This window comes from Podarcis filfolensis (genome assembly GCF_964270895.1).
Source record: "Podarcis filfolensis genome assembly, chromosome: 9".
NCBI classification, from domain to species: domain Eukaryota; kingdom Metazoa; phylum Chordata; class Lepidosauria; order Squamata; family Lacertidae; genus Podarcis; species Podarcis filfolensis.
This window is the reverse complement of record NC_139610.1, coordinates 33,341,512-33,583,233: the sequence shown is the minus strand read 5'-3', so window position 1 is coordinate 33,583,233 and position 241,722 is coordinate 33,341,512. Positions and strand designations below refer to the sequence as shown.

The 241,722-nt window shown below is 41.5% G+C and overlaps 2 protein-coding genes and 2 long non-coding RNA genes across 32 annotated transcripts; 1 reads left to right on the top strand and 3 right to left on the bottom strand.

The window, feature by feature from the left end:
• The first annotated feature begins 561 nt into the window (after nt 1-561).
• Nucleotides 562-216,669, top strand: PALLD (palladin, cytoskeletal associated protein). 14 transcript variants are annotated; one of them, XM_083631002.1, is made up of 22 exons: nt 562-689; nt 18,000-19,037; nt 90,308-90,486; nt 90,863-90,923; nt 91,748-91,853; nt 92,304-92,378; nt 93,187-93,328; nt 94,022-94,045; nt 104,188-104,307; nt 105,936-106,269; nt 178,306-178,992; nt 185,831-185,966; nt 186,800-186,901; nt 188,620-188,670; nt 189,564-189,785; nt 194,621-194,770; nt 204,673-204,767; nt 206,908-207,040; nt 209,262-209,469; nt 211,236-211,401; nt 213,042-213,175; nt 214,712-216,669. In XM_083631002.1, the coding sequence occupies exons 1-22, from the start codon at nt 577-579 to the stop codon at nt 214,882-214,884; spliced, it is 4,449 nt and encodes a 1,482-aa protein (XP_083487128.1). In that variant the 5' UTR covers nt 562-576; the 3' UTR covers nt 214,885-216,669. The 14 variants fall into 14 exon arrangements, with proteins under 14 accessions (XP_083487128.1, XP_083487134.1, XP_083487135.1 ...); XM_083631009.1 differs by lacking the exon at nt 562-689 and adding an exon at nt 11,538-11,704; XM_083631008.1 differs by lacking the exon at nt 188,620-188,670.
• Nucleotides 117,406-126,570, bottom strand: LOC310770557. The gene is made up of 3 exons (XR_014552270.1): nt 126,404-126,570; nt 118,196-118,353; nt 117,406-117,545 (listed from the first exon to the last, which is right to left on the bottom strand). It is a non-coding gene; the product is annotated as an uncharacterized lncRNA (long non-coding RNA).
• LOC310770562 lies at nt 190,020-196,670 on the bottom strand. Its single transcript, XR_014552273.1, has 2 exons — nt 195,942-196,670; nt 190,020-190,377 (listed from the first exon to the last, which is right to left on the bottom strand). It is a non-coding gene; the product is annotated as an uncharacterized lncRNA (long non-coding RNA).
• CBR4 (carbonyl reductase 4) lies at nt 211,173-240,504 on the bottom strand. Of its 16 annotated transcripts, none has more exons than XM_083631366.1 (11): nt 231,163-231,649; nt 230,767-230,908; nt 230,030-230,150; nt 229,213-229,349; nt 227,490-227,624; nt 224,057-224,215; nt 223,618-223,688; nt 217,912-220,674; nt 216,931-217,007; nt 213,720-213,823; nt 211,173-211,353 (listed from the first exon to the last, which is right to left on the bottom strand). In XM_083631366.1, the coding sequence occupies exons 1-8, from the start codon at nt 231,181-231,183 to the stop codon at nt 220,627-220,629; spliced, it is 834 nt and encodes a 277-aa protein (XP_083487492.1). In that variant the 5' UTR covers nt 231,184-231,649; the 3' UTR covers nt 211,173-211,353; nt 213,720-213,823; nt 216,931-217,007; nt 217,912-220,626. The 16 variants fall into 16 exon arrangements, with proteins under 16 accessions (XP_083487492.1, XP_083487494.1, XP_083487488.1 ...); XM_083631368.1 differs by having other exon boundaries at nt 211,173-211,350; XM_083631362.1 differs by lacking the exon at nt 223,618-223,688.
• Nucleotides 240,505-241,722: the final 1,218 nt, after the last annotated feature.

Here is a 241,722-nt window from a genome sequence, read left to right as displayed (position 1 = left end):
TTGCTATATAAGAGGCGGGAAAAAGGGAAGTCACAGCGAGGCATCCCTCACAGAAAGCGCATGAGGAAGAAAGAGGTTTCCATGGAGCACCAGCGGTTTCCGCAGCAAGCTGTCAGAAAAGGGGAATTGCGAGGTGTTGCAGGGACTCCAGGGAAAGTGAAGGGGGTCCCGTAGTTCAACCCCTTCCGAGAGACGGGAGGACTCTCTTTCCACACGTTCACCTGCATTCACACCACACGTAGACCGCAAAGCACACACGTCGGAATTCACGTTATCCAGAAATATTTCGGAAGAAAATGGTGTCAAGCAAAAAAAAAAAAAGTGAAGGGAAAAGGAACAGCTTAGTGAAATTCACCGTTAGGCAGGGGGACAGAGCTGAGGAGCTCTTGCAGACAGTAAACACCTGCTGCTGCTGCACTTGAGCTTTTCTTGCAAATACATCGTTAACCCAAGTCTCAATTCAAAGGAAACAGTTGTCTTAATTAAGCACACAAGTAATAATATGGGCTTGCTCACCTTACTCTGTACAATTTTAAAAGATGGGCCGTTTCAAGACTTCTGGGCATTAGCAAAGGAATGCATATAAGCATCACTGGGAATCTAATGCATGAAGGGCTCTGGTTCAGTGGTGGAGAGGAGACCATATTTTGCAGACAGAAGGTCCCAGGTTCAGTCCCTGGCATCTCCAGGTAGGGTATGTTTGTTTATAAATATATAGAGAGGGACCACTATTTATATAAAAAACAATTATATGTAAAACAATATGAAAATGTGAGCATATAAAACTGTTGTGGCAATGTGTGTTCTTTATTGCTTGCATCAGTGTGATAGAAACGTTTTCAGCAAGCATTTAAAAGTTAGAACAGAAAGCACCTGCTGAATGTCTATTGGCAGCGGATTCCACAAGGCATCTTCCGGTGTTCCTCTGACTGCACAAAAGTTAGTCCCATTGAGCTGCAATCCTTATACTCACCTGGGAATAAATCCAATTGAATTCAGATGGGTTTGCTTCTGAGCAGACATGTATAGGGTTGCACTGTTATATTTTCAGCTTGTAAAAAGTTCATATGTACTGCCGTTACAAACACTCTTTCTGCTGCAGTGAGGTTTTCTGCCCATTTTCATGATCATCGCCACCTCAGGGAAAGAGAAGTACCGTAATTTGCCTTTGACCTGACACCATAAGGGATCCTCCACAACCGCTTTATTCAGCATTCATCCTGATTTGATTACACAAACCTTAACTTACTTCGTGGTTAGACTATACAACTTTTAGAATACATCTGAAGGCAGCCCTGTATAGGGAAGTTTTTAATATTTTATGTTTTATTACGATATTATATCTGTTGAAAGCTGCCCAGAGTGACTGGAGCAACCCAATTCGCTGGGTGAGGTACAAATAAAACAACAACAATGTCCTGCCATTACTGAGCATTAATTTTGATTTGTTTATGGGGCATCCATCCTTCATTCATATTTATTTCCTTGCTGGAAACATCTTCCTGTTGTCTTGTTCACCTCACAACTTTTCAATGCTTTTACTGGCACTTGCCAAACCACCAAAAAAATGTTGGTTTGTAGCAGTAGGGCAGGAGAATGCTTTAAATCCACTTTAACTGTGCGAACTCAAAGTTCCAGTATGCATTTGGAATCCTTCCCGCAAAATACTGACGGTCTGGAGGCACTCTCAGTCATTATCATCATAACTGAAATGACATATAAGGAGGCCTGGAAGCCTTCTGCCATCACCTTCTGGAGCACCTGTCTATTAGCCAATCAAATAAGAAGGGGGGGAGCCCGAGGACTCTCCAACTCTGTGGAAATTCTTTCCAAAAATAGTCCTGAGTCGCCAAGTGCCTTCCAGACATTTCCCTCAGCGTTTGCACACTCTCTTGCTCCCATCCTCGCCTTGCGCCAGAGTTCCCTTTATCTGTTTGTTTTTGTGGCATTTTATCAGTCAGACGCTATGCGGGTTAAAGGCTGGTTAAATATTGAGTACTTTGGCACATTCCAACAGCAGAAATTGCTCCCTTGTTTCCCCACAGAGCGCAGCCCACATCCGTTTACACTGTCTTCTTTGTTTAGCGTGCACACACACACAGCTTCTGTCATCGGTACGCAGCTGTCCGCATTTGTCTAATGCCAACAGCCTTTCATACTTGCAAGGTAGAAATCCTGATAGGCAGGCTCACTGGCACACACAAGCGGTTGGTAGGAAGAAAATGAAATCGCTTATCATCTTCCTTCTTCATAATAGGGAAATTTGAGGAAGTGTCTTTTCATTTTTTTTTATAATAAATTTTTATTGGTTTTACAACATATATTAACACACAAAAACTAACAAATCACAACATAACACATTAACAAACAAACATATAAACACGTATAATTTCTTAACCTTTTTTTCTTAAACCTTATTTCAACGACTTCCCCATACCTCCCTTTTCTGCATCCCTGTTTTAAACTTTTTCAGCAACCCCTAATTTCAATTACTTATAATTCAATTTCTTTAGTCCTTTTTCTCTTACCCAATCATTTGTCGCTGCAATCCTGTTTTACATTACCCATGACATTTTAGCACTCATTAATTTTACAGCAGTTCTTAAGATAAACTTTAAATTTCTTCCAATCTTCTTCCACCGTCTCTTTCCCTTGGTCGCGGATTCTGCCGGTCATCTCAGCCAGTCCCATATAGTCAATCACCTTCGTCTGCCACTCTTCCAGCGTGGGTAGTTCTTGTGTCTTCCAATACTTTGCTAAAAGAACTCTTGCTGCTGTTGTAGCATACATAAAGAACGTCCTATCTTTCCTTGACACCAATTGGCCTACCATGCCCAGGAGGAAGGCCTCTGGTTTCTTATGAAAAGTACACTTAAGTACCTTCTTAATTTCATTATAGATCATTTCCCAGAAGGCCTTGATCCTTGGGCACGTCCACCAAAGGTGGTAGAAAGTACCTTCAGTTTCCTTACATTTCCAGCATTTATTATTGGGCATGTGATAGATTTTTGCAAGCTTGACTGGGGTCATGTACCACCTATAAATCATTTTCATAATGTTCTCTCTTAAGGCATTACATGCCGTAAATTTCATACCGGTGGTGAGGAAGTGTCTTTTCAAGTAGTCACCCCGTTCCGTAATAAACTCCCTTTCAGATTTAATCATATAGTAAACAACATTGGGAACAAATGTTAGGGCTTGCACCCTGCCTTCGTTATTCCCACCTCACAACTGACTGTTGCTATAAAGAGATATAGGTAATTAGGATGATCCTATTAGACAAAATGAGGTGCTTCCTGCCATTCCTTCTGAGCCTGTCATCTGTTGTGTGTGGCACATGGCCTGGTGTCCTGGGGCAGGGGCAGGAGGTTAAAAATGCTGTCCTGTCCCCAAGGCTGAAGTGAGAGTCAACTGCCAGCCAATCGGTTTCCGTACATAGAAGTGGGGTACCGCCTTGTTCTTCCTCTCTGTGAGCAAAATGTTTGGGGCAGGTCCTGTTTCAAATCAAGGGAATTCATTTCCAACACCTCATATATTTAAAGCAACCCCTGCCCCTCAAAGAATCCTGGGACTTGTAGTTTATACCCTTAATACAGCTATAGTTCCCAGCACCCTGCAAAAAACTACAGTTCCCAGGATTGTGGGTGAGGTGTGTGCTTTAAATATGCTTAAAATGTACAGTACACGAGCAAAGTGGAACTTAGGAAACTTCCATATACCGAGTCAGTCCATTGGTCCATCTAGCACAGTCTACACACAGACTGAGAATAGTTTTCTAGGATTTCAGACAGAGGCCTTTCCAGCTCTACGTGGAGATGTGTTCAGTCTGAGATCCCTTGCATACAAAGCATAGTAATGCTGTACAGACATCAACATTTCCAAGAAAGTTGAAGCTATGACTTCCAGACGTATTTAATGCTTCCAGTAGAAAATGGGCAAATCCTAGATCCATGCAGGAAGGAATATGAGACCCCTGGGTGTAGGGCGGGATATAAATTCAATAAATAAATAAATAATATATATATATGCAAACACAATGCAGCAGCCTCTTTTGCAGGCACAGGCACATAATGGCCGTGGTAGGTGAAGGGAGGGCCTCAAGAATGACACAGGAGATTCCTGTTGGGTTGAATTAGGCCACTACATTTTTGATTACAGGAAATAGTAGGTTTGGCTAAGGCATTGGGCTTGCCTGCTACCTCAGTGCTTTTTCTGGGGGCGGGGGATGCAGGGGTACACATACCCCTAAACATTTTGTGAATCTAAGTATGGCCTCATTGAGGGAGCAGTATTTCAATATGAGTAGGAAAATGAGAGTGCCCCTAAACATTTATTTTGTTTTAGAAAAACAAAATACTGTACCTAATAGAAACCTGGTGGGGTCAAACCTGTGCTGGGGAGTCATCCCCAACATAGATTGGATGCCGTGACCCCACACAGGCCACCATTGGGAGAGGTGTGTTGGCTCATTGGTCCACCAGTGGACTCCCGGACAGAACCACCTTTCCTGGACCCCTTAACAGGGTACCCCAGTGACTAAGGATGCAGCCCCATTCCTAATCTGCCATAGTTGTGACAAGGTAGGGGAAAACCTACAAGCTGGCCAATTTGCTTGCAGGAGAAAATTCCTCCCTCGCCCCCAAAATATGTCAACTGAATTAACCATAGCAAGGTCCATAAGCAATGTGCCCACTTCTCCACTCTGAACAGGCCCCTGAAGACTGGGGGGGGGTGGAAAATCCCATGATGATCATCCAAGAGGGCAGCCGACACCTGACCGCCCCCTTAAATTGGCTAGGGATGGACTGCTTGCAGCCCCAAGACCCAGCCTCTGGTTGGCTGAGCGGGCACTGCCCACCCTTACCTGAGGGTCCGACATGGCCTGAGGTGGGCAGTGCCAGCCACCCCTCCCCCGGCCTCACCTGGAAAGATGGCAGCCTCCCTGAACCTGCCACGCCATGCAGCAATGGCCGCCCACCCGGAGTTCCAGGTGAGCAGATATTACCCTAAGCAGTGCACACATTATAATTTCCCAAAACATATATTGCCCTTCCTGAATCAGGCAGACTACTTATTTTCACCAGCATGTTAGCACTTTGTACACGTGGTCTTTAGTGAACTATGGCACACACCAGCAATTTTTTTTCACAAAACCAGAGTTGAAGCAAGCAATGAAGGAATTCTGTCATGTGCTGGTTTCTCTTTGATGCATATGCATTAAATCATGCCATCCTAGATTGTTGTGTTTTCTCCAAAGACATAATGTGTCTTTCCTCCATGCATAGAGCATGAAACTATTGATCTCAAGGTCATAGATTCAAGCCCTACATTAGGCAAAAGATTCCTGCATTGCAGAGGGTTGGACTAGATGACCCTCATGGTCCCTTCCAACTCTATGGTTCTATTATTCTCTCCACTCCAAAGTCAAACCATTGAAAAAGATTGATTATGAAATATTTTATTTTAGAAGGATGAATAAAATGTTGAAGAGGTGGTGCTCATTAAACACTTATTCTCTTAAAATGCTTCATGAAGAGTGTAATAGGAAGAGGGTTTTTTTAATGCAAGATTGCGTACAGTATCAAATCATTACAATTCCTGTATACTTGAGGGCAAGCAGTACTGTACAGCTCTCAAACGCAAGAGCAACATGCTTGTCTGCTTCCAAAAGATGCTGCCATTTTCATAAGGAAGAAGGATTCCGTGTCTTCTTTGCTTTTGGGTTTCCTCTTTTAATGTACAGTGGTACCTCTGATTACGTACTTAATTTGTTCTGGAGGTCCATTCTTAACCTGAAACTGTTCTTAACCTGAAGCACCACTTTAGCTAATGGGGCCTCCTGCTGCTGCCGCGCCACCGGAGCATGATTTCTGTTCTCATCCTGAAGCAAAGTTCTTAACCCAAGGTACTATTTCTGGGTTAGCAGAGTCTGTAACCTGAAGCATATGTAACCTGAAGCGTATGTAACCCGAGGTACCACTGTACAGTAGATGTTTTAATTTACTACATTTGTAATTGTTGCATGAACAAACCATATTTTAAAACTTAATATATCAGATATTATAATTGTATGGACAAACCAAGTTATACGTAATATATTTGATGTTCCTGGAGTAACAATGTCCTGTTTTCCAAGTTCCCCCCAAAATTAACACCCTCCACTGGCAAAAAAGAGCAGGTTTTTCCCATGGCTTCAAGATTTCCATCTCTAATTACACTACAAATCCCTATGCAGCAGCCTGGCCTTGGCAACTGTGAGCTTGCTCACCATCTTTTCCTCTGTTCCAGGGATTGGAGAAAGTTTTCCCCACAGTGATGATGAGGACTGGCAGCTTACTCTGTTTTTAAAATGAAATCTAATCTCTGTGGAATGTTCTCAGTGTGCTGAGTATGAACACATGTGGGATTCGCTTGTGGTTTATAGTCTTTTAGAGTCTATCAGAAAATAAACCCTAAATTGAATCTCACAGAGCCAGAAAATTTTGACTTGAAAAATTAGGACTGTCATCTTTTCTATCTCTGATATGAAATGTTTTTGGTTGGGGTTTTTTTTAGGGGGACAGTATCTCCCCACAGCTCTGGAATTTAGTGCATATACTTACACAAAGCTTTGACTGATGGAGAATCCAAAAGAGTCACCCTCTGCTCTTAACACTATTTTGCTATGAGGGACTTTTGCATAGCCTTCCATGGTATCACTTTCGCCTCCCTGTCCAGGAAGTTCCTTGGATTTCATTGGCAAAGGAACTTTATAGCTCAGCTGTAGTTCGTGCTTCTTCACCTTATATCTAAATCCTGCAAGCTCCACTTTGCTTTTTAACTGTCAAGGGATATTAAATCATTAGAAGAATAAATCCTAATTCCATACATGAGCCATCTGGGCTCTCATGGAAACCCACCAATGGTAAAGCCATTTTCCAGCACCACAGCCACGTGCCCATAAATTTTATTTTGCCTTTGTGCCCCCCATCCCCAGTGTAGCCTTAGATTAAGCATATTCAAATTGAAGGTGCTGCAATATTTACACCAACTTGACAGAAATAAGTGCAAATTTGGCAGAGCTATACGATGTAACAGATTTATTCAGTCCCTGTGTTATATATGTACAGTAGTTTAAAAATGTCATTGATATTTTTTCCACCCCCTTTTTTTGGAAAGAAACTTCTTTGACCAAGCTGCTTAGGAAAGAGATAGAGCAATCTGCTGTATCAGCTATATGTAGGCTATATGCTTGCACTGTGTTGACCAGTCTCTGTTTCGAATGTAAAATCTTCATCTTTCTTGCTGTAATTGCGTTAAGTTACAAATTTATGGATTTCAGACTTGGGTATGTATCTAAACCACTGAGCTTATTTGATCACCCAAGTGTGCCTTCCTCCAGTACTGACTCACTGTTAAAATTCTGAAGTGTCCTAAGCTACGTTGAACAAGTGACAACGGGGGGGGGGGGGGAGAGAGAGAGAGAGAGAGAGAGAGAGAGAGAGAGAGAGATAGGAAGATCACAGGGAAAATGAGAAAGAATGACAGCAAGGGTATGTCTAACTACATGGTAACTGTACACTGATTCTGTACTAGTTTAAGCCTCATGGCTTCTACTACAAAAAATCCAGGAATGGTAGCTTGATGTGGCTCCTTAGAATTTGGTGTTGGAGATCTGCAAGCCACACTCACAGAACGGCAATTCCCAGGGTTATATAGGAAGCAGTGCTGTATCAAAACTGTCCTCCAAGTTCTTAGAAGTTCTCTTCCTCTGCGGAAAAGTCCATTTTCTGCCTCATTCTCAGGGGACTTTAGAATCAGCTCTGGAGACACTGTGTTAGATGACTGCCTAAACACATGGTTTCTGCATTTCTTTCCTTTTGATATTTACATTGTGGTTTGGAACTTCATTGTACAACATGGAATATTGTGCTTTTCTTTCGTATGTTCTGTTTGCATATTTGTTTATGTTCCTGGTTGTTGCCTGCTAAATAAATATAAAAAGTAATAAAAATAGTTAAAAATAATTACTTTTGAATTTCTTTAGAATTTTTGAGGTGGCCTTATGTTTGTGGATTTTCTTTCCAATAAACAAATCTCTACCGCCTCTCTACTTTCTGTACTGAAAAGGCCCCATGGGAAGTGTCTTTCCCTTGGCTTTAAGTGAAGCATGAGCATCTGGGAAGGCTACATACATACCCCTGAGGAGATGATTTGTAGAATGAAAGAAGCCATATTCACAAACACAACTTGGCAACTTCAAAAGTAAGAATGACCACCAAAAAGAAACCCTGCAGCCCTCCCATGAGAAGTTTCCCCCTTTCTTTCCTCCCTTTTCTTTCCTCCCCTTTGATGATTTACTGATGCAATTTCCTTTCTCATTAATTGATGGAGAATAGTTAGAAGAAAGATGATATTTTTGGCACAGCACTGAGAGGAAGTTGCCTTCTAGCAGGTCCAGTTATTTGTCCATCTGTCTTCTGCTCAGACTGGCACTGGCTTTCCAGGGTTCGAGGCAGGGGTCTTTCACATCATCTGCTACCTGATCTTAGAGGCTGGAGGCTAAAAATGTCAGGGATTTAATTATGTGAAGCATGTAGTCTACCACTGAGCTATGGTGATTTCCTCAGGTTTCCTGGGGGGAAGGAATGATGCTTAAAAAACTATGTGTCTAGTACTGAAAGATAAATTTAGAGAAAGACAGAGGTAAGGACAAAAAAGAGCCAAGGATGCTCTATTCATTAGGATAGTGCTCGAAAGTTTTAAACTTCAAGCGTTTTCTGTTGAAAGTCGCTTTGGGGCACTTCTTTTTGATCAAAAGTTAACTCATCAATAATTTTGTAAATAAAGTAACAGTGCAATCCTATACAAGTAGTTTAATGGGACTTACTCTCTCTGTTCTAGCCATCATTGCCAAACAAAGAACTCAAAAGCCCACTCAGGTTTCTGCCAAAGGCTTTAATGTGTAAATTAGATTGTTACTTAGGCAAGGGACAGGTTACATTTTTAAAATTTATTTTTCAGATTGAAGCTATTTTAACCAGGGCTGTATTTATAAAGTTGGAACTGGATATGGAACAACTGATTCAAAATTGGGAAAGGAGTACGACAAGGCTGTATATTGTTTCTCTGCTTATTTAATTTATATGCAGAATACATGATGTGAAAATGAATCCCAAATCGGAATTAAGATTGCCAGAAGAAATATCAACAACCTCAGATATGCAAATGACACAACTTTGATGGCAGAAAGTGAGGAGGAATTAAAGAACCTCTTAATGAGGGTGGAAGAGGAGAGTGCAAAATATGGTCTGAAGCTCAACATCAAAAAAGCTAAGATCATGGCCACTGGGCCCATCACCTCCTGGCAAATAGAAGGGGAAGAAATGGAGACAGTGAGAGATTTTACTTTCTTGGGCTCCATGAACACTGCAGATGGTGAAAGCAGTCACAAAATTAAAAGACGCCTGCTTCTTGGGAGAAAAGTGATGACAAACCTAGACAGCATCTTAAAAAGCAGAGACACCACCTTACCGAAAAAGGTCCATATGGTTAAAGGTATAGTTTTCCCAGTAGTGATGTATGGAAGTGAGAGCTGGACCATAAAGAAGGCTGATCGCCAAAGAATTGATGCTTTTGAATTATGGTGCTGGAGGAGACTCTTGAGAGTCCCATGGACTGCAAGAAGATCAAACCTATCCATTCTGAAGGAAATCAGCCCTGAGTGCTCACTGGAAGGACAGATCGTGAAGCTGAGGCTCCAATACTTTGGCCACCTCATGAGAAGAGAAGACTCCCTGGAAAAGACCCTGATGGTGGGAAAGATTGAGGGCACAAGGAGAAGGGGAAGACAGAGGACGAGATGGTTGCACAGTGTTCTCAAAGCTACTAACATGAGTTTGACCAAACTGCGGGAAGCAGTCGATGACAGGAGTGCCTGGCGTGCTCTGGTCCATGAGGTCACAAAGAGTCAGACATGACTAAACAACTAAACAAAACAAAGCATTTATAAAACGGGGAGTACAAGACCTTGGCTTAGAGTCTGTTCATATATATATACAGCACTGGTGTCATCTATTAATCCCCACCTCACAATTTTACCAGTTAAATGAACCTTTCTCAGATGCATGGGCTAGGGGGCATGTTTTTGGTAATATACAGGCAGCGGCTATTTTACACATGATCCGGAAGTGGCCCAGAAATGTGGCAGGGCAGAACAGGGTGGATTATGCACGCTGCACAGATGCACACGAGAATCAGAAACAAAACCCCCATGCAAAATGGTCTCCGCCTGTACATACATACGTAATTTTCTTTGTATTCTAGCTTTTCATAGTTAAAACTATGCTCAATGCAGCTGACATAAAAAAATACATAATTACAAACATAACAAAAGTGGTCATAAACAATACATAAAACATTAAAAAATACACAAGCAAATTAAACAATTTCAACATAAATCTTAATAAGATCTAAAATGTAGATGCAAAAAATAATAATATCAAAAGCAGCAACAACGTCCCCCAGCAAAAGTACCTAAATAATACCCCAGCTCAAGAGTCTGTTTAACTGCAGCTATAAAAGCTGAGACTGCTAGTCAGGGCCCCAGCTTCCCAGGCCAGGTGCAAGGCAGGGAGCAGGTCTTCCAGGTCTCTGGCGCTTCAGCAGCCTCAGTTTTCGTAGGCATTGGTTTTGACAACGATGCTTGCACTAAGTGGCATAAATTAATATTCATTTCCACTTCCCCTACCCCCAAGAAAAGTTTGAGAACTGCTGCTAGAATGCAAAATGCAAATGTGGTAGCATATGCAGCACACATTGCATCATTCCCCCCCCCCAAAAAAAGGTTAAAAATCATGTTGCTGACGAACTAAGAAAAATAAGCATCATTCATTCCTAAGCACCTATCTCAGGGGTCAGCAAACTTTTTCAGCAAGGGGCCGGTCCACTGTCCCTCAGACCTTGTGGGGGGCTGGACTATATTTTGAAGAAAAAAAAATGAATGAATTCCTATGCCCCACAAATAACCCAGAGATGCATTTTAAATAAAAGGACGCATTCTACTCATGTAAAAACACGCTGATTCCTCGACTGTCCGTGGGCTGGATTTAGAAGGTGATTGAGCCAGATCTGGCCCCCGGGCCTTAGTTTGCCTACCCATGACCTATCTGAATACTGTGTGTGTAAGCATTGCAACAGGACAATCTGATAGCAAAAAAGTATTGGACTAATTTACACCTAGTTACCAAAAGCATGCTTCAAAGTAAAGCGGAAAACTTTTCAATGGAAATTTATTTTGTATCCGTCAACCCCTACAGAATTCTTCAGGCTAGCTGTTACAAAGTTATGGGGAGAAACTTCGAGCATTGGTATAAAGAACAATACTAGACTGCTTTTTGTAATCTCCAACAACTCCTTGGATATATAAGTACGAAGCACACACAGACGTTGCTCGTTCATCTTGGCCCAATGTTCGTTCTGCTGGAATTCCAGATAGTGGCAGTCCTGCTGAAACATGAGTTCAGTTACCAAATATAGATGAGTGGGTAGGAATTACATAGTCAAAGAAGACAGATGTAACTCAGAGGCCACAGTCACCTCGATACTGTGGACCAAGCAATCCTGAATGAATAGCTAAAGCAACTTCCAGCTTTCTTAAACAAAAGGAGGAAGAGTTTCCATGCTTGAAATTTATTCTATATGAAATTCTTCACACTGACTTAAGGTTTGTAAGATCCTTTTGTATTCTTTATTAAATTCTGCTTAATTTTGTCCATGTATGAATGTCATATTTCATTCACTACATATAAAGAGATTTCATTGACTATTGCCATGCTTTCTGGTTGCATAATGTTTTTGAAAGCATTCGATTTTAATTTTTAAAGAAACTAATTATAGACATAATTAATTGCTTGTGTTTTTGTCCTGTGCATTTCCTTTTCCTGATTGCACTAGAAAATCAGATCGTGAACATTATTTTTAACAGGGCTAAACATATTCTAATTTATATTCATTATATGAATTATCAGTGCCTTTCAAACAATAACTTATAATGTTCAAGTAAGCATATTTATAACTGATGGTCTAAAGTTTCTGTGATTTTTTCTATTGCTGTTTGTAGAATATCACATTTAGGCCTGAGAATATTGTTTTAAAAAATCAAGAAATGCATGAAATAACAGGCTAGCTACATGTACTTTTCATCTTTTTTTCCAAACTGTACAGTACATTGTTTTACCATCACCAATAAGCTCATTAGAGAGATGAGGAAAGCATTTATAAATATGCTGCTGTCTAATCAGAAGAGTCTAGAAATAGCTCATAGCCTAGTTCTAATTATGATCATGTATGCTATTTGATAGGGTTCAAGTGTTATTTTAACTAGAATAGATATGACTTAAAGACGCAGAGTCCTGGCAAAGGAAAAGTGGATTTCCTGGATAACATTGCAGAGCTATACATTCTGGCCATGATGCAGCATTGAATAAAGCGCTTAATCCCACCGAAATAAATTGGGTAGGTTGGCAAACCTTAATTCAAAGCACGCAGTCTTGAAGGCTTACTGTTAGAGATGTGAAGCCTTTTTACAGGCAATCAAAATAAATGGACGAAAGTTCAGAAGAGCCAAATAATTGTGGTGCCCTGTAGAGAACTTGGCATTTTGTTCACAAACGAAGAAATGTTGCACCTTCTAGTAATCTAGTTACATTGCCAGGTGCCAACATATTTGCTTAGGTATCTATTTTAGGCACTTGCGATCAGATTAGCTGGCTGTTCTGGATGTGATTTTTTGTCCTTTCTTTGTGTATGGACTATCTGAGAATGAATGGGTAAGACACATTTTTGCCAGGTTTGCTTTATTGTGTAGTGGATTGCAAAAGGACGTAAACCAATTTCAGTGGGTCTGGAGCACCCCTAACTTCCCCATTGTTGGATGCACTGTCCCACAAGGAATAATTTGCCTCATTGCGTTCACTTTTCTGTGCCCACAAAGAACATTCTTCACTGTTGAATGGAATGAGAGCTGTCACTGCTTGCATGCACTGGAACCTTGCAAAGACCTTGCTCACTTACCACTATGATGGGAAAACTAATGCCAACAGGATGCCAAGCATCATATTTAATAAAAATTTGAAAAATAATACACATTTATTAAGAAATATATACCATGTATAACTATTATTTAAAAATGGGGGTGTTTCTTTTTTAAAAAAATAAAGGAGAATTAAAAACATTTAAAATAAAAACTTTGGGCATGATCCAGCCAACATTAACTGCTCATGTATCCCACTGATTTTAATTACAGAGTTACAGGTGAGCTGGGCTCTGTACAGTTAAGTTAAACTTACTCCTACAATGCCAACGCATTGAGTATGGACATCTGAACAGAGGAAGCCTCACTATCAGATATGTGCACGGAGATCTATGTAAGCAGGTTTCCCTCTCCAGAGTCCAGACATGAGTGTTTAATGCATGGATGTTGGAAGGCAGGGCTATTCACAATATCAGGGCTGGGGCCAGTGGTCTGGGGCAACTTTCCTTTAATTGCATGGCAGCCTCATCACGCATATACCACATGACAAGGGCTAAAATATATTCCACTGAAATCTATGGGACTTCAAAGGACTTGCCTTTGGCTGGATCATTTCCTTAATAAGCATATGAAACATACAATTTCCAAGTTTAGCTCTGATTTTCTGGCACTTATCCAGAAGCCTTGACAGCTGATCCCCTGGACCAATGGTTCCCAACCTTTTTGGTACAGTGACACATTATTTTATTGGGCCTTAGGTCTTTGGCAGCCATTTTAACTACAAGATTGCCTATTATATAACAATTGTTTGAGGCATCCAATAAAAAAATGAACAAACACGCATATTAATGTGGAATTTGTTGAAATGCTTTTAGTATTTACCAAGTTATTTACTGTTTTGTGTGCAGATTGGTGTGCATCTGCCTGCAGGATATTGCTTCCTAAATTAACAAAATTATTCTAAAGACATGGTTGCACAAGCCATATTAATGAACTATGAATATTTTAAATAGTTTTATTCATAATACAGTTTATTTTGTCAAGTGTCAGTAGATACCTCAGCTTACATTTTGTCAACAAGTAGATCAAAGCAGGGATTGATATTTCTCAGATATAGTCTGAAATAATTACTGATACAGAAGGTAAATATATTATTTCTTATTTTAACTAAGCATATCACCCTGGCTTAACTATTAACTTATCCTGGCAGGAGATCCATCGACAGTATGACACAAGGTGCTCATCTAGTAAGCTGTTTTGAGTGGCTATTACAGCTCACCTCTGTTGTACAGGCTCTGTTGTATGACAAGATGTCACCAGATTTGCTTCCAGCTGTCAGAAAGCCTTTCCAAGTGTTAAAAGTCTCGAGCCTTTCTGTTGTTCAGTTACAAGCATTATAATATACCACAAGCTGTAAGAGGTATTCATCATACCAGTTAAGGATTAAAAGCAAAAATATTTTTTTTGGTTTAGTTATAAAACCTGCAACCCATTTGCTTAAGGTCTGTGACCCACTTGCAGATCAGAAAATATAGAATTAAAGAGTTGGAAGGGTTGTCTAGTCCAACCCTGCAATGCAGGAATCACAGCTTAAGAATCCCTGACAGATGGCCATCCAACCTCTGCTTAAAAACCTCCAATTAAGGAGCAGCCACCACCTTCTAAAGTAGTCTATTCCACTGTCGAATAGCTCATGAGCAACAGGTTAGGATAGGTTCAACCCAAAGTTCTAGTCCAGGCTTCCTCAAACTCGGCTGTCTAGATGTTTTTGGCCTACAACTCCCACGATCCCTAGCTAGCAGGACCAGTGGTCAGGGATGATGGGAATTGTAGTCTCAAAACATCTGGAGCGCCGAGTTTGAGGAAGCCTGTTCTAGTCAGACATCAGTGCGCACACTGATGAGTTAGCTCCCATCCATGCAGGCTTCCACATTCACTTCAGTATCAGGGGCAGGTGAGTGTCTGCAAAGCGATACATAATTCTCATATCCATTCAAAATAAATGGGGAAGCCCTTGCGTATGTTGAAACTTTGTCAGTATTCAACCTCCCTCATGGACTCTGTATTAAACTGGAAATGTGTGTTTAATCTCTCACATTCTTTTCTAAAGTTCTTAAACTGTGACTCGGACAACTGTGTTCAGATTTAAAGCTTTTTAAGGTTACCAGACATCCCCATTTCCCAGGGACAGTCCCCGGATTTACAAATCAGTCCCCATACAAAATCAACTGAAGTTGAAAAGTCTCCCCGGATTCATTGGAAAAAATCTGGTAACCTTATTTTTGGGTAACTCATTGTTACAGAAATTGGATTAAAAGGGAAGCAGAGAGCCCAGAATAAACAAAATACAGATTCGTTGCCTGAGAGATTCAGGTGCTAAAATCTCATAGCAAAGAGCTCAGCTTCCTAATAGTTTTCTTTTCTGCTCGGTTACACAGTGATATGGCACTGAGAAAGAGAAGAGATATTAAGAGATGCCCAGGCTAGTCCAAGGATTCAAGCACTCTGCCAATCAGTTAACAGTTTCATGCAAGATAAGCCCCAGAGGAGCTGCTAAATGTAACAGGAGCTTACACAAGTCAATGTAAAATACATCCGATTGCATCTCATGACTGTCAGACAGGTCATACATCTCTTACGGAAGAAAAGTCGTATGGCATATGGTGATATGCAGCTTTGAAAAACAAAGTGGAAGAATCAGTGCTGTCTTGCTAAACCAGCTTGGTTCTTCACTAGTCTGGCTGTTATTTTAGATCTAAACCCACCTGCCTTCAAACAGAAATGCTGTTATGCATTCATTTAGCTTTTGGTCTACCCACATTTCCAAATGAAATTCTTCCATTTCCTTTGAAAAGCCCTGAATGCTTTTAATATACTTCTAAAATATATAACAATGTGTGTCGAACATAGCTTTTCTCTCTTTTTCTAGTCCTTGAGAAGTGGAAAAAAATGTATTATTGGTGTATTTTATGTGTTTATAGATAGAAACAGAGAATTGTAGAGTTGGACGGGACCCTAAGGGTCATCTAATCCAACTCCCTGCAAATACAGAAATCTCAAGTAAATCATACATGACAGATGGTCATCCAATCTCTCCTTAAAATATATGTTAGAATTGATTTAATACTTGTCAACAGCTTTGAAGCCACTTTGGTAATGAAACAGTATATACCGGTACATTAATTGATAATAACAACAATAATAATTAATTTCTGATCTTTCCTCATACCATTCAAAATTCTACAAACTGCTATTATGCCCCCCTGAGCTGTTTCTTCTAAACTAAAATGACCAAGAATTATAAGTGCAACCTGCTAATTGGTTTAACCACTAGATTAATCTGTTGAAAGGTTACAGTGCATGAGGGCCGACTCTACAATTAGGCATATTGAGGCAGCTGCCTCATGTGACAAATGGTAGGATGTGTGGCAACAGCAGGCCCACTACTGTTCCTCCTGAGTGCCTTGAGACCTTGAGAGCCAGTGTGGTGTAGTGGTTAAGAGCGGTAGTCTCGTAATCTGGGGAATCGGGTTCGCATCTCCGCTCCTCCACATGCAGCTGCTTGGGCTAGTCCTTGGGCTAGTCACACTTGTTTGAAGTCTCTCAGCCCCACTCACCCCACAGAGTGTTTGTTGTGGGGAAGGAAGGGAAAGGAGAATGTTAGCCGCTTTGAGACTTCTTGGGGTAGTGATAAAGCGGGATATCAAATCCAAACTCCTCCTCTAAACTCCTCCTTAGCCATTCCCTTCCGTTTGACGACAGAGATTTGTGTACCATGCAGGCTGCTCTGAGCTGCCTAAATTAACCTACTGCTCCTAGTGGAAAGATGTTGTTCTGTCACCAGTGCTAAACTAGGAATCAACTTCCTAGTTTGCATGTTCACCTCAGGCATGTTCACTTCAGGCATGTTCACCTCAGGCAGCAAAATGCCCCGGGATTCCCCTTCTATGAATGTTTACTCTAAGACCCACTACAGGGAATAATGCCTTGTATGTGTCTTTAGGATTGCAGCCTTTGGGTATGAATATCAATAGGGCCAATTTTAATAAGTGAGGAAGATTTTAAATGAATGGCTGTACAAGTCAAGAGCAAATACATTTAAGTTGTTGTGATGTAATGTGATAGGGAATTTAAAAGAAAAGATTAAAGATGGCCCATATTTGTTGCTGGTAGATTGTTGTTTAATTGTAAATTATCTCATACTTTCCTTAGTACCTGAAAAGATACTTTTATTGAGGTTTTTGTGACACGTAAATTTATTTAAATTTGCTTAACTCAGGAATGGGCAACCTATGGCTCTCCAGCTGTTGTTGGACTCTAGCTCCCATCAGTCCCAGCCAACATAGCCAAGGTTCATGAATTTTTGTTGAACAGTGTATGGAGAGCCCCAAGTTCCCTTTCCCTACTTTAAAGGATTTAATGTTCTAAAAGAGAAATTGGTGGACAGCCTTCTGGAGGCTTTGTGCAGTTGCTGTTATGATTCACAATAGCCTCCTTCTAGAGAAGATTTTGAACATTGTTCACAAAATACTTGATTTCTTGGAATTTTATTTTATTTTTTTTTATTTTTTTTGCTGCGTTTAAATTTCCAAGCTTTGGGCAAAACATTCAGGACCCATAGTTACAATTGCATAGAACAGGCATAGGCAAACTCAGCCCTCCAGATGTTTTGGGACTACAATTCCCATCATCCCTGACCACTGGTCCTGTTAGCTAGGGATTATGGGAGTTGTAGTCCCAAAACATCTGGAGGGCCAAGATTGCCTATGCCTGGCACAGAACAACTACAGGGACCCTGGCATTGTAGTAGTCAAATACATTGTACCTTTAAATTATAATTTCACCTAGGTCCATATGAGCCATAAGGGTTTTAGCGATTTTCCAGTTTTCTGTCTGGTTTTGGAGCTAATAATATGTGAATGAAAAAGAGTAGTTAAGTGACAAAAAGTGTGTGGTCCTTACCAAAACAGAATTTATTCTCTTCCAGCATGCAGGACAGAAGCTGTGAGCAAGCTGTTCCAATGCCTTTAATGATGGAGACATATTCTGCAGAGAAGAGCACACATGTGGGAAACCATGAAAACACATCTGAGGATTCCTCATCTTATGAACTCTTCTATGATTCCCTCTCAGACATACCAGATGGGGAACTTTCAAATGAGCTATCTGCCTTTCTTAGTGACGAAGAGATAAGCAAAAGCCTGGAACTTGCTCACACATCTATTGTGAATTCTGTAAAGGAGGATGGGAACGCAAACCAGGAGTTCACATATTACTTCAACACTTCTCCAAACTCACTAGATAATGCCTCTTCCATTGAGACCAATGGGGATAGTCAAAACACTTCCAATAGGACTCAGGTGACCAGCCCAAACTCACTACTGATTTCAGCTCAAACTCTCCCAGACCAGAACATGTATTCTCAGGAAGCAAACAACATTCACAATGTTACTGGGAAACCATCCAGCATATCTTCCCTGCTGCCTGCAAGACCCAGCTTCATTCGGAGCCTTAAAAATGCTGAAAGGTGTGGTCCAAGCATGCAAAAGCTGAGCCCCAAATCCAAACCAACTTCTGCAGGTGATGTTCCCTTCAAGAATAAGATGTGTGACAAAGCGGCTACTTTAATTGAAGAACTCTCTTCCATCTTTCGTGAAGCAGCCAAGACAAGAGTCAGGAGCCCTGACGGAAACTCCTCTTCACCAGATAGTGGGTATCTTTCTCCTAAAAACAAGCAACCAACCATGCCTAATTCCATAAGGAATCCAACCCCTGACAAAACATGCCCAGAGATCACACCTGCGAATGAGGTGCCTGAAGACACTCATACTGGAGAGTCTGTGCTCCAAAGGAAAGAAGACTGCAAGGCCAGTGAGAATGCTTCCCTGTACCAGGTCACAAAAGAGATACACAGTCAACCTTCACCCCCTCGATTTACCCAGAAACTCAGGAGTCAAGAAGTTGCGGAAGGAAGGAAGGTCCTGCTTGAGTGCAGAGTCGCTGGAAACCCAACACCTCATGTCAGGTAAGACTGGTATTTCAATCCCAACATCTCCTGGGATGGCCATTCTGTTCCTCATATATGACTAACAACTGCTGTATCTCCACACGATAATCTTTATTTAAAAAGGAAGGGTTTGGGGAAAAAAATCTTCAGATTTTGATCTTAATGGGAATGTATTGCTATGGACCAGCAAAATAATCTCATAATCTGTTCCTATATATTTGAATCACATATATACTAGGAGTGTTTAGCAACCACAAGATCTGCATTCTATCTGTCTCAATAGTGTTTGGAAGCACTTAGACCCTGCTTCCACAGCCAACTCAGAGGAAAACGATGACCCACGTGAATAACATCTCTGTTTGTTTATTTCAACACCCCTCCCCACAAATCACTGTGATTGGAATGGCCTCGGAAAATAATTCATTCTGAGCAAGGCTTGTTATTCTTAATAATTCTGTCTTTAGTAGTGCTTTCCACCAAATTAGCTGATACAGACATCAAAAGGTTTGTAGTTTCCTGGATCCTCCATATCCTCCTTTTTTTAAATGCAGCATGGATTACAGGAAGCAGTAATTTAGATTATCATCCATACAATATATTAATTACACAACATCTGGTAGTTGCATCTTATCCCCTTCCTGCAAACAGCCAAAGACTTAAGGGTGCATACTATCAGGCACAGATTTCCAACTTTTCCATAGAGATGCAAAGAATACGGGCTCTCCTCCAAGGTGCATGACATCTGAAATTAAAAACAATAGGAATGGGGTACCTAATCATGCATTAGTATTTGAATTCACATAACCTGAAGTCAGTGCAATACTGCCATGCAGGAAGTAGGTTTTTTTTGGGGGGGGGGTTAAAGGATTTAAGTGTATTGTAAAAGTGCCTCCTAAACTCAGTAAAATGATTTTGATTTGCTGATTTCCAGTGCATAAACACAAGTAAAATGTGTGACCTAACAGCTATGTAGGGAATGCCTTCTTAACCTTAACATATCAGTTTCCTTTGCATATCAAATGTGTTCCTTAAAAGAGTGTGAGGTCAATAGAGTTGTCATTCATTCACATTTTGGCAAGCTTATGTTCTTACAGTTATGGTAATTACTTTCAGATGCAGCCAGTGCTTTTCCATTCTCCCTCTCCTCCATGTCCCTTAATTCCATGTGAACCTTACAGTGGTTGGGTTCAGATAAACTGTGGTACGTAGTGATGGGAATGGAGGGCTCCTATGTGCGACACATACCACACTAGGTATCCATGTCAAGTGGAAGGGGGCAGGCCACCTTCAAAGAAAGAGATCCTTATGAGCTCCTTTCTTCCCTTGGCTGCTTCCGAATCTGACAATAAACTATTGTTTATCATGACAGGGTTGAATCCAGCTTCCCTTATGGCTTATGCACTGCTCCTCATCCCTCTTCTCCAAAACTGATTAATCTTAACTAAAGCGTTTAAAAAAGAAAGGGGGGGGGACCAATTTTAGGCCAAGCCTGTCTCAAGCTAGTTTTTTCTCAACAAGCCATGATTAAGATCAACCTTAGTTTAAAGTTAGGGTGCCATGCTAAACTGTGGTTAATGAAATTGGAAGTGAAAGCTTCCATTCCAGACTTACAGCTGCGCTGGAGAAAGAGATGGCAAAAGGAGCGTATAAGCCTGGACAGAGGCTTGGTTAGGAACAAAGGAAGCTGCCTTAGACTGAGTCAGACCACTGGATCCATCTAGCTCGGTACTGACTGGCAGCAGCTCTTCAGTGTTTCAGGCAGGAGTCTCTCCCAGCCCTACCTGGAGATACCTGGGGATCACACCTGGGACCTTCTGCATGCAAAGCAGATGCTCTGACCACTGAGCTACAGCCCTTCCTCATCTCATTGGCTCATTCCTCTCATGATAATGTCTGACTGTAGCCAATCTGTAGATGCAAATTTCAGTTCTCAACTTGTGTCAAACACCCCCCCCCCACAACCACCAAACATTCCAATATTAAAATCTAGCAACCCCATTCCTATGATTAAGTATTATTTCATACACTCCTCAGGTTCACATATTTATTGGAATAGCACGAGCTTTTGTATGGTGAATGGATAAGGGCACCCTATCCTGTTATTTGGAGACAGAAGAATATGCTGCTGTTGCTGGACTAAAGATTGTAAGAGTATAAAAGCGTATTGGAACACACTTTGTCCAATTTGAGAAATGCTATTATTCTCTCCATCTTCATAAGCATATCAAATCTCATTTAGATATCCGTTTGTTTGTTTGTTTGTTTGTTTGCTTGCTTGCTTGCTTGCTTGCTTGCTTGCTTGCGAGACTTTAGCTCAGGTGGAGCTGGTAGAGAATGATGTCTGAAATCTTGGAGAGATGCTGCCAGTCAGTGTAGACAATATTAAGTTAGAAAGACCAATGGTGTGACTCAGTACAGGGCACCTTCCTATGTTCTTATGTTAATGTCCACTATAGCCCCAAATGCTGTTATATCCTCAGCTTATCAAGCCAATTTCTAAATATATAGTTTTCCCAGTTTTAGCCTGGTGTCTTTCCCCTGTGGTCTGTCCTCTCAGAACCCCATCATGTGCTTCAGAAAGCCAAAATCTATTTATATTTCCATCCTAACCATCCTTCTGGAATATATCTGGGCAGATTTTTTCCTTTCACTGGGCAGATAGATGGGAAAACCATCTGCGTCCCCATATCTTCTGGCCTTGCTCTGAAGTGCCCAGTTGGTGGTGCCCATGATGAATAAGCTTAATGAGCCTGTGCAACTTTTCCAGGTGGGCACCGGGCAAACATCAGAACCCCTTGGATGCCAGAGCAGGTCAGCAAATAGGCCTCTCATGTTGCGCACAATTATTTCTGTGGAACAGTGGGAGCATGTTCTCCCTCAGCGCTAAGCAACACTAGCTCCGATTCTGCTTCAGTAACCTGAGAACTGGCCAGCAGGAATAAAGGAGAGAGGAAGCTGTGCTTCCAGCTTTGCTAGAAAGAGGAAAATCACCTCTGATCCTTCAAATACCCAGGTATATGTTTAGGGCTAAGGAAGGGGCACATATTGCCAAAGGAAAAAATGTTTTTGAAAAAGATCTTATATACAAATATTGAGCTCCTTTTCATAGTGTGGATCCCTATGCAGCCAAATGGCACCATCCACGCAGAAAGGCCAGAGTTTTGTTATGTGAGCTAGAAGCTGGAAGCAAAGCAGCAAGCTGGGAATCCAGAGAATCAGAGCCATGCCTGATTTCTGCTTGAATCCAAGGCTGCGGCTATGGGTAAACCCTTCCATCATAGGCTCAGGTTGTATATATGTGTAAATAAACCATATATCATAAAGACACCACAGTCTCTGCTGCTCCTCATTCTAAAGGAAACCCAACCCTGGGTAAGCGCCTGAACTCTGTGGATAAGTTACACCTCTCAGAGATTGGGGTGGTGTGCAACAGTATTCAAGGTGCATTTGTGAGACAACTGTCAAATGTGAACTCGCCCTAAGGCAGAACATGCAAAAAATGAAAGCCCATACTTCTGCACATTGATACTTTACAGTGGTACCTCAGGTTAAGTACTTAATTCATTCCGGAGGTCCGTTCTTAACCTGAAACTGTTCTTAACCTGAAGCACCACTTTAGGTAATGGGGCCTCCTACTGCTGCTGCACCGCCGGAGCACGATTTCTGTTCTCATCCTGAAGCAAAGTTCTTAACCTGAAGCACTATTTCTGGGTTAGCGAAGTCTGTAACCTGAAGCGTATGTAACCCGAGGTACCACTGTATTGTATTTCTTCCAAGACTTGCCCACATGACTGTACTTTTAATGCACATTCGAAACATATTTTCTCCCTTCAAAGAATTCTGGGCAATGTAGTTTACTCCTCAGAGTTACAATTCCGAGCAACCCTTATAACAAACTGCAGTGCCCAGAATTTGATTTGAATGTACTTTAAAGGTATAACGTGTATGCAGCCCAAGCATCAAGAAAAATGTTGTTTGTGTGCAGGCTGTGTTTCTTTCAGAGGGGCTGCTTACAGTGAATATGGTTAATTGCTATTTTTTGTTGGTGAGGCATCTGTCACTGAACCTAGGGACACTGAATTCTTTGATTTGTAAAGTATTCATACAAAGCCACTGCCTCTTGTTTTATCCCAAGAAGCCTCATTTTATCTTTTTTCAAATCAAATCAGCACAATTCTTACCTCCTTGTTTCACTAAAAACAGTTTACACTGTCAGTTTAAGGCTGCAGTTGTACACGTACATCCCTGAGAATTGTCCCTACTAAACACAGAGGGTTTACTAATTAGTAAAGTAGCATAGGACTGTGCTGTAAGTGTAATTGCTTCAGCTCTTCGTGTAACATTTTAAGGTACAGCACTATCCAGAATGGATGTTGGATAGTTGTTAAATTGCTGCACATTAATTTTACATATTCTTCCCCTGTCCATAACAAGGACTGTTTATTTTAACTATACAAAGTGATGGAAAGTGGGAAAACCTGGTAGGCTACTAGATAGATTTTGACAGCTGTGCAATTGTCTGTGTTTTGCACTGTTGTTACATTTCTTCAACTGAAGATGTCACTCTATCTCAAGTGAGGCAAAGGAAGGGGAGTACTTTAACTGTTCCTTTTTTAGTGAGCAACACCAGGGGGCAGAACATTGCATTTTTACATGTACAATCAGCTACTCACAGAGTTCATGTTGAACAGTAAACTTTGTGCTGTTATTCAGATCACTTTTTAGGAAATCCATGTTAGAGACCACCCTAGATTATTGATTTAAAGACTTAGCAGACTGTGGAGACATCTATATATAGAGAGAGAGAGTTGTTGTTTAGTCGTTTAGTCGTGTCCGACTCTTCGTGACCCCATGGACCAGAGCACGCCAGGCACTCCTGTCTTCCACTGCCTCCCGCAGTTTGGTCAGACTCATGTTTGTAGCTTCGAAGACACTATCCAACCATCTCGTCCTCTGTCGTCCCCTTCTCCTTGTGCCCTCCATCTTTCCCAACATCAGGGTCTTTTCCAGGGAGTCTTCTCTTCTCATGAGGTGGCCAAAGTATTGGAGCCTCAGCTTCACAATCTGTCCTTCCAGTGAGCACTCAGATATATATAGAGAGAGGTCTAATTCAGTTTTCATTTATATTTTTAAATAATATTATTTTAATGCATTTTATACAGCTTGGCAGTTTTGAAAGTTTTAAATATTCACTTGTTCAAGTGATATTGTACAGAAATGTAGTGGGAGGTTTTTTTAAACACCCTCCCTCCACAACTTCCAGTAAATTCTGCATTAAGTTTAAAAAATTTCCTTTCTCCACCCACCAGACTGAAGAAAGATCAGCTATAGTTGTTATAATTTATTCAATAGCAACAGATGGTGGTGCTGTAAGACAGGAACTAATTGGGTTGTATCCAGACTAAGTTAGGTGTAGTTATGTCCCACTGACAACCATTAAAAAAATTAGCCCTAACTTAACTTGGGCCTCATTGATTTAAATGGAGTGCAACCGAAATAGTTTGGATCCAGCCTACTGTTTCTTCAGATTTTAGAATTGAATTTGAGGATGGAGAATGTACAGTGATTGCAATCTACTGCCACACTCATAAGTCATAGCCTAAATGTCCACATCAATTGACCCATACCAAAGCCATGTTTCAAAATGTTTATTAAAAATCCTATACAGCTCCTTAAAAACTCTTCTGCCTGCTCTTGCACATAATAACTTTGGTCAGTTATGCTTGCAGAAGCCACATTCGTTCTGAAAGATGAAATATTCCTACTTTTTGTAGGATATAAGTCTACTTTTTCTAACCATCTGGTCTGGGACTAGTCACTGTCCAGATGGAAGATCATCTGGGAGTCCTAATACATCATCTTGAGTTTCATGAAAGAAAAGCAGGATATACATGAAATAAAATAAATGATAGATTTCTATTATTTAAAAAATTAGCTGAATTTGATTTTAAAGGAGATATTGTCAGAACCAAACTAGATGTGACACTGTTCATGCAGTTAGCAATTGCATGGATATTTTTTCAGAGTAAACAGCAGGCACAGAGGGACCCAATTCTGACTGGGACTGAAACCAGGAGGGATGCTTCCCATCTTTTGCTGCAGTCCCAATCCAGACTGGGGCCTCTGCTTGACATTTGCATTGGAGGAAAGATACCATGGGGCCAAAGGGAACTTTCCACCTCATGAAAATAGGTGGCATGAGGCCCTTGACCAAGACGGGGACCAAAGTGGCATCTGCACAGTGTCAACCACCTCACTGCCTTGCTCCTCCTACTCGCCCTCCTAATAAGCGGTACGGACCCCATAATGCATTATCTACAGGTCTACCTGTGCTCTAGAGAGAGAAAGGCCGCTTTCATACTAATATACTGAAATGCTGAGCCGCCTAATCCTTTAAGAGTGATAGTCAAATCTGCCCTTTGGTAAACTCAAGTGAGGAAGCAGTTTTATTGCCAATACATTTGTAATCGTTTTGGGAACTCGGCTCTTCTGACATCTAGCTGTGCTGTTTTGCAAAAACTACATTCTGTAACATGTGCTGATGTGCCCCACAGTCTTATGTGTGGGAGGGAAAATAATCACTCCTTGATCTTTCTCTCCCCTCCCCCTCCCCCCCACTTATGCATAGATTTGGAGCCCTGGGGCTGCTATAAATTTGGTAAAAACAAGCTTTGCAGCAAGTTCTCTATAAATCAAGACCTGTTGTTAAGAGGGAGTGTTTGGGGAGAAAGGTGGTGTCATGAGATTGGCAATGTCTTCTTCCAGAGACTTAATTGGCTATAATATCCCAGTTGCTCTTGTCAACAGAACTTGGAAAACATTGGGAATAATTCAGACATGCATGTACATTTCTTGATATATCTAGTCATTCAGTGACTCACAGCTGAATGCAGCAGCTCATCCAGGAGTTTATTGACAGCCTATCAGCTCCTGCATGGGGAAGAAGACCCAACATCCACACCATGAGACAATGACAGAAGCAGGGAGATTGCTACCTCACCACTGTACAGGGGTGCAGTTGCTAACTGGGTATCAGTGCCCAGTGATGCCTGGCAATGTCATTGCCCATACTGGGTGGTGCTGCCTATTCAGTAGCTATAGGCTGGCATGTTGCTCTGATAGCAACCTCCCATGCCTCTTCTACCACTTTGCTCAGCTCTCTTGGAAGAATGGCAGGCCTCTCTCCCCAGCTGCAGTGATTCTCAACTCTCCAGCCATTTGTGTGTATAGTAGAGCTCCAAAATCTGATCTTCCTAATACCTGCACATCTCATGGCAGCTAACATGCAGCCATTGAAATTTATAGCAGTTTCACAAACAACTCGAGATAAGGAGCTGCTGGTGATAGCATGAGTGACGTTGTCCTTTGCATACTGGCCAGTTAATTTTTGGTCAATTTTTGTAATCATATTGTCTCAGATTACATTAAGACAGAGGAAATAAACCTGTAGTCCCAAGACAGCATGGCCAATGATAGAAGCAGTCCTGCAAAACCTGGTGGTCCACAATTTCCCCACTCCTGCATTAATACATGGCATTCAAGCACTGACTCGTAGTCATTTGTTTGGGAAATAAGGGTCATTGTTTGATTCCTTGGCTATAGCTGGAAATTTCAGACATTAGAGAGCCTGTCTCTCAATTTGTGTATACAAATTAATGCATGGAATTACTCCATGCATAAATTTCTTGGGTGAGACTTGAGGACTAATATGCTTCCCAAACTTTGCACGAGAAAAAAACCACTATTGGCTGTATGGTTGTATATGTACATACAACCTTTCAAATAAAAAACGCAGCCATACTTTTTATGCATTTTGCTCACATTACATTTCTTTCACAATACACATTCTTGAAAATTGCATGTTAATAGCAATTCCTTAAAACTTTTTGATTGTTAGAAGTATATATTACAAAAGAGGCCAGATCCTCTAGGCAACACTTAGCAATTATCAGCACTTCCGTTAACTCAACACATTGCCTGGATTTCTCTCTCTCTCTCTCTCTCTCTCTCTCTCTCTCTCTCTCTCCCTCTCTCTGTCACACACACACACACACACACACACACACCCTCAGTTTCCTTGAAGTTTCACAAGTTCACCACTATCTTGTTGATTTGATAAAAAGGAAATAGATGGCTTATGTTCTAATCTGATGATTATATGCTTATTTAGCAACCTTCACAAATCATTGCTTTTCATTTTTGATAGTATGCTAAGTGGAAGAGCCTGCATGTAGAAGAGCTCCCAGCCAGCCTTGGGAATATGGGAGGAAAAAACCTCTCAGCAAAGAATTACAGTTGGAATAAATTGTAGTACTGGAACCACAGTCATTGTTTATCGGTGCTCATACATCTACAATGTAGTGCTTACAAACCAACCTAAATTGTTATGCTTAGTGGGTTTCTGACATCTATCCGTGTTTGCTTTCTGGCAAGATAACATCTTGGACGGTTTAAAATTCTTGGAGGCAAATATGACAATTGAATAACCAAATTTAGTTGACACATTTTTGTGGGATGCAGTCCACTGCTTCATAAATATTTATGTGGCAAATACAATTATCACTTTAAACCATTACATGGTAAGCAAAGAATGTTTCAAAATATCTGAACTGTGCAGTGTCTAAAATGCTTGTGTGTGTGCATGCACATATGTGCGTTTGAAAGGGTTAACAAAATGAAATAGCAGGCACTGAGTAAATATATTAGACTGGGATTTTTTGGATCTCATTTTGTGCTTGAGGTTTTTAGGGCAATTTTAAACTGGCAGCAATGTTGCACCCAAGAACTGATGTATGGTCTGGACCAAAATATATGTGATTTTGGAAGCTGCATTTGTTTATTCATGTGTCTTGCTCTGTTCACATATAAAGCAGGATGGGCTGTATTATTTTGACATTTAAAAAGGCACGTGGATCGGGAAGGCTGAACACTTACCCCTCCCTGCATGACCTATTGACGCTTCACACTCTTTTTCTCCTAACCCAGCACATTTCCACAACCATTAGGATGGAAGAAACAAAAAAGGCATGGGGTTGTATGTAACATTAATCAAACTTAAGAGTATACCCATTGGAATAAATGGACATGACTGTCTTTGATTTCAGTGGGTCTAGTCTGAGTTGGCTATAATCCCGTGATATCATCATAGCAGATACCGATCCACAAAAGGGGTCTGTAATTTATAACTATAAATGCAATGTCCAAAATTGATTTCCATCCTCGTTGACTGAATTTCATGGTTTCACGTGTAGGAGAGCCACCTTTAAAAAAAAAAGGCCAAGAAGCCTTGTACTATGGATACAGCCTTTATAGATGCAACATTCTGGTTCAGTTTTATATAATTGACTTTGGCATTACAAGTTTACTGGATGTTACAGTTTATCTTAGGAAAAGGTCCAAAAGGGGATGGGACCTATGTCATCTTAAAAGCTCTGAGGTTTCTCAATGAACTAGCAAATAGGATTCTCCATAAAAGTTTTTCTTAAGCAAACTACAAGTAAAAGCAAGCTTTCAAAATCTAGCACAGGCCACTTGTGCTGTGGAGGTATTTCCCCCTCAGCTCCTGTTTTGTCAGCTTCAAAGCAAATGTCAGCTGATGTTCCTTCATGTTTAGCATGCATGTAATAAAAATGATTATTACTTTGCCCTTGCACTGCCTTCATATCAAAGGACCTGCATGCTTACGTATCTCTGTCATATGCTGAAAGCCTTTCCTCATGTTCAGACATCTGAAATGGGAATCCTTGACCATGGGGAATGGAGAAGAAAGGGGATATTATAAAGTGCTGTGTGGAATTCTTAAACACACAAAACAGGCCTGAATGTCAAAAGGAGCCCACCAGCCATGTATGGCAGCTCATTGGGCGCTCACTAAACCTCCCCCACCTGCCCACCTGGATTTCAAAATGGCGGGAGGAGGCAATCAACCATTTGGTAGTCCACAACCATTTGGTAGCTGATAAACTTCATTTGGGGTGGTGGGTCACAAATGGTGAAAGCCAATGCACAGGCCGGATCACTTCACTATAAGTGACTATGTGTTTTATTATAGGCTACAATCCATTGCGGGAAAGACAGTAAGAGTCAAAGCATACTTCTCCCTTCAGAATAATAACCTAGAGTCTAACCAGCTTTCCACAGAAAACAGTGCACTACTGAGCATTCTTTGAAACAGATCCCTAAGGAGGGAAGTGTATTAAAGAAGAATTCGCTTCAACAAATACCTGCTAAAATAATTAGTTTAAAGTTCATGTAAGTTCCCTTTGCCCAAGCGTGCCCAATAATAAGGAAATGGGGCATATTATAACTGCAAAAAAACATTTCTTTAGTTATCCTAGACTACTTTACTGCACAGTGGCCATGTCTATAAAATATAGCTACTGATCTTGGTTATAAAGTTATAGTCGCATGTTGCTAAGTCTGATGTTTTCACAGGTGGACAGATAAGAATGATTTCATTGTCTGCAGTTGGCAGACAGAGTACTATGCAAGCAAGAGCAGAAAGAGATTGTGGTATTCATAGGGTATAGGGGGTTGGACCCGATGGCCCATGTGGTCTCTTCCAACTCTATGATTCTATGATTTTCATTTGTAATAGAAGGCTTCACAATGATTCCTCCACAGACAATATTACTTAACAATTCTAAATTTCCAGTTGTTCACTCCCACCCATCTGGAAAGAAGTGGTGCAGATCTCTAGTTTTTTCCTTGTGGTGTGAGAGGATGTAGGTGTTGGAGAAGGCCCATCCTACTGGAGCACCAGCAGAATGGCCACTCCCCCTTCTGCCTGCACCCACAGCAGAAGAAAGGTGCTGGATTGTGGAGGGAAGACCTGGGGTGTATTCAGACATGGGGAATATTGCATTGGTTTTCCTTATTATAATGCTATAATGCTGTCCCATTTTCTAGTGTTCCTTTCACATGCAGTACCTGTTGTCTTGTGGGACCCGGGTGGCGCTGTGGTCTAAACCACTGAGCCTCTTGGGCTGGCCAATCGTAAAGTCGGCAGTTTGAATCCGTGTGACGGGGTGACCACCCGTTGCTTTTTTCCCTGCAGCAAGGGAGAAGCAAATATAATTTATCAATGTTAATATAATGTGCAAACCAGGTCACTATGTCTGGGGCAGCAAGCCCCAGGGACTTTAGTGAATTTTTGTGTGGTACACACAGTGCCACAGTGGCAACTTAGCTTGGCAAATTAGCTAGAGATAATACAACTTTAAACGGACACTTTATTTATTTATTATGGGAATGGAGTCCCTAGACCATTGCAACATCAGGTACTGTTCTAGTGGTGGTGTTTTTTTTTTAAAAAAAAAAAATCTGCTCTTGTTATCTATTCCAGGACAGTTTACAATGCTGTTAAAATGAAACAATAAGCAATAAAATAGGCTCAACTAGACCAATGAAGAAATAGAACAATTCAATATCTATTAAAACACCAGAGTAAAAACTTTATACCCAGTGTTTAAACTAACCATCCTTCCAAGATTGAAAATGCAAACCATTAAAATTCCCAAGAGAACAAAAAAAAGTCTTAACCTCAAAAGAATGTTGACACCCAACCCTTTGTTTCTGTAAGATCTGAATCAGATGTGGCTGTGCATGTTCTGATCCAGTGCCTGGATGTGCTGATCAGCTGGGAAAGGGCCAAGAAACTGAAACTCAGTCCTGATATGTTGGAAATCCTATGGCTGGGTAGTTCCCAGGTCAGGGAATTGGGTAGTATTGCATGGGGTTGCAGCCCTTCTAAAGGAACAGGTATGCTGTCTCAAGGTACTATTGGATCCATCTTTGTCATTAGATGCCTAGGTGACAACAGTGGCTGAGGTGCCTTTTACCAGCTTGGAATTGTCTGCCAAATACGGTCATTCTTGGACAGGGATACGGTAATGACTGACTAATGCAATGGTAGCTATAAGGATGTGCTGTTGCCATGTGCTTTATGAGGAGCTGCAGTTAAGGCTGGGTCAGAAGCTGCAACTGGTTTAACTGGTAGCTAGGCTAGTCACATACCTTGCTGTATGCAAATGGCGCATAATTTATATATTATTGGCTGACACTCATATAATAGGCCCCAAGTGAGAGGCTGTTGGAAATGCTAAGTGGGGGCGGTGATTTTTTACAGAGACTGTAATGTCTGTTAGCCACTCACTCCCAGATTAAATAGAATTGCCATGACTGCAGATGCCAGGAATAAATAATGGTGATATAAGAATAGTCAGGGTGGCTTTGGAATTTTGGCATGGAGCAGTTATTGTGCAGAAGCATTTTCAGACGTCTTCCCTAATCAGAAGACCCTAACATATAAATTGGCCCCAAGACTCAATTGGCTGAAATTAGATCTTCACCCATCTGTCTCTGGAGGAAACTACAATACACTTCCTGTGTATATTGTTCTCCCTATGCTCATGGCAGTTGCTTGTACCCAGATACTATAAACGGAGGTGAGCAGTATCCTCTGATCCATGTTATTGTTGTTCTGTAGTTGGGTCTGCCCTTCATTCTGTGTGCAAAAGTTTTGAGGTGGATTGAAATATACTCGGAGTCGAATGTGAATTTCATGCTCTTTATTCAGCTCATAGTAGCAATGAATGAAACTTTCCCCAAAACGTCTAGCTATATATATACATTATTTACACAATGGTCCCCACGTGATTGGCTAATTCCAGGCTGCTCCTATAGGCCAATCAGGTGGCAGATTCACCTCCTCCAGAAGCCTGTTTGGCTGCTCCTGCAGGCCAATCAGGTCGCTGATTCACTACCACCTGGAGCTGGATTGGGTGGCTCCTGTGGACCAATCAGACTGCTGCATTCTGAATCCTATTGTTCTAGGATTCAGCTCAGCCCATAACATGGACACATTGCTTCATTTCCAGACAGCGTCTATCCCATAACCTCCTGCTCAAATCATGTAACTTCTTTATGCCACAAATGTTCTGGTTTATTTCTGTCCTGCTTTTCTTGTGCTGTAGCCCTTCCAGGTGGCAATAACATGATAGCATTGGGGAAGCATCTCAGAACAAACTAAAGTGGAATAAATCCACCACACATTCATTATTACTATGTTATGTGTCCTGCAACATGTTTGTCTGGATGGGCCCATAGACAGGATACCCTGCTTAGAATAGTTTTCATGAGTATGTAAGTTGCTCCAGCATTTGTGAAACCATTTCCTAAAAATCTCCTTAGCTTTCTCCAAAAATATTTGCTAAGATCAGTAGAATAGAACTCTGTACAATGGAGATCACACACTAACCTCTCGTTTTATTTATCTTTGGCTTTTAAAAGGTTTCATTGGAACATTTCCCTTAAGCTCAAAGGCTTACTGTGAGAATATAAACAGCCTTTTTAATTTCTGTGGATATATATTTTCATCCAAAAAAATGAAAAGGCAGCATAGTATTTGAATTACCAAATTGTTTAAACCTGACACAACATGGCTTGTTTTATTCTGTATAAGAAATATACTTTTTAATATGCCATTATTATAAGCTGCTGCATTCTTATGAAAGCTTAGTGAGCTATACTAGCTAAAGAAAGAGAACTACACTTGGCTCCACAAATGTCTTTTCTTTTGTTCTTGCATTTTCCTTCAAGGATAAAATCAGCACAGTTCAATCCATACAATAAGACACACCTTGCAACGTATTTAAAATTTAAGATGCGTTCTAATCCATAAATTATAGTGTTGTCTGTGCCTCTTCTTCAAACTTTATCTCATGCTTCCTTAGGCTGAGAGTAGGGAAGGTGGTAGAAGGGAGATACTAAAATGCCAAATGTATCCTTTGACACAGGATTCTAGATACTTTTTAAAAGGAAATGGTATTTTCTGCTGTGTATTATCAAGGGAGATTCTGAACACTTTGGAGAGATCACTTTGACAGCTGCATTGCAGGTCCTCCTGGTTCCCATGAACAACACTCATGGTAACTCAGCACAGGAATTCCAGTGTGTTACAATTCACCTACAAAAAGCAGGATTTGTGAATTCACAAGCTGAATTTGGTGTTCTGTATTGGTCTGGAAGCCTTTTCCATGCACAGACCATAATCCTGTTAACAGAAGCAGACAGTGTTGGTGGGGCACCACTGCACACCTGACCTCTGGTTGAATGCACTGCTGCTGCTTGCCGGGAGGTAGAGTGGGGAGTTGGAAAACAGAAGCGAGGCTGATGCTGTGCAAATGGTCCATATTTGCTATGTCAGTGCATTTGCGCTGCACTTATCTTAGTGCTACCTTGGGAAGCAGCAAGGAAACAACTGACCAGAAGTTATGTGAGTGGTGGGGCCTCAGTTTAGATTTTTGTGGCATGCAGCCTTTGTAGGGGTAGCTGATATGTTTGGGTAGCCCACCCCCAGATCTTTGAATCCTGTTGATTTCTAGAATGCTCAGGCAAAATTATTCCACAAATGGCAGTTGTTTCTGTGTTGGTTATTTGATCAGCTACCACAATGAGGAAGGAATGGGATGGTGGAATCTTGTCAGCTGCTTCAGTCTGGAGGTGAGGAAACATATTTTTGAATGCTTCCCAATGTTAAAATAAATTCACTGTGTATAGAAAGCTGCAGCATACCAGGAGATTTGAACTAAGAACTTAGGCAGCAGACCCCAGGCACTTTACTCCCTTAGCAGGACAGCTTTCAGATTCAGGAATTACTGGTACAATCTGCTGTGCTATGGTACGATTCATATGGCAGGCAGAGCTGGAGCTGAATTTCTCCATTCAGCCCGGGCCATGTAACTGGAGAAACCAATTGGTGGTTCCAAATAACTCTTGTTCTAATCTGTTCTTCCGTTAGAAGATGTCACAACATGGGCTATCCCACCTGGTCCATGATCTTTGGCTGGCCAGTCTTTTGACTGTGTTTCTGCCTCTGCCCCAATCCTGCCCTTGCCAGAAGTAGACCCCAGCTAGGTCCCAGGCCTGGAAAAAACTAGCACATCTTTCAGCTGCATTAGTTGTCAGCTGCAGAGTTTGAGATGGAAGAGCATTCACAAACAGCACCCACACCTGCAATCTGCAATAGTACCTTTCATTCTTACTGCCTTGGGAGTCTACAGCCTCATTCCACTGCATGGACCAGGCCCTATTTTGAATTTTGATTACAATGCAGCACTGTGTGACTATGAAATGTAGTCCAGATAATACAAATGAAGGATATGATCGCTTACTGCTTAATCTCCTTGGCTATCTTCCAGAGCAGGAACTTTTCTCTGGAAGAGCAACCATATAAAGTAACTCAAAAAGTAGTATATTTTTAGAGGCACACTCGCTTCACATGGTTAGGCTGTCATTGCAGAGACTGAAATCCTGGTGTTCAAACCACATTTTGCAAACTGGTTGAAGGGCAGTCTCCCTAAAAGGAAAATGTTGGCAAAATAATCTGAATACAAATAAGATTTACGTCAAATGATTGTATTGGCACAGATGAAAAAGATTTATTCCCAGAGATTAATTCCTGGTTGGGTTTACTAGGCTGATCCTACCTGCCTCTTTTTCAGAGAAAACCCATTCCTTTTGTTAAGTGCTTCCCCTTCCCAGTAGAAAATAAAAAGCTGTAACTTATCATCATAAGAAACCTCAATTTTTCTCCTTTTCTTCTTTTTGTGCTTTATAATTTTTTCTTCTGCTGTATTTTCTTTACTGCTTCAGGCAGTTTCAACCACTCGGCCACCCAGGTATAAGGCTTTCTGTAACCAGTTGTGTTTGGAGCAGATATTTAACATCAAGTTAGACCCTGTAGGTTTGACAGGTTCAGGTGCTTGGCTTTTGTTTGTGTGCAATGTTTATTACAGGTGGTTTTGAAGAAATTCAGAAATCACTCTTCTGTACACATGTGTCTTCTTTTCTGTTCATTTAAACACCATTTTAATTTTATTACAGTTCACTTTTTTAAAAAAAGGACTATGTAGCAGGAAGCCCCAACATGGCGAATGATATGGTGATTATTTCTTAAAGTAAGCATCTGGTAGGTACACCCCTGCCAACACATGTTTCTAATAAGAACAAAGAGAAATTTCTGTTTCATTTTGGAAACTGCCACTCTTCCTGTGCTGAGAGCTGCAAAATAGGATCCAGGTACAGTATGTTTCCTGCTGCCCAGAAACTGCCAGCCCCTAACTCCACCCCAGGAATCCTGCCATTGTTACGCAACAGCACCTGCTCACCAACCCACACATAATGGTAATAATCAATTTTCAATTACTCTTCGCTGCATAAATTAATCCACAAATCTAGGTATGTTTCTTTAAGGTAGGTATTTGCTGTAAGGAGGTATAAGCTTCTAAACTTAAAAATAATAGTTCTTAATTCATTTATCATACATTTCAGAAGCTGAACACTAAAATATGCATACATAAAATATGCAGGGAGGAGAAATTATGTTAGTCTGTTGCAGCAAAAACAACAGAAAGTTTTATTATACCTTCATGCCTAAGGGTGCTTCCAGATGAGTGTCTATTGTGTGATTGGTACCCCTATTACAATATAGTTTTTTGAAGCATTCACACGTTATTGGCATCAAACTGCCAGTCCTTATCTTCCCCCCACACGCATTCTAATCTTGATGCACCGTTTTGGATATAGAAAAAAACACCCTGGTTTCTAATGACTTATTTGTTATATCTCAGTGAACCATTTGCAAACCAAGCCCCCAGTGCTCTGGAAGCTCCCAATTTCTATCTACGTAGTTTTTAAGATCTTGAAGTTGGCAGTTCTAGAACTTTCTGGTTGCTAGGAAGAAATCACTGAAGGAACACTGGCCAAGGGCTAAGAAAGCATCCCTATGTGAAATCAGGTTTAATGGGACTTTCTCCCACATTAACGGATATAGGATTAGAATCTAAATCAAGTTCAAGGCTCAGAGTTTATTACTGACTTCAATCTCCCACCAAAAGCTGAAATAATACATATGTCTTCTTCAGCCTTTTTTTGTTCACTGATGAATAGAAACACATAGATATTATACATAGCAACGAGTTTAGTTGATATTTTAAAATATGATAGAATGGAAATCACATTGCACTGTATGCAGATTAAATTGCTGTTAATGCAGAATGGTTTAATGCACAGCGTGATACCCAGTCTTTCCAGAATATTCACAGTTAAATAAGAAGGGGGAATCTGTTTTACCTGCCCTAGAGAGAATCTTATCAGCTCATTTTAGTCAAACAATGACTTCTTATCAACATGAACCAGATTCAGTCTTATGAATGGGCTGGATTGGCAACCTTCTCCGTCCACATAGCAACTGGGCAAATATTATTCTACGCTTGTGAAAAGGCCAATGAGACTTCAGGTCGGGACATTTTCAATATGCACAATGTTAGTGTGAACAACCTCTCTCTCTCTCTGACTTTACTGTTCCTAGAGTATGATCTCATCTGCAGATTGTAAATACTTGGGGCTTTTAAAGAGGGAAAATATTACGACGAGTAGAATTCAATGAATAATTCAGATAGGAGCCACACAGTTCTAATTACTTTTGGAAATTTGCAGACATCTATAGGATGTTTATCAAAGAGCGCCCAAAAGGTATTCAATACACTTACAGCTGTGATATTTGGTGATAGAAGCCAATGCGATGTTGTGAATGGTAGATTCAAGCATGCATATAGCAGCTGTGGGGACAAATACCATCTGGTTGTGGGGGGGGGGTGGATTTCAGTGGGGAAATAGTGCTGGGGAAAAGCTTTAAAAACCCTCCCCTGCTCTACAGTTCCAGTTTACATTGCCATCCCCACCATGGTTGCTGTGAGCTTTGGAAACGAGACTTCAAATAATGGAATTCAAAGATGTGTTTAACATCCCATCTGGTTTGATGCTTAGACTGGGTTTAAATCACAGCTCAACTGTGAAGGTCTCTGGGTGTCAAGTCACCATTTTGTAGCCCAGTCTATCTCATAGGAATGTAGTGAAGATAAAATGGGTCGAAACCACAGTCTTCAGCATGAGCTTCTTAGGCAAGGTAGGATAAAGATATAAGTTTATAAGGTTGCTGAGCTAAATAAAATACACACATTGTATTTTTCTATTGATATTACTCTTACGGATATGTGTACTTAATTTTTTCATATCAGCAACAGTTTTTAAGAAATGTTGTCATATATTACTGCCCTTCCTTTGCCTTGCAAGCTGTGAAGGTACTGACTCTTGTTCATAAAAGAGCAAAATGGAGATTAATTCACCAAGCTTTCCCATAGCCACAATGTGGGCAGTGAAAACAGGGCTGTGATTTTACAATTCTCTAACCAATCCTTTAAATGTGAGCCATATTACTGTCTTGATTTCATTTATCTCAGTTACCCTTGACTGCAGCATCTCAAGCTATTAACTGGTTAGGTCTGGGTCAGCATAGCTGCTTTGTGTAACTTATCAGGCCCTCTGATTAACTTTCTCCTCTGTCACATTAGGTGTCACAACCTGTATAGATCCTTCAGTCTCTTGCCTGTATACGTGTAGAAACTGGTTATGCGTGTATAAACTGTCCTCCAACATCTTGCTGTTGCTCTTCTTCCCCTTCTCTAGCACCTACCTCCTGCTGTGGCCACCTGACTCTGCATAATGGTAGGGACAGCCCTGGCTCTTTCCCCTTCCATACATCCTTGACACCAGCCCCACCACAGTCTACACCAGTGGTTCTCAAACCTATTTCTGTGGACCACCCTTTCAGAATAAAAAATTATTCTTGCCACACCATTTTTTTTATTCTTTTATTGCTAAGACATACTTTAGAAAACAAACAACTCATAGCAGTGCTTGATTAAGAACACAACTACTTTATAATATGATCATGGGGCATCCAAAAAGCATAAAACAATGCAGCTACGTAAGAAATATAAATATAAATGAGCCTCTTACAACCTTAAGTATGTATATACAAACTCAATGAGTTGTGAGCTTGCAATATCACTTGATGCTCTTGCTGTCATTTTTGAAAAGATATCTTATCTATATTCTACAAATAATAAAAAATGGACACTATACTATACCAACACTGAAATGTTTACATGTTTCTTTTATTGCCCTTGAATCTTCCAGCCAAACTTTGCCATCCTCTGCTGCAACACCCTTTAAGAAGCACTGCACAATCAGATTTCTAAATAAGCAAAGAGCATGCACACTCCCAACCCACAGTATTTGCCTTTCAGCACCTGGTTGGCAGAAGAGCAAAGCATAGAGATTCAAAGGAAGAGACAGAGATAGCCAATAACACAGTTCTAATTACACGAGGGAACTGAATGAATTTTATTACAGTCACAGACCAGTTCCAGCCCACATACAATATTAAGGAAATCATAAAACACGATAGGGATACATTTGAATTTGCAATTAGGTATAACAGGGACAATACAGATATAGCAACAGTTAAAAAATATATAAATTAAAACTTAGTCACTAACATATAACCTAAAATTATCATTTAAGGCCTTAATCATTATGATAGCACAGCTTGTTCCCTAAGTTTTATGGCAATCACACAGAATTTGGCTACCCTTAACGTGATCTCAGGATCCTTCTCCTCTACCAGGGATTTTAGACATTGAAGTTCGGATTCATTTGGAGATAGCGGGGTAATAAATACCAAGAGTATATTCCCGTAGAAATGGCAGCGTAACAAGGCATGAGAGACAGTTTCCACCTCCATCAAGCCGCAGGGGCAGACTCGTTCCGCGTATGGTTTACCCTTGAATCTGCCCTGCAATAAGGCAGTTGGCAGCACGTTGAATCTAGTGAGGGTAAATGACCATCTGTATTTAGGTATTTGTAATTTTGACAAATAATTTGCTGGGGTAAATCTTCTCCCATTATCTTTTATTGCTGCATGAGGGAACTGAATGCCCCGACAGGATGACTAAACCTCTCTTCCTAAGAAAGCCATTTTTAAGTCACCTGATTTCTGTTTATTTCTTGAAATGCTATTATGCCATCTTTGAAATATAAGTAAGAACTGAGGCACTTCTTTTCGCTTTCCACTGATGGTCTTAGAGCACTTCTGCCAGAAGTGTTGTGTAATGATAATAAGGCAAATATGCATTTATTTAGCTTGCTAGGCCAAAAAATTGGCTACCAGACCACCCTAACAATTCTGCACCTGTCTGTCATGTTTGACATTTGATGTTTCACAAGTGACTGTGAGTACTGATTCAGTTGCATTTAAGATCTGTCTCAAGCACACTTACTTAGCAGGGCTTACTTCTGAGTAAACACACATGATTGTGTTGCTAGTGGCTCAGCTGCTCAGCTAAGAAGTTTACTTTGCGTCTTTCAGTAATTATTTTGCAGCATGACCTATTTTAAAGGATTATTGAGAGATCATAATATTAGGCCATTTGATAACCTCTGAGCCCTTCAGTTAAGGTGGGGAAAAACTTTAAATGCATATATACACATGCATTTTGGTAGCAAGGTCAACTAGCATATTAAAACATATATTATGAGTTTTCCAGAGGGATTGTTAAAATGTACCGTAATTTATTCAGGTTTTTCTAAATTTGGCAAGTGTCCAATAGTTGCAGGATGCAGGGGAGGAGGGCAGTTTAAAGTTTAGAATGCAAAATTCTCCTAGACTGAGACTAACAGATGCTAAACATTAGCCTAAAATTGATTTTTTTTCAATGGACTTCATATGAGATAGGCATAAAATGAGTATTTCAGCACAGTAGAGTCTGTAACATTTTAGCTTTTTATGAGACAAAGGGTTCCTTTTTTTCCACAGAAAGATCCAAGCCAGAAGCACTATCCATTAAGAAAGCAAATAAGACTTGTGGGACACATTTTTATAACCATATTGCGGAAATATTCTAAAAGATCCAAACTCCTGAGGTCAAATTGAGGAACAGCTGTTGCTTCTGCTTCTTAAAAGTTATTTTTTATTTTTTTATTTATCCCTTACCATAAATGATGGCACTTGAATTTCACTTAATTGGGTGAATATTTCATTTGTGCCTCTGGTGAGGTAGCAAAAAGTACAAAAATATGTCACTGATTTCAGACACAACTTGCTAGGTATTTCATCCTCTAGTCTATAAGGTATTTTGGACAGGATTAGTGACGGCAGCAGAAAAAAAGAAGAGGAGGAAGAGGAAGGGGACGCAGAAGAAACTTCCCAAGTGGGTAAGCTGTGTCCCACATGTTAAGATCTCTGAACAAAAAATAACTGTATATGTTGATGACCGGAGTCCAGCAATGGAGATATGAGCTCCTTGTTTGTGGGGGTGCTTACTGCTTCCCTCCCCCCAGCCCCCTCTGGTGCTACCCATAGCCAGGAAACTTGATTCTGTTGCATATTACTATGAATGCCGAAGTCACAGAAGTCTTAACATCTTTGTTACAGAGTGGCATTCTTCACAAAATAACTTTTTTTCCCCTCACAGAGTTGTGTTTCACTTGCATATATTTAACTGTGAATTAAAAGTTCAGTAAGTGCCTACCCTGTGAAATATACCTGCCTGGTAGCCTTGCTTGCTTGGGTAAGTGTGCAAACCTTTGCATCCTTAAGAGTACATCCCACTGAAAGCATTTGTGCTTTTCTTCTGAGTAGGATTGCATTGCAAAAGCTGCAATTCCAAGAAATGTTTATACTCCCCTGAAAAATGTATTAATTGCTTGCAGAATAAACTTTAAATATATAAGGCTAGCAATAACATGTGCGATAACATGCTAAATATTTATGGGTATAATTATTTTATTTATTTCTCTTTAAAGCTGGTGACTACCTTTAAAGGCCTAAAGCAGGAGTAGCCAACTTGTGTTGCCCTTCAGATTCCTCAGCCTATAACATGCATCATCATTGATCATGAGCTATGCTGTCTGAGGGTTATGGGAGTTGTAGTTCACAACATCAAGAGGGCATAATATCAGCTACTGCTTCCCTGAACTGTTTGGAAACAAGCTCTTTGAAGGACCACATGTCCCCATATGAGCCTGTCCAGGCCTTAAGATCAGCATCTGAGTCTCTGCTCATGGGCCTGGTCCCAACAAGTATTAGTTTAGTGACACAAGTGTCAGGACTTTCCCCTGTGCCCAGTGAGCCTGAGATCTATATATATGGCGCCTGCACTTAAGACTTTTAAACAGGACATAAAGATTTTGTTTTTATTCCCAGTTCTTGTGCTTTGGTGCTGCTGATCTTTTAATGTGCTATTTTTGCTGTCTGCTCTTACATTGGTAGTATTTTAGCCTGCTGTTTTTAGTAACTCTGAAAGAAGGCCTATAAATATAGAAGATAAGCCAATAAAGTATAAGAGTAGAATCAGCAGCAGTTTTCCCTCATAAAAGGGCATGCATGTTTTCTAATAGTTTCTCGCTACAGCGTAGGAGGGGAACTTTATTTGTGCACCATGACTGCATGTAAATGGGAGAAAGGAATCTTATTTTCTCCATGTTGCTATCCACAAAGTCATTTAAATAATGCTGCAGAGTCCACAGAGGAAAATTCTGATAACAATTTACTGAGCAAACTGAACAGGAAAATAAGAGAGTGCATCACCTGAGGAGTCTGCCTTGTACAGAGCAGGGAGACATTCAACTGAACATACAGAGGAAAACTTCTCCCAGAACTACACAGCCAACTGGAGTTTATGCTACCCCAATGAAGGTCATGCCACTCTGCTAAGGAACACCTTCACCCCTCTCCCTCTTGGCTAGTTGATAACACTAAAAGAATTAACACAGAATTATCTCTGCCACTGCATTTCCAACAAGAGTTGCCCACCAACAAATAGGGGTGATGCCCAGCTAAGGGGACGTCAGTAGTTCCTGATTCCCAGGCTAGCAAGACTGAAAGGCAGAGTCAAAGTCAGCACCTTGAAGGAAGAACAAGCTGTGGATTCAGAACCACAGATAGTTCTTCTGCTGAGTTATCTCAGCAAAGTTCTGGAAAAACTGAGTCTACTGAGTCTAGGGAGTCACTGACTGGAGGTTCATTCTGTGACTGCTGCCTCATAGCCAGTAAAAGGGTAATGAATTTTCCAGCTGTCAAAAACTTTCCTTAGAGCCCTCTTGATCCTCCAAAGAGTCTGTGGACCAAACAACAGAGCCTGGTGTCAGAGTCTGGTGTCCTCAGGACTTTGGGATGTAAGAGAAAGTCTACTCTGGTTCCTGTGGATTCACATGGGATGAACTGGAGCATGGATCCATCGCCTCAGTTACAAGAAAGCTCTGCTTCTGAGAAGACCTGGTCCATGACCATGACACACACACAAAGGGTAGAATCAAGATTACATTTATCTGTGCATGATGATTTAAATTTGCACATCCCAAATATTTGTACAATCTGTATAAACAATACAGCACATGTGAGCTATCTGAGCAAAACCACAAAGTGTTTTAAGCGACCATTTCCGTATATTGTTGTTCTCCAAATGTGCTGAGATAAACCAAACACATTTGACAAAGTATACCATATGTTCACTAATACCATCTGATGTTTGGAAGAACCCTGGCAGTATAATTGATACTATGCCATGGATGAGCTATCATATTGTACTCACTGAATGCAAGAGAGAAGTCAGACATTACACCTGTGATTAATTGTATGTGGAGATACATTAGCAGGTGATCCTAGATGAGTCCATACTTACTCATCATTCAGTTACTTTGCCCTCATCCAGTGATTTCTATTCCTTCTGTATTACGGCTCTTCCAGGCCCTCTTTTGTGCCATTTTTCTAGGCACAGGTCTGTGCTTCAAAGCATTATGTCTCAGCCACACACAAACACCCATGCTTTCCCTGCAAAAACCTGCTGCTTAACGGTGAATTGTAGCAAACGGCAACCCCCAGAAAACCCAAATTGCTGTTTGTTCCCATTCAACATTAAAGAGTGAGTTTTCGTAGGGAGATCTCTGGGGCAAACAAAAAGCACTTGGACACAGCTCTTTAAAGCACAGACTTGTACCTAGAAAACGTGAGGCAAAAGGTAAATGTGGGTGATCCCTTGGTTGGAAAAATGGCAGCCAGGATGCTAGTTTATGAATTGTATCCTGTAGACGATCTCTGCATTATCCTACTTTGGATTCATCAAATAAATAGTATGAATGCGGATCAGCTAAATGCTCCAGGTCAGCCCATGTAACCCCCACCCAATCACATGTTCCTTGAGGATGCAGGGGTGTTCATCTTAACCCCTGTATAGTAAGGACTCAATCTTAAGTATTTTAACCAGGAAGTAAGTCTCGTTGAACACTATGGATTAACCACTGAGCAAATATGTTTAAGATTTGGTATAAGAAGGTTAAAGAGGTGCACTGGCTATTTTCTGGGAATTTGATCCACCTGTTGCACATCTGCCCATGAACCCACAGTGCCAGGAGAAGCAATAATGGTGGAACCCATACAAGTGATGCACTTTTTTCACCCTATGGCCAGAGCAATACACCAGCATGGATTTAACCTGAGCCGCACTGTTTGGCACCAAAGAGCATATAATTTCTGAATAGGGAAAGCAATGGCAAATGTCAATAAGAACAGAAGCTACATTGGTTCATCATTCTTTCAGAAGGGATAGTTGTCAGGTTGTGGTAATGGGGAAAACTGTTGCATTGTCAGTTTCTGACAGCCGTAAAAACCCTTGGCACAGAAGTAGATAAAGTGATAAACTTCTTTCCCTGGAGGAAAGGAGTGAACAGTATCAGTCAGCGCTAATACCATGAGGTGATTTAGGATAATTAATGCAAAACTGGAGGCAGTATTTTCATTTTGTGGTTTACAGGTTGGTGTTTACAGTGAAGGTCCTGAAATCTAGAAAAAGCAATGGAAAAGTGTAGTAGTCATCGTTCATCATCAACATCATCATCTGCCCATCTGACTGGGTTGCCTCGGCCACTCTGGGTGGTTCCCAACAGAATATTAAACACACCATAAAACATCAAACATTAAAAACTTCCCTGAACAGGGCTGCCTTCAGATGTCTTCTAAAAGTCAGATAGCTGTTTCCTTGACAACTGATGGGAGGGCATTCCACAGGGCAGATACCACTACTGAGAAGGCTCTTTGCCTGGTTCCTTGTAACTTCACAAGTGTAGGATACCAGAGGGGGACAAAGAAATTAATAAAGTTACATTGGACAATTTTGTGTTCAATCATATTTATAATTTTTAAACTGCTACATATACTTACAAAAACAAACCAAGATGGCTAGTTTTAAATGTCATAGAAGAAGCTATGTAAGCAAAGTGTGAAGATATAATAGCAAGGAGGTAATTTTTGTAAAATAAATGACTAGTCAGAATATAAATACCAATGCTGGAATTTAGTTAGGATGTGATTAGGCCACACCTATGCTACAGGATTTCCTACACTGCTGGGCAAGTCCTGGTCCTTAGTTTTCCTTTATACTCCCATCCCTCAATAACTGGCTCAGCTTCAACATGCTTAATTAAAGAGATGTGAGGGAATAATAGGCTTATGATCTACTAATGGATATCATTCTGTCTAATCAGACCATAGGAAACTGATTTTTTTAAAGATGTAAATAGTTTTTATCTGGAAAACCAGCCCATATTATGTGAATTTGCTCCTATTTTACATAACATGTGAGCACGATATGAATTGCAATCCACTTATAATTTAAGGCACACATCACAAACAAATAACAACATAAACTAAAAAAAAATATCAAAATAAGTTTGACAAAACTTATTTTGACAAAAGCTTCAATCCTAAAATTGGACTTTGGTCCTGTTTAAATCAATAGGCCTTAAAAGAAAACATGCTTAAGACCAACATGGAAATTAAAGAATTAAATAGAAACTATTGGGGGAAATTGATAACCTGAAAGGCTGTTTTGCTCAGTGTTTGTAGCAGAACAAATGTGGGGTTTGCTGCTGCATTCATACAGATCTCATAGTAGCTTTGTTAAATTGCTTAAATTTGGCTTATGGTGTTGATCTCATTCCAGCTCCCCAGACTACCATTGTTAAGACATTGACTAATTTATTCAGCGACTGGTGTTTTCTTATTGTTGGCATGTGTTCACAGATCCTTGCCTCCTGTAGCCAACAGTAAGACCTAGCCGTGTTTATGTATTTGGTAGATTGGGATCATTGGCATAAAGCAAAGACCTCAAAGGTTTTGGAGATGCCAGCATCTACAATTATCTCCAGACAGTACTAAAGCCAAAGGCCAATTTTAATTAAGGTTCAAGAGATCAGGCACTCCTGTGTTTTACTCTGAGCATTCAGCATATTTGCAATGAATACCCCAGGGCAGAAATTAGAGGCACAGACCAAGGCTGCTTCAATGTCAACTTGTGATAATACTGTAATGAAACCTTGTTCCTTCCTGGAAACCATCAACACACAACCTCATATTATATGTAATTGTGACTTATTAATCATGCAAATATTTTTTCAGGCATGCCTTTTTCTATGAGTCTTTTTGCACCAGGATACAGTACTATGATGGCTGGGGCTCAATAGCATTCCTGCAGGAATGCCTATGCTCCTGTCCCAAGGTGCTGTTTTACTCAGTTGTACTCAGGGTAGACTATTGGAATTAATGACCTATGTTAGTCATGCTAATTAATTTCAGTAGGTCTACACTGAGTAAAACTTACTTGAATGCCATCCCCAGTTTCTCCCAACCCACCCCCCAAAAAACTTAAAAACCTGGCTATTTGCACCATCACAAGGGAAGTGGAACATATAGAGTCAAAATAACATCTTTTAAAATTAAAAGTAGAACAAAGCAGGAGAGCTACAAAATGGTGTGCTTTCTTCTCTTCACTACTTTCAGAGGAGGAAATTGCTGGGTGAGTGTTCCAGTGATGGAGATTGCAGATTGATGCAGAAGCCATGTATTCTTTTAAATCACTACAGATACGAGAGTTCAGAGAACTGGCTTTTATTTTATTTTATTTTTTTATTTTATTTATTGCAGTGGTTATCCAAAACCTTAGGCAGAGGTCTTTCATATCACCCGTTATCCGATCTTTTAAACTGGTTTTTCCAGGGATTGAACCTACCATCTTCTGCAGGCAGAGCATGACAACTACCAGAAGTTTCATCCCCACTGGGGAGTCAAAGCTAGATCTCCAACATGACAGCTAGGGATGATGCCCACTGTACAGTGGCACCTTGGTTTAAGAACAGCTTAGTTTATGAACAACTTGGATTAAGAACGGTGCACAAACCCAGAAGTAGGTGTTTTGGTTTGTGAACTTTGCCTTGGAAGTAGAACATGTTTCGCTTCCTGTTGAGTGTGTTCCATTTGTAAATTGAGTCCCCCGCTGCTATGGGATATGCCTTGGTTTAAGAACGCTTTGGTTTAAGAACGGACTTCCGGAACGGATTAAGTTCATAAACCAAGGTACCGCTGTACTAGAAAGTCGGCTTCCTTTCCCTTTTGTGAATCATGGCCTATACAGCAAACTTAATCTTTAAGTTCTCAAACTTGCAGTTTGTCGGAGCAGACCAACGAAGAGGAGCTTCCAAGAAAGCTTTATTACTGGTACAATGAATTGCAAATTGTAAAGAAAAGGAGTTATAATTCACTGTCTAGGCTAGAGTCTGATTTGCACCAATATCATGACTAAGAGAAGGACAAACATAGGGAACCCTTGGGTAGATCTGTCAATCCTGGAGGAGCACGTTATTAATAGGTAGTTCCTTATGCAATGTGCATGCCTTTCCCATTACACTAGCAATGTTTTGAATTGTGGATCAGGCTTCTATTGTATCCCTAAGGATTGCTGTGAAATGTCTGAAAGGATGATCTCTATGAAAATGAGCTGATTTGTATGGGAATAAACTGAGGGTTAGAACTGCAGCTGTTGATAAAAGCATAGATTCAGTGTGCCTCTGGTCATTTTCATTACAGCGGGTTAGCACCTGACTAGAAAGCTCACCAGTCAGACAGACATGTGAAACCATAGTGGAAACAGAACAAATTCTGTATGGGAAATTTGAAGGCCACAAAACTATCTTATGTGAAATTTCACACTGCTTTCTTACAAAAACCTAGTATGGCAAACTGTAATATTGAATCCAAATGGAGTCCCTGCTGGTGCCTTCATAATAAATCAAATGCTTCCATGACATCAATTTTGCAAGCAAACTTAAATTCCTTACCTACTACTGATTTGTCAATTGGTAAAAAAGAGTAATCTCCGTGTGTGTGTGTGTGTGTATGTGTGTGTACACACACACACACACACACATACACACACCATCCAAACTTGCTTCTCTCTATCATAGTTAGAAGGCAGAGATAAACAACCAAAAACTGCCTTTGAGGTATATTTATAGGAATGGCCTGTAAAATATAGTACACAGAAGGGATGATGCTTGCAAGCTGATCCAGGGGTTCCTGTTGCTTAAACAGGAGCGCATCGTTAACTATATATAAAGTTCAAGGACTTTGGGGCCTTTTCGCCTAGTACATTTCACTACACGTAATTACCCATAGGTAATTTGGAATATTTATCAGAGGGGAATTTATATGGCACATTTTTGTGTCCAAATGCTTTCTAAACAGTTGCTTAATAAAAATAACAAACGAACCCAAATCTTTTTGCCCTGGTTCCTTCCTTGTGCCTGTATCTTTGGTATGCAAAAGAACTTGATCTGATCCTATCATCCTCATTCCACTGTGAAATTGTAACAGGTTTGTCTTTAAATTGTCATACTATCAGAATTAAGAAAGTGAAACCAAACTGAAATGCTGGCAGCTACAATGTAATTTCCAGCAGTCCTTTACCAAGAGATACTGTAGCTAGAACTCTTTTGTAAAAGATACTGACACTAGCTACACTTTTGTATACAGTATGTGTCCAACCATATTTACTGTGCTTCCTTTTTGCGCTCTCTCTCACACTTTATATTAAGCCTGCCTTGCAAACGACACTCAGTAGGGAGCAAAGCCCAGTGAGACGAGTGACTTACTTCTGGTAAACAACATGCTATGAATATATTCATGCAATCATGCTAGAGCTTTTGGTTAGACCTGGTTATCAGTTAAAGCTGGAAGAAACAAAAATGAACATCAGTATGACTACAAAGAGAGGAAAGTACTGGTTTTTGTTGACTGTTGAAGGTGGCCTAGAAATCACTTAAATAAATAAATGATAGCGATTGAATATAAAGAAACTGTTCCTCTGTATATAGTATTCAGAGAAACTGCCAGAAATAAGTTCGCTGTCTCCTCCTATACCATCCACACCCAGTTACCTCCTCCATTACAAGAACGTGTGAATTGACCTGACCATAATTATATGCATTTTCACATATTGGTTACACATTCTTGATATGTCTGTGGTGGGATTGTCTCCCAGGATTAGGAATTTCCTTGGTGGAAAAAATAAAAATAATGGAAAGATTCTTTCAAAGTACCTTTGAAAGCACTTTACTGAATTAGTTATGCTTCAAACTATGACAAATGAGCTAATATTTCTTTTCAAGGACTTCTAACACCAAGTCAAAACTAAAACCTGATAAACATGTTAAGTGGTATCAGAAATAGGAATGTCTAACATAGTGTATTGCAATCCCATACATGTTTTCTCCAAAGTAAGTTCCAGTTTCACTGTGTTCAGTAGGGCTTGCTTCCTACGTTGTTTGGGGCTGCAGCTTTAGACTTACAAAACTTCTTTAAAAGGAACTACTTTAAAAAGAGTTAAATGTAATGAAAACTAGGTGTTAAGTAGAAATGCCTAACGCCCTGCTGGTGCCAACTTATTTTTAGTGAAGGCACCCACAGGAGACTGCTCTAAGAATCAAATACACACATGAGAATGCTTAAAACTATTCCTCCAGACATTTTTCTGCTTTGAATTGCCCCCTAAAACTGAACAATTTTTCACCATTGTGGGCAGTAGGAATGTCTGTCCATGCTATGAGTCGAAAAGTAGCTTGAGAGATGCTTTTGAGTGGAAATGTCATTGGAAAGGGAAGGATTCAGGAGTTCCTCCGTGCTTTTGATCCAGATCACAGACTCTTGCATCAGTTACTCATTTTTAAAGATTTGGGAGACTCTTACATGTGTCTGTTGTGCAATGTTTTGCTTGACCTTGAATTAGCTCTTGCTAAGTAAATTAAAGCAGCAGTCATTTTCTAACATGTTTATGGGACGCTCCCAAATAAAAATGCATAGAAATGGGTTGCACATTCTTTCTGCTTTTTATAGCTTTTGAACTGATAATGTTTGAACAGCTAGATGCGGTAAATACCTAGAAATGATGCTGTCACAATCTATGGTGCAAGTCTAAAAAGGACCATTGGCACCAGCAGAGCATCAAAAGCCACAGTGTTTATACCAAAAAAGGATATGCCAAGAACTCAGGCCACAAGTTTCAATATAAGGAATAATTCCTACTCGAGAGTTGAATAGAAAAACGTATATATTCTGCTAAGAATAACAGTTTGAAGCTGATAGTAGATTTAAACACAACGTGTAAGTACGATAGTTTTAAGGTAAAACGTTTAAGTACAGAAATAATGTAGTTTCAAATATGCAGTGATATAGTATAGAGGTACATGAAATACCAGTACACAACAATTATTTTGTACAAGTCTCAATGGCAGTCAAAAGGAGTCCATATTATATAGAATCAAAATAAGGACTAAAGAATCAAATAGGGCCGAAAAGGAGTATCCGGAGTGTGAATCAGATGTACGACTCAGTAGTGGTGACCAGGACAGGGCCCTGTTTCGGAGTAAACGCCTTCTTCAGCTGGTAATATCAAATAATATGTCAAAATAAATCAGGTTCTTCAATACCATAGATCATAAATATAATAAAGTATATACATTCTAAAGTGTATTAACACATCTCATGATATTTGGTTCCATACCTCGGTTTTTTGAGGACTATAAATCTGTTAGAAGTCTGTATCATTTAATTCTTTTATGTTTCTTTGTCGACACGCGTCTAGAGATAAGGATTTACAAGAGTTATACAGTTTACAGTGTTTATACCAGCTCACAAACATCCTAGAGTCAGTTGCTAGTGTAGCAACTCAGACTGGTGGAATTCCTTCCATACAGCTGGACTGTTCATGCTTTGCATGAGTCAAGTGTGAGTGAAAAGAGGATGTCTGGCAAAACCAAGCACAGAGCCGATGCACTTCATTAAGATGGGTATGTGTGCATGTATAAACATTAACTCAAAAGCATGAGCGTCAAGGCCTATAGACATCATAGAACACTGACAAACACAATGGACAGTGCTACTGCACACAGCAACCATGTGTCACATTTACATGACTGTGCACTGCCTAGACAGTATTACAGCAGCATTCATATACCCAAAGATCAATCAAGAACTGGGTGAGGAAGGACAGCAAATCAGAAATTGAGTGAATAGTAAGCATTACGCCATAGGATGTCTAGTAGGAGACTGGCTAGCTTCCATCAGCAAAGGTCCACAAGGAGTAACAGCCTTTTGTAGATACATATCAGATTTGTTTGAGGATTATTACTTTTATTTATTTAGAAAAGTATTTATATTCCACCCTCTTGCAAATCATCTGGGTTCTGTCTTCGACCTTATCTACTTTAATCTTATCTATTGCTTATGCAAAGAAGTGCAGCTACTGTGAGATTTGCTGTCTCCCAGTTTGCCTCAGAGCAGGAGTGAGGAGCCACAGTATAGCTGCTGTCGAGGTCTGATTCCTTGGTTAATTTTCCACCAGTTATTTGTGAATGAAAAATTTACCACTAGTATTAGAGATATATCCCTGTACAGAAATATTCCAACGCATTCTGGCAATACAGCCAATATGATTTAGAGATATGGGATCTGTTCCCGAAGTGGAAACAGTTATACATGCAGATTCTAAAATAAGTCGGGTAAATATTAGTGAATGGTTACAGCTTTTCCTGGTCTGTTATAAGAAACACGAGGTACATCCAGATGCTATTCTACTATAATCTACAAATAGAATTGCAGCTGGCCACCCACACTTCTGGAGATCTAGCAATTTTTTATTGCATGTACAATGTATGTTTTAGCAATATAGCAAGTATGGCATAACCATGTAGGCAGTGTTGTGTATGTGTTCCTGTGTGTTTTTATAGTTTGTGAAGCAGCACAACTGCAAACATTTTAGGAACTTGTTTGGTTTTTTTAAAAAATGCCTGCAAAAAGATTGCAGCTAAGCTTACTTCTGAGTAAACATATTTACATATGGTTTTTTTAAAAAAATGCCTGCAAAAAGATTGCAGCTAAGCTTACTTCTGAGTAAACATATTTACAGACCAGGCTGAAAACGCCTGATCTCCAGTTGTGTCAATTTCACAACTGGATCCAGTCATTTTCACCACCTAGCTAGGAAACCTGCTGGCTTGGTTTTGCCAATTGCATTCTTCTGTACCACAACACAGGGCTAGAGGATCATAGCCTTACATGACTACAGCTGGAAAACTGAGCGTTACAATCACTGTGCACTGCTCTCAAGGCAACCAACAAATAATTTACAGTGAGATTAAGGAATGCTGAGCATTAGCCATATTTAGGTCATGAATAACTTTATGAAAAATCAAACCACCGTCTAATGGTGTTGGAGGCAAGGCACCTTTCAGAGAAGTGAGCTGACAATGGCTTGGTTTGCACATCACATTAAACTATAGTTCAAAGTGCTGGTTTTTACCTATAAAACCTTAAACAGGTCAAGACCGCAATACCTCAAGAACTGTGTCTCTTCATATGAGCCTACCCAGACCATGAGAGCATCATCTGAGGGCCTTCTTCATGTGCCTCCTTCACAAGAAGTCTAGAGGGTAGTAACATGAGAATAAGCCTTTTCTGCAGCGGCTCCCAATTTGTGGAATGCTCTCCCCATGGAGGTTCGGTTGGGGCCTTCATTTTACACCTTTAGGCACCAGACAAAAAAAACATTCCTCTTTAGCCAGACCTTATACCCCTTTTAAATGTGTTTGTGGGAGAGATGGAAGGAGAAGCTACTGATTTTTGTTGTTGTTGTTGTTATCATGTATTTGGTGTTTTTATATTATATTTTTATGTTGTGAACCACCCTGAGATCTGTGGATGAAGGACTACACACACACACACACACACACACACACACACAATTTAATAGTGCATGCTGCTTAGAAGCCCCCACTTCTGTGGGGAACCACTCTAGAATCATAGAATCATAGAATCATAGAGTTGGAAGAGACCACAAGGGCCATCGAGTCCAACCCCCTGCCAAGCAGGAAACACCATCAGAGCAATCCTGACATATGATTGTCAAGCCTCTGCTTAAAGACCTCCAAAGAAGGAGACTCCACCACACTCCTTGGCAGCAAATTCCACTGTCAAACAGCTCTTACTGTCAGGAAGTTCTTCCCAATGTTTAGGTGGAATCTTCTTTCTTGTAGTTTGGATCCATTGCTCCGTGTCCGCTTCTCTGGAGCAGCAGAAAACAACCTTTCTCCCTCCTCTATGTGACATCCTTTTATATATTTGAACATGGCTATCATATCACCCCTTAACCTCCTCTTCTCCAGGCTAAACATGCCCAGCTCCCTTAGCCGTTCCTCATAAGGCATCGTTTCCAGGCCTTTGACCATTTTGGTTGCCCTCCTCTGGACACGTTCCAGTTTGTCAGTGTCCTTCTTGAACTGTGGTGCCCAGAACTGGACACAGTACTCCAGGTGAGGTCTGACCAGAGCAGAATACAGTGGCACTATTACTTCCCTTGATCTAGATGCTATACTCCTATTGATGCAGCCCAGAATTGCATTGGCATTTTTAGCTGCCGCATCACACTGTTGGCTCATGTCAAGTTTGTGGTCAACCAAGACTCCTTTTCACATGTACTGCTCTCAAGCCAGGTGTCACCCATCTTGTATTTGTGCCTCTCATTTTTTTTGCCCAAGTGCAATACTTTACATTTCTCCCTGTTAAAATTCATCTTGTTTGTTTTGGCCCAGTTCTCTAATCTGTCAAAGTCGTTTTGAAGTGTGATCCTGTCCTCTGGGGTGTTAGCCACCCCTCCCAGTTTGGTGTCATCTGCAAATCTGATCAGGATGCCCTTGAGTCCATCATCCAAGTCGTTGATAAAGATGTTGAATAAGACCGGGCCCAAGACAGAACCCTGTGGCACCCCACTAGTCACTCTTCTCCAGGATGAATGCTATGGAATAAACAAACCAGAGGCTAACCTGCCTGAACCAGTATTTGTGGTTTGTTTCTCTCCAAACAAACCAGGAGCAGAATCCAAGGTTTGCTATTTGCTTGCTGCTCATGGTTTATTTGGGGGAAACAAATCTTGAGAGCTGGCTCAGGTGTAATATGAAGCCTGTTTCTGACCTGCTTTCCTTGTTGTGAGCCCAATCCCCAGGTGACACCCCATAGATTATGATGTGTCAGAACTGTTGATTAAGAACATGACCTTCATATGGTCTCCCCCCACCCAAAAAAAATGTACTGGCTCAAAATGAATATTTTGTAATACAGTGGTACCTTGGAAGCCAAACAGAATCCATTCTGGAAGTCCATTCGACTTCCAAAACGTTTGGGAACCAAGGTGCAGCTTCCAATTGGCTGCAGGAATCTCCTGCAGCCAATCAGAAGCGGCGGAAGTTGCGTCAAATGTTTGAGTTCCAAAGAGCATTCAGAAACCGGAACAATCATTTCCAGTTTTCGATTGTTCAGGAGCCAAAACATTCGACTCCCAAGGCGTTTGAAAAACAAGGTACAACTGTACATGGATTTTTTTCTTTCCAGCCTGGTTTTTGTCTGATTTATTCGCATCTTATTTAACTAGATTTATAGACTGCTTAATTAAATCTGCCCCCTCCATAAAATAGTATAAAATATTAATAAGAACATGCTGATAAAATCAAGAGACTGTAAAAACAAGGAGACATAATAAAAATACCAAAATATAGATACAATCAACACAGTTTAAGAACAGATATGCATAATAAAATTACATGTCTAGATAGGCTTGCCTAAAGAAAACAAGTTATTAGCAGGTGTCAAAAGCACTGCCCCACTTTGGCTGTTAATTTCCTCCCCAAGGAGGCAACAGCAGGAGTGGGAGATGAGCCAAGATGGGACTTTGGGCAACGGGAACCACTACACTGTTCATTCACATTAAATCATAGTTTGTTTTAGGGCTGGATGATAACTGGTTTTCAGTATCACGATGTATCACCAGCTAAACATCGTGATATATCGATATATCACAAGATCTGAAATAAGGCAGGAACTACGCAGAGGTGAACAGGACAACGTCCTGGCAACTGCTACTACAGTACTTAGGGGTCTAAAATGGATAAATGACAATATTAATCATCACACACTCAGTTTCATCAGCAGGCAAGCCAAAATGCATTCAAATGAGACTTTTAGTTTTGGGCTTGGCTACCAAATGATGGTATTCAGAACAATCCAAAGTACGGTGATGAGTCATAGTGAATACAAATAATATGGGACTGCCAACAAATCTGCCAGGTGGGAGAAATGGCAGCAGCCTAGCGGTGGCAGAATCAACAATGGCAGGGGGAGGCTGAAGCAGCAGCAGCCTGTCTGGCAGCAGTGCCACAATAATCAGCAGCCTGTAAAGCTTCACCACGGCAATGGGTGGCAGTGGCAGAAGCAGCAGTCTGTGAGGCTTTGTCATGGTGGTGGCAGGAGACAGTGGCAGAAGCAGAGGTGGCCTGCAACGCCTCGCTGAGGGGTAGTAGTGTCCAGAGCGGGTAAATGTTGGCAATTCCACCCACCATTGCACTTACTTGGGAGTGCATTCAGAGGTTATGGGGTGGGGTGTTTTGTCTATATGTGATTTTGGCTTTATGCGTTACAGTGGTACCTCGGGTTACAGACGCTTCAGGTTACGGACTCCGCTAACCCAGAAATAGTACCTCAGGTTAATAACTTTGCTTCAGGATGAGAACAGAAATCGCATGGCAGCAGCAGGAGGCCTGATTAGCTAAAGTGGTACCTCAGGTTAAGAACAGTTTCAGGCTAAGAACGGACCTCCGGAACCAATTAAGTTCTTAACCCGAGGTACCACCGTATCTTCAAAACATATCCCCCCTTAAGTTGAGAGACGACTGTATATATTAGCCATAACCATCTTTATGCTGGAAGAGGTGAATACAACAAATTTGACTACAGCCTTCCAACTTACATAATTTTGACCTGGGAAATAATTGCCTATCCCATAACAACACATTTTGAGCCCAAAATGCTTATTTGGTTCACATTTTGGTGCTGTGGTATATTTGGTTGTGTTTTAGAACCCTCTGGTTTTTATATGTCTAATGACACATAGCAAATTGGACACAGAAAGCAAATTAAGTCTAATTTTCTAAGCAATTAATTACATTTGCAAATCATGTTACTAATGCTCTTCTGAAATCATCTCTCCCACCACATTAGCACCAGAAATAGATGGTTTGTTTCAACTGCTTTCGAAGGGTTACTGTTGCATGGTAATCCTCTTGAATGGCATTTTTAAGATTTTTGTTGTTGCTGTTTCCAATAATGAAAGCCAATTTATCCCACAAGAGGGTGGAACAGGCAGCCTGGTGAAACTCATCCTTCACTTCACAGTTATCTAAACACCCAACATGAACTTGTTCTGTAGAAAAACTGATTCATGGATACAGGAGGCCAATTGCAACTGAACCGTGTATTGAGACCTCTGTGGTACAGTCAGCAATCTCTACCAGGTGATCTCTAGGGAGGATTTTCCCCTGGCTGACCTAGTCTATGGGATCTCTGCCAAAACGTATCTTATCTGGAAATCGTTCTCAAAGTCACTGCATGTGTTCAAAATTGCTTTCTCAAATGTGGAATGTTATAGGTACACATAAACATGAGTTTTAGTTCAAAATAATAATAAAAAATATATTCCCAAGCGTTACATTAGACTTCCACAAACAATTTCCTAGATGTTTCTGTTTTACAAGCGTAGTAGCTGTGTGGTAATAACTGACTTCTCCTGGATGTCATCTTGTTTAGTTTCCTGCTGCCAGACTTAAATGTTCTCACATTGCTGAACCTTTATTGGTAAGGTAATAAAAGTGTGTATCTTGTGTCTAAGGCTACATCCACATCTTGAAAGTGCACCCAATGCCTAAGGCCACATTGGCACATCTTGGGGCTGCCTGTCTTGTACACAGAACTGTGGTCCCATCTGCCAGGAGTGCCAGCTTGGCTCCACGACCTTGGGAGGTGCTGTGGGTGCAATGCAAATTGCATGGCCCTGGCACCAAAATTTGTGGGTGTCCTGCCCCTTCATGGGGAATTTTCTGGGTGCTTGGGCACCCAGGGCCCCAGGGAGTTGGCACCTATGCCATCTGCACTACCCATTTAAAGCAGTATCATTCTACTTTAAATAGTCATGGTTTTCAAGCCATGGGTTATGAAGCTGACTTGCTGAGACTAACCAAACAGTTCCGAGTTTGGATAACATGGGAAACTATTGTTAACATTGTGGAAGCTATGGTTGACATGGGAAGCCTCTCCTCAGCTGCGGAAGGGCAAGTCAGTGGAGCGGGAGTACACAAGCCTAGGAAAAAGCTCAGTTGATTCATGTCATGCTAAACCGTGGCCTGAACCATGGCTATATAGAGTCACTGAATTTGAGCTCCTTCTGTTTCCTACTGTGCAAATTAAAGATCTATGCGGATCTCACCACCACTGGAAGGAAGGAAGGAAGGAAGGAAGGAAGGAAGGAAGGAAGGAAGGAAACACAGTGCATACGCACATTGTGCCATAAAATGTTCACCTGGAAAGACCCTAAGACTATTACTAAATATCTGTGATGTGATGCAGATGGCTTCCTGATGCTGTAATTTGGTTAAAAGATCATATCTGGACACAAGTCCTAGATTCTTTCTAAAATCCACAATTTTTCACATCCCATCACAAAAGTAAGGAATAGAATGTAGAAATGCTTGTTTAGAATTTGAAAGTGTTCCCATAAAGGAGATTATCCTAACTTAAAACAATCTCCTCTATGGAAACATTTACCGGTATAATGTTTAGACTCTAACCTAAACTTATTGCATTATACCCACACTTCACTGTGCCTGATCAATTTTGTCTTATCCTTCTGCAAAAGCAAAAGCAAAACAATATTTTTCTCTTTGGTTTCAGACACCATTTCTTTAACTGCGGAAAATTTCAGTTCTGATTGGGGGATTTCTGTTAATTTAGCAGTTAAAGACAGAATAAGAGTAGCCATTCTTTGAATGTTTACATATTCCACACAACAGGACTTCAGAACTTTAAGATAACTATTTAGAATGGAAACTGCATACATTCCACAGATATTCTCAGCAAGGAATTAACAACACTACAAAATAAATATAGTCTCAGGGTTGTTGTTTTTTCTTCCAAATTTATACAAGTGTGGCTAGAAACATAATTTCAGTATATTGTGGAATCACTCATCAGTTCTTCACAAGGAAGACTATGAAATACTTCAGATCCATAAATGCACATTTCAATTGTTTGACATATATGGGCACTCTTGGGTCTGTTCATGAGCCAAGAGAGAGAGAAAGAGAGAGTACTTTTCATTGAAAACATATGGAACAACTAACATAGAAACCAACAAAATTCTTCCATTTGTTCTCTGGCACTACAGCCTTCAGGGAGATCCAGTTAGAATAATAAAAAGACAAATACTGAGCAACAGCTTTCATTATGTTAATAATCTGAAATACCATAAGTGGGACGTGAGTAAACTCAAGCACAAATAACAAGGGGGATTTTCTTTGCTCTGACCACATTTATTGTGCTTCGCTTCCCAGCCCCAATCAGTGCAAGATTATATGTAACCAAAGATGCTTGGAAACTCAGATTTGACTGGATGGGATAATTGTGGAATAATTCTGAATCATATGGCTGTATCTGAGAGCCTGCAAAAGAAGCACATGCAGCGCATGTCTACTAAGAATTAATATATTTCTATTCTAACCCCTGCAGAAGACTGGCGGGGGTGGGGGACCCCCTCCTCTTTTAGCACAGAGGAGCCCGGCTGGCAGGGCAGCATCTCTGCCCCAGAGGCCACTAGTATGCTTGCTGAAAGCTCCATGGGCATAGATCTACACTGACACCTGCAGTAAGGACCACTTTGGGGCATCCAGGAGGCATCCTGTGAGCTGGGCCAGGGATGGTTTTGGATCTGCCAAATCAAAGCTCCTTCGCCCCCCCTGGAATGGCCTTGGATTGTAACCTGTACCTATGCCAGCCTTGAGCTTGCACAGTTATTTTCTCTCTCGTGGAAAGGATAGGAAATTGGAAATGGAACCATGCCATAGGAGTTAATGTCTTTTTTAAAAACCCTTCTTCCTTCTGACCAGAGTGAACCATCTCAGATTTGGAAATGGTAAAACTCCCAACCCACTTAGAATTGCTCCATAAATTCCTCTTAAGTTCCAAGGGATGAACTCACTAGTGTTATATTTAGGATTACAGCCACAGTGTTAATTTTGTTAGGATTTTTCTTAATAATTTAATAAAAACTACTCCCACATTTGCTGAGTGACTAAGCTCATCCATGCAGACTATTGCAACTACTTGAAATACATTCTTTATCTATGTTTCCCTTGCTTAGCTTTCTTCCTCAATATCCCACTATCAGTATGGTTTATTTCTGGAAGTGTACTCAATCCTTTAGCTGGCTTCTTCATATTGCTGGTTCCTCTTTAAAAGTTTACCTTAAACCATATGGCTTAGCTTAGGCTGCCTTGGTTATTGCATGCCAGCTTTCCTAATCTATAATACACAAGGGAGGATGTGGTGAGCGATATAACTGACCACATTTTTTTTTCTTCCTTGATCTAATGGATCAGATACCTGCATCAGCTGGATGTATGAACATCAGAAGACCAGTAACAAAGGATACTTTCCTGCTTTGCTCATCATGCATTTCCAATTGATCCCAGTTTTATGGAAATTTTATTCCAATTATTTGAAAGCGTGAACCCATCCAAAAGAGAAATATGTTGTGCAGCTGCACAATGGAGTAAAGGCAGGATTGTTCCAGCTGGGGCAGACAGAGAAGGGCTACTCTGGCAGAAGCAGAAAGACAAGAACAGTCTGAGAGCAGCACCAGGTAGCCTAGCAAGCATCAGGTGCAGCTCTCAACCTGTTCATACGGTATATTGTTGTTGCCAAGGACTGGCCCTACCATTAGAGAGAATGGGCCACTTCTGATAATCAACTTTGGGTGACATGAAAGGGCCACGAAGTGCTTATTTAATTTAATTTAATTTATCATTATTGTATTTATCATTATTGCCAGAGGAGAGGTGCAATCTAGTTCTATGGGAGAGGGAGAAAAATGTCTATCTACTTTCTCCACACGAGGCATAATTTTATACACCTCTGTCATGTTCCCCTATACTTCCCTTAAAACAATAACAACAACCCAAAGGTTGTAAGCTTCCTCAGAGGGCAGTTTCTCCAGCTCCCTGATTATTTGAGTCACTGTTTTCCACCTCTGCAATGTTTTGAGAACCAACCATAATTCTTACCAACAAATCTTCAAATTCTTCCCTGTATAGCAGTTGATTCCTCAAACAAACACCCAGCGCTTGAGATGATGCTTGGATTACTGTTTCCTAGTGGGTGAAATGTCATATATAGATGTGTGGTAGTCCCTGAAATCAGCAATGATAAATTGATGCTTCAGTTTATCAATTTAATAACCAAAGGCTTTCTAAGGTGGTTCCCAAACTATGATATGTGGACCACCAGTGGGCTGCAAGCTTCATTCAGGTGTTCCACTATGGTATGTCCATGTTAAATGTGCTTCTTTCTTATATTGTTTTTTTGTTGTACAGTATAAAGGAAAAAAGAAGCAATGAAAAAGCAATGAAAAATAAGGCAGCATCTAACACAGTGTATTACAATTGCTACAGCTAGGAGAAAAAGCATTAAGTGGTCCACCAAGAACCTCAGCATTTTAAGTGGTATTTGGCAGGATGGAGGTGGGGAGTTTTGGAATCCCTTTCATAAACTGATTAGGAGTAGTTCAGCCTCACCCAACCTAACAACCTGTTACTAGATCACAACTCCCATAATTCCAAGCTACACTGGCTAGGCCTTATCGGAGTTCTAGCGGGCACCTGGAGAAGGCTGAACTAGGTCATCATTTGAGTTTATATAAAAATTGCATGCTTTCTGCAAGGCTTATTGTATCTTATCTGTATCATTTTGCATCATTGTGGCTGCATTCATATTGTATGGGAGTTTTTTTGTTTCGTTTATTTTAAAAGGGGGGATTCACAGCATCATTTCCATTTATATACGACCTTCAGTTACATATTTTTTTAGCCACCATGAAAGACCAAGGTTGTGAAAATCAGTTCAGACTCAATGTCCTCCCCTCCCTCCATTTTTGGTGTAGCACAGGGCAGTCAGTATTCTCAAGCATGGCAAATTGTTTCATTCAAGTTATTTCACATGATATTAAAATTTATTCCCCCCCAAATTGTTTCTGACATTTCCCATGGTGTTGCCAAGTAGATATATCTGTTCCTGGTTTAGCTATGCCTGAAAGAATTTTCTTATAAGAAATTGCCATTGGGTACAGGGTACAACAGAAAGTTATAAAATTACCTGCTGTTTTTAATATTTAAAAAAACTTAAGGAATTCAAACTTCATCCGTGAGATCCAACCTAGCTGGCACATAAGCTTTTCCAGTCCTCCCAACAGCTGCTAACCCCACACTAACCAGTTGGTAGGAATCAGAGTTGGGGAAAACACTACAGATCAAACATTGTGAAACAGCTGGATTCCATAAGACTATGTGGCTTTGATCTAGGATCTAGAATCCAGAGGGACCTTGCTGTTGCATGGGGTTTGTCTAGATAGTCCATGAACCCCTTTCCAAAGTTATGGACAGGTCCTTCTAAATGCCTGTCCTTCTGTTGCTGTTGTTAATGTCCCTTTAATTTGGTTGTAGCATCACCCTGGTACCTATCTACCTCCTGTGAGTAACACAATGATCCATTGTATCGTTCATTCCCACTCGCCTCCAATGCACCCAGTGTCACTTAATCACTTAACTCAGGGACAGAGAAGCTGTAGCCCTCCAAATGTTGTTGGACTCCAACTCCCAACAACCTTCCTCAACCAGGTGCCCAACAGATGTTTTGGTGAGAGATGATGGGAGCCAACATTTGAAGGACCACAGGTTCCCCATCCCTAGTCTCATCCTTAACGGGTGTCAGGGACTCAATGGATGCTGACCAGTGTGCGCCGATGGAAGTGGGGCTGGAGTCCGATTTGGAAGCAGGCGGGGGGGGGTGGTTTCAGTGATTTGTGGGGAACTGTACCAGCCAGGAGGCAAGAGCCAGAGGCTGCAGAAGATTCAGAGCAGGAGGAGGAAGAGGCAGATCAGGCAGGTCAAGTGCTTCTCCACCCTCTCCTGTACCACTGTCTCCCAGAACCAAGAGGGGACTGAAAAGGGATGAGCAGAGGCAGTTTCCATGCAGGAATAGCCTCCAGCTGTGTGTGTGCAGCCTGTCAGGGGAAGGCACATAAACTAGTGGAGGGGTAGCGGTCCTCTGTTGCTTCAACTGTTCCATAGAGTGTGGACCTGGGAATAGCTGCCTAGACACTAGATTGGTAAGCCTAAGTATCCAGAGCTATATAAGGGACTGTAAGTGTTATCTTTGGCAATAAAGAGTTAACTATCTGTCGTGTGCATTCCTTTGGCTAGGAAGTGCCCTTGACAACAGGTGTCTACTACTTACATATTCCTGTTGTGTCTCCAGCAAGCCTTATCTGTTCCAACTCTTCATCTTTTATCAGCTGGGGGTCTGGGAGCCCCAATTTAATTTCTACACAACACTCCAGATTTGATACCATGCTCTGTGTAGTAAGCCTATCAGGCAGTGCCTTACTGGTGTTAGAAAAGGCCTAGTAATGGGCACTTTATCAAGAGTATCTTTAAACTTGAAGCTGATCCTGCCTAAGGGAGCTCATCTAAGAAAGAATAGTAGACAAACAATGCAATCATTTATTACTACTTTTATTCTTACTTGCTTGACCATGAGCCTCTCGATAAGATCTTATCTCACGAATGACAAAATTATGCCTTTTTATTTGTGCAGATTGCCTTGAAACCAAAGCCATATAACTCTGCAGCTGTGAATGTACTCAAGCAGGACCTTGTATTATTTATGTAGCGTGCTTCTAGTTTGATATGTGTTTAAGTCTGCAGGCTTTGTTATATTCCTGTGTGCTGGTTCCAGCTTTTGAAGGGTGCTTAGGGAAGATAGCAGTGTGGGCCACTTTCTCTGAAAGGAACCCCTCTGCAACACCGTCACTGCTACCCATTTACTTCTTCTGAGCTCAGTCCTTACAACCACCCAGTGGTGCTGGCCTGAGGCATTTTGCCACTGTAGGCAAAACGCCCCCTCAATGCTCCTCTGTAGATTGGGTCCAGCCCACTCTGTGCCCCTGCCGTTGCCAATATTTTTCTTTTCCCGAACCCCTTAACATCAAGTCTGATGAAGAGCTCTATCTGAATTGAAAGGTTGTGCACTATTTTGTGATGTTTTCATTGGTCATAATAAACAACTTCTGGATTAATTTATTTTTCCGAAATAGATATGACAATTTAACCAGCAGCCACATCTTCTAACTTTAAAAAGGTAAAGGACCCCTGACCATTAGGTCCAGTTGTGACCGACTCTGGGGTTGCGGCACTCATCTCGCTTTATTGGCCGAGGGAGCCGGCGTACAGCTTCTGGGTCATGTGGCCAGCATGACTAAGCCGCTTCTGGCGAACCAGAGCAGCGCACGGAAACACTGTTTACCTTCCCGTACCTATTTATCTAATTGCACTTTGACGTGCTTTCAAACTGCTAGGTTGGCAGGAACAGGGACCGAGCAACAGGAGCTCACCCCGTCGCGGGGATTCGAACCGCCGACCTTCTGATCGGCAAGTCCTAGGCTCTGTGGTTTAACCCACAGCGCCACCCATGTCCCTTCTAACTTTATGGACCTCTTTTTTCCACTTAGCTTATTTTGGGTGAGTATGTTCTCTCTGAGAGAATGGCAAAGTGCACCCCAGGATTTGGGCAAATTTCTGCCATAGCTTTCATGCTCAGAATAGGAAAGTGAACATTAAACAGCAGCAAGGAGGAGAAGCAGCAGAGTTAGAAAGCTCCAGAGCTCAGCAGTGGGCCCCTCTGAGAAGAAGTGGTCAGGTTCCCAACAATGCCAGCTCCTGACACCAGTCCTTATACATGTGGTACTCTTCCCACATGTTCAAAGTGCTGGTGTAAGACTCCTGAAAAGCAACTCTTGTCTGCTTTTTACCGATACAAAGCAACAACAGAAGCCTAATACCTTTGTTAGGATTAAATTAAAAGTTACTAAGCAGTGAGCAAGCTTCTGGGTTCACCAGAGCTCTTCTGTTGATTGGTTGTCTAAAGAGTAGTGGGGAGAGAAAATGTTGCTGGGCCCCGTTCCAGATTTTAATAGTCTTAAACTGGAATAGAGGGGGTGACTAATAATGCAAACCTATGGTTTTTTAAACTCAGAATTAAGTCGCTCTGCAACTTTGGGACTTGCTCCCTTCTAGGTATGTTTAGTTTTTTGAAGTATGCCTCACTGAACATATTTGGACTTAGTTCTAAGTAAAAACAGGATTGGGCACAGCCCAAGAGCAGTGGCTATTCTTCCTTTGAAAATATGAAATGTAGCTGTTGTTTTGATCTAGCATGGGACAAAATATATAGGTATTTTTTAGGGTACCGGGATGTTACTTAAAGGCAGGCTGCAGTCGTATTGATGTTCACCTGGGAGTAAGCCCCATTGAACTCAGTGGGGCTTACTTCTGAGTAAATATGCATCAGATTGTGCTGAATGTAAGCTATTGAAAACAGATGGTTGGAACATGTGCTTATACGTGTGGTGGGAAGAGCTACATATTCCAAAACTTTTGATGTGGTAAGTACATATCCAGAGCTATCGTACTTGTGCTTCGTATTGGGAGTATAAATCCGCTCTCACAGTAGCAACTATCAATAGCTTTCTGGAGTATGAAAAGTTCACTGGGCAGGAAGGAGATACTGTGTCATGAGAATGAAAGCAGCATACAGGCTTTTGGGTATTATGTATTAGTTTAAGACATTTTTGATGATATTAATTTATGTGCAGGGTATATTTCTTTGCATTATTGTTCAAATGCCACTTGTATTAGTAATCTTTTTGTTTCCCCTTTTTTCCTTCAGTGAATGCTCTTCAACAATTATAGCAGTACTTCTTTAAAAAAGTTTAGCTTGCAAACTTTGCTATGCAATACTGGGTTTTGAAGTTGGCTTAATATTGCACTAACTTGCCTTGTTAGCCACCTTTTAAATGTTACTTATTTAATGTTAAAACACTGTGCCAACTCTGTTTTATATATAAAAAGGAAAGAAAATGGCCTACTTTCAGAAAGTGAGCTTGGATTGGTAGAGGCCATCATTGACAACTAAACGAGGTGTTGATCGCGGGTACAGAATACACATTCCCCCCAACCAGTCGAATGCAAGAAATTGCATCGTCTGCCTTTTACCAAACATAGACCCCAGCCAGTTCACTGGAACTGCAAAGGGTTGGTGATATTATTATCGTTGGTGTCAAGGCGCCCCTTTGGAAAGCAGCCTGTGACGTCGTCGCCAACAGCAGCCCGGAATCCCAAGTGATGGGAAAGGAAGCAATTGGGGACTTATTGCTGCCAGGTGACAAAGGGAAACGCTCAATAGCTGTTGTGCTGGGGCGGATGAGGGGCGTGGCGGGCAGACCGGCTGGTCGGATAAAAGCCACATTGTGTTGAATAATTAACTGTTAATTGGCGCTAAACACTCCCTTCTGCCTGAGTCGCCTGGGAAGATTCGCAGAGCGAGGGAGTTCCAGATTTATTTTGTACAAACTGATAGTCCCGGGTGGAGAGGGGAAAGCTTTGCGCGCTTTCCTCCCACCGACCCACTCCCTGGCGCGCGCAAGCACCCGTGGGTATCCCGCCCCCTGCGGGATGACGAAGAAAGCCCCGGGGCGGCCCAGATAAAGCGTGGCCCCGCCACAGGTGCGCCAGAGCAGCCAGGGCAGTCCGGAGACGGAGAGCCCGGGTGGTTTGTGCGCCGTGTTATTTTTGGACATCCCCGGCATTCCTCCTCCTCCTCCTCCCCCCCGGCCCAGCCCCCCGCGCGCTCCTGCTGCAGGCTCGGCGAGAGAGCGCGCGCACCAAGACGCGCTGCTCCGCGGGAGCAAGAACAAGAGCAACAAGTTGGCCGCCCGCCAGAGGACTTCAGCTCGCCTTGCTCGCTGCCAGCAGCCTTTGTTCTTGCTTGGGAATCGCTCCGGACTCCTCGCAGGCGGCGAGCCGCTTCTCCCTTCGCCGGCTCCCGCGGCACCTCCCGGTAAGTGGCGGCGAATCCGTCCGCTGCCTATTAATTCCCTCTCCCTCTCTCGCCCATTCTGCAAAGTGGGCTGAATTGAGAGCAGCCGGGTCGGAAGCCGGCGAGCTGCTGATAACCCGAGAACAAGGAGGCATGAAGAGCGGTAGGTAGATAGGTAGGTAGATCAATAGATAGCTGGGTGTGCATGGGTTGGGTCTCTTTTTCCTAACACTGCGGTAAGTCCCAGTGGTTATAGGGAATTAGCAAACGTGATGCATTGAGGCGGGGGGGGGGACTGCTCAAAATGTGACTTATTTTTGTGAATGATCCTAGTCGTGCTCAGAACTGTTTCTTTACCTGAAAGTTTATGTTTCTGCCTTTTCTCCCCTGAAAAGAATGCAGGGCTTTTGCTAAAAAAAGATGCCGCAGCGTTTGCCTTGTTGCTAAAATAAAAAGGGGGGGCTTTGTTATTGGGCTCTGAGTAGTGAGCTTACTTTTTTTGTAAAGGGGCAGGAGGGACTTTCCTGGCTAGCAATAATAAGATAGCTCTGTCGAAGTTGTACTGTTTAATTCTTTAAGCCGGTGTGTGTGTGTGTGCGCATGCCTCTGGCTCTCCAGAGGTTGTAAAGCACCTATCTGCACCCAGGCAGCATTGCTTAATGGTTGGGGACAGTGGGAGTTTTAGCCTGGTTAGCACCTGAATGTCCTCCGGTTAGCCACCCCTGACAAGCAATGCGTACCTGAACTGCGGATATTATTCTGTCTGATACAAGTTACAGAAGTCAGTAGTAGTTCATGTACACCATCCCACCCACTTCCCCTTGCAGGACTCTGCTCAATGAAAGTCACAAATAAGCCATTCTTTAGAGCAGCCTGTTCATTCATTCAGCACTGTCTTCTCTCCAGCACCCCCTCGCTCTCAGCTTCTCAGTATGATTTACACAAAGCTAAAAAAAACCAATATAGGTACCAAAATATCTGAACATGCGTTGTTTTGAGTGAACCACAGGGTTCAGTGAAAAATGCTTATTCAGGCTTTTGTGCTACTCGCTGCCCTCATCAGTTTTCTTTTTTTTAAAAAAAATCCTATGTTTTCACCAGTAGCTAAGAGAGCTGGGCACAATCAGGCCAGACTGAAATACTTCAAAGGCCCGTTGAATTTCATGGGGAGAAAGTTCAATGCCCGCTTAACTTTCCTTTGAAATTAAAGAGATGGGTTTCTCTGCCCAGATCATGACTCCTGTGGTTGCTTTTGTATAGTACAACTTAGTTAAAATAGATGTGTGTATGGGGGTGGGATGGAGAATGGGAATATATCTCTGATAGATAAGAACTGTTGTTCCCACAGTGGCCTGCAAGTTAATAAAATGATTGCTTTCGGTTTGCATTTCCTTGTGCAGAAACACAGAGAGACTACTGTGTTAAGTTGAAGTTTAGCAACAATCATAGAAACCTCTCATGACTCTAAATGAAAATTGGATGTTGTCTTAGCAATATTTCACAATACTAACTCTGCTGTCCTGCTTTGACAGCTAGGCTGGGTCTATGAAATAAGAATCTCCCTTAGGAAGTGCTGTGTCTTAATATTACTGACGTGCAGTAAAGTCATAATGCTACTTGCTGTTTGTGCTGGCCACAAAATCCAGCCAAATTCCCTTGACAAAAATGGTAATCTAGTCTGCTTAGGCAAACAGAGAAGCATATAAGAGTTTAAAACTGTTGTGAACTGATAACTATTGCGCAAGTGTTGTTAAGGTCATGATTGAGTGTGAATGGAAATAGTTAGAGTAAAGCTTGTTTCGCTTCTTCCCTCAGTAGTCCTATCTAAGTCTGAATAACAATTCTGGCGTCTTCTGTTGATCTCTGCAGGGGCACACAGTGAACAAGTGTTCTGTTAATCTAATCAGCTGCTTACTAATGGGGATTTTGAGTTCTCATTTAATGTGGATGGAGCTTAAAGTTTCATTCTCTTTTCAGTGGCTTTCCCCCCCTTAACCCACCAAATGTTGTCACTGCATTGAGGGAAACCATCTCCCTTGCATGCGGTTGTTTAGTCTATTTATAAGATAGAATTCACTCTGTTGGAACTGGAGACTGGAACTACCAAAGATTCCTCTTCAGAGCTAAAATTGGAATGGTCCTTTCTGAGTTTGTGCTTTTCAGATGGTATTATGTCTGGCAATATTTTAAATTCCTCCATTTCCAGAGGTGCAATATCAATTCTGGCATGAGAAATATGCTGCTTGCTTTGGGGGGGGGGCGAGGCTGCAGTCCTGAAAACCACTCACTAAGGAGTTAGCTCTGTTTTAATGCACTGATTACTTGTAAATAAACATAGGTTTGTGTTGTGAATCAGTTCACGTTTCAAGAACTGGATTTTCATAGAGCTGGAAAGGACTAGAAAGTCGCAACAAATGGCCCTATGTAGGGTCCCTATAAATCCACCCCCTGCAGATTGCTGACCACCACAGTGCATGACAAATGGAAATCAGGAATGCACAAAAAGCACCAAGGTAAATATAGAGCAGCAGACAGCTCCAAAAATGCAAGCCGCAGGAAAAGTATGTGGGGAAAAGAGCGAAGCCTGGGTCACTGATTCTGACCTGGGATTCCCCACCACCACCTAATAAATCTACAGAGCCTCAGATGAAATACAAGACCACCCCACTCAACGCATCTTCTCTGTGCTGAGTGCATGCAGTTTATGAACACAAAGTCTGTCCTAAAACTTCTACATCTTAATTGTTTGAACTGCTGTGGAATAGTTCAATCTTATCATTAGTTGGAGCAAGTCAAACAATTAAGGTATAGAAACTAGATTCTAAAGGGTAGAAATAACCTGCTGTTTAGGTGATAGCTGTAGTCTTTCACCTTAACTTTGTTTTTGCTTGCACGGTGCACTGTTCTAAACATGTCATTTGACACTAAATGGGAACTCTCACATGGCTAATAATACAAATTTTGCTCTTGCTCTGGGAGCAGATGCTATGCGCTTGTTCAGGGGTTTACAATTGCAGTACTTAATTATTAATTGCCTGAATGCTTTGCTTAAATTAATGAGTAGAGAATTGAATCTCTCTATATTAAACTTTTAGGTGTGGTTAATATTGGGGCTTCTCTTAAGAAATGCTGGCAATCTACCTACAAATTGGCAAGTGTACTCACATAATTCAGAGAGTAATGCATATGTCTGCACCTTGTTTGCAAGGTTCAGCCAATTTCCTTGACCATACAAACCATGGTCTGAATGCTACGCCTGCTGACCTATTCAGCATACTTGGCCCACTTGGAAATGACATCACTGCACAATGCTGGCTGACAAATGCGAAGAGAGCTTGCAAACTTATGGAGGCAATGCTATGAGAGTCCAGGAGGGGAAGCAGACAAATTGGGTGGGAGGGATGACATTATTTCTGAGCTTTTCTTTCTTTTTTTTACCTCCACATCTCTAAATGATACCTGTGCCCTGTTGAATACTGAAAGTCACAACAAGGACTGTGGGATAGTACTGCGGGTTAATTGGCGTAGGAATTACAAGCTCCTTCTGTTTTTAAGGGGATGGAGGTAGCTTGGTACCATAAAAGAAGAAAAACATTGGCAGGATCACTAGGGTAAAATTACTTAAGGAGTTTTACTTATTGATGTGTTGGTTACATTTTTATGGAAGCGCACAACAATGTGTTAGCAGTAAATATAGCAAGGTCAACTCTCTAGTCCAGGCACCCCCAACCTGCGGCGCTCCAGATGTTTTGGCCTACAATTCCCATGATCCCTAGCTAACAGGACCAGTGGTCAGGGATGGTGGGAATTGTAGTCCAAAACATCTGGAGGGCTGAAGGTTGGGGATGCCTGCTCTAGTCTGTACTGATTGGCTGCTCCAAATATAGTTGGGTTTAGGAATACAAGGCCATCTTTGAATGCTGTAATTAACCAATGTATCTTCCAGCTGATTGTGGTGGTATATCAATATGCTTTACAGTTTCATTTGTTTTTTTAAAAATCCCACACTGTTCTGTCTGGTATTATCCAGCAGCTGTGGTTTGTGGTACCTTGCAGCGACGCTACAGCAGTTCAGATGGTTTCCTCCCAGGGCGACTGAACCATGATGTCACTTTCTGCCTTCAAGGCTTTGGATTCCGCTCTGACTCTTTACCCTGGGGAAGTGGGAAATGTCCCAAAAGTCAATTCCAGTGCAAATCTGCCTGCTCCAGCATATTCTAGCGCTTGAAAAAGTTAGCCACCAATGACTTTTGTGGTTAGAGCAGTTCAGAGCTGGTTAAATAGGATTTTGTAAAGGGAATGTGAAACATACATTTTAACAAAATACTATTTTTTTGTGTTAATTTTCTGCCTTATTGAGACCACATGTCTGCAATCAATATTTTTTTTTTTAACACAAATGTTTGGCTAGGTTGTTTGAACTGTTCTTTCTTTCTTTTATTGCTTGGAGAGAGAGAGTTGAATCATGTCAGAAGGCTTGGGTAAAGTTTTCCCACCCTCAGCTATTTAGCTGGGAGCCACCACCTGAGGCTGCTTGGTTGAGGGTAGGACTGGAATGGGAAGGAAACACCTGGAAGACTTCAGCCTGTATCTTAACCTTGTGTTTGCTCCTCCCACCCCTCAGGTACTTAGCTGGCAACCACAGCCTAGAGGCACAAGCTGAAGGGTTATTGATTGTAGCAATCAGCCAAGCAATCCCTGTGGGCCCTGTGATTCCCCTTCTACAAGGAACACCTGTACTTTCATCAGCAAACCCCACCCTTGAGGCTCTGTTATAGAAGTCTCCATGGATTCTGATGGGGACGACAGCTGACAATCAGCATATTAAGGAAAGGGAGCAATTTGGTACATGTGGAATTGTTACTTGGCTGCTGCTGCATAGAAACAGGCAAACTGGACTCAACCCACCCTCAGGGTATTTCTCAGGGTGGGGAGAGATGCCAGGTATGCTGTAGGCAATGGACTGCCCAGTGATAGGCCAATATCCTGAAGGGGAAATTGCCACTTTGCTGTTCATCTTTTTTCGGATGCCATTGGGGACCAAGGACTGCACCCACATGAAAGTGGCAGATAGATGGTGGCAGTACCCTGAGTGAGGTGCAGGGAGATTAAGATCTCCCAGGGTAAGAGACTGGGAGAGGAAAGGAATATTGACAGGTGAGGGCTGAGAAGGTCGGTCATTGTCTGTAAGGGCCAGGATTAAGAGTTACTTTGGGATAGAGAAAAGATTCTGTAATTGTGCACTGTTTTATATTTTTCGATACCATGCTACTGATTTTATTCCTTACTTTCTATGCCCTTGCTGTTATGAGTATCTGTTTTTTTATTGTTTTGTTATAATTGTATTTATATAACTGTTTCAATCATAGTATTGTCAAGACATTTTTGTTATGGGTTTACATTTGTGTTTCATGTTGTAAGATTTCCTGTGGTCTTCCGACGAAGGGCAGTATATAAATTAGCAACAACATCAACAACATATAAAAGATTTTCCAATTGGAGGATATTTTGTATGATGGGCACACTGCCAATTCTTCATGGTAGACCCACACATTCCATGCCCCACATGAGAAATGAATTCTACGCATGTTTGGAAGGCTGACACGTTAGACAATAGGCATAAACGGCATAGTCCAAATCTTGCTGCATAAACTGCCATACAACTTTGACCAGATCTGCACATTCAGCAGAATGGGTTAGGAAAGAGGTGTAGGCAATAAAATGTAATAAGGGTGTAGGAAAAAGGTAATAAAATAAGCCTTGGAGCAAATTACATGTTACACTTCCAGAGGTTCATTACATGCATTGTATGTGTCAGGGATTGCCAACAAGCTTCTGGGAATGGTGGTGGTGGTTCTGGAAATGGCAACAGTTCCTTTGCTTGTGGTGAAGCTTTTCTGGATGTGTTGGGGTGCTGAGAAATGTGCTATGTGTGTGATTAGAAATATTTGGGCAGAGCAAAGTGGGGAGATGTATATGTAGAAGTGTGTGCATGGGTGAGAGAGATGTAGTTCTTTTGTGTAATCAGTGTGCTGTGGCCAATTTAGCGTTACGCCACAAAATGGCAGCTGTTTTGTGACTGGCACTCGGCAAGGCACTTCTTATATGAGGAGCATTCAAAGATCTCTTTTGCCACATCTATTAAGCACTGAAACATTCACTTCAAAATGGGGGTGGTGCTTAAAGTGTGGTTACTTTCCATAAACTGCCAGTCAGTGTAGGAAACTTAAAGATACTTGGGAGAAGTTGACAATAGCCAGGGATGCCAACTTGAATAAAATATTGGGGGGGGGGCAGGTAAGCCCACATAATGAATCACATGGTGTGTCACACACACCATTTGAATGGCAATGCCCATCAACATTGCCCCCTCAAATATTTTATGGGGGGGGCGACGTGACCTTAGCCCCTATGATTTAGCTCCTATGATCTATTTCCATGCTGTGCTGACTCTCCCAGGAGCTGGAACAGCACTGTTGTCAATACATAGTCTCCTAATGCCTGTTTTTTGTGGATCTGACTGTTTATGTGTTACTGGGTCCAATTTATATTGATTGATTAAGCCCTGAATGACTTGGGACATAGATATCTGAGAGCACATACTTGAGAAGACCAACATTCCTGGGCCTTGAGTTAAGGGGAAGAGGCCCTGCTTGTTACCCCCACCCTGGTGAATGTTGCTCAGGGTGTGATAATGGAAGAGAAGGCCTTCTTGGTGGTGGTGCCCTGGTTATGGAACTCTCACTAGTGGCATGGGACAGCTATGTCTTTGATGAGCTTCTCTTGCCACCTCATTATTATTTTTTATCATTCATGCTTATGGTATATCTGATTAGCTTCTCTGACCTCTGAATTTAAAACATTAAAGTTGTCTGATTCTGTAGGTGTTTTGGTGTTATCAGGTGGTTTATTGTTTTTATTTCAATTGTTTCACATTTAACTTTTGTTTTATTTTTACTGGGCTTTCGGAAGCAACTTTGCTATCCTTTTTTCTTGATGGAAAAGTGTTCTACAAATACTGGACTAAATAAATAGCTATGTTGTTGCCCTTTCCATCTGACTTCTGGCTTCCCATGCCACTCCAGTTAACGTAGGAAGCAGCCATCCTCTACCAGCAGTTGCAATGTAGTGAGGCTGAGAACACCCAAAAGGGCAGGAGATCTCCTTAGTGTAATGTGACCATCTATTACCTGCCAGAACCCTTTAAATGACCCTTTTACAAAGTTATTTGAAGCTTGAAGCACCATCCCCCTCTGGTTCTGGAGTGTACATTTTCCCAGATGACAATGATTAGTCAGTGCATAGACCTCTTCCCCTTTCATTACATCTGGGATGGGGAACCTGTGATCTTCAATATGTTTCTGAACTCCAGCACTATCATCCTTGGCCACTGACCATACCAGCTGAGGCTGATGGAAATTAGGAGTCTTCTTAACAACTGGAGGGTCAAGGTTCCCTATTTCTGCATTATGCAGTAATGGAGTACCTCACTACAAGAGACAGACCAATGCCAAGGGGCAACCTGTGTTTTACAGGGAATTATTATTCACAAATAGTCTTCAGGATTGACTGGTACAAGAACCAACTTGTCTAGCCTTCATGGTGGCCCTTCACTTTCTGGATGTATAATAACCAACAAGCAGCCCTCAAAAGCTTCCCACCGCAGCTATCATCTCAAGACACATGGGTGCTTTTGTTGACTTTCCCTAGTCAGGTGTGGAAGAGGAAATTTGAGCAGGCAGGCAGACAGAGGGTAGTAGTAAGAGAGAAAGTACACTAGTCTGGTTCACTCACCTAATAGTTAGTAATTTACACTCATCTCATAGTTTGTTATTAACAAGAGCTTGTGGTGCTGTGAGCATTCTCTGAGCCCCAAACATACGTTTGTATTCACATGTAGACTTGGGTCTTTTTTGTTGGTGAGTCTCCAAATTGCATTGGAAATTATGCTGACAGTCTACCATCATCTGTCCAGAAACTGGTTTTGGCAAGCCTGATAGCCCTAAGAGACAGAAGGCAAACTTCAATACCACTATCTATCCACTGTGTATGTGTGTGTATTTAGTTTGTCATTCTTTTTAGCTGTGCTGTGGAAGAGTGAAGTAACTGCCCAGTCAAAACAAAATTAAATTTGGCAGGATCATTATAATCCTGTCGCCACATATTACCCGAGAACTCTTCTATAATATGTTGATTGTAGAATAGAGGATGCAAGACATCCATCTTATCTTTCTTCTAGATGATAACCACCACCCTAGCCTGCCATTATAATGGCCACCACAAAACTGTGGGAGTCATTACTTATAAAATGCTATTGAGCGTCCAGATGGAAAATTTTAACCTAACTTGGTATCTAGTTGTGTCACATTTTCCATTCCTTACAACCCTGTGTGACTTTTGAAATATGTACATTAATCATGGTTCACTTGAACTTTTTGCCCCAATTTTGATTAATTTCTTCGTGTTTGTTTTTCAAACCAGGGTGAGCATCTCTGTGTGTGAGAGAGATTTATCTAATAGTAATAAAGTCTAATTTCTACACCTTGTTTAACTGCAGTACTCCTAAGAGAAGCATGCAATTTGGCAAAGCCTATTTTGGGGGCACTGGAAATAGCTGCATTGGAAGCCACAGATCAGTCTCAAAAAAGATCCTCGGCTCCTTTGGGGCAGGTTAGGAGACTTGGACTCCTGCCAAATGGATTGCTGTGGCAATTTGAGTACATGAAGTTTGCAGCTAGTGGGCCAAAAGTGAGGTCTTAATGGGCTGTATGAGGCCCCCATACCATGTATTAGTTACCACTAATATAGACCTGCTACAAACATTCTATTTTAAATGATGATAAAAATCTACAGCTATACTTTGTAAATTTCTTTTTTCCACTATGTAATAATACTACTTAACTTATGAAGGGTATCTATTAAGATTTGTACTTATTGTCCAATATGGAGACAATACTACTGCTGCATGTTGGTGACTTGTGGAAGTCATTTGGTAGTTCACCATACCTCAACCAGTGTGATTATCAGCAGAGTATGTGGAACTCCAGCAGAATCTTCAGAGATTTCCTGCACCCAGCAGAACATCTTTTTCCAAAGTTTCCGGTTAAGGGAAAAGCTTCTCTCCTACATAGTTCAAAGTGTTCGTTGTCTCCAGACACAAGACGAAGCTAAACACTGCTATCTACTATACAGTATACAGTTCTATAAAGATATATATGCACAGATCTTCTAACACTATCACCATGATAGCTAACACTGATGTGTAAAACCCACAGTCTCTTCCCCTGAGTCTCAGATTCAGACCCTGACAGCCAGGACACAACCAAGACATGGACAAGATTGCAGGCATAATAAAAGCAATGCCCTAGAGACTATCCGTCTTTACATGTAGGCATATTTCCTGAACAAGTGGGAGGGTGAAGGACTCAGCAAGTCATACACTGGACTTTGCTGGGGTTGCTATGGTAACCCAGTGCACCTGGCACCCTTATCTAAGAACATTGACCATGCTGGCCGGGTTTGATGGAAGTTGTAGTTCAACAACCTCCAGAAGGCCAAAGGTTTAAGGCACTTCTACAATCTAAAATATTTTTGATCTGTTAAGACCTTCAGGATGCTCCTTTAAAGCATACCATAACATCCAAAGAATTTTGAAGTTTTCTCACTCAAGATGATGTCTTGAAGCACGTGGTGGTGGTGGTGATTATTTTTATCATTTGCAGCTCATCACAACGCCGTAAACAACTTGGGGTCAATGTACTTTTTAAAACAAAATCAAGAAAGACACCATATTCCTGATATTCCTGCGCAGTCTTTACAATCTGCGACTCAGGCACATCTGATGGTGCTTGGCAATGTCCGACTGTCCTCAACACGAAATTGTGCATCTGGTGTGATGGCACTGGGGTCATAGAACTCTCTGCGTAATGATATCAAGCTTTCACCATCTGTAATGAGTTTTAGGTGCCAACTTAAGTCTTGGTTGTTCCAGCGAGCCTTTTGACGAAAACAGTTTCCTGTTTTTATAACCTTGTTAGTTGCCCTTTTCTGTTCTTCTGTTTCGTTAATTAATTTTGCTTTGAATTTATTATGTTTTGGTTTTAATTGAGATCTTGTTCGCAGCAGAAATGTGCTTTTATATGGGTTTGTGGTACAGACATGAATAAAACAAGAATAGTAAATAGGTTGCTGGAATGTTGTATGTGGCTTACAGAGATTTCTAGGTTTTAAAAACTAATAAAAGCGAAGAAGAATGAATTAGGTAATGGACTGTGCATGAAATAATACAAAACATTGGCTTCTAGAAAAGTGATATCACCATTGGCTTTCATAATTTATTTGCCTAGTCTTTCCTTATTTAGTCTCTCTCTAGACACTTTTCAAAGAATGCCCCCAGAACCAAATTAGTCCCTTAAGCTCTTCTTACTTTATAGCATGCTTTATGCTAACAAATAGTGAAGGCAGTCCATATCCTGTTGCAGTCCATGGCTAAAACTTCCAGTTGTTGGTGTCTCCCCCCCCCCCCCGTTTTTTTAAATAGCTCTGGAGTTCACCCAAAGTAACCATAGAGAATACTGAAAAGGAAGGGAATAGAAAGGAAATAAGAGAACTTTATTTCTTCCAGGTCAATGAGGGGAATCAAGTGTACCCAAAATAACTTTAGTCACATCTCTTTAAAAAACAAAAAACCCTGTTTGACTAAATTGAAGCAATAACAAAAAGATGTTGCATTTTATTTGGGATATATTAAATAAGCAAGCTGGAAAGAAGCCATAATAAGCAGAATCCAAATTAAACACTGCTTGGAAAGCCAAATGTGTGTTTTCTAATATGTGTGAGTAAATTGGAGCTCTCCATTCAATTTTTCTGCCTCTAGGGACATACAGGCATAAATAATGGCAAACACATGAAACAAAGTACTTGGAAATGTTTAAGAATGCTAGTTTCTAAATGCCAGTTTCATATGTCTCAACTGGGCTTGTCTATACTGCTAGAGGGTGTCAATGTCGAGGTGCTGTAGAGTACACCTGATCCCTAGGAGCAACCTTAGAAATTGAAGTCTGTACATTTTGCATTTCATTCCCTCCATCATATTCTGCTGATGCTCCCTCCACAATGGTATAAAACAATCCAATGCATAATGGGTGTGCATGGATTTCGTTGCTCTGTGATTGCACTATCATCCCCATCTTATGCCGTTCACAACACACACACACACACACACACACACACACACACACACACACATATGCCTCTTCATTTATTTATTTTAAAATCAATTTGGGAGATTTTATGATCAAGTTGATGTAGCAGAGGAAAAGGAATTCTTTTGTGATTGAAGAATAAAACAGTGGTGCATAACACTAACAATGCATGTGTGCTTTCCAAGGCTAATCTAAAGCAAAAATGCTCATCCAGCAGCTTTAAATATCATTTGGAACAGGAAAAGCTTATGCAGGCCATATTCATTGTGTATTCCAACATTCGTGGCTTTAGCAGATCCCCTACTTTACTATAATTCCAATTTTCGATATACCTTCTCAGGAGAGGGGTGTTGTTGTTTTTTGGGGGGTGTATATTGGCAGTAACTGGCCACCTGTACTTACTTATCAACAGACATCTTTTCCCTGCACTCCAGTGGGAAATATGGCTACTATGGTGTTTTTCTTTCCTCCCAAATATATATGGGAGACTTATGTGCGTGATTTCCTTTTAACATTAACAGGAGTAGCCTGTATTGCACTACATTAGTAGACCCCCAACCCCAATATAGCTGGCAGTAATTTACTGCCTGATCAAGCAATATGAGAAGTTGTTTGCCATACATCCAAACCTTTGTTCGCTTCGCTGTGCTGGGGAGCCAAAAAAAAAAAAAAAAAGAGGGGAAAAAAAGGAAAGAGCTAAATGTCTTTATGGCTAACAACATTAGTAATTCTATACATTAAGGATCAAATCTAATTCTGCCGAGCCTAATAGTGGAAAGGAGGGTGGCCTGCAGTCAAAAGTACAGAACTCCGATACAGATTTTGGGTTCTGTTTAAGCTCTCCACAAACTGTCAGCATGAAAACAAGCTGCCTAGTCTTGCTTTCTCGAGAGAGAAATATAATAGGAAAGCTTACATTGCAAGACTTTTTTTCGTAAAGGGCAGCACAATACCCAGAAGGAATGTGATATAAAACCTCAGTCTTTTCTGAGCCTAATGGCACTAGCAGGCTGACATGGTTACGGTTTGGAGCTTTTTCAGTTCAGAAAGATGAGTGTAAAGCGTGGATGCACTAGAGGCATATGAAGTGAGTTTTGTTGAGACAATGGAAATAGAGAGGCTTTTCTTCCTTTCTCGTACTTGAATCTGGGCCCATTCAAGGAAGCTGAGTATTCGGGGCAGGCAAAATAAAGGATTTCTCCACACAGTGTATAGTTACTCTGTGGGATTTGCTCGCACAAGATGGCCACTTTATAAGAAGATTGCACAAGTTCTAATTACAGTGGAACCTCTACTTACCACCATAACCCGTTCTGGTGGCCCGTCCTTTAGACAAAATGGGTCACTGATAGAAGCACCATTGTACGCATGTGGAGATGGTGGCAGCCGCTTCTGTGCGTGCGCAAATTGCAGCAAACCCGGTATTTACTTCTGGTTTTGCTGTGGTCACGACTTGGATCGGGTCCAAGTAGAGGCGGTCGTAAGTAGAGGTTCTACTGTAGATGTGAGTTCAGTTTCTTAACCTAGAACAAGATTGGCTTGGGTTTCCGTACTCGTGGTTCTTAGAAACACTGCACCTAATAGGCTGAACAACTGCTGAATTATATAGCCAAGTGTGTTTCTAAGGCAGATTGAAATATACGCGGAGTCCTACAGTGATTTCATGCTCCGTTTTGCAGCTTGTAAAACAGTGATTGAATTTCCCCCCAAACCTCAGGCCTTTATATACATTATTTACACAATGAGTCCCGTCTGATTGGCTGATTCTGCTTACCTCCTGGAGCCTGATTGGTCTTCTCCTGCAGGCCAATCAGTTGTTGCATTCTAGGATCCTACCAGCCTAATAGGCTGATTAACTTCCTCCTGGAGCCTGATTGGCTTGCAGGAAAAGACCAATCAGTTGTTGCATTCTAGGATCCTACCTGCCAATTGTTCTGGGATCCAAGCTTAGTACATAACACAAAGTGAGAATGTTAATGCAGATGGGGGAAATCAAGTAGCAGATCCACTTCTCATATCTTATATTCCCATCTTCCTTTTTTCCAAAAGCAAACAGCAAGTGAATTCCCCGCCCCCCTTTTGCAGGGAGGGAAAGGGGAACAGGAGCAGATAGGAGGGAGATGCCTGACATCTCCACAAGTGAAATTATTGAAACCACTTGAAGAATGTAGATAAGTCCACTACACTTTGTCTTCAGCAGAAGACATTCCACGCACAAGGAGCATGTTGTACAAAAACATTTGGTCAAAAAGTAACAAGGTGTCTGGAGATTATATACATAAATACTACTCTACTTAGCTCTACTTGCTCTACTTGCATTTACATGCAACAGTTTCTTGTAGCTGTGAGTAAATATGAATAGTTTCTCACGGGATCATCACAGCGCCTAAATACTTGCGCACCTCCTGTGGCTTGTGTAGCTACCTCTTCAGTTGTTAATTAAATCATAGGGCTGGGAGGAGACTTCTTATCTTTCCAGCCCTGATTGACTAGGATGTTTGGAACAGGGAAGTCTCCATCTCATGCATCCAAACTTGTAAACAGCAGTAAAAACATCACATGGCAACTTCAACAGGGCTTCTTGCCTATACAGTATATAACAACGATGTGAATTAATTGTAATAAATTTCAAAACCTATACTTCTGAGCACCTTTGAAATTACAATCTGTAGTGGAGAGTTAATAAACAGGGTGTCTGCTGATGACTGAAAATAAATTCTTTTTCTAGTCAGTCTGTGACGTCCAAGTCCCTAAGCAGAGAATTGGATTTCTTCAGCATCATGCAACTAGGCACTTTTTGAGCCAGCAAAGAAGATCAGACTTCTTTTATTACTCAAAGAAGCTTCCTCCTGTTCTACAAACTGGCTGTTAAAACTCCATTATTTACAGTGGGGTCCTATATGCTTCTACTCAGAGGTTAGACTTATTTACTTAAATGGGACTTAATCCCAAGGATCGCAGTCTTAAGATCATGTTATCTAAACCTCCTGGTGGTGATCAGCATCCACACAAGCAATTTCCCTGTTTCATTTTCAGGCTTTTCTCTCTAGAAATGTGCCTATGAGGCAGTGCAGTCAGGGTGAGGAGTTACAATGTGCATACTCCTTCCTTTTGAGAGGTTTTGCCAAAAATCTGTTTTGTTTTTTTCCCCCCATTCAGTTTAGTTTTTTCATTAGTTTAAATTGCATTTGTTGTGTTTGGTCAGAATCCCCTTGTCCTCGTCCCTGTTGATTTCAGTGGGAGACCCACCCTGCAGTTTGCACCTGTAACTCTTGGTAATTTTCATCCAAAGTACATGGGCTTTTGAGGCACTCTAATCCCCTGAGGCATGAGAAGTTCCAAATTTCCAAGGGATAAGACAAAGGATTCCCATTTTACAGGCAACCAGACAACACCTATAAATTAAAAATACTGTATTTCTTTCCAAGTTCTCATCGCCTGTGTTGCTACTTGAATACTGCTTCTAGGTATGTGTGGGCAAGCCCATTCCCACTCTTAACTTATTTGACCTAAGGCTTAATACTGACTCAATGCTTGCTTGACCATGCTCTCATTTACTCTGCTCAGCATAAAACCAAGAACTTCTACAGAGATGCTGCCCCCTTCTTAGCTTTTTAGCTCATGACAAAATATTTTTGACCCTCCTGAAAAAAAGGAGCTAGTTCTTATAACTATTGCACAGTGGAACCTTGGTTCTTGAACTTAAACTGCCTGAAGACTTAATCCATTCCAGAAGTCTGTTCCGACTCCCAAAACCGTTCGAAAACCAAGGCACAGCTTCCGATTGGCTGCAGGAGCTTCCTTCACTCAAGCGGAAGCCACAGAAGCAGCTTCGGACATTTGGCTTCCGAAAAAACGTTCAAAAACTGGAACACTTCCGGGTTTTGGGCATTCGGGAGCCGATTTGTTCGCAACTAAGTCATTCAAGAACCAAGGTTCCACTGTATCTTCTTGTTATAAATATTGTATTCTTAGCCATTTTGAAACTGCTGGTCTATGCCCCTAATAAACTGTAATCTGTATTTACGCTGCTCTACGTAGAAAGCTGCCTTGTATGGAGTGAGATCATTACTCGCTTCATTTTATGTGGCCTACACTGACTTGTAGCATCTCTCAAGGCCTTCAGAGAGGATTCTTTTCCAGCTCTACCTAGAGATGTCAGAAATTAAACATGCACAATATAGGCCCCATCACAGCTTCAGGCCCTCCTCTTAACCACCACGGCTCTGAAAAATACTGCTGTGTTCGTGCGTGTTGGAAGTAGCTAGTGCGTCTACATGTGTAGCCCTTGCTTCTCAGATCTTGGTACATGTCTGAAAGATTTCCAAGTGCAGATGCCAAAAGAATGTATATGTCATTATCTCTGGGGTTTTGTAGAAGCATCAAGTAGGAAAGGGGATATGTTTTATTGGAGTTTCTGCTGCTGACTGTGCACAAGACTTTTTTCCCCCTTTTAGTTTCACAGACTTGAAAATAAATATGAGCCATAGACACATGATTTAATCTTCTTTTTAAAAAAGAAATTCAACGAGGTTGGGTTATCAAAAATGCATCTAGGTGCAAAGTTCATCTTCGTTTACATTGACACTTACTGCTTATGTGTGGTAAAAACCTTGGCACCCCCCCCAAAAAATCCCAAGAGGGAAAAATTTTCTACAGTATAAATGTTAGATTGTAGTAGATAAGCCACAGTCAAAGGAGAATTGGAAGGGACAAAGTCCACCCTTTTTTTGGGGGGGGGTGTATCATTCAACTAGACAAAAATTAAGGAAGCACAGGAGGATTTTGCTGAAGGAGAAATAGACATAACTGCTGTTTTAATGGAATTTTAAACACTGTAAATGACTGAAACACCCAACAACAAGTTGGTGACAAATTACACTTTGCATTCAATTTTTTTGTGGTTTGAAGAGATTTCAGTGGTCAGATATGTGGTGTTTCCTTTGCCCCAAAGTTTAACCTTTCTCATTCCACTTTTCCAGAAGCAACATGTTCTTTGACTCTGAATAACCCTGCTAAAAAAATTGAAGTAGAAATGGAATGCATCTTACAGGTCACATACCTAGTCGTTGCATATGAAAAGCGAAAGGAGGAACAAATCTCAGTGGAGATTTCATACCCTTTGTTTAAAAAAAAAATGTTAAGGAGTGAGAGAGGCTGGAGAACTGTGTGGGATACTTGTGTAGCTAACATAAAAGGTATAATTATGCAAATACCTTCCCAATTAAAGGAGAAGCATAAATGGAATTGCTTGAACAGAGTGCTAGAAAAACTGAAACTGTACAGGAAAGCAGCAGTAACTTAAAAAAAAAACACACCTTAATGATAGTAAGCATTAAGGATAAAAATTGCCTTTTAATTTACCACTTACCTCTGTTCACATCTTGTTACGGTCAGAAGTATAATTCTCTCCTTCGTCTATGTCTCTTGGTTTCAGTACAACTGTCGCTTTAAATTATCTTTTAAATGGGTGTGGAAAGAAAGCCTTCATTATTCCTCGGTGACCTTTACCAAACACAGGTTGCAGCAGGATTATGCATTAGAGGAAACCGTGAATTGTTTTTCTTAAGGCCCTAGTTTTTTAGCCAGCCAGTGGCTGCTCAGCTTTATTGCTGTTTCCTTTACTTTTTGAATCCCAGATGTGTCATCATGGTTGCATTTTTCATATATTCCTTCCTATGGCTGGATTGCTGTTGGAGGTTAGTGCAAGCACAGAAGTGGGGAAGAAAAAGACAAATTTGTATAATTGGGCTGCAATCAGCTCCAGTTGCTAAATGGGTACCGTTACTCTCATTCTGACAATCCAAACTAAAACTAAGATGCCGAGGCTGCAATCCTATGTTGATTTCAGTATGTCTAGACTTCTGGATTTCAGTGGGTTGAGAGACACATTATGCTGCATAGGATTAGGCCATTGAAATAATTTTAGTATATGGAATCTTAATTGGGGTGGGGGAAGGTCCATTCTACCCATATATCCCTGGTCTCTGTGGTGGTTCCACTTAACCAATTAAGATAAACAAATGATTGCATGATGGCTCTTGAAATGCAGTGGGGTGGCAGGGACTGCTCCATGTGGTTACAGTTGTTTCCCACATAACTTTGGCAAGTTTCATGACCCCACCAAAAAACATCTTGGCACAATGAAAGTGGCTGCATGTTCAAATCTATTCACTCAAATGGCTTGCTGTATGTATTTTAGCTCTACCAAGGGGTGTTTTCAAGTGTCAGCGTTTGACCTTCTGCAGGCAATGAAGGTCCTGGGAGGGAGGTAATGGGGTAGGAGAGATAATGATAGGAAGAGAGATATGTAGACTTTCGTTAGCTTGTGCACTGTGATTATGGTGCATTACTAGAACATGCTTTCAGCGGGGGGGGGGCTAACTTTTTTTTTTTTGCCCCAAGGGACACATCCATGCATGGCCAACCTTCTGAGGGCCAGGAGTATTGCCATCCTGCCTCATGCACATGGAGGACACACAGCCTCCTCCTTAGCTGATGTGTGCCCATTAGCTGAGGGTGTGGGAGTGCCACACCCTCCTCCACTCACCAGATTATTCAGTCATCTGGTTAACAGCGAGAAGGTGATGAGTAGGGAGGGGACAATGGAGATGAAAATTGCATCATCCTGCTTGAGTCCTGCATACTGAACAAGCAACAATTGCTTTCTTGTGTACTTTGGGGGAAGAAGGAGTGAAATGCAGGGAGAGGCCGTGTTTCCAACAACCAAACCTCACCCACCCACCCACCCCGAACACATGCATTTTTCTTGGTTGTGTGAAACTGCTGTCACTTGATCATTCACATATCATTTGATGAATGTGATTGGTCTCAATCATATGTCTGCACTTGATGGATGAAGAAATTGGCTTTGCCATTTGGCAGGATAATACAGAAAATTGGGCTACCCTAGACTACTAAGGGAGAGAACTCACTCTGGGGTGACCTGGCTGTGTGTTGGATGGTGGCAGTGGGGAGGGGTTTCATGTAATGCTTCTACCAAATGCTTCTAGGTACACAAGGAAATTTCCCGTCTATTATTTGGTGCAGAAGATCAGACTCAATGGCCTGGGTTGCATGCTATACTAAGCCAAACAATGGCTTAGCTCAAATTTATGGGCTCCTGGAGAAGAGAATGCAGCTGCTTTCTTCTTTCCCAGTCATTCTGCTCTGTGCAGAGCTAAGTCCTGGTTTGACTTTGTGTGTCGTTCAAACCTGAGCTAGTGGTTTTACCTCTCTCCAGAATAACTGCATGCCGTAACCAAGGTTTGTTCTGCGGTTTTCAGCTCATGGTTTGTACAGCAGAATTAAACCATGAACCCAAGTTTGAATAACACTCGAAAGCTGGCATGGCTCAGTGCAGCAGGAGAAGGACCAGGGAGGAACCAAGCACCCACAATCTGCTCTCACAATCTGAGTTTGTACATTCATTCCACGATTTGGCTTAGTTCAACATGCATATTCTCTGCCTCTTGTTCCTTACATTCTGTCTTCATCAACTTCTGGCTTGACGGATAACAGATGAGGTGTGTCCAGAAACACACTGATTTAGTGTGGGATGATTGTATTTGACAAGGCAAGAAATGAAAGGGCTTCATCTTGCAGTGGTATCCTGACACATTGCAGATGATCCTGCAGTGCTGGCACAGAGCATAAGCTTTCTCTTGCAGGAAAACGGCTACTGTACACCATTCTGGTTCTGGAGGGATCTTGCAATGCCACAAATGAAAGTTGCAGCCTAGCCCAGAATTATGTGTGCATGTCAGTGCAATAGAAACACGTGTAATTGTGGACTGGATGGCAGCCAGCACCCTTTCTTCAAACTGAAAGGAGCAGCATTGAAGGGTGTGAACCCCTCACCTTCATTAATCATCTCGAAGAGCCAGATCTGCAGCTAGCAGCATAATGATTGCCTTTTGTCATAACCAATTGTTCATTGTTTTTCTCTTCCCAACAAGATCTAATGCAGAATAAAGAACTAGCCTCTGCAATGGTTGGGAAATAAAAACTATAAAAAACTCTCTGCATTACAACTTCTGAATTTGTAACTCCTCGGGTTATCTTTCTAATATATCAAAGGCTAACAGTGATTGCTTAGCTGCTGCAATGTGATGAAGCTCTCCTTGGAAACTGTGTCACTGCAAGCGATTAGCATGTGTCTAATAAGTTTCTCCTTTGTCTTTGCTCATTCTGGACAAGAGATTGCCCAGACCAGAGTGGTTTACTTAAAATTCCAACCATTGTAGCCTGCAAGTAGTCACTTCAATAACAGGGTCTCTCACCTGATCCACAGCCCATTTAAGTCATATGTATTTATCTAAATGAACCCATATAACATAACCTAAAATGTAGTGCAGCATCTCTCTATGTTTTCTGTATAATCAAAATAAAAGCTCGGCAGGGAAGATCTCATAAAAATCCAAGCTCTTGACAGTTTACAAATTGTGGTTTGAGTCTCCGCTGCAGCGCAGGGAAGCGGACAGATCACAAAAAATACTGGCAGCTGAACTCACAGGATACATTTGTTTCCAGAACCTATTTGTAAAACTAGGCCAAATGAGGCTACTGAGTAAACAAAGGAAGTTTATTAGTTCCATGCAGAAGTGATATGTTCTCTCTGGGCACAATAGGAGCTGGTTGGATTTTAATTACAAGAAAGGAATGGTACAGTGTTTTAGTTCCATCATCAACATTTCCTAGCCTTAAGGGATGTAGGGTTTATTCTTTCTCCTGCAAGGGGGAATTGTGTACATAGTTTTTCATTAGCATAAGTGGGAGTCACTTTGCATGCATAAGCCTATTGTGCATTGATTAGAGAAGGCAGCGTCCCTATTGTGGAACCCATCTTGAATAAAAATAAACATTATTTCACAGTGTTATTTTTTGCTGAGGCACATGTTATGTTTGGTTAACCTCATACGAAGAAAGGCAAACATGTCATATGGCATTCTATTTGCAGAAGTTCCTGTTTGGGAACTTGCACATGGCCAACCTGATCCGAATTGGCCTGATGGTGGGATGATTTCATGCCATCGGTATTCACGAAAAACATATGACAATGTGTTGGTGGGCAATTTTCTTTGATGTTTGTGGACCAGAGCTGGGCGAAGGACAGCTTTGCCATATATAAAAGCACCCTTTGGCTGATGTAACTTGAAATGTGTAACTAATAAGGTACTTTTAATAAGCAACAATGGATACCACGGGACTGCAATGCATTTGCCATTTTCAGTCATTCTAATCATGTGGAATGAGCACCCAAAGGTGGGGGCAGTAGACTGTAACCCCCAACCGAGACGTCTTCCTTTCAGTATCCAAAATTGAGGCTGTGTGCGTACACTTGTGTGTACACATACAGGTTTGGGGTGGAGCCTGGTGCTACAGTACCATCCCACCAGTGCATGTCTGTCCAACATGGTAGAACATCTGAAAGGAGCATCGTGTGGCAAATAAAACTCGTGCATGTATTGCACCACCCGTTACAAGACATGAGTCTTCTAAGAGCTGGATTTGAGTACAGGCTGATATTGGGACAGGATTGGAGCTTTTTTTGTAATTGCTTGGGGTTTTATTCCCCCTCCCCTGGTAAATATCCTAATTTTTACTATTTCACCCTAAACAGATTCTTTGTGGTGGCAGAGTAAAATCTTAGTCCACTCTGAAAGGCAGGTCCAGCCATTGCAAAATTACTTAACCATGGAGACCCTCTCTACACACAGGTCCTCAACCCATATGCAAATGAATGTTGGTAATAACTCGAGTTGGATGAAACAGTATTGGTTAGGTCCATGTCCCTTACAAATGAGTTGATTGGCATGCCTGTTCAACTCCAATTCCATGCAGATTTTTAAGGGCAAATGCTTTAAATTCTGCACACTTTTGTAAAGAGATTTCATTTGTTTTCAAGAACCTATGAAATGGTCCAAGGGGTCATTCAGTCTATTAAACAAAGCACAACACTTTTGAATATTATGTTGTGCTACCCTTCTTGGATAATTATATGAAGAAAAAGATGGCTGCCTTTATATACTGGGGGAAGCAGCCATCTCTTCCCCTGTACTGTGCCCCGGTTGCCTTACAATGTCCCTAAATGCAGCCAGCAGTAGTTCTGTAAAATAAACAGGAAGCCATTGGACCATCTTGTATAAATATAGGTTGGGACTAACCATGTACTGGAATGGTTTGTAAACATTTCACACTTATCCACATGTCTACATTCTGATCCACACTTGCTCCAGCTACCTGCTGGAATGGAGAGGTTCACTTCTAAATGCATAGTGAAATGAACTCCTATCCTTCATAACAAGATAAGAACTTAAAAGTGCAGCTTGATCAGACCCGAAATCTGTATGGTCCATCATTCTGTTCTCATGGCGACCAGCAAGATGCCTGTTGGATGCCTTGCAAGCAGGTCATGGGCTCAACAGTGGTTTTCTGTTCAGGAATTCTCATTAATTCCTCTGATACTGTAGGTGTTATATAGTGATTGTGACTAGTAGCCATTTGAGGGCAGATCCCACCATACATTTAAAGTGCATACAATACACACTTGAAGCACACAACTTTCCCAAAGATTCCTGGGAATTGTAGTTGTTTTTGTTTTTGCAATTCATCTTTATTAATTTTTTTACAACAGAAATGCTTTCTTAACATGAAACGACAATTTTGGTTTCTTGTGGATGAACATGTAATTCTAAATCATAATAAAGAAAAACAAAGATATATAATTTGATTCATTGATATTCTAATTATCTCTGACTTCCCTCTCCTTTTTACTTGGGTCTTTTATAATTCTTGGTTGAATGCATATCTAGGTTGCTGGTAACCAACTTTTTCACTACTATTTAATGTTTCTCATTACAAGAGTTAATCTAAACCAGTCAAAATTTTTAGTTCTCCACAGTGGTCTTTCAGGCATTGTTTAAATATCCATATTTTACTAAATTTTTGTTTCCCTTGTCTGCCCTGTCAGTTTATCCACCTCAGCATATTCTATCAATTTAATCAGCCAATCTTTTTTTTGATGGTATGGTCTCACTTTTCCAATTCTGTGCAGTCAAAACTCTTGGAAATTGTAGTTTCACCCTCACAGAGTTACAGTTCCCAGCACCATTAACAAGTGGCAGTTCCCAGGGTTCTTTTGAGAAAGTCTTGTGCTCTAAAGGTGTGCTGTAGATCTGCGGCCTACTCCCCTTTTAAAGTTATCCAAGCTGGTGGCAATTGCTATATCTGATAGTGAAATCCAACTTATCTATGAGTTTTGTGAAAAGTGCTTCCTTCTGTCTGCCATGTGTGTCCTACCATTCTGCTTCACTGAATGGACCTGGGTTCAGGTACAGAGAGAGAGGAAACCTTTTCTCAATCCATGTTCTTCACAACATGGGTAATTTTATACACCTTTGTCATATCCCCCTTCACTTGCTTTCCTGCTGCCCAAAACTAAAACAAAAACTAAAAGTTGCAACCTTTCCTCTTGATCATTTCTGTCAATCATTTCTGGCTCTAACAGCATCCTTTTTTTAGGTATGGTAACCAAATCTGTGTATGATATTCCAAGCATGGTTGTAAAAAGGCAAAGAATTCGGGAGAGGTAAATCTTGCATTTTGTTTCAAAAGAAAGCATAGCGGTTAGTACATAGTTGCCTCTGGGTGAAATTCGATCTGCCAGACTACTTCTTGTTTGGAAAAGGAAGGGTCTGTCCACTGAAAATGAGTTATAAGTCTTGTGTGAGAAGTGGTATCTGCAGAGTGATGTGATCTATCCTGCAAGCGTTAACCTCTAAAACATTCAGGGCATGGAGGGTATAATATACAACATGGTTGTGTCAATTATGTATCTGCAAGAGAGATTCAAGTGTACTGTATTGTGGAATAGTATAAACACTCAGAAGACTGCTTGCCTACCATGGCTTGCAGCTGATTTAGGACTTTGTAACCTCTTTTCTACTTGATTCAAGTTACTCTTTAAAAGTGTGTGTGGGGGGGTTAATACTACTAGTTGAAGTTCTGGACAATGTTAATGGTCAACATGACTGCATACCTTGCTGGCTGGGGGCATGAAAGCTGCTACATTGGAAGGATGTTGTTCCTTTTAAATCTCAACAAAACAGAATGTCCCTGTGTTTCTATCCAGATTCTTAGAATTGCTTCACCCAGTATTTCTCCTCCTCTACACATGCATTAGTATTCATGGCACAGAAAAATGGTAATGTGTGAAAGCGATCAGTATTCACTTGAAATGAAGAGATTATGGCCATTATTAACGCCCAGACTTGGTGTGCATAGTTGAGCATCCATAAAAATAACAGGATCCAAGTGCATTCTTTTTCTGTGGATCTGAGAGAATTGGGGTGGGGTGGTATATAACTGTGAAGCACTCTGAAACTGTAGATTCCTGTGGCATGATAAATCTTTCGGAATGGTTATGGCTATGGCTTTTTTAAAAAAAGTATAGTTAATGTGCCCCTAGTTTTCTAGCCTTCAGGGAGGAGTGGGGTTGTTTGAGGAAAAAATGGTTTAGTGCTTGTTTTCCAGTGCTTGACTAATCCCTAGGTAGGACTTGTTAATCTTCTCATAAATTAATACTGTGCATTCGGCTTGCAACTACAACCAGCCCCTGAACGGTGTATTGTGGGATATGGGACAAGATAAAGATTGTGCCCGAAGCAATATCAGTTGAACAAAACCTGATTGGCACAGCTAGTCCACTGTTGCTTGTGAGGGCAGGCATTGTTTGATCAAAAGAACAGCCATGTATCAGTTAATTGATTGGCAGGGACACCTTCACATGTCCAATTATTGTGTGGTCAAAATGATCAACCCACTGTTATACAAAGCAAGCATATTTTTGTATCAGGCTCCATGGGCCTCCTGTAGCATTTCCAAAACAGAGTATATGGTGGGATGTTTTGTTTTTTACTCTGGGGGCTTAGATGCCAGAGTCATAGAATTGTAGAGCTGGAAGGATCCCGTAGGGGCGCCGATGGAGGAAGCGGGGTGCGGTCTGCCCCAGGTGTCATCCGTGGGGGAGTGACTCCGCCCCTGCCTAGGGGCATCTAGTCCAACCCCCTTCAATTCAGGATTCGCAACTAAAGAATCCCTGACAGATGGCCAGCCAACCTCTGCTTTAAAACCTGCAATGAAGGAGAGTGATGCTCTATACCATCTCAATCTGCCTGTTGTCAAGAGAAGCAATCTCTTATCAGAATGGCTCCTAGCAATAGATTCCCTTTTTAAAGGAAGTTTCTCCCCTGTTCATTAAATGTTTGGGGAGGGATGGAGGGAGACAGTATAGGCTCCATCACCATCTGATCTCTGCAGAGTAATTGCAGCCTGCTTTTTCAGGGTTTCCAGTTGCACGGGTAGAGCCCTCTGCATGTGTGTTTCTTTCAGACTTTGCAATGAATGCATGTAGATTACCGGCTTCCCCACCCTCCCACCCCCACAGAGTTCTTGAACATGGTAATAGCAACATATGGAAAAGGGCTATGTTTGCTGTAATAAGGCAAACTTTAGGAAATGCCTTCCCAATGTGCCTTTAGCAAGCTGTCGACTGACATTCTGGTTTCTTTTCATATTTCACTATAAAGAGTTTTCTGTGAGATTCTTCATAAACACAGCAGTATTTCTGCCACTGATATCGTCTGTGAACTAATCTTTTCTCATTTTAATCATTTACGATTGTAGCAGTTTTATAATACAAATATTGAAAAGCGCTCCTCCTTCCCTGACCTTGCTCTGTGTTTCCCCTTTCTATGGTGTATTAATCACAGGTGGTTCTGCGAGGGCAAAGAACTGCAAAATTCTCCCGATATTCAGATCTGTTGTGAAAGTGGAGGGCTCCATACACTAATTATAGCAGAAGCCTTTGAGGACGACACAGGGCGCTACTGTTGCCTGGCCTCAAATTCTGTTGGTTCTGATTCTACATCAGCAGAACTGTTTGTTGAAGGTAAGAGAGAGCATCAACTGAAGGTCACAAACACGAAAAGAAGTGAAAACATTATGCTTTAGATGCCATTGGTTCCAAGAACCCAGGCATAGGCAAACTCATCCCTCCAGATGTTTTGAGACTACAACTCCCATCATCCCTGACCACTGGTCCTGTTAGCTAGGGATCATGGGAGTTGTAGTCCCAAAACATCTGGAGGGCCGAGTTTGCCTATGCCTGGTCTAAACCCACCTGGAATGGGGCTCATTACCATTCAGTAGTTTTAAGCACAATGCTACAGTGATGGGAGTTTTGTTTTGTTGTTGTTTTTTGAAGTGTTCTAGACTCCATGACAGCATCCATCATCCTTGAACATACCCTTTTCCATCCCCTGTAGGTGCCAGCTCTTCTGATTCTGACAGTGAGGTTTTCAGATCAAAATCTGGAGCCATGCCACAGTAAGTTTACATAGCAAAACTTAATTATACACTTTGTATCTAGGACGCTTTGGGAGGATTATCGCAAAGTTGTTCTGCTTCACCTCTTGCAGTCATTCCGTGGGGGGAAAAGACTAACCAGTGTTAATTAATGATCAGATCCTGTTAAAATATTGCATTGCACGTTAAACATGGGGCAGCACAGATACAGATTCTGGTTCAGAGTCTCCATTTAGAAAGCCTTTGCTGCCTGTACATTGTTTTGCAGAAGCAGTGAAGTACATGTTCATACTTCTGCATGTATTTTTTTACCATGTACTTTTCACAGATAGTTATCACCTTTTAAAGCTATGCCTGACATTCTGTTATATCTGAAATTGAGACATAGCAATGAATCATTTGTAAACCTTTAGTGAACACATGCCCTTACTTTTCTTAGGTTTTGTAACTGAGTGTATATACACGAAGATGAAATGCATCAAATATTGAGGGCAGATTTCTGAGTGCATTGGAAATATCCCTGTTGAACTACCTGCATTTTTTCCCCTATGGCAAAAGACCCCAAAGATTCTCTGAATAGAACATTTTGCAATTTTGTAATAAAACATTAGAGTTAAAGATTCATATTATAACTCTTTTCTGCTGTACTGGAAAAGTGGATGTGCTTCTGTTGACTGATTAAAATCCCTGATCATGGCAGACTTTGGGTGGCCTTCAGCAAGTCACAGCCTACCAGAAACTCAACTGTTCCTCAGAAATAGGTTGTGCTTCACCCAAAATAAACATGTGAAAGGGAAGCATTTTATGGCAAGATTAACTGACTACTACTTGTTTGACTTATCTAGGGCCCAGAAGAAAAGTACTTCTGTTTCTTTAACGATAGGATCTTCTGCTCCAAAGGCTGGCATCACTACAGCAGTCATCCAGCCTATTTCTGTGCCTAATCTGCAGGTATGTAGATGTCTCAGTTCTAAAACATCAAAAGTTGACTCAGGTTCTTGGTAGCACGCTGTGACATGTTTGCACAGGACTTTGCAGATAAAACGACTCTCATCCTTCCTACCTTGGACTTCTCTTAGACACAGTTTCTGTATGTGAAATGTCATTGACTGCCTTTTTATTAAAGTTGCCTGGGTGACAGAGTTAATTCAACGTTAAATGGCAGTAGTTGCAAAATTTGGTTCTCAATATACTTGCTCTATTATAAGTGGTCAATATGGTGGGAGCAGGGGACTGGGACTGTTTACAGAATCAGGCACACACACAAAAAACACCTAATGTAGCAAGAATAGGTATACTTTATTAGTAAATGTGTAAGTGAGATAAGGATATATCAGTGCAGGAATTCTATTACTAATGGTGCTGATGGTTTGCAAATTTCTGGGTTTAACTGTTTTCCAGGTCCAAAGTCCTACTTCATACCTCTGCAGATTAGATGGATCAAAACCTAGTAATGCTGCACCTATTTTTACAAAGGTCTGTTTTTTCCACTGAAATGCTAATTCTATGGTTTTGGGATAAAATAGCAAAAAAAAAAAAAAGTGCAAAGATAATTTCAATCCTATTACACCTGCTGAATAAAGATGGGTTCCTTTATTGTAGGATAGTAATGGATTTCTAGCAAAGACACTTTTTCTGTAATGATTACTTTCTATTTTTTGCTATACAAAAGAGGCAGAGATATATATCTTTTTTCATTCACTTCTCTTTTAATCATTTCTCAAAGTATCACTGTAGGCACTAAAAAACCATAATATGGCTCACACCTTCAGTGTAACTGAGAATAAATTCACATGAAAATTCTCTTGTTCAAGTGCTACTGAAATGAATACTGTGTGCTTGTACAGCTTCCACCTTCTCCCAGATGGGTTGTGCCCAACATTTTATCAGTTTTGATTGCACATGTTCCATGACTGCATGAGGATGAGTTCATCCCTATCTTAGCATATCAAAAACTCTCTCTCTCTCTCTCTCTCTCTCTCTCTCTCTCTCTCTATACACACACATACACACACACACACACACACACTCCAAAATAGTTTTAAAAATGTCTTGTGATCAGAGAGAGTTCTTTCTGCTGCCAGCATGGTTGTAATTTAGATTTCCAAAATAAGAATTTACTCAAATTAATTGCTGTGCCACCATTAAATAAAGAAAGAATGGAAAATAGCATATGCATTGCTGTAATTATCTGCAGGTAGTTTGTCTGCTGATAAGGTCGAGGCTTTTTAAAATATATATTTGGGGTTGGAGGTTCAAATAATCTGTTTATCAATTTTAACAGGAGCTACAAGATTCAACAGCAAGTGAAGGACAAGTTGTTGTGCTTGAGTGCAGAGTGAGGGGAGCACTTCCTTTGCATGTCATTTGGTCTCGGCAAGGAACCGAAATACAGGATTCTCCAGATTTCCGAATTCTTCAAAAAAGTAAGTGGCAGATTAATTGTTGGTTCAGATATCCCTGCAGTATAAAAACAAATGGGGAGAGTCTATGCCTCAGGTTTGTTTTAGTTTGCACAATTACTTTTTAGGCTCAAAAATTCATTATAGTATTCCCTTACCCTTTACCTGCATCTATCAGATTACTCGATGAGTAATAGTTAAGTTTGTTATCAAATATTAAAGGTAAAGGTAAAGGTACCCCTGCCCGTACGGGCCAGTCGTGTCCGACTCCGGGGTTGCGTGCTCATCTCGCTTAAGAGGCCGGGAGCCAGCGCTGTCCAAAGACACTTCTGGGTCACGTGGCCAGCGTGACGAAGCTGCTCTGGCGAGCCAGCACCAGTGCAGCACACAGAAACGCCTATCAAATATTACCCTTCTATAAAACAGGAGTGGAAGACCTGTGGCTCCTCCGGATGTTGTTTGGACTCGAGCTCCTTTGATCCCTCATCATTGGCCAGACAGCCTGATGGGATTTCCTTTCCTTCCCCCCCCCCCCAACAATTTATGTACCACTTAACACTGTATTCTAAGCTAAGTTGGAACGCAATGACATTAGAGGGCCACAGGTCCCCATCCTTGCCATAAAGCCTTGACGGTTGTATATGTAATGGTTTTCTAATGCATTTTGTTCTTTCCCCTCCTATTCCCTGTTCTTTCTTTGGGTGATGTGATGTGCAGAGCCACGATCTGCCGCTGAACCTGGTAAGCATCTTGTGAAAGAACCATCTTTGTTTGCTTACTCTTTGTGTGTGTGGATTGAAGGTAAATAGTGTAATGTTTCTGCAAGGGACTGGTAATATGAAACCGCCTCCAAGACAGCCTATTCTTTATCGCAGACTTCAGACCCTGCTACTCTGTACTTTACGTCAGTTTCATTATTAGTGAAACAGCAAATCCCATCCAGACCAATGTGGGGAGGCCCAGTGGAGTGAGCCTTTTCAAAGAACTTGCTCTCAGAAAATTGCATTACCTTGCAAGTTGCTTAATCGTCACAATTCAACCCCCGAAACTACTGGCATGTTTTCATTAGTATCAGACTACTAAATGTTAGATTTCCTCTTCTCAAATATGTGCTAAATAAAATGTAAGCCCATCCATCCTTGTTGGGTTTTTTTAAAGCCTAGTTCAGCACTCCTTTTAGTATATTAGGGCAGAATTCAGCCAGTCTAAAAATGCAAATGGAAGGAGCTTGTTTCCCCACTTTTATCTCCCTTTGTTTGTAATGCTTTCTGCAGTTGTTGCATAGAAGGTGCTCTGTTCGCCTGAAAGTTCTGTACAGATGTTAAGCATTATTAATAGTTCAACTCCCCCACCAGCCATCTCTGGACAAATCCCCAAGCAATTTCACAAGGGAAGCTTCGGTCAGGTGCTCCAAGATCAGAGCTACGAGGCTGGCAGCATTTAATCTGTTCCTTCCATCCCCTCTAGATCAAAGAGTTGCAAAGAGGTGGATCCCCACCCAGTCATGTCACATTTCAGTTTTGTAGCATTGTTTTCGGTTGTAAGGTGGGATGTGAGGTTGTGAGGTAGGACACGAGGAAGAGCCTTGCTAGATCAGAACAAGCATCCTGTATCCCACAGTGGCCAGTCACATACTTCTGGGAAGCCCACAACAGGACACAAGAGCAAACAGCTCTCCCCTTCCCTATTATTCCCAGCAAAATGGAGGCAGCACATAGCCATTGTAACTAGGAGCCATGGTTTTCTTTATCCTCCATGTGGAACTGATGGTAGGAGATTCTAAACCAGGGAAGGGGAGCTTGTGACCTTCCAGATGTTGATGCATTGCAGCTCCCATTGTCCCTGACCATTAGCCATGCAGGCTGGGACAATGGGCCTTGGAGGGCCACAGGTTCCCCCTTTGCTGTTCTGGGTTGATAATGCGAGGATGACAAAGTAGAGTAGTTGAGCAAAGAAGAAGTCAGAGGTCTTGAAGCAAATGAACTTTAGGAATAGAGAATCCAGTGAGCTCAATATGCTCTACAGCAATTGAAAGCAGCTTTCCAGGGTTTCAAACAGGGTTTTCCCCAGCCCTACCTGGGGTTGAACCTGGGACTTCTCATATGCATTAGCCACTGAATCACTGATTGAATAAGCCAGTATACAGTGGTGGAGTTCTTTACTGGAAATGCCCAGCAGGCCAGAGCAGATGAAATAAATGTTTGAAATAAGACTGTGAGTGGCTCAGAGGAGCAGGCGGAAACATAGGGCACCTCGTAGCAGGTTCCTCAGTCACTGCTGCCAACTGTAAGTATAACTATGGGGACATGAGGGGATGAGAGTACAAACTGGCTCAGCTTCAGGAGCCTGTCCTTCAGGCAAGGGCTTCAGAAGAATTGCAGCCAATTAAAATACAGATGCTTGCAGGAGTGTTACACTTCACATGAAACACTCCATTGTCTGTCTCCGTTCCTAAAGTATTTTCTTCCTACGTTAAAATTACTGGTGCAATAAATAGAACAGGAAATCAAAGAGGACAGCTTTTATCTGTGCATCTGCTAATCCCCAACAGTCAGAACAACAACAGCAAAAATCCCAGGATGGCCAGTTGCTGCATACTTATAGGTCAGGCACGGTGAGGTCAAGAGTGGGGGGGGGAGCTGTGCTTTGTGGATTCAGGCAGCTGAGCGCTTATGAAACAGGTTTTTCTTGTCATTGCAAACTTGTATCTGGCTAATGTGTTTTACACTCTTTTCTCTGTCTAGACGGAAATCAGCCTGCATCACAAATCTCTTCAGACTGTTTTGAGAATTAATAGCCAGTCAAATTACTTAAGGCCAACATCACAGTTTGTCAAGTTACCTGCTCAATGCTACGGTTATTTTGACATTTTGACTTTATGCTGATTGACTCCTTCAAAGAGCAGTCTGTTTTAGGAAGGAGGCAAGAAAACCTGCAGAATCATTTGCCAGCTGTTGATGCTTTGGCCATTACTCAGCTGTCTGGAAGCAGCCACAAAGTATATTGAATTTCTTTAAAGCAATTGTCTTGTTGGTGTTCGAAAATGCTGTAGTCAGTATCTTTTTCTTTTCTTTTGGGCTGCGATTGGGGAATTGCTGAACAGAAAATCTTTCAGAACACAGGGTTGAAGGCATTGGACACACACATACCAAAAAAACACCCTTTTTAAAAAGTTGTTTTCTGGTTTGGGGGCATATATTTGCAAAACTACTAATGTCCCTCTTTGAGCTGTATTCCAGTCTTCCAGCTCTAGTAATGAGCCCTAAACAAAACTCAATATCTTGAACGTGAAGAGGGTTTTTATGTCAGCAGGGTCTAAGCATCCTGCACCCCTAACAGCAGGAAAGGAGCTGTGCTGGAACAGTTCATAAATGTTGCAGCTGTGCTAGTTTCTGGGGGGAGAAACCCTGAAGTCAAGGCACTGTGTGGGCTCCTCTCCCATGTGGCTCTGGGCTCCACGCTGTAGGAAGGAGCCACGCTTGAATGGTTCCCAAGATGCAAAGGTAACGTGAGAAGGAGGCAACAGATGTAAAGTGCAACCTTTGCATGACTATGGATAGGGGGGAGAGGGCCTAGCTGCAGAAAAGCAGAAGCTAATGTAACAGCATGGAAGCCTCATTATAGGACACCTGGGAAGAAATACACCAACTCTATTTGTAGTTCAGAAATAACACTAACAGAATCCAGAAGCTTGCAGCAAATTGGTTAAGCTGCTAATTTATTTTTGTCATTTTAAAGATAACTCTGAGGTCAACTGAAACAGTCTAATGGTGTTGATTCCACTCTTTTCGTAATCCTCTCCAGCTTATTCAACATCACACAGTACCATTGCATCAGCATTGCCCCTCCTGCGTCCCGCTGCGTGTCGGAAGCTAAATTTCAGCGACAAGCCAGCTCGACCCCATTCGGCTTCCTTTACAGTTCTGAAGGAATTTTACATGAGGAGAGCAGGCTCAGAGATGTTCAGCTCCCAGCATGCAGAGGGGTTGTGGGAACAGCAACAGTAATGAGGCAGAGGGGGCAGAGCTAACCAGTGCAGTGAACCCCTTGTGCAGTGGAGAGCCCCTGAGTTCAGAAAGCCTGAATGGGGCTTGCAGCTTGCTTCTGTTCCACATACTGACCCGAATTTGAGGCAGGGGCAGCGGCAAAACAGCATCCTGCTCTGATGACAATGTGGAGTGTGAGGCAGAAGAGATAGACATGCCTGCAGTATATTGAATTTCATGAGACACAGTTTCTTCCTACCATTTTTTCCCCTGTTACATACGCTGTCTTCAGTTGAGCTCTTTGGATTTCTTTGGGGAGCCTTTTCATGCACAGAGGAACTGAAGCCCTAGGCCTTTTCCTCTAGGAAGGGGAATGGTTCAACTAATAGATTAGGCTGAAGAACAACAAGGTTGCTGCCCGATAAAGAAATCCGAACAGGCAAAATAGCTTGGGGAGCTGATTCAGCATTTTAAGATAATCAAGGAGGGGGAAAGAAGGGTAGGAAATAGGAGGCTAAAGAATAAGGCTGGAGACTTCTGTAGATAAATTATTTAAACAGCAGACTTTTCCTTCCCTGATAAAAGAGAATATATTTTACAGTTTACTTGCCTTTTGGGTGTCAGCTGCGGGAGCCAGCTTGTCTATATAATTGCGTGCTGTGCTCCTACAGAAATGACAGGCTTTATTTTCAGAGTAGTGATTTCATGAAATTCCAGTATATACAGCTCCTTGATCAAATCCCACCACTACCACCTCAACTTTTTTTAAAAAAACACATTGCCAACAAATGAGTCCTATTTTATCTTTGTAAGAAGCTTGTAAATACCCTTCCTCTCTCCCACTGGTGTAATGATTGCTTCTCTCTCGTGCAGTACGAGAATGGAGAACAAATTTAAGTTTTATCATGGCAGCAAAATGGCTTTAGTGGGCCCTGGACACAACTGGAGGTCTGCATGTGTCGACTTAAAAAAAAAATTGTGACTGAAATAGGAGTTTGAACAGGAGGACCTTAGAGCCCAACGAAGCATTTTATAATGTAAAATAAATCCCTGTTAAGAAACAAATGCATTAACAGAAGTCTTCAAGCCAAGCTTCCCTCAGGGGGAAGCCATTTCCTAGGACAGAAATAGTAAGAAGGTTGGATGCACAAGTGACTATGTAGAGGGTTTGCCTGTTTGAGTTTCCAAAGTAGCATACGAAGGGAAAGCTGGCAAATCTCCATTTCGGAAAGTTATGTGAAATCTTCCTACTATTTTGTGCTCATGCCACTCTCCCCCTCTGGAAGTACCAAAATGTGTGTGCATGTGCTGTGCCCTTCACACACTGTTGCAGCTTCCTCAAAGTCCCATTTCTATGATGCAATTTGGTGTGGCTGATGGCCACATGTGAAGTTGTTCCCTCATTGGCAGAACAGATTGTGTGTGCGTCCTCCACACATTAGGCTCCCTCTTTCCCACCCAATCAGTATCATGTCAGAAAAGATGTATGCAGCCTCACCTGGCCATGTGGTTGCACCATTAACTTGAGTCTACAGCTATGCCAGAGGACCAAGTAGACACAGCTGTGGCTGTTACGTATGAGGGACACCAGTATGACTTGTACTTGCTATCCCTGCTTCTGCGTATGCCTCAAGTGGCTCTTTCTGCAGAAGCACATGTCCTATGAGATGGCAGGGCTTGCCACCAAATACGGCAGCCCCACATCATATTGTCCCCCAAACCACTATAACACGTTATAGCACTTTCCCTGTGACAGGGTAGCTTCATGTCCATTTCCTTCACTCCCGCCAGCAACAGCAAGGGACGTCTCCAGTAATGTGAAGTTCTGCTCTTGGTTTCTGTGGGAATGTCTCCTCCAATTATCAAGTTGTCAGGGCAGCTGAGGAACTGGTAAAATGCAGCCATAATTTCTCAGGTTGCTTAATTTTGAAATGTCAGCAAGTTTTTCCTCACACCCCCATTACTTCTATTACAGACTTTAAAGTGTATGAGCGTGTGTGTGTGTGTGTGTATATACACACAGAGTTTTTACAACTGTGATCTGATAGCATCTATTGTTTTACTTGGGACTTCGCTGTAGAAACTGGATTGTCTCAGGTTTCTAACAGGAGTCTTGAAAAAGAAAAAAAATTCTGTCTCAAAACGTTTTTCTTTACCAACATACTTTTCAGATCTACTGTATCACTATTGAATTCATGGTCATTTAAAACCTGGAACTTGTTTTACTACAGACAGGACCATGGTTGAATGTGGAACACAAGTCTGATTTGTTTCAGTTAAATAAGTTTTCTATATCAGTGTATAGTATCATTGCTGTGGGCATGTTATGCTGTCTTGCTCTAATGTCTTTATTGTTGCTTTGAATCTCTGGCAGTGACAACTTAATTATGTTAAAATAGCTTAATGAAAATGTCTGCTTCCTAGAACTTGACAAAGGAAAAGGGGAGACAAAGATCACAGTTAAAAATCAAAGCTGCAGTGTCTCATTTTTGGTATAACCCAAATCCTATGCATATATTAACAATTCCAGTACAAGTAATCACATGAGGTGGGGCAGTGGCAAGGCACACTCTAAATATCCCCCCCCCCAATGAATGTTTCAAAAATGTGTGTGAACCCTCCATGGATACAAAATGCTCCCCACAGCCAACTCATGGAAGGTGACTGAGGGTGGGGGTTTTTTGGGGGGGGGACAAAGCTACGGTGCTCATACCCGCTCCTCATATGCCCCACCAGCATGTGATTTATTTGTACTGGAATTGCAATGCTGGCACAGGGCTACATTTACAGCCCAGTTCTATACATCTGTAGTTCTATAAGTCCCAACTGAGTTTAGTGGGATTGACTGCTAAGTGTGTGCAGGGCTGCAACCTTGAAAGCAAGCAGTCTAGTACCTATTAGGCCTTCAAGAGCTTTGGAATAGTAATGAGTATTTGATGCTCTTGCCTAGCAGTTTTGGCTTTGGATTTCGGTTAAAGGGGAACCTGGGAAATGCAGTGTTTTGTGCTGAACCAGCTGGCCCTTTCTTTCAAGGAGAGGCCTACATGTTGCAGAATGTTTGTTGCAATAAACAGAATGATGCTGTATTCAGACCTTATAATGCCGTGTTAAGTGAAAACGTGAGGGGGGTGTTTTTGGATATGAGTGAACTTAGCCCCGTATGTTGTTGTCGTCCTTGCTCTTCACAAGATGGAGGGAGACCATCGGAAGTGCGCACACATTTTAGAATCCTGAAAAATTAGGACTCTAAAGTTATTTAGGGAGCCTCTCCACAAGTAAGAAGCCTCTCTGCTTCAGACAGTTGCCCTTCAGCTCATCATGGAGGGTGATGAGAAAATTATCGTGTTTTTGTTTCAAACTAGTCTGTCGGTCCTTGCAGTGCTCCCCCCGCTCTGCAAGTATTAATATTAAATGTGCAGGCCAGAAAAGGTTGTATTTGTACAATGCATTTCAAAGTGCGCTTCTTCAGGGGGGTTGCAAATATAATACAGTGGTACCTCAGGTTAAGAACTTAATTCATTCTGGAGGTCCGTTCTTAACCTGAAACTGTTCTTAACCTGAAGCAACACTTTAGCTAATGGGGCCTCCTGCTGTCACCGCGCTACCAGCGCGCGATTTATGTTCTTATCCTGAGGTAAAGTTCTTAACCCAAGGTACTACTTCCGGGTTAGCAGAGTCTGTAACTCGAAGTGTTTGTAACCCAAGGTGTTTGTAACCTGAGGTACCGTTGTAGTGATTAACTGCTTATAGGTTAATAATATTTAAACAATTGTGTAATATAATAAAAATGAAACAAATAATTAAAATACCCGTGGAAAAAAGATAACTTTTAGACTTCTGTAACATTCATAGCTACAGGGAGAGGAAATGCCGAAAAAAGTCTAAATACAATTAAGAACTAAAAAAGAAATATGAGGGGAAAAGTAGTAGTTTAGAAGTGAAGTGATTATCAAGATGGATGTTGTTCCAACCTGACCCATGGACTTGCATGTGATTGTCTTCTTCCTTGACAGGTTAGGGTGGTTATGAAAGTAGAAGAGAGATTCAGTGGCTGCCATCCAACCCAAAAAGAAGCACCTTTTGCTGGAAAAGCACCAGCAAATATAATTATAGGACAATTTTTTTTATTATTTGCATGATCTGCTGCTATTTGAGAACAAGCTGGTGCAGATTGAAACTTCCAGTGCCAGCTATACTTTTATTTTGTTTTGATTTTATTGGATTCTTCATATAGGTTATCTTCCATATTATTTCCTGCCGTGAAGTTTCAGGCTGGAGTTGGTTGGAATTTAAATCTAGAATTTAAAATAAATGACAACTTTGTAATTACTGCACAAATAACTAGCAAGCATCATTCTCACTGGTTGTTGTTGAAGAAAAGTAGCCGTCCTTGAACTTTTGGTGCATTCTTATTCTTGGAGAGCCAACTGACTTCATCAATTTTCTCAATATTTTACCGAATTATTCTACTTTTTAGCACTTACATTCCTGTGAAATGTATAACTTCCACATGCAGTTAACATAACAGAATAGCATTACATAAAAAGAACCCATTGTCTGAAACTGCTGGTGTAAAAAGTCTGCCTGGTTGAAAACAACTGTCTTGCCTATTAATTGTCTGATGTGATCTTTCATTAGTCATAATCTAGATCAGATTAAAACTGATGCGTTCTGGTAAGTAATTCTAGACCACAAAATTTTATGTCATATTCCACAGACTGCTCTGTGCTGCCAACTAGTTGTTCTTCTGTCTGGCAAGGGGATGGAATTGTATACTGGACATTTTTTAAATCAGTACTTCATTTTCAGACTGTCTCCAGCACAGGAAGTCTTTGGATATATGATAATACATGATAAATTTTTTTTAAAGGAAAAACAGTTCAACTTAATTGAGACACCAATCAGCTGCCACTCACTACATCTTGAAGAATTGCTTCCTGGGTATAATAATTTAACTCTAAGAGGAAGACAATCATGGTGCGTTCTGCATGGCTGCATTACTTTCCTACAAACGTGGATACAGTGAGGCTCGAAATAGAAAAGGTCGTCCCAAGTTTCTGTATTCTTTCAATGAGACAGATATGAATGTATCACAGCACAAACCTATCCATGTTTATTTGGAAGTAAGTCCCTTTGAGCTGAACACGGCTTACTCCCATGTAAGTGCACCTAGGAGTGCAGCCTTTAAAATGTTAACAAGAAAACCTTTTGAGTTAATCCAGTCTTGAGGACATTTGGGCTACCTGTGTATTCTGCTAGCGTAGCTAGACTAAGAACGGACCAGGATTGCTCAGAGTGTGCAGATACTAAGACGAAAAACACTCACCGGTTGTTGTTGGTTTTTTGGTGTGTTTGGGGTTTTTTTGAAAGAATAAGGGAAATGACCAAGTTGACTTGTTTTGAAAACAATTCATAGTTAAGATTATCTACACTTTGCCAAGTTTAGATGACATGGCAAGCTGTGTGTAGCTAATCAAAAATGAAAGTGAAAATTTCTGAACTCGTCCTTGGAGCCAAGCCAGTGAAACTGAGGCTTTCTTTGGCTCTTTCTTGTCAGGCTCATATAAAAGTCAGTGTGATGGTGTCTGAATCTACTCAATCTATCGTTACTTAGTAGATTTTAATAATGACAATAGTGACATAAAAAGAGCTACAATAAAAAACAGAGGACAAAATCTTAGTGTAACCATGCTAATGGAGTTCCTGCTTCCACCTGAAGCTGCCCGCTTGTTGTGATTGAGCCTTTTTTGTCAGAGGTTAGGCAGGGGAAAGTCTTTCTATAATGGCATGTTGACCCTAGAATGCTATCCCAGGGACAGCATTGTTTTCTTGGCAGCCAGGTTTACTGGGGTTTTCTAGGCACCAGGATAAGGTCTTTTTATATTATGAGTCTGGTGAAGTTTACTGAAATTGCTCCTGTTTAAACTTTATCAGTTCTTTTCCTTAAAAAAAAAAAATCTTGATTCTTATAAGCCAGCTTTGAAACATGTTTGATAATCTAGGAAGGTGGGATGGGTGTGTGTGTAACGTTTAATAATCTAGGAAGATGGATTGATGGATTGATGAAACTGATGTCAATGAGTTATCAGTAGTGTAGGATGTATTTAAGATGGGCAGAAGAAATGCATACTACAGTGGTACCTCAGGTTACATACGCTTCAGGTTACATACGCTTCAGGTTACAGACTGCTAACCCAGAAATATTACCTTGGGTTAAGAACTTTGCTTCAGGATGAGAACAGAAATTGTGTTTGGGCGGCAGGAGGAGGCCCCGTTAGCTAAAGTGGTGCTTCAGGTTAAGAACAGTTTCAGGTTAAGTATGGACCTCCAGAACGAATTAAGTACTTAACCCGAGGTACCACCGTATTAAGAAAATATTGAGGTGTATGCAGAAGGGTCAAATTGCATTTGGGGAAAGTCAAGCTTTGTCCCACTTGCTAGATTTCTGAGGGAGAAATAATAGTTTATTTCTTATTAAAACTCTCATCTTAAACATATTTTATCTGAAGTAAGTTGCACTGCAGCAAGGCTGCTATGTAGTGCAATATGGCTGAGGTGCCACTTTCCAATAAACACCAATATCCCTTCCTAACCAAAGTGCTCTTGGTTTTCTCCAGTAAGCATTCTTTTGGATATCAGCCTCATTTTAATTTCCTGTTTTTGATTTCATTGTGATTTGTGTGTGAAAATAACCACAGGGATCCAACAACATGGGTGTTTGTGTTCTTTACTCCTCACTTCCCCCTTGGGCACTGTTTTTGGCTATTGTGCTTCTTGTTTAACACACAACATGATTTCACAATCAAATCTCGTATTCGGACACATAGCAGTTCCAGTATATCTTGTGTGCTCACACATCTGGTTTTTTTTCTCTTCCCTCCGTTCCTTTTTTTTTAGAGGAGATATGTACTCTTGTAATCGCAGAGACCTTTCCTGAGGATGCAGGAACCTTCACTTGTACAGCAAGAAATGACTATGGATCAGTCACAAGCAGTGCAGAGCTGACCGTGCTGTCAGGTATTCAGCAGTGTTTAATGTGTATGTGAAAGTCAGTGATGTTTTTCTGGCCACTCTTGGACACAGCTGCAGCAGTGTAGTGAGACAGTCCCTTCCCCCTTCTGGGTGCATCTCATGTTTAGTCTCTGATGATCTTCCCACATCCTGTAGCACTGACTTGATTACTCTGCGTCTGGGTAGGAAGAGTATGTAATGTTGACATGGTGAAGAGGCTTCTACATAATCTTCAAAGGCATTTAGGAAATAGGAAAAGGGGCCATATGGATCTCTCTCAGCCTCCAGAAATGCAGCTGCTAATTTTGAAGGTCAAGTACCATCAAATGTGTGCAACTGAAACAGTGTTGCCTCTCCTCCCCCAGAGGATTGTGAGCAGCTATTTGATCTCTGTTTCAATCAGCTCACTAATTGTGTGAACCAGACTCTCCTGGTGTTATGCACTTGCAAGCACAAAGAAAGGGGATTTAAAATCTAAGGATAAAGGGCAGAGTCAGAGTTTATCTCATGTCTTTTTAAATGATATGTGAAACACCCAGAAGAAAACCTTAAGGCGCTTTTAGGAAATATTACAGCAACTGGCCCTAAAACTCTTCCATTCAGTCAGATGATGAACTTGACTGATAGCCCATTAAAAGCACGTATTGTGAAACCATTGACTGCATCCAGTTAATTGCAAAATAATTATTCGTATTTTATTAAAATCACAGTAATTTTATCAATAAATATTTTCAATAATTTAATATTTGGGGTACCATTCAACTAAATTCTAATCAGAGCAGACCATTGAAATTAATGGCCCTAATGTAGCCATGTGCATTAATTTAAATGGGTCTACTCTTATGAGTAAATCTTAGTTGAAGAACAAACACCCTTTGTCTTACACTTGGGAGGAAAGTTTTTTTTTTTTTAATAAATTTTTTTATTGGTTTTTCCACACATAATACAAAACAATACAACACAATACATAGACATACAAACATATAAACACGTATACTTTCTTAACCTTTCTTTTCTTGAACCTTCTTTCAGCGACTTCCCCATACCTCCCCTTTCTGCATCCCTGTTATCAATCTTTTCAGCATCCCCTAATTTCCACTTGGGAGGAAAGTTTTAAGTAGCTCTGGCAGATTTTAACACCAAGCTTCTGAGGCTAGGTGGCAGCAGAGGCAAAATGGAAAAAGTTGAGTTTCTACAACAGGCGAAAATGCAGCCCTCCTGTCAGTGTAAAATGCAAAACAGAAATGCATACAAAAGCCTCGGAAAAAGTTGGCGGTTCTCATACACAGTGATGTGGAATATCTGTGGTGAGTGCTAACACAACTGATCCATCAAACTGGCTCACTCAGCCAGTGCTGAGCATTCATAAATCAATTACTGTTCTTAACTGGCAACTAGCTCGACCTACATCATGGACAAACAGCAGTGAATAAATATTCATTAAGATGATTACATCAGCTCAAATGTGCATGAGAACTTGAGAAAGGCATATGCCTTTTGGCATAGCTGCTATAACTGAGATGCTGACATCACCTTCAATGAACTAATACTGTATTTGTGAGAGTAATTGAAACTATCTGTTGTAGTTACAATCTTCCATCTATATTGTTACCTTTTTCCTCCTCCTATTTTAGCCAGTTCTGAAATCTCCAGCCGTGACTTGCCAATGAGAGAACAGAACGACGATGACTTCCACCACTTCCCACCCCCACCTACAAACCTTGAGATCAGTTCTATTGAGCTTCCTCCAAAACACTTGGAGAGCCACCAGATGAACAATGCCAGATCCAGTGTAGCAGCTTTTCAATTACAGCTCAACTCTGCAGAGAAGAAAACCAATGGTGTCCATCCTAGCCGTAAAGTAAATGGGGTAGTTAACGGTGACACCCAAATCAATATATCTTCTCATCCTGCTGGCCTGCTTTCACCTACAAAAACACCACCTCCAGTCCTTGCTAAGCCAAAGCTGTGAGTAATTCTGTGTTTATATTTATTTTTCGTTATAGGAACCAACTAAATAGCATATATAGAATCCTAGAACCACTGAGCAACAGACATGGATGGATGCATGTGAAAAAACCAATGCGTGCTAATGCAGGATAGCGTCTAGTGTGATGGGACTAGGATTAGGGGAAACTTTGGTTCAGTTCTTCATTCAGCTGAGAAGCTTGTTTGATAAATTTGAGCTATTCAGTATCGCTTAACTCACAAAGTTCTGCATGGGGAAAACCATTTACACTTTCATGAGCTCCTTGGACGAACGCTACAGTAGAAATGGATCAAGCAAGTGTTATTGTACTACATGTGCTTGAAGTGGAAACCTGCTACCAGACGAAGACAGCTCCAGGTTTGAGGGGACTCTGGGCAAAACCGTTGCACCCCCTGTTAAATTGGTGGCCCCTGTCAAGGATTTCAGGCAGTGAAGATGGCAGCAGCCCATTGTCCAGTAGTGCTCAGTGTCATCCATTGCAGGGCATTATGGGACCCAAACCCAAGCTCTTGGGGGTTGGAAGGGTTCCAGAGCAGGTATAAGGGCTACTGGGCCCTCCCTAGAACCTTTGAGCACAGTGGCTGGTCTAGAATGCCGAGTGTTGATGCAGGCAGGCCCTGCTGCCATTTGAGTCTTGTACTTGCTTTCGTACATGTGTGAGATAATGGCCCCCATGCAATGTCCAGTTTCCTCCACATCATGGTCTATCCTGCCATACCCATGTGCATTTGGGTATACATCCTTTACTAAGAAAGCCTGAGTAGTCATTTACTTAAAGTTCTGCTGTTTCTACAGCTCCTATTTCTTTTGCAGTTAATGTGCTAGGCTGGCTTTATTTTTGTGATTTTGATCAGCTATAAATAAATGAAAGGGTTCTGGGAAATTTTACCTGAAATAGTAATGATAAAAGCTGGTGTGGTGTTGCAACTTGGGGAAAACTACTGAAAGACGTATGAAATTTATATTTGTTCCCGCTTAGTGTGGAAAGAGAGAAAGCACCCAAGCTAACATTTAACTGGATATAAATGGGATATTCTTAAACATTGGTCATGCTAACAGCTTAAGGTACAGTCTTCACTTAAAGGTCAAAAGTATTATTTTTGTCCATTTTTTAAAAAAAAATCCTAATTTAATTTCTTCTTGTCTCTGAAAATCAGACACAATAATTTTTGTGGTTATTTGTGAGGTTAAGACATAGTTCTTGCGGAATGACATCACCATCTCTCTTTAAGAGCTGGATTTTGAGCACCAGACTCAGGTACACACTGGAAGGCACTACTGTGCTCAGACTTAGTTACAAATTATTCTGCATTTCTTCTCTTATACTGAGGTTCAGAAGAGGACATGTTCCAGTTCAAACATGCCAGTGAGATACTTAAGTAATAGGATTACCAACACAAAATCCAGAAAACGAAAAAAAAACTTGAAAAAAGAGGTGATGTTTAGGTTCAGTGTAGTAGAGGTGAACAGTTGCAGGAATGGTAGAGTCCATGAGGAGGAGTCTTTGGCAAACAGGATTGTTGGCAAGCCATATTTAGGGGATGCCAGATGGGGAAACCTGAAAAATGTAACTGCTGACCCATGAGCTAAGAGTTTTATACTTTGCTGTGAAAGCACCGTGAAAAGAATGAAATAGGATACAGTTCAGGATACATCTTAATATTTGCTGCAAGACTTTTGAGGAACAAATCTGGTTATGCACCTTAAGCAAATTCTACAGACAACTAGATTTGCCTCTCATTTCAAAACTTGAAACCTTTTTGCATTGTACTTGCAAGTAAATGTGATTTTGGTCTAAAATGTGTTTTTACGCCAAGGTGTTAGCATTGTGATGTGGCTAAGCTATATGACGTCTAGTATCTGTCACCAGTTATCTTTTTGCTGATAAGCTTGTAGTACATGGTCCTATTCAATCTGTAATTCACATTTAGGTGAGCATATGAGAGCGTGATTAAATGAAAAAGATTGTATGTGCCATGGTTGAGCACTGGTATTTAGATTATGTTGTTTGTCTGTTCTCCTCCATTGACACATGCAAGTTTCCATTAGAGGTTTTGATCATTTAAGTACATGGCAAATGGTAGTGGTGGGAATTGTTCAAATGATTTTGTTGAGGTTCAAGTTGTAAACCCCTTTCTAATTAGTAAAAGGGCATGTCATTTAATTATGATTTATATATGAGCAGTATTCTATGACATGCATTTTGCATTCTAAAAATCAGGTAAATAGTAAAGTCAAATGTAATGTACTCTCCCAAATGAGACCACCTATTCCAGATTTAGCAGAACACAGCTTTTCTGTATAGGCAGTAACCATTTTGCAAGCATCCAACTGGTGTGCAACCACTGATGCATGGGTCCTTTTGGACCCAGAAGAGGGCAGAACGGGGGGTGAGCAGGGAGGTTATGTGCACTCTGCTGACGCACATGGGGACCAGGAATGGAACCCCCAAACAAAATGGTCTCAGCCTGTAATATCCTGCCTGTGGATTAGAGTGTGCTAAAGCATTTGAAGAAAAGGGTTAGCCTGTCATGGTAAAAAAGAGGGCTTCACACATAATATGTAACAGAAGATGTAGCATGTGGAAATAGAATGATCAACATCTCTCTTTTTTATATTCAGAAACCTTTGCATGCAATTTTTTCTTGGCACTGCTGTAAAACCAAAGCTTTCATATGCAGAGTTTGTGCCTGCAACCAAGAACTGCTTTACAAGAGAGAGGCTTCTAGATTATGCTGTTAGATACAATAGTTCCTACATTGTTTGACCTTCTGGTGCTTCCTGTGTTGATAACTCAGCTGGCACCTTTTAATCTCTACTTGCCTTCACAGATCCATAGAACATAAAAGAGCTGCCAGATGGGTTGCAAATGTTCTCTTTTTTAAAAAAAAATCATTTCACTTTAAAATAAATATTTTATAGATTTTTATTTTATTTAAAATACATCTAGATCAACTGAAGGGCAAAAGTCTTCTCAAGGTGGCTCATAGAATAAAATGCAAGCCTTCTTCCAACATTCAAGCTGCTTTTTCTTATAGAAACAGGCCTGCAGTATTGAGGGTGTGTGAATCCAGTTGGAGAATAAACATAATCAACTTACCATGAGCGTTAATGTTTTTTCAGCTACCTTCTTTGGGAGTTGACAAGAAGGGAGAGAGGCATTTTATAAGAGCATTAATTATCTCTGGTGGGATTTTTTTTTTTTTTTTGTATTGTCAGTTGGCTCCAGTATAACCAAACTCCCAGCCCAAGGTGTGCACAGTTGACATGTCGACACCATTGTGACTACCCAAAGCTTCCTGGAGAAGAGCTGACAGCTACTTTTAAAAAGTGTAACTCCCTCTTTATCCTATTTGTGTTGGAATGCTGTTCAAATTAATCATGGACAGTTTTCAAAAACTGTGTCTGCTTAGCAGTCTACAACTACCTTTCTGCTTGGAAAGGAACAAAGCTGTCAAAACTAGTTGAGGTCTAGATCTTCAGAAATGCTGAGCACACCAGTCTGAAATTAATGAATTAGAATCACTAGATTCTTAATCCCTTTATGTTTAGTCTGTTCCTATGCTTGAAGGTATTACAAATAAACCATTTGGTTTTATTGTTTTTCTTAACCAATGCAGTTGATTCCATGCACCTCATTCTTTGTTTGAGTATGTATTAGGTCACGGCTGAACCGAAAATACTAAAAGTTAATGCTTCCTTTATCATTTTCTTGGCAAAATGGAGAGGTATGCTCTTAAAGGGGGAATTAGAGCATTAATATTAATTCTTATTCTGTCTCTGTCTAATCTGTCCATGTGTTATCTGATCATTCACATTAAATTGCAATGGACTTGTGGGAGAATGGCATTCTACAAACTAGGATGACCTATTTTGTGACATGGAGAGATTAAATAGCCATTAGCCCAAGGAGAGTTGACTCTCTCTTAATCTGCAGACAGTGACTTCATACCTTGCTGATTAAGTGCTGATGTGCACATCCAGAAGCATTAGGAGGTGTCCTGAGGAAAGTTTCCCCCAAGGTTGTCCCACAGTCATCATAAAGGAGGACACATGGGGTGACTCCCTGTGTCAGCCACATCAGCCCAGCATGGGGTTACGGCAAGGTGAAACAAGCCATGGAAGAAATCTGGTCTAGTTAAATTTATGTTGCGCTAGGTTTAAATAAGGGCATGACTGCACATTTCCTCTCTTGTAGGGGAGAATTGGTGGGTATGAGGGAGGTTATGTAATATTTCCCCTGTCGCCTGATTGTTCTCTGTAGCCTTTCCTTTCCCACCCATTTCTCTCCACTCGCCAGCCCCAAACTTGGGCATATTTCCAGCTTCTGGATCTAGCTTGGAAGACAAGTTTTGGGGAGATCCAGCAGTAGCAACTGGCAGACTCACTCACTCACCTGCCCCGGTTTAATTTGTAATTGGACTTGGCAAATGTTGTGTTTCACATAGTAAAAGAAAGAAAGGAAATAGCCCTTATTATTGTATTGAACTCAGTTGCAAGACAAATCTGATCACACCTATATGACTTCATGGGGGAATGCAAGCAGTCTATTCCTTACTTGCCCGTGAGCTCCCCAACTAATTCTGTCCCTCTGTCTCCACATATCTTGCTGGTATCCCTGGGGAAAGTATATTTCCCAGTGTTAGAGGTGCCATAGGCAGAAAGGATCGACATTCCTTCCACCACTGAAACAGCAGCCAGATAAGCAGGTGAGAGGGAATTTGATTTGGAGATGGAGGGGAAAGAGCAGAATTCAAAGCAGTTGCACATTGTCCCTCATATTTATTCCAATATGGTTTACAAAGCAAATTAAAAGATCCGAGCTGGAGAAGTTTAATTTCAGAGCTCTTACAGATGATCAAGCAACCCCAGAATAGCTTTCCCATCTATTACTTCCTGCCAAATGAGGAAAATTAAATCTGTACATCAAATACACATACATATGTAGTACAATTAGTATTCTTTAGTTTCCGTGATCTACCATAAATTAAAGGCAAGGAGAAGTGGTCAATGTGATCCAAGGACTACAGATAAGGTGCTGTTAACTGTTTGCAGCCTGCATGGGACCAATATTTTAAAAATGCATTGGTTTAATCTGTGTTTGGCATGAGAAAGAGAGAGAGAAAATATGGAATTGAGATATTCTGGTGTCATGTAGTTCTGAATTTTGGATTTGACAGCAACAAAAAATGCTGCCGTTGTACTGACCTTTTTAATAGGTGGAGAGAACTAACTGAATTTCCTGCTTATATAGAATCTAATCTGCAATCTGACAGGAAAAATAAAACATCCCCATACCATGGCCATAAATAAAAGCCAAATTTGCTATATTTTCAATACAGTGGTGCCTCAGATTAAGTACTTAATTCGTTCCGGAGGTCCGTTCTTAACCTGAAGCACCACTTTAGCTAATGGGGCCTCCTGCTGCTGCCACACTGCTGGAGCACGATTTCTGTTCTTATCCTGAAGCAAAGTTCTTAACCTGAAGCACTATTTCTGGGTTAGTGGAGTGTGTAACCTGAAGCGTATGTAACCTGAAGCGTATGTAACCCGAGGTACCACTGTACATGATTTTGCAGTTGTGCTGCTGCACAGGGATGGGAGAATCTGTCAGTTTCTGTTCCTCCCAGTTTCCCATTTTCCCAATCTTAAATTTCTCCACATTTCTACAGCTGTGTGTGTGTGTACACACACACACAAAAATGCATTGGTATTTTAGTGCAAATTTCTCCTAAGAAACATGTTTTTGAATGCAGTTTTAACTAACGTACATATATTTTCAAGCAATTTCCCTACCTTGAACTTTTGTATGCTATTTTCACTAACGTGTTCATTTAATAAATGCATTCTTTCAAACCCTGTATTGTTGGATAACTGCATCACAAAATTCAGAGACGTGCAAATGTTGCAGAATGGCTGTGTTTCAGTTTTCATATTGTTTTGGAAAGGTGCAGATTAAGTCATTGTACCTTTTAAGTGTGACCTGAATTGAATCTCTCCCCCATTCCTAATAGGAGAAGGTAAGTTTGAAATCAGTCATGTTGGCCTATAAGGAGATCAGTGCCATTAAAGGTATCTGTCTTTCTATGGCCTGATGCTTTTCCCTGTATTGGTTAATGTATTTTCACTTGTGTGCCTTTGTATTTAAGAATGAAACTGCAAGAAATTCAGCAGATACGAAGTCTTCTTGTACTATATCACTCGGCTGTGCATGAAACCTGCTAAGTGTCACTTTTGCACAGAGGCATTGCATCTCTTTGTGGATTTTTGGTCTAGTACATTTAATAGATAAGCAACATTGTACAAAATCAAAAAAAGTTACCAATTGGACACATGCTTAAAAGAAAATATGAAAGGAGCCAAGCTGCCTTTAGTGCCAAGAGGCTAAATTGACCTATTTGGTGTTGCCAACTGTAGTCTTAATCTCGTTCTAAAATGTGCTGATTGTTAGTTGGGCAGGGAAATGTGTGGGGTTTTTTTAATGAAATGAACAGGAAATTGGGAGATTCTGGCTAATTCCTGCTATGCAGAGCAAAGCGTTTCACTTTTGAGATGACAACATTTTTCTAAGTTCTACAAAGAAAATCAGTTAATGTATATTGGTAAGGAATGTCAAACCTGCCAAATCATGCAATGGGCAGAAACAGTGACAAGGTAACATGAGATTTGTGACCCTTGCAATTTAACTATAAAACATATCCACCAAACAAGGAACACAGCTGATGGGACTTGTAGTCCAAAACATCTGGCAGGCACCAGGTTATCAAATGCTGGTGTAGAGGATTAATGAGCTAAGACTTAAGTACTTTTTAATGTTGTGTCTTCCTTACTCTAGGAAGGCTATTAGGAAAGAGCAGCTTTGGACTCTTAATATTCAACCTTTGTTTTCCTGATTAGCATCTTTAAGGGTTAGATCAAAGAAGATATACTTTTGGAGGATCACATGTTTTCCCTTTTGTTTTTTGTACTGAGCTGTTCTTTTCTGGTCCCAGTCTCTGTCTGCTCCCTGTCTATGCACTTTTTCTTCATTTGCTTATTACAAGCACAAAAACTACTGATGCCAACCTCTTTGATATTTTCCCTACCACTCCTTAGACATACACCTTCCTCCTTTACTTTAGAATCTCACTTTTCACTGCAAGACTTGTCCAACTGGTTCTACTTTGTTGTTCGTTCATGAATTTTCAGCCAGCTTCATGTCAGCAGCAAGCTTCATATTGTCCATTTACGTCCAGCTTATCTGATCTGGAAAACACAATTCAGGGAGTCTTGCTCTTCTCAAAAGTTGAGATTTAGTTGCAATCTCCTTTTCTTTCTCTTGTAACTTGTATCCATTTCCCCATAGACAAATCATGTCTTGCCTGGAAACCTATCTGGTTTTTGGTGTACCTATCTATTGTGGTGTGGAGATTTCACAGCCATACCACTGCTCTTGAAAATCAATCAGCAAGGTAAAAATTGCTCCATCTGAAACCAAGGAAGGAAGCTGGAAGAACTTGATGATTATAAAAGACTAATATTTTATAAAGTAAGATCACTGATAGTGGCACAATTAAAATAGTTAAAACAGTGTGACCCAGAGAAGGGGAAAATTGAGTTAAAGATTGAGTTAAAGGGGGGGATCCTGCCTTTATTTAAAGACAGGATCTCCATGACCTTGTGATGATGTAGTTGTAGGTCATCTTTTCCAATACATTGATGGTTGCTGCTCCTGTGCTATATAATATTTCATGAACCTTACGTGTTGTATCCCTACAATCCAGATGGGCTTCATCTACCTATATCTGGACTGTTCACCTCTATTTGCACAAATGAACTTAGTGTTTAGCTTTTTCTTTTTAAGGTATCTGATACATAGAGAAGCAGGGAGGGGAAAGGAGGGGTGCTCTGAAAAGGTACTAGTTCGAGGTGAGTGCAAGAATGTTATTAGTATTTCTAAAAATGCATGTACAAATATACTTCCAATCAGTCTAACCTACCTCATAGGCTTGTGGGGATTAAATGAGGAGGGGAGAACCATGTATAAAACCTTGAATAGGGATGTGGGTGGTGCAGTGGTCTAAACCACTGTGCCTCTTGGGCTTGCTGATCAGAAGGTCGATGGTTCAAATCCCCGCAATGGAGTGAGCTCCCGTTGGTCTGTCCCAGCTCCTGCCAACCTAGCAGTTTGAAAACACGACAGTGCAAGTAGATAAATAGGTACCGCTGTGGTGGGAAGGTAGACAGTGTTTCTGTACGCTCTGGTTTCCGTCATGGTGTTCCGATGCGCCAGAAGCGGTTTAGTCATGCTGACCCGGAAAGCTGTCTGTGGACAAACATTGGCTCCCTTGGCCTGAAAGCAAGATGAGTGCCATAGTCGCCTTTGACTGGACTTAACCAACCAGGAGTTTTACTACCTTGAGCTCCTTGGAGAAAAGGTGGGATGTAATGCAACAAATAAGTAAATGATCAGACACTTTTTTAAATTATGCCTCTACATTGAGCTTCCCCAAACATAATAACCATGTTATGTTGCTTAAAAGAGCAAACACTAAATGTAAATGACACAGGGACTTTACTGTCTAAAAAACTGAACCCCCGCCCTCTCCATAGTTCTGCTTGAGTTCAACTGAGACTATGGGTTGTGTCTAGCAGTATCACTCAGCTGACAGTAAGGAATGGGGAGGGGAGCATTGTTCAGTGATTTCTCCCTGCGTGTGTGCACCCAAATCTGGTAAGGAGGGTTACCCAACACTTTGTTGCAGACACAGGGCATGAGGCTGCAGGAAAGAGGAAGAATTGTTGAAAATTGCTTCTCTCTCTGCTCTGCTCACAGAATCTCGGCTAAGCACTGGATACATCCCAATATTTACCCTTCAGTAATCCTGTGTTATAACAAATCTAGATTTATTAAAGGGGCTCTGGTCAAACGTGCATACTTGAAAAGTGAATAAAGGAATTGGCTATTCAGAATTGGCTTGCATTTTCAGCTAGGAGATGTTCCTTTCTCATCTATATTTATGTGCATTGCTAAAATTTCTGTGTGTGTATGAGATGTATGAATATTTCAATAGTTTACTTTTCCTTTAACTGGGTGTGCCTCCTTATGCTAGTCTTTAGGAAACGTCTACTCGCTATAGAGATTTGACCAAAAAACAACAACAGAACACACACAAAAACATAGACCTCTTTAGAAGATCTTTAAGGCCTCAAGTAGGGCAATAGAGCAAAACAGGAAGAAAAATTACAGCTGCAATTCTGCTCCTCCTCCCTCACTCCCCAGACAAAACTAGCTTACCTCATGGACACTAACCGCTGGGATAAATTTTCTCATTGGCATGGAAGAGAAGTAAAGTGGAAACACATTCAGAAACTTTCATGCTAGCGTTTTTAATGCTGATTTTTTCAAATTATAATATGATATCTTCTTTTAAAAGGGTATTGCTCTTTAACTGTCATAAGCTCTTCCACTTGGGAGTGAGTTAGTAGTTTCTAAAATGTATCTGAAGATGCTTTCATCTCCCAGTTGCTTTTTCTTCCTCTTCTTTTTGTTCCACACCCACTGAAAGAGACTTTTCAAAATGAGATCATACGGCACACTTACATCACTCTAACTAGGGCCATACACTATTCCTTATTGTCTTAGTACTGCCATTTCCAAGAGACGAAAGAATTGATACTGTTAAGCTGAAATAAAGGTTTGACGCTGAAGTCTGTGAGACAGAGTGCTTCTGTCAGACTAGGCAATACTGGATCAGATGGTCTAATGCAGTCTTGAGACTGCTTCATAAAGAATCCTGAACAGTAATTACAGTGGTACCTCAGGTGAAGAACTTAATTCGTTCTGGAGGTCCGTTCTTAACCTGAAACTGCTGTTAACCTGAGGTACCACTTTAGCTAATGGGGCCTCGCGCCGCCATTGTTTTCCCTGTTTAGGGAAAACAATTTCTCGCAAAAGCAATTTCTGTTCTCATCCTGAAGCAAAGTTCTTAACCTGAGGTGCTATTTCTGGGTTAGCGGAGTCTGTAACCTGAAGCATCTGTAACCTGAAGCGTCTGTAACCCGAGGTACCACTGTATTAGAAAATGACCTTTATGATCTCTTACTACAATTACTTTTACTGTGTTGCGTTGAATTATAATTCAATTATTTAGCAAGTGCGCTGCACAGCAAAATGTTGCACAGTTTCCATTCAGGCAGATCTGTCACTCCTCTGTAACTGAGGGATTGCTTCTCTTTGTGTAGTTAGATTGTGCAGAGAGACCCCTGTTTTAGATTCATTCCTTGTGATGCATCAGAGCCACCGGAACATGACACCTTGGCTCTCTCCAAGTTTGCCCTCTTCCCTTCTGTCTACATGGCCCTGCTGCAGATTCCAGCCCTTCAGATAGCAAGGTGGAGGTTTCTTTCAGTCTCCTGCATTTTAGGAGGTTAGATATCTGTCTATCTATAGAGATATAAAATCTAGTTTGTCAGGTTTGGGATGTTGATAGATTGGTGCTGGGCATAATGGTATTTTTGATCTCTGTGTTACTGTTCCTCTGTGTCATAATTCTTTAATTTATCATTATTGTTGCTTGATAGTAATTCAGTTTGAGTCTTTGAGTTCTCAAGGCAGGACACAAATTAATAAATGAGCTGACAACTGGTAAGTGTCATAGGTCTTCTACCTACAGGACCTCACTGTGATTTGCTTGGACAGCATATTCAGTGCATGATGTCTTATGGACACACCAAAGCGATAAAAGCCGCTTCTTTGACCCAGCAAACCCGTATCTTTTGGATTCATGTAGCTGTCCATAACAGGAGCTTCTGCTTGGCGTTTACATGGTTTTCCCTGTACTGTTTAGGGGCAGCTGAAAGAAGTAGCCCTGTTTTTAAAATGCATGCATTTCAGGCATAACAGACAGAAGAGCAGTGCTGTTCTGAAAATGTGTTTGGGAATGCAGGCTAAAATGCTATTAAGAACTGTTTAGCATTTTCAGAGACATCTGTGTTCCATCTTGTGGTGCTCTTTAATTAGCATCAGTCTTACTAAACTTTACAATTCCGTTTGCAGAAAATAGTATCTTGAAGGAAATGACCTCTATTTAATAATTATATATTTAAAAAAAACCAGTGGAAAGAGAGTTCTGTGGGCTTGATTTAATTTATGTTGCACTGTTTGATTTCATGTCTCTTTTATTGCTTCACTCCCATGATGGTTCATTTCAGCAAAGTCAGATCAAGCTCCAGATGGCATTTTCTTCTGAGCTTTGTGGCTGTTGATATATTTCTTGAATACCGAAAATGGAAGAAAGATTAACCAAAGATGTGACAACAATCTAGGAAAGAAAAGCCCTCTTGTTTATCTCGCTGTCCCTTTTGGCTTCTAGACACATGAGAGAGCCTACTTCCCTCAATGCTGCCATTCGGTTTTGCTCTTTAAGAAAAGAAAGAAAAAAGATCTGCGTTAAAAGATAACCGCATTACAGTCTTAGTTTGCAAAATACTTAAAATAATTGCAGTGTGAGGTCGCTTCTTCATTTTTTTAAAAAAAGATTGCCATGCTCGAAACAATACATGGATATTCCCAGAGGAAAAGAATCCTACTGAACAGAGCACATTCTCACCCTCCACATCAGTGTGTAATGCAAGTGCAATTTAGTGCTGCATTTCAGTTTAGAGAGTGGCTTTATTTCATTGTGTCATCACGGAATAAAGACACTCTCCAGAGCTGAAATCCATTAGTGTACGACATCTGGCTCGAAAGGAAGAAATCTCGTTGAGCACACATTGCAAAGCAGAAACAGCAACTGGAATGAAAATGATAGTTCACACATACTGGTGGCCCAGTATCTTGGGAGTGCAGGAGTTTCTTGCCAGTTTTGCAGCTGGGGAGGCAGCATTGACTTGAGCCACTCTTGTGGATACTGATAGACTTACCTCCCACGTGGAGATGTAAGTTCATGTGTGTGGTGCCCCTTCGCATGAGGGACCTAGTGGTGTCTTCATCCTCTTCAGGGGGGCTGCAGTGCCCAAATGTGGAGGGAGTGACGTTCCACTTTTCTTCAGGTGGGTCATAATTGTACTGTTTGTGCTTCCTGGAATAGTTGCGGGAGAAAAGCACACACAAAATTGAACCAAGATTTAAGCAGAAACCAACAAATTTATGAAGGGTATCTTACAAGTTTCAATTATCCCAATTCCAGAGATACCTTGCATTAGCTTTTGGAGGCATACCGTATTTTTCGCTCTATAAGAAGCACTTTTTCCCCTCGAAAAATTAAGGGGAAATGTGTGTGCGTCTTATGGAGCGAATGCAGGCTCCTTGGCTTCAGCAATAGCAACACAAAGTCTCCAAAGCGCAGAGGCAGCGCTCCCTCCGCACTCCAGAGGCTTCGCGTTGCTTTCGCTGAAGCCTGGAGAGTGAGAGGGGTCGGTGCACACCGACCCCTCTCGCTCTCCAGGCTTCAGGGATAGCCGCCTGAAGCCTCTGGAGCGCAGTGGGAAGTCCTGCTGCACTCCGGAGGCTTCGGGTTCCTTTTGCTGCACACCAATCCCTCTTGCTTTCCTGGCTTCGCTTCGTTGGAGAAGCGCTGCACAGCTTTCCCTCTCTGCGCAGCGCCCCTTCAGCGAAGCAGGAGGAGAAATGGAAGGGGCTCCGTTTCTCCCGCCGCTTTGCTGAAGGGGCGCTGAGCAGAGAGGGGGAGATTTTTTTTTCTTGTTCTCCCCCTCTAAAACAAGGTGCGTCCTATGGAGCGAAAAATACGGTATTTAGGTAAAGGTAAAGGACCCCTGGACAGTTCAGTCAAAGGCGACTATGGGGTGCAGTGCTCATCTCGCTTTCAGGCTGAGGGAGCTGGGCGTTTGTCCACAGAGAGCTTTCCGGGTCATGTGGCCAGCATGACTAAACCGCTTCTGGCACAACAGAAAACCGTGACAAGTGTCAGAGCGCACGGAAACGCCGTTTACCTTCCCGACACAGCGTAACCTATTTATCTACTTGCGCTGGCATGCTTTCAAACTGCTAGGTTGGCAGAAGCTGGGACAGAGCATATTTATATCTGAGTAGGGGACACTTCCAGATAAGAATGATAATAGAATTGTGGTATTCTTATTACTATTATCTATTGTGGGGGACATCCATTGTAAGCTACTTATAATAGTTGGCTGGTTGGTTTGCTTTTAAAATAAATAACAAAGCAAATTGATTACTAATTAAAAACAACAAGAAGTATGGTTTAGCGTATTTATATTCATTGAATATAAATGAGATTACGAAACAAATCTCAGTCTGCTTTTCTCCTTGAACTTTTAAAATAGCTTTGATCATTTATCTTCACATGATTGGGATGGTGGGATTCAATATATCCTTGATGGGATTGCATTCGCCCTGAAGGATTGAATGTGCAGCTTGTGCCTAGGGATTTTTTTTACCAGCTTAGCATTGCAGCTGGCACGCCGGTTTATATGTTTAAACATTAAAAAAATCGTAATAAAATGGCAGATGACAAGACAGTGGGGCTTGCAACTAAAGGCAATTCTAGAAGATCTGCTATTGTAAAAGAAAAGTCATTAAAAGGCTCGAGAGAACAGGATGGACTTGGCCTGGTGCCTAAAGCAGAGAAAAGGGTGGCAGTAAGCAAATATAACCTGAGGGGGGGAGTTGCATAGTTTAGATTCTGCCATATAAAAATCCTCTCTCTCATAGCCAAGTTTCAAAAGTGAGAGTGCTTACAGAATGCTTCTAAAGAAGACTTTAGTGGGCAAGTTCATGAACACGAACAGTTTGCTTTCCTTACCACTGAATAATCATTGACTGCCAGCCACAGACTGTGTGTTTTGGAGAAAGCTTGCCTGGATTGAAGACGGTGGCTTCCAGGTATCCTTTGACAATATTGTTGGGTGGTTTGTTTGTTTTTGCAAATGAAGTGCAGCCTGGATTTCACTTTAGGAACCCTGGATATAAATTTATAATCGAAGGTCTAAAAGTCAATTTGGATTATTATTAGTCTGTTCCTTCAACCAGACAAAGGCATTTAATTTCTCCTCTTGCTGCTCTTGGGAGAACCATGTTTTGAACAGGGACAAAACTTCTTTTACTGCTCTTGTTTATGCTTATTATGTCTGCTTGAATTTGGCAAAGAGGTGAAACAAGAATACTGGCCAACAACTTGGTGTGCTTGGCAAAGATTAATGGCAGAAATTGCTGTGGTGGTTTCTGCCTATTTCAAGGACTAACTTTTTAAACCCTTGTGCCTTCTATTATGCTTCTATCCACAATCATTTTCGCAATGAAAACATCATTGTCTCCTTGCTTTCCTTGTTATGCAGAAAGAGGAGAACAATATAGAAAATAATTAACATTCCTTTCCTAAACATTCTTGGCAGCATATTTCTTCAGGCATGGAGAGCACAGCCTTGCCAGTAAGAAAACGAAGGGACATGGAGCATAATGCTTCAGCTTGTTTTGACTATTTTGGAGAACAAGCGTCAAGTGAGAAAGGGGCAGAGAGGCCTGGCAGGGTGTGTGTGTGTATTTTGCTAAGGCTCCCCTTGCTGTTCTTGCAAACTTGAGTGTTGCAGATTCACCTTTGCAGAAATTTACACCTGGCCAGAAAATGGGAAGTGTCTGCATGCCGTCTAAAGGGTCATGGCTGAGGTATTTCAGAATGAAGGAAATACTTATAGCTGTGATGGGGAACCTGTGGCCCTCCAGATGTTGTTGGACTCCCAGCTCTCATCATCCCTGACTAATGGTGATGCTGATTGGGGCTAATGGGAGTTGTTTAGCAGTATCTGGAGAGCCATAGGTTTCCCATCACTGAAATAGATTTATATCCAATCCTTCTAATGTATGTGCACTAGGAGAGGTGATTAACAACAATGTCACATTGCAATGTCATAAAATAAAATGAAACTACAACAAAGGTAGAGACCAGGGGTACACGTACCTGGCAAGCAGAATAAAAATGTATTTATGAACTAGCTGAAGCTAATTAGAGGGACCTCATGGAGCAAGGTATATCACACAATTTTGGTGCAACCACTGAGAAGACACCATCCCTTACTGCCATCAACTGTGTCTCCACACTGTGTGCCAGGGAGATGCATTGGTGGCATGTCCTGGCCAGCTTCCCTTGGCACCTCGAACCATAAGGGTTGTAAACATTGCCTCTTAATAGCTTATGCAAAATTATTTTCATCTACTTGTGGTCTGTTTAGTCCTTGTTCTCCTCTTCTTTTCTCTGTGGCAGTGGTGGGGAAACTCAAGCCCATGGGCCAAATTAGGCCTGTCAGGCCATTTGGTCAGTAAGACCAGTTTGGTCAGTAAGACCACTTTTGGCTGTCCAAACCGACCTGTCACTTATCTGATACCGTATGACATCAGACATAGGACAGATGAAGCTGCTGCTGTAAACGAATATGAGAGAATGTTAGAATACACTCCTGATTGTTACTTTGCAGCTTGCATTAGGTGTTGCTTAAATTTGATGCCAAATGCAAGCCCTGTTGCTTTTGGAGTGGGATTGGATCTACGTAGGTGATGGTCTGTGGACCTGCTTGCCTGTCAGATGTGGACCACAGGAGGCGTGGCACTTTTTGATCTGGTCTCCCAGATGAAAATGGTTCCCACCCCTGCCTACAGGTTCTCGCTTGATAAACAAGCAGAGGACTATGACTGGCAGGCAGCCTAGAAATCCTTATTCTACAAAAGAAGTAAAAATAGATGCATAGCTGCCAACTCCTGATCACTTTAAGGGTAAGATATTTTGGTTGCTGTTGTTCCTTGCTGGTGGAACTTGCAGCAAGATGACATCTTCAGAGGTTAAACAGAAAGTACAGCAGAAAAGAGAGATCAACCTATCCCAGACTGGATATAAATGCCCAATTATAGCTCACCAACTTTGTTCTGGCCTTAAAGAACTGATCTCCCTCCTGCTTTTTACATCTTTGTAGAACTTAGTGTTGCCTTTTCTTTTTAAGTGATGCGAACTGCTTTGGGAGATGTCGATTTTCTGGAAAGCTGGATAAAAATATAGTTAGTATGTAAGTAAACAAAGGAATGTCTGGGCCTTAAATAAGCTCTATTTCCACGTTCAGATGCTTTATGTTGAATCGACTCATAATCCTGTGATCTAGGAATGCAGAGAAATGAATGTTAATTTCTTATTCCTCGTGCTGGATTGTATTGTGACACTGCACAAATACTTTCTGTTGAAAGTGTAGAGAATTGTCAAACTGTCATAGCTATTGTTCTTTTCATTTAAAACGTTTCAGATCCATTGTGAATGGCGTGACTTCATCAGCCACACAGCTAAAGGATAGGGAGGGCATGAAGGAAAGTATGGAAAGAAATGAAGGGATACAGCCTTGCCTCCTTTGATGTGGCAGGAACCTTTTTTTCATATTAGGTTTCCTTTGCCAGCTCTCAGCAGGAGAATGTATGCATGTCAAATCCTTTTCCAAACAAGCTTCATTGATTCCTGCCAGAGAACCTTCTCTGTTGGGGGAGCCAAAGTTAACCCCTTTTTATTTTGCTGCATAGCAACTTTATATAAACAATGTAATATTGTGACTGAGTACAAATGAAAGACTTGCTGAAAATACTAAGTGCACAAGTTTGCTGTGGGTGTTGGGCATGCAATATTTTAATTCTAAGTACATTCCTCCAGTGAGTTCAAGATTGTAGTACTTGAATGGCATCTGTCACTACATTTTCAAAGATTTGAAGCCTTTTCTTTTACACATAAAGCCTGCAGTTTCCCTCTTATAAATCCTCCTTCCTGGCGTACATACACGCACATGCTAATAACAATATTTAAAGTGCTATTTATTGCACTCATAACTTGTGGCTGTACAGAATTTTTTTAAGGGCACAGGCCTCTTTGATGATTTGCAATATAATGGGTGTCTGTAAGGCACTGGGTTGGAGCCAGAGCTATATGAATAGAGTTATGCTCACAGGATGTGGTGGCCCTGTTTGCATGGCAGTAAAGGTGGCGCAGGGACGCAGGTGGCACTGTGGGTTAAACCACAGAGCCTAGGACTTGCCGATCAGAAGGTCGGCGGTTCGAATCCCCGCGACGGAGTGAGCTCACGTTGCTTGGTCCCTGCTCCTGCCAACCTAGCAGTTCGAAAGCACATCAAAGTGCAAGCAGATAAATAGGTACCGCTCCAGCGGAAAGGTAAATGGCATTTCCATGAGCTGCTCTGGTTTGCCAGAAGCGGCTTAGTCATGCTGGCCACATGACCCAGAAGCTGTAAGCCAGCTCCCTCGGCCAATAAAGCGAGATGAGCGCCGCAACCCCAGAATCGGTCATGACTGGACCTAATGGTCAGGGGTCCCTTTACCTTTACCTTAAACCATAGTTAGCAGCTTACTGTGCTGGGCTTCTCCCCACTTAAGCTGAGGAGACGCAAATCATGATCCCAGGCTTAACATCGCATCTGAATCAAATACCATGGCTTGTTTTGCTCCTAACAAACCTTGGCTACAAATCATGGTTTGTTAGTAGTGAAACAAACCACAATCCCTCATTTAGACATGGTTTGTTTTCCCCCAGCAGGAAGACCATGACAGACCAACGCAGAAACAATTTACTTGTGTATAATAAACCATGGTTTGTTTACCATGATGTGCAAATGGGGACTAGGTATATATATGGCAGTGTTTGCAATAAAAATGGTCCTTATTTTCTTTTAACTAAAAATGCAAAAGCGCTTTCATTCTTGCTTTGATTCTCCCAAATTCCTTGGCAAGGACGGGATGCATTTTTATAAGCTCCTTTGAAAGAGATATGGAAGTATAAAGAGCTAGAGAACATAAAGAAGTTTTCAAAAGAACAGCCTTGAACCTGACACAGTTAATTAGTGTGGCCTACAAATGTTCAGAAAAGATTCTTTTAGCATGCTAATAGAAGTAGAAGCCAGATATTTATTCCTTTGCAACCTTTGACAACATGACACAAAACAGTTGTGTGTGGGGAAATAGTATTAAAAAGATAAATTCTTTGATCATTTCTCTTATCTGTGCTTGAACATTCTTTTAGATTAGATGTGGGCACTATACAGGCCCTGGGGAAACTTGCTGGATGTTAGGTGCTCATTTTTAACATGTTTTATACTTGCAGATAAAAGCACGAACATGTGACTACAGTGTGCCCTAACTACTTAAGAGCCAGTACGCAACTATAAAGCAGCTCTCCAGTATGTTTTTCTCTAAATCCTATGGTTCGTAAGAATTTTTCACAATTTCCAGGTCCTGGTTTATATCTTTAATATTTGAATTATTAATATACATGATTCTTGCAACACAAGATTTACTGCAACCTCCAATAAACCATAAAGCATTAACAAAGCAGTCACACACATCATCTTGCATCATCACTGCTTATGAAGAGGTATTAGCATATATGCTTATGAAGAGGTATTTGTACAAAAGACTAAATCTGAGAATAGGATGCCCAGTCTGATGCTTGCAGATGTGCATGATTTTATCATTACAGTAATAACTTAATGACAGTAGTAATCTTTACCCCTTTACAGACATTCTAAAACTCATTAATGGGGATTGATGTTGTCGTGACGGGCTGTACTCTCACCTCCAGGCGTTGATAATCCCTTTATAAAGAGAGACTGCATTCAGACAATTACATCTCTGCTTAATATCCCATATTGCTGGCTCCTTTTGGCCATGCATACAGCCTCTTCACTCTTCTCTTTATGTAAGGCAGTAAACAAATTAGGAAGTCTTCCTTTTAGCTTATGTAATGAAACAGATGTTAACAAGGTGTGCTACGCCATTACTTGTTTCATTAGCTGCACATTTTAGAAAGGTGTGGGATTGTTACCTCCTGCGTTTATTATTTTCAATAAAAACAAGCTAAGCGGTACCCTAGTGTATTTCAGTGCGGCTTTACACAGTACCTCAGATCTGACTTGGGATAATTAGAAATTATTGTCATAAAGAAAAGAGGTTGAATGGGGTGAAGGGATGGCTGGGCCATTCTCATCTCAGCCATCTCTTCACCCCATTCAGCCTCTTGACAATAATTTCTAATTATTTTTGTCAGCTAACAGTGAGACTTTCCTCATGCAATGCAGACATACATCTGTGCCCATATTCTTAGGGAAAACAGAATGGCACTATAAATTCAGTTTCACCCTGGATGAGCTATTTATGTTGATTATTTTGTGCCTCCTAGAGTAGTAAAATGCCATTTGTTCAAAAATAGCTCCATATTTCACTTGGAGCACCTTTAATCTTAATTAGGTGGGGTTGTTATTTTCCACCATATCTGTAAAGATGCTGCTTCTTTTCCTGTGCTTCACACACCCTTGACTTCAGATAAACACAGTTTCATGAACTGCATGCAAACATTGTTCTTATAGTACTGCAAGAAGCTTAAGACTTGAAGGACCACATTGTGGTTTTCCAAATGGAACTAAATTATGCCGATTCTGAGTTTCCACTTGGGTTTCTCTCTCATGGCTCCATAGCCATTGCTTTCTTATGAAAGTGTTTCAGAGCACAACTGCAGTGTGCTGTCTAAATACATCGCACATTCATTGCTTCCAATATGCCAGTAAATACTTTTTTTTTAATTCTTCACCATAAGGATAATTAAAACTGTTACTCTGACAATGACAGGTAAGAGGTTTCTTGATGCTAAGTTTCACTGGGTATGGTGTGGCTTGTATTGAGCTGAGTGGGCATTTTACCAACTGCCCTCCTATACCTAGCACTGACTTTGTGACTTAACTATAAGATTCCAAGAGACTCTTGATTAAGAACACAACTGGCTTCTTGGATCATCAGTTCAGGCCCTGCAGTCGCCAATAGGTGGTCCTCCAAAAATTGGCCAGAGGTGTGCCAGCTTGTCTCAATCTGCTGAACTACAGATTGAATACTGTACATTGCTGTGCTGCTACTTACTACACTTAACATTGTGGTTTGCCATCATGGCTGGAAACTCTTGTCAGGCTACCATAATACCTCAGTAGTCACTATGACTGAAAAAGCTTGGGGTGGAATTTCTACTCTTTACCAGAATCAAGTGCCATTGAGTAAACAGAGTTCTGAAAATTGCAGTTGTTTACCAGCTAGACTGAAAATCTTAAGGGTTTTCATTAGCATACTGTAATTACCACGTGGTATAAACCATTGATAATGAAGATAATGAAGCAGTCAGGTGCTGATGTTTTTGCAGCTGCTGGTTCAAGGTGGTTTTATTCTTCTTTGGGGTATGTCTGTACTGTCGAGGATTTCATATTTGATGTTCAGTTTCAAAGCCTGGTGAAGCAGGAGCTAAAACCCAGACAATGAGAAAATGTTGTTAGCCAGTGGTATTACATGGTTTAATTTCCCATCTTTCATTTCTCTAATTTATAGTCCATGTATCTAGGCCACAGAGCTCTGATAGTGGCTTACAGTTTTTAAAATTGAATTGAATTCTCTTTGCTTGGTAAATAGTAAATGCAGCTGCCAGCAAGAAGTTAAGAGGGGTTGCCAATCAATGTGATGCTTCCCTGTGTAGTTGATTGCATATCATGTGTCTGCATGTCTGGGGAGCCTGTGTGACTTGGGGAGGTAAATGTGAAAATCTGCCGATTCTTTGTATCTTACTGTCTGTTGGAGGTCTGCAGAGCTGTTTTTGTTGGCTCATATCTGGGACATCATTGCATATGTGGGAATTTGCATGAAAGACTGGATGGATAGTTGGTCTATACTCAAGCTGTGATGAAATTCAAGGAGAAGAATCTATATTGTCTTTCCAGAAGATAAATATACCATTCCAGAAGATATATACTATTTAACATTCCTTGCACTGTAAAAATGTTTCATATAATTTGTATTCTTCATTATGGGCCAGAGAAAGCTTGCAGGGAAAAGACAGAGGCAACTTAGTTTCCAAAGTATCACATAGCTCTTCAAAAGTGTGATACTTATTTCTTTACAAAGCTGAATTCCTGGCTGCCTAGGAAAGTTTCTGCAAGAGATTTATTCCTGGGTAAGGCAACACACTGCACTGGTTTGGACATAATGCTAAGCTGTGATTTAGTTTTACAGTGGTACCTTGGGTTACAAACGCTTCAGGTTACAGACTCCACTAACCTGGAAGTAGTACCTCAGGTTAAGAACTTTACTTCAGGATGAGAACAGAAATTGCACAGCGGCAGCAGGAAGCCCCATTAGCTAAAGTGGTACCTCAGGTTAAGAACAGTTTCAGGTTAAGAACGGACCTCCAGGATGAATTAAGTTCTTAACCAGAGGTACCACTGTACAACAACTGGTCACACTAAGCTTCAGGCTTGTCTGTGCCCTCCTCTTCCAGCATGGATTTGAGGATTTCAGAAGATTTCAATTCCATTTAAATTAGTGGCAGATTGCTGTATCATTAAAACCCAGACCAAACTGTGGTTAATCTTAACTATGGTTGGCAGAAACAAACCAGTCTCAAAACTAGTTGATGAAGCTGGGTTGTCTTCACTATTGACCGCAGTTTAGGGTTACTGTTGACACGCTAAACTACAAGAAGCTTCCAATCACCTTCTCTTAACTTCACTGGAGAGGTGAAGGAAGAGCATGTAAACCTGTGGCTCATTTAAGCTCATTCATCTAAAGCTATGGTTAAGAGTTACGTTCAAATGCAGCCCATCTTTCATGGCTCCACTTCAGTGGCTGAAACTGGAAGAGGGAGTGGGCTCTCGTCACCTGGGACCATGTGGTCTTTGGCTCTGGCTTCTTGATATGCAGTTAAAGAAACCCAGTTCTCCCTTCAAATTTCTGGCACCGCTGGTCTAGGCACCACAGTGCACTAGAATGACTGTAACATGCCAGCTTTGAATTGAATTGTACAAACCATACAAAATAAACTCTCCTCCCCAGGGTATGCATGCTTGTTTGCTCATGTATCTGCTTAGAAACGGAACAAAATAGCACAACCTTTCCATTTTAGCAGCAGGGACTTTTTTGTTGTTATTAAAAGGGGGAGGGGAAGTAGCCAAAGGAAGTTGACAGCCGCTTTTTTTCATCTATCTGTGTAAACTATAAACTATTAGTTCATCTCTTCGATAAAATTCCAGACTTCTGTTTACTGATGATCTGATATAATTGACTGACTCAGATTTTAAGTCTCTGATGGGAAGTCGGAAAGGGAAGCAGGGCTTTGCTGTGTAATGTCCTGCTAATCCATCCTTGCCCTGCCTTTAGAGATTGCTCCATGGGTGGCCATGAACACATCTCACAAATCAGAAAAGCTAACAAAAAGGCCCTTAAGGACAAGAGATAAAAGACCTCTGCTTTTGCTGTGAGGTAGAGAAAGATATAAATGGCAGTGGATTTTTAAAAAATCAATTTGGACACCATCAGGTGCCCTGTGGGCACCAAAATATAAATAAGGTGTATGGGAATGCACCCCCTTATAGCCCCATTTTTTCTCTGCATGCAAGCGCGCGCACACACACACACACCTGTCAATTCAAGAAAGCCAGGTGTCAGGAGCAAGAAAATCACACTGTGGAAGTTGAACTTAACACTTGATTAGCAAAAGCACGATCTGCACAGGAGTGTCAGGCCTAATGAGCACAGCAACTCATCTTGCCTCAATGAAGCAGTTACTGAGACTACTGAGTCCCCGCCTTCCCACAGCTGCCTAAGTCCCCTACACTCCATGAGTTTTTTCCAAGCAATCGGAGACTACATCTGCACTCCTTTCATGCCTCTTCTAGTTCTGGGAAACCAGGGGGGAGCAGTGTTTGAAACTCCTGTTTTTCTAGGTGCATTTTGCAACAGCAAATTTCATTGGTGCAAGCAGTTTCTGCAGATTAAAACTGCAGAGTGGAAGGAAAGGAGGACCCTTTTCTGCCTCCCCACTTCTAGCTACTCTCTGAAGACTGGGGAAGAGACCCTCTTAAGAATATTAGGGGTGTGGGCAGGGGAAGGACTAGACCATGTGAAAAATGAACATAATATTTTAGCTGCTGTTTACTCATTTTCAACTTTGTATTCTCGTCACCAAAAAAACGCACATAGACATTTCATTGTTGTGCCCATAACCTAGGATTAAGGTGCCATTTAACTCTTAGTTTTCATATCTCAGTTTCTAACATGGAGGGGGGGGAGCTTGTCTCAGCAGGAGGAGGAGACTCACATGACTCTTCCCCAGCCTCAATCCTCTCTGCTTCTTGGCCTTCCTCCTCCCACCCTCCTACTTCAGCTTCTGCCTCTGATTTAGGACTTCCATCTGCCATGGACTCTACCAGCTCACTAAAGCCTGCTACCTCCTCAGTTTCCGACCCCTCTTCCCAGTCTTCTCCCTCTGACAACTTATTGTTGTCCCACCACCACTCCCTGGGTTCTGAGCCTTCTTCACTTGGTGGTTCCCCAGCTGATCCCTCCCACCATTTATCTGTGTACATTCAGCACAGTATGTTGAAGTAATTTTTTATTATTCGAGTCCTGAGGCCTTCTGAAGTGATGTAGGATGGTAACCACAGATGGGGCCTTTTTCAGGTGGGGAAATCTCCTCCCAAGGCGCTTTGTCTGGTACCACCACTGGTTTCTTTTCCACACATAATGAAAACATTTTTATTAGTCCAGACCTTTTAGCTGTGCATGTGTGTGATTATACACGTTTTGTGATTGTTTTTATTGCATGTTGTTCTATAGTTTTCATTTTGTAGGCAACACTTAGTGTTTCTTAGGCACTAAACAATTTAGGCAAATAAATAGCAAACTCTTGAAACAACAACAATAACAACAACAGGCATTTGAGTGGAGTTGGGGCAGAGTTCAGACCAGTTCATAGAGTGAAGTTAAGAGAGTAGCTCTTTTAGAGGTCCAGGGAACTAGCCCAGAACTGCCAAGTTTGATAACTTGTGAGTTATCCTAAGTTGTGAGTGTCGTTTTTAATTTTCAGCTTTCTGGTTGCTTATTTAGCAAATATGGCTGTGTTTACACCATAATTTAAAGCACATGATTTCTCCCAAATAACATTGGGAACTGTAGTCCCCCCCCACACCCAGAGCTACAATTTCCAAAATCCTTAACAAACCATAGTTGCCAGGTTTCTATGTTTAAAAAATGCACAGTGTGCAGTGCAGCCTGGCTCTGAAGAAGAAAAACAGCCCTCTGCCTGCCCCTGCCTTGTTTAGCAACCCTAGTTTCATGAAAACACACCTTGTCTTGTCTGTTCTGAAGCTAATATTGCCAATTAAATTCACACTGACTGTCCTTTAGTTTCAGTATTTTGAGACAGAATAGTCTCTAAGTTCATAAAAACTAAGCAGTGTGTCTTCTCTTTGGTCAACTTCCTCCACCCCCTGCTTAAAATCCTGTTGCCTATGTGTTATATATCCCTTTTCAGTCAAGGCCAAGTGAGAGAACGGAGGGAGCCTTCTGCCTCACACTCATAACAGCATGATTTTACAGTATGACATAGTGTGAAGGTTGTAAAATGAACACAGTAGTCTTTCAGAACAGATTTTCCAGGCCAGAATAGGCCCTGCAGAGCTGTAAACAATGGTGTATTATAAATAGGGTACTAGTGTGTTTGGGTGGTGTTGTCTTTTCTCTCTGTCTGTCTTTCTGCCTCTGTCTGTCTGTCTGTCTCTCTCTCTCTTGCCAAGTCTAGGAAGAAGCTTCATTTCAGTTTGGCAAAAATGTTAATTGCACATATTTTTCTTATGTGAGGGCTTGTCTTTTTTTTCTTTTTTTAATGGATTCCATTTGCCATGTTATTTCTATTTTGAAAGGTTACAATTGTCAATGTAATATGCAATTACTAAGGCCTACGAATTAATGTAAAGGGCTGCATGCTGTATTTTAACAAGGATTGTAGCTTGCCTCTAAATTTGAAACATGTGTTTCATGTTATGGCAAAATCATTGGGGCACACAGTCTGCTTAGTTTTATTGGCATAGAAAACTTTAAGTAAAATATACAGTTGTCAGTGATCCTTTACCAGAATTCATCTTGGCAATTAAATAAGTAGTTTTGTTGGACTATTCTGGAACTTAAAATTGATATGAAATGGGTTTGTGCATGAGGGATGTTGAATTGTTGTGAAGCTGCAACGTAAGAAACATAGAAATCATTAGTGTTTATAAGGGATGGAGGGTATATTCAACTCCCTTTCCCTGAAAACAAGCTGTAGGTAACAGTTTGTGTTTACCATTGAAGCAGAACTTTTAGCCCATTATATCAAAGATGTGCCTGCCTATTTCACAATAGTCTTTTCTTTACTTCTGTATTTGAAAAACAAATATGTAATAAGGGGTGGGTGGGAAATATGTTTTAAATACTAATGAAGACAAGAAGGAAGAAAATATTTTCAAAGTATCAGTGAAATATGAATACATGAAAAGTGGCATAAAGACTTTGAGGAGGAAATGTCAGATGAAGTCTGGACTTTCTTATTTGGAAAGTGCCCAACATAATTATTATTATTTATTAAGAAACAGCTAACTATGAGATGGCAGTGCAATGACATTGAATCACTTAGGAAGAAATTAAGATTGCCTCAAGAAAAGATGGCAGATTGGCAGCAAAAATGTGCACTTGGGTTCAAGCAGCTTCCACAGGAAGGACACAGACGTGTCATCCATTTTAATCTGTCATGGCTGCTCTACTGTTTGCATAGAACAGACCATAAGTGCTGGATGTGATGCATGTGTAGGCCATCAGGTTCCAGATTAACAGCTGTTTGTTCTCTGAAGACGTTAAAGGGGATTAAGAAACATATTTAGTGTGGAGATAATGAGCTTCTGGTATACGGTGATCAATAATAGGTAGATAGAGAGACAGGCTTTAATAGACTTCGTTGCATTATTAAATATAGCATTCCAATTATATACCAAGTGCAGTCGTACCTCGGAAGTCAGACAGAATCCGTTCCGGAAGTCCGTTTGACTTCCAAAACATCCAGGAACCAAGGCATGGCTTCCAATTGGCTGCAGGAAGCTGTGATGGACGTTCGGGTTCCAAAGAACGTTCGCAAACCGGAACAATCACTTCCAGGTTTGGGGTGTTCGGGAGCCAAAACGTTTGTCTCACAACGCATTCGACTTGCGAGGTATGACTGTACTGGTATTATGTATTCTTACAATGGCTAGGATACTGTATATAGGATACCTGGAAAGAAATTTCCCAGGGGAAGGGCTGGAGCTCAGTGGTATAGCATCTGCTTTGCATTCAGACGGTCCTGTGTTCAAATCCAGACATCTCCAGGTAAGACTAGAAGAGTACAGAGTCTGAATCCCTGAAGAGCTGCTGTCAGTCAGTGTAGACAATACTGAGCTAGATGGACTGAAGGCCCATTAGGTATAGGGTGGTTTCCCATGTAAAAACACAATTTGAGTACAATAGGGCTAATAAGGAAATTATGGGAACAATGTAGTCTTCATTTCTCAGATACTTCTTTTTAGGCAAAAGGACTGAAGTGATGGTTTAAATGTTAAAAGGTTTCTAGATGAAGCCAGAGTGAAATATATTGTTCAGTTACTCAGCGCCATTGATGAAACTTTGTGGTACCCTAGAAGTAAATGTCATGGAGGTCACTTGCCTGAAGTCTAGCTCCGTTATCAGTGAGTGAGGGCATCGTGAAACAATGAGAATCATGTGATGTGTGCATGTTGCTGTGTCATACTCCCCCAATCGTCAGAAGTGTACATGGCTATCCCCTTCCTTGTGCAATATTGGACATCACTTCATGGGTTCAATTTCACTTCACTGAAATGTTGCAAGTTCCTCTTTCTATTTTAGTAATACTGAACTCCTGCTATTACTAATCTTCCTAAAGTGCTTACCAGAGTAAATCCTTTCCCTATCAATGAGGTCAAAGGAATACTATCTTATTTTTGCTTTCATTTATTTTCTAAACCACCAGTTTGTTTACTGTTTATAGGCTTGGCTTTGCCAAGGGTATTTGTGGTTGTGCTTGCGTGTTCATTTTTTAATTATTATTCAGGTATCATAAATATCTTTAGACTGCAATCCTATATGCACTTACCTGGGAGGAAGCCTCTTTGAACATACTGGGGCTTGCTTCTCAGTAGGTATTCTAGGACTGTACTGCAAAAATGCTTTATTAATACACTGTCAAGGATCTAACTAGGCTTAAAATATTTATAGCCTGCCTTTTGCTTTTAAAAGATGCTCAAGTCTTATTGATGCTGCAGCCTTAACTGCTGCAACCAACTTCCATGTATGCAGTGCTTTCTTTTTTCCTTTTCCTTTTCCTTTTCCTTTTCCTTTTCCTTTTCCTTTTCCTTTTCCTTTCCCTTTCCCTTTCCCTTTCCCTTTCCCTTTCCCTGTCCCATCCAGCTGCTGCTTCCCCCTGCCCCCAACACACATGCCCTCAAAATTGGTAAAGGTACCCTCCAGCACATATTGTAAGGGGAGGAGAGGAAATGGAAGTCTCCCTTACCACTGGTTCAGCATTGGATAACAACCCAAGATCAGCATTTCAACAAAATCTGAATAGTTGGAGATTAAGAAACAGGATCACAGCTGATGAAACAAACACAAAGCCTTTCAGTTTGGCATGTTAAAACCCAAGCAAAAGAATAAGATTCTTAAGGTTAGGGGAGGACCGTTGGTGATGTAGCCTAGGGATGGCAACAAAGAAAGCTCTCACCTGTGCTCCCAACCAGCCCCATCTCAGCTACCTGTTGGAGAGCCTGTCCAGCAGTTCTTGGTGAGTAGACAGATGATCTTGTAGGTATGCCATAAACCCACTGGCAGAGGAAGGGGGTGCAGTGGGTGCAGTCTGCCCCGAGTGTCATCCCAGGGGGGTGACATCACCACCCTTCCCCCTGGGACTCTTGCCCCACCCCCGCAGGAGGCTAGCCCCACCCCCAGGTGCACAGTATGTAGACCGTTCCAGGTGCTGGAGCACCTGACTCTGCATAAACCTAGGCCATTTAGAGCTTTAAAGGGTAATAAACAGCTACCTGAAACTGGAATCCAGTGTAATAGTTTTGATAGCACATAAAGTGGTTACAGTGTCTCTGACTCATTGGATAAATGCTACTAAACATCTGTACAATTAGAGAGAAATAAGCTCAACTGAAATAATAACCTCAAAATAATATACCTCTGTGAGACTCTACCAGAATATATTTCAAATATATTTTATGCTAGAAGATAATAAAGTTGGGGTGGGGTGTCAAAAATACCAATAAGGGACATTAAATTCAATAGAGGGAAGTGACTCAGAACGGATGGGCTCATTCTAAAGAGTAGAACTCCACTGACCTTTAATTTCTGCTGATGTTTCCATGGAAGTTCTTTAGGAGCCTGTGAACGTACCACTAGGCCAGTAAATGGGCCACAATCATGTAAAAGTGCTGTGCATGTGAAATGTCACCATCCCATACGGAGTTATGTATGAGTAAAGTACAATATGCAAAAAGGGTCCGTGTATAACATGTCCAACCAACCATAAGATCCACAAATCAATAAGCATACTTGTAATATACTTCAATGGACATAAAAACAGGGCAATGAACCATAATAAACTGAGGAACAGCCTGTTATAGATCCATTTCAGCTATTAAGTCTTTTTCAAATATATCCTAGTTAGTTATTCTAGATTCTTGGGGAAAGGTTCTCAAAATGGTCTTCTTTGGGAATGTGCAGCCAAATTATTCTCTTGTTCATCAGTAGCTGGTAAGAACTCTCTTAGCTGATCAAATTTCTTTTTGTTAAAAGGCTTTTATCTACAAACAATGTTAGCACATAGTGTATTCTCCATCCTTCACAATTGACATAAGAACTAAAAATCTTACCAGAAATGCAGACCGGGCTTTAATGACAAAAATTGATCATTCTGCGATTCTTCCCAGGAACAGACTAGAATCTTCCATAGATCTTAATTTATTGCTGTGATTATCCTCCAATGTTTAACTAATCATTTGCAACTGAAAACAGATGTTATAAATAGGCAGCTCTTTAACGTTTTTAAACATAATTTTGTACCTGCTCTTCATCCAATGCAGATTATGTATAATTAAAAACTTGCAGCACCAGTGCTTTTTTTTTCTTTAAAAAAAAGGGTGCTGGTGCTCACCATGAAGTTGTTATAGTAAGTGCCACACTTTGAACATTTGGGGGTGCCGATCAGTGGCGTAGCGTGGGGGTGCAGGGGGGGCCGGCCGCACCAGGCGCAACATGTGGGGGTTAGGGTTAGGGGGCGCAAATCCACGGGTTAGGGGGCGCACATTACTTGCAACCCGCGCTACGCCACTGGTGCCGATACTGCGTACCCTTGAGTACTCCCCAGAATAAGAAGAAGAAACAATCACTGCAGCACAATCCTAGATCAAAACAGAAGTGCTCACGAATGCGGTGAGTGGAATTAGATTAAGCACCACCTGATCCCCCCATCCTACTAAAAAGGGACAAAGAGGTATGTCTTCATTGTCTTCCTAAATGTCTGCACTGCAAACAATGTGGTTCAAATTGAATTAAAAAAAAAACAACAACCCAGAAGGCTGATGTAATTTATAGGTGAAAAACATTATGAAATGCAGCTAAATTGTTGCAAATTATAATTGAAGGATATAATTTATTATTTATAGTGAGCATGAGGATATGTGAGAAGAGGATGTGTTGTTAACAAGTCTGAACTCTAATGATTTGGCAGGCTTTCAATATAAGTAAATTAGTCTAAGCTTTCTTTTTACTGATCCAAAACATGGTTATAGCCCTTCTAGGTGTTTTGATACTTCCTGCTGCCTGTTCACTAAGATCTTTTATCAGCTGTGTAAATTGTGCAAGTGAGGGGATTCCATCAAGAGGAGATAAATGTTTCACATGACTGCCCTCCCCCCCAAAAAAAAATCTGCTTCCATGATACAGCTGCAGCCCCTGGACAAGGTGAAACCCCTCTAGGGGAATGTCTGGAATGCAGGGTGTACTGCTCCTGTTTTCAATCATCTCTACCTGGCGTTACAAATTGCATCTAGGAACTGTATCTCCGTCCTGCAGTTTGTTGGCTTTCTGTTGTAATAGAGATGGTTGCTGCCTTTCTGGTGTTAAAGCTGTGGTTCAATAGGGCTGTTTGAACTAGAAGAAGGGCAGGGAAACACTGCAGCTATATGAAAAGTGTTAAGGAATAGAAAGGAATCAATAAGCATCATTTACATTGCTCTGGGAAAAGAAATCCCAACTAGATGCTCTTTGATTTGACCACCAAGAATGCTTCTTGCATACGGAATCTATAGGAAAGCTAATGATGGGAGAAAATACTAAAATGAAGTTCATAATGCTGTCAGTTCTCTTATTGTATTAGCACCTCTCTCTAGCCTAGCACATCAGCAGATCAAATCCTGATATGCCCATCTTGTCCTACCCTGTTCCCCAACCTGCTTGGTCATTACTCCTGTCACCTCTTCCTCTACCTGAGTTGAGGGGAGGGAGAATGTGCCACACATGAATAGCTGAGATGGTAAGGTGTTGTGTTACATCCACTGCAAGGTGAATTGGGACATTTTGGTTTCCTGCTAGAGAAGGCGAAGGAGCCGATGTAGTACAGGGCAGGCAAGCAAAAGTGGAAACACAATAGCAATGTATCGGCATTCAATTTGCTGGCGGGCATATTACATATGACCAAGCCAGCCTTTTCTAACCTGGTGTGCCGGATGGGGCTGATGAGAGTTCATGTCCAAAATATCTGGAGCACACTAGGCGGACAAAGGCTAATTTAAGCTGTCCTCCCATACTATGTCTTTATACGTTATGATAAATGTCGGAAATTCTTTGAATGCTGGCTTTTCTCAGTGATCCTTCAAATTCTCAAGGCTAAGTGTTTTTGGCTGGTCCTGTACCCAGTGACATGAAGCATCCCCAGCCCACATCCAGGCATTACGCATTAGGCGTGGATGTCTGAAAAACAAATGCTCAAACTCCACACAACCAGGGCTCCATCTCTGGAGATATATACAGGCTTCCCCTTGTGAAACAAACTGTGACATTTGCTAGTAGATGTCGAGGTGAACCATGTGGAGTTTTGTTTGTTTGTTCTTGACAATTGACTATTTTGTATAATTTATGGGCTAAAGGATGATGGCTCACTGGTAAATGCCGGGGGGGGGGGGAGCGGATCTTTTGGCATAACATTGGTTCCCTTTCTTTCACTATCCCATTCCATTTCTCTGGTGATTTTTGCACATTCACAGTACACACCCCAAAAGAGCAACACACCAATAAAAGGTAGGGTATGCAGTGGTCACAATCCAACATGGAATAATGCATATTATAAGTTATTGAATCAGTGGATTTCCTCATGCTTCACTATGTGTTAGATCGGAGCCACTGCGTAGCAGATGGGCTGGAGTGCTCACTCATATATATTCCAGTGTCTGCAGGCAGATGTGTTCCGGAGTTGTCTCTATTTTGCATTATCTCTCCCTGATAAGCCTGTGCCTTTATTTTACCCCTTGGCGAGGTATTTGGAAATGTCTTTCTGAAAAGTGTGTTGATTTATGCACGTATGCAGTTTCGCACACAGATGTCTCTTCCGCCTTCCGTATCAAGATGGCAAAAGTTGTTGGATGCGTTTTGAATTGCAGCTGTTTAATAAGAAGCACAACCAGATCCGCAGCAAGAATACTCATTGCAAAGAACTGGAAGACACAAGATTTACCCATGCTGGAGGAATGGCAGACGCAGTTGATGGACTACATGGAGATAGCTGAACTGACCGGCAGAATCCGAGATTTGGATGTAGAAACAATTGAGGCGGACTGGAAAAAGTTTAAAGACTACTTGCAAAAGTATTATAAACTGTATGAATCTTAAGATTGTGCATGATTTGGAAAGGATACGCTTTAGCAATCATGATTAAGTAAATAGTAAATCAAGTGATAAAAGAGAAAAGGAGATAATATGAATTGAACATGTTACGTTTATTTTAAAGGTATAAAAATTGTGATATAATATATTGAATTTAGATACATAACATGTAAAAGTTACAATAAGGTAGGACATAAGGTAATAAATTGCTGACAAGGTTAATATAAAGAACGCAGAATCGGAAGGGGTGGGGAAGTCCAAGTTGGGATTTATTTTTGTTTTGATTTTTATTGGTTTGTTATAAAAAAAAAAAAAAAAAAAAATGGTTTCTTGTAAACTCCTCATTTGCTTGCAATGTACAAAATTTGGAAAGAAACGCAATAAAAAATACTATTAAAAAAAAAAAAAAGAAGCACAACCAGATCCATTGTGGGAATAAGCATTCTGTTAAACATCGCTTTTGTTTTTGTTTTTTAAGGAAACTCTTTTGGTCAGCTTTCTTCGACTTGCTTCAGAAGCTTAGCAGGACGTAATGTTGCAGACAACATTTTTGAGTGGGCGAAGGAGGAACATTCAGCCCCAATACTTGGACACAACCACAGTTATGAAGTGTCAAATGACCATCAGAACCAGGACAGTGTGTGTCCTGCAACTAAGGTGGCCATGTGTCATACGCTGCAAAAAGGCAGTGCTGTTTGAAGGAGTCTTCTCTTTGAAGGATTGCCTGGTCCAGGTCTAGTTTTAAGCTAACCATAAGAAGGGAGAGCAGGAACCTTGGAAGTTGTCCAGCAACAGTGAGCACCTGGGCAGCAGACTAAGCAGGCATGCAGGTCACTTGGTTGCAATCTTAGCCACTATGGTGAGATTTACTCTTACTTAAAGTACAAATTATAGAATTTTTCCTAAATTTTTATCTATGTAAATAATCAAATCTATACAAATCTATATACTCTTTTTTTTTTTTGGATGGTATCCTCTTTTTGAAAGCATCCATTCTACCTAGAACATTTCCTGTAATGTACAGTCGTACCTTCATTTTGGAACAGCTTAGTTCCCGAACGTTTTGGCTCCCAAACACTGCAAACCCAGAAGTGACTGCTCCGGTTTGTGAACTATTTTTGGAAGCTGAACGTCCTGACGGGGCTTCCATGGCTTCCGATTGGCTGCAGGAGCTTCCTGCAGTCAATCAGAAGCCGCACTTTGGTTTTCGAACGTCTTGGAAGTCGAACGGAGTTCCAGAACAGATTTTGTTCGTCTTCCAAGGTACGATTGTATTTTCAGTACATATGTGAATCTCTAGGCAGACAAATCTTGAGGAATATGTGTCAGAATCAAATTCTTTATTGCGTCCCCTAAAACATAGGACTTGCTAAGCCTTGTCTTGTCTGTAGTCACATTCACAAAGACTTAAATATTCAGTAAAATACCCGCATGACTATAAGCAAATGTGAAAAGCAGGGAGTATTAAACAAAGTTCAGCTTCCTCTGTCATTTGAGTGTTGCATGTCTTAGGAAACATTTCTCTAGCAATTGTGTCATCTTAAATGATTAGTGCCATACCAGCTCCACCCCCAGAAATATGTAGGAGGATTATACTTTGCCTAGACAAGTAGACCAGCCCTTAAATATCTAACTGTACAGTGGTACCTCGAGTTACAAACGTTTCAGGTTACAAACTCCGCTAACCTGGAAGAGTTACCTCAAGTTGACAACTTTGCCCCAGGATGAGAACAGAAATCGTGTGCCAGCGGTGCAGTGGCAGCAATAGGCCCCATTAGCGAAAGCACGCCTCTAGTTAAGAACAGTTTCAGGTTAAGAACGGACCTCCGGAATGAATTAAGTTCATAACTTGAGGTACCACTGTTCTTTAAGATGGTTCCTTCACTTTAGTTCCACTGAGAAATATTTTTAAAGGCCTTACACTGTTTACGTTGGAAGCTCAAACCCCACCCCAATTCCTCTTTCTCTTATTTCAGTTTTATAATATATTGAAACTGCTGCACGAAAAGGGATCTGAAAGGTACAGGATAGGGGTATCTATTAAAGAGGAAGGCTGCTGTCCTAAATGCACTTTAACTCCAGTGGAACTTGCTCCTTTGGTCCGTACTGTTAATATCTTGTAAAATAGCATGCATAAACTGCAACAAGAGATTAGAAGCAAAAAGTTTGTGGGAATGTGTTTAGGCTGCTTCCCCCAAACTCTGTCTCTCACACACATTTTTTGATCAGAGCAACAAAACTGTGTAACAAGAAAACGCATGCTTTGTGCTCACTTCAGTGTCTGCAGTGGAGCAAAACTTTCCAAACAGCTGAAAACTCCCTGTTGCCCCAGCTGATTTCCAAAAGGAAAGGGACTCCATAAATGGGCATAACTGCTGTGGGATTGGTTTGCGAGCTACAAAGGAGGCTGAGTCAGAGTGACCTGCTTGAAGCCAGACAGTATGTATGAAGGGGGGGGAGGACTGGAGGCCGTATGGATGGAGGGGAGGCAGGCAGCTCGCTTCCCCAGAATGTTTGAACAAGACAAAGAACAGTTCCAGCAACCAAATAAGGAAGTTGGAGCCCTGGTATTTCACAATACAAGCATGTTAAGGTTTTTGGGAAAGCTGGGAGAGAGGGAATACGTTCTTGTGTAGCAAAGTGTAGGAAACCCATCTATCTTTATCTCTGTTAAATCCACTGCCAGCAACTCTGACAAACTCAGAACTTTTGCACCACGTCTTAGTAGAGCTTTTCTTTGAAGGAAACAATAATGGGCAACTCTTCCCTTGAAAACTGAAGGGCGATCGTACATGCTCCCTCCTCAGAGATATCAGTTAGGTTGAAAATGTTTAATCAAATCAGTTGACAGCTTGTGGTTCTGTGATTTATTTATTTTTAGTCTATTTTTAATATTGAAAATGCTTGTAGTATTCTGAAAACTGTGGCCCTCCTCTGCTTTGCAATAGGATGAGGGCTATGTCAACAACTGCCTGGGACCATTTTCATTGTGCTTAGATGTTATAGCAAATATGAAAGATGGCAATGGGTAATTACTTAAATAATAATAATCAGAGATTCCCAACATTGCAGTTCTAAAGACTATTCTCTGGGGGGGGGGGACTATACCATTTCCAAAAAGCCGTCTTATCCCTGTCCCTGTGTAGGATGGAGTGGGAATGGGACAGGAAGTACCGGTAATTCAGCAACGTTTCCTGTGTTGAGGCTCCGCACAAATGCTGACCAGGTGCCCAGCTAATAGAAATGGCAAAGGAGAACCAGGGAGTGGGGAGGGGCTTGCCCCCTACATTTCTGGCAACTCTGCTCTAAAGTTGTGTGGCGGGAGTGTGATGTTGCTCAGCTGTTCTTTCTTTTGGTTGGTCGGCAGCCTGGCACACTTTGCCCTGTAAGCTTTATAAGGCATTCAAAACCGAGCAACAGAAATGCAAAAAAACAAAAAACCCTTCCATTGCCGTTTTTGAAAGGTGGTAAATACCGTAGCTATAAATCCAGAAAATATTACAGTTGAAAAGTGATTAGAATGCACATTAGCATGCACACTGCTGCTGGAATATGTTGCTAAATTCAAGGGGGAAAGGATAAGTCAGAAGAAAGTCGGCAGCTTCTGGTTTCTTTTGTGTCTCTTGCTTTCAACAACTGTGACTTAGGGTCCTTTGTTAAGGCTATACTGTACCTGGTTATGTATGGAAGTAATAAAGGAAAAGAAGAGAGATCTGTAGAGCCTGGTTTAGGGTTGGGCTATGTTATTCCTTTTTTACCTACCACCTATTATATATACTGGCAGGTGGGTCCCATCCCTAGTCTCTACTGATCTGCCATGGTGTCTCTGTGATTATTTGTTATGCATACTTTTAATTGCATTGTTAAAAGAATGTGCAATTATTTAAGCAACTTTTTTTTAAGGGAAATGGGTGCGGTTTGGAGGCAGTTGCAGAAAAAGTGTGTCACTCAGAACACCTGCATGAAGATCTTTTATTACTTTTAAATCGCTTCTCAAAGCCTATTATTTTCTGGGAAGTGTTTGGCTCAACCTCCTCCTTCCCATAGCTGTCAACGTTTCCCTTTTTTTAAGGGAAATTCCCTTATTCTGAACAGGATTCCTCGCAAGAAAAGGGAAACGTTGACAGCTATGCTCCTTCCCCACTTGTTGCAGCTTTGGATAAACAACTTGAAACAGTTTCATTTTCTTTCCCTGTTTTCCCCTACCTCCATTTCCCTCCTCTTGCTCTTTTGCTTCCTCAATATAGAAACTTTTAGGGCCTTTCCATACTTAGCATTTATAGTGGAATGGTTGCTGTTTGTTTCTGTTGTTGTTGTTGGCATGTTGCCACATGATGTCAGAATCATTCAACTAGTACTCAGGAACAATATACTAAAAAATGTACTTTCTCTTATACTGGGGGAAAAAATCTGACTCCTGTGAAAGATACAGTACGGATCCTCAGTGTTTTAATTTGTGTGGCTTGTGTAGAAGCATCGTCCTGGTTTCTGTGTGCAGGGTGGGTGTGGTTTGTGAGACATCTGTTTTATGCCACTTCCCCCTGACTGATCCCGGCTGTCAGTTTGCAAGCACATTTCAGAGCAGAGATGTGGCAGACAGAGGTAATGGTACTGTGTCAAAGTACTGCCCATCCTAGTGATTGTTATCTACAGACAAAATGTCATCACAGTAACTGAGTTGGCCATAGCTCAGGCAAACACACAGTTCCTCTTCTGATCTCCTATTCTCCAACGGAATACTAGGAATTAAATAACCCCCCCCCAAAAAAATAATATATGAAAGAGCTGTCCTCATGCAGATACTCATAATTCACACGTTGTCTGCCTGGAGGAACACAAGGGTGCAATAGGAGTGTGACTGCAGCCTTGGAACTTGTCTCCATTCAGAAACCATCCACCATTAGTGTGGAAAGGAAAAACCCCACAGCCATTCTGTAATAATAGTGAGATGTGAGCTAAATTCACTCTTTAAAATGTTGGATGAAACACCAACTAAATGGTAAGTGAGGAAAGGCCCATAGATTGTAACCTTCTCAACACAAGAACTTTTAAAGTGCCAGGCACACTGATGGTGATATAAAATTAAAAATAATACTAATTAATAATGATAATAATAAAACTAGGCGTACATAAAATCTAGAGTAGGTAACTGGTACCTGATGGACCTACCATGAAAGCCCTAGTTTTTTAGGTAGTTCAGAATGTCAGCTTTCAGAAACTTTCTGTGCCCTTGTACTTAATATATGATGGCAAATATTTCCAGTATGGTTCTTAGAACAAACAAACAAACAATGCATAACTCCTTGAGTGAACTTCTTTAAAGAATCTTCATTGCCACATTATTTTTGACCTTCATCCCTTTTCTGTAAAAGCAGAACTGTGAGATCAAAACAAGGAAATAAGAGGCTAGTCAGAATAGGAATGTCCATCACTGGGATCAACTGTCCACTTAGGCTCAGAGCTTTGAGGTGTTCCTGCAAGAATATTTTACCTACTTGTGGCTCTCTTTAATTTTTTTAGTTTGCTAAAATCTTCTACATCTCCTTTCATTTTGAAAAGAAATGCTGAGGTGATTCACCAACAAAACAACAACAAATACCACAATAAAACTACCTCAATAAAACAAAGTTAAAATTCCAATCTCAGTAACCAGGAATCCTGAGAACCAGTCAGGGGAATTCCTAGGTAAGCAGATAAGCTTTCAGTTATCAGTGGAAAAGTCCCACAGTCAGAGCCTACCTGATTTCTACAGGGAAATCATTCCACAGTGTAGATGACAAATTCTTTTTAAAAACCGTATTAGTATAGCCAGTGTTCCTCATCTTCACGGCCATAATATAATTAAAGTAGCAGCCCTAGTTTTATCACTCTTGTACTATTTGTGATCAAGTTTGCAACCCATCACATTTCCCCCCCACACAAGCAGTCAGAAAATGTAGGTTGACAACACTGTGTTTGGCTATAATCTACAAGGTGGCAATTATAAAGCATAAAAAATGACTTTCCACCACTTGGAACACACTTTCTACAGCTGTAAATAATTTCTTCTTGGGTTGCATTGTGAGGACTACTTGAAAGGACAGCTACATGACTATTTTAGCAATTATGAATAATGCCAAAGTGAATGCAATTATTATTTTTAGCTAGAACATCGCTTCATCTGTTATGTGGACTATTCACAACTCTAGATTCCTGAATCATTTTTAATTTCAAAAGTAGCTTTGCATCCCTCTACTATAGATAATTGTATCACTTTGGAAAGGTGAATGATGGAGCAGCTTTCCAGGATTATTTCTACAATATATTTCCAAGACTCTTGTTAAAGCTCCAAAGAATGTTTCTGGTAGCAATATTTTTGTGAACTACTTTAGCTGTAATGTTTTTAGCATGACACAAGATTTTTTTTGTGTCTTTTAATAAAATCTGGATTTATTTCCAATTAAATAAAATGAAAATTGGGTGAGATTCGTATTCTAGAGTGGGTCTGATTCCGTACACATCTGCCCAAGGAGATGTGGATCAGGTGAATCTGCTCTGGAATGCAAATACAGTGGTACCTCGCAAGACGAATGCCTCGGAAGACGAAAAACTCGCAAGACGAAAGAGTTTTTAGTTTTTTTAGTCACTTCGCAAGACGATTTTCCCTATGGGCTTGCTTCGCAAGACGAAAACGTCTTGCGAGTTTGTTTCCTTTTTTCTTAAAACCGCTTGAAGAGGTGCAGTTGCGACTGACCGTGCTTCGCAAGACGAAAAACCGCGCAAGACGAAAAGACTCGCGGAACGAATTAATTTCGTCTTGCGAGGCACCACTGTAACAGAACTCAATTGAAATCTTAAAAATAGGGTAGTTCAGTTCTTGATTATCATATATTGACTTAAAATATGATATATGAATGAGAAATATGAGGTATGAATATTCACACTCACACACCTTTGCTTCTCCCTTCACAGCATAAGCAACCAAACCAGGAAGCCTCTAATTTAGGGATGGGGAAGCTGTGGTCCTCCAGATGTTGTTTGATTCCATTTCCCATGAGCTTTGGTCCTGTTTTGGCTGGGGTTGTTGGGAGTTGTACAACAACAACATCTGGCTGATCGAAGGTTCTTTATTCCTGCTCTAATTAAATCATTTCCAGTTTTGTCTGCAACGCAAAACTGGATGCCAGGTTCAGAACAGGCCACATTTTGAAGTTGGTTTAATATCATGACTTGCTCTGAAGCTGGTAAAGCCAATGACTTTATTGGAGAGTTTCAGTTTTATTATGTATAATCTGTTTGGAAATAAAAGAACAAAGAGCATCATAAAACTAGTCTGAGAATAATAAAGGCAATAAAAAACCCAGGTGTATTTACACCCTTATGATCAGTGATGTTATCTCACATAACATCACATTGTTTAAAACCATTTGGTGATGGCAAATAGTTGACACTTGGAATTGAACTTAACCCAGTTGTAACTATGGCATCACATTGGTATCCATGGTGCCAGGAAACCAGCTGAGCCCAACTAAATTGTGCTCTATAATCCAATTGACCTTTGTGGAAGAAGGCACACTGCGTCAGAAACTGCGTGGTTTAATGGATTTTGTAATGTGATGCAAGCAGCAATGCCCTTCTGATATTGCGAAGGAATTTTCATTTCTGTCTTTTGTAATACCTACAATCAGTGCCTATTTACTCCGAAGCAAATGATGAAAATACTTTTTATATCTTTATTCCAGGGTATACAGCAAACATGAATTCTGAACTGTACAATTTTGGATTAGAATGTTTTGTATCATGCTGTTGTCGCCCCTTTTAAGATAACATTTAACTGCTTTTTTAAAAGTATACATACAGTACATTCAGTCTCTGAGCAGTCAGTTGCAGGTAGCTTCTGATCTCTCTTTAGGGAAGGAGGTTGAAAAGGCAGCTGTTTTAACACTTCAGGTATAACTTGGATGTTGCCTACGTTCTTTAATGAGACTGAAATTTTCATTTTGGCTGACAGTGCTCTGCCAGAGATCAATGAATGAAAAAGTATTGCTGCTTCTAGAGTAAGATCACCAGTTTTTCAGTGAACACCTCTGGCTGTTCCTTTAGCAGCAGCTTGATGTGCAGATATTGTCAGGTGATATTGTTTATCTCCATACTATGTAAAGCTTCATCTGCTGAGTTTGGCATATCAAGCTGTTAAGCCACAGGAGCAAGTTAGACTGTTTTTTCCCCCTAGCCAATCTCTTTTCCAGAGACTGATGACGAAACGTGTCATTTAGTGTTATTGACTGCAATGCTTTTACGATATGGCTTCAGGCCCTGGACAGGACATCTTCTGTATTCTTCGGTGCTCTTTACAGAAAGATATCTGTGGTTATGGCTCATCGCTATATGTCACTAGAATGTTTCCTGTGCGGTTTCTGCAGATGCTGGGTTTCAGCAGACAGCTGATAATATTGGGGGACTGGCATCATTTGACCATGCGTGAACACTTTAGGGCCAGCCCACGAAGTTCTGCTGTTTGAAGCAAAACAAAAAAATGTCACTACCCAATGAAGCTGCCCTGACGAATCTGAATCCTCCTGCCGAAGCTTAATCCACTGCCGCCACCAAAAAGGAAGCCAGAGAAGAGTAGGCAAAGGAAGAGAAGGTGGCAAGTGGTATGATGTGATTCCAGGGACCCGTATCTGCCACCCCTCATAACTGTCCCCCAGTCTACGGCCTGAGGTGACTGCCTCACCGCAGCTCATGGGCAGGCTGGCCCTGAGTGCTTCCTGTACCTTAGGGGCACCTTTGAATCTACAAAACCCTTAATGTTATGGGTCCAACATAACGGAGGAGTTTATATCAAGTCAGCAGTGCTTTTTTTCTAGAAAAATAGGTGCCAGTACTCACTATGGTTATAGTAAGTGCCACACTTTTTAACAGTAACAAAAAAAGGAGGCGTCAGTACTGTGTACCCTTGAGTACCTCCTGGGGGGGGGAGCACTGCAAGTCAGACAAATGGTCCATGTAGCTCATCAGTACAGTCTCACTGTTGGTGGTTCTCCAGGGTATTCTCAGCCCTAACTGAGAATGGAATGGAATGGAAGATTTCAGGATCCCAAAGGACATACTCTACTGGGAGCTAGCTTCAGGCACTAAGCCCGTTGGCAGACCAACTCTGTGTTACAAAGATGTCTGCAAACATGACATGAAGGCTGGCAACATCAACCCTCCATGTGGGAATCTCTTGCAGACGACCGCAGGGCTTGGAGACAGACGGACAGACAGGTTGTGTATCCACAGCAGTGACCAGAGGAAGAAGGATCACTGGGAGGGACGATGGGAAGAAGAAACGCCGTGGTGCATCTGCAGCGGCCCAGCCAGACACCTTCATCTGTTCCGGCTGCAACAAAACATGTCTCTCCCATATCGGTCTCTACAGCCACAGCAGGCGCTACAACTCCCAACAGTTTGACTTCACCCCCAAAGGCACACTCCTCCATTGTTTCCCAAGACAGACGGATGCCAACAGCCAATCTGGCAATGCCTGGGATTGAATCTGGAACCTTTTGCATGTTTCCCATTAAAGCTGTGACCTTTTCTCTAGCGTGTTTGTGATAATCTCAAGAACAACCCAAAGCATCCTCTTGCTGTATACCTGCAAGGTTCAGAGAACTTGGTGTGGTTTTTTGTTTTGTTTTGTTTTGTTTTGTTTGGCTATTCCTCTACTCTGATTTTTTCTTTTCTGGACACTTACCAAAGGTTTAGTCTTGGTGTCTTTCAGAAGTACTTTAACTATTTTGAGTAGCTTTAGATTGTTAAGGTTAAGCCAATAAAGAGGGTGGGACTTCAATGCCTTTAATTGGTTTTAATCCAATATTTTTATATGCATGTTTTAAAATTTAGTTTCCTATCCCTAGGTTTGGGGATGGGGCAAACTCAAAAATGGGCAATGCAGTCCTGTATGTAGCTGGTCTAGAATAAATTATAATGTGCTTATTTCCAGGCAAGACTGCAACCTTAATCTGATAATTTGGTTGGTCTTTATAATTAATTTTGACATTTGTATCATTGTACAGTGCTTCCAGCATCTTGAGTCTTCATAAAATACTTTCCAAATAATTTGGTCAGGTTTTTTTATGCAACACCACAAATTCCTGCATCCAGTTCCATTGCCCTATACACAGGGTATTATTTGCTCTCTGCTTTTAATCACATTAATCTTATGGAAAGGTGCTAAAATAGGCATCTTCATCATGTTGGTCTTAATACTTGTATATTTTTTCACAATATATACATATTGGCATATTGGCAGGCACCACTGGGAAATAGAATCATGGCCTCATATGATGTCTGCCGCCTTGATGATAATCCAGTTTGTGGGTTAATCCTACTACTCATTTATCAGAAATAGCAAGTCCTCTGCACAGCTGTGTATTAGATGATATCATCAAAGGTGGAATCTATTTTTATGAGATAACAGCATGGAATTGTGCTTTAATCTGAAGTCTCTGGTCCTTAAAGGTGTATTGTTCTATTGACCAGCCTTCCCCAAACTGGTATCCTCCAAGTGTTGTTAAACTGCAACTCTCACCCTTGCTGACTGTTAACCATGTTATCTGGGGCAGATGGGAGTTGTAGTTCTAGACATCTGGAGGGCACCAGGTTGGGTTTGGTTGGATATACTTTAGTGAGGCTGCTTTTAGGGTAAATCATTTTAGTGACTGATACATGAACATAGGGAAACTGTTCAAAGCATTCTCTAACACTGGGATGGGCATAATGCAGGCCGGTGAATCTACTTTGTTTTTGCTTTTCAACAGAACCGTGAGATCCTCCAACAGGGACAATGAGAAAAACAGTAGTCGGGGGGGGGGTGAGCCACATTTAAATTCTGACACATTTTATTACAGCCCAATAATTTGTTTTCATTACTAGAAATGAGCTCCGAATCCATTCTTACAAAAATCCACTTTTCTCCCGAGCTGAAAGGGAAAGTTGGGGCACCCTTTTGTTACTGCTGATGCTTTAAAAAGGAAATAAATAAATCATAAATCTACTCCGAAGCATCCAGAGATCTGTCAGTAGATTGAGATCTACCTTTGGCCTCTTCTCTGTGAGAGTCCCGTAGTATACACTGTGACTGTCTTCGTAGCAAATATGCATAGATCTTATTTAATAATGGCTTAACTGCAGCACTATTTATTTATTTAAAAGCATTTATAAACTACTTAATATTACAAAAAAAAAACCAACAACCACCCTCTTAAGTTGGTGTACAGGGTCAAAAAAGGCAACACAGTATTTCTCTGGAAAGCAAAGCAGTCATTCCCCTATTCATTAAACTTATGCCATACATTTCCTTTCTGCCACTCTCCTCTCTTGGGAAAAAAAAATTATTGTGACACCTAAGAAAATATAATCTCCATCCCGTGCCGCTGTAAGAACCTGTGGCAAAACTCTTTCAGACACTGCCATTTTAAAACGCACTAACACCACAAAACCCAGGCTGTTTCTTTCTCATGCTTGATTTATTAGAGATTTCTCTGTAATTTGTAATGGAAACAGACACAAAGGCACCGTGGAAAAGAGACTATTGCTAAAGCAGCCTGCTACTATCTGGACAGGAGCCCCTCATGGAGACGTTTAAAACATTCCAAAACCCTGCCTTCCTTTAAGGCGACCCTGAGAGAGCTTTAGCAGACTGTGGCGAAGGAAGAGGAGCCCAGAAGAAATGAAAGACCATGACAGTATTCTCCCTTTTCCGCCCCCGCTTTCAAACATTGCTTTTTAGCAACTGACTGCTTGGATTCCCGGGACCTTGGAGGGACTCTTATTGTGAAACTGCAAGAGCTAGAAAGCCTTAGTGAAGAATCACTGAGTCATGAAGTTGGTGTTCTCTCCTCTGACTAATCTGTATATATCATTGAGTACCTGCTCAACTCCACTTCAGTTCCCAAAGTGCTGGTATTACTGCTGCAGCTGGTCTGCCTTACCGCTTCATGGAGAGACGTTGCACACTGGGGTGAACTAGACGCAGGAAAGGTAAGATGAGAGGGTTTCTGTGTAGCAGTTCTGTGCGTGCCTTTTGTGTATCAGGTAAGTAAATATGCTGAACAGGGAAGCTGTAGAATGGCTGATTTAATGCAGTTCCGTACATAGAATCGTGTAACGTGATCGTATGTGTTAGCTAGTTGCACTGGGCTCTACTCTGGACCGATTCTTTCTGTGTATCTTCCTGTATTAGTTAATCTTTCTGTAATTGGAGACATGCTTTGGCAGCCCTGCTTTATTTGCAGTCTTTGGCATCACTTTAGTTTTTTCAAGTCCAGTTGGGATGCCAGTGTGGCAGCAGCTGTTTCAGTCTAGGTGCATGTGTGATTTCTCACACATAGGCAGGGGTTTTTTTTTGGGGGGGGGAATGCAACTTTTTCTTTTTCCTTTTGCACTTTTAAGGAAGATTATTCTTTTCATTTTAAAGCAAAAATACAACTGGGGAAAGCAGAAAAGGTCAGGGTAAGCATACTTTCCAGCATAAACAAGTTTAAAAGTTTCAGTGAGGATAGTAAAATCCAAAACACAAAAAGGGATACGTGCAGTTTTGAATTGAGGCCAGTCTTCCAAACCATCCCATGATTTAACAAATAGTCCAGAAGTGTTTTGTCAAGTAAGTGGCCCATAACCTCAAGGATTTTTTTCTCATGCTTTTTCTCAAAGTGCAACAGGTCATTGGCAAACTCACGAAAGTTATGCAGGATCCTTTTGGCCATGTCAACTTGTGTACTCGTGCTGTTGGTTTGTTTTTGTCAGATCTCTCAAACTGAGAGTTGAGAGAAATTGGTGGTGGTGGTACTTTTACAATAGCTTTGTAAATTGCAGAGCAACTGCCCCTGTGGGTTCCTTCTTCCTTTCTGTCTGTCCATCTCGCTGACTGCTGTAGACATTTGTTTAAATGGTCAAACTGGACACAAAGTACATGAAAGTTTCCTGGCAGCAGACACCTAATTAAGAAGAATGCTGGGAAAAGTAAAACTTGACTCCCCCACCCACCCTCCTTTTTAAAATATAATGATGTGTTTACAGAAACTTGGAAAGCAAAGAGATACATTGGTTTTCAAAAAGAAACCAGTGTCTGGTTTGGGAACGTTTATATCTGTATTAGATGAAGGAATATGAAAAACTCCACTCTAAAAATAGGAATGGGGATGTGTGTGTTTTAATTTAGAAGGCGTATGGATGAAGAAACAAATATTCTGTGTGTAGTGCTAGCTAGACCATGGTGTGGTTTAAACTAAGAAGCAAATTAAACTGTAGTATTGAGTGGGGAGGGGTCTCTTATGGACATTATGGGAATGATTGCAGTACTATCATCTAACAAAGAATGCTTAGGAGCACACGCACACACACATTGCTGCATGATTTATGGATGGGGAGATGGGGAGGAGAATTGTGCTGTGTGTCTTACTGGCGTTTGGTCTTCCCTGATGGCCTCTGGGCAGATGAAAGAGCCTGTGATTAACTAGACAGATGCTAACCATGAAATGAGTAGGACGAGTAACTGATAGTGTCTGTAATGTACTTCATAAGGAAACCTTTATCTTTTGGCAAATCTCTTGACCTCAAGAAACTTGCCTAAAAGTTTTACTGAGTCATTGGCAATTGGTCCTAAGCACGGAATGACTAAGAAAGTGTCCCCTTTATGTCTGATTGCATGTAAGTTTTTATAACTCAGGGGTATGTTTTTTTAGTGGCTGGAGTTGGCTTAGTGTGAAAGATAAGAGAGGATTTATTTAGTCCAGTGACTTATCAATACTTCGATTATTATGAGAATGGTTGTTAGATGAAGAAGTCATTAAAAGAAATGCAATTGAGTTGCATTCCAATGCAATGGTACAATCCTATACATGTCTACACAGAAGTAAGCCCTTTTGAGTTCTGTTGAACTTACTCCCCCATGTTTGTATAGGATTGCAGCCTAGCCACACTTTAGTTCCATTGGAATAATGGGATCTTAAATTAGCCCATGACTAAAGCATAGCTAATTTAGTCTGGATCTAATCCACCTAGAAATGCATTGCAGTGCCATATGACCTGGTTGCCAGAAAGTTTCTGCGAGAAACAGGAAATATTGGTAGCCACTGCTGTGGAAACTAACATGAAATATTATCTTGCGGCTGTTGCTTTTATTTAAATCAAGAAATAAAACTTTCAGTTTGGTTTGCTAATGCAAAATAAATGGCTAGTTCTAAAATCATTACAGATGGAAACTGAAGGTCTACGCAGACTTGCATCTACCAGTGAAGTTTGATTTAGAGTTTTTAGTAAATGCAACACTCAATTATTGAATTGGCATATTTATCACAAGATTATACATTTCAGCAGCCAATATGCTGAATGGTTTGATGGATAGCTTGTTCATTGTGGTGTTGGAAAATCTAAAAGTGCAACCACATAAAAATGCATATTACATCTAAAGTGTGTGGAGAAAGTCGCACCAGCAGCAACTGGAAAAGTGAAAGCTGCATGGGTAATCCCCTACCCAGTGATGAGTATGCCATTCAGATGTCTGATCGGAAAGTTTGGGTGTTTGGAGTCTTATGTTTATAGAATACTTTTATGGAGAGGACTACAATATTATTATTATTATTATTATTATTATTATTATTACCCCAGTAGAAAAGAACTTGTCCTGCATTGCCACCCAGATAGTGGAGCCCTGCAGAGCAGAGGCTCAGAGGAAAGTCTCAAACATATGGGGCTGGGTGATCTTAAAACGTATTGAGTATTCTAGATCATTTATGGAATTAATAAATGTACTGTATTTTTCCATATATAAGACTATATTTCCCTCCAATTTTTTAAAGTTTAAAATTGGGGGTCCTCTTATACACGGAATGTTTAAAATATTTATTTCTTAATTTTAGGCTCAAAAAAAGAGGGGTTATCTTATATATGGAAAAATACAGTATGCACATTTTGGGAAGTGTCTTGTAGACTGTAGAAAGCTGAATAGGATAAGCAGAACAATAACAAATATTTGCTCATTTTTGTTTTTAAATGACTGTACCTTAAAGATGTATAGTGGAACCTCGGTTTTCGAACGTCTCAGCTACCGAAGGTTTCGGAAGCTGAACGCCGAAAACCAGGAAGTGAATGCTTCCATTTTCAAACGTGCCTCGGAAGTTGAATGGCTTCCAAGGCACATTTCTCAATTTTCACCATAGACTTTGCCGACAGCCCTTTGATCCTCAGTTTTCGAACGTTTTGGAAATCGAATGGTCTTCTAGAATGGATTACATTTGAAAACTGAGATTCTACTGTACTTGCATGTGCACTGACACGCTGGTACATCACAAGTGAATTGTGCAAAATGGATATCAGTTGTACCTGCATTGCACCCAGAGACAAGTACCTGCTTTTCAGTTCAGCCTTTCAGCAGGCAACATTCATGGGAAATGGGCTGTACAGTTTCAGACTTCATCCATTATTTGTCCTATGATTAAGCAAATGGACATGAAAGATTTACTAAGTCTTTCATTGGATTGCTACAAAAGAAACATCTAACCAGTTTCATTTTACAGCTAAGATTAATGAATCAGTCCTCATCTGTTGCGTTATTCATATAGTGTCAGATGCATTTGAACTTTACATAGCTTAACTCTCTTTTTGAGGTATTTGCCTTCTCTGAAGAGAAAGACGGTTGTATTGGACATACAGAACCCTGCATGTGAAAAATGCTTTACATTTAAGTTTGAATTGCACAGATGGTTGCCAAATTTTAATGTGTCTGTCCAGTGCAAACAAAAGCCCATGCACAGTCTTCCACCAGGCTTCAAGCTGGGAAATGCACTTGCAGTGAGGCAGGGCATGCAGGAATCATGTGCATGCACACACTTCTGTACAGAGTACCAGGCCTGTCATTTACAGCACCACATATGCCCATCATAGCTCATGGGAGAAAAATAGCTCATGGGAGATAAGTTTTGTTGTTAAACTGATACAAACCTTTCTAAGATTGTCCTGTAGATACACCTAAGTCTCTAAATCACAATTAGCCTTTGGATAAGGCTACCAGACCAGCAGTTCAATTAAAACCCTGACGGTTAAGTCCAGTCGTGGACGACTCTGGGGTTGCGGCGCTCATTTCGCTTTACAGGCCGAGGGAGCCAGCGTTTGTCTGCAGACAGTTTTTCCGGGTCATGTGGCCAGTATGACTAAGCCACTTCTGGTGCAACGGAACACCGAAACCAGAGCAGCACACAGAAACGCCATTTACCTTCCCGCCAGGGCGGTACCTCTTTATCTACTTGCACTTTTTTTGGTGTGCTTTCGAACTGCTAGGTTAGCAGGAGCTGGGACCAAGCAACGGGAGTTCACCCCGTCGCAGGGATTCGAACTGCTGACCTTCTGATCGGCAAGCCCAAGAGGCTCAGTGGTTCAATTAGAACAAGTCAATTGCTAGAGTTAGTACATGTGTTTTGATTTTGGGCCTCCAGAAACACACATGAAAGACAGGTTTTGGGCCCCAGCTGAGGATAGGCGCTAAACCTGCCCATGATGACATCAGTGTCTGGTCAAGTTGTGTTCTTACTCTCATCTATGTCACAGAGGGCAGGTTCTTTGTTTTTGTTTAACTTGGGTCCTAAAACTGAGAACAGAGTCCCTTGCCCATCAGTATAATCCCAACCTCTTCATAATCTCAAAATCTCTCTCTCCCCCCCCCCCCCAGTTTTTTGGTGTGATGCAATTCTGGGAACTGTCTTTCATACTTATAGATAAGGTGGATGTATAACTTTTGGTAATTCAAGTGTGCTTCCTCCAAGAAATTTACCTCTTTACTTCTAAGCCAAGTATATTTTCTGTTTGCTTGGCAAGCAATTGCTCTCTGCATGTTTCCATGCTAGGTTTTTAACTTCTGCACCTGGAACCTTACTGCATCAGCAGAACTATGACTGGTACCCTTGTTTGAGGACATTTTTCACTCTGATTGCAATGGGGTGGGGGGGAGACCTTTTTAAGAGCCCAACTAGATGTGACTGATCTCTCAAAGGGTGGGGTTTTTGGGGGGGAGGGGTGTTTGGCAGTACTAATTGAAGCTGCATGGTGATTTATGTTAGCTCTTGTGCTAGCAGATGCAGTTAGCCATCTCTCTCACTTTACCCATTTACCAACACATTTAGTATACAATGATACCTCAGGTGAAGAACTTAATTCGTTCTGGAGGTCCGTTCTTAACCTGAAACTGTTCTTAACCTGAGACACCACTTTAGCTATGGGGCCTCCTGCTGCTGCCTTGCGATTTCTGTTCTCATCCTGAAGCAAAGTTCTTAACCCGAGGTATTATTTCTGGGTTAGCGGAGTCTGTAGCCTGAAGCGTCTGTAACCTGAAGCATCTGTAACCCGAGGTACCACTGTAACTGTATTGCATAGAATGTTCTTCCAATTAAGAGCGCTCTCTCTCTCTCTCTCTCACACACACACACACACACAGTCTTGCTGTTTTTAAGTCACTCCCTGACCCAACGCTATTATTTTTCTCATAGGACAAAACATATATGCACCTATATCTTCTACCCTTTAAGGCAAATGGAAGTTTTGGTGAAGCAAATTTGATTAGGGAGTTTTGCCCATAATTGAACACCCTTTCCTATTGGTGACTTCATTGTGTACCAGGTCAGAGAAACCTTTTGAATGCAACGCAGTTGATTGTATAAAAGCTACTTGGCCTGGGGCTGGCATTGTCTTTAAAATTGGGCACACTCTTTGGAATGTGGGTATTAATCTGTCTGCAGTACTACCACCTACACAAGTCTAAGATGCCAGAAAACACCAGTATCTCATGTGTGTGTGTGTTTGTGTTTGCACGCATGGCCTTTCCTTCACTGTGTGTTGAAAACTGTGCAGTAACTGATGGGCTAATAAGGAAACATCTGATCAGGGAATGAGTCCGACATGGGTTCCAAATAGGAAAAGGGAACCCATTTATTGAGGAAACAAATTTTTTATGGGAAATCACTGCTGTGTTTAAAAAGAAATTCCTTTCTTTTATGAAATATGTGTTCTGGGAAGTCATACCAATGTGGAGGGTATTTAAGGGTATTGTTTTGATTACTGGCACCTCGGTATTAAATGCCATTTCTTGGAAATGTCTAATTAATGGTCTTTTAACATAGGGCTTGCCTGCAGGGCTGAATTTGAGTGACTTTAGTAAACCACCAGCATACCAAATCAGTCTACACTGTTGAGCATATTGGAATTGCCAAACACACCACTTTAAGTTCTACAGCTCAAACCTTACTTACTTCCCTGTTGTTGTTTAACACATAAACACAGGGAAGACAGATGCTCCAAATTTAAATGCAACACTGTTCTGAGTGTGATGGGCATTGTGTTCAGGAAATAGTGACCTATCTGTTTTATCCTTCCCTTTATAAACTTAAAGTACCTAGGCCTATACAATTATGTGTAACAGCATGTGAACAAGTTGACATCTGAACAAGTTTACCCATGAATAAACATGTACAGTGGTACCTCGGTTTACGAACTTAATCCGTTCCGGAAGTCGGTTCTTAAGCCGAAACCATTCTTAAACTGAGGCGCGCTTTCCCTAATGAGGCCTCCCGCCACCGGTGCCCTTCCACCATTTGGCTTCCGTTCTTAGACCGAGGTAAAGTTCGCAAACTGAGACACTACTTCCAGTTCTGCAGAGTTCGTAAACTGAATAGTTTGTAAATAGGGCTGTTCTTAAACTGAGGTACCACTGTATATTAACTAATTATATCATTTTCAATTCATTAAAATTATATCATTTTCAATGCATTGAATATTCTCCTATTTTAAATGAAACTTCTCTAATATTCTCATTAATCGAGAATATTCTCCAAAAGATTATTCTCGAGAATTTAACATCATTAAGGGTGCATGTGTCTGAATTCTCATAGAATTTGGAAAAGACATCTAAGGTTACCTGGTCGACTTCCCTGATGATGCAGGAAATTCACTATGATTAGCACTCTTGGTATTCATATACTATTGTATTTCTATCCCACCTTTTATCCAAGGCGGCATACACAGTCTTTCTCCCCCTCCCCATTTCATCTTCATAACAACCCTGTGAGATAGGTCACACTGAGGGTGAGTGGCTTGCCTAGTTGAGTGTGTAACTGGACACAGTGCTCCAGGTGAGGCCTCACCGTAGCCAAATCAGAGTGGTACCATTAGTTCTAATGAAGTAGGTACTCTAGTTTCATTGATGCAGCCTACAACTGCATTGGCCTCCCCGCCCTGCCGGCGCTGCTTTGCATTGCCTTTCCCCCCTATCCTGTCCTTCCTTCCAAAGGAGCCCAGGGCAGCAAATAGCAAGGCATAAAAACACAGTTTCTTTATTTCGTTCTCTGTTCTGTCAAGATCATCTGGAATCCTGTTTCAGTCTTCTAGTTTAGTCTACAACCTTGAAGAGCATCACCTCTGCTCCTTTGTCCAAACTGGAAGTAACTTAGAAGGGCATGGCCATGAATGGAACATAGTAGTGTCATTTTTGTAGTGGCAGCTGTTACCCATTGGGAGGGCAACAGTAGGTGGAACCAGAACCAGTGACAGGTGGAGCCAATTCTAGGTTTGTCCCCATCCTCTTCCCTGCGGAATTCTGTAAGGGCAAAATTGAGATTAAGCAGAAGAAAGATGATACCCAAGGTCCCTCTCTCTCACACACACACCGGTACTGATTGTATGAAGGTAGACAGGTGAGGGAAATCTGCAGGCAGACTGAGGTTGTTGAGATAGTGCCTCCATTCAGTCTAATAAACCAGGCTCCACTGGCATTTTCTCTAAATCTTGAAAGTAGACTTTCTGCTGTCTCACCGGGTATGTAAGCATATTCAACTGTCTCTGAAGAGCAAGAAATAAACTAGAAAAGACAATTCTCACATTACTTTCTCACTATACATTCATTCATGGATCTTTGGCCTGTCACCAAGCAGAGGAGGACGGAACAGGTTGAGCTTGCAAGCCCGTCATTATGAAAAAAACATTGATATTAAATCATAGATCAGGCCTGATAAAATCTTCTACCCCACCCCCACCCCAAATTCCTGCTGCTCTGCCTTCATCTTTATGACCACTCTGCTCTCCCTCCCCATCACTCCACTTACCTCTTAACTTAAATGGACACGGTGACGGAGGGTTCTACTGCTGGCATTGTTTTTAAGTTAAATCACTCGCAGCAGCACAAGCCCCTCTATGCCTTCCCCCTCTGTCAGTTCCTAAACCTCCTAGGTGCTCAGAGTGACATGATACACTGTGGCATCACGTCACTTTGAAGATGCTCAGGGTAGTAGGGCAAGTCTGCTAGTCACCCTTCCTGGAGTGGCTCTGGAGAGATAGAGATTCTGGAGCAGAGAGAGTCTTATTCCGCTGTGAACAGCACAAGTCCTTCTGTTAAAGGTTAAGAAACAGGCCCACCCCATCTCCTCTCTGATAAGGGCCCACCTGTGCAGGACCCTCTGGGTAGCACGGGGCCTGGACATATGCCCTATTGTTCAGCCCTAGCAGCACCAGTGCATGTATAAAAAATATTCATAAATACCATACCACCCTATCTGTCTATAAGAAGAGAAGAAGAGTTTGGATTTGATATCCCTCTTTTCACTCCCTTTAAGGAGTCTCAAAGTGGCTAACATTCTCCTTTCCCTTCCTCCCCCACAACAAACTCTCTGTGAGGTGAGTGGGGCTGAGAGACTTCAGAGAAGTGTGACTGGCCCAAGGTCACCCAGCAGCTGCATGTGGAGGAGCGGAGACGCGAACCCGGTTCCCCAGATTACGAGACTACCACTCTTAACCACTACACCACAAACTGGGCATCCAGAAATGCAAGGAGCTTAAACAAAGGGGCTTAAGGGCACAGATCAATATTTCAGTTTTTCTAGGTCTTTTGTAGTGGGGGGGGAAGGTGTGGGGGGGCCCTTCGTTGCACATGAAATGTAGCTTGGGTGTTGCCTGTTACATCCTAGCTTGAACTGATGACCTGACTTCTTCTACAGTCATACCTTGGAAGTCAAACAGAATCCATTCCAGAAGTCTGTTTGACTTCCAAAACATTCGGAAACCAAAGCATGGCTTCCGATTGGCAGCAGGAAACTCCTGCAGCCAATCGGAAGCCGCGCCAGACATTTGGCTTCCAAAAATTGTTCAGAAACCAGAACACTCACTTCCGGGTTTCGATCATTTGGGAGCCGATTTGTTTGGGAGCCAAGGCGTTCAAGATCCAAGGTACAACTGTAACATGGACTGCACGTGGCTTGCTGCAAGTAATGCTGAAATCTGGAAAAGTCAACCTTTTGAAAGGTATTAATTATTTGCATAAATCTTCTAAGGACAGTGCTCACTGTCTAAGCAGCCCTTTGGTCCACTTCACATGTAGTCAAGAGCCAGTATGGCATAATGGTTAGTGGTGGACTGTGACCTGGGAGACCAGGGTTCAAATCCCCACTCAGCCACAAAGCTCTTTGGATGACCTTGGGCAGATCACTGTTTCTTAACCTAACCTACCTCACAGGGTTGTTGTGAGGATGAAATGAGAAAAGTAATGACCATGTACACCACCTCGAGCTCCTTGGAAGATATATCAAGCATAATATTCACACAAAAGAAAGACTTCCCGAACAGCATCATTGGGATAGTTCAAAATGTGATTTTTCTTTCTGGCTGCTATATATAGAAAGCAAACTTGTGTAATCTACTGTTAAAATAGAAGAGAGGGGAGAAGCCAGTTGCATTTTTTCCATTACAGTTCATTTTAACAGATGTTTTCTGTTCCTTCCCCACTCCCCCCCCCCCCCCGCCATGACAAACGTACCAAGGGAGAAGTCTTCAAGCTCAGCAAGGAACTGTAGCAACACTGCACAGAACAATAGTTGCATCATCTATCACTCGTCACAATTTAGGTCCAAGTTTTGTTTCAACTTAAGTCTTGATTGATGTGTTATAAACATAGTTTTACTATTATTTATATCAGTGTTTTGAGAATAACACCAAATTGCTCTTCATACTCGGGGAACATTCCTGGAACCGCAAACAAGATCTTTTGAAACTAAGATAGCAACAGAAGCTTGGGTATAGTTTTCAGTGAAAAGTGGAGCAAGCTGTTCTCCTGTATATTTCATTATACCAAGGGTAAAGTTGACTTCAATTAAAACTCAGTTAAGCTGTAAGTATGAGGGGGAACAACGGGAAGTTTCTGCTTCTAGCTAACAGGAAAGGATAATTTGCTGTTCAGTCCTATGAGTGGATTGTTCAGCGTGGGAATAGGGATGCACCAAGTAGCCCCACTTTTAATATCTGCACAAACATCAGTATCAATGGAGTCTTTGCACATTCAGTTCCACACGCAAGGGCTTCTCTGGCACCAAGAGGGTTCCAGTTTACTTGGAAGCCTTCATGCATTACAGCTACATGTGCAAGGCTGAGGTAGTATAGGATGGGGAACATTCAGTGTGTCGCTACTCCCATGTTCCGTAATGGAAGCAATATTGCTTGAAGAGTGCAATGGTTTGCTTATGCATGGATTTCAAACCATGGTTTGGTGCTGATGAGTAAAATATATGGTTGTCCAATGTTCTAATTTTGAAGAAAACAGATTGCTGCATAGATTGGTAGCTCCCAGTGTGTTACTTTTGTTATGGGGACGCAGGTGGTGCTCTAGTCTAAACCACTGAGCCTCTTGGGCTTGCCGATGAGAAGGTTGGTGGTTCAAATCCCCACAACGGGGCGAGCTCCTGTTGCTTTGTCCCAGCTCCTGCCAACCTAGCAGTTCAAAAGCATGCCATTGCAAGTAGTTAAATAGGTACCACTGCAGCAGGAAGGTATACAGCGTTTCCGTGTGCTGTGGCTTCCATCACAGTGTTCCATTGTGCCAGAAGCGGTTTAGTCATGCCACATGACCCAGAAAGCTGTTTGTGTTCAAACGCTGGCTTCCTCAGCCTGAAAACAAGATGAGCGCTGCAACCTCATTGTCGCCTTTGACTGGACTTAACCATCCAGGGTTCTTTACCTTTTTACCTTTACTTTTGTTATGAAAAATCTTCCTGCTCCATACCAAAGAGTATAATGTAAAAATAACTGATTTGGTAAGACTTTTCGTACCTCAGCTCATCAAATAAAACTTTCCCTTGATTGATTTAACATTTCCTGAAACACGCTGGAAACCACCAGTCTGTCCAGCCTTTTGTTGTAGTTGTTGTTCCTTTTGTGCATTTCTTACAGCTGTAGTTGAACCCCTGTTTTTGTGTGAGGATTGCCATTTTCTCACCTTGCGCTCAGAGGAAGGAGATGAGAGGGTGTATGACCCCAAGGCTTATCATTGCTGGTTGCTGAACATCCAAACCATGGTCTCTAGCCTTACTTTGGAGGATTGTCTGAATCTGGCCTATGCTTCCAGTGGTCAAATTATGAGACAAAGATTATGAACAGATATTCCATCTCTCTAAATTTATCTCATATTTAACAGGATCTGCCCAGAGTGATTTAATACACAGCACTGAGAGAGGGGTTTTAATTTTTTTCCTGGTGCGTTCTCTCCCCACCCCCCATATAAATTGCTTCCACTCTCCAAGCTGCACCCCCTAATGGAACAAATAGCGGGGAGGGCATTGCTGCTTTAAAATAATTTTAAATAGATTGGGCATCACCCATGTCTTGTCTAATTTGGCTGCAAGACTGAAGCCCAGAATAGTATTTGAACTTTATTCATTGATTTCCTAAAGTAGCAATATCTAGGTAGGGAATAAAAACTGTCTTTGCACTGACCTTGGGAATTTTATGTACGGAGACAGCTAATTTGGATCTGTGAATCATAAGATGAATAGCCAATGCTGCTTTTGACTTGCCAGAATAATTGTTTTTCCTGTCTCCCCGTCCAGCAAAAACCAGTTCCAAAGTGGTAGGCTTCATCAGTCCTGGAGGTCAAGGGTCAGTCTGCTGGCCAAGCCTTTCTCCTTTCCCCCTCCTTTAACTGTAACTCATCTGTTAGCCTGGAAACCTATGACAGCGGTCTTCCAAATCTAACCTCAGAGAGGTCCTGCCTGATAGACGCTGATATAAACTTCTAAAATGGAAAACATACCCTGGTACCCAAATGTTTTCTGTTTTCTCTGATCAGGTTGACAGTTATTTATTGGTTTATAATGAGACTTGTACTCTGTAAGAGGCCTCTGGTGGAATCTGTAGCTCTTTACATTTCCCAAAATAAGGAACTAAGTAGCCTAGACTCGCTTGGCATTTTCTGTGTGGTGATGCTTAGATAAAATAGCAGTGCTGGAGAAAATAGCGCACAAATGCATTTCTCTTAACACTGTCTTGAAAGCAGACTTTCCATTGCTGAAAATGAATGGCAAATGCTAAATGTATAGCTATTTAGAAAGTTTACACTTGAGATGTGGGGGAATCATGGCATGTCAACTTGGCATCCATGATTATTGGACAACAGTATGATCCTAAGCATGTTCACACAGAAGTAAACCCTGCTGTTTCCAATTCAGTTGTAAAATACTAAAAGCCTTAAGCAGATTCTCTGTTTGTTTTTGTGTTGCAACAAGAGCTGTAGAAGTTCTAAATGTCCTAATTGCAAAGAAAATTACTTCTGTCCTTTAAATTCTGTTTCTGATTAAGACATTAGCCTTTCAAAATGATCCTTTCAGAGAACTTAAATGGAGACACTGAAGCAAATTGTTGGTTGGAGAGAGGTTTCCTATTAAGGAAGAGTGATGTAATGCCAGTGGAATACAGCCAGGTTCTCTCCACTCATTTTATTTATATTAGCTGCATACCAGAGAAAGATACCCCAACAACATGAGTGCTGCTCACTATATTTAGTCAAGCCAGTTTAGTAATTCCAGGAGGTTATGTTTATATGCAATGGAAATAATTATAAAAAGGTATTTTGAGCATCTTAGTTCAATCAAATGGGTTTAAGCAAAAATGCTTTTAAAAAAAGATCATAAAATTGGGGTGGTATTTGGGGCTGTATGTCTTGAGGCATGTAAAACAGTAATCCCCTTGACTAATCAGCTCTTAATACAACATCTTTCTTTTTCTGTGCCTCAACTCTTTAGCATTATTTGTAGTTAGAAGTTAACCTGGCCTCTAATAGAGGCTAATGAACCAATCCATCTTTCAGTGTCGTATAAAATTGATTGTGGATTTAAATTTCACTTCGTGTTATGGGAATACGCTTGCACCAGGCTGGAGTTTGCGTACCCCACCCTCCTCTTACTCGGTGCTTGCAAGGAGACTGAAAGTTTTCGCTTTCACTTTAGAATTGACAAAGATCCCTGTGACTGCCCAACTTCAGGAGCTGTGAGTCCTCGCTTAAAACAATCAAGAACCCAGCCACAGTTTGATATCCTGATTGGTTAATTAACCCTACTTGAAACAAATTGCAGTTCAGACACCACAGGGAACTCTGGTTAGTTCTAAACTGAAATCTTTACGTATTTTCCTCATGCATGCAAAAAAGTGAGGGAGACTCCATAGCTTAGTAGTAGAATACAGTGGTACCTCGGGTTAAGCACTTAATTCGTTCCGGAGGTCCATTCCTAACCTGAAACTGTTCTTAACCTGAAGCAGCACTTTAGCTAATGGGCCTCCTGCTACTGCCACGCCACCGGAGCAAAATTTCTGTTCTCATCCTGAAGCAAAGTTCTTAACCCGAGGTAATATTTCTGGGTTAGCGGAGTCTGTAACCTGAAGTGTATGTAAGTCGAGGTACCGCTGTACATACTTTGCTTTGCAGAAGATCTGTGGTTCATTCTCCGCCATCTTGGACTTGGGAAATTTGCCTGTTTGAAAACCCTGGGAAGCTGCTGGCAGTTAGTGCTGGCAATACGGAATTTGGGCAAGCTTTTTCTGTAATGTTAAATCATAGTTCAGCATTATATCTGTACCAGGCCTTGGTCTGATTTGCGAATTATAATTTCCACCTCCCAGAGTTTAAATAGATGTATAATTCACTGGGGAGATTTGGGGTTGCTGTTGTTCAGCCTTGGAAAGAGTGTTTCAGTTCTCTTTCTTAATGTGTTCTAGACAATAGGTTTCTGTCACTACAACCCTGTGGCAAGCTTAACCAAAACCACAACTGCTGAATCTCTCCATGCTTTGCAGCTATAAAAACACATCATTTACCTGTGAGCATTCCTGGGCAAATGTATCATTACCCAATCAATTCCCTTGTGTGCTACAAGTAAAGGGAAGTGGTTTGCTCAAACCCCACCAGCCTGGCTATGATGGAGGAAAAATGGAGTTTCCACCCCTCTTGCTTTTCCTAATTGCCTTTTGTTCTACCTGATGACTTTTACAAACCCTGTTTTTCTTGCTGACAACAGTATTTCTGCTTTGCAGTGGTTTTATTTTACCAGGGAACAGTCTTGTGCAGGGCTGCAGGCACTTCTCAGAATCGAACACTGGACAAAGGGAATTCATTTGTTCTCTGCACTAGGGGGATGTGTATATGTTGCTCACTTAGTTATGTGGGTTGCTTTATTTCAAGATCTCCCAAGATGGTTTGCAGTGTGGGGCGGGGACACTATTTCAGACATTTGCACAATACATGGGATATATTGTGTCAGTTACCTGATGTTGGTAGGATATGCTAAGAAGGAGTCACCCACATAATAACCTGAAATGAAGAAGACAAGCAGTGAAGCAAGACAGTCCTGATTCAGTACTTGGAATGTGATTTCTCAGACCTGCTCAAGTCAATACACGCAAACCTTTGTGCTAGGAGCTTCCCAGGGTGAAGCAAGTTTCCCTGCAGAACCATGAGCAATTGTTAGAGGAAGTGTGAGCCGTTCCAACCCCAGCTCCCCATCTTTCTGCATCACCCAAGAGGTCAGATTCCACCTCATTTTCGTATTCCAGTACCTGTGGGCTTCACCATTTGTGCTAACTGATCGTGTTTTCCCTGGTGTGAGGGGAGTGATTTTTTTTCTGAATGTTTGGCAGAAACCAAGCTAAGAGTCAAGTGTTCTTTGTCCTGCAGCGAGGGCTAGGACAAGTACTGTGCAAAGGTTTAGCTGCGTAAACTTGCTTGGCACAGGGTTGGGCTGGATGACCCTCGGGGTCCCTTCCAACTCTACAGTGCTGTGAGTCTATGGTTACATAGGAAATGCACAGGTTAAAAGGTGCAGCTGGTACATCAGAGGTATAGATAGATGGCTAAGTGCAAACTATATTGATCCAACAAGTGATATGCCTCTCTCACTTTCCTTTTGAAGAGCGAGGTGGACACAGCTGATAGCATGGTGAGCAGCCAGTGACTTGGGACTTGGCATGCAAACAGGTGCTCCTTCAAATGAGTTGGGTCTGTGAGGCTTGTTCATGCTGCTGCTGGTGTCTCCATGTCCTTGGAGATGGAGATGGACTCTGTGCCAGTTACGCATCCAGTTTCACTCTCTCACCTTCCGCAAAGCTGGAAGCTCTTCACTGGCAGGAGGGATGCGTCAGGCCCACTTTGCAGCAGGAGGTATCTGACTCAGGGTGTCACCATGGTGGAATACTCCTCTGCCAACCTGCTTAGTCCCTCCCCTGATCCCACTCTCCATTCCCTAGACTCCTCCCCCTCCCACCAGGCTTCTGGAGTTGCCTTTTTCACTTTCCCCATCCTCCTACCACCCTCCCATGGGCATTAATCTCCAAATCCCTAAGCTCTGCCCATTCTTCCTCAGAATCCAACCATCCCTTCCATGATGTATCTCCATGGGATTCATGACAGTAGCTTTACAACCTTGCATTCTGTGCTTTTCTTTTTTTTTTTACTGGATACACAAAATTGCTACTTTTTGAATTAATGTAGAAGATCTCCATCTGTCCATAGTCTTGCAGTTGCTGAAACAGGTTGGAATCCCCAGTTCACCCATAAGTATATATCGAAGAGAATCCTGGCTAAATGATGTTTAGGGATAACGAGACTGCTTAAGAGGCTTCTGCTGGGAATGTAAAGCTCAATATGTTTGCTCCCTTGTCTATTGGTACGCCCATCCCATTCTTCGCAACTGCATCTTTTTTTCTTTTTTCTGAACAAGAATTTTACATTTGCAGGGGCAGGGGAAGTTCCTGACCCAAAGAAATATGCTAGAACAGAATTTTAGAATCTGTGTTGTCCAGAACAGAGATGGGACACTAGTAGCCTTCCAAGACTTTATTGGAATCCAGCTCCTTTAATCCCTGGCAACTGGCCATGCAGACTGTGGGGGATTGATGGGAGTTGAAGCCCAAGCATAACCTGGAGAGCCACAGATGCCCCATTCTTGCTGGGGAGAAAGGAAGGGTTGCACAGGTCTCAGACCCTTCTTTCACTGGCCATTTGGTAGCACGCAGATGTTGAGAAAGTAGAGAATTGCAAGGGGCTAGACTAGATGGCTCTCAGGGTCCCTTCTCACTCTACAGTTCTATGATTCTGTGATCCTCCTTGGGATGTCTAGGCAACATGGCTGTGTGTGTGACCCGCACAAAAAGCAGAAAGATATTTTGCAACTGACAAGGGGCCATTCGAAATCATTCTGCCTTTCTGTCACATCTTAGAAGTATAGCAGAATTATGGATCTGTTGGCAAGCATATATGAGGTATTCATAGAGATAGTGAGATGCAGCAGCCCTGTCAAGATGTACTGTAGATACTTTTTCCACTCATTCAGTTGAAGCAGTTCACGAGGGAAGCAGATCATGCTGCTAAATACTGACAAGTATACTTTAGGTCAGCCAGGAGTCGAAACAACCAATTTCCTTTTAAGTATAAAGCATACTAAACAAGCTAATTTCTCCCCTCTTCTGGTAGAGTTCATGCTAATTTCAAATCCCAAATTAAATTGTTACCAAAAGAGTAGATTTAAGAATATCCCAGCCTTAGTATTTCTGTTACCAGGTTCCAAAGAACTAAATATCTCCTATAGGATTATAGCAGCTGACATAGCTAACATATGAAGTATTTCCTGGACAGCATACAAACACAGATGATGTGCAATCATTTCTTGTTTAACAGAAAATTCCTATCTGAACTAAAAAAAAGAACCTGCTTTTGTGATGAGCCACTCCCCAAAATACTATGGGGTGAGCTAAAGCATGGGGCATGCAGTGGGGATTCAAATTGCTGAATTGTGCCTTGTCCTTGTTGATGTCTCCCTTTATAGTCTGTATTGTGGTTATATGATGCCGCCTTCCCTAGGCCAGCGCCCTGCAAATGCTTTGGACTATGACTTCCATCAGCCTGTACAGCAGCACTTGGAATACCAATGAATGCTAAATCTTAAGATCGTGGGCGGCTTTGGATAATGACATTAGCAATTATAGTGCCTGGATATAGCTGTAGTAGAAAAAGATCTGTGGACTGGGTGATAAAATACATTGCTTTTTCGTTTGGGTTAAAAATTACCAGACATTCATGCAGTATGTCATTGAATAAAATGGTTGTCAAAGATACCTCACAATGTACAGCCCGAAAAAGGGCGGACAGTAAGTCTGCAACTTGCACGCTTTTAACTTACGTGCATTCAGCTTTACCCCAAAAATTAAAAGGGGGTGAGAAAGGTGCAGGATTCTGGGGAAATGACTTTGGCAATCCCACTCACTATTGAACCCAATGGGTTTTGACTATATGCAGTTTTGGCTTTAGGTGCAATCCCTGGAACATAGACCCTGTGTGAGTTGTGGGCCTGCTACATTCCACATTTGTTACCCTCCCTATCATCTTTACTACCTACAGAGATGAGAATTGTTCAGAAAATCATCCACATTCACTCATACAACTGGAACAGGGTCTGCATATCAAAATGTAGCTCTTCGTCAGTTTCTGTAGTCCACTCGCGCTTGTCCTTATTCCTGTTACAGGTGGCTCACCTAGTACAAGCTGGCCTCTGAGCACTTTTTTTTCTGCACAAGGGAGTGACGGCAATGTGCAACCTGAAAGGACTTTTCATAAATGGTTCACACCTTTTAAAAACTGTTTCTTATGACCCACCTTATCATACTTCGTCATTAAAGAAGATGCTCTCCTGGTCACCACTATTGTGCTTGTTGCCATTGTGTGTGAGAGAGGGAGGGAATGCCCTTGGGTGTTTCCAGCTTTCCTCCCAGTCTTGGAGCTGCAGTGGTGAGTGGGGATTATTCCAGCACTTGTGTGGCACTGGTGGCTCCAAGAGGCGCATAGCAGCCTCCTCCTGAAATAAAGTCACAATTCTGCTTCCCTCTACTACCTAAAAAGTCTGTGCACCTTCTCAGCCCCATTTCAGTGATGAAACCTCCCATTGCCTTGCCACCTGATACCAGGAGCCCGTGAGTTTCACACATTGGAAAATACCCCAAAATGCAACCTGAGTTAAAAGGTGATGTGTTTTGTGATCATTTGGTGGGATCACTTTGAAGATGTTCTGTGAACAAGCCCATGCTCTTGAGCCATTAAAAAGTATTTAAGATCAATTGGTCTAGAAGTTAGCATGCATGGCTATGACCACACTCCACGATGTGGCTTACCCCTGCCCTGCCAAATCTTGGGAATAAGATGTATTCTCATTCTCAGCAATAAATAATGGATATGTTGAGAAAGTTAAATCAGGCAGGCAGTAATAGATCCTGTGATATGAAGGTGAGTTTTGCCCCTAGTCTGTCCCTCTATGTCCCCTTTTCCCTATACTGTATCTTACTCCTCTAGAAGTTAAGCCCTGTTTCCTAATCACTGCCCAAAACCTCATCCAAGTTCTGCAAAACAAGCATTTCATGGTCATTGCTAAGAAAGCAAATTAAGCAAAAGCATGCTTAATTTGCCTGGTTTTGAATAGCACCTTCCAGCTGGAGAACCTTGGCTTTCTTAAAGCAGCATTCTAAGTTCTCAGAGAACCTGGTGGGAGGAACCTGTCCAGTGGATTAACAAAAGAGTCTCCTTCGGCTTTCACTTTTTACAATGTTTTTAATTGATGATCTTGCCCAGCTACAATTTTATCTACCAGTTGAATTCACTGTGTCTGCTGTTGTTGGTTGGTTGTTGTTGTGTTGTTGTTTTTAAACAATGAGGCTGTGGTGGTGGCAGTTGTTGTTCCAAAGAAGAGTGGGTTAGGTGCCTAGGCTGGGCTGAAGCAATAAGAGAGGGACAAGTTGGCTCCTGCCATGGTAGCAAGGAGCCAGTTGTCTGTCTTTCCCATGGTGGCATCCATCTGTTGTTTTCCAGTGTATCTCAGCAACTCTTTCCATATATCCCCCTTGCTATAGCTCTTCCCAGACAATTCTCCATCGTTCTTATTTTGTCGACCTCAGTTTGGGCAGCAAGTTAAGAAGCAACCATTAACTGTGCGGGAGGAGGCATAAGCTTGAACTCTCTACTCTATAAAACATTGACCTTCTGGTTATGTGTGTTAACCATTGTGCCCAGAATGGATTAGACCCAGTTGCCTCCTGTCAGATTTCCCCCACAGGAGAAAGGTCTTCTTCTTTTTTGCCCTTCTGAGGTTTATGATGAGCAATTGTGACAGTTGCACTTCTCTTGAGATGTCACCAGTCACTAAATTGGAACCACTGGTTGCTTTGGCTAGGAATGGACTCAACTTCATCACAGATCACACCAACTGGTCAATAAATTGTTTGCTTATCTGATCCATATTGCCATACATATCCCGTCTTCCATTAGTCTGTTTTTGATAAGGCCTTTTCCCTCCTGAGCCTGATTTACGAAGTGGGGGGTGGCTTATAAGCCCGGTGCCCATCGCAGACGCTGTCCTCAATACTCGAAGCAGCATCGCGCAAGACCTTTTGGACGAGTGACAAAAGGATCCCTGATATACCTGGCTTTGGTTCATGGTGAGAATCTTGTAACCCACCTGCCACTGGGGTAGATATGGGTCTTTGACATGCTCCAGCCCGGTCATAATTTGCGGACTCCCTGTGAGTGTAGCTTGGGGTAGTGGAATGTGACTCACGGACAGCTTCCCTGTTTTTTTCCACTAAGTGTTGCTGTATCATCTTCAATGCCATGCCGAAAATGTCTTTTGCATGCAAATCCAGGGACCACGGCTTTTCTGAACAACTATCAGGGGATGCCGGAGTTGAAACCTTACGGTCAGCGGTAGAGGGCTGGCGCATGCCGCTACATTCCAGTTTATCCTTGATCTCCTGACGTGCTTTTTGAACAACCAGGGAGCAGAGTTTATTGACATATGAAGGTTCGTCTGAGCATCCCCTTGGACCAGGGGTAGTAGGGATCAGTTTGTCGGATGAGATGGTGTAGGGCTGAGTTTTACGAGAACCACTTGCAGGTTTCAGTGCATGCTGAAATCCAATTGCGTATTTCTGAAGGTCGTTGCTCAGCCAGCTTACAACATTGAGTTCCTCAGAGGAGCCTTGCTTGAAAAGGCAGACCGCACCTTCCGTATTATTAGGATTGTTTCGCTCGTTGTCTTTTATTACAATAACTTCTTTATCCTCCAAACTCGCCAGGTCAAGATGATTGTATCCTCCTCCTCTCTGACATTTGTCCTTCATATTTAAGCTGGATACATCAACAAAACAGATCATTTTGCGATCCTGGTCTTTCTGTCCTTCAGGGCAGTAGTGGTTTACTTTACATACGGCCGCCTGACTGCGCAACCAGTCGATTTCATGTGCCATATCTGTTGTTTTATGGTGGAGCTGTCCCCAGGGCCATAGAGCGGTGGTGATGGTGTTTTAGTTGAGCAGCTTTGATCCTGCCAGACTCAAGGTGTTGCCTCCTCTCTTAGCTTCCCATGCTCTTCTAGTGGCAGATGGGATTTTCACTTGTGTGGACAATTGGTTTCTATGACAACAGTGACATCATAAAAGCATCAGTATCACCAAGCAACCAGTGGTGTACTTAGGCAGTGCTTTAATAAGAGTTTGCGAAAGAAAAGGCAGAATCTCTCCTGGCACACAAATATTAGACTGCTTTTTAGGGATTATTTTATGTAGCCCACATTGGATCCAGGGGGTCATTTTATCTTTGAGGGTCATAAGTCTGAAATATACATGAAGACTGCCTAGCTCAGCCCCTGCCCTAAGTTTGTCTGGCAGAAAAACTGTTAAAATCTAAAAATGGTGGTGGGTAGTTGGGGTGCTTGTCAGTTTAAAAAGAAAGATTGCATTTTTAATTATGGATTAATTAATCTGGAATAACTGCCGCCTATGTTTCTTGAACTAGGAGCTGAGATATTTATAAGGAGAGAAAGTTGAGTAGGATGGCTTAACTGGTACTGTGTTTAGCCTTTTGGAGCATTCTGAATAGTCAACCTGTAAGGAGGAAAGTGTGTTCACAAATGCAAGGAGGAAAGAGTATTCACAAATGCACTAGGTCCCTTCCGCCATTCCTGTAAGCATTGCCCTCCACATGTTCCCCAGTGACTGTCTATAGCTAGTAAGTCTCCTGTACTTGTGGAGGCTGTGTTGCCTTTTGAAACACTAGAAAATAAGAGTTTCAAAACACCTGAGAGCCTCCTCAAGTACAGGAGTCTTCCCCATTGCAGACAGTCACTAAACATGTGTAGTGCAGCAGTATGAAGGATGGAGGAGCAGAGTTTGCAAGTCTGTGTATGCTGTCTCCTCCTTGCATGTTTCCTTAAACCTTGTTCAGAATGCCTGAAGAAGACTTTTGTTACCAAAGCAGACTATATTCCCCCTCTGCTCATTGAAGGAGTTTAGAGCCAGTATGGTGCAGCGGTTAGAATGTTTGGCTAGGACCTGGGAGACTAGGGTTCAAATCCCTGCTCAGCCAGTGAAACTCACTGAGCCATTCACACACTCTCAGCCCTAACCTATTTCACAGAGTTGTTGTAAGGCTGTGGTCTAAACCACTGAGCCTCTTGTGCTTGCTGAACGGAAGGTTGGCAGTTCAAATCCCCGCAACAGAGTGAGCTCCCGTTGCTCTGTCCCAGCTTCTGCCAACCTAGCAATTCGAAAGCATACCAATGCAAGTAGATAAATAGGTACCACTGCGGCAGGAAAGTAAACGGCGTTTCCGTGTGCTCCGGCACTCGTCCCAGTGTCCCGTTGTAACAGAGGTTGTCCTGGCCACATTACCCGGAAAGCTGTCTGTGGACAAACGCCAGCTCCTTCAGCCTTAAGCGAGATGAGAGCTGCACCCCATAATCACCTTTGAAACTTGCCGAGGAAGGCTGCTGGGTTTGAGGTCTTCTTTTTGTTATCTTGAATGTTTCCTAAAGGAATCCATTGCCTTTAGACATTTTGTGTTATAGGGAAGATGTTATTAGGTGCAGTTTCTTCCATTGCAGTACTTCAGTAGTAGAAAAATGACTGTACTTAATTCTTCTCTCCTGTCCCAACTGTTGAAGGAGCCATGAGCTGTGTTGGCATTTGTTTAATTTGATAAAAGTTTTGAATTTAGGCATTTATAATAGCTGAGTTGTGTCTTTGACTTATTGAGCATTTTCTTATTTTTAGCCATCCTTGGCTATCTTAATGGGTGCATGTTTTTGAAGAAATATTATAGTAATATGAAAAATGCTTCCTGTAAATGGAAGAATTGCTGAGAGACATCGCACGTTCTCACCAAGTACTAGTCTTATCACTGCTTCTGGTTTCCTCAGGGCAAACTTTAGCTTGAGGCCTATTTGGCAGATAACAAAATAAAATTGGGAAATGCCGGGTTTCATGTTGATAAGGCAGGAAAGTTGGTAAAAGCAGAAATAGATGAGTATATCCTAAAACAGGCTTCCGTTAATACAGTTGGAATGTCTTTTTGTCTTTCCTAAAAATAAGTTTCCTTTTCAGAACGTATTTGATGAACTCTGTCGTATGGCTACAGTCCAGCACAGGACAAGGCAAGCTTGGAAACATTGAAATCGGGGAGCTTGGCTCTGTGTTAGAGCCTATGTCACTTGGAAAGGCCTGGCCCTAGCATTAGGCAGAGTGAGGTAGCAGCCTAAGGCAACTGATTTTTGGTGTCATGAAAGGGCAGCAAATTGTTGGTTGATGAATTATTGTTTTATTCCAACAGGCTTTTGGGAACTCACTGGTTTGTTGGCTTGTTTGCTTGTTTGTTTTACAAGGCTGGATGAGTGAAGTCTTTCTGTGATGTCATGCTGAGTATTAGAATGTTTCCAGGGCCTGGAAGCATGTCATAATAATTCATTCTATAGGTTCTGTGGATAATTTCACCATAAAGTAATCTCTGATCTGCCACCAAATTCAGTTTTGGGCAGAAGTGCTGCATCAATATGAATGAGTCTTGAATTTTATTTTTAAAAATCTCTAGAATGAATGCAGAAGAACTTTTGTAAAAGAAGAAAGTTGAGTCAACTTCAGCCATTATTCTGCAGCAAAATGCATAGTGGTACAAGCTATTCCGGATGTTTCACTGGAATAAAGATGAACAAACACGTACAGGATACCAAGGACAGACTTTTCCAGAACGCAGCACATTGCATTCTTTGAATCACTCACTCTTCTGGGAGAGTGATAGCAAAACTGCTTTCTTGTAGGCCTTGCCAAATGTGAGTTCTGGAAGTTGTGCAACATCACTTATCTTGCAGCATTAATCATGTAAGTGGTCTCTTTAACTAAGCCTCAGCAAAGTGCCAGCCTAGAATGATTTTGTATATTCAAAGCTTGCCTTGTGTACAGTTGATGGCTACTGGTATGCATGAATGAGTCAACATAATGCACTGGTGTTCCACGATTTGAAGGAATATGCACAGTAAATACAGAGACATTGTATTGACAGATTGTGGTGCAGGTTGCTGTTTCCTTTCCAAGGAAGAGGTTTGTGAAGAGCCCTTTCGCCATTGTTTTGATTTACGGCCTGCTTTTTCCCCCAAACAGAAGCCTCCAGCTTGAATTGTGCATTGCTCTTTTCCTCCCCAGCTTCTTGTAACTCTGACGTGCTTAGGTTTTTCAGGCCCTCTGTCGAGCAGTTTTTTCTACAGCTCAGGCCACATGGTCAACGCAGATAACTCAAAATAGAACCACCCTCAAACCGGGACTGCAATGCGTTTGCTTATGGCTCGTTGCCTTGACTCTGCTGCCTTTCCTGTGCTGTTATCCCCTCTGCCTCATTTGACAGTTAATGTCAGGTTAACGGGGCTGTTCTGCATTATGCACGTGCAGGAATTGCGTGACTCCCATTCCTTAGCCCTTCCGCATACTCCAGATGTGAGGAATCATCTCAGTGGTCTTTACATAGGCTGGGGAGAGGCATATCTCCTGCCCCCTCTCCTTGGTTTGAATTCCTCTGCTGTCTCATTTAACTGTGGTTTAGCATTACAACTATACTAACTGCAGCCGCATTTAGGCATCACATTCACATATTATTGGATTGCAAAGCCCAAACAATCATTTCTTCTTAGGCTTGAACCGATGTCGGTGGTGTGCGAGGGGTGGACAAACTAGGATATTGAGCAATGGTTTGAAGCTGGTTGGGCCACCTGTGCTTTGCTGATTTACGTTTAGGTTCAGAGTTCACTGGCAAACCACAGGTGTTAGGGATGGGCAGGAGCTGAGGAGTGGAGGGATGTGTAGGCAGAGGAAGCAAATCAAAGCCTGAGAAACTTCCATGTTTGGGCTCAGCAGCTTTGTGCCAAACCCAGCTTCCAGTGCAGATGGCACCGTCAAATGCATATTAGATTCTTCTGGTGAGTGGTAGATAAACGTTGCTATTCAGTCGGTTGATAATCTGCAACACTTATTAGAGGCGGAATACTCACAACTTCTACTTCTCAATGTAGCGGGCCTAAAGGAAGCAAGCATTTTCAGTTTCCTACCATTAAAGACAAGCCTTGCACAACTGGTTTCATAAATCAACTGCGTGACATCCTTGTAATCCAATGAAAGTGCTTTAGAAGGGAAAGGACCAAAAAAAACCGTTCTTAATTCTGCTTAATTACAGTACCACTGTCAGCCAGCCAAGCAGATTTGATGACACATAAATCCCAACTGATATAAACAGGAGCCGTGCTGGAGCTTGTCATTTCAGTTCAGTCCCGTGGCTTGTGCCCCACTTGTAAATTGTAAATTACTTCCAGTGGGTCCTCCCTGAAGAATTTTTCTATTGTAAGAGCAGATGTTACTCTTAAGGAATGGCTCAGATGTTGCTTCACTCCTGACTCCCATTAATCCGAAGCAACATTGCCAGGGTGGCCCATCACCCAGGGCGATGGGAATTGTAGTCCAGTTACAGCTGCAGGACCATAGGTTCCCCATCCCTGTCTGATGTTGGGGATATAAAAACTGCCTTATAGCATGTCAGGCCACTGGCCCATCTAGCTTAGTATTGTCTACACAAGGGGTGGGAGACCATCTTGGTCAGGCAGGCCGGATCCCAAAGTGGTGGTGCTGTGGTCCAAACCACTGAGCCTCCTGGGCTTTGCCAATCAGAAGGTTGGCGGTTCAAATCCCCATGGCGGGGTGAGTTCCCATTGCTCTGTCCCAGCTCCTGCCAACCAGCAGTTTGAAAGCACACCAGTGCAAGTAGTTAAATAGATACCGCTGTGGTGGGAAGGTAAACGGTGTTTCCGTGCGCTCTGGTTTCTGTCACAGTGTTCCATTGCACCAGAAGCGGTTTTAGTCATGCTGGCCACATGACCCGGAAATGCTGTCTGTGGACAAACGCCACCTCCCTCGGCCTGAAAGCAAGATGAGCACCACAACCCCATAGTCACCTTTGACTGGACTTAACCGCCCAGGGGTAATTTACCTTTTTTAAAGCTTTTTTACACGTCCACAGATCTCTGTTTTTGACAGGTGGGTGGATGTCAGGTGGAGCTGTGCCCACCAGAAGCCAGCAAGACTTGCATTCGGTGCTGCATTTAAACAGAGCTTAACGTAGGCCATGCTGTCAAGGAACACTTGGGATCACACTCTTAAGCTTGCAACAGGGGTCAGTGCCACTCGGGAGCTCTGATTGGGATCTGCTGAGTGGAACCAATCCAAGCTGGGCTTCTGTATTCACCACCAAAGTTAAACAGCCATGGCCATGATCTGCACCTAATGACAAGTGAGTGACAGGAGGGCGTGGCTAGACAAAATGGCTGCATAGGCCCAATTGGCAGGCCTAGGCCTCCATCCCTCTTCTACACTAACTGGCAGGGGCTCCCCAGAGTACAGTCAGGGTGTCTTTCCTTGCCCTGAGTGGAAATGCCAGTGCTCTACCACTCAGCTACAGCCCTTCTCCTCGCCGTTAATTGTGACAGACCCAACCTCGCCCTAACTGCATGTTTTAGGTTGGAAGCCTTTGTATTTATGTAACATTTGCCATGTGTGTGGGAAGAATATTCTCTTCAGAGTCAGCTACTAGATGACTACTGCTTTTGCGCATCTGCTAGGCTGCAACAGTCAAGACCACGTAATATATGAGACTTCACTTGCAGGGCAATATCCAGGCCAAGATTTTAAAGTTGTCAGCTATGATATAAATATTTATAGGGCAGATATACTAAAAGAGAAAAAGGTGTGCACACATAATAATATTAAAAGAGAAAGAACAGCATCTGGAACATTTAGGACTATTTGTGGCTTTCTAGCTGTGATAGACAGCATGTAAACAAGACGGATGAATCTTCCAATAAAGACCACACAAGGATAAAGCTGATATTTGCTTGGATTGAGGTTTTGTTGAGAATGTAGCATTGCTACAGAAGAGCAGCTGTAGCCCTTTGAGTGCATGGGTGTGAACTTGCATATAATACTTGCTAAAATAGTTTGCGTGCATTATGTGGCACAGTGGCTGGCCGCTGTCCCATGCACAAATATTTAGAAGTTCCACTATAAACACACACACACACACACACACACACACACACACACACACACCAGACTCTGTAGCTTCCACGGCTTCTTCCTTTCACTCAAATCCAACAATAACCCCCTACCCTATCCTGCCTGAAACTGTTGTTTAAGCCATTCATGTTCTTATTGTAAACCAAGCTCTTATTCTCCTTTTGCGGGGGGCGACCCTATTTTAAAGCTTAGGTGAAGTAAAGCACCCCAGGTGGTGGTGCGGTCCTACTTGTTCCACCCTTGCTATGAGCCTGGGGCAGGTTACACAGGAAGCAGGCATTCACCAAATGTGCCAACTTCAAGGGAGATAGGAAATCTTCTCTTGTTTAAACCCTGGAGAGTCCAATATAGATGTGTGGGAAATAATTAAATACAAGTTAAAGAGTTTGGGGTGGGCTTTTTTTGCACAGCCTTGTGTTTAAGCTCTTGCATGGTTGCTAGAGGTGGAAAGGAACCGCATCCAGGGAAGGGAGTGCATTGCGGGAGGTGGGGTGGAGCATGCCTTGCCCCCTCCATCAGCCCATGTTTCTATCCTGGTCAAGGCCCTTTCCTGTACCTGCAACATGGAAATATAGCAGGGTGAGTGGAGGAGGTACTAAGTCCATCAGGCCCTTTTATGACTTACAAGCAGACTAATGATTGGTTGGTTTGCAGGTTAGGCTTCTGTGAACTTAGTAAGCATGAGTAGGATTGGACTGTAAAGCCAGCTCTGTTCAGTGGGACCAACTCCCAAGTCAGTGCGCATAGGATTGCAGCCGTATATAAAGAGCTGATGATGTTGCTGCATTCTGTCATGTGTTTCATTGTTTTGTGATAGCAATATTATTTTTGGCATTCACAATGAATTTTTGCAGGGTAGTAAATCTTTTTTCATCATAAGGAAGCTGAGAACAATATTTCCTGGAATGAGATTATTGTCTCAGCTAATCTGGTACATAGGTGTGTTTGTTTGTTTGTTTATTGTGCATTTATATTTAAGCATTCCTTAGTTTTGGTTTGTATCATTTGTACTGCTAACTTCGGGGGGGGGCATTATTTAAAAGCTCTGGTTCACACGCAGATAAGGGTGTGGTACAGCTATAATGGTTACGAGAGGGGAAATTGTCTGTATCTTCCCCCATGTCCACTTCCATTTGCAGATTCTCTCTGTTTCTGCCATTGCTGCCAGGTCTTCACCATGGTTAAAGCATCTATGCTCACCTTAACCATGGCTATCACTATGCAAGGTACCTTTCCATCAGGATTTGGGAAAAAAACAGCTTCAAATCCTTGTAACAGTGGTAATTCTGTCTAGCTTGGTGCAGGTGCAGCCTATAATCAAGAAAGGAGGCAAAGAATGTACACATGGCAGGGTATAAGCTGGGATTCCCATGCCCCACTTCTCATCTGCTAACAGGGAATGTAGGTCAAGAATGTTTATCCGCATAGGACCAAACTGGCATTTCTCTTTTTGTTGTTGGCATTGTTCACAACACAACACAAAATTAAATTTGTTTTCTCCTGTTTTTAAATACAGGGACCCTCTAAGGCTTCAGCAGCTGCAAAACCAAATCCGACTGGAAAAAGAATCTGCCCAGTGGTGCCCTCAGCAGCAAGCTGGTTTCCATCAGACTCTGCCCTTGTCTCCAACTTTCCCCCCTCCACCTTCATTCCAAGAACTTGAGTCAAGTCACTCTGCCACTTCTCCTGGGCAAATGAGCGTTCTGAACTCCCATTCTGCTCCCGCCATGCAGTCATCCGGCTCCTTCAACTATGCCCGTCCTAAGCAGTTCATTGCTGCGCAGAACATCAGCCCTGCTTCCAGCTACGTGACTCCTTCCTCCGGATCTTCAACATCAAGCCTTCCATCTCCCATGTCTCCAACAGCTTCTCAGAAACAATTTGGCAGAACATCTGCTCCCTCTTTCTCTCAGCCATTTGCTCCGGAGGGGGAGTACCCGTGGTCTCCTTCTCCACCGCCTCCACCTCCACCAGTTTTCAGTCCAACATCATCTTTTCCAGCCGCCGATTTCTTTCCACTGCCGCCACCTCCACCACCTCCTCTCCCGACTTCTGCCCCTTCACCCTCTGGCAGCCTTTCTCCAACATCAAGGTTTTCAAACTCCGGCCAGTCCCCAGCTGCCTTCCTCAGCTCCATGCTGCCATCCCAGCCAACTCCCATCTCTGTCAACGCACTAGGACTTCCAAAAGGCGTCACACCGCCGTAAGTATCAATGTTTGGTGGACTTCTCAAAACAATGATTTATTAGTCTTGGTTTTACTTGTAGCGCTTTGCTTTTTGTAGGCACCTCCATGACTTTCTCCATAGTTAACGTATTATTCCAGTAGGATATCTCTCAGAGCACATTTGTATGGCAGGTATCTCAGCCATCATGCATGGTCTTCTACCAGCATTCATTCCCACCCCCCTCAGTCCATTGCAGTTAAAAGCCCTGGTACCTTCAGACTGTTGTCCTTTCTTACATGCACATGGTTGTTGGCTGCTGCTCTTATATATCTATAGCCAACTACCTTTCCTCCTCGGCCTAGAATAGGAAGTTGCATTTGAAGGGCAGTCAAGAGTAGTAGTCGATCCACAGAGTCCTCATTGCCCACCAGTTGCTGGCTTCAAAATAATTTCCAGACTTCACCTAGTCTTTCCTTTCCCTTGGTCCACCCTCCTGAGATGACTAAAGTTATTGTTATACTCTGGGTCCCTGTCCTTGGCAACATTACAATGTCTCATTTTTGCCACTCCCTTCTAAGAAGGTAGGTATGTGTGTCTATGTCCAAACATGCAGTATGTGAAACAGCTGGGAAGGGATGGCGCTGGGCACCATTCTGAGCCACCCAGCAGAGCAATAACTGGCCAGATGTATATTTGGAAGGCCTGTGATTGCCAGTATAATCTCTTATTTCTACTCTTATCACTTAAAAAGGTAAAGGTAAAGGACCCCTGACAGTTAAGTCAACTCGCGAACGACTCTGGGGTTGTGGCGCTCATCTCGCTTTACTGGCCCGAGGAAGCCGACATTTGTCCACAGACAGCTTTTCTGGGTCATGTGGCCAGCATGACTAAGCCGCTTCTGGTGAAACCAAAGAGCGCATGGAAACGCCGTTTACCTTCCTGCCAGAGCGGTACCTATTTATCTACTTGCACTTTGATGTGCTTTCGAACTGCTAGGTTGGCAGGAGCTGGGACTGAGCAACGGGCGCTCACCCCGTCACGGGGATTGGAACCACCGACCTTCCGATCGGCAAGTCCTAGGCTCTGTGGTTTAGACCACAGTTCCACCCACGTCCCTGCTCCTATTACTTAGGATTCTGCTAATTGTGGCCATTGGGCTTTTGAACTCTTATACTGGAGTAGAGCCTTGATCCCAGCATCTTCCCCACCCTGACAATAATCAGTACCGCAGAAAGCTTAACCAGGAAAGATAATGTAGATTATTTTGAACCACTGCAGAGATAAAGAGCCTCATTGGCCTCCTTTGACACCACATTCCATTATGGCCTTGGTCAGACCTTCCCTTTCAGTCTTCAGGTCTTTTCCCACACAGTGCCTTTTCGCACCTAACATTGTTCAGCTGTGGCCTGTTGTTTAAAAGGTCAAAAGCTCATTTGGTTTCAGCTCCCCTCCTCCTTACTTCCCGGTGGCTGTTTCTACCTGGCACAAAGTCTAAGGAGTTAATAGCAAACATGTCCTCCACATTTGGCGGGGGGAAGTTGGGGAAATAATGGATGAAAACTCACTATAGCTAAATAGAAGAATGGAATCAACTTGAAGCCAAAGGAGACATCGTGATTTCCCATGAAACCAAAGTTTTATAGAGCTCTCAATCAAGGCTCAGTAACATTTGTTCCCGAACATGTGGCATGGGAACATGAGCAATAAATATCACATAAACATTTCAACCCGAAGGAGCTTCATTTTTGTGAATTAGAGGCCTCTGTAGATTGTGGATTTGGCAGCATTGCCGGAACCATCATTGTTCAAGTGAACATCTTCCAGTTGGACAGCTTTAAAGTGCTAGATTGCCAGCATATAGGTTTAGGCATTCCAGAATCTTGCATTTTTAAAAACACACACAACCAAAACCTATGTTTCTAAAGGTTTGTTTACTGCATGCAGAAAACATTTAGAAATAGCAACTTGGATACATAATAAAAACCAGTTAAACAATTGCTTAACTTGAGAAATACGTGCAAAATTGAAGAGTATGCAAGAAGGCCTGGAAATAGAATGCACCACCAATGAGCGGCCTGTGGCAATCCCTGGCAAAACTCCTGGAGCCCATCCAGCCCTCTTCCTGTCCACAGAGATCTGTGAATTTGCTTCATAGACATAGTTTTTCCTACCCTCCTCTGAAACTCCCTCCGGGCTTTGGGTAGAATAGTTTAAAGAGAGTGGTGTGTCGCGCTGGTCAGCTGATTTGTGGGATGTTGCTCCCGTTTTAATGAACTAGCATTTGGGTTGTCCCTTCCATTTCAGGCTACTATGCTCCTTGTCCACAACCTTAGCTGTTGCTGTCCCTTCCTTCTGTCTACAAGTGGTTATCACGTACAGCAGAGATTGCTGCTTCCTATCTATGCTGTGGGTCTGGTTGCCTTGAATCAGAAGATGCTGAGTGCATTTTTCAGTTGCATCAAAAACAAATTGCAGGCCTTAATGCCTATTTTTCTTCTCTCTGATTGACTGTGTTCATTACAGCCACCAGGTACATACATAGCTGGATCTATTTCCTAGTCCTCTTCAGATCAGTACAACCATGTAGCAGAATCCCAAACTGATTCTGTTTCGTTCCTTTCTGTTCATATGAAAGTGCAGTTTAATTGTATCTCTAAAGGCAAATCCAAATTCTCTCTCTATTTACATTTGTGGAGTCGCATGATTGAGCCTGAAAGCACAGCTGGCTCATAAGGAGTCTCTGCAAATATACAGTACATAACCACTAGAAAGAGAATGTAGAGTTAGTCATCAGTCCATGGCTAGACTGGAATCCCTTGCAACGTCAGAGGACAGGAGAATGCATTTTCAGCTTGTGAGTATGTCAGCTTGAAAGAGGGATAGAAGCAGGATTTGTGCAAGATTGGTTGTTCACATTCTTTGGTGAAACTCTGAATGTTCACAGAGAATCCTGCTGTGTGCATAACTCCCAGCAGTAATGGCTCTGAGTAGGAACAGCCAGCCCCAAACATAATAAAAGCCTTTAAAATGTAAAAGAAAACATTGCTTTGGAATGGGCATTGTTTACACATTCCAAAATTACCATTAGATTTCTTTTCTTTTCTTGCTGATGTTAAATTTAATTGCTGTTTCCATGTTCTTCAAAGCAGTCAATCAAATATGAAAGATCTATGGGAATTGAGAGGATTAAGGAATGTTATGTGGCGGGGGGGGGGAGAGGTTGCATTTATTTGAGTGGAAGCAGCTGGTTGTCTCATCTAAATGTGCTTTTTTGAATTTGATTTTGCTTCGGTAACTACCAAGTCACCCAGTGTCCACTGGTTTTTATCATTTCCTTTCATTGATCAAGGATGCTCATAAGCAATATGAAAGGAAGACAATACATCATGCTGCTAAGCAATTCATTAAGCAGCATATCCCACCTTCTAAGTGAAGCTGGCTGATCTGCTGTACAAAAGACTTCTGCCATAAATGTGTGCATGCACATGACGTCACAGATAATGGCTTCAGTTGACTAATGCAGTCTTTTGTGCACAAGCCCTTTGCCAGCTGTAGTAAAAGTGCCCAACACACTAACTCAAAGCTACAATATCCCATACATATTGGGTTGCAGCCAACGTCTTGATTACAAGAGGCAGTTTGAGCTCTTGATCTCTTCCTTTCCCCGCATTTTTTTGGCGGAGGGTTGTGGGGGAGTCGTGACTCACATAGCCTTCAGTAACAGCAGTTTGGGCTCCAACAACTTTTTCTTCTTCGTGCTCCTCCTTATCTATTGGAAACAAAACCAAAACATGGACACTTTTTAAGGTTTGGGGTTGTTGTTTTTTATTATACCAAAGCAGAATATATTTGTGGGTGTAGCAGTACAGTGGTACCTCGGGTTAAGTACTTAATTCGTTCCGGAGGTCCATTCTTAACCTGAAACTGTTCTTAACCTGAAGCACCACTTTAGTTAATGGGGCCTCCTGCTGCCACTGCACCGCCGGAGCCTGATTTCTGTTCTTATCCTGAAGCAAAGTTCTTAACCTGAAGCACTATTTCTGGTTTAGTGGAGTGTGTAACCTGAAGCGTATGTAACTTGAAGCATATGTAACCCGAGGTACCACTGTAGTACTCACACACTTGAAGGAAGCGAGGCATTAAGAACATTGTTGTCCTCAGTCCCATTTGGCACCTAAATAAATCCTGCTGAGAAAGAGAATCCTGAAGACAGGACAAAAGCCTGGCTGGAACACAGGTTTTATAATACTCTGAAGTTGCTGCTTCACAAGAAAACACGGGTGATTCCCCATAGTTGCACTTGTCCCAACTTTTATCAAATATCTCTGAGAAACTTCATAGTGGCTCACCCCGCCCCTGCCATGTTATTTTGTAGGCAGATACTGTGAAGAACAATGTAAGTGTTATCCACAGTTATGTTCAGTACGTGCATAACATCAATTGATTTTATTAAATTTGCCCAGAGTTATGAAGGACACAAGCAGATCTTTGTCCAGATGTGCCAAGTCTCATTCATAATCCGGATGGAGTGCTGTGGGTTACTCCTCAATAAGCATTGGCCAGTAATTTGGCTTAATGGGAAGCCGGGGATGCCAACTTGAATAAAATATGGAGGGGAGGTAAGCCCCACCCCACATAATTGATCACCTGATGGGGCACGCACACATCATTTGGATGGCAATGCCCACCAACCTTGGAGGGGCCCGACCCCCTCAAATATTTTTGGGGGGGAGCTGAAGGGACCTCGTCCCCTAGGAGTTGGCTCATGATGGGAAAGGAGGCACTCTCCAGGTTGGTACAGTAGCCAAAAGGACTGACCTCTTCTACCTTGACAAATGGTTGCATCTGGAAGGGTTTATTTCCCATATGCTTTTTATCTACTTCTATTTCTAAGTGATTGCTGCAGTAAAAACATTTTTCTAATGACAAGTGACCTGCTGTCAGTCTCAACTAAACAAAGCTACAAAGCATATGTCATACTCTATTGAGAGAGAGGGAAGGGTGCCCTGGCTTATTTACTCAGGGTCTTTTGGTAGGGCACAAGCCAACCGTTTGCTGCTTTTGGCTTACTGACCTGGCTAGAGGCCTATGCACTTGCCATGTTTGAAGGGGGCCTCAGGGGTGATTGAAGTTAATGCAAGTTTACTTTTTAATGGGAATTTTGTTTTATTTTTGGTAAGTTTTGGATAATATCCAATAGCTGAAAAACATAGTTGGTGTTATTTTCCCTAAACTTGTATATTTATTTTATATTTTTTAAAAAAAATACGTTGCTTTTTGGTTTAGATAAAAAGGGCTCAGGCGGTGGTATTGAGGTTCTTTTTTAGATACCAAAGAACACAAGTTCCATTTATGTGAAATTCAGGAAAAGGCTTTGAACAAATAAATTACAATAGATTTTGCTTAATATGGGGTTATGTGTATGGATTAGAAGAAAAAAAAGTGAACATTAATATCAGTGTAACACTCTTATTTCCAAAAGATCTTTTAGAGTATATTGTAGCTTATAATTCTCTTAATTTCATTAATAATTATCCAGAATGGTTGCAGAGTGGAATACAGTAATCACTTGTGGTTATGTTCCCTTTCAGTTCACTTCCCTTTCAGCTAAGGGAAAGTTGTCTTTCCAGCAGTGGAGATCAGTATCTTTACGGTTCTGGTCTTATTTGGAGTCATATACCAGCAACATGTTCTTTTTAAATTTGGATTTGGCAGATGCAGCATAATGTCATTGGTCTTGTTTACATGTCACATTAAGCCAAACAGTGCAATTCTGTTGGTACACTGTCAGAAGAGAATTATAGCTGCTTTGCACCTTCTTGGCTCCTGCTGTTGCTACACTGCCAGTAGCTGAGCCATGGTTTGGCTTAGCATTATGTGTGAACCCAAGCTTGTGTTTTGACTCCCTACAAACAGACCACAAGCAGTAAGCCAAAGACAATCTCCCACATTTTGTACAGATTTGGGGGGAAAATGTTTTGATAGACAAAGCTATAATAATAATAATTTATTATTTTTACCCCGCCCATCTGGCTGGGCTTCCCCAGCTACTCTGGGCAGCTCCCAACATAATATTAAAAACGCGATAAAACATCAAACATTAAAAACTTCCCTAAACAGGTTTGCCCTCAGATGTCTTCCAAAAGTCAGATAGCTGTTTATTTCCTTGACATCTGACGGGAGGGCGTTCCAGAGGGCGGGCGCCACTACTGAGAAGGCCCTCAGCCTGGTTCTGTAGGTCATGCTAAGAAACAGATTAATAAGAACCTCCCTGCTCTGCCACCCCACCCCGAGTTCTTACATGAACATAACAATTACATGTGCTCTGCCCGTTTATTTGTAATTTTGTAAGTAGGATTTTATATATTGTTTGTGGTACGTTCAAGCAAATTACAGATACTGAGCCTAAATGGAGTTTGAAATATTGCTTATTCTAACTGATTTGAAGCTTTCTTCTTATCAACACACACACATTGTGTGTGTGTGTGTGTGTGAATCTTCAAGGAGAAGGTTTCACTTATTCATTCTAGAAAGAAATGAGTAATACCAGCTAGTTGCCAACACTGGGGCTGGCGTTGTTGGGGACCTGCCAAGGATCATACCACTAAAGGGGCCCCACTGTCAACCTCTTCCTGGTCCTGGTGGTCCTCCTTGCTGTCACTGCTTGTCCATCTGACCAGAGTGAGGTGATAGGTGTAATTGCTTGCCTCGGTCTCTCCCTCTGGATGGTTTTATTGATTGGAGGACAAGTGAACAGGGAGTGGGAAGAGGAGCAAGATGGAGATGGTGCGTGAAACCATAATACTCTGGGGTAACTGATCTCTCTTTGTATAGCACCCACAGTGTCTGTAAATTATCTATGTTTTCTTTGCAGTGGATTTCCAAAGAAAACAGGCAGAACTGCTAGGATTGCATCTGATGAAGAAATTCAGGGCACAAAAGATGCTGTTATTCAGGACCTGGAAAGAAAGCTTCGCTTCAAAGAAGACTTACTGAACAATGGCCAACCAGTACGTAGCAGCAAGATCTTTATTGACAAAAATCAGTAGCGCCACGTATTTGGTTTGGAGACATTTACAGTCGTACCTTGGATCCCAAACGTCTTGCGAGTCGAACATTTCGGCTCCCAAACGCTGCAAACCCGGAAGTGAGTGTTCTGGTTTGCAAATGTTCTTTGGAACCCGAACGTCCTGACGCGAGTTCCTGCAGCCAAACAGACTTCTGGAATGGATTCTGTTTGACTTCCAAGGTACCACTGTATTTCGAATGTCCCGATGCGAGTTCCTGCAGCCAATCGGAAGCTACGCCTTGGTTTCCAAATGTTTTGGAAGTTGAACGGACTTCTGGAACGCACTCTGTTTGACTTCCGAGGTACCACTGTATTTTGGTTTTAATGTGTAGAATACAGCACATGGAAGGGGGGGAAGCACAGTTGTAAACTGGCAAAATAGACCTTGAAGTAAAACAGACACTGCATAAGAAGAGAAATAATAGATGTGTAGTCTTACAATGGGTTAGAATTAGAGGTTCCCTTCCTCTGACAGGAGAGTCTTACTCCAATGAAAATAGCTTTTGAAGCCAACTTACTCTAAAACTTGTTGCTGAGATTAACGGCATGTAAAACTACAGAAGATAGGCTTCCTTTACGTACTTTATAAATGAGCATTTGCATAGGGGCTGTAAGGGTAAAATGTCCCTCCAGTTTTTGTTCAGGGGGAAAATGTGCCCTAGGGCATGGGCGAGTCTCAGAACTGACTCCTGAAATGAAGTTGCTGTTTGGTGTGTTGCCCATCTGCTTACCAGTAACTGATGCTAATTTGTCTTTCTCTTTCCTTTTGTTTAGAAGTTAACCTACGAGGAGAAAATGGCTCGTCGACTGCTAGGTGCTGACAGCGCTGCAACCGTATTTAATATTCAAGAGCCGGAAGAAGAACTGGCAGGACAGGTGTGGCTACGTAGCTTTGCACTTGCACAGTAAAAAGAGCCAGTTTATTTCTCTTGGTTCTCTCTGTGCCTGCTTGTTTGAGGGCTGATTGAAAGCATTGGTTTTTTGCAGTAAAGGGAATCACGCCTGACTTGGGTTTTCAACTTATACCGTGGATTATTGCTGAAGGAGGCATTCTTAATGCCTCCACACCTGATTCATGGCTGCCTGAATGGAGTTTCCTTCTTTACATGAAGGAAAAATAGACCAAGATCTAGAGGGTTTATCAATGTGCATCTTAGCTGCACTTGAATCCCATAATAGCATGCTATCCAGTATGCCCATAATTGAGAGAGCCGTGCTTCTGTTTTAGAAAAGGATTTTGATGCACATTCCAACTCTTGATGATATAGTCATCAAAGGACTCAATGAAATTTATTTTTAATGCCCAAAGTGTGCCAAATAGTTCTTGCCTTAGTCAGCCTCTCCAGTGTGACAGATATTCTAGACGTTCTATCATCCACATGACTATGCATAACTGGTGCTTTTTTCTTTTAAAAAAAATGTTTTGGGGTACTCTCATTTTGACTCAAGAGAATCGCCATTTTATAGTTCAAATTGGGGAAAAATAAATACAGTAAATGGACAAAAGTACAAAGATTCACAAAATGTTTAGGGGTATGCGTACCCCCAGAAAAAAGCACTGTACATAATGTTTCACTATTCCTGATAACATGGAATGTCTGAATTTGCCATAAGTCTTTCCCCACCCACAGAAAAAAATGTTTATTTTCTCTGCCATTTTCCCTCTGCCATTAGTCCCTCTGGGGCTTCCTCCCATTTTTTGTATGTGTAGGAAGGAATGGATAGTGCCATTCTCTTCTTGAAGGTCATAGAAGTACTCCTGTACTTCAGTAGCCAGTACAATAGGTGAGGGAGACAACCAGTCCTTAAACCAGGATAGCTAACCTGTCGCTCTCTGGGACTAGAACTCCCATCATCCCTGACCATTGCCCATTCTGGGGCTGCTGGGAATTTAAAACCAACACTGTCTGAAGAGCCACAGGTTATATCCATAAAGGATACAATAATGAAAAATCCAAGAAAGTCCAGAGCTTTGATTAGGAAGTATACAGAAAGCCTTCACCAAAGAAACATGGATGTAGGCCCATCAGTTAAATTAACAACATGCATAATTTTAAGGGGTGGGGGGGACCTGAAGATTTTATGGGATGACTAGACTGTGTCTGCTGGAAGAACTATTATGGTTGGGGCAATTGTTTAATCATACAGATGGATGCATGATTCCTCTTACATTGGCAAAACTGTGACATCTGAAGTTAGCCTGAACAAGAGAATAAAATCATGTAAATAAGTGTGATTTAGCCATGAGCAATATTTTAAACAAGACAGAGTGCTTTTTCCTCACAGGATAAGGTGGAAGTGAAATTTTAACATCTTCTCCTTTCTAGCCCCTTCTTTCCTTCTGATCTTTCACTGTCTCAAGATAAACCACGGTCTCTCCATCTTGTCGTCATTTTTGCTTCATCAATAGGTAATCTGTACTTTTGGATACAACCCAGGTCCAGAAGTGAGATGAAAAGTTGGAATAACTTTGAAAAAATTATTTTTAGTTGAACTTGGCAATCTGAACATGTGGCGCATTCTGATGAGTTCTCTCGGGCTGGAGTTGAGTCTCCTTACTTTCGGTGTCTGTCTTCTTTTTCTGCCTTTTGCAGGGAACTGGCTCTCTCGGTGCTTCTGTAGTGACTCCCAAGGATGCCCAAAAGGTTTCGCTTCTCTTCTTTTTTCTTGACTTGCTGTCTGCTGACTTGTTTGTTTTCTGATGTCTTTTCCTTTCCTGACTTTACAAATTTCTGTTTCCATAAATTTATCTTTTTCTTTGTAATGCACAGTTTTTTAATGTTTGTGGCTAACATTTTAAAGCTTTGCTGTGCTGCACAGCCAGACCTTATTTTATTTATGTGATACATTTATTGGATGGTAGCCACCAAGAGCAAGTTATCCTGCATTAACTTGACATCTAAAGGGATGACTGTCAGTAGCTAATCTGAATGGAAGAATGTAGTGTTGAATTCTACCTGTTGTCTAAATCAATTCCTTGTTGGCACATGTAAGAAGGTATCCAGCTGAATTTCAAAGTATTCTAACATTTCTATTGCATACAACCATCTCCCTCCCTTTCTGAATTTGGCACTTCAGTTGGCTTTTATTGAGAAAACAATAAATAATGGGAGGACATGGAATGTGACCATGTGGTAGGTCCTTGAAATTGCACTGCACAATTTCCCAATCTCCAGCTATGCCATAAATTCACTGTTACCATATGCAATTCCTTTCCCAATGCAGGAAGATGGTAACACTGGATTTACCATACTGCTGTTCTATCTGCACAAGCATTCCAGTTTGCCCCATGACATTTTTGGAGATGTGGTGGGAGAAGATACCCCATTGCACAAATGGAAGTCCTTGTGCTGGGCTTTCGCTGAAAAGGCTAGTTAGATTAATCCCACCCAGAGATTCTTATGTTTTACATTCAAGAATACAGTTTTCTTCTTTAAGTGCAATCCTAATGGATTTTGTAATTTAAAATATATATATATATATGTGGAGAATGAAGTTAACTAACTGGAAACTTAGCTGAGCTTTTCTTGTTTGGTAGGAATACAAAGTCTCCAGCTTTGAGCAGAGGCTAATCAGTGAGATTGAGTTTCGGCTGGAGAGGTCTCCTGTAGAAGAGTCTGATGATGAGGTCGAGCATGGAGAAGAAGACCCGGAGAACAGTGTGGCACCATATTTTGAGATGAAGCTGAAGCATTACAAAATATTTGAAGGAATGCCAGTCACCTTCACCTGCAGAGTGGCTGGAAACCCAAACCCAAAGGTAAGAGAAAAGAAACTTGATTGGAGGTGTACACAAAGCATCAGTGGGCTTTCGATTGAAACATAGAATCATAGAGCTTGATGGGGCCCTGATGATCATCTAGTCCAACCCCCTGCAATGCAAGGAATTGTCATGTAATTCTACTCAATATTGATCCAGAGCAGAACTCCATTGTATAGTTAGCAGAGTAAAACTTAAACACGTTGCAGGATTCCCAAAAAAGACCAGAGGCAATTAATATTTCATCCAGCAGAGCTTTACTGCTACTGAAGGCAAATGAGCATAATGGTCACAAATCCAATACATTCAGGATTGGCACAGTCCATAGGAAATCCAGTTGCAGCAGACTTAACTTAAACTTCTAAGTCTAAAACCTTAACACTAAGCATACGATGTACAAAACACCATACCAGAAGGAAGAGAGGTAGAAAAAGAGAAAGTGAAACTCCTACTTGCTTTACATTTATAGTCAGCATTACCTTGACAAAAACAGATAAGGGAAGCCAGCTGTACTCAATTTCTCTGAAGGAATAACGCAAACACCATGAACCCTCTGCTTGTTTCTTTCACACAGAGAAGCTTCCAGAACCCTCTTGAATTAAGTAGAATAGGAAAGATCAGATCAATACTTTCTGTACTAAGAAATGCAACCTGACAGGAATATGCACCTGTCCCTTACAGAAATTGAACCTGCAACCTTAGCATTACCAGCACCATGCTCTGTACAATTTCTCTTTTGGTTAAATGTGCTCAGCAGTTCACACAAATGGAGCCTATGGTCGCCAAATTTCACCCTGTGGCAGCTTTCAGCTCCCAGTTCAATGGCCATGTAATACCAGAGCTCAGGTTGTCTGTGCATCCTTGTGGTAAACAAAGCTGTTTGGGGATCCTATCATGTGGAACTTTGTGGAGCGAAAAGCCCATACAAGGCATCATAGCATTCTTCGATCATGTGGAGCGAGATGTGTTTGCTGAGTACCTAATTAGGTCTATGAATTTGGAGTTTTCTTTCCTGCGGGCTCTTGTTGTCATCCGCTTGGTGTCAATAGCAGTGGTCACCTATGCCTAGAATTGCAAACCCTGACAGAAACATAGTGGCCAAGAACTCCCCAGAACCACTACCGTGGTTTTTGGAAGTCTCATCTCTCTTCCCATGACAATATATGGTCTGAAACTGGGGCCAATTATTCACCCTGAGTCATTCCAAATGGCAGAGCCAAGAATCGTTTGTATCAGAGGAATGCTTTCTTTCTACTCTTCGCATATTTGTTGAGAATGGTTTGCCATGGAGATAGGGAATCTTTTACACAAAGTCTTGATGTACTCTTGGCTGGCAAAGCCAAACCCATAAAAAGCCTCTCTAAAAGGGCAAGAAGTAGAAGTCACAAATTGGATCACCACCGGGGGTTGTTGTCAGATCAGAGGCTTTGCAGTATTATATATCTGATGAAGATATCAGCATGTATAATTGAACTGACTTAATGACATCACCAGGCTTATTTTATCTTCCCGATTCCCTGTAACTGCTTAGCCTGTACCCTTTGTCTGAGGTCACTCTGCAACATAATATTTTAGCACAGTTGATCAATGAACAAGATCCGTACGTAGTTCTTGTCAGGTCTTGCTCTAAGATTCAGCTCTGGATAACATGTGAATAACCAGTTCTGATGTAAGATTTCTTCCACAAGCATGCATTCAGGAAGTCATTTCAGGAAATGATCTTATGTTTTCCAAATAATACATGTTGGGTACTGAAGGGGCCTGCAATGGTTTATGGCCAACTCCCTTTTCAGGAACTTAAAAACCAGTTGTGAAAAGAACTCTTCTGAAATTCTGGTTCTTTTTGACCTAATATACATTTCTACCACTATTATAACTATTACATTTATTATCCAGCCACTAGAGGTGGTTGTTACAGGAGGCAAAAACTTTTAATCATTATTATATTTTTAGTTATAAAAAAATTATAATTCTGCACAATTTTGAAAGTATGCCCAGTTTTTTTTTTATTTTTGAGCATTCAGAATTTTATAGTGAGCTACAAAACCTTTTGGAACAGATGTAACTCTTTCTATCAACAGTTTTATTGTTCACATTCTCAAAAACTGAAAATTGAGATATTGAAAATCTTGCATTTCAAAATTTGATTCGTGGTTCTGAAATTTAGGTTTCTGTACTTAAAACTTGAGAATTTTTCTCCAAAATTCACTGCAAAAATAGACAAAGGCAACATATATGTGATAATGGTAAATTTCAGGGGGGAAAGACTATGGCTTTGGGGCAGAATTGACATCCTGCATTAATTGTTGCATAGCAGGATTTAAAAAAATAATAATGAAAAAACCCATATTTTGCTACTTTATAGTTGTGTTAATCTAGGACACCAGGTATTTACTGTATCGCTACTTCCTGGCAAGCCTTCTGATTCTGTAATGAAAGAAGTGTGTTATGTTATAAAACAATTACTGGCTCTTACAAGATCAACAGATGTCAGGTAACATTACGAAATCTGAAATGTACAAGTTCAAACTTATTTTTGAAGCTTTGCTTTTGCTATGTCCTATAGGTTTATAAATGATAACATGCCTTTTTATGTGAAACAGAAAAGTGATGTCAGTGTAGGAGAACACATTAACAAGCCCTTGTTGGCAGCATAGGCATTTTGCAGTCTTGCACACACATGCAGTAGGAAGAGATACAGCTGACTGCTGAGTGAAATTGACGCACGGTACTTCTCAGTTCCAGAGAACCTTACATGGAAGTATGAACTCCCAGGAGCTGGATGGACAGTGATAGACATTCCCTTAATTTTTTTTGCATAATGATCAAGCATCAGGAAAGGTTAGGATCTTGACAGAATTGACTGTTGCAATCTATACAGTAATAGCTTTGGGTCATCTCTCCTTTTTGTGCTTTTGGGAATGTAATAATACAGCAAACATTCCTTCCAAGTGATTGAGGTCTCCAAGTGTCTTGAGAGTGAGGGTGCTCTCTTAATCCACCCTCTTGCCATGCTTCCTCAAAAAGAACCTTTTAACCAGCAGCTTTCAGGCAAGTTGCCCTGAGATTAAAGATCTTCCTATGAGTTCCTTGCACAAGTCTCTTCTTCATTCATAAATATTGGGAACGGGTAGTCAAGTGTGCCGGCGCCCTTGTAAGCTTACTCATTCAAAGAGGTAACTAATGCTAAGAGGGATAGCTTAGTTTGTCAGGTCTGCTTGTACAACTGGGGGCCACATGTATTTGATGCTGTGGGAAATCCTGCTTCACTTCCCACTACCGATGATTAACATGTGTATCTGCCTGCAGCCTAAGCGTAGCATCATGTCATTCAATGTGGAGTTACTGAAGAAATCGGTTCTATCCCTCCATGAGTATTTATACAAGGCTAGGGATTGGTCCTGAAGTCAAACAAATATAACTCTGTGTACAGCGGCTAAGAGTTGGGAGGGGGAGATTGTTTGGGGGCCCTTTTCCACCCTTGGTAAACGAAAGCGACCTTTTCTGTCTTACTGATAACATTTCAAAGTAATTATAAGCAGCACATGTATTCTGCACTGATAAACTAATGCACAGATGTTAGTCTCAGTGCAAACAAATCCTGGGTGGCAATATCTTGTGAGGAAACCATTAGAGGGAAGGGCAGGAAGGAATGTTCACTGATGAAGATCAAGTCTAAATGTGTATCACCCTTTTTTGGGCAAACTTTCAGTTTCTCTCTGCTGGACAGAAGCCTGGCCTGCCCAGCTGAACAGTTTGCGAGCTGCAAAAAAATATCTGTAGGAAAGTAGCTCTCATTTGCCTTCTGGTTAGTGTGACCTGTGTGTGTTTGTGTTGTACACTCATTTGGGAGGAGAGGGTCATGGCAGTATGTCCTGCTCCAACCCACATACGTTTGTTGATTGTCAGAACTGACCCAGCACACACACAAAATGTGCACACAGCCAGGAACCTGCTATAATCAGGATCTCTGATTGCACAGGAGAGATTATATGCGTGTTGTTCGTTCCAACAGTGTGTTGAATGCAATATAGGAGGGCCTGTCGCTAAGATTTGTCTCCCTCACCCACCACCATCCTGTATTCAGTGTAAAAACATGGGTCAAATGTACAAGGCTTTGCATTTTTCCATGTGTTGAGTTCAAGAAGCTTAAACCACTCATAATGTCTGATAGATAGGGGTGCCTAGATAAAAATGTAAACCAACACACCTCAGGCATTTCATTTTATAGGTGGGGTGACACGCCACATAAGCAGGATATGGCAGGAATTCCAGTGTGGAGGAAAGTCACTGTTTACAACCTGCCCTTTTTTAAAAAAGCAAGGATGAGGTTAAAGTGACTTGAACAAAGTTGCCTGAGATGACATCAGTGCAGTGCTTTTTAAGCCCAGTTTTGGCACTGCTGATTCTTGTCCCTCACTTTAGTCACCTGAGAAAGGTAAGGCAAGCATGGGTGTCTGACCAAGTTCAGACTTGTAGCTGTATCCAAGGTAAGGGAATAGGAGGAGGCTGTTAGTTTGTGCCTGCACTTGCCCACCCTCTTTGCCCAGTTTTGGCATTGGTGGCAGTCCTTAACTTTACAGCTCAACTTCTTGCAACAACAAGAGAGGACCACTAGCCTCCTCACACACAACAGTGCAAATCTCCAGATGCCGCAGATAGGTGCACCAGCCACTGTTAGACATATGGAGAGCAAGAAACAAAAAGAGAAGGAAAGGCAGGGATTTGTTCCATATTCTTATTGTGCCTTTTGAGCCGGTGAGGCTTGCTCACGCTATTAGTTCTGATTCCTGTATCTGCCTCCTTCATCTCTTACGTTTTGTTTTCTGACACAGATCTATTGGTTCAAAGATGGGAAGCAAATATCTAAAAGGAGTGAGCACTACAGGATGCAAAGAGAACCTGATGGGACCTGCTCTCTCCACACTGCAGCTTCCGCCCTGGATGATGATGGGAATTACACTATCATGGCTGCCAACCCTCAGGTAAACCAAGTCTTGACTTAGGAGTAAGCATACTCCTGGGCACAGATCTCGAAAGCATTCACAACCTGGCTCTCAGTTACCTTAATTGATGGGTCATGTCATTTGGGGTCAGGTGATATTTAAAGCATCCATGTTCATCTCACACCAATAGGGCGGGACCAGTAGATGTTGCCAAGTTGCAAACACATTTCCTCCAGGGGATTATTAAAAAGAAGGAGGTTTTTCTGTCGTGACCTGATTCTGAGCAACTGCCATCTAGGCGGTGTTCTTGTGCAACCTTAATGCACCCCATGTTGAGGATGATTAAGGTCTGAACAGTCATGCATACTTTACCCCTGATACTTTGTGATGGCCACCTGCCAGGGCTCCATGTCACCTGAGGGAAGGGGGTTTCTGGCTGACACAGGTGTTTCCCCAGTTTAGCCCACCTTGACTAGTTCTACAAAGTTGAACTACAAATTCCCCCTGAAACCTCTTAATGGTAGTGCAGGTTATTGGCTTCTGAACATGTGGTTGTTAAAATCAGAGACCATACAGGTTTATGAAACAAGTAAATCATTTACTAAGAGTTTACTAAGATGGAAAAAGTATGGAGTTTTAAGAAAAACTATACAGTGCAAAAGTTACCGAAAACCAGTATATTCCCTTTTGAGCAAAATAAAGTAGATTAAAATGCCATCCACTTCCCTTGAACTTAATCAGTCCCTCAGCTCACCAGACTCACTCTTGAAGCCTACTCTTGAGTAGCAGTCCTTTCTTCTTTGTCCTTCTTGTCACCTTTCTTCCCTTGGCTTCTAAAGCTTTTTGTTATCACAATGAGATTGACTTTGATCTAAATGTTTCTAGCCTGGCTACCTGCATAGATGGATTCCCCTTGCCAATCACAGGCTCCACACAACTGGCTATAGGAAGTCGTGGAGTCCCTCAGCCGAGAGAGATGCCAAACTCCTTTTCTGTAATGAAATTCCCTCTTCCCAGTTGAGCCCCAGGGGCAGTGTGGAGCTTCACAATTTAGCCCATGAGTACCCAAATGACAAGATATGCATTCTCATATAACAGTCCAGGGCAACAAAGGAGCTACGGAGGTAATTATATGTTACGAGAAAACTGGGGCACCTGCCAATAGTGGCAACACCATGCTGAATCCCCACTCTGTCCTCCATAATAAAACTTACTCCTGATGTCCTCTTGGGTGTTTCCATATACCCCACCAGGCTAGCCAATGGTGTGGAGTGGCAAACAAACTAAGACATTGGGTAAGCTCTACTGCCTGTTGCAGAAAGAGAAGGGGTCAGCTTAACAGAGGGCAGCAGGATAAGCCGTGCTCTTTTAGTAAAAGTTAGAACACAAGTGCCTTGTGTGATTGCCAAGGGAAATAATACGCTTCTTAACCTGTGTTGCCCCTTGGGAACGTCAGGTCAACAAATGCTGCTCTGTTTAGGTAAAAGATTTCAGAAGCGAGGTCGAAAACCTGCTTGTCAACTAATGTGACCGCCAGAGCGGAATCCTCCAGAAGGAAAGTAGGCCCTTAACTGTTGGCACAGTAGTCTCACTGGGAGGTTGTTTCATGACAACCTGAGACCAAAGAAGTGGTGTTACTTGCATCTCCAGTAGGCTAGAGAGAGCAGGGGCAGCCAGTGCAGTGCCCTCCATATGCTGCTGTACTCCTGCTCCCATCAGCCCCCAGCCAGCATGACTAGTAGTGAGGCCTGCCCACTTGTTACTGTTGCTGCTTTGTTTTAAATGCATTTGTTGTTCTTTTGTTTTCAGCTGCTTCTATTGCTTTTATGTGCAAATAGTGGTTCAGAAGGTGATTAATAAATTAAGCATAATAATAATAGGAATTGTGATCCTGCAATGTCTGGAGGGGCACTGCATTGACCATTCCTAAGGTAGAGGAAGTTTTTATGGTACAGTGGTACCTCGCAAGACGAAATTAATTCATTCTGCGAGTTTTTTCGTCTTGCGAATTTTTCGTCTTGCGAAGCACGGAACTGCACTTCTTCAAGCAATGCACCCAGTTTTAAGAAAAAGGAAACAAACTTGCAAGACTTTTTCGTCTTGCGAAGCAAGCCCATAGGGAAATTCGTCTTGCGAAGCAACTCAAAAAATGAAAAACTCTTTCGTCTTGCGAGTTTTTCGTCTTACGAGGCATTCGTCTTGCGAGGTACCACTGTACATTTATTATCACCCTTGAGTGTTTTAAAGCAGGGGTGTGAAACATGAGGCTCTCTCAGGTATTGTTGAACTACAGTTCCCATCACCCCTGACGGTTGGCCATGCTGGCTGGGGTTGATGGGAGTTGGGATTCTAGAAAGACCTACAGGGTCACAAGGTCCTCATCCATCAGGCTTCAGGGAATTGGCTTCCTTCACCCCGCCCTTTGGCAGTAGATAAACAGAACAAAGGAAAAGGAGTCTTCTTACCAGTTAGAAACTTTAATAACCACAGCGAGAGAACAAAGAACACCTCTCCTAGAAATGGCGGCGCTCCCAATTAAATCCACTCCCCTCTCCATCCCTATTAAGCTACGTTACTCCTATGTCTTGTGATCTGGGCTTGGAGCTGCTATGTTTTCTGTTCTGCCACTTTCTGAGCTCTCTGGGACTTTGGGGAAGAGGGGTGGCTACTATCCAGAGACTCTGAATCTGTTAACTCTTTCTCTTCTGGTGTTTCTTTTGCTAGCTGTTCCCCATCCCGTATTTCCCAGCTTCTGCCTTCTGAACTATGCCCCTCTGCAAACCACTGTTCCAAATCTACACTGTCCTCCTGCTCCAGGGAAGAATTGGGATCCGGAGGAGGGGGTGGCTCCCACCATTCTTCCTCAGCGCAGCTCTCCTCAGCACGGTCCCTGGCATCATCCCTGATTTAAAGCAACAACAGCCTGACCCTGTGCATAATTACTATTTGTAAGGCCATCCAACTGAGTGTGGGTTGTTCTCAGGCAAGGAATGGCAGCTGAAGTGCGCTTACTGGCACATCCTTTTCCAGACACCTACTTTGTTCCCTCCCTCTTCTAGATTGCAATCTTAAGAGTCAAAAGAATAAAATATATTTGGTGTAGCACCAAAGATCTTTCCAAACCCAAATTGCAAGTAGGATTACATTTAAAAATAATGAGCTCTATCACTAAAGCACAGCTTATCCTCTTTGAGAGTGTTGTAGCCTGTTGTGAACGTTGCTAGGCTACTTAACCATAATGGTTCCGTTGCTGAAACGCTTGAGAGCCACCACTGTCCCCCCCCCCTTTTGTGTAAAATACATAGGACTTGGTTTGGTATCACAAATATTAGAAAACCATGAAACATAAATGTTGAGTCTACATAAAATCACTGCTGTGAACATATATAACATTTCCTATTATGCATGTAGACACTACAGTAGTAATTTCCGAGCTCTGTTAGGGCACACTGCATTGCTGACAGAAATTGTGCCAGTTCAGACATAAGACTAAGCTATGTTATAGCATTGCATCCACAAGACTTGAGTTCATCCCCCTCTCTTTCTCTGGTGCAGCCACGAGGAGGATATTGGAAGCTTCCACTTTTAAACTAAGAAGTGTTCTTGGTTACGTCTTAACTTGGGGAAACTTTGATTAGGTTAACCTCTGGTTAATTTAATCAATTCAGGATGAAACCATGGTTCATGATCCTGACTCGTTTACTAGCCAAAGTTTAAACTAACCAGAGTTTATGTAAGTTCTGAAATAACAAGAAGCATCATTTAGTTTAAAAGTAGAAGTGAAGAATTGAGAGGACAGGATAGTTTGTGAGCCTAAGGCTCTCTCATATAACACCACCAAACCATAGTTTTGTGATATATCCCCAAAGGCCCATGGATAAAATAAAAACCCCTGTAAGATCCAAATATCTGTCCACAAATGAAGCAGACTGCTGCATCTCTCTCCAATCCAGTGTTGTGACCTTGCCTGCTTCCCATCTGCCTCTGCTGTGAGTGGATGGTTTGCCACATCTCTGCACAGGGACTTATAGGAACATTCAGACATAGCAGTTCTTTGCATCTCTGCACTACTGTGGCTTTGCCTCCACCTAATCAGGAGGCATCGGAATGCGGGTGGCGCTGTGGTCTAAACCACAGAGCCTAGGGCTTGCCGATCAGAAGGTCAGCAGTTCGAATCCCTGCAATGGGGTGAGCTCCTGTTGCTCAGTCCCAGCTCCTGCCAACCTAGCAGTTCGAAAGCACGTCAAAGTGCAAGTAGATAAAGAGGTACCGCTCCAGCGGGAAGGTAAACGGTGTTTCCATGTGCTGCTCTGGTTTCACCAGAAGCAGCTTAGTCATGCTGCCCACATGACCCAGAAAAAAATGTCTGCAGACAAACGCCGGCTCCTTCGGCCTGTAAAGCGAGATGAGCGCACAACCCCAGAGTCGTCTGCAACTGGACTTAACTGTCAGGGGTCCTTTACCTAATCAGGAGGCATATCTAGGACAGGGTCTCATGTGGACACACAGGCGATACACCCATCTGAAACCGATGCTGGAGACAGAGTCTAGTTGAGGAACAAGCCATTTCCAAATCCAGTTGCCACAGAGACACGTGAACCTCAAGTCAATGCAGGGTGGTTGTATTTTACAACTGAATGTTTGAGTGTGCATGCACTCAGGGATAATGTATGGACTGGAACATAGCAGGGAATATACAGAGGGAAACAATAGGCTTAGAGACACTTTTGTAGAGTGTTTCCTAGTGCAGCAAGTTTTTTTTTAAAAAAAAATCTTTATTTACCCTAATAATCTAGCCAGAGATCTTGGCTTACAGTCCCGTGAGCCTTCTAGGTATGCATGGCTCTATTATGTGTGCCCCAGAGTGCTTGTCTTCTCCTCCACTCCCCCCTTTCCTAAATAGCAGTCCTCCTCCTTTGCATGTGAAATTACTTCTCAGGATCTGCAGAGTTGTTGATAAAATGGGTTAGGGATACAGTGGCGGTGCATGTTTTGAGACGCATCATTTTGTGCTTGTGGATGGGCCTGCTTTTGTGGATCATGGCCACTCTGTCAACTGTGCTGAATTCTTACCTGTTATTATCTGAGCGTTCAGAACAATCTCTGGGGTGCTCAAGATTTATGGGGGTAGCATTATTCTGTGAAGGTCACCAGGCATCTTTTGATTATTTAAGTACTAGTCATTACCATAAGCAACAACTGAAGCAGTGCTTTCCTTAAAAAAAAATTAAATTAAAAATGTTCTGCTTATATTCCTCTTTGGCTGAAGGACAAAGGGGTGCTTGATTTATGTATTTATTTTGGAAAATGATCAGCGAACTCTCTGGATGTGAATCTGGAAGTTTATTTATTATGCAACGAAGACAAGCATTTGCTTGGTTCATCTAGTCATTTTATATTCTCTCGTCACGGTATAATTTCCAAATAAACACAATTATGTCTCCTGGCCTTAGCATAGTTCCAGTATGCTTTTAACAGTGCATTAGAGACTAAGGGCAGCAGTGGATCGGCGCATGAGCTTTTCACACCAGAAGATGTAGATTCCAACTGCGTAGCGTCATCACCCAATGGAAATACGCCATGCTTTGTAATCCTAAACAATAATGGAAGTATGCCTGTAGGCCTCAAAGCTAGCACAGATGCGCTTAATGCGTCCATATAAGAGGGTGTTTGAGTGAAGATTTAAGTAGGTTGGTAATGAGCTGACCAGCTTAATCTTTTCAAAAGTAGTTGTGAAAAGATACCTTTGAATAGTGCAACCTAGCCTTCCCCAATCTTGCCCCCTTCAGATGATGATGGATTTCCACTCCCATGACCCCAGGCATCATAGCCAGTGGCCAGGTATGATGGCAGTTGTAGTCCATCATCTGTCAGAAGGCACCGCACTACACATGACTTAAAAACAGCCATTTTAATTTCTCTTCCTTTAGCTCCTTCTGCAACAACATCATGTAGCATGGAAACACCCTATGAAGAATTAAGTGAGACAGTGTGCTCCCTGACCAGCAGTTGCCTTTTATCAGGACAAGGGATGCTTTGCGATCTAACTGGGTTTGAGTGTGGATTGCACCCTGGGTGAAGATAGTAAATTTAAAAGAAGCAAGTGTACTCGTCTCTTGATAGTTAAGACTAATTTATAGAGATGACCGAAGGAGAGATATAAAGATGTTTCTGTGCACTGTAAAAACTTCACTTAAGAACTCATTCCCAAGCCATGGGCAGTAATTTGGTTATTTATATTGTCCAGGATAATGGGAACATGGGCTTCAACTTTTAGTTTGCTCTCACTGATCATTGCTTGGGTTCCAGTAGTCCACTGACTTAACTGTTTGTGGGCTTGCTAAGTCGCCAACATGAACAAGATTCAAATGCACATAATTTCAGCTTGCCTACAATTCTGTTCATGCTTGTTGCCTTTTGTTACTCATATGAATGCAGTCTCGAGCATGAAGATGCTATTGTGCCAAAAGTTGTTTTACAAGTTGTGTAGAGTGCTGCCTGTGGGTTGAAATGAGCATTTAGTATTTTAAAAAAGCTTATTTGAGTAGGCCTTGTTTAAAAGGCAACTTATATTCAGTGAAGAAAGTCACTGAGGTGAAACTAGAAGTGAGTCTGCCGGTAAGGAAGAAGCAGCACAAGTTGCTTTTTAAGTTGCTAGTGTGCATGTGAATTCCCCTGGGTAACAGCTGTTTTTGGACTACAAGTCTCATCCCTAACCACTGGTCCTGCTGGTTAGGGATGATGGGAGTTGTAGTCCAAAAACAGCTGGAGACCCAAGTTTGGGAAACGCTGCACTAGGGGTTATGTGATTTTAATGCCAACTACCAAAGTTGCACTGTTAAGAAATACTGTTCAGTGTAGTATTTATTAAGTTGGAAGCCGCCCAGAGTGGCTGAGACAACCCACTCAGATGGGTGGGATATAAAAAAATATTAGTATTAGTATTAGTATTAGTATTAGTATTAGTATCTGGTGTAGTGTTACTTGGGGAAGGACATTAAAACAGATGGGTCTTTAAGGCCTTTCTAAAAGCCATTCTGAAGGAAATCAGCCCTGATTGCTCACTGGAAGGACAGATCCTGAAGCTGAGATTCCAATACTTTGACCACCTCATAAGAAGAGAAGACTCCCTGGAAAAGACCCTGATGTTGGGAAAGATGGAGGGCACAAGGAGAAGGGGACGACAGAGGACGAGATGGTTGGACAGTGTTCGCGAAGCTACCAGCATGAGTTTGACCAAGCTGTGGGAGGCAGTGGAAGACAGAAGTGCCTGGCGTGCTCTGGTCCATGGGGTCACGAAGAGTCGGACACGACTAAACGACTAAACAACAACAATAACAACAAAAGCCTGAAGTGTCAACTGCCCACTGCAGGTCTACTGGGAAGGAATTTCAAAGATGTGCAGGCACCACAGAGAAAGTCCTCTCTCTTATGGTCACCCATTTCACAGAACAGGCTTCTACTTTTGCCTCCCAACTTACAGGAGAAAATGGTGGACTTGAGTGGGTAGCAGAGAATAATGCTCTCTCTGTTGCAGAGTTTTTAGACAGACATCAACTGCAGGCAAGGACCTGATAATCCTAAGTACAATCCAGAAGATAATTATGTGTGCTTAAGTCCCACTGGATTTTAGCCAGATTGAAGTACACATAATTGTGTGCTGGCTTGAAGCCTGCATTTGCAAAATGTATTACGGCTTTTAAAAAGTTGTTGTAGAATTGTTAGTCCAATGCAGCTCCAGGGAAAACACAAGCGCAGTGATATCATGATTATGAAGACCCAACTTTCTTCTTTGAATGAGCTTTATGGTGCAGCAACATACTGAGGGCCACAAGTTCCCAACCCTTGTCTTGTTAGTTTTTCAGCTTCTCCAGACCTAGGATTCACCTCTTAACTCCAGTTTGCAAACTGGGCCCACTCTTAATTTTTTTTACTACATGTGGCTGACACACTCTGTCATCCTCACCAAAAGACTAATTACACATTTCAAATACTTATAAGAAGACAGTAAAGTCTTTTTTAAAAAAAGAAAAAACCCTTTGCTGGTTTAACTTTACATTTTGTGTCCTTTTAGGGAGGAGAACACATTGATAAGAGACTGTGCTACAAATTTGGAAATCCCTTTATTCAGATATCCTTTCTCTTACTATGAACTTGGGGAGCTGTATTTATTTAGTACCCTTCTTTTAAATGTTTTTCCTCCTTTGTATTTCAGTGGGATTTTTAAAAAAACCAACTTAAGACATATGTATACTGTCTCATAACCTAAAAGTCCTCTGGGTGGCTTACAGTAACTGAGTTGCCTCCTCACCTAAAAATATGGGGAATAATAATACAGGCATACCTTACAGGGGTGTTGATCCCAGGGCACGGTGAGAAGGGAGGATGATGCAGCTGTCTTGCGAAAGCTGAATGAGTCTGATTGCATGCCCAAATGCCACAAACTCACCCCGTCAGGACGGCTCAGTGAAACCAAAACCACTGACATTTTGTGGAATAAATTAAGCCACAACTTTTATTACAGATGTCAGTGAGTTTGGCATGGCATTGGGCTAGCCACCCTCACTTCCAGCCCACCTGCTGGAGGGATACCAGGGGTCAAGCCCGTATCTGGGATTGATCCATAACATAGATAAAGTGGGTGCAAACACCACCACCCCAGTCTTGCTGCGTGGGCGAATGCTGTTGCCCCAAAGCACCTTCCCCGGCATCCCTTTAACGGGACACCACCTTGGAGGGAGAAGTAGAGGCTCCCACTCAAGCAGTCATTTTGAATTCCAGCAGCTGGCAGGAGAGGGGAATTTGTCAGAAGCAAGATCCACAGCAGTACGGCAGGTGGTGATAGGTGGGTCACCAGGCTGCAAGTGCCACATCACCCCTGGAGAGGGTGAGCAGATATTCTGGTCGGTGCCTAAAGGGGAGAATACCCTGGATGCTGCAGCATGAGTTCCATGATGGAAGAAAGACGCAGGTCATAAATGTACAAAATAAATAAAACAAATGTATATGAAGTCCTTTAAATACTCAAAGGTGCTCTTAAAATGTTAAGTATCAGAAGGAGAAGGAGAAGAAGAAGTAGTAGTGGTGGTGGTGGTGGTGTAATTGTCACAGCCTTCCTCATGCTTTGGAAAACAAATTCCTTGTTGTTCAAGCACATAAGAATACATGCCAGAAATATTTATTGCTCTTTCCATTCAGCTTTCTGGTTCTACCTCTTAGATTTTTTATTTTTTTTGGGGGGGGAGAGATATTTGTACAAGCAAACAATAGCTGACTGGCTACAGGCTCTTTCTGTATTTGTACAGCTGGTTTTGTATGCTTTTGGTGTGACTTTGAAATCCCAGGGGTGTGTGGCTTTATGTGTTACTTTGTTATAAGTTACCCATTAACCCGCCATGCCTGGTTTTCCCCAGAATGTAACAACGTCCCATACGCAAACACAGTTTTTTCAGTGCAATAGCAGTAGTAATTTATTAACAGAATAATAACAGCTGGGTGACAACGTAGATTGGGCTGAGACGGAAAAGACAAGTAAGTGAATAGCAGCTGTGATGGTGAAGAGGAAGGATTCGCCTGGGGCAATCCTGTCCAACAGCCAGACAGAGCTTGGACAAAGCCGGACAAAGCTTGGAGCTGCCATTGGTTATTGCTGTAGACATTGCTGCACATTCTCTGTGCCTTTCTATAGAGTCCCTGGGTTCTCTTGCCCTTCTGTAGATTCCCCCATGGCATCCTCTGTTCTTCTATAATGTCCTTGGTGGCATCTAGCTCTCTGCTCTCTTTCACGCACACACCAGCTGTGGGAAATACAGGATTCTCTCCAGCATTTGGTACAACTGCATAACACTTGGTGTAGTCTTCAATGTTAATTAATATTGACAGCATAATTGTTGTTGTTTTCAAATGTATAACATCTGTATTTTTCTTCCATTGCTTGATAGGGCAGGGTAAGCTGTACAGGAAGGCTGATGGTCCAAGCTGTCAACCAGAGAGGACGTAGTCCCCGGACACCTCCTAGTCAGCCGCATGTCAGAAGGTACCAAAGGCATATGCACGTCTTTCCCAAGAGTTCTAACATGAGTCCTTTTGGGTTCCAGTACAGAAATAAATACTTCCATGTTTATTTCTGGTAATGCTTGCTTTGATTCCCAACACTCTTGACACAGTTCGTCATAGGAAATTCTGTATCAGATGCCTAAAATGTTCAACCTAATCCTGATTCTAGGTGCCGCTGAACTGTGTGGTAAAATAGTTAAAATGTTAAATATATGAAATGGCGACTGCAAGTGAAATTTGCGGGAACACCCTAGGTGCATGTCTCGGGCTAGGGTTCCGTGGTTTGGGTGCACTACTAAAAAGGCCTTTTCTCTTGTAGTCAACTGCTGTACCTCAGAAAGTATACCTTAGTTTCCTGGCAGATTTGTATGCAAGAGAAAGCACCGCTTAAAATACTTGTGTCCAAAGCCATTTAATGGCTGAAGGTTAAATTCCTTATCAACACATTTAAAAAAACCAACCACTATTGGGTCCATCTTGAAGAGACCCGATTCCCACATAATGTTGTCAAGCCCCAAAAACACAGGCTTCTGGGTAGGAGATCCCAGCTGCTTGACTCTTCCCCATTTATTTTGCTGCTGCACTGCACTAAGTCCAAGTTCGGCTTAGCATGTCATCCAAAATGGAGTTCCTAGTTTGGCTCTCTCTCAAGACTGACCACTAGCTGTAACAAAACTTTGTCTCATGGTTTACAGTTCTTTGCTTACCCGGAAGCACTAAACCACATGCCTAGGTCTGGATGACATGCTAAGCTAAACAATGGCTTGGCGCAGTGCAGCACAGCAACAGAACAATCGGGGGAGCAGTTTGTGTAATCACTTAGCATGGCATTGGCCTGGTCTACACATCACACTAAGCCAAAGCAATGTATGTTAGAGGTTGCTTCAGGCTTTATGCAGTCCCTGGGTTTCACTAGTGTTTGCTATGATAAACATACAAAACTAGAAGCAGAGATGCACAATCCCTGTACAATATGCATGTGGACCCAGGAACACCTGGTGGAACTCAGTTGCTACATCAGGACAACTTTAAGCAGCAATTAGCAGCCTTGTCCTGATGTTCACAAGAAAAAGCTTTCTGTTGGTGGGGGAATGCAAAAAAATGTAAAAAAAATGGTGGAGTTGTCTGGCAGTTTGCTGTAAGGAACTGAGATCTGGTTTCCTTTAAACTCTTTGCCACTGCTGTGTGTGTTCTGAATAAACTAGTTAAGAGTGTGCATGCACACTTCCATGTTTTCAAACATTGCAAAGATGAAGAAAAATGTAGAAGTGTATGATAAGAGAAAGGCAAGAGGAAAAATCAAGAAAAACTAAAAGTAGTGATCCAGCCAAATATAAGAAAACGTTTGAGCTACACCCTTTGTCAGAAAATGATTAAGCATGTCCTTGAATCTCTCTCACTAAAATAAATCACACATGATAAATTTAGCAGCATAATGTCCAATTTAGGTATGTGGGGTGTGTGTGTGTTGTGTGTGTGTGTGTGTTTTCAAGCTATTTGGTCCACCAGAGAGATTGATTTAAATGCACAATTCCACAGTCTCTTATTGATTTTCTTGTATGGGTGTGTGTAATATATCCGAAATTAATTGAAACATGATGGTGTTGCTAACATCTGGCACTTCATATATTTTCGAGCTTCTGTCAGCACTCAGTTTTGGATGTGTGCGTAACAGAGCAAACCTTATGTGACTCATAAATAGGGAGCAATTTGAATTTATGTTCTAGTAGGCATGCAGAGGTTGCCTTTTGCTCCCTTGCATCTTACTCATTTTATTGACCAGTATTGTGGTAGAGTGCCTTCTCTTCCCCCTGCCCCAAAGTTCTTCTGAAAGCCAAGAATTTGCTTAGGGTACATAAGAAAAATTCCTCTCATTTTAGTCCAATTCAAAGTCTACTTTGAAATTAATGAAAGTTTAGGGGAGGGGTGTTGATGGTCACAGGTGAGGGAACATATGTGTGGAATCTAGTCCATCATTTTGGTCATATTTATGTACATTGTGCATTGTTGAGGGTTTGGGAATAATGTCAATAATGAAAAACCTCTTAACCTAAGGCTACAGTTAGGGCAGAGCCTGGGAACGAAAATGAATGCGTTCTGTCTCTTATATATTTTTGCAGACCTCGATCTCGATCAAGGGATAGTGGAGATGAAAATGAACCAATCCAGGAGCGTTTCTTCCGACCTCATTTCCTGCAGGCCCCGGGAGATCTGATAGTTCAAGAAGGAAAACTTTGCAGAATGGACTGCAAGGTACATTTTTAATTTTATTTTAACCTTTATAGGTCATATTCAACTGGATTTTATTATCATCATATACTTCTTTTTTGTCAAATACATGGGGTTGGTTGAAATGGTGAGCCCAATAGGCATATTCCACTTGTGGAGAGTTGACTCCCATATACTTGTGTTGTAGCTGGATTCATGATCAGATCACTTCGTAACTCCATAGGCTGGATTCGAGTTCAGCTTTTTAAAGGCAGTTTTATTTCTTTCTCCAGCAGATACTGAAATTTATTAAGGCAGAGATTCATAATGTTTTATGAAATGTTATCACATGAAAAATGACATTGTAAAAGTTAACAGTAAGCACCGCTCTGGTAATGGATTTATAGATAAAATATGTGCTCCCTCTAGTGGCTTTGAATGCATGGGTTTCCAAAATAGAGCCAAAGGCTGCAATCCTGTACCTTTTATGCACTTACCAGGAAGTAAAACTAGCTGAAGAGTAGACATGCATTGTTGTAACAAAGCGAGCAGGAAGGACAGAAATATTCCAGGAGCACACCAGAAGTAATCTACACTTGTACTCCTATTTCTAGCTAGCCTATTAAACAGATGCCACCAGATTTTCACCCTTTATATTACTTGACCTGTGAAATGAAATATGAGAATTTTGCATCTGGTTGGGAAGGAATATGATGATTTATGAATTTATCCTACCGTATGTGGAGTGGGCAAGCTTAAAACCTAAGTAAATAAATGGCCAGATGTAGTTGGATGTCCCATTCTGATGCCTCCTTGTGAAATGTACAAATGTCTGCTTGCAAAGCTGTCATGCTACCGTGTTTTGCATTATATCAGCGCAACTATTAGATTGCCTCACTGAAGCCACATGCCCAGGTGAAGGCCGTAACTCTCCTGGTCGATACCTGAACCAATGTTGAAGTTCTGAATTGAGATACATCTGCACAGAGAGGAAAATATAATGCATATTCATCTGTAACATTCAGTTTTCATTCCTCCTTTGAACCCAGAGACGAGGAGCCTCAAGCCATGGGATCCAAATGTGGCCCTCTAATATATTATTTTATTTGTACCCCGTCCATCTGACTGGGTTGCCCCAGCCACTCTTGGGCAGTTTCCCTCTAAGCTTTCCATCTAGTCATTAGGACTTTCCCTTGGCTTCGCCTCTTCCCCAAGACACATCCTTCCTTGGCCTTACTCCACCCCCTCCTCCAGTGCTTTTCCCTGGCTGGAATATGTCCTTGAAATGAGATGCCTCTTGCTTGCCTAGGTAGAAAGATGGGCGTCTAGGCAGTCTGATATATGTCTTGCTGCTGTAATGTTGCTTTCTGTGCAAAGGTAAAAGTTGCATCCATCGCTCTGCCCACTTCTGCCTCACTCCTCTCACCACTGGCATGAGTCCCTCAGAAGATTTCCAATGAGGGAATGTGGCCCTTGGGCTAAAAGACAGTCCTCACTCCTGTTTTATCCCACTTAAGTTTTCTTGTACAGAGGTACAATTTGAAAACGATCACATTTGAAAGGTGCTCAGGCGCTTTGCGTAACAGAACTAAGCAATCCGGAATTTTACTTGTCTGCTTTTGAAGCCTCCCTGAGCTTTTCATGACATTGTTGCTAAAACAACATTTTATAAGCAGTAAGTATTATTAATGATGCACATCTTTCAACAAGCTGTGGTTTGTTCAAAGCATTCTGAATATGTAGTATAAGAAGTGATGAATGTATAGCTGAAATGGAATTTGAAGTTCAGTGATAAATTCCCCGACACATTCCTTCTTTCCTTTGCTTTTCTCAATACTTGGCTCCATGCGGCTGTTATGGAGAGAAAGGGATGTTGAAAGGATTGCTCTTCTTGGTAATCAAGGGCAAAAGTGTAAGGAGTTGACTGATCACGTGTGAAAGTGTTTCATTCTGTGTGTCATGATACCTAATGCTATTATGGAATGTATATTAGAAATACACTTTGCCACTGAAGACAGGAGGTGCTTGGAAATCCTCCCCCGCCCCCCCCCCCAAAAAGTGGTGATGGGTTTTGATCCATTTATGGCCTTGAAGGTTAGGGAGAAATAAAAACAAGAGGTAATGTATGTAAACAGGAGGGGTCCCTCCCCCTCAGGAGTGACTCTGGGCCTTCACACTGGATACTCATGAAACAAATGCTTGTATTTTTTCTATTGTCTCTCCATGCTATTGTCCCGCTGAGGTTTCTTCTGTGTTCCATTTTAAGGTCAGTGGCTTACCAACACCAGATATCAGCTGGCAAGTCAATGGAAGAGTTATACGTTCTGACAGCTCCCACAAAATGCTTGTACGGGAGAATGGCGTACACTCCCTGATCATAGAGCCTGTCACAGCAAGGGATGCTGGCATCTACACATGTGTTGCCACCAATCGAGCTGGTCAGAACACTTTCAGCTTGGAACTGATCGTTGCAGGTAACATCTCCACACCTTGCCTCTTGCCTAGCTGTACAAGACTTAATTTATTCTGGCATGCCTGAGCCCCCCAAGAATTCAGAGTTTGCTTTCTGCTGTGCTCTTTTTGAAGATGCATTTGGCCTCTTTGGCAATAAATCATCTTCCTTTTGGGGGTTTTAAGGATTTGGGCATAATCAATATCTTTCCCAGAGAGACCTTCTCAGCGGTGGGGTGGGAATTAAGAAGCTCACATTTGGGGAGATTGGGGATATGTGGCTGCCATGAAATAGTGGTTTTGAGAGGGGATGGCTTTCTTAAGGCCACTCTGGTCACTCTTAGACTATTCTTTAATGAGCATTTGGCCGCATTTGTTTGTGGAGAGGTTAGATGACATCTGCTATTTAATGAGCATTAACTCTGATCTGTCTTTGGGGAGATCAGACCATGTCGTATCATTATCCTGCAATTTCCAGTGCATTTTGCAGTCACTTTATCAGGAAAAGTCTGATCTTTTGGGGAAATGGGTTTGTTGCCCAAGAGCTCCAAACCAGCTTTATTTAAGCAGCCTCAATTTTCTGGGATGATTGAATCCTACCTGAAAATCCTGACAGTCCGAGTTTGACGCGTGGGCTTTCAGCTGATGCCTTTTTTTTTTTTTTACAACACACAGCACCAGCTTTCCTATAAAAAATAAAAGGCTCACAAGTATATAATTAACGGGGCGGGGGGGGGGGAGGACTACAAATGGGTGAACAGTCTCTGCATTCCCTACAGTGCTATCAAAATGCATATGGACTGTTTAGGAACAGTGCGGGTTGTGTCCTAAATTTGAATTGGTAATTTGAATTCACTGTACAACAGCTGAACAGAGATCAGAGCAATGAGTGACTGTAGGAAGAGACAATTGTGTTTGGCTTTGGGGATCTTTAAATGGTATCCTGACCTTCTCTGTTAGCAGTTTTCAGGCAAAAGATGTGAAAGATCCAACCACAAATGGCCAATAATGTGTGGGTTTATAGCAGTGATGGCTAAACTCACCCCTCCAGCTGTTTTGAGACTATAATTCCCGTCATCCCTGACCACAGGTCCTGTTAGCTAGGGATGTTGGGAGTGGTAGTCCAAAAACAGTTGGAGGGCCAAGTTAGGCCATCACTGGTTTAAAGTAAGCTATGGGATCAGCACCCTGCCTTCAAGGGTGTACGTGTCATACCTCTACTAGAAATAGCATTGAGATCAGCCCCTTCCACGCTCACGTGTTTGGATTATTTAGCAAGTACCCCATCTCTGTGGATTCACTCATGCATAAATAGCTCCCATGCAGCTAGGATAGTTCTTAGAAGGCTCATTTGCAAGTGGAAAATTAAAGTGGGCAAGTCAGCTATGTTCCGTCTTCTAAAGAGATGAAGAACATCTAGTGGCCTGTTGTTGTTGTTGTGTGTGTGTTAAAAGCACAGTTATAAGCTGAGCACAATCCCCAAACACCTGAGCACTTAAAGTTCGTGATCTTAGGATTTTGAGAGGAGGAAAATAAGAATCTGCACAACTCTCCTAGTGAAGTCATTTTGAGTCTGACCAGATTGTATCGCGCCCCCCCCCCCCAAATCTAAGATGCAATTCAGTTGCTGCCAAAGGACAGTCAGCAAATGCCAAAAGCTTTCCCAATGCCACTACATGCCATGTGCTGCTCCTGCTCAGAAACACCAACAGGAAATGCAGGGAAATATGTATGGGATATTTTATTGGTTCAAATGAGGGAGAGAGAAAAGTTATTTCTTTTTTTATAGCTAAGGAAGCACACAAGCCACCTGTATTTGTAGAGAAGCTACAAAACACAGGTGTAGCTGAGGGGTATCCTGTGCGACTGGAATGCCGGGTTTCAGGTGTGCCGCACCCTCAGATCTTCTGGAAGAAAGAAAACGAGTCACTCACATACAATACTGACAGAGTGAGGTTAGTCTTGTTTATTCTGAGTCTCTGCTTGATGTTGAAATTTTCATGTATTGTGTTGGTCAGGGGTTGCATTTGCTTTTATTTCTCGGGTAGGTTTTGGATCTGTGGATGGTCCATAATGGCGCTAGGTTTGTTGGGGTGGAGGGAGGGGCTGGGGTTTCCTGGCAGTGGGAAACATAGTACTGTATAGCTGGCTCTGATTCTGCAGTTCACAGCATAGGGAAGAATGACAGTTTACAAGATGAAACTGAATTATAAGCTTTCTTTTTGTTCTTATTGATAACATGTGTTGGCAGGACTGTACCTACCAGATACTTCCTTAAGGAACAATCAGCATATCGTTATCTACATTGGGTCTTACAGCTATATACCGTATTTTTCGCTCCATAGGGCGCACCGGACCATAGGGTGCACCTAGTTTTTTTTGGGGGGGGGGGAATCAAGGGAAAAAATCTTATTTCCAACCCCAGCCCCGAAGAGCAGCGGACCAGCCTCTCCCTGCCGGAGGGGTTGCGCGCAGCTATGGAACAAGCCAAGGCAGCGAGCGGAATGGATCCAGCTCGCTGTTTTGGCTTCCTCTTTAGCCCCATGCAACCTCTCCCTGCTGGGAGAAGCTGCGCAGGGCTAAAGAAGCCATAGCCACATGCAGCCTCTCCCTGCCAGAGGGGCTGTGCGCGCGGCTGTCCCTGAAGCCTGGAGAGCGAGAGGGGTCGCCTCTCGCTCTCCAGGCTTCAGCGAAAGCAACGCGAAGCCAAGGAGCGAGGAGGGAGCGCTCCCTCTGCGCTTCGGAGGCTTCGCGTTGCTTTCGCTGAAGCCAAGGAGCCTGCATTCGCTCCATAGGACGCACACACATTTCCCCTCACTTTTTGGAGGGGAAAAAGCATCCTATAGAGCGAAAAATACGGTAATTTTTTAAAACCCTGAAAATTACAGTTCTAAAGCAGTTCTAAATAGAAATGCTATGCTTAGCAAAAAAAAAAAAAAACGAATTACAAATATATTTTCTTGGGAATGGTTTACAAAGAACTGCTATTTCTGAATTCTTAAAAGCTACCTGTAATAAATATTGAACACAGTGGGTGGCAAACCTCCAGCCCTCACCTTGATGTCAGGAACCTGCTTCCAATGTAAGACTTGCAGAATGTTTTAGGTTTACATGGTGGGGCAGGAGTTGGAGATGTGCAGAAGCAGTGAGGCGGTACAGCACATTAATAAATAAAGTACAGTGGGAGGAAAAGATGACAAATGGTTTCTTGCACTGATGCTAGTTTTATCAAGTGCCGGGAACCTGAGCCTTCCAGAAGTTGCTAGACTCAATTCCCATCAATCCCAGCCAGCATCCCTCCAATAATAAGAATAATAATTTTATTACTTGTACCCCACCCATCTGGCTAAGTTTCCCCAGCCTGGGTTATATATTTTTATATGTTTTCATTTCCCAATGGGAGGGAGCAACATTGCCAAAAGTGATAGGTGGGCCTAGGTATACCCTGAAAAAGTGGTGGGTGGGTTCGGTTTATGCTTATCCTGAAATTAATCCCTGGCATTGGTCTGCTCAAGGAATTGAAAACCAGCCTCTTAAATTTTAAAATAATAAATGTACGTAACCATGCCACTGTTGTTATTTACTTCTCTTTCAGCATGCACCAGGATAACCATGGCTACATCTGCCTGCTTGTTCAGGGAGCTACAAAAGAAGATGCTGGTTGGTACACTGTGTCAGCAAAGAATGAGGCTGGGATTGTGTCCTGCACAGCAAGGCTGGATGTCTATAGTAAGTTTAGCTGCTCCCTGTAGAACAGCAATACACTGTCATAGATGGGGACCTGTAGCCCTCCAGATGTTCCTGGACTTCCATCAGCCCCAGCCAGCTTGGGCAGTGTTGGGGAGTCCAACATCTGGAGTGCCACAAGTTCCTCATCCTAGTTCTATTGAAAGCCATAAACCATGATTATTGTACTTTAAGTTAGGTCTATACAATGTAGGAGCTCTCTAGTTTTGCAGCCCATGTGGGAAATACCAAACCAATGTTCCTAACAGCCTATTCCACACGTATATTCAAATTTGCAGGTGGGGTTGGAAGAATGCTCTGCATTGCTTCCACTTTCCCTAGGTTCAGAGGTGTGCATGTTTTTCCAGTCCCCGGCATATCTGTGGATTGGTAATTAAAGATTGCAACCATCCAGACATGCTTCATTGACTACCTGTGGATAAGACTATCTCATAGCAAAGTTGTACATTTTTTAAAAAAAATCACGTTGTGAACCGAAGAACAAAGTAAGGTGTGAATGAGTGGCATATCAAACCAATGCACTCACTGTGCAGTCAGGATGGGCTGCATGCAATTGGGAAAGCATCTAGTGTCTGAACTGCCTGGAGTGAATCCCATATCCTGTTGCCAAGTTCACCAAGATCTGTGCAACTGGAAGAAAGCAGAGGAAGGAAATTCATCAGAGAGAAGGTCCAGTGGTACAGAATGGAAGAGGGGAAAAGATGAGTTGCCAGAGATGAGTACCTTGTGTGCCATGTGGTTTTCAGAAAATGGATGAAAGCATGCTCCTCTACATATTATTTCTCTAAAGTTTATAAGCTTCAGCTGGTGGAGCTACTAGCCATAGTTGTACATAGGAAGGTTAGAAACATAGGAATCAGCCTTATACTAGGTGAAACCAGTGATCCATCTTGCTCAGTATTGTCTGCAGTAGCCTTCTCCAACCTAGTTGCCCTCCAGTGTTTTTGACTACAGCTCCCATCATCATTGGTCATGGTGGCTGGGTTTGATGGGAGTTGTAGTCTAAAACTATCCATCAGGCACCAGGTTGAGAAAGGCTGGTCTACACTGAGTGGCAGTAACTCTCTGGGGTTTTAAGCCCTCCTGGTTCCTTTTACAGGCTAATCCATCCAGGCTTAAATGTTCTCAAAGCATGAGTTTATGACTAAGGAGAAATATTGAGTGAAGGAGATTTCCTATACAGTGGTACCTCGGGTTACGTACTTAATTCGTTCTGGAGGTCCGTTCTTAACCTGAAACTGTTCTTAACCTGAAGCACCACTTTAGCTAATGGGGCCTCCTGCTGCCGCCACGCTGCCGGAACACAATTTCTGTTCTCATCCTGAAGCAAAGTTCTTAACCCGAGGTACTATTTCTGGGTTAGTGGCGTCTGTAACCTGAAGCGTATGTAACCCAAGGTACCACTGTAATATGTTGCTGGAGGAATTCCCTCTTAACCAGGGCTAACAAGCACCACAAATGGAAAATTTAAGAGCTTATGTTACAGCAGCAAACTGTTTCCTCCTTCCCTTTCTGCAGCTCAGTGGCAGCAACAGCCCCAGACCACCAAACCAAAGAAGGTGCGTCCCTCAGCTAGTCGATATGCAGCACTTTCTGACCAAGGACTAGACATCAAAGCTGCGTTTCAGCCAGAAGCAAACCCAGGACACCTGACACTACAATCTGGATTGGTAGAAAGTGATGATCTGTAAATCTTGGCTATCAGGCCTACCATTTCCTTTCAAAGTGAAAACACTGAAAGCCATTGTCTTGACCAATGATAATTTATGCCACTTTATGTGAAAGGCAAACACCATTGTGTGCAAAAGATAAAGAACACCTTAATCATGTATTTCTTGCTCGTTGTTACAATTTAAAGTAGTGATTATTCAATGGAAATGTACAGCCCCTACACATGAACATCACCTTCACCATAACTGTTTCATTACTATGGGGGTAGCACTGTTTTTAAATAACCCTATTCACAAATGCCAAATGCTGAAGTGAATGAGATTTTTCGGAAGCAAGCACACTGCAGAACTTATCACCAAGTGCCTTTTGCAAGTTGTAGGTGCTATAACTCGTAATGAATAATGCTAGTTATTTTTTAAAGCTACAACACAGCAGCAAGTGTATCAGCAACACATTCTGATTAACAGCAGTAAAAAATGTGCAATATACTGATGGAAGGGGAAAAGGAAGAGACATCTAAATGAAATTAGTATCTCTGTAAATGGTTTTCTATTCTCAAGGGAAAGGAGGCTGCTTGCTTAAAGAAACTTAGGACAGGCAAGCAAGCTTCACACCTGAAAGCTTTGTTTTCTGGCAAGAAGTGGCTGACTTAAAACTGTACTGCCAGACTAAGTCATAAAATAACAAAATCTGGACATTATGGGATGGGATTATTTTACAGTATTAAAATTTGTAAGTGGGACAGGATAGGACGGGGGCAGTAGGACAGACGTTTCTCAGAATGAAAGCGTCTTGAGAAAACATTGCACTTCATCTCTTTGAAATTCCATGGTTACCCAAATGCTTTAAATCATCATCATCATACTGGAGATTTGCTTGACCAGAACACCATGACAAAAGTGATGAGTATAGAGTACGTGGGGAAAGGAGTGAGTCTGCAAAAGTTTGAATGATAAGCACACCACAGAGAATAGATTAGTAAATAGGAGGGAATGCAGAATGATGATAAAGAAAATGGTGTTATATTTTAAACACTGCATGCATGTGTACTAGATGTTACAATTTTGTGTTATTGCTTACTGCAGCAATGAATAATAGCCCTGCCTAAGACTGAGACTTCGTGAAAAAGTAAAAATGGTCAAACTTCCAGAATGTAGACTAGTTCTGCATCTAACTGGACTTCACTTAGGCATTAAGCCATTTAACATTCAAAATCAATTTAAGAGTTCAGTTGAGTCTGGCAGGAAAAAAAGATGTGGTTTTGATGGTACAAGAGTACTTTGCTACAAAAGGAAACACTGTATTCCTTATCAAAGCACGTTTATAGTACTTTATTTATAATAAAAATGTTGACTCTTTTATCTCAACTCAGTTATTCAAGTGCAGTACTTTTTAAGAGAAGTTTTGTATTATGTACCACACCATATATTTTGCATTACTGCTATACATGTATTGCTTTGCACCCATGTTAAGTACACAAACCAGGTTTTTTTTAGCGGCTAATAAACTCTTAGCACAGAAAATAGTTATTTTTCTATGCAAACTGCTGCAAGTGGTTACAGCTTGTTATAAGCATTTCTTACATATCTGTACTGTCATACACAATCTGTCATATAAAACTGTCCTATCATTCATTTACCAAACTTTTCTCAAATGTGACTCGCTAATCTATATTTGTTTAGCTTCACTAGTAGCATTTTGCTTCTTTTTATTTGTATTTATAAAAAAAATGTACAATCATACTACTTTGGATTGTTGTGCTGATATCATGTGGGTTTAACATCAATAAATATTACACAAGTTAATAATTGTTTTTTCTGCGTCATGGACTTAAGACATCAAAAATAAAACTGGGTACACTCCTACATGCTTATGGGAAGTAAAGCCCATTGACCTCCAGTAGGCTTCTGATTTACATCCTTAGGATCCCACTTCATAGGTACAGCCTAGTATTGTGTATTTTTTAAGCCAACCCCATTGAAATCAACTTCTCCTGACATCTGGACCACTTTCCCCATTGCCTGGATTATGGCAAGTAAGTCATATTGACAAATGGGAGAGCTTACCTGAAAGATGCATTTGTGATCATCTGCCTCTAACATGTAGAATGCTGGGAGGAAAGGGGCTTGCTTGGTTCTGGGGCCTACGAAAGGAGAGGAAACCCCAAACAATGCATGAGATCCAACAGGGCAGACACTATGCCACCACTGACAAATACAGTGAAAAACCCTTCAGTCTTCATTTCACCCACATGCAGAGCCTGTCTCAGGACCAGAGTGGGAGTCTTGTTAGAATAAAGTTATAAATTCAAGCAAAAAGGAAGCCAGTCCCTGGCCAGCTTAACCCTCTGAGGCCCAGAGTATAGCCAGCAAAGATAGCTACACTTCTTCAAGCAGGTCTGACCACATCCTTAGGCTGCAATAATTGAAACTAATATAGTACAAATGAAACAAGCAGGGCTTTGGATGCCTCTATTGGACCTGCTCTAATCGCCCCCAATAGTGGCTTTGTGCAAGAGAAAGTACTTCTACTAGTACAGGATGAGGCACTCCATTTCACCTCTCTCTCTGACATGTTCCATGTTGCTCCAGAGACGTTTGGAGGGAGGCACAGGGTGCTGCACTGATTTGGATAGGAGGGATCAGCAAACTTTAGGGGCCCTGCCTTAAGGAAGTTCTTCCACTAGCACATAACTACTACTGGATACAACTCACAGGCTGAAGTACTAACTACTACAGCTCAAGTTTAGGATGAAGCAGCACAGATTAGACCCAATTCAAAGATTAGGTATCTTGACACATCAGCCTAAACAACATAAAGTAGCTGAATATTAAGAATTAAGAACAAGCTAGAACTTGTTCTCAAGTTCTAAATGAGCAAACCTCGCATATTTCTTCTACCATCAGTTTGCATCTCTAGAGAAGCAAGTTGTTTAGGAGAAAACAGCATTCAAGTTTAAAATTAGTTGCTTAAAAGAACTGATAAACTTTATACTGATTCACCCACAACAGCCCTGGGAGTAAGTAAAAAAATGAAATGCATCCTACCTGCTCCATGTAGGTGAAATGAGAGGAATCGTGCTTCCTTCAGGCTTGAATATGGTTTTGTAAGCAAAACTGAGATAGCTTTTGACAGCAGAGTAACTTCAGAGGGATTGGAATGTTTTCTCCTTACGATGATTTCTCCTTGTGGTTAATTTTATTACTGGTGTGTCATAAGAGCTAACCAATAATTTATAGGAACATTTTGCTTGTCAAACAGTAGAAGAAAACAGATGTATTCGCTCAATACATTCATGATCACAGCAGAGGTAACTCATGCCTCAAATATAAAATAACAGCCTTGCTTGCCTTTTTAAAAAGCTGTTGCTATAAAAACAAATACTTCAGCACACTATTAGATTGAGAGCATGATGGTTTAACAAATGCAGAAAAGCCTGTGACATACAAACAGAGGAAAACATGTGGGATGGCGAAGTAGAAGAAAACTGGGAAAAGAAATGGAAAAGGTAATTGCATTTCAGTCATCTCTGCCCTGCTGAGTCATGGAGAAAGTACTCCATAAATATATCTATCCCAAATTATTATACAGACGCCTATTTATCAACCTTTAAAATGTGCCGGGGTCCATCAATTCATCTGATGATGCAGTGACAATCCAGTAAATTTTCAGAGTGGAAGGAGGTATTTACTATTATAGCAGTAGGAGTAGCGGAGCACAAACATTTCAAGCAAGATTTAGCATGAACAAATAACTCATTTTCCTGGAAACAGTATTATTGTGAGAGCTAAACAAATGTTCACAGAAGTATTTATTAGACATTTATTTTCAGCTGTCAGAAATTGAAGGGCCTAGTCAGTCTGGCACAATTAAAGAGCATGTGAAGCACGACACTCAATGTGGGAAAGCTGCTTTCTAAATTTGATAAATTCCAAATACTGTTAAAGTTAGTAGGATCTCTAAGCGTTTTTAATAATTATATCAATTTGTAATTAATTGTCATTCAGTTTCAGCTTATTGACTACATTTAAATTCACTTATTTACTTCAGCAGATTTTATTTTCATTTTTGCACAACTACAAAAAGTTGCAATGGCATCATGGCATGGCATGGCATGGCATGGCATGGCATGATGGAAAAGAAAAGGCACCTTTAGTGCTTGAGGCCCATGTCTAAACACAATGATGTTTTATGGCCTGTAGCTGTCCTGCCACAACCACTGGAAGGCCAAACCATCCTGAGTTTTTAGAAGATACTGCCAACATAGGTGAAGCCTTTTCTCTACTACCAAAGTACTCTTGGATTCAACGATATATAAGCAAGAGAGATTCTGGTGACATTTCCAAAACTAAAGTTGTTTACTATGGCACAATTTTTCATGGACTAGTCTACTACTACATAACATACATGAAATGTAATCCTCAGTTTCAGATAAATAGACATGACTGTAAGGAGGACAGAAGAACTATGTTTTGGGATCAGTGGGAAATAATATGCAGGAAGTGGAAAGGTAATGGGAAAGGGACCCCTGACCATTAGGTCCAGTTGTGACCGACTCTGGGGTTGTGGCGCTCATCTCGCTTTATTGGCTGAGGGAGCCGGCGTACAGCTTCCGGGTCATGTGGCCAGCATGACTAAGCCGCTTCTGGCGAACCAGAACAGCGCACGGAAACGCCGTTTATCTTCCCGCCGGAGCGGTACCTATTTATCTACTTGCACTTTGTGCTTTCGAACTGCTAGGTTGGCAGGAGCAGGGACCGAGCAACGGGAGCTCACCCCGTCAGGGGGGTTCGAACCGCCGACCTTCTGATCGGCAAGTCCTAGGCTCTGTGGTTTAACCCACAGCGCCACCTGCGTCCCTGCAGGAAGTGTAGAGAGCAATAATTCAGGTATTATTTGACATATTCAATTGTTATTCAATTTCCAATAATTCAATAAATGGTTTTAAACTGTTTTTAATATTGTGTTTTAATGTTGCAACCTGCCCTGGGTGAAGGGCAGGTAATCAATAATAATAGTAATAGCAGCTAATGTCTTAAAAATAAGCGCAATGTTCCTTGGTAACAGCAGTAATAGGTGGTAAAACAATCAGCTTGGCAATGCCGGGTTAACTTCTGTAGTGAGAAAGAAAAATGTGGTCTCTATTCACACACAAATGAACAGTTTACCTTCTTGATTAATTCTAATTCTGCTACAGCCCCCTTCTGAATTTTCTGGTTTACTTATGGCTTCCTTAAGATCAATGAAAGTGTATCCTAGTTCTCTATTTGTTTGTGAATATTGCCATCTTTTGTTAGATACAATTACCTTGTATTGAACTCTTTGTAAAACACAAATGATTATTGCTGTCATGTATTACAATGTTTTGCCCACTCTGACCATAATTAAGCAAAGAGATAAGCCAAACATAAATTTCATGAAGTAACTGTTTATAGAGAGATAAGAAGCCATGCACACTCATTTGCAACTATGAAACTGAACCATATGTATAAATAGGAATTTATGTACACAAATAATATAAACCTGTTATTTAAAATTGGGATTTTAAGAATGTAGCAATTCTAACAAAATGAAAAACAGCATTAAATTAGCTCTGCACACAAGCCAAACTTAAATGGCTAGAAATATATATGTGGTTCTTTGTACTATTACCTAACTAACCCTAATGAACTATTATTCTTTAAATTATACTGACCTCAGGAGGTGAAAAAGAGATCTGTTTGTATGCTCACACCCCAGATGTCAGTGAATATGTCATTTTTCTAAACATGAAAGTAAACTTGCTTCCACCTTTGATTACTGGGCTGATCCTACTAGAAAATCAATTATACAGTACTTCCAGACATTTTAAGATATATAGAAGACCTGAATAGTTTTGTTTGCATTTTTATTCCATGCTTATATTTCTGCCAATTTTAATTACAGGCCTAAACTGACAGCTTGCTTTTGGGGGGGGGGGGTAGCCCACAAACTATTTAAATTTGGCAGCTTGGATACAGAATAATCAGATTGCATATTTAACACAAATGAGGAATGGATTGGGAGATGCAAAATTAGTATTATTTGAGTACTTTAAAACAGAAAACATTTTAAGCTATTGGTTAGTAAGTTGAAATGAACAAAGGCAGTTTAAATGACTCTGAAAAACTAATTTGGGAGAAACCAAAGTAATTTATAGTATTTTCAAGGACCGGACTGGACCCAGCAGTCTTCATCAGAGACCCTTCTGTGTGTTCCTGAGGGAGATGCGGAAGGTGGCCACACAGGAATGGGCCTTTTCAGTGGTTTCACCCCGTCTGTGCAATGCTCTCACAAGGGGTAGTTGTCTGGCACCATCTTTTCAGGCTAAGACCTTGCTGTTTACCCTGGTTACTTAAAGCTGCTTTCTACAGTGGTGCTCATCTTTTAGTGGAGCAGTTAGGACTTGGTCCTTATTAAGATGTTGCTGAGTGAGCATTTTATACATTTTGTATTGTCATTCCCCCTCCCCCTATTTTTCTGGTTTCATACTGTTTTAATGTGCTCTATTTTATTCTGTCAAATCATTTTGAGACTTTTATTGTTGTTATCAGTTGCTTTATACAACAAGCCAAATCAGTTATTCCAGGAATGTGAAGTAATGACTAGAGAATCTACTTCTGATGACATTTAGAAATATATCTGGTTAAATATCAACAAATGCATGACGCTTCAAACCTTAATAAGATGTGGACAACCTGGTTCTTAATCTCTGTCAGATTATTTAGGATTTATAATACAAACAGATCTAATCACAGGAGCCAACTCCAAGGACCTGAGGTTCCTTTTGCCCCCCCCAGTAAAATATATGAGGAGCCTTGGGGCCCCCAAAGTTTATGGGCCTTGCCATTCAAATAGTGTGTGTGTGTGTGTGCCGCATCTTGTGATCAATTATGCAGGATGGAGATTACCTGCCCCCCCAAAAATATTTTATTCAAGTTGGCACCCCTAGATCTAATGGTTGGGAACGTGGAATGGACAGGGCTACGGCAAGTAATTACAAGGAAAATTTATGGAATATCCAAATTATTTTGGAATAGAGAAGTTTAGAGAAGAGATAGCCAACATGGCGCTCTCCAGTTGTTGAACTCCTACTCGCAACAGCCTTTGTTGGCACAGATACATTAAATTTTGGAATTTTACAATATTAAGCATGATTTCTTGGATTCTATGCAAGGGGGAAAGGTTTTAATGGATTTGAACAATAAGAAGGGGAAACAGCCCTTAATATTATCCCTTCCTGCTTTGCAGGCATTATAACTAAATAAATTTAACACAGAGAGATGTATTTTTCCTATGAAAAGTTCTTCTCATTGAGTTTTTCCATGTGTCTGAGTTCTGATGAGTTAATTTTATTTATCTATATATTTTTTATATATATTATACTTAATTTTTTAATAATACAAGTATTTTTATGTTATAAGAAAATTTCTTATGATTTTGCATATTGTAACTTTTGTAAAATAAATCTGAAGAGCAGTTTTTTTAAAAAAAACAAAACTGGCAACTTAGTCACCACTAATAAGATTTCACATTTTTAAGCTAGATAATTGTGCAAATAAAAAAATAGTAGGGAAATTCATGTACTTTCATGAATCTGGGATGCAGGACCACCTAAATTCTGGATCAAATTAGCACTAGAATTTAATTAAGGTTTGGGGTGTCAAAGCTGATTTCCTAGGACATGATAGCTAGACTCAAGTGTGCATTTAAGGTGTATGCCAGACCTTTAATCCTTTAATTAAGCCAAGTGTAAAAGCTAATTATTACAGGTAATTTCCTTCTGAGGCGTTTGCCTAGGGATGAACCATTTAAACGACACAAAGGAGGGAAAGGCTAATTACATTTGTACGTGTGGGTTTCCTCCCTCTCTCAACTGAGTTAGCTTAAAAGACAAGGCCAGTGTTTTAGGAGAGTTTAGAGTATAGAAGGGAAGTCAGGAGTTAGCAAGGACATAAGCTGGAGGAGGAGGAGGCAAAACATGGCGCCTGCTGTTCATTTGAGTGCAAGACTATAGAAGACGCAACAACCTTTTGGGGTGCCAATACTGTGAGCCCCTCCATCTAGGCTGCAGGTTTTTCATGTGCAAATACACCAAATATCATAAAGACACTAGTTTCCACTGTGCCTTATTGTCCCACAGGAAAAACAAACCCTGCGTTAAAGCGCACCTGCAACCCCCAGAATATCACAATGTTCGGAGTTAAGGGTGGCATGTAACAATATAGCATACAGTTGAACTTTTCTGTTATCCAGATACTGTAGTAGACACAAAATATTTGTTTGTGATAAAAAGGTATATTGGTGCCAAAGAGCCATAAAACATCCATAATAAGAATATAGACTAGATAGCTTTTAATGTATGAAGTGATTATATATATATATAGCCCTTTCTAAAGTGATAGAACAAATATTTATGCTTCAAGTAGGAGACAGCTAGAAAATGTCACATCTAAATAATAATTTTTCACTATTTCAAGTACTTTGAATGAATGAAAAAAACCTTTGAAAATTAGTGTTTTATTTAAGAAACCTAAGGTTATGAAGTTCAGCATATTGTATTCTTTGTTAGCAACCACTTCATAGGAGAAACAAAATAAATATGCATGGAGTGTGCCCTATATAACCAAGCATTCAACATTCCTAAGCAGTTTATCATCAGTTTCCTTTGCCTCTCCAAGTAGAACACCAAAGTTTTCCAACATTAACTATGAAAAAGATCATACTTTACTTACAGAATGAACTAAAAATAGACCAGCTTTTGGAAGGCGAGCTGCATTAAGCTTTCTATGCAGAAAGAAAAAATCTGATGAAGCAAGGTCTATGTCACAATTAGTATATTTGGTAACATGTAGCACTTTTAAAAAAACAACAGATCATTTAATTTCAATATATACACAAAAAACAAAAATGGGACCCGGAATCATCTACACACACCCCCCCAAAAAAAAATCTGGTGTCACACATAATTTGCTTATTTACCTGAGGCAAACAGACAAATAAGCATATGATTTGAAGTTTGTCAGACTAACTACAAATTTATACTACTTTAATTTAAAATACTAACAAAAGAAGTATCACCTCAATCCACTTCTTGGGACTTTCAACTGCTGAATATGTTTTCCCACACTCACTGACTATGCTATCATGGCTTTTAAAACAAAAGTTGCAAACCTCCATCAATAACTAGAACTTGGCCTGTTACATACGGAGACTCCAGAAGAAATGCAACAGCTTCGGCAACTTCTTGAGGCTCCCCAAATCGTCCAAGGGGAATAGTTTTCTTCAACTGCTCTTCTTTCAAATGTGTTGTCATATCCGTGTGAATAAAGCCTAACATTTGGGGGGAGGGGGAGAGAGAGAGAAAATATGTTTATGAACTAAGACCTAGTTAAATCCTGATAAAACTCCTATCATCACAACTATATAGTTTCCTGAGCTCAAGAGTCTGTCAAAATGCAAAGCATAGTTGCACAACTAAAAGCCATTTAAGGAAAGAAATATTTGTGTATTCAAACTTATCTAAAACTTCTTGAAACTGGAAACATCAGTCCAGAAACTGTGACAAATTTTACGCATCCAAATTCTTACATATATAGCCCCATTCTAACCATGTTTGTTTCACATTAAGTCCCACTACTGATTTCAATGAGATGTACCTCTAAAATTATATCCAACCAACTTAGCTATTGTTTAAAGCATGCTGGTGCATGCCAATTACCGCATTTTTCGTTCTATAGGGCGCACCGGACCATAGGGCGCACCTAGTTTTTTTGGGGGGGAAATAAAGCGCTCCCCGGGCTTCGGGCTGCTATCCGCAAGCCTTCGGAGCCCAGCGGGAACTCAGCGGATAGTGTTGAGTGATTTATTGCCCAGATAAGGCTGGCGTCCAGCCCGTTTCCAAAGCTGCGTCAGGCCTCGGCATTTTCAGTGAAAACCTGCATTCGCTTCATAGGACGCACACACATTTCTCCTTCATTTTTGGAGGGAAAAAAGTGCATCCTATAGAGCGAAAAATACGGTAACTCCTCCCATACGTCTGCTGCACTGCTAGGAGCTAAACCATGGTTTGGCTTAGCATTACATCAAAACCCAGGCCTATGGTTGGTTTTCCCCAAACCATCCATGGGCGGTAACCTGACAGCAAGCCTTCATACAGCTTGTGGTTTGTTTGGAAGGAAACAAACCCCAAGCCTGGGTTCAGCTGTAATGCTTAAGTCAAACCCTGGTTTAGTTCTTGGCAACAAACCGGCAACAAACCAGCAACAAGAGTGAGGGAGAAACAAAGTACATGCAGTTTTAGCACTGTGCACCTTTAAACTATATTTAAGTTTAACTGTGATTTTAAATGCTGTGCGAACCAAGCCAGTTTGAACTTATTTAAACTAAAGACTACACAAGGCCCGGTTCAGGAGCCACTTCTGTTCCCTATCTTATCACATATGGAGTTTGGATGGCTGCAGTAAGAATCTCAGTCTTGCATAGTCCACAGAATCTTTGGGAGTTCTCTTATTAAAACCAGGGTTTTACGTTACTGTGAAAAGCACATCCTGTGTTCAAATGACTGCATACTCGACCACTATAGACATGAACTTATACATTTAATGATGGACAGAAAACAAGTCCAAGATCTGTTTCCAACTTGCATCAAGTTAAGGTTTGGAGTGAAAGAGAAGGCAAGGTTCCATATTTAGGCTACTAGAGCCCATGCTTTCTACTACAGTCTCTGCAAGCTGACAGAAACATTTCAGTTATGGAAAGGTGCACTGCACTATAAAATAAGTACTGTACAAAGCAATTCCTACACAGATAGCCTTAGCAGGATAAAATCACAGAACATCAGAATTGAATAAAATGAAGAGAGACAGTGCATTTGAAATGCCTTGGGTTGAGGTTGGAGGTTAAATTCTCACATCCAGGGACTTTACTTAGTGTGCTGCTAGAGGCTTGCTGAGATGTCAAAAGGTGTTAATGTTCAAAACGAAATCTTGCTGTGGTTAGTAGGGACACACTCAAACTGAGTTGTTCAAGGTAAACTACAGGAGTTAATGCAAGAACTCCACCTGCTGCACGTGTACATACATAAAAGTATTAAGGCTGTATTTTGCCAAGCAGATAATGATTCATCTGTTCAGTCGTGCAGTCACCACACAGTTATGTTTTAGGAAATTTTTAGAAATGTTTTTACTAAAGCAAAACAGTTTGAAAACTGTATCTGCATGAATCAGGAGAGGCTGTGCAGCCCCTGGGCTATTGCTTGGGATGAGGGAAAACAAGCTGAGCTTGAAACCTGACAAGACGGAGGCACTATGAGTAAGTAGTTTCCATGTCCAAGGACCTGGTCAATTGCCTACCCTGGATGTGGTTACACTCCCCCTGGAAGAGCAGGTTTACAGTTTAGGGGTGCTTCTAGATCCAGCCCTGTAACTGGAGACTTGGGTAGCCTCAGTGGCTCAAAATGCCTTTTACCAATTCCACTTGATTAGTCGGCTTCAGCCACTCCTGGACCAGAAAAGCCTGGCCAAAGTAGCTCATGCCTTGGCTACTTCATGACTAGATTGCTGCAATGCACTCTATGAAGGGCTTCCCTGTTACCTGATCTGGAAACTTCAGTTAGTCCAGAACGCTACAACACAACTGCTGACAGGAGGACATAGCAGCATAGAACACCTATGCTCAGAGAACTGCACTGGCTGCTGATTTGCTACTGGGCCAAGTTAAAGGTGTTACTATTAGTATATAAATCTCTTAACAGCTTGGCACCAGTTTACCTATGAGATTGTCTTACCCCATATATCCTCATTCAAGTGTTACTCAACTCAAAATTTTAGTGCGGCAGCACCTACACTTTGGAACTCCCTGCCTATTGATATCATGCAGGCAACCTCACTGTACTCTTTTTGGCAGTTGCTAAAAACATTCTTATTTAGACAAGCCTATCTAGATGTTTTATTATTATTTCTTCGCAGCTTTTCACTCACATGAGTCACAAAGCAGCTTACACACTATAAATAACAACATCACAATCACAACATAAACCGTATAAAATAATTAACAAATCATCAGTAAAACTTCCACTGTCCATAGAACACTAATAACAAAACAACTTTTAAAAATCGTCTAAACAGCACAACCACAAAAGAAGTCATTTTATAAAACTCACAAGGCATTGCAGTAATCATAATCCTAACAATACTAGCAACATTAACAACTTAACAATCAAAAACAAACGAAGCACTGCTGGATTCACACACACACACACTCTCTCTCTCTCTCTCCATCCCTATGATTCACGGTCTTCCACCCAGTTCATGACAAGACACACACACATAATGCCTGTGGCAGCAGCACCATTCTGAAGGCCCCTAGGGATCCAAGGGCTGGAGGGTGGAGCTGGCAGGGCTGGCAGGTGGAAAACTCCCACTGGAGTCCAACAACATCTGGAGGGTCAAAGGTTCTCCACCGTTGCTTTACCTGTTAAGTATGTAACTGATGCAATTATCGGACTGATATCAATATTGTGAATTAAATTCAGTATAAAAGGACCTAAAAGCATCTGATCTTACGTACTGATTCACAAGTGACAGTTGGTGAACTAAAAACTAACCTGGAGCAACCATGTTGACTCGAATGTTCTTTCTTGCTATTTCTTTAGCAAGAGAGCGTGAAAATCCAACTAATCCTGCTTTGCTGGCACTATATACGCTCTGACCAGAATTGCCCTTCAGCCCAATGATACTTCCTAAAATAAACCAAAGGGAAAGACAGGCAAAGCCAAAGTTTAGAAACTTTAGTCAGGACTGGGCGTTTTTAATAGTAGCTGTATTGATCTTTAACTTTTAATTAAATATTTTTAATGCCTTATCTTTTTTGCCTAATGTACATGAAGGCCTTATGCTGAAAAGCAAGCATGCACTTAATGCATTATTACAGATACTGTTACAGTCCCAGCCATATGAAAATACAAGTGAGAACCCAAACCCTTGCAATAGGGCAAAGGCAGAAGGTCAGAAGTAGTAGCAGGTAATAAGCTGGTTGATTTCTTCCCACACCTCAGCAAGCCCCACTGTCCCCTCAGACAGTGAGTGTACAGTACTCTCAGGTGCCAGAGAATTCACAAAAGTCTACAACTAGAACAAATATGATTATTATTACCTATTTAGGAAGTGGTTAAAGAGGAAAGATGGTGTCAGTTAACCCTGACATTTCCCTGTATTACCTCACATGGTTTTATACTTATCTGTTTCTTGTATGCAAAATAACATGAACCTGGCATCAAGTCAATCTATTTTAAAAAAAAACAAAAACAAAACCCTGAGTGGCTCAAATATTTCTCCTACTTTTAACTCGTCCTGCTACTCTGTGTTTTAAAACAATCTACATGCAGAGATTTTTCATTTTATCAACATTTCTAAAAATACAGTCACTTCCAGTATGTTTCCCAAGGCCTGTTGTGAAGCCATTAGGCATTATCTATGGAGCTCTTTGGTTCTAGAAAAGAGGATAGCTCTTTCAGACATAAATATAAATCACAGAATTTCTCCTAAAAATATTTGCTTATTTATTTAATGTTATTTGTAACCCACCTTCTACACTACTGCCAAAGCTGCTTACAACAAAAAGCTAAGAATAAAATATAGCTATATCAACAAGCATACTAGATTATAGGAACTGGGTCAAGGGAGGACCAGGCATTCCCTATCCCTGATCTAGGATGTCCAGTGGGCACCCATGAATTCCAAATTGCATTTATGGGCACAACTCCAGAGAGGTCTGTTGTCCGGCAGGCAAGCAGGTAGAACAGATTTCCCCTCTTGTTTTCCCTAACTGCAGACACCACATCCCACTGCTTCACAAGCAGCTTTTAATTTTTTTACAAAGTCATGCTATGAATATCTACTCAGAATTAAGCCTCATTGAGTTCAATAGGACATATTCCCAGGTAGGGGTGTGTGTTTGTGTGTGTGTGTGTGTGTGTGTGAGACACTGCAGCCTCAGAGAAGCTGGAAAACACTTTTTGAGAGAACAGTGGGAGTGAACATGCAGTTCTATAAAATGAGAAAAAGGCTTACTGTATGAGCATCTTACACAAGCAGAATACATTTGGCTTTTGTTACACTCTGATTGCACAACGCTTTTGGCTGAGGTGTAAAAGCAGCAGGCAAAAGGCACATTTGACTCCAATCCAATGTCCCCAAAAGTGCTGTGGTTAATTTTGGTAAGAACTTCAACTGCATGCGTTTATACAGGAGAACTTGTAACATACCATACATTGATTTTTGAAAGGTAGTATCAATTGAAAATAATCATATTTGTTTAGGCAGACACACCTACGTTAACAATAGCTCCACCTTGCTGCTGAATCATACCCTTCACAGCAGCTTTGCATGTCAACATTGTCCCCAAAAGATTGGTCTGAAGCTGGGATAACATATCATCAGCCTTGGTTCGCAACAACAAGCCATCCCTAATATTAAAAAAATGACAGTGGAGAATAGAAATACTATTGTTTAGACTCATGAAAGAAACAGGCCAATATAGTCAAGCATAATTAATTACAATACACTGAAAAAATTAACAATTTCAGCCACTTTGCTAATAATAATAATAATATATTGTTTTAAACTAGAAAAACACTGAAGTGCAAAACTAAATGAGTTCATTATGAAGTTGAGTACCCTATGTTGTTTTATTAAGGACTAATAATGTCAATTGGCAACCTTTGTCTTATTAGTAGGGATACTCCAGAATGTTTTATCTATGCACCTTTGCCCACTAGAAGTCACCCTGTAATTGTAGTGAATTATAACAATCCCTAAAGGCTTACCCAGAATACTGATTATGCTATTGTTTAAACAAGATGAAGGTAGATAAAGAGCCCCTCCAAAATCAGCTTTTGATCAGTATAAAGGCTGCAGCAAATTTAACAGTCCTTTTAGGATAATGATATTTTAATTCAACTACCTTAAATCAAAGAATATCGAATCAATCTAATGAAATTTGTTCTGCATACTTTTAAATACAAATTAAATCTTTGATTTTAAACTCTAAAACAAAATAAACCACACCATTTTATACCTGTATATTTATTTATGTTAGATATTTTCAAAAGTGTACCTTTGATAGAAGCTTAAATTGGAAACTAACCTGTTGATACCTGCAGCATTAACCAGATAGTTTATTTGACCTAAACTTGTCTCCATTTCTTTAAACACATTTTGGATGTCTTCTTCTTTGGAAACATCGCATCTAAATGCTAGATGACCTGCTGTGTTGGCACAAAGTCCACAATAAGATACAAACTTTCTCAAAACATTCAGAGACTGCAAGTATCATAAATACAGACAGAGAGCTGTTAGCTAGCATGTGGATCCTAGAAAATAATATACTAATTATATGATTGGAAACGAAGTCTGATACTGACAGAGTACACATTTTTACATTACAAAGAACCAACAATTCCCCATGTCACTCATCAACTATTAACCAGACCCTTATCTTATACTATAGAGTAGTACCTCGGGTTAAGTACTTAATTCGTTCCAGAGGTCCGTTCTTAACCTGAAACTGTTCTTAACCTGAAGCACCACTTTAGCTAATGGGGTTTCCTGCTGCCGCCATGCCGCTGGAGCACAATTTCTGTTCTCATCCTGAAGCAAAGTTCTTAACCCGAGGTACTATTTCTGGGTTAGTGGAGTCTGTAACCTGAAGTGTACGTAACCTGAAGTGTATGTAACCCGAGGTACCACTGTATTATGTAGGGGTTGTACTATCAGATCTGCAAGATTCAAATTCAGTGTAAAATAATCATGCTACTTTATTTAACACACATGTATTACTTTAATAGTTCAGCACATTTTGCAAAAACACTAAGGTATACATACCTCCCAAGTTCTTTGCAGTAGTTTGAGCTCTATCCAGATTTCTGGCAATAATGGCCAGGCAATATCCTTTCTGTGCTAGCAGTTGGGCAACAGCATGGCCAATTCCCCGAGATCCTCCAAAAATGGCACAGACCCTTGACATCTTCAATGAACAGTTAACAAAATATTGATAGTACAGACGGACAAAATGTGTGTTGGCATTACATTTATTATACTGGCATGAAAAGATGGAAGGGTCATAAATTGTACAGAATGTTTACATGCTACAGGGGGTATTGCAATTATTTTTTATTATTGCTTTTATTATCTTTTAGCCAGTACTATCACAGGGGTGGCCAAATTTATACACCCTACAGATGTTGTGGCCTACAATTCCCACCATCCCCGACCACTGACCATTGAGTTGCAGTCTAACATCTGGAGGGCTGTACATTCCAAAGCCTGTTAGAGTCTGTATCTTCTGGAAGGCAAATTGGCTATTACTCTTGCACTATCAGCTGCCAGCGACGTCACCCTTTTCTTCCAAGTATTAAAACAGGGACTGGTGAACTCCCACAGAAATGTGACTTGACCCATTATAACCTTACCTAAGTCTGGCCCAACATACTGCTTCATTTGCACCCTGGCTTGCATGTGCTGCCATCATACTTCATATTCTATTTTCATAGCGATAAATTAAAGTACCCTGTTTTCAGACCTTATTAGTATTTAAGAAGCGTTGGTGTGCATCTTTTCCCAATTTCAGATTTCTGGGTGTTCTGGAAATACTTCAATGATTCTGACACATCTGTCAGACAGACCTAAGGATCTTTATGTATATAGCAGATAGATAGATGATAGATATTCTATCTATCTATCTATACACGCACAGTGCACCTATGTACAAGCAACGTATTAAAGGAAGCATAAGAGGCTAACAAGACAGACAAGCTTTGCCACAGAAGCAAATCATTCCATTCATGCCCACCTGCCTGTGTCACTCAAAAACGTTTTTGCTTACATAATTACAAAACTAGTGCCAGGTGTGTGGTTAACACTGCCCTGCACTCCTCTCAAACTCTTAAAGCGCTTGAAGTTCAAATCAGCAAGCCACTTAAAGGAGACTACTTTATAACCATATTGACATAGCCTCCCTTAGTGTAAACATAGTGTAACCACAACTCATACACTAGTCCTGAAATGGATATGAAGTGCAATTGCTTTGAAGTGATAAATGCTGCCTGAGACGTGTATGATACGGTCTAGTTCTATGGCATTGCTGCATACTCTTAGCCTTTTGCATTTCTTTTGTGAAGTGCCTGTACAAATAGGAAATGGAAAATCAATGAGAATATTTAAACACCCAACTATGCCTGTGTTTTGTGCTAGAGTAAAATCTGATTTTCAGCTGCGCAGTAACTTCTTTGTTCACTTAATTTTTCAAAGTTTCTAAACCAAACATATCAGTCACATGAAAAATTGTCTAAAGAAATAACAAAGGGTTAGCATAAAGATCAGACAACACATATCAGTTTGAGGCTGGGGAGGTGGGTGCTAAATCAAAGTTATACAAATCCATGTGGAATGTCTACTAAATCACCACTAGCTACATAATCTGTTTAGTATTTTAACTTTTGTATATTTTAAAATACTACTGTGATTTTTTAAAATTTTCTTGTTTTATCTTTGTGCTTTTTTTATTACAATCAAGCAGTGTAAAGTTTTATGGACTACATAAACATTCTTTGGTGCCACTACATAGAGCAGCATAATTGTAAAAAGGGCAGAGGGAGGTGTGTCTATCTAAACATATATAGCTATTGCTTTCGCAAATATTCAGGTTCTAACCACTGTCAAAAACTAAAGAAGAAAAATTTAAATCAATGGCTTTATTTTTGCCAAGCAGGTAACAAGCCCTAGTTAATATGAAAATAAATTAAACCAAACTTAATGTATTTAAAGGGAGAAAAAGTAATAAACAGTGAAAGTCTCCACTGAAGCAGGTGCCATGGTTAAAACCTACTTTAAAATCACTGTTTTGCTGCTTATTGCAAAATGTGGAAACTGCCCTTTCCCTTCAACCCAGGTAAGCGTTCATAACAGCATTTCTTTCCCAATGGCGAGGAGCAGAGGTTGTATGGGAGAGTTGCTGAGCTACCATCCTATGTACTTCTGTGGAATGAATCCCCATTAAACACAATGAGATTTACTTCTGAGCAGACCTGTGAAAGACTGCACCTTTCCTCGGAGTTTTAAGTTCTCGACTTTTCAATGGGGGCTCAGTCTCGAGTAAGAAGACCTTCTCCCGCAGCAAATAATTGCAATTTTGAGGAGGAAATGCGAGGCCCACTTAAGCCCCACCGAAGTCGATGGGAAATAAGAGCCACGAACCAAGTCTTTTCCCAACAGCTTCACACAAGATGTGAAATAGACGCCCCAAAAGACATGGCTTTGTCCCAAGCACTTCTCCTCACACCCCAAAGTTGCCACAGTTCCCCGCCTTCCTCTGGCAGCTGTGCCTTGGACAGCAATTGCAAGCTGCAGCTAACAGTCATACATATCCACATTATATAAATTAAATAAATTATAACAATAATTTATAGAAAAACGCTTCCCCATGGGCTTTCCCTGGAGGGGTGGAGTGGGGTAACCTTCTCCCCAAGCGTTAAGGAGCGTCCTCCCAACTGCCACGCAAAGCGGCGGCGGCGACTTTCCTGCCTTGTTCCTTAGAAGCAAAGTGCGGATCCGCCACACGACGACGCCCTCTGCACGCGCTTATAGCGAACAGATGCGCATGCGCCTAAAGCAATTAAAAGGGCCGGAGCCGCCGCGGCTGCGTCGCCTAGAGCAACGGCCGCTTGGGAAAGGTTAACGCCACAAGCGCGCCGCGAGGGGGCAGCAGCACCGAACAAAATCCAGCGGAATCCTGGAAGCGAGGGTTACCGAAAGCGGCAGCGGGGGAAAAAAACCCTGGCCTGCCCGACTGTGTGAAGGGATTTACTCGGTGTCTAAGCTGGGCTATGCCTGGGATGCGAACCTTCCCGCCTTTCCTTACCTTGTCGCAGAGCTCGGGCGGACGGAGGCCTACCCGTCAGGCGTCTGCACTTTCAAATGTGAACTACCGTTCCCAGCATGCACCGCGCTTCATGATCCTTAGGGGTCCGAATACGTCGTAGAGGGGTAGTCTGGGGGTTGTAGTTCGTTCTCTCGCAGTGCGTGCTGGGATGTTTCTCAGGGCCGAAGTCGACGGCTGCAGACTCTGGTTAGGCTATTGGCAGCCGCTGTGTCCTTGGAAACAGGCGCGTTAGCCACTAGGCGCTGCAGCCGCGGCTTGTCCTGCTTTCTTCGCCCCAGGAGGCATCATTTCCCGTGTGCTCCTACTATCGTGGCGCCCGCTTCCCTTCCACTGCCCGAAAGTGGCGCATATACAGTACTGTGTTGCAAAGTGCAATACGTAAATACATCTGCGTGGACTCTTGGACAGAGGCGATTTCAGTTATGCACCTCCCCCACCCAAAAAAAAAAAACAACAACCAAGGAAATAAGTAAACTATACAACCTTTAGAAGACATCTAATAGGGAAATTTGTTAATGTTTAATGTTTTGTCCTGTTTTTGTTTATGTTGGAAACCGTCCAGAGTGGCTGGAGCAACGCAGTCAGATGGACGGGATATAAATATCGTCATGGAACGGACGGTCCCTATTTTCATCATATCCCCACTTAGACATGAAGCTGCTTTGGTCACCATTTTATGATTATAAATCAAATTAAAAAGTACTTTAACCTGCCTGAAGGACAGGGTAAAGAAGATCTAACAGAATCCTCTTTGGGATATTTCCATTTCCATTATCATTTGTTCTCCAAAAAACTGTCCGTCCTCCCGCAAAGATGGCTCACAACATGCTCAAACTTAAGTCAACACGCAAATGATTTCACACAAACAAGCCAACCACTGTAAACAGTCAATTCTAGCTGCAGACGCTTCAAACTTGATCGTCCCCCCCCCCAAATTTATCTTTAAAGAGCTGGTGGTGTTTCTTTTATTAGCACGGCAGTGACATGGAAGAAAGCACACCTGTGAAATTTCCTCCTGTCACAAAGCTCTTTTAAAAATGAGTTCATGGGTAGATTGGTGTGCTGGCCACTTGTGACCCATATGATCTTGGATGATCCACTCACTGGTAAGTATTGGTTCAGTCTCCAGGTAGGGCTGTGAGAGACCCCTGTCTAAAACACCTTAAAAGTGTAGTCCAGCAGCAAAAACCACACTGAACTAGATGGAGCAATTGTCTGACTTGGTATAAGGCAGCTTCCTGTGTTCATCCACATGGAGGCACAGCAACAATCATACCAAAGCTGAATCTAAATATTGCCGATTTTATAAATTTGACAGCGATTGGAGCAATTCAGATGTTTAAAGGACTGTCACTAGGTGTCAGAATAATGTGTCAAACATTGATTTTGTTCCAAGAATCATGCATTCCTGTGATCTGATAAGTAGCCCGCCAGTAACTGCCAACTTCAGTGGGGCTTTTTGCCGCCAGAGCACTTAAACAATTTGGCTGTAAGAAGAAACTTTCATTCAAGCGAAAGAAGCAGAAGCAAGATGACTTCAAGGAACAGACTCAATCCCTGCTGGGAAAGGATATGGCTAATTTGCTAATGCTTGTGGGCAATAATAATAGACCCCAGGATATTTGCTAGACAGCAGGCAAAAAGTTAAGCAAAATGACTTAATTGCAGTTTAATTGTGCTCTTGTCATGTCCTTGGGAGCCTTGCATGGAAAACTGAGGAACCTGTTAAGATATTCATGAAACAATGGGAAATATTGGAACAAGAAGGAGAGAAATTGAAATTGCAGAGTTTTGAGAAACTAAAAGATAAAGTGCGAGACTGGCTTCATTATTATCAAATAAGAGAGGCCTATAATTTGGACAAAAAAATTGGCTTCCAGGTGGAAAAATCAAAATTGGAAACAGAACTGTTAGATCCCAAAACTAAGATACTTTCAAGAATGTATAACTTGCTGTTAAAATGGAATACGCAGGATGAAACGGTTAAATCTGCAATGATTAAATGGGCACAAGATATTGGTCATAACATTATGTTTGCTGATTGGGAACAGTTGTGGACCACCGGTATGAAATTTACGGCATGTAATGCCTTAAGAGAGAATATTATGAAAATGATATATAGGTGGTACATGACACCAGTCAAGCTTGCAAAAATATATCATTTGCCTGATAATAAATGTTGGAAATGTAAAGAAAATGAAGGTACATTCTTTCACCTTTGGTGGACATGCCCAAAGATTAAGGCTTTCTGGGAGATGATCTATAATGAAATGAAAAAGGTATTTAAATATACCTTCCTGAAGAAACCAGAGGCCTTTCTCCTGGGCATAGTCGGCCAATTGGTGCCAAAGAAGGACAGAACTTTCTTTATGTACGCAACAACAGCAGCAAGAATACTGATTGCAAAGTATTGGAAGACACAAGATTTACCCACCCTGGAAGAGTGGCAGATGAAGGTGATGGACTATATGGAACTGGCGGAAATGACTGGCAGAATCCGAGACCAGGGAGAAGAGTTGGTGGAAGAAGATTGGAAGAAATTTAAAGACTATCTACAGAAATATTGTAAAATTAATGAATGTTAAAATGATGATTGGATTGAATAGGGGGTATTAGCAACAAAGTTAATAAGAATATGCAAAAATGAATTGATAATGGATGAAAATATAGAGTTATAATATGTTAAGATATAGAGTTAAGATAAATGAAAGAGGGTAAGGATTTGCTGATTTGATTATCTAAATGGGAATACAAAAAGGGGAGGTGTGAGGAGGTCAAGGAAACAAGTTAATGAGCATAAAGTTATAAAAAATGGATTTGTTTTTAATTCTCTTTTACCTATTCATTTTTTATATATTGTATTTTTATTTGTATTTCTTCTTTTTATGTATTTTTTTAGGTTTTCTTTTTTTTGTTGTTCTTTTCATATGTTCTTTTTTGTATTTTGTAAACTGATGTTTTTGTAAAATTCCAATAAAATATTATATGAAAAAAAATATATTCATGAAACAATGTTTCCTGTATGAACCGAATGATTACACAGTAAAAGATGTTACCTTATTTCTTAAAGAAGTGCTAATTGAGAAAAAAGAAAAGGGATAGTGGAGGCTAGAATGCAGCTTTAATAATATGTTATTTTGCAGCTTTTCACAATACAGTAGATATAACTTTGCACAATCCAAAACCAATTTACCAGACAAAAATTATTGTTCCAATGTTTAATACCACAAAGCACCCCAGTCATGTCAGTTTTGATTAATATGTTCTGTACAATAGGTGCAATCCAGAGAAAGTTTGCAGCATGTAGCAACCTAATCCTGAACCTCTTACTTTAAAGTAAGTCCCACTGGTGGGATTTTATTACAGATACAACAAATACACAAAACTCCCTCTTAATATGTGTTCACTTATTGTTCTTACCTTAAACTGGGGTGGGGTGGGGTCAGAGGGATAAGATTCAAAGCTATTACTTTCTAATGCAAATTGCAATTTTGGGACAAAACAAATGCAGCCAAATCACAAACCTATCTTCATGTAATGTGAAAGTTCTGAATGGCTCTCAGTATGGAATTTGGCACATTTCAAATTCCACCCTAAAATCCAGCCTGATCCAGTAATTTTTATGCTTGGAAGTGGTGAAATGGTACAGTCTGACTAGCTGTTATTGTAATGGAACAAAAGCAGCAATCACACATGGTTTTGTCCTGCTATGCTGGTATACAAGGAGGGGGGGATTAAGGATACACTTTCAGTCTTCACGTGGCATTTTTCTACTTTCAGTGATTTAATAACATCCCAAGCCCTCTGTCTGAACACAGCTGCCATCGCAGGGTATCACAGTTTGGCTTGCACATTTGTTCTTCGATCCAGCAGAGACTGGGAACATCAAGAACACAGTTCATAGGAGAAAATGCCTTGTGCTATTGATGTTGCTCCTGGGACAGGCAAGAACAGTGTTTATGAACAGCAGAGGGAGCCATGGGTAGCCTCTCTTATCGCACTGCGGGACAATTCATACGGAGTTTTAGAATTACTACAAAACGTTTGAGACCTCCAACGCTGTTTATTCACTCAGCTCTCCGTGTAGATTTTTTTCATGCACTAGAAGAACATTTTAATCTTGCCCAACCACCCAGTAATAAAGAAGAGTGTGCAGAGCATAACCTTTTGCAAGTGCCAAGTTCAAGTACAGGAAATAGCTGGGAGCAGGCTGTTGAATCCTGGAGGTGGTGTGGCGCTGGTGGAGGCGCATGTGTGCATCCTACATTATTTGCCACTTCAGCTCACCTGTGTATCTTTCTTGGACCTGTGCATACTGTATGTTTGGACCTCCAGCCCTTCAGCAATCACGGCTGCAAAATCCCTTGCTTGCATTAGCATGGGCTGGATCTCTGCAAACAGCAAAGTGCCTCTAATATATATGCAGAGTACATTTCCTTCTCTACTGAATATAACCAAGCCTAGTGCCCTCCTGTTTGATTAAAGACAAGTAGCCCTGTCTTATGATTCTCTGTGGAGTGCTATATACAGTGGTACCTTGGGTTACATACGCTTCAGGTTACAGACGCTTCAGGTTATAGACTCTGCTAACCCAGAAATAGTACCTCGGGTTAAGAACTTTGTTTCAGGATGAGAACAGAAATTGTGCTCCGGCGGTGTGGCGGCAGCAGGAGGCCCCATTAGCTAAAGTGGTGCTTCAGGTTAAGAACAGTTTCAGGTTAAGAACAGACCTCCAGAACGAATTAAGTACATAACCCAAGGTACCACTGTACCTTCCTTTGCCCAAATCCGAAGGGACACTGAGGAGCAGGCTTGGCATCAGCACCAGGCACACACAGGCAGTTGCCAGGATTTGCATGCAGTGGCAGGGCCCACTGTGTCTGAGCCTGTGGTCCTGTAGACATCAGGTGACCACCAGTGGCAGACTTTGGTCAGCAGCACCCAATGCAAGGCCAAAATTTGCCCGGTCTCTCCTTCCATTCTGCTCAATTCACTACGTTACAGTTGTGAAGGTAAAGGTAAAGGACCCCTGGACGGTTAAGTCCAGGCAAAGGCGACTATGGGGTTGCAGCGCTCATCTCGCTTTCAGGCCGAGGGAGCCAGCGTTTGTCCACAGACAGCTTTTCTGGGTCATGTGGCCAGCATGACTAAACCACTTCTGGCATAATGGAACACCGTGATGGAAACCAGAGCGCACGGAAACACCATTTACCTTCCCACCACAGCGGTACCTATTTATCTACTTGCACTGGCGAACTGCATTCAGCACTCAGGTTCCACATCCCTGCTTTAGACACTTGGACAGTCAACAAGTGAGATGTACTTAAAGATATGAAGCTGCCTTTAGGCTGCAATCCTACATAAATTCTACCTAGGAGCAAATACTACTTAGATCAGTTTTCTTTTGAGTAGACATGCATAGGATTGCAGAGTTACAGCCATATGAAAAGCAAATCCAAGCAATGGAATCCATCTACAAATCTAAACTAAATTCCACCTTACCCTCTGCCTTATTATGTCACATCTTAGGCTTAGGCGGGCATCAGATCTTCGCATATTCCAAAGAACTCACAGCAGTGGTGTTATTTATGTGCCCTGTGTTCCAGCCTACAGGAGATTTACACCTTCTAATACAGACACATATCCCTAATCTACTAGCAAAGCTGATTACTGAAACCAGAATTGGCATGATTTAACCTTCCCCCTCACTACTGAGCTCCATAGCGCAGTTAATTGTATAGTACATTTTCCCTTCCCTAGAGATTATTGTGAGAGGATAATATCGCACAGTACAATTGTACATGCATGTTTACTTGGGAGTAGGCCCCAGCTGAGTCCAATGATAGTTACTCGTAAGTATGCCTGCATAGGATCACAGACTATGAAATATAAAAAGGAGCTTTATTTCACTGAATTCACTTCGCCTATAATTTGGTTAAAATCCAAAAAAGGTAGTGAAGCATTTGAAGCTTATATGGTGCATCATAAAATCCATTAAACGAGAGTGTAAGCCTTCCCTATGGCAGTTAACATTAATCTCACTGTAGCTCTTATGTTTCAAACCAGGCACTTCAGGTTGTAAGGCTGCGCACACATCTTATCTTTTGTCCATATCCATTAAAAAACCCATCCTAACCTGATCATTAGTAAATGTTGTTATTATTCTTCCAGTTGCTCTCCCCCCCACCCCGTGAGTGTACTATTTGACAGGTATGTAGATATTAGGACATCTATTTTCTCTTTCAAAGATAATGACACAAGAGGTCCCATTCACAATATCTTCCAAACCATAATTCAAAGGGTTCCCAAACTGCAGAAAGCATTTGACCCAGCCCAGAAACTGCTGCAAATTTGACACTGTCCATTGCTTTTTTGAGCTGCAATCCTATACAAGTTTATTTGGGAGGAAGCTCCGTGGAACCTCCTTCCGAGTAACAATTTTGTACAGCTTTATACTCTTAGGGAAATAATCCTAAACTACCATCTGGGATTGACAGTGCTGAACAAAGTGGCAGAGCCAATCTCAGCGGCAGAGCCACACAGTACATCTGAAGCCTTGCCACTCACCCTGGCCAGAGTAGAAGAAAAGAGGCTAATTTTGCTTCACTTGTGGCTGATCCAGTTGGCACAGCAGAAGGGTTTAAGTCTGGAATGCTGGTAGTTACTAGACCAATTTAGGATCTAGATCTCAGACCCTCTGCACCCCAGAAACACCCTGTGCTGGCTATTGCTAGGAAGAATACCACCAGCAGTGGCTTCTGCACACCTGCATGTACATTGGGTGCCATGGAGACCTTTATGTTGACAGAGGGCCCCCACTAGCAGAGCAATCACCACATCCAATCCTCCCCCCCCCCCCGAAAAAGCTGGAGTTTTTGTTTTGCTAGGTTTTATTCCGTATAGTTAACACACGCTGAAATCCTATGAATCAGAGGTAAATCCCATTGAATTACGTACAGCTTACTCCCAAAATAAGTAGATTTGCTGCGGCCTGGTTCATAGAACACATTAAACCATGGCATAATGAGATGTGCAAACTGGTCCAATGTTTCAGTACATAAGTAATGCCCATAATAAATACCATTAAAAATTAAGCCTAAGAAGATTGGTAGAAAAAAGAACACACAATACTAGTGAAACAAAATACCCACAGCTCAGAAATGTCTCTCCTTCTGCAGCAAGGCTATAAGAAGTGGCAAATGCAATTTTGTTTAAGAATCGTTATTGAGTTTACAATGGATGCCGTAACCCTTAGGGAAAGAATGACAGACCTCGGTTCCCAAAAATCAATTTTCTGTACCAGATTTCCTCCCGAATAAATCCTTCTTAGTTTTTGCATCAAGTTTGTGGCTAACCCCCTTTTTTTCCTCATGCTGCCATTAGTCAAGAGCTTCACCTCTATGCAACAAAAGGAGCCTTTTATTGGTTCTTCCACTCTACTAATAGTTAAGTGGTAGTTGAGAAGTAAAGAATGATGATTATTCTCAATTTTTAAAATCCTGTCAGCTGGGTTACTGAGGTAGGAAGAAAGTTGCTGAAGATGAAAAGTGACATTTTAAAATGATTGCTTGAATGATTTGCTAATTTATATATTACTGTGAACATTCACCCCCTTGGGGACATTTCAAACATGCCAAGCCGTTTTATTAAAAGATTGTCCTCCTGGGCACATTTTAGATCCACTTATAAACATTTCTAACAGTGGGGCAAATTTAATCCCCCTGCAATCAAAGAATTTGTGGCTGTTTAACACATAACCTATCTGCAGCATTTTCATTCTTTAACATAATAACACTTTAATTGGATTTGTTCTCCTGCCCTAATCCAAGGTGGACTGAGACGCCAAAATCAATAAAAATAACTCCCATTAATCTTATTTTTACATGCCTTAAGAAAAATAA

What these genes read in the sequence shown, in the direction of transcription:
- PALLD (XM_083631002.1), top strand. Translation starts at nt 577, where the DNA reads ATGCATATAAGCATCACTGGGAATCTAATGCATGAAGGGCTCTGGTTC. An exon ending in AAATCTGGAGCCATGCCACA is followed by an intron (nt 90,924 to 91,747) that starts GTAAGTTTACAT and finishes TGACTTATCTAG; the next exon opens with GGCCCAGAAGAAAAGTACTT. An exon ending in ACGATCTGCCGCTGAACCTG is followed by an intron (nt 94,046 to 104,187) that starts GTAAGCATCTTG and finishes CTTTTTTTTTAG; the next exon opens with AGGAGATATGTACTCTTGTA.
- CBR4 (XM_083631366.1), bottom strand. Translation starts at nt 231,183, where the DNA reads ATGTTAGACTGCAACTCAATG. An exon ending in AGTTCTAGTTATTGATGGAG is followed by an intron (nt 223,689 to 224,056) that starts GTTTGCAACTTT and finishes TTGCTTCATCAG; the next exon opens with ATTTTTTCTTTCTGCATAGA. An exon ending in GTCTATTTTTAGTTCATTCT is followed by an intron (nt 220,675 to 223,617) that starts GTAAGTAAAGTA and finishes ATTTTCTAGTAG; the next exon opens with GATCAGCCCAGTAATCAAAG.